Genomic DNA, 288358 nt, shown 5'->3' with positions numbered 1-288358 from the left:
GAATTTCACTTCATGTCAAGAGGGGCTTTGCCCATGTGATTAAGTGAAGGAAAGAATGGAAGATTATTATGGATTGTCAGGTGGCCCTTAAATGTAATCAAAGTGTCCTTCTAAGAGGGAGTTGAGGGGAAATTTCACCATAGAAGAAGAAAAGGCAATGTAGTGATTAAAGTAGAAACTGGAGCGATGCCTTGGGGAAACAGAAGGCTGGGTGTAGCAGGAAAATGGAGGTCAAGGGCGTGGCTAGTCAACAAATAGAGTGGAGAGGTAGGCAAGGATCTTCCCTTGAACAGCCTTATAGGTCATGTGGATCATTTTGCCTTTTATCTAAAAGGGTTTTCAGCAAGGATGGTGGGTGACATAATGTTATTTATGTTTGCGAAAAGACAAAAAGACACTCTGGCTTGCTGGACCAATAATGCATGGGAAGAGAAGGGAGGAAATAAGGGATGGCCAGTTAGGAGGCCATTGAAGTCTGCATCTTTAAAGTTTGACTTGTAGTTGCTGAGCCAAGTCACTGCATTAGTAGCATTAAGGCATTGAGAGTGCTAGGGAGGGGCCGTTAGGCAAAAAGCCAGGACAGAACTAATTGTTTCAAATGATGGGACACGAAAACGAGGCTGCCCCTTGTGGCCTGAATGAGGGAAATGATCTTCTCCAGGGAGAGAGACCTGTGCCAGGAAGTAGCCTCACAGACAATCACCACGTGCCTAAGGAGGAATGCTTTGCTTCAGAGGAAGACAGCTGCCTGCGGTAGCCTGGAAATGGTGACTCGGGGTCTTTGAACTCCTGCCACTAGGCTTCCTTCCTGGGCTTGTTTGAAGGACGCTTTTCATTTGCTGTTTGTGTGTGGCTCCCCAGGAATAACCAGAGCAATGGGAAATTTCTGGGAGCCTCAAGTTAAAAAAATTCAGGACACACTCCATCTCACCTCCGTCTCCAGGGGCTGCGGCCCCTTACTCGTTTTTCCTTGATGGGACCGTCATGGGGAAATGCTGCAGTTCCACGTGGGACCTCCATTACTGTCAGCAATCACTCCCGGAGCCTCTGGTCATTGGCTGATGACAGCAGGGAGGGCAAGAACTGAGAAAGGTGCGTGCGGGGCTCTTCAATTCCCCATTTCCCTCTCCCACCTCCTTTTGCATTTATCTCTCTCTGCCTTTCCTGTTTTTCCCCTCCTACTCTGTTTGACTCTGTAGTTATAAGCTATTTCTCTTCAATTTCCTGAGTACAATAATCATTTCTCTCAGGCCCAAGAGATACTCAAATTAATGAAATTTCTATACCAAAGAGAGGACATTTACTAAATGGAAATTATGCTTAAATACAACAGAGAGCACCACTCAAGGTTAAGGATTCAGAAGAATAAAGCAATTATGATATTTTGAGGAATGTTTAGTTTGGGGGGATTTGTATGAAGCATTAATATGTTCTATATACATGGTCTCCTTGCTTCATAGAGCAGATGAAAGGGTTGGTAGAGTTTGGGGGTGAAGAGCCTGGAATCTGGGGTCAGATTAGATCCTGCCTGTGCTGTGGACTGTGTGACCTTGGGAAGGTTACTTAATCTCCTTGCCTCCATTTCCTCATCCACAAAATGGCAGTATTTTAAAAATCCTGCTTAGGTAGTTGTTGTCATAATAAGTGAGTGAATTTATGTCATCTGCTAGTAAGCATGTTATAAATGTTGCAGTTATTATTTTAAAATGAGTTCAGTAACTTAACTTTATACACATCAAAGAGTTAATCTCATTTTATAAAGTATAAGACTAATCAGATTCCTTTCAGAAAAAAATATGTCCAAATATGTATATATAAAAATATAACTTGAGAATGCAGGGTTTTTTTTTGTTGTTGTTTGTTTTAAGATCATACACTCACAAAGAAAAATGTAGAGTTTTGGTAAAATATAAGCCACAAATGTGAATGTGAATGGAAATAGCATAATTATTCTACATAGTAGTTGAGAGGCTTAAAATAAAATAAAGATGATAGTGATGATAATGGTAATTTCGCTGAACAGAACATACAGTTCCCGAAAATTACTAAACATTTTATCTTTCTGGTCTCCTCCTTAAATGGTTTATAGATTCATAAAATGTATTCCTTGTTGACTACTATAGCCTCAGTTGCCATCACAGGGTAGAAATAGTGTCTTTCCGATGTGATTTACTTATTTGGGGAGTAGCTGACATGCAGCAAATGCGATAGGAATCTTTAAGGGCACAGTCTGGGTCTTTTTCATCTATGTATTTCCTGAGCCCATTGTAGATGCTGGTTACACAGTATCGTTATATGGATATTCATAACTTGGCAGATGGTGAATGAATGACAATATTAAGTAAACAAAAAATACTTGGGGACAGTAACTTAGGGAACATACACACTGGTAGCTAATGATTATTGAACACACACTATGTAGTTGCTCTGTTAAGAACTTTGCCTCATTTTATCCTTCCTACAACCAATTAGGTGATATCACTATTGCATAGATGAGGAAACAGAGGTTTATACAGGTTAAATAAGTTAAGTTCTCATACAAACAGTAAGTATTTGAGCCAAAATTTAAACCCAATCTGTCTCTAATGTTTGTGTGCTTCACAACTACATTATAAAACGAAATGGAAGGGAAGTGATTTTTTTTTAATGTGCTATTGCTGAAAACAATAAAAGCATGCTTGGGCAAAAGTCAGATGTCTAGAACCTGTTTCCTGAGATAAAAGTTTTGTAACAGCATGTTGGTTAGTTATTGCCACGTAACAAAGCACCTCCAAGCTCAGTGGCATTAATAACACATGTGTTTATTATTATTCATGCATTTGAGGGTCAGAGAGTGTTTGGCTGATCTAGGCTGGCTGAGATTGACAGTTCGGCTTTGCGCCGAGGGCCTGGTATTGTCCGGGCTGTCTTGCTTCAGACTACAGCGGCTAGAGCAGCTGTGCTCCAATAAGTCTAATTTTCCCCCTAGGATCAGGAGCTAGCCAGGGCCCTTCTCATGGTGATAGCAGCGCTGCAAGAGGGTAAGCACCACTGGGCAAGCCCTTACTTGCGTCACACCAAGGCAAGCCACCCAGCTAGATACAAAGTCAAGAGATGAAGACATTTATTCGATCAGTCATCGGCAGCTGTCCATCTCGAGAGACGATGGTGTAGCTTCTTAAGAGTCCATCTGCACCACCGAGAATGGTTGTGCAGTCCGACTCGGGAGTGACACGGTATCTGTCTCCTCCCGTGTTGAATCGACATCTTGCGATGACGCTGGAGTGTCCTCTCCAGTGAAGCTGAAGCTACAGAGCCTGGGCAGGGTGATATGGAGGGTCTGCTGTTGCCCATGCAGCAGACCCCCCCTCTCTTCGCAGCTGAAGGGTCCAAGGGAAAGACGGAGTCAATACAGCTTGGCTTCAGGTGCGCCGCAGGAGTTGCCGGTGTTGACTACAATGTCAAACCGCCTTAGGGACTCCGGCTCCGGATTTTCTGTCGGGGTTTACTCCCTTAGCCTTTCCCCTGAAGAGGTATGCCGCAAGGCAGCGGAGGTTTTTTGGAGTCAGAGTTTTCCTTCTCTGATGTACCCTGACTGGAAGATCGAACCAGCGACACTTAGCTCGCAGGCCGACGCTCAATCCACTGAGCCAAACCAGCCAGATCAGTAGAGGTAGGGTAACTGCAACGTTAATGCTGTATCATTTAGAATTTGCTTAGAGAAGCAGAACTACTATGATGGTATAAAACAAGGGCTTTATTGTAGGGACTAAGCCTTATGCAATTGTGGGAGCTGGTTAAAAAGTCATTGTGAGGCTGTTGTCTTTTATCTGATATTGGGCCTGAGGTTATCAGGGCCAGCAGTTGGGAAAGAAAGTTAGATATAACGCAAATGAGAGCAGAGACCAACTGGAACCACGGTAGTCTCTAGTCGCTGCCTGTCTTCAGATAGGAGGGCACGGGGAAGGTGCAGGAGCAGCTGGTGCACTCTGGTGTGCGAGGGAAGCTACTCACACACCTGGCTGTGAAGCTGGCTTCATGCCAACCAGGGGCACCAGCAGGTCAAGGAGAATTGTAGGAGGTGTAACAGTGCCAGGCCCTACATCCACCTTCATAACATAAAAAAGAACTGCTGCTCTACTTCTTTTTCCTGAAATTTGCATGAATTTTTTTTTTGTGGCAAACTTAACCTGGGAGCAGTCAGAGGAGAGCATTCTGGGAAATGTGGTTTCAGCTTAGCTAAAATCACAAAACAAAGCTTCCACACACAGAAAAGGGTGAGGGGTCAGGAAGAGATAATATAAATGGGGCAATAATTCAAATAACCACATATAATAACTATAGAGGAACTGATTTAATGAGAGGAGTAGTTGTATGCCACTACTAATTCTTGCTTATTGAAACTTAAGATTTCAAAGCCCCTCATCAACTTTATAAATCATTCTTATTCCCTTTCTGGAGAACATGGATTATATGGTCAAAATATAAGAAATAGACACAGGTAGAAGACTATCATGCCATTGATAATTCATATGATGTCTTCTGACTCTGTCACATCCTTTCCATGAATAAAAAGGAAAGAAAGGCCACCTTGTTTATGTTTGTCCCTGGTGGGAACAAGACAGAAGCATTTGGAGAAAGTGAGGCAGAAAACCATTAAATGTTCAAACAGCGCTGAGACATGGAGAAGAGAGCCCTGGATCAGGGGTCTGGAGAGCTGGGTTCTATTTCTGATAAACCACAACTAGTCGTACATCTCTGAGTAAGTAAGTTCCAGCTCTCCAGTGTCCTCTGTAAGTGGGAGTGTTGGGTCAAACAGATCTCTGGCTGTCTTTTGTGTATTATGAGCCAAATAGGACTTCAGACTATCCCTGTGACTTGCACTGTCCCACACACCATCCGCGTTTCTCTGTCTCATAATTGCAGCTGCATGCTGAGACGTTGGGGGAGGGGCAGAGGTACCCAAATTAGAAACACAAGTACTGGATTCTCTTGCTAGAAAAGATGCTGTAACTTTGGTCAGCACTGTTTAACTTGAGCCTCAGTTTTTCCCACCCTCTTTTCCTAACTAAAAGAGGTTTGCATATGAGGATATGTGAACTTCACTCTGCTCCTGGAACTAGATCAACTGCTCAAAACAAGGAATTGTGCTAATTCTTTCATCTTGGTATTAAGAGGTACAAATAGAGTGAGAGAGAGGAAAGGAGGAGGGTTATATAGTGTGGGGGTGGAAGGAAGTTGAGGTACATGTTGGGGGGGAAATGTGGAAAAATAAATCCTTCCAAAACTTTACAATTCTGTTGTGATTCACAGGCAAACCTTGTTTACTGAACTGGAGCACAGAGAGAGGTGGGATGTGGCAGTGTGTCTGTCTCTAGCTGGGACTATTTTTTTAATTGGAAGTTTTTAAGGGCAGGAAAGGCATGTATAATTCCACTCCAAATTAGGAATTGAAAGCTATAGAATCCAGGATTGTCTAATTAACTTTTGTTCCAAAGGACCACCAGGATGTATGAAGAAAATGAGCAATGTTATCTGTGCACTGTAAAGTGAGTCAAACTATCTCCAAATCATCCTGGGAGTTACTCTTGGTTACCTGGGCAACAGGCCGCCTGGTACCTGAACTCCTCTCACTTAGTGGAAGAAGCTACATCCAAGATTGGCTTCCTATAGGATGAAAGCCTTCCATCATCTCTAGAGACAAATTTCCCTCAGAATCAGAGCAGCCGGCTTTGTCAGATGACTTGTACATTTCACACCCCAAATCCAGACTGCTTGGCAATAGGCACGTTTTATCTTCTGATCCTGAATTCTAGCAATGTGAAAGTGGACAGCCAAAAAGAGGGAAGGGCTACTTCCTCTGGAACAGAGCACATGTTGTGTTTAGTAGATGACATGGCTGTATTCATTTGTGTCGTTTAGAAAGCCCACATGAAGACACAGTTACAACTGTAAGAAATTTATTGGGGATAATGTCTGTGAAAGATAAGGGAACAGGAATCAGGAGGGAAAGACTTCAGACCACAATGTGGATCTGACACCTCTGTCAAGACAGGAGGAAGAAGCTCAGGCAGGTGCATTGTACTCACGGGTGGAATAAAGAGCCTAATATACATAGACAAAGAGGAAAAACCCCATGAGGTTTACATCAGGACGAAATGGAATTAGCTTTGTAGTTCTTACAATCTTCTTCCCAAAAGAATGCAATTTCATTATTATTGGCATTTCCAGCTGCTCTTTAGAATGCTATCTTCTTTTAACAGGAGTCTGTTGACATCTTCCAAACTCAACACAAGTTCAATTGTCTTTGCTTTATGTGCTTGATGAATAAATAATATTTAAAGAGTTTGTCATATTTATAATTTCTGAATGGTGGTGGCAGACTGGTTTTTAAAGGGACAGCTTCCTTTAAACACTATACATTCCTTTATAATTTCGGTCCCAATTAACTTCGTGATATACTACAGGTTTGAAATTGCAATGCTTGAATTAATAGGGCAGCTTGTAATGTCACTTCTTCGGAAGTCATGTGAAGAGACCCCTTTCAATCCAGCAATTTCATTCATAGGTGGGAACCCCAGGGAATCTTTCACATTTATGGACAAAGAGAACTGCTCCCATGTCCCCAGGGCAGCTCTGAGATGGTTTGACCAGCCCAAGGCAGAGGGCCAGCACGAAGTTTGCCCCTAGAGGAGTCCCACACTGGGAAAAATGGCCAGGCCCTGGTAACTGTAGGATGCTCAGTCAGTGGCTGAGAGCTGCTCTAGGAGAGTGGGGCCTTCCTGTGGATCCCAGAGGTTCTAAGAGAGGAGGATGTCAGTGAACTGTACTCTGAGGGGCAGATCTCTTGAGATGAGGTCTGAAAGGTGCCCCTTCTGACTGTCTCACTGGCCTTGACATGCCTTTCAATGGGGGTAATAAGAGATGAGTACAGTATGAATTTCTGAATTGCTGACTTGCCCTTGTGAGTTTTCCTTTTCTTCAATCAAATCTATTTCTTGATCTTTATTATGTGACCTTGTAGAATTGGTTCTGAAATTAGTTATAGAAATGCGAGACATATCCACTTACCATGATGTAGTTGTTGCAGGGAGTAAGGCCACTTTTTCTCATTTTTCTGCTATCCAAAGGCTACTGTGGTGATTCTGTGGCGGTAGGAGAAGCATTTCAGTGGATGGTTGTGCCTACATCATCAGTGGTCATCTGGTTCTCTTTTTAAAACACTCTTAACAGCTCACAGAAGGTGCTCCTAATATATGTTAATTGAAGAATAAGCTTGTGTTTTTATTAGCTGTCACACAGATGGTCACCTTCAGTGAAATGACATCTACCTGGGTATAATTTGCACAGGGTGTATAAGAGCAATGGAGTAGAGTGTTGCTCATATTCTGCAAAGACAGAGTAGAGAAGACTCAAGAGTGCCATGATGGTTGTGTTTACAAAACAGTTCTTTAAAAACAATTTCAGAAGGAAAGCATGAGCAGAGTGTTGGGGAATCCCACGTCTTTAAATCGTAAGTACGTCCTGTAGCGTAAGTACATCCCTCTGTCTTTTCCCAAAACTGATGTATGAACCCCTGCACTAGATGTTGTTTGTCCTTCTAACTCTCTTCTCTTCTTCAAGGGCTAGAAGTCTGTGAACTGTACAAGTGACTATTGGACAACGTGGGTTTGAACTATGTGGATATTTTTCCTGTAAGTATTGTTAATGTATTTTCTCTTCCATATGATTTTCTTAATAACATTTTATTTTCTCTAGCTTACTTTGTTATAGCTGTGAAGCTGAATGCTAATACCTTCTTCCTGCCTTAAACTTCTCCCATCCTTCCAATAGTTTGTGATCACCAAATTATCTGTATAAAACCTATTTTCTCTGAAATATCTCAACTGGTTTCATTTTTTCTGAATGATAGAAATTTGTACATATCTTCTCCTAGGAGTTCTCTTTCTGTTGACCATCTCTAGAAATTCCATGGAACACTCTAAATTATAAGCAGCCATTTAATTCTGGAGCCGCTATGACCATTAGGACATTTTTTCCTTATATTAGGCCAATTCTGCAAAGAAGAATTGTAATTCTTCTTTGATGTAGTTCTATCACTTATGACAATTCAAAATTAATGTGATCCTTCTTCCACATGACAGTTATTCAGATATTTGAGAGAGGTTTTTATTTCTCTCTACCTGCTAACCACCTGCCCAATAGTATTATCTCCAGGCAGAATAGCCTTAGTTTCTCTGTAATTTCCTTACCCATAATATCTACAAGCTGCTAAGAGTGAGTTGTTTAGTCATTCATTTGACTGATTTATTTAGTTACAATTCTCTGCACATCCTGACCAATATTTGAAGCTTTGGGGTAGAAATCAAGTCAAGAATGAAGGGTCCATAAACAAACTCAATTAAAAAGATAGATCTGGGGAAAACAAACCCAACTGTAATGAAGATGGCAGTCAAAGGGTAATGTCTATGGTATGCAAAGAGTTCTTATAAATTAACAGTAAAAAAATCATCAGAGTAAATTCCCAAATATATGCATAAATGATTAATAAAATATATAACCCAAATGGCTGACAAATATGAAACAACATTCTCAAATTTAACTAGTAGTGAGGGAAATAAAAGTAACAGAGATATTCTTTCACATCCATCAGACTGAGAAAATGACTAAAAGGGTGATAACAGCAATTAATAAGAAGAATGTGGGTAAACTTTTCCACCTATATTATCATGATGCAAATGCATTCTGGCAATACCTAGTAAAATAAAAGTCATATAATCCTCTTATTCTAAAATTTCATTTCTGGTAATCTACCCCTAGAAATACAATACATATTTTGGGAGCCTTTTTTGAGAGACTCTGAATGTTCTAAAGGAGGAGAAATAGGCAATAAAGAAAAAAACAAAGGTGAGGAGAATTGTAGCTGTGCCATCAGCCCCAAAAGCAGTAATCTAAGAGGACAGAAATTGGATTTACAGAAATTAGTGGAACTTGGCATTTGATTTTGGGCGTCCATTAAATCTTCCCCATGGCTGAATGGAATGATCCTGGTAATGAGGCTACTTAATTAAGCAAAGGAGGTAACACTAATGCTGAAGACAAAGGATTTAGGCTCTGGGAAGCACCTTCCTGCCAAACCATGAGACTATTTGGGAGGCAGACAGCCCAGCTCAGCAATCAGGTGCCAGTTTTTCCTGTAGCAGTGACAGTTGCTGAGTATTCTGACAGCCTTGCAGCCATGCTCAGGATTCCATGCTCCCCATGGGCCCACACCAGTGGTTGCCAATACCCCCAGACAGCACAGCCATTTGTTTTCTGACAGCTCCTTCAACTTTGATGTAATGAAGTTTCCATTTTGTGGCTGGACGTTAGAGAGCAGGGGAATGCATGGGAGGTCTCTGTAAAGAGCAGCTCTTGGCAGTGAGCAGGTAGCCAGCTGGACATGGGTATGCAGTGCACCAGAGGGTGCTCAGGGATGCTCTTTCAAGAAAAGAAAGTGGTAGCTGAGCAAATACAGGGGCAACATCCGCAGGCCAGAGAAGCCTGCGGTTCATCTAGTTTCATCTGTTCCTGTTGGCTTTCTATGACAAACTCTGGTTGGCCAGAATTTCTCAGTCTCTTACTAGGAGCTTAGAGCGTCAAAAAATCTCAAGAGCAGTAGAGCTTATAAAAACCAGATGTCCAGGCTGTCACCTGTTCCAAGTAAATCAGAGTCTCTAGGGATTCAGGCATCAGAATATTTTAAAACTCTCCAGGTGATACCAAGGTGCATCTGACTGTGACAGCAAGTCTTGCCAAAGGCAGTTCTGGCTACCACTTTTAAAAACAATTCAGAAACTCTTACATAATGTTTAACATTAAACGTAATGTTGGTACTTAAAATTATGTCGGTCATAAAAGGAAAAAGAATCCTACTTAAACAATAGGTTGCATACCACCTAGCTTTTCACTATAATTTTCTTGCTGAATTAAAAAAAAAGAAAAAATGCCAAGGGCACAGCCCAGAACAATTAAATCAGAATCTCAAGATGTAGGGCCTGGGTGTGCATAATTTTTTAAAGCTCTGCAGGTGATTCCTAGGTGAATATCAAGGCTGAGAACTACTCTGTTGATCAGAAGATGCTCCTCTTTATGGAGCTTGGTGCTGCTGAAGAAGTGGGTAGTCCTGTGAGTCAGTTAACCATCTTAGTGGGCTTTGCATCTGTAAAGCAAAAGCTTAGCTAGGGCCTTAAGACCTGGGCTTGAATACAGCAGTCCCTCTCTATATCATGGTTCACTTATCACGGCATCATTGTATCATGGGATTTTAAAAAATATTATATTTAATTATTTATTGCGGATTTTTTGCTATATCGCGGGATTTTGTGGTATTGTATATGTAGGTTTAAGAGTGTAGAATATATTTAAGAACATAAGTAGTGTTTATAAAAGTGTGGAAAAGGTTAATAAGGGAGTGGGAAAGGCTAATAAGGGAGTGGGAATGGTTTATAAGTGTGTGGGAAGAGTTTATAAAGCCTTAAAATATATATAAATACTGAAATAAATGTAAGGTTCCTACTTCGTGGATTTTCACCTATTGCAGGGGGCATCTAGAATGTGATATTTGTGATAAGTGAGGGAATACTGTACACAATAAAGTTACCACTCCCTATTGGCTAAAGGTGTGAGTGAGAGCAAAATGGATACAGAATTCTAACAGTTTCTTTTACCTTTTGCCACTTTAAAGTTGCCAGTCCATTACCCTCTTGGCTTCACTTTTCCTGATTGAGTCTACAATAAGTATTCCTTTTCCTCCGTTATGTAATTTGTCTTTTGTTCCTGGTGGCTTGCAGAATTTTCTGTATCTCTGGTTTCCAGTAGTGTGACTGTGAAGTTCTTAGGTGGTTTTGTCTTTACCTTCTGAGGGTCCTCTGAGCTTTCTGTGTATAGTTTGAGATCTTCCATCAGATTTGGAAAATCTGAGCCTTTATCTCTTCAAATATTTCTTTGGCTTCATTTGATCTCCTCACCTCCTGAGACTCCACTTACTTGCATGTTAGATCATTGATATTATTTTATATAGCTTAGATACTCTTTCCAATTTTTAGTATGTCTTTCTCTATGCATTTCAGTCTGATAATTTCTCTTGACCCATTAGAGTGGTAGCAATGGTCTCTTTTGACTTTCCACATTCTATCTAAGGTTAAGAAATGTTTCTCCAGAGTGATATTGCTAGCCCCACTTTATAAGCAAAAAAAAACAAACAAAAAACGACCAACCAAACAAACAAAAAACTGAGTCACAGGAAGTTTGAGTAACTTATCTAAGTCCCTAATTAGTATGTGGCATTCAAGGCATGTAGAATACCATGGATATAGACTGTTTTAAAAACCTCTTATAAGTAATAACAATACTGTTCTTAGGAATCTCATCATCTTTCATATACTTGTGTTCCATAAGTAGTTGTTATTTAAGGAGGGTTATGAGATATTCTGCCTTCAAACCAGAACTGAATCTCCTATTCCACCCATGATCTGGTCCTGAATTTCCCCTATCAAAGAGATCTTCCTTTTCTCCCCACCCCTTTGATTCAAGCACCAAAGTCTGTAAACCATTTGCCACACCACCAAGGCTAGAACCAAGGCCAGTGTTCTCTTTTAAATCATACCCTGTGTCCACATCTTAACATTTTTAAAAGATGTTTTTAAGTTATATTTATATTTTGTTTGGTGACACTGAAAACTTCACACAAACGGAAAGTGTCACTGAAGCATGTTAATGAGAAACAAGTAGGGCATCACTTCCGTGTCTCAGACCCTGCCCACGTCCTCCAGGTACCTGCAGAGGAGCTCATTGCTGCAGGCCCTGCAGGGCAGCTTCTGGAACCGGAGATTGGGAAGTGGACATGGAGAGAGCAACAAAGAGTATTTGACTCTTTGTATTCCCCCATTTTATAGAGCACCCAGGCATTGTGATTTATTTTGAGGGTGACATCCTCAAGAGGCTCATGTTTTGGGGGTTTTGACCCACTGAGAAGAGTAGGCTACATGTCTCGGAGGAGAAAGGAAAAGGGAGAGGTCCTTGGAGAAATAGCAATACCAGAACCAAGGGCTGTCCAGCTCCTGGAAGTTCTCAAGGAGGTGGCAGGACCATCACAGGGAAGGTTGGCAGTGTCTTCAAGGGGACTGGACCTCAGGCACAGAAGCACCCTGCTTCTCTAAGTATTCTAAAACCCCAGCCATATCAGGGGAGTGATGTAACATTTCGATTTCAAGGGGTATGTGCCCCAGGACAATAGCCATAATGAATACAGAGCCATGAATAGTCATAGAAACTCTTAGATAGCACTTGTCATATGCCAACCACTGTTCTTTGCATTTTAGACATTTTAAGTCATTCAATCCTCTTGGTAACCACATGAGGTAGATACTATGTATTCCATCACTGTACAAATAAAAAAAACTGAGACACAGGGAAGGTAAGTAATAGCTTACATAACGTCTCAAAGCTGGTAAGTGGCAGAGGCAGGATTTGATCTCAGCTGTTCTTACTCCAGGCTTTTAACGCAGTGTCTTGGTATCATGTAGGAGCCCAGTACCTTTGCATAACCCTGGGGAGTGGGGAACCTTTAGGATGACTGAAGTTTATATTCCTGCCCAGCCAGCAGGATGAGGGCTTAAAGGCAGTGTCAAGAGGGTCTACTTGTCAGAGGATTGCTAAGAATCATTGAAGTCACCATTAGAGTTCCACAAATAGGATATGTGAAGGGCCCTGGTCTTCTGGAGGGAACTTGGTGATGTTGACAGCTATTTTTCTGGTATAGACAAACTGGAAACTAGGCCTTGCCAAGACAGAGGTCTTAAGGTTTGAATGGAAGCTCTTGCTTCCAGCCAGAGCTACCTTGAGGATGGTCAGAAATGTCAGCCTCTGTTGGTGGGAGGAGCTGGGCTGGGATTCCAGTGACAGATGTGGTTCCAGCAATGCAGAGTAGTGGATGTGTGTGAGAGGCAAGGGTGGGTGGAGAGAGCTCCCAGAGCCTGTGGAATGAAGGGAAGTCTGTTACTGGAGGCCTTCTATCAAGGCCAGAGGAGGGAAGAGGGCTGATAAAGGTGTGGAGTTGTTTCAGATGGACAAGAGTGAGGTGGCCTCTTGTTCTAGGAGAGGTAAGGGGGAGGACACGAGTTTTGAGAACAGGAGCCAGAGAATAGAGACTGAACAGTGAGCTGAGTTAGAAGAAGCTGAAAGGAGGTAGGGAAGAGTGGCCGGGGTGTCTTAGACCAGGATCTCTCCTGGGAACTGAGAAAACACTGACCTCACCTTTGATGAAAGAGGCTTGCATCCATTAGGCCTGACCCATTTGGCCTGGGATCTGAAGCTGAGTTTAGCTATTTTGTAGCAATGTGAACCTGAAGTCCAAGTTCATGAAGAATCAGCCAAACTCAGAAATACTCCTCAGCTTGGTCATAAATCTTAAATCTGGGGATATACCCAGAGGCCCCACTGTGATACTAGACTTAAATTATACATTAAATCCTTAGCCTAGACTACTATGATTTTTCTGTCTTAGACAGGTGTTCATTAAAGGTCACTTGGCAGCCCCTGAAACACAGTCTTTCACACCTTAATAGCTGAGAGCATGAACCCATTCCTCCGTCACTGCTCTGGATTTTGGCTTTAGGCTCAAAGTTGGGAGGTGGAATTAAATGACTTTGTTTTTTCCTATGGTGCTTGGTAGTTCTTTTTTTAGGTTTTTTTTTTTATTATTATTATAAAAGTGATAGATGGTTGTTAAATATGTGAAGGAAATATAGAGTAAAATGGAAGTATAAAAGCATTCTCAGTCCCGTCCACCCACCAAATTTCAGTATTGTTAATGTTTCAGTACTTCCTTTCCAGTCTTATTTTCTATATTGGAGAGAGTTTTCTAAATTAGTTCAGATCGCATTGGATACATGATTATATAGCTTAAATTTTTATTTAACACTGTGTCATAAGCATTTTCTAGATAAGCATCTTTTCCTTAACTTCTAATTTACAAACTTTAAGCCACAAGAATAGTAAAATACTCATTTATCCTTCATCCAAATCCACAAATTTTTAATATTTTCCCATGCTTGTATTATCTCTATTTCTATTGCATATACAATGTTATTAGTGTTGGGGTTTTTTGTAATCATTTGAGATTGAGTCAAAGACTTTATGATTTTTTATTCCTAACTATTTCAGGAGTACCTCCTGAACACATGCTCTTATATTGTGACAACACAATGATCAAATTTATGGTATTTAGTATTGATCCAATAGAATTGTCTAGGATTTCCAACCAAGAGAGAGGCATAGGTAGACACACTTCACCTCCTTGCACAACCATAAGAAGGGTCACAACTACAAAACAAACACAACCAGACTGCCAGAAAATTGAACTGTATGGCAGCCCAACAACCAAGGATTTAAAGAGGTCATGTTCATCCAGATGGGTAGGAGGGGCGGAGACAGAGGGCTGGGGCCAGGAGGATGCAGTGTGGCAGAGGTGTGGCGGCGGTGGTGGCAGAGCAGCCGGGGAAGTGAGAGGTCACACAGTCACATGTGGTGGATAAAAGCTGGGAGGGACACCTGGGGAGCAAGTTGCATATGTGAAGTGGGTGAAGTGACTGGAAAAGGGGCAAGTGCCAAGCAAACAGCATTGTTCCCTCTCTTACCCCTTCCCCACATACAGTGCCACAAGGCAGTGAAACAGGTTGCCTCACACGGATGAATACCTAAAACTCTGCCCCTTACAATGTAACAGGCATGGCAGCTCTACCTAATACACAGAAACAAACACAGAGAGGCTGTCAAGTTAGGAGACAAAGAAGTATGGCCCAAAATGAAAGAACAGATCAAAACTCCAGAAAAAGAACTAAGTGAAAAGGAGATAGCCAGTGTGTCAAATGCGGAGTTCAAAACACTGCTGATAAGGATGCTCAGAGAACTCTGAGTACAGCAAATGCATAAGAAATAAAGGTTACACTAAATGAAATAAAGAAAAATCCACAGAAAACCAATAATGAAAGGAAGGAAGTTGGGATTCAAATCAATGATTTGGAACATAAGGAAGAAATAAACATTCAACTAGAACAAAATAAAGAAACAAGAATTCAGAAAAAGAAACAAAAACAAAAACAAACAAATAAAATGAGGAAAGTTTAAGAAGACTCTGGGACATCTCCAGAAGTGCCAGCATCTGACTCATAAGGATGACAGAAGGAGAAGAGGAAGAGCAAGAAATTGAAAACTTATTACAAAAACAAAAAATGAAAGAAAACTTCCCTAACTTGGTGAGGGAAATAGACATAAAAGTCCAGGAAGCACAGAGAGTCCCAAACAAGTTGGATCTAAAGAGGACCACACCTAGACCCATAATAATTAAAATGTCAAAGGGTAAAGATAAAGAGAGAATCGTAAAAGCAAGAAAAGAAAAGAAGAGTTACCTACAAAGGAGTTCCTGTAAGACTGTCAGCTCATTTCTCAAAAGAAACTTTGCAGGCAAGAAGGAACAGGCAAGTATTGGAAGTGATGAAAAGGAAAGACCTACAACCAAGATTACTCTATCCAGCAAAGCTATCATTCAGAATGGAAGTACTTCCCAGTCAAGATAAAGCTAAAGAAGTTCTTCATCACCAAGCCATTATTATATGCAATGTTAAAGGGACTTATATAAGAAAAAGAAGATCAAAACTATCAACATTAAAATGACAACAAACTCATAGCTATCAACAACTGAATCTAAAAAAGCAAAAACAAACTAAGCAAACAACTATAACAGGAATAAAATTGTAGATATGGAGATCATATGGAGGGTTATCAGCTGGGAAGGGGAAGGGAAGGAATGGGGGAAATGGTGCAGGGATTGAGAAACATAATAGGTAGGAACAAAACAGACAAGGGGAAGTTAAGAATAGTATAGAAAAGGGAGAAGCCAAAGAACTTATATGCACAACCCATGGACATGAACTAAGGATGGGGGTTACTGGAGGGAAGAGGGGTACCAGGCAGAAGGGAGTGAAAGGGGAAAAATTAGGACAACTGTAACAGCATAATCAATAAAATTACTTCAAAAAGAATTATCTAAAAAAATTCTTATTCATATTTTGTCAGTTTCTTCAACTAATTTCTTATAGAGCAATATTTTTCCAAACTGGGTTCTATCAAGGATAATCGTCGGCAGCCGTCCGTCTCGAGAGACGATGGTGTAGCTTCTTAAGAGTCTATCTGTACCGCCGAGAATGGCTGTGCAGTCCGACTCGGGAGTGACACGGTATCTGTCTCCTCCCGTGTTGAATCGACATCTTGCGATGACGCTGGAGTGTCCTCTCCAGTGAAGCTGAAGCTACAGAGCCTGGGCAGGGTGATATGGAGGGTCTGCTGTTGCCCATGCAGCAGACCCCCCCTCTCTTCGCAGCTGAAGGGTCCAAGGGAAAGACGGAGTCAATACAGCTTGGCTTCAGGTGCGCCGCAGGAGTTGCCGGTGTTGACTACAACATCAAACCGCCTTAGGGACTCCGGCTCCGGATTTTCTGTCGGGGTTTACTCCCTTAGCCTTTCCCCTGAAGAGGTATGCCGCAAGGCAGCGGAGGTTTTTTGGAGTCAGAGTTTTCCTTCTCTGATGTGCCCTGACTGGAAGATCGAACCAGCGACACTTAGCTCGCAGGCCGACGCTCAATCCACTGAGCCACACCAGCCTGATTTGTGAATATGCTAATGTTATCCACTCCCTTCTCAGAGATCCTTTAATTACATTTGCCCTTAAGACCCTTTAATTACATTTGCCTTTTGTTACCAATGACTTTGCTGCTGGTTTGGGAGTCACTATGACCTTGTTTCTAACAATTTCCCCCTGTCTCTTTTGGAAAATTGACTACTCAAACCATTCTATTTATTCCTCCAAATTTAAGGAGGATTTCTTGACTTTCTTCCTCATGGTTAGGATTCCCTTTGGTCTCTCGGAGGAGGAGATTATGAAAAGTTGCTGCATCTGTTTAGTTAGTGCAGTCTCAATTAGTCTTTGAACTAAACCTCTGATGGATGGAATACAGCAGCCTAAAGCTGTGAGGATGCCTGTTACCACTATGAGGGATACCAGAGCTGATAAGATTATTCCTTTTCAGTTGCCAAACCAATTTTCTAACCATTCTGTTATGGGATTGTCAATACCTGAGTTTTCTGCTAGCTTATTTGCTAAGGTAGTTAGTCCCTGCAGAGCCTTAGTGATAGATTCATCAGGGGCTGTATTATTAGGGATAAAGGTGCAACACTGCCCCCCAAGCATGACACATACACCTCCCTTTTCTGCCAGCATCATATCCAGTGCCATCCTGTTCTCCCAAGCCACTCAACTGGTGGCATTTAATAAATAAATCAACAGAAGAGCACTGACTCAAACCCTGCTGCTATTTGATTTCTAGCTTTAAACTCATTTGGAACTCCTCTGGGGACCCCAATTGCGTCAATATAGATATGAGGATCAAAGGATCCACCAGACACCACTGACCTCTTTTCCCTAACAGGGGCAGTCTAGTCTGGACCAGTTTTGGAAATGCTAGGGTAAATGGGATAGCCAATTGAACCAGGGCACAGGTTCCACTCCACCTGTCAGGTAGATTTTCCAGAGACTTCTTTGCCCACAATACCACCAGACATCTGCTCTGGGGACTTGGAGGGGAATATAGTCGCCGGCCCCACTGTGAAGGTGGCTCGCATTTCTGGTATGAGTGCATGTTCGGAGTTCTTCTGCAGGGGTACCTGAATTCGCTTCCCACCTAGAGAGGCAAGAAGAGTAATTCATGGGCCCCACTGAGTATGAAGGGAGGGATTGAGTCCCATTATTCCTTATAGAGGGAAGAGGAGAGACAAGCTTCTGCAAGTCCCATTTCCCCATGCATTCTCATCCTGGTAGAGAGCGAGCATACAGGCCATTCCCGAGGGGTCAGAGTCCCAGCCTAGTGGAAATGGTACGACCTGTGCCTGGGGTCTCCCTGTGGTACAAGCATAACAGTTGCTTTTATTCAGGGAATTAACAGCAAATTTGACCCATTCTACCCAAGCATTTGCGTCCCCGTACCCAGTCTCTATCTCTAAGGTTTGTCTGAGATCTAATACCTTAAAAACTTTTACCTTGGCTGGATTATTCTGGAGTCTTTTCTGAGGTGTAGCTGAGAGAAGTTAGATTTTCTAGGGAAGGAGTAGTTGTCACTAAGTGAAGACCTAGCCACCCTACTGGATTTATGTCAGATACATTAGCTTTTAGGCCATAAACTCTGGCAGCCACATGGGGTTCCTGACTTAAGGTCTGTGGCTGGTTCAGTGTCAGAAGAAGAGGGTTGCACTGGAGAGGCTGGCAGTTTGGGGAAGGAGCTCCTTGGTGAAAGTTATTTTAAGCAAAAGAGAGACCAGTTTAAAGTGAAGCCCACTGACCAACCCATACTTCGCCAACCCAACCACTTAGTTCAGCCAAACTGTTGAGTCTCAGGGGGCGGCAGTGCAGATGGGCTTCTTAAGTGCAGCTTCTATGTACAGACAATCACTCAGGTAATGAGATTATAGGCTTATACCCTTGGCCCGTGCACGAGGTTGCCTGGTTGCCGCGGTGTTTGCTTTTGTTTCCCCCTGCGTCGATCCACTGCTGTCCCAACAAGAAGTCTCAGGTCGTTTCCGGACACTGAGGTGGGTGGGCCCTGGGTCAAGCGGGCCACCCAAAAGCGGGTAGGACGCGTCTCCCCGCCTTGGCTCAGAGCCCTTCCCGCACACAGGCGGAGGATACATTGAATTTAATAGGCATGTCTCCTTAGTCTCTCCTTGGTCTCCTGTAATCTTAATGGGCTCCTCAGTTGTCTTTTGATTTGTATGAATTAACATTTTTGCAGAGTATAGTCCTGTAGTTTAGTAGAATGATTCTCAATTAATATCTGTCTGATGTATCCATTAGAACCCATAGTATACATAGTATAGTTACTTAAAGATTTTAGAATTAACTTTCTAGCAGCTTCCAACCGTTTTTCATTATAAATAGAGTCATGATGAACTTTTACTTAAAGCACTGCAGAGAATGTTTCTTTTTTTTTTTCAGATTTAATGTGTTTTATTGATTAAAATATTACATTTGTGCCAATTTCCCTTCCCTCTGCTCCCCTCCACCCGGTGGCCCCCCTCCCTCCAGTTGTCCCCCCCTTTTAGATTATGTCCATTAGTTGTGCATACAGTTCCTCCCAACCTCTCTCCGTCTATTCCATTCCCTCCTACCTTGATCCCCAATTCCTATATCATCTCCCTCCCTTTCCCCATTCCCCCTCCCTGTTGACCTCCCCCCAATATGCTTCCCGTACCCACAGTTCCTTTTCCACTCTCGTTGCCTATTTAGTTTGCCTTTGTTTCATCTCCCTAGCTTCTGTTTTTTTAAACCAGTCCCTTTAACATCTCATATAACAGTGGTTTGGATCTAATGAACTCTTTCAGTTTTATTTTGTCCTGGAAACACTTTCTCTGTCCTTCTATTCTGAATGACAATTTCGCTGGATAGAGTATTCGTGGTTGTAGGTTTTGGATTTTCATTACTTTGAATATTTCTCGCCAGTCTCTTCTTGCCTGTAGGGTTTCCCTTGAGAAGTCAGCTTATAGTCTAATTGGAACGCCTTTGTACATAATTCTTTTCTTCTCTCTTGCTGCTTTTAAGATTCTCTCTTTATCTTTAATTTTTGACATTTTGATTATAATGTGTCTTGGGGTGGTTCTCCCTGGGTCCAGTCTCTTGGGAACTCTCCTTGCTTCCTGGACCTGCAAGTCTATTCCCTTCCCCAAGTCTGGGAAGTTCTCCTTTATTATATTTTCACTCAATTTTTCAAGTTCTAGTTCATCTTCCTCATTCTCTGGCAAACCAATGATTCTTATGTTGGGCCTTTTATAGCTGTCCCAGAGGTTTCTGATCCTCTCATTGTTGCTTCCCATTTCCTCTCGCTGCATTGGTTGACTGCTTGTTCCTTCTCCATATTCCAGTTTGTTGAAATGAACTCTGGATTTTTTTTTCTCACCATCTATTTCGTATGCGGTTTTGTTCCTTTCGTTATGAAAGTTTTTCGCTTCTTTCTTATCTTTTTCCTGCTCTTTTGTGAATTCTGTAAGCCACCTGATAACAATGGCCCAGAACTGAGCCTCTGACAGGTTTCTTATCTGTTCATCTGTCAGGTTCTCTATCTGCTGTCTGGTGAGTTGTGTTACCGGGATCTCTATAGTTGTCTGCCTCATTTTGACAGATGCGTTTTGTTTTCTTGGGCCGGCTGTCGGGGGCAGTGCCTGTGTACTCGTAATGACCCAGCGACTGGCGCCTTTTGGCGTCACAAGTCAGCGACCGGCGCCTGCCTGTCCACGACCTATTTCGCAGCCCTGTGGTGCTTTCTTTGCGGGCGGGGGTCCAAGATGGATTCACACAGTTATTTAGCTAGGAGACCGGGATCCGTCCTCCCGCCCCCCTGGGCCTCACTGTTCAAGGCGATGCGGCGGCCGCTCTCCCCAGCGCCGGGGTCGCGCACTGCCTGGGGCTTGACTGCAGGCGGGATTCCTCGCCGCCCCGCCGCTGTCCAGGTGCGACCGCAAACAGCACTGCCCTCTTTAACTCTTACCTGCCCAAATGGCACCGCTGGTTTATAACTTCATATGTTGGACTTCCGTGTAGTTTTATTTTCTGGAATTTCTAGTTATCCTTTGTTTTGAAGTAGTTATATTCCTCTCTAGTTGTAGAGGGAGACCTAGCGTGTCCGTCTAAGCCTCCATCTTGGCCGGAAGTCGAGAATGTTTCTTTAAGATAGAGTTTCCAGGGTGAAATTATAGGATCAAAGAGTGTGGACATTTGAAAAGCCCATGACACCTTGCTAAATTGCTTTGTAAGAGGGCTGTGCTGGCCTGTAATGGTGCTTGGAGATGCTTGCTTGAGATTCTTATTTGAAATAAGCTCTGTGTATTTTATAGTATTATTGCTCACAGAGCTGGGAAGAACTTGGACAAACACACGTCTAGACGAGAAGTTGAAAATCCAAACACTAACTGGGGGTCATCAGGTACTGCAGGTCAGTGAAGAGGGCTGGGTAGAGATTGGGGTGAATGGGAGCAATGGCCCCTCACCTCCAGCTAATTGTTGCCAGGCATAGCAGAAAAACTGTTGCTAATTCAGTGTTGCCCAATCTTCCAATTTTCAACAGAAGTGGGAAATCTAATTTTTTATGTACGAGTCCCACTTTAAAATGTTTGCAATTAATTAAAACATTAAAAAAAAAAACCTTTTGTAACTGGAACAAAACTCATCTGTGGTATGGACATGTCTTGGAAACTACCAGTTCATACGTGTGCTCTAGATTTTTCTTAAAACTTGACAGCATTTAATATTTCTTTTCTTCTTTGCATCCTATTGACTTGTTTTCCAGGCTCTAGATTTCCAGGATTCCTCCCTTAATCTCCACCCAGTGCAGTATACTTTATCTTTTGTGTGTTCTTAATAATCAAAAATTTCCCCTCGTTGTTGAGCTCAGGAAAGGATGATCACATTAGAGAGATGGGAGGGGATTAGAATGTGTCTGTTTAACCTACCGAGAGACATGAATGCCCTACATAAAGTCGCATGTGGTCAGAGTGATCAGAAATTAGATTTGATGTGCTTTAAACCCTGTGTGGCAGAGATATGTACTGGGAGGTGAATATCTGTTTGCTCCTTCGTATTTCCTAGTCCCATTGCCAGGGAATCTGGCTCATCTGACTAGTTCTGACCAATGTGCTATGAGTATAAGTGGGGTGTGTTATCTTTGCAACGAAGCCTTTAAGAGCCAGGGTGTGGTTCCCTCCTTGTCCCCACCTCAGCTCTTTTCCCTTTTGTCTGTGACTGTGGACAGCATTGTTGAGTCCCTACACAAAGAATAGCTGCCTGGGGGTTGCCTAAGAATTATAACACAGAGGATTTGCAGATTTGCCTCAATCTGGTGATTAACACGGGAAGCAAAAGATTGAGGTATGGGTTCTCACTCAGGGTCTGCCTTGCAGAACAGGCATGAGGAAGAGAGCAAAATTTCATGATACCTCAAGACTAAAATTTTCTCAATGTGATATTGCGTTTTTTAAATTTAATTGTCGATATTCAAAATAATCTCTTGAATTGAACCAGGCATCAATATCTCAGTTCTCAGAAAAGAAAACTGAAGCTAAAGACTTGTTGAAGGGTTTGCCTGACCCCAAAGCATGTTCTTTTCCACTATATTCTCCTGAGCAGAAATTCAATGGAGGCAGAGCACAATCAGTAACAGAACTAATTAGTAGAGAATTAGAGCCATCCTTCATACTAATACAATTTCAGGACAATGCCTACTGTTATTTTTATTTGTTTTTAATTTTGAAGGTAAAAGTAAGTACACAAATAGAAAAAAATGAGAGCAATGTAAAACTGCAAGAGTCATGTTTTTGACTTCCTTGAGGAATTTCACTTCTTTCCTTGGATGATGTTCCTGGGAGTTATGAAAGGGAAGCCCAGATTCCTTTAATATAACAAACTAGAAAATACATCATTTAAATTTTTAATAACATATTTTCTAACTAAAGGCAATTAATATATTAACAACTTGCAAAGGTGTCATCTCCTTTTTATCTTTTCTCAAAGAAAAAATGAAGATATCTCCTTTTCTGGCCTTTGTAAATATTTGTATGTCACATTCTTAACTTACTACGAGAACTACACAGTTTAAGTGTTCACCTTTTCTCTGCTATTTTGTCCAGCCTTCAGTTAAGAGAAAAGGTAATTAAAAACCTATTTCCCTTCTTTTCCTTCGAGCTCAGCCCACCTCAGAAGTTCTTCCCCAAGTTTGCAATGAGCCAGCCATCGTGCAGGTAGGAGGACAGTCAGACAGGCTGTCCCTGAGAGCAGTGTAGCCAGAGGATGCTCAGCACAGCAAGTTCACAGACCGTATTATAAAAGCACCATTTCAATATGAGTTTTCTATCACTGTCAGTTGTGAACTCAGGGACATTATGTCATCAGAGTACAGATGTCCAAGGGGTTCAGCAGACATCCACACGTGTTGGAAGTTCTGGGCGAAAAATACCATATTGCATCTTCTCTGACAGTACAGATCATTGGTTTGTATAGAACAGAAGCAAGAGTCTCTGTGTTTGTAATGCCAGAATGTTGGCAGACTCCATTTTAAGGGTATCCATTTCTGCTTGTGGGTTTTTATTTGCAATGATCGTGACAGACTCTCTATGGTCAGCAGCTGTACCTTACCTCTCCTGCTACCTCCATGCAAAGAATACACTTTCCTTTCTCAGGGGTGTTGGGCTTGGCCATGTCACCCGATAAGACCAAAGAAAGTGAAAGTTGAAACATACAAGTTCCAAGCCTGGTCCTTAAGAGACATATTCTCCTTGTCCTTGTTGCATGTCTATTATTACCACAAAAAAGACATGTCTTGGGTAGCCTGCTGGTCCCAGAATGAGAAATCCCTGAGGCAGACTTGGATCTGACCCATGGTCTGAGGCGAAGCCGGGTCTAGCCAGCCTGGTTGAGCCCAACTCCAGGCATGTGAGTGAAAGATCAAGTGCTTATTGTATGTTGCTGAGATTCTATGGTTGTAAGCAGCAGTGACAGCTCACTGATGAAGATGTGTCTGTCTTTTCGTGAACTTACCAGCTATGGATAGAGTCACAGTACAGATGCCATTGTTACAGAACCCCTGGGCTGCTCCAATTGAAAACAAACCCACAGGCTCTTTAGTTAGGGGTCTGATTGCCCGCCGCCAGAATTATAACTCTCAATACCAGAGTTTAGTGAAAAGAAAAATAATTGTTTATTTAACAGTTATATAGATTTAGTTATTTGCGGATTTTTGTTGTTAAGTCTTATGTTCTTTAAAACACCCATAAACACATATCCTTGCCTCCCCCCTACCAAACCAGGCTAGTTTTAGAACAGTCAGAGAAACCCTTTCTTTACTTTCCAAACACAGTTCAGCTTTACCAGTAGCTGCCAATCATTCAGTTCTGATTGGGGAGACCTCGTCTGTGTTATGGGGTCAACCAGCTTTTAATCCAGAACCTCGTGGATTCTCAGCCTCCTTGGAAACTGCATAGTTAGTCCTTTTGTAATCCGCATGGTCAGTCTGTTCCTTTTCAAAGCAGCAAGGTATGTCCCTTCCTTAAAACTGCATCGTCAGTCCCAGTTAAATTCACATAGTCAGTCTCAGCCTCAGTCAAATCCACACAGTCAGCCTGGCTAAAATGTCTGCCGCTTATTTTTAAATCCCTGACTACGTCCTCTGATGCAGTGGGTGCGGTAACCAGTTCTGACCATTCACAGAACCTCACGCAGGATCTGTGTGCTTTCTCCATACCATCCCCTGGTCCAAGTCCCCTCCCCTCTACCTGAGGCTTTGGATGCATTAAAGCCATTTTGCATAAAAAAGACACTAGCCACCAGCCTCAGGCATGTGGAGGCATCCTAAAAGCTGCTTCCTTTTCCCCATCCCCCAGCCGCAAACTCTGGGGTTTTTAGGACTCCCCTGTTTCTGTAACACCATCTCATATTTTGTTGATTCTGCACCCACTTGTTCCCAAAGGCTTAGCTCCCTGCCCTAGATATTCCTGAAAACCTCTGGGGATGTCTTGCGTATAATCACAAACCAGGTCAGAGTGAAAGCACTGTTATGTGTTCCAGATGCCCACAGCCTCCTGGCCACATCACCATGAGTACATGAGCTGTAGGGAGGGCTGTGTCCATGTAGAGGAGCTGAACATATCCCTCCCCCAATCCACGTGACATTTTGTCTTCAGGGCCCTGAAGCAGTATATAGCATGTGTCTGTGTGTCTTGGAATTCTTGTGAAAGTAGATTCTTTAAGTTTACCAGTATAAGTATAGGTACAGTTGGCCCGTTAGTCTGCAGCATACAATTCCTACTGTCATCACTTACTAATTCCATAACATTGGGCACATTGCTTCATCTGTAGAACTCAACTTTCTCATCTGCTAAATGGAAATAAAAGCTGTGTCCACTCCATGAGGTTGTTGTTAGAATCAAATGAGAGAACACATACCACATGCCCAGAGTTGTTAACATTTATGTGGGGTTCATTATTATCTTCTCTCCCCTGTCGAGATTTATAAAGGTAATAATTAATTGCATCCTTCTTCCTACCCATTTCTAAACCAATTGGAGAAAGCAATGGAGAGGGATCAGGAAGCTAGACTCTGGAAGCAGTAGGGCTGGGCGCGGTGACCCTGGGTGGGTTACATTAACATTTCCTTGTCTCGGTTTCATCAAGTTAGCGGGGATAATAATGGTACCCACCTTGTATTGGTTTCCTACTGCTGTAACAAATTGCAACACATTTAGTGGCTAAAACAACACACATTGGATTATCCTGTAGTTTTGGAAGTCAGAAGTCTGAAATTGGCCTCCCTGAGCAAAACTCAAGGGGAAGCCTTCTGGAGGCTCTACAGAATTTATTTTCTTTTCTTGCTTTTCCAGCTTCTAGCAGCCACCTGTATTCCTTGGCTCATGGGTCCCTTCCTCCATTTTCAAAGCCAGCAACTGTTGGTCAAGGCTTTCTCATGTTGCTTCACTCTGCAATACTCTTCTGCCTCCCTGTTCCTTTTGTAAGGACCTTTGTGAATATACTGGGTCTACCTGGACAATCTTAGATAATCTTATTTTAAGGTCAGTTGATTCACAATCTTTATTTCTTAATTCCCTTTTTGTCATATAATCAAACACATCCATAGGTTTCAGAGATTAGCATGTGAACATCATTGTGTGGCCTGCTGTGTACCTCGTAGGGTTTTATAAAAATTAAATGTATCAATACATGTAACCATTCAGAATCAAGTCTGATAGATTTTAAGCATTACATAAAGACTGGCTATTAATATTTTCAAACAGTGGTCAAGAATATCAGTGTTACTGCTTTAGAGTTAGATTTCAGTGTGTGAGATAAAGACAAGAGGCCGTATGTGGTTTTTGTTTTTTCTCTCTAAATTGAACTTATACATCCAGTCATCAGCAGAACCCCTGGATGCCTGCAGACCTTTGCCTGCAGGCAGGGTCCTCGCTACAGGGCTTACTGCATGGAGAGAAGGGTGGGTCAGGAAGCAGCGGGAGACCCAAGAAAGCTCACATGGGTGCAGTGATATATTTCTTGTCTCACAACCCCGATATGAAACTTCTCCCCTTGTGAGGAGGAGCCAAAAGAAAATTACTTCAGGGAGAGTAGATCTTAAATGTTGGGTCAACAATAATTCAGGGATAGTATGAAAATTCTTTTCCTAGTGACTGCATGGTCCATGAGGCCAGGTTCGGAAGGAACTACCTTCTGTCTCTCTCCCCCATCTCTTCAGCCAGTTGCTCTGGATTGAACCTACTCTTGCTCCCTTCAGATGAGATAAAAGCTTCCATGCAAATTGTTTCACATACATTGGCTCCTCTTAGGTAGACTGGCTAGTTTTCAAAGTGCCCAGACACTGTTGTTACTGACACCAGCTGTGACGTAACCTGTGTTCAAACTGAGATGCTTGATAGAAGGAAATATCAAAGCTTGTGTTGCCATAGACATGGCGTCTGTCTGTCTGTCTGTCTGTCTCTCTCCCCCTTTCCTGTTACTGCTTCCTCTTTATTAGTTGGATATAGTGACCAGGATTTGTTGAAATACAAACTATATCCTGCATCATGTTTAGAAATAGAAGCACTTTGACTTGATTTTTGTTTGTTGTAAACTTTTGCAAAAACAGAGCTAGCAAATCATAATAGCCATCTCAAAACCATTGTTTGAGACAACAGTGACCTAAGACAAGAATAACATCCCTGCAGGAAATTTATTTTCAGTTCTATTATATCCGTTTACAAACTATTAGAATCTCCTATCTGACATTTTAAAATCATTTTATGCAGTAAGCTGAGTGACGATTATTCAAAAGTAGTGGTTTACATTTCAGATAAGAAAACATAAATTCTTATAATAAAGCAATGTGATCCTTATACCTCTATATCGAAAGAAAACTATAACTTATGTAGAGGAAAGAGGGGAAATAAATTGTTTTTTTTTTGTTAGTTTAGACTTTGTTGATTAATCAGCTAGATGAAAACTTTTAAAAAACAATTCACTAGATGGTAAATTCTATTTTAAAAGTCACATAAAGAATTTACTACGCATTATCTGAAAAACAGTTTTTACAGTCAAGGTTATTCTTTTATGGTTCCCTTTTAATCACAGCTGAATCCTTTCTTAGTGGGAGAGTTATTTCTCAGGCTTCATATTCACCCTGCTCAAAGATAGTAGCTGTGGTAGAGTGAAAATGTGCCCCCTGCCTTGGCCCCCAATTCATACGTTGAAGCCCTAACCTCAAAGGTGGCTGTGTGTGGAGTAAGAGAGTAATTAAGGTTACATGAGATGGTTAGGGTAGGGTCCTGATCTGATAGGAGTAGTATCCTTGTAAGAAGAGATACAAGAGTGCGTGTGCTCCCCTCACCTGAAGGCACAAATGAGGGGTCATGTTAGAACACAGTGAGAAGCTGGCCATCTACAAGCCAGAAGAGAATCCATTCTGGCACCTTGATCTTGGGCTTCTAGCCTCCAGACCATGAGAAAATAAGTTTTTGTTGTTGAAGCCCCCACGTCTATAGCAGTTTGTCATGGCAGCCAGAGCAGACTGAGAAAATTGACTAAGGTTTTTTTTCCCCTCTATATTTTCTTGTCACCTCCGTAGCAGGCCTCTATGGTGACATGTGTCTTTTTTAAAGCAGGAACTTTAAAAACCAGTGCCCAGCTTAACCTCTTCTACACACCCTGAGAGAACAAATTTGGAAGCACACGTTGGGATGGAACTGATGTCTGCCTTGGGCATTTAGTGACCAGATGAGCAGAGCACCGTCCATGTTGGATGTGCAGCATGAGAGTCAGAAATATTAATAGATGTTTGCTGTGTAGAGCTGCCAAGTATTGGGATACTTGTTCCTGTAGAATTATGTCATCTGTTCTGACCCATACTCTATCTCAGTGATGTCACTGCAGAACACAGCTAGCAGAGGAGTTCATTTGTGGCCTTTAATTTCTAAAAGCTAAGGCCCAGAGATACAAACAACACATTTGAAAGACCAGCTAGAGATTCAAGCTATCCTTTGCCAGACTAAGTAAGGATTCTATGGACTTAGAGGAAAATAAATATGGGAGACTGGGGGAAGCAAAGAGCTTGGACACCAATGTGTCCCTGAGTCCTCTTCCCTGTCTGTGTCTCTGAGAGGTGGGGAGCTTCTCCAGAACCACAGAAAGGCTGGAGACTCAAGGGGTGAAGGGTTTTGTTTCTGTTTCTGGAAATGCCTTGTATGCAGATGCTTGAGGAGTAGATAAGGTCCTCAGCTGTGTGTAGAGCTGAGTCACTTCACAGAGTTCCCACCCACTCAGGGTGACACATGGCCAGGAGAGGAGACCTGCGTCCCAGTACAGGCATGGAAGCAGCAGAAGCCGTGCATGAGGGGCCTGACTGGTCCGAGAAGGCCTTCTGTTTGGGAATGGGGAAGAATGTAACGTCCCTCCTTCATGGCTCTGAGACCTGTTGAATATTCAGGGCCTCTCCTGGTCTGACCCCACCTATCTCTCCAGCCACATTCTCCATCATTTATCTTTATGTGCCCTATTTCAGATCGATTCAATTATTCATTCTTCCCGAAATCCGCCCAGCTATTCTGTGACATTGTGTCTTTGAATTTGCTCTTCATCTCCTCTGGGAAACATCCTATTTCATCGATGTCATTAATTATTCTTTCTTCATGTAACCAAAATACCTAACAGTTACCTCTCCTCAACAGAGTTCAACAGGTACTTCTGGAATGCTAGGTACTGGGCACCATGATCACCACAGAGTAAAGACTGGTGAACAAAGCCAACAGGGTCCTGCTTCAAGGGTCCCCATTCTAGTGATGACTGCAACATGACAAATCACCACAAACCTTAGCTCTGTAGAGAAGTCATCTTATTTCTTCTTGTGGCTTCTGTGGCTCAGGAATTCCAGAAGGCTCCAGCTGGGTGCTTTTAGTTAGGGTCCTTGTGGAGTTGCTGTTACATGGTGGCTGCCTCTCGAACAGCAGGGGAGGAGGAGAGTTGGGGCATCTGTCAGCTGGCCAGGCAGCTCTCTCTTTTCATGTGGCCTCGGAGGCTCTCCATGCAGTCTCTCTGTATGGTCTGGCTTGGCTTCCTCACAGTATAATGTCCTCAATGCAGTCAGAAGGCTTATATAAGACAGCTGACGGCTTCAAGAGTGAGTATTCCAGAGGACGAGGCAGCAGTTGCATTGCCGTTTAGGACTTAGCTTGGGAAGTCACACAGTGTCCCTTTTGCTGCATTGTCTTGGCTAGCAGTCAGTCACCAGTCTGCCCAGATTTAAGTGCATGGGAATTAGGCTCCACTGCTTGATGGGGGAGGGCGAGGCTTTAGGGCAGCATGTGGGATGAGAGATGTTGTTTTGACCATCTTTGGAAAATAAGAGCTACCATAGTTTTATCTAACAATCACCACACCGTAATACACATCCATTTCCCTCACTAGCCTGTAAGGTTGTTGAGGATATGAATTTGATCTTATTCTTTATCCTCAAAACTAGCACGGCATCTGGAAGAGAGAGGGCAGCCAATATATAGAGAGTGAATAAATGAAGTCTCTGTTTTTCCTCCAAGTCCATTGACTTCTTAATTAGAAAAATAAGAAATTGATAAGAAATTATGTCTATTATTTTAATTAATTATGAACACTTCTGCAAGGGTCATTTAATTTCTGAAAGTAACAATTTTTCTCATTTTCCAGTAGGACCTTTTCCTTAGCTATCAAAATTAAGCCTCTGCACTTTGCATAGCAAACTTGATGTGGACACAAAATTTATTTTTCCCACCTAATCTGTCTAAGTATTGTGGCTTTTTTTATGCTGAAACATCTCCACTTTGAGAACGCTGGCTGCTGGATGAAAACTGTCAGCGCCCTTTGTAGGGTTAAGATTTTAATACAATCTAGGCTTCCTGGAGTGATGCAGGTCTAGTTGCTCCCAGGCTTTGGATCCTCTGACTTGTCTCTCCCTAGAATCACTCATTGTGTTCTTTACCCTGGGAGGCCACCTTAGCAGGACCCTCATCTCTGACGGGTGCCTGAGTGATCAGCATATCCCAAGGACTTGCTGGAGCCGCTTCATTAGAGAACAAATCCAGGATTTCCCTAAGCACAGTTTTGCTGCCACAGTTAGAGGGAAGGACATTAACCAGTGTGTTGTGGAACATGTGCATGTCCCTCAGCTCCTTGCACACGTGAAGAATGATGCTGGGTTCCATCTCATTACTTATGAAAAGTTGCAGGCAGGATGAAATAGGACCAGTGCTCGATACTTGTGTGATGATACAGAACGTAGTAGCTATCTGTAAAGTTTCCTAGGTAGAGCTTTTTTGTTTCCTTGTCCTGCCACATCTTGTGTGTAGGACACAATAGTCTTATCTTTTTATTGTATGTTAGAGATGATATGTTTATATCTATAAACCATATATAGTTATATAAATTATAAATAGAGTATTGATGATAGCTTTCATTATTGATGTCTTGGCCTAAGCCCTTCCTTAGTCCATTTTGGCTGATGCTCAAAATACCCTATAATGTTAATATTCTTGTCCCTATTTTGGAGATTCGGAGAGGTTAAAATTTACTCAAGGTGATAGAAGTGGCTGAGCTGGGATCAAATGCTTATGTGCCTGACCCCAAAGACTTTCAGGACCCAGAAATTTTTCTCTGAACTCTGTAGGGAATTGTGAGTAGCTAGAGAAGGTCCTGCAGTGCTTGTCTGAGCAGTCCGTCCCCACAGGCCCTTCTCTGTCCATTGGCTCCACTCATTTCTGCCCCTGTCTCTGCCAGTCTTGTTGCCTAGAAGTGGGACGTTGAGGTGGGTCCCCATTGTGAGCCTGAACTCACTGCTATGGCTATTGAAGGTGGCAGAGCTGGTGCCTGGGGGGTAGGTGGACAGTGGTCACCTGGCAGGCTGTCTCAGTAGGAGATGTCGCATCATCTGGCATAAGGAGCATGGAGCTTGGTGAGAAAAAATATGGTGGGCACACAATGCAACGTACAGATCATGTATCATAGAAATGGACACTTGCAACCTATATAATCTCATTAACCAATGTCACCCCAGCAAATTTAATAAAAATATAAAACAAAAGTCAGCCAAACAAAATGTGGGTTGTATATTTTCCCTGTTGTGTGTTAGTTGCAGGATCCTGAACAAATCACTTAGCTCCTCTGAACCTTCGTCTTCTCATTTGAAATGGGAGCGAGTGATGTCTGCGTTGCTTGCCTCTCTGGATTACTATGAAAATTGAATGACAACCTTGGGGAGACTGCTTTGCGAACTGTAGTTTTACATGACATTGGTCATTTTTATCACGGATGATCAGCAGGGCGGTGTCCCTCAAGGAGGCGGCTGCCATGGAAGAAGGGGATAATGCGAGATGAAGGAGGGGGTGGGGGGTTTCTGAGGATTGCAGCTGCTGGGGAAACTTTTTGCGACGCAGTGTTTTGTTGCTGACATTATTGTTAGGGAGGAGGAAGGCATAGCATGGTGGGATGATAGACCAGAGATGAAAAAGTGAACAGATCAAAAAGGAGAAATCTTAACCAATTGTATATGAGAATGGCAAGAAACACTTTGTCAGAACATGAAAAGGATATCAAAGCACCTGCAGTGCATTCATGTATTCCTTCAGCAGAATGTTAGACAACTCTTTATACCACACAGTTATTGGAAGAAAATATTTAGGTAACTGTTTACCTACATTAAGTTAGTTAACTATTTAGATAAAGTGTTTAGATAAGTACTTAGGAAATGAAAATAAATAGGTGATTTTATCTGAAGTGTGCCCACCCCACAAGTTCCCAATACTTGCAGCCTTATATTTGTGCCGCATGCAGAGGTGAGCTCGGAGACAGAGCAAGCATGAGGTGATGGACTATGCATTGTTTCCAGTGTCTGGTGGCTCAGTCACTCCCTGGATCTTGACCTTGTACAGAGGACTGCTCCTCCCCAACCCTCAATTTTCTCATCTGCAAAATGTTGGTGATGATTCCCCTTGGGGCTAAAATGGAGACAAAATGGGCTTGCAGTACTGGGTTATGTTTGGCAGGTGTTTTACAGGTAACAAATGTTAATGGCATCTGTGGTGAAGGCTGGCAGCTGGTCTCAGCATGAGATAAATCCTTACCTACAGTCGGCCCCATGTGATTCTTCCTCTTTGGAGTTCCTGACACCCTTGTCACATCTGGCCCCGCTGGGGCAGAACCACGAAGCTGACTTCCCTTCTGAGCAGGAGCCATAGATGAGAGTGTGTCCCTTCCTTGTCACCATGCTTAAAGCTCAGGTGCAAATCCAGTGTGGTCTCTGCCACCTGGGGTGTTTTGGGTCTGTTGCACCTTAAGAGCAGCACCTAAGAGAATTAATCAGGTCTGTTCCCCTCTTGGAGAGAAAGCTGTCACAATACAGCCAAAGGATAAAACTCGAGAACCCTTTGCATTTCTGAGCCAGGGATTTTTATTTTTTTCTTCATGCATATAAACCAGACACTTTTTCTTAGGTCTGCCTGCCTGTCATGCCTCTGTAGCCTCAAGGGTTTTTCACCTGGCATCTTATCAATTTTTATGGACAAGAAAGTGATCCTGCTGACTCATCTGTCACCCACTGATCCCAGGATTTAAGCCATAAAGATAGTTTGCTGTACTAACATCTGCTTTCTCCCTGTATTAGTCAGGGTAGGCTGACTGCTGTAACAAACCTTCAAATTTCAGTGGCTTAGTACAATTGTTTATTTCTTGCTAATGTAAAGTCCAATTGAGTGTTCCCGGCTTGTCTGCAGCCTTCCAAATGATTATATCAGGAATCAGGCTCCTTAAGTCCTGTGGCCCTCTTCTAAGGCCTTAAATCCCCTTCCTTCAGCTGTGGGGCAAGGAGGAGAATGGAGTGTTGCACATGGCAGCACAGGAAGCATCCTCAGGGGCCCACCTGTGTGGCTCTTGCCTCTTCCATTTCAGTATATGCCAGTCCAACTTCCAACTTCCCAGGATCACCATCCAAATCTGTTTCCTGGGGGTTTCTCTGGCCACCTAAACCTGCTCTGCCCATATACAGAGCAGGCCAGATGTGCCCAGAAACTAATTCATATCCTTGAAACAATGACCTGTGAGCTTTGGTATAGAAACACCCGGGTACTTTAATCCTTAGGTGAGTTAGCTCTTGGGGGGAGTGGGGCAGGGTGCTATGTTGTTTACCAGAGTTTCCCCTAGGACTAAGCTGCAGTGGCCCACAGTGGTTACTGGCTTGAGAGCACACTCTTAATCTTGATTGGTTTTCTTCCTTCCCCGCCTCCTCTTCCCACCCCTCTACTGGTGTTTCCTGAGACTGCCTTCTTGAGTGACTCAGGGGACTTAACTGGCTCATGTCTCTAAAATGTACATGGTTACTGCTGGTCTCAAACACTGGCTCTTGTCTATGATTTCTCTCATCTCTTGGCTCTGCTTCTGGATATACTAGCTTTATTCTCAGTATCCAGGTTTTAGTAGGATGGCAGCAGTGGCATCCAGCCTAATATTTTCTCCCCCTCAGGTTGAAAGAGGAAACGGAGGAAGAAAATAAAAGACTTTCTCAAGTTAAAGAAAAAGAGGAATCTGATTGTTTTCCATTGGTTCAGAGTGGGTGATGTGCCATCCCTGAACCAATTATAGCAGAATTGGTTGCCTTGTGGTGATTGGCTTTGCCTGGGTCCCATGCCTCATGCCCTAGACTAGTAGCATAACACTATGTAACCTTGTGGATGAACATGGGGGAGCCAGAGATCTTCTAACAAAAATGGAGACTGTTGCCAGAAGAGGGGGATGGATGTAGGAGAGGCAAAGAACAGATGTGTGTGAAAACTCCTTCTACCTCTGGGAGTCTTTGGTTTCTTACTATGGTTCATGATTTTGCTAAAATGTTTCTAAGAGGTTCTAGTGAATGGACAATACACCATTGGAATCAGGGATCCCATGTTCTAGTCCTCACTCCACCAGCTGTGGCTGAAAAAGTTACTGCTTCTCCCAGAGCCTCAGCATCATCATGTATAAAATGAAGCATTTGGACACAATCTTCTCTACGACTCTTCCCAGCTCTGATATGTTTGGCTTCTCTGAAGTCTGTATTGTTCAATTAAATCCTCATCCAGAAAGGAGAGCCAGTCAAATGGAATTTCCCCTTTGGAACCAAAGCTTTAGAAATGTAAGTCATCAATGTAAATTCCTTCCTGTTCTTTTTCTTAATAAAATACCAAGTGCTATATTTTAAATAGAGTTTTTACTGCCCTCTTGGTTAATCTTGCAGTGAAATTATATTGTTGCACTTGGGACCATATCTGGTATTTCCATAACAACGGGCTAGATGAGCCTTAAGTACAGAAGAGTGGTGATTGTTAATATAAATTTACTGGAAACCTATTCTAAACACTTTGCTCTTCCTTAAAAACTGTTTTATTGAGAAAAACTTAATCCATCTGATCATGATTTAGCTTCTATTGACTCATCATTTTTCCTCAGCAGAAGTGATTTAACTTCCAAAAAGTATTTAAGAAGTAACATCAACTTTTTTTTTCTGCTAGCAAATAGAAAATTGCACTTCATTTTCCTCGGGAACAAATGGATATTAAGCTAGACGTTTCTTAGACTGAAGATAGAATGCTTGGACTGTGATACTGAGTTTGAACTGAGGAAAATGCCTTCTTAACTTGGTTCAGAGAGGAGGCAAAGGTAATATCCAGTCAGAGCCCACTGGTACCATTGTAGCAGTTGTTTATGGTGGTGTCTGTTCTGGTGGTTGGGTTCCTGTCGTGTTTAGAGCATCATTCCTGGGGGAAGTCCTTGCCCTCTTGCATTGTGGTGTTTCCTTCCATTCCACGTCTGGGTGCCGTGTGGCTTTTGTAAGAGCAAGGACTCCGCATGTCCTTACCCACTCAGCTCTGCTCCAGAAAAGAGCATGTGAAGGTCAGTGGGAAAACTACTGAGGAAGAGTCTAGAAAGAGAATTAAGTTGGGGCTCAGAGACCTAGGATCTGCCTTGCTCTGACATCATCTGGCCGTGGAATCCTATACAAGTCACTGACCCCATTTGTGCCTTAGTTTCTTCAGCTATCAGATGAGTACAATGGGCTATGTTCATGGTTCTCAGTCCTTGTGTGAAGACTGAGCCACACTCAAATGATTACTACTATGAAGGTATAAATCTCAGTGCATAAAATTGGATTTGAAAGAAACTTATTTTTCTTGTAAGTGAATTTGGACAGAATTCATGTGCTAAAAATGGCTGCAAAAATGTTTCTGGTTCCGCATGCAATATCAGGACTTGCTCTTCCTTCACCAAGAGGTGGAGTTTTTGTCTCCTCCCTGTGGCACTGGGAAGGCTTTTGTAACTGCTTTAACTATTAGAGTTTGGCAGAAGTAATACTTGGTGACTTCTGAGCGCAAGTTCTAGAAGCAGAACAGCTTCTGCCCAGCTCTCTCACTGCAGCATCCATGAAGCTTCTGTGCTGGAGTGACCATATGGAGATGGAAATGCTGCAGGAGCCCCAGCTGTTCCAATCCCAGATGTTAGAGTCATTCAGTCCAGGCACCAGTCATGTGAGTGAGCCAGTCTCCAGTGACTCTTGCCCTAGCCACTGTCTGCCTACAATTACCGAAGAGACCCTAATGAAAACCGCCTGGCTGCGCCCAGCCAACTCCCAGGAGTGTGGGGGTAAAGATGACATAATTGGTGTTACTTTTGGTCACTAGTTGGGGATGGCTTTTTATGCAACAACACATAACAGAACAACTTCTATATCAAGTTTTCGTTCCACTGGGTGATAGGAACAAGGCTCAGCCATAGCAGCATACTATTTTTCTTTCTATAGAATTGTCTGAGTTGGGAGCTGTTACAGTGTGTTCTGACATCAGGGGGGATATCTTGTCATACTGTCCTTGATGTCATCATTTTTTCCATTGCACAGACACTGAGGTTCCTTGTTCCTATCTAATCTTCAGTTATCAGTGCATGGTGGCCATTTTTCTCTCCTTCTTCCTAAACATAAGACCTTTTCAAGTCTACTAACTTTTGAAGCTATATTTGTGCCACTCTCAGGCTCAGGGGACACATTTTACCTCTCTACTTTAGGCTGCTGGAAACCATTCCCCTGTGCCGCTTAGGTGGAAAAGACATTTTTGCTGCTCCTGCTGCCCCATAATGTCACACAGGAAAGTCAGTGAGGCTCTTGCAGACAGGTTCCCATGCCAGTATTTTCCAGATATTCAGGTTGCATTCCCTGAAGAAATCACTAAATCAACCTAGTAGTTTACAACCAGCATTAAAAATAATTTTCAAAGGTAGAATGGAATTGAAAGGATAATATCAGAGCATATCACATATAGTTAAGGGAACTGTGATGATTGATTTTATGTGTCAACTTGGTGAGACCAAAGTACCCAGATATCTGGTCAAGAATGTCTGGATGTTGCTGTGAAGGTACTTCTTAGATCAGATTACGGCTTAAATTAGTAGACTTTGAGTAAAGCATATTACCCCCATAATATTACCCCCATACCTCATCCAAGCAGTTGAAGGCCTGAAGAAAAAGACTAACCTCATCTGAAGGAGGAATTCTCCCAGAAGACAGTTTTTAGATTCTAATTACAACATCAGCTCTTCCCTGTGTCTCCAATCTCCCAGCCTACTCTGCAAATTTTACACACACACACACACACACACACACACACACACACACATTCTATTAGTTCTGCTTCTCTGGAGAACCCTGACTAATAGCTCTATGAATCTTTGGTTTCATTTATATATGCATACGCATGTAATGAGTTGTTATATAATAAATGTTACTTATGTTGCTTACTGCGAATCGATCAAAATGTTTGGAAGTACCATCTCACCTTGACATACCCTCAGACATTTCTGTTGCTTCTTTTCATGCTGGGATATTGTCATCTCATTAGAGTCCTCTCAGCATTGTTGGCTCTCCAAATATCCCCAGGGTTTTAAAAAAATCATCCCCTCCATTCTTTCCCAGGATTCAGTGGGGCAGGGGAACAGTAGGGGGATAGACAGAGGTGGTGAAAGAGGGATTAAGACACAGGATTCCTTGTCTGGCTCTTCTCTTCTTCTGACATTATCCCTGCTTCCACCCCTTCCCCACTCCTCAAGTCTTAAGAAATCTTTTCAAAATGAGTGCGTATGATTGCGTCCCACTAGTTACCAGCAGGGTAGACTTGGATATGGGACTTCTCCCCTTGAGCTTCAGGTTTTATCATCTGTATCATGGGAAATTAGTGTACGCCTCATACTACTGTTGTGCAACTGAACTTAAACGAACAGTGTCTGATACAACTTTAATATTCACTATATCTTAGTTACCTTTTCTTTCTCAGCCACAACATAGGTTGATGTGCTGGTTTCCTCTCAAGACTAAGATTCTTCTGGGGAGGAACCACATTTGATTCTTTTACTATGATAGCACAAAGTAGGCACTCAGAATTTTATGAACTAAAAATTTCAGCCCAGATCTCCATTTGTTACTTGGCCTTTAGACCTTTACTTGTTGATTTAGGAACTCTGAGCCAGCCATATCAGGAATTGTGCCTAACCTCCTATGAGTAAAATATGCAGAGACCAACTGATATTAGATACATACATCACGCACAGATACTACCAATGAAAACCCTATCCAATTAGAAGTGACTCTGATCTCAGCAGGAACTACAGCCACTGTGGTAGAGTCTTCTTCTCTAAGAGTGCTAGAAACAGGAAGGAGAATCACGCAAGAAGCAAATCTTACAGGAATTCCTTTGACATCGAGCAGGGAGCCTTGATTATGTTCAGCTAATACTTGCACAACACTGAGCCGACATTTCTAGTGACTGACTGCAAATTTACCAAAGGTTCTCTCTAGTTATTAAAATAAAAAAGTTTAATCTTTTCCAGTTTTGTTGGGAGGCACAAAATGACAGATGAGTACTGGTTGTCTGAAGACAGCTGATTTCACGAGTGTTCGTAGTGGATATACACCAACGTGGGCTTTGTGTAAATAACAACCATGGGAAGAAAAGTATACCTTCTGATATGTTGCTGGTATATGATATGACACCCGCTCTTCTCTCCTGGGAAGGGTTGTTTCTGCCTATTTAGATTACAAGGCAGTTAGTCATGAATGATATGTAAATTTGTGTCCAGTACTGACCCCACTGTTGTTCAATAAATGAAAAATATCGTTTCATTATTCTGGATCATTGGTCTGTGCCCTATAATTCAAGTAGTTACTTTCTTTCCTGCATTCACCATCCTACTTCCACGCATAACAAATGTGAAATAATTAACATAATAATCCCACAAAAATTATATCCACCAGTTTAAACAGCTTTGCCATATATACAAATGCTTTGGGCAAATGGAGTTATTTAATAGTTTAAATCTAGTTTCATTTTGATAATAGAGCATTGTTCAGCTGTAGAATGACTAAGTACCCTTTTCATAGGCACTGGGAGAAGCACAATAAATAGAATGTTATGTTTACATGGTGTCTGATTTCCCGAGCAGGGCGCTCAAAGCAGGTCATGTAAATTTCATTTATCTTCTCAGCATCCTGGGGTTAATATAAAAAATCCTCCTACTTTCAGGGGTAGTTCCCTCGTCTTTCCTCCATCGACCTTTTTCTTCCCATTATTAACTCTCTTCCAGCCCCCATGTTCTACCGCTAACTTTCATAGTTTCCTCTCCTTCCTTCCTCCCTTCCTCCCTTCCTTCCTTCCTTCCTTCCTTCCTTCCTTCCTTCCTTCCTTCCTTCCTTTCTTCCTCCATTTCTTTTGAGAATGCCTGTGTCTTTTGATAGGGTTTGATTTACTTGGCAGGTTCCATACCAACTTGTCAGCTGAGGATCACCAGGGAAATAAACATTGGTTTATGGTTGTCATATAGCTTTCATAGCTAAGCTACCCATTGCAATATATAAATGACATACAGGTCACATAAGGAAGAAGGTTCCATCAGTGTTGCTTATTTAATCCTCTCAAAAAATAAATACAAAGAAAAGTTTAGCATAGAGATCTAAACATATTTTACTCCATTTGTTTTTAGCATGAAAGATCAGTACAATAGAGAACAAGATTTAAAGAAACACAGTACCAGATGCATATTTATATGGTCCTTGCAAAAAACTCACTGTGATTTATTCCTTCCTGACCTGTCTTTGGTTGTATTTCCTAAGTTTGATTGTATTTCCCTGGTGCATTTTGCAAAGCTGACCCTCTGTCTCTGTGCCATCATGGCTTTTGAAGGACTGCCCATGGTAAAAAGGTCTGTTTGTCATGAGGGTTTGCCATTCAGGCCTATCCCTCATGTTTCTGTTAGGGTACTAAATCTGCTTCCTTCCATTATTTTGCTTTCTCAGAGGGATGGCCATCAATCTCTCTGAGGACTGTAGCTACTATCCAGTGCCCACAAGGGTGTTTGACCTTCAAAGGAGCCTCTCACTGAAGCTTCTTTTTTTTCTGAAGCCAAAATAACACCTGAGCCATTCTGTTCTGCTTGCTTTTCTCTTTCCCATGGGTCCATGTGTTCCCACGATACCTTTTCATCATGTAAACACACAACTTGGTATTTTTCCTGTTAGAAAACTATTCTCCCTCATAAGCACCAGCTTCATGAGGCACTATCTTTGATTTTAAAATGATATAGCACAGAATCACTGATGTCTATCCAATTTAAAGGACATCAAACACATTTACTTCCTTTTTGAAATTTCTTGAATGGACCCTGTTCCCAAAATGTTAAAACCAAACAAAACCCAGTTAAAATTGTGGTTTCCTATTATACACCTTTTAAAAGAACAAAAAGAAAATATATTACATTGTAGGTAACAAAAATAAAAATACTAACCTACAAATTTGAGAGTCCTTCTTCTCCCTTCTACTACCAGCAATGGATAGAAGATTCTATCCCGGGACTCCGTTGTCAGTTGTACAGAAACCAGTGTACAATATTGGTCAGGTATCTTTGCTTGCAAGTAAGGGAAACTTGATTCAAATGGGCTAGAACAGGATGTGTGATCTCCATGCGAAGGACGGGCTCCAGGGCAGGCCAATCAGGGCTCCAGCACCATTCCTCTGGGCTCCCTTTCCTGCCCTTTCAGACTCTTACCCTGTTCCAAGGTGTTTGTCAATAGCAGCTGTGACAGCTGCTTTTTCCTTGGGGGAAGAAGTGGAAGATGCAACAGATTCTACATCCTCTACCTTGGAGGGGAGGCCTGAAGAAAAGTGAAACAAATGGTGGGGATGCTAAGTGCACTGACATCGTCAAGACCTGGGCCAGAGAGGGGACAGCAGAGGAGAGAAAGGGGGCTGCACAGACTGGGTTAGAAAGAGAGTTTTCTGGACTGAGAATGAAGGAGAAGAGGGAGTTTAGGGCATCAGCCATGCATGTCAAAGATATTGACAGCCAGAGAAATGGAAAAGAAAAGCTGAAACAGTTCAGCTCTGTGTTAGAAATATACACTCCTTTGGTGTTTTCATGAAAGACTGTAAATTAAGATTTGCATGGATTTTCAATTATTTTGGTTACTGAAGTACAACAGAGACTAAAGTTTGGTTTGCTCAGCACTTTTTTTTTGTTGTTGTTGTTGCCATTCTCCATTATAGAAAAGCTAACAATATAATTTGTCACCCAAACAGAGACACTTGAGACTGAAAGGGGACCCTATTAATGATTATGAGCTTGTATTACTAAGTACAAACCAGGTCTGTCCCAAGCAAACTAAGACATAATTTATTCCAATAGTTGATAAAACGTTTTAGTTAGAGATGCTGCTATAATGCTGGAAAGTGAGATACTCAAACTTCTAGCCTCCCTTGTATCTGGGATAAGATTTTACAGTCCTGGTGCATGAGATAGAAACTGGAATCCCTGAAGAGGGCTCGCCGCTCTAAGTCAGTCAATAAACAGTATGGAACAGCTCTGGCTTCTGTCCCTTCCTCCTGCCTGCACTAGGCACGTGCAGCCTGGAGATGTAACTAGCCATTGCGTGAGCATTAAACTGAAAGCCAAATGCCCAGGACAGTAAAGAGAAAGATGGAAGGACATGGGGATGTTGATGATTTCAGGGACCTGCTGCACAGGCCTGGCCTGCTTACTCCCAGACTTCTTATAACAGGAAAATAACTTTAACTTGTTTAAGCTGATCTAATAGGATTTCTGTATCTCATACCCAAATGCAATTTTGCTGATACATGGACTGGTGTTTTTTTGTTTTTTGTTTTTAATATCAGGTTGTATTAAGATAAATAGGTTTATATGGCAAGCACATCAATACTTTTCTATTGTAAAGGAACTGTACATTGGCTGAGAAGATAATCTAAATCTTTGTGGTTGTTTTATTAAATTATGGACTTTTCCAAACACACACAAAACTAGAGAACAGTAGAATGAATCGTAATGTACCCATAACTAAACTTCAATAGCTATTGTTCTATTATTATTATAGGTGTGTTTTTGTTTGAAACACATTAACATTCTATTGAAGGATATACATTATAAAGGTAGTAATCCCCTCTTATCTGCAACTGGAGAAACAGGAGGGAAAATTTTAAATAATTTGCCAAGGTAACAAGGAAGGATTATCAGAAGCGAGAATTTGATTCATAGACTCTTGACTCTAAGTAATGCCAGGCCCCGTGAAATCTCTGCTAAAAACAACAAACACTTCCATTGTGATCTTCCCTATGAAGGACAAAGTAAGGCATAGTGCTAAAAAGCCCTGAGGTCATTACCAGTCCTGTTTTAGACCCCTTGCTTAACCCCTGTAGGTCTCAGTGTACTCATTTGTGGGATAGAAGTAATGCTCACCTCACAGGGAGGTTGTGGCAGTTCAGTAACATGATAATTATGCAGTTCTTTGTGTGGTCATTGACATAGAAGACGTTCTAATAACTGGTCACTGTTGCTATTATTGTTAACTCAGTTTCAACTTGCATGAGTTTCTTCTTTTTTCTTTAGGCCAAGGGTAAATGGGGAAGACTATAGAATGATAAGAAACAGAAAAGTATCTAATCCGATGAGCTTCATGAAATGATACATTATATAAAGGGGTTGACAATCTGAACTCCATTTCCCATACTTGAAGACCAAATTGCTTCTACCAAATAGAGAGAAGTGGCCACTGTGCATCCAGATGGGCAGCTGGTTGCCTGTATATTTGTTCTAGGTGCAGAGGTTGTCTAGCTGGCTGTAGGAATGAGTGCCTGGGGAGATATTGCCTTCCAGCAGCAGAAGAAAGTTTCTTACCATTGGATCCTGAAAGGGAATAGTTTGGTTTTGTAGATTTAGAAATATAAAAAAGGAATCATTTTGGTTTTGAGATGTTCACACAAATCACAAGTTGGAAATCCTCAAACTTAATCCGTTAGAGTTCTTTGGTTATCAAATCTCAACTGGCAGTATTTTCCAACGTGTTCTGGAAAAGGAGTTAAGTGTCTTCTCTTTGTGGTAACGGGGAGAAAAGAAAAGACCATTTTCATAGCGACTTCGTGTGTACCGTAACAGCGCACTGTATCTTAGTGCCAAGTAGGTGTTTATGGATGAGAAGGTGTGGCTCCCTAGAAACAGTGCTATCAGGAATTTAGCTGCATGTTAGGGGTATTCTCTCAGGAGAGAAAGAGTGAGGGAAGAAGAATAAAGAATGAAAAGATGCTGGGCAAGGATGTGGTCTCGTCTGGAGCCTAGCTTTGCCGGATTCCATAGGGAGCTCTGAAGCATGATGGTTCTTAAAGAATTGAGTGCATCTTAAGGCAAGGAGGACTGGCCTTTTGTACCCCCAAGTCAGCTTAGTCAGTGGCTGTGGAGTGTCCCCAGTAGGGAGGGAAAGGTACAATTTCTCATGTGTACTCTCTTTTGTCAGCCCCTGGCTGGTTTGGCTCAGTGGATTGAGCGTCGGCCTGCGAGCTAAGTGTCGCTGGTTCGATCTTCCAGTCAGGGCACATCAGAGAAGGAAAACTCTGACTCCAAAAAACCCCCGCTGCCTTGCGGCATACCTCTTCAGGGGAAAGGCTAAGGGAGTAAACCCCGACAGAAAATCCGGAGCCGGAGTCCCTAAGGCGGTTTGACGTTGTAGTCAACACCGGCAACTCCTGCGGCGCACCTGAAGCCAAGCTGTATTGACTCCGTCTTTCCCTTGGACCCTTCAGCTGCGAAGAGAGGGGGGGTCTGCTGCATGGGCAACAGCAGACCCTCCATATCACCCTGCCCAGGCTCTGTAGCTTCAGCGTCATCGCAAGATGTCGATTCAACACGGGAGGAGACAGATACGATGTCACTCCCGAGTCGGACTGCACAGCCATTCTCGGCAGTGCAGATAGACTCTTAAGAAGCTACACCATCGTCTCTCGAGACGGACGGCTGCCAACGACGACTCTCTTTTGTCACAGGGCAGTTTCTCCAGAGAAGGAGGCAGCTATGAGACATTAGCAGCCATGATTCACAGCAGCTGGGGGGCAGGTGTGCTGGCTGACTAAGAGGGATTGGGGAGAGGATCCAGCATAGTCCCCTATGGATAATGCCTTCAGCTGAAATCAGCTGTTGTGTGCCTCTTCCTGTTGCTTTGACTGAGAATTTACTTGGAACAGAGGGGTTAACATCTCTAAAGAGGATGCTCATTGTTTCTCAGCCTTGACTAATATATGGATTCTCTGTTAAGAGGGAAAAGTTTTCTTAGTTTCCAACATTGGCTTCAGTTGTTTTCATTATAACTCTACTGAAATAGATTTAAACCAAGAAGTTTCATTAAACTTCCTATGCTTACATTTCTTAAAAAGGCATGAAATCAAGACAAATTACGAATTAAAGTTTTAAAGTATATGGCCATTAGAATCAAATTGACAACATAAATTCAATGTGATGGATGATGCTGTTTTGCTGAAGCTAAATTGCTATTTCAAAATAAATTATGTGACTGTGCAAATGCACAGACGGTTTCATGTTTCACGCAGCCTATGTTATAGGATGCCTCTTGAAAGGCCAGCTTTCCACCCCTCTTTTGTAAGAGAACCTCTGCAAAAACTTGGTAAGGAGGAATTATTTGGCATTTACTTAAAGTTAGTCTCTACTCTCATGATTAACCCACAATAATCAAAGACGTACATGGTGGCACAGTTGTGATGATGAACCAAAATGCACACACAGGCACTGAAATGCCGTGGCCATCCTTAGTAAGTAAATAATCCATAATGTGCCTACACAATTTTATCAAAATGAAACTATAATATTTTACACTCCATTTAAAAAGCATTTTGGAGCACTTTAGGGACCCCAGAGAGTATGTTTGCACATCCTTTGATATGACGCAGTAGCTCTTTCCCATGAAACAGGAGTATGTATAGGATGAGTTCACCCATGTGATGACACTTGGGATACCCAAGAAAGCAGCATTCTGACTTCTGCTGGTTGGGACAAGATGGACACGAGGGGAAGGTCAGTAAATGGGAGAGTGAACCAGTGACCATCTGAAAGGCCGCCATACCCCATGTCTAATGACAACATTTTTGATTTAACTTAATGATAGTGTCCCTGACTACCTGGTGGTTCTGCATATAGAGGCTGCCCCTTGTGCTACGTAGTCTCTTGCTCTTGCCACTGATTGGACACAGTGAAAACTGCAGGCAGCCGTGAGTTTCTGCTGAGGAAAATATAGCGGGGGAGTGGGGACACTGGAGTTACTGGTGAATCCTGGGTGATGACGAGCATTGCCGTGTTGCCTGCGTGTTATTCCAACCAAGGAAGCTCAGAGACCAGAGTAGTTGTGCCATTGCCAAGGAAGGTTCCCGACTTCCTCCCCTCCCCCTGCTTCCTTAGGACAGGCTGCATTCCCTGAGGCAATCTAAGCACCAGCTGAGCAAAGAGCTTAAGGAAGACAGATAGAAAGGGAGAAGATTTTGTGTTCTCATTGCCTGCCTGTGGTCTAGCTTCTGTTTCAGGAATAAGACCTTCATTGAATCGAGAGCCCAGTGTGAGCCACAACAGGTTAAGTAGAGACTTGGGGATAAAGAGCAGGCCTTAAAACGCACTGTTTGAACACAGAAGTCAAAGGTAAAAGGAGGCCAGGTGGGTAGTTAAGAGAAACACAGCTGCAGGTTTACATTGCTCCAGATCATCTCCTAATTTATCACTGGGGAAAAACAAAGAATTCAGAGAAGTGACTTGCTCAAAGTCTCATTCATTACTGAACAAATACTCAGTGATCAGTGCCCACTAAAGGCTAGACATTCTGCTATGTACCAGATGTGCAGCAGGCAGTCGGGAGCAGCCTGTGCCCCCAGGGAGTTCAGGGTTTAAGAGGGAGAGAGAGAGAGGTGAGAAGACAGCTGGTTAGAATGCAGTGGGATCCGTGCTGCGACAGGAGAGGCATGGAGGCCGTGTGAGCATGCAGGAGGCTCACCTTGTCTAGCCGGGCACAGTGGGAAGGAGCTTCCTACTGGATGAGATAGCAAAGGAGGCAGTGAGTGCTGATACCCTGTTCTGTTTCTGTGCTGGTGACCCTGCCCCAAGCTCGGGAGGGGTTTTTGGCCTGGGGCTCACTGCTTCTCAGGTGTGAATGAGCAGCAAGAGATCCCAGGGTGGGGGTGGGGGACCTGGCTCAACCTCCCCATTCTTTTAATATCATTGAGTGGAAGAAGGAAGCTGCTGGAAACATTCTCAGCCAGTTTCTTCTATTTTAATTCATTGTGCACTCCATGACCAGAAGGCTTCCTAGATCTCCCTTCCCGAGACTCTAACTCAGTTTTCTTCCGTACAAACCCAACCCTCTGCTGATTTTTAAGGGCAGGATCAGCCAACTCTCACCTCACAGCTCCTACCAACACCTTCTGTTCATTCACATCATAGGCATTAAAACCACCCTCCCTGATAGTGATCTCTAGCATTCATTCAAGAACCATGGGCTCCCCGTGGTGGGATGTGAAGCACACTGGAAAAGCCTTGCTATTCAAAGTGTGGTCCCTGGGCCAGTAGCATCCACACTGTCTGTTAAAAACTGCAAAATTTTAGGCCCCAACCAGATCTATTAAATCAAAATTTGCAGTTCAAAAAGACCCTCAGCTGATTCTTGTGCATATAAATTTGAGAAATTGTTCTAAAGAAATAGTGTAAATAGAATTTAATTCTAAATGACATACAGGTGGTCAGTAGGAGGGGCAAATAGGGAAAAACGGGGTGAGAAAGAGAGAGTGGTGTATTTTTTTGTTTCAAAGAAAGCGTTTCTGGTTTATCTGTGTCTTCTTTGGTCTTGTCTTGTACTGCTGACACTCCAAGCAGAATTACCTGTTTCAATTTCCAAGCTGTCAGATTTCTATACCACTTGTCGGGAAAAGCCTTTGAAACTAGATAAGAATTACTCCTGTCAATGAAGCTTTGCTGTATCAATGGTCATTTCCTTCTTCCTGAGGACTCTGGAGCTATAGAAAAATGTTTTCTAAACAACAACAACAAAAGGCTTTGCTCAATTAAATATTTTAATGCAGCAGAGAACTCTTTGAGTATGTAATCAATATGCAGGTAATTTTTAGATTTATTTAAATTCTAGAACAGTGATGTGACATCAATAGAAACGCTGGATTTTTAGTGGCATAGAACAGAACACCGAACCATTGAAACCAAGTGAGCAGTCAAGAATGATTAGAAGGACTAGCAGGACTGACAGGTCAGGCAGAAGCCATTGTCCACAGGCTGACTGAAATAGAAGAGCAGGAGATCAGTTAAAAAATGACATCATGGAAACTGCCTTTCTCCCAGCTTTTACTATGCAAAATTCTTCCATTTATTCACACTGAATTACAATACAATTTTTGAGACAGATTAGTCTAATTGTGAATTCAAGTCTAAGATGCCTAAAGCAGTGACAGATGTCTGTGCATGCCACAGGGAAATCTGCTAGGAAAAATAATTTATCTTCAATTCAGATTCCATTGATTCATATTTTAACAAACTTCAACAAGACCAGAACATGCAGAAACCAAACTTATTTTAAGTGTTTTTTGACATCAGTAATGTTTACAAAAGATTACATTTGTGTTTTTTTCGTGCATTCTTGTGATTATTACAGCATTTTAATGGAATTAATGGTTTTATAGAAATAAAATCTTATCCCATTTACCTGTAGGAAATTGGAGCTTACATTATAATGATGTGACTTGTAGTCTTCCAGGATCAAATTTAGCCACAAGCTGAAGGTCTTGTGACTGTTACCTCTGTAGTGGAGTAGTCACATAAACCTCTGCTTTTCTCTTCCTAAAGTTATAGGGAAAACTTTTGTAGTGATTAGGAAAAATATACATATTCTGGAAGTTTTTTATTCCAGACTCTGCTGGTCTTTCTATGTTCCACATGGGGATGACTGGAAGCAGAATAGCCAAAGGCATTATCAATTCTTGGCCACGTTACCTGCTTTTTCATTTATTTTTAAAATTAAATTTATTTTTATTAAAGTTATTGAGGTGAAATTGGTTCACAAAACCATACAGATTTCGTGTAAAAACTTAATAAAACATCACCTGCACGCTGCATCATGTGCCCATTGCCCACCCAAAAGTCTCTTTCTATCCCCATCTTTCTCCCTTTGCCCACCTTCATCTACTCCCCATCCATCCCCCCTTTCCCTCTCCTTCTGGATATCACCACACTGTTGCCTCTGTGTGTGTCTGTGTGTGTGTATGTGTGTGTATGTAGTTCTTTTTGCTTAACCCCTTCACTTCCTTTCATCCAGCTTCCCAATCCCTCTCCCCTCTGACAGCTGGCAGTCCGTTCCACGTACCAATGTCTCTGTTTCTATTTTGTTCATCAGGTTATTTTGTTCACTCGATTTCACACATAATGAGATCATACAGTATTTGCCTGGTTTTGAATCCCATATCTGCCACTTCCTAGATGCCTGGCTTTGGGCAAGTTTGTGAAGCCTGTGTGCCTCTGTTTGCTCATCTGTAAAATGAGGAGAATCACAATAGAATCTCCCTCCCAGGACTGTGACATGGTTTAAATGACTGTCAACAGAACACTTAAAGCAGCGCAAACTACATTTTAAGTGTTTGATATATTATCATTACTATAATAGCCAGGAGATGGTGACTATGCCTTTCTATTCTCTTCCCTCTGTCCCTGGAAGAACTGAGGACAAAAGCAAATTTTTTCATTTATGTCTTTAGGAGCAACATGGTGTGACAGAAAGGACAGCAGTGTTGGAATCACACAGGCCTAGGTTCAGATTCCCTCTCTTACTAGCTGTTTAAATTAGGGTATGTCATATGCTCTCTCAGCTTCAGTTTCCTCATTTGAACTCTGGGGATAGTAAATTAATTAAAATGCTTAAAGCATGTTGCACTTACCTGGCTAGTTGATCAAAATCGTCACTAAATGTTAATGTTTTTCCTTTCTGTCATCGCTCACACATTGCATAACTCTGGTTTGGATTTTTGCTTCTGCAGATAACCTTGTCGCTCTCTGATTTCCTTTGCTCTTCAAACTTATCCTTTATGCAGCTCTTTAAATTCCCTCTTTTTCTGGGCAGGCTTGTGTACCAATTCAGCTGGGAATTAGATAGAATATAAGTTAGGTCTTCCAGGAGCAATCCCTTAATCCGAGAGAGAGAGAGAGAGAGAGAGAGAGAGAGAGAGAGAGAGAGAGAGAGAGAAAGAGAGACTGACTCTGAGTGTGTGGTATGTAAGCATATATTTCAACTGTCCATGCATTCAACCAAAATCATTGAAGTTTCACTATTACATTGTAACTGCTAGTTTCTAGGAATAAACACATAAATTAGGCCTGTCCCTGCCCTGGCAGAATTTATATATCCTAGTGGGGGAGACAGACACATAAATAGGCAGTTAGAAAGCAATGCAGAGAGTATGAAGGGTGTGAAGGAAGCATTAGAGAGGGAGGGTTAATCCATTTGTCAGTGGAACTGGTCGAATCTTTAGAGAAACTTGGGCTTCCTGAGACTTGCAGGATGAGCAAGAGCGAGCACAGTGGGAAGGGGGAGAAAGTACAGGGAGGTGGGTATTTTGGGCAGAGGGGTCAGCATGAGCAAAGCCCTGTGGAGAAAACAGCTAAGTGGCAGCCTGGTAACCACAGGCTACAGAGGAGAGAAGAAACACCGGAGCTTGTAGGCACATCAGGGAGAGCTTAGAGGGATAGGAGCTAAAAATTCTCCTGGGAAACCAGAACATAGGATTTTAGTCGGAATGATATGGCGGATTGAAATTTTAGAATTCTCTGAAAGCCCAGAGGTACATCAGAGGGCTCAGAGAATGGAGTCAAGAGATGATGAGGGCCTTGATTAGAGCAGTGGTGGTAGGAAGGATAGAGAAGAGGTGATTGTTAGTGGGGGCTCTCCAGGGAAACAAGCAATAGGATATATGTGTATGTTATACAGTCATGTGCCAGGTAACAATGGGATACTTTCTGGGAAAAATGCCCGTGTTTCAGTGATTTCATCCTTGTGGGAACATCACAGAGCGCACCCACACAGCCTAGAGGGTGGAGCCTACTACACACCTAGGCTGAATGGCAGTCTGTTGCACCTAGGTTACAAACCTGTGTAGCATGCTACTGTACTGAACACTGTGGGCCATTGTAACACAATGATGAGCACCTGTGTCCCTAAACCTAGAGCATAGAACAGGTACAGTAAAAATACAGTATAAAAGGTAAAAAATGATGCACCTCTACAGGGCACTTACCATGAATGGAGCTTGCAGGACTGGAAGTTGCTCTGGGTGAGTCAGTGGTTGAAGGTGAGTGACTGTGAAGTCTTAGGACGTTACTGTATGCTGCTCTACCGTTGATAAACACTGTACACTCTGGCTCCATAAATCTATAAAACGACATGAGAGTGAATCGAACACGTGAGGAAATGATGCAATCAGGAGACATAGCAGATACGAGATGTATGAAGCATACGGGAAACATTTTTTATGCACACACTCTAAAATAATGAAAGAAGTATAGTATAGTAAACACATAAGCCAATGACACAGTCATTTATTATGATCAAGTATTATGTCCTGCATATAATTGTGTTTGCTCTACTTTTATTTAACCGGAAGTGCAGTAGGTTTGTTTACACCAGCAACACAATGAACATGTGAGTAATGCTTTGTGCTATGACTTTACATTAGCTACAGTCTTAAGATGGTGAAGACGGCTGTGATGTTAGGATGGCTAGGATGTCACGAGGCATTAGGAAATTTTCAGCTCTGTTACAATCTTATGAGACCACCATGATATGAGGGGGGACCCCCCAAAACCCCAGAATTATCCTCTGGAGGGTGGGCCCCTTGTAGTACAGGCTTCCCCCACTAGGTGAATGTCCTAGGAGCCCATCTGTATCATTGTACCAGCTGGCATTGTTGTGAGAAGCTGCATTTGGCTTCAGTGAATTTTTTTGAAGACTCTTTCAATGCGTTTGTCCATTGCATGATAACCGATTTATAAATGCACCTGCCCACACTGCGCTGGGCGTTCAGCAGTTTTTGACCAAAACTAGCATGACTCCCCGGCCCCACCCACCCTATTCACCCAATCTTGCCCCAAGCAACTTTTGTTTTGTTTGTTTGTTTGTTTCCCTGGATGAAAAATACTCCTCTAAGGGAAACGTTTTGCCACTGTTGAAGAGATGAAACAAAAAACACTAGAAGCACTAAAAGACATCAAAATCGATGAGTTCAAATACTGTTTTGAGGACGGCAAAACCATCTCAATAGGTGTATTGCATCAAAAGGAGAATACTTTGAAGGTGACTGAAGTTTAAACATGTAAGAATAAATACACAATTTTTCATAAATCCGTGTTTTTTAGGTCCCCCCTCGTACATGTCCATCATTGACCGAAACATTGTTATGTGGCACGTGACTGTGTGTATGAGGAGATTCGTTACAGCAATTGGCCCAAGCAGTTACCAAGGCCGAGAAGTCCTTCAATCTGCCCTCTGGAAACTGGGGAACCAGAAGAGCTGGTCTGATGGTCTGAGAACCAGGAACCCTGCTGGGGGAGAGGGCACAGCTGGGGGAATCCTGAGTCCTAAAGCCTGAGACCCTGGATCTCTGATGCCTGATGTCTCAGGGCAGGTAAAGATTGATGCTCAAGCATAAGAAGAAAGGGAATTTGCCCTTCCTCTGTCTCTTTTTGTTCTGTTTGAGTCCTCACTGGGTCGTGTGCTGTCTGCCCACATTAGTGAGGGAGGATTTCTTTACTCAGTCTACTGCTTCAAAAGCTAATCTCTTCTGGAAACATCCTCACAGGCACATCCAGGTATGTTTTAGTAGCTATCTGGGTACCTTTTAGCTCATTCAAGCTGACACATAAAATTAACCATCACAAAGGGAGAGGACAGAGCAATAATATGTGGTAAAATGTGAAGGACTTTGCAACCGTAGAGATGAGGAAAGAGGAGAATATGTTGGCCCAAGTGATGCTGCATTTTCTTCACAAGAAATAAAGACTGTTTGTATGTATTGAGATAAGAAAATAGAGGCCTTTCTGTCAACTGCTGAGATGCCATATCACCCAATGTATATTTACAGTTTAATGTTTGTTTTGTATTTTCACTCTTAACATTTACATTTTGGCAATTAAGGCCTTGGGTGAGTGTTAACTTCATTGATATAGTCTGTTGACCCAAGATCCAGTAGAACAAACGTTTTATTCTATCTCATAAAACACTTTGAACAATTATAGTGCCAAGACTGAGACTGGTGTTTTCTAGGTGCAGAACTAACATGAGAAAATTTAGATACCTCTCTCTAACGTCTCATGAAATGATAAGGTTGGGATCCAATTCCCATGAGGGTTTATAACTCACTTTGAGTATCTTTATGAAGTCACACTGGAAGTCCTTTGTATTTGGAACTTGGATGGCAGAAAGGATGTGGGGTGGAGCCCAGAGGCCCAGGTTGTAGTTGCCTACCCTCCTCGCTCAGTGTGCTAAACTATGTCAGATCCCTTAATTTCTCTGGCTTTGGTTCCTTTGTTTATACAATGACAACATTGGTTTAGGTCAGGGGGTCAGAAATACAGATGCCTACCTGGGCAGGACAGGTGACATCATTGTTAAAGCATATGTCACCTATTATTTTCCTCAGTCTCACAAGAACAATGTGTTGAGATTTCAGCCTCTTTACAGATCATTAGGCTTTTCCTCAGCATCCTTTCCACATGCCAGTCTTGGTTTTTCTCACAGTTTGTTTTCCTAATGGCAGCTTAAGTTGTATTCTTTTGTTACAGACACACTGTATTGGCTTATTAAACCCAGAAATCTTTTTTATGTTCTAGAAAAGTACATCTTGTTCATAATTTTTCTTGGAACATGTGGCTCTTTTGTTTTTTTTTTTCCCCATTTTTGAAAAAGACATGGGTGTGAGGATAAATCTTTCTTTTATATTCTACTAAAAGCAACAGTGTTAATAGGATAGTACTTGTCAGTTGACACCCAGTCTCAGGATGGGGAGTAATAGGGAGTGGTGGGGGCTATGGCAAATGGAGAGTAGGTAGTTTCTGCTGCAGGCAGCTGCCCCTGAGCACCGCTTGATGGTTGGCCTCTGAAACTATGAGTTTAGTATACATGTGTCTTCCAAAGTTTTTTTTCTTTGAAATGATTTTCTCATGAGCATCTGATTATTTTACATGGAATTCTCCTGAACTTTAGATGCTGGCAACTGATTTTAAATTCAAATAAATCAATAGTAGCAACACTTAATAGTTAATGGTTCAGGCCAAGCAAGATTAGATGCCCACAAAGGTTTGAGACTTCTGGGCCGAATGGTCTTAAAGTTCCCTTCCCTTTTATGCTCTGGACACACTTTAAAGAACCCTGCATATACTAACTCATTTAACCTTTACAACAATATTTGAAGTAGGCACTGTTGTTTTCTTCATTTTACAGGTGAGAAGCTGAGGCACAGAGTAGTTGAGTGACTTGCCTAATGTCACAGAGCACATAAGTGGGCGAGCCAGAATTCCAACATTGGGCATCATAGCACAGAACTCGCCTGCTTTACTCGTGTGAACTTATACTTCCTGTATTTAAAATAGGTCTTACGAACCAACATTATTTTATGAAATGTATTGTTGACAATGAGCATATTTATTTGGATTTGTTGGAAGTTAAGAATTCAGAATATTTTTATTTTGCGTGTGGGGAAAGGATGGTTTTATTAGGAAGTGGAATATTTGCATGGGTCAGAACGACACTACCTACTTCAGCGAGATTAAAGAAAATGAGATGCTGGTTAAACTCTTCCAATTAGATCTCATAGGTAAGTAAGTGGTTGCCCTTTGATTGGCTCCTGATGATCCTCAGAGGAAGTTTTGCTTTTCTGGCTGCTTCGGTGCCCAGAGAATGTTAATACAAATGGAAATTTGGCAACATATTTAAGCAATCTGTCACAGCAGAGAGATTTCCAGAGCTTTCTGGTTAAGGAGGTTTTTGAATGTATGTATGAGCAATATAAGGGTTGACTTTTTATTTCAGCAAATATAAAGATGTATTATCCCTTGAGGTTTGTTATTAACCTCAGTTTCACCTCCGTTAATATTTACTCTGTGGGTCAATAAATCTTGATATTCACTTCAACAGAAGCCAATATCTTCAGATTATGAGTTATTAATCTCAGCCAAACTGAAAAATTGTGTGAATATCTTTTTTTTTTACTAGAGAAAATGAGGACTTTTTGGTCTCCATTTCCTTCAGGCTGTTTTTAAAGGGAAAGTTAATTTTTATGTGAATCTTCAAATAGCCTTTTTAGATTTAGTGTTTGGAGTTGAGGGTATGAGTCTTTCATACGGATTTTGGAAAGCTCTCTGTCCCATTAAAAGCACTGCAGGAAGACAGGGGTTAAACAAATCTTATTTTAACCCCTCCTGTGAAATACAGTCCTGCCTCAGCATCTGGAGTGGTACATGCAGGACCCTCTTGGGTACCAAAGTCTGCAAGGCTCAAGTTTCTCATATAAAATTGCATAGTATTTTCATATAAAACCATGCACATCCCTCCCTTCTACTTTAAGTCACCTCCAGATTACTTATATACCTAATACAACGTAAATGCTCTGTAAATAGTTGTTATGCTGCATTGTTTAGGAAATAATGACAAGAAAAAAAATCTGTACACATTCAGTACAGATGAGGCCATCCTAAGCCTAACTATTTGGTACACATCAACAAAACATAACAGTTAAATAAATATGTTTGATCCGCAGTTGGTTGAATTTGAATTCACAGACATAGAAACTGGATGTGGAGGGCTGACTGTACCCTGACTTCATGGGAAACCAAGAAAGGACTGTAACCAAGGCATTCTGCCCATCTTTGTGTTATTTTCTGATGTTGCTTGAGTTGAGTCATAACAAATACAATGCATTTCTAGATCCTGGCTGCAAATGCTGTATAGAGGAGAACAGCTGCACCTGGCCCATGTCAGGATGAAAAACAGCGAGTGGGAAAAGACCTAGGTGAGTGCATTCGCTTTCCGATAGCATTTTAGAGAAGTGCAATAGAAACAATTGGTTTTTCTGTTTCTAGTCCAGTAATCTGTAGAACCATGCTTATAATGACAAAAAATTTCAAGACAAAAGGAGATGAACCAATCATGGAAGAAGTTAGAGTCATCTTACCTAATGGTTGCTGGTTGCTGCTCAGGGGCATGGAACAAAGTAGTATTTGGAGATAGCTGTGTGAGAAGAGATGGGAAAGGGTCTTTCCAAAGGGTGATAAGGGAAAAAATTTCCATGATTTTTAGAGGTGTTTGAAGAGATAGGGGGGCCAGGGATAAAGGTGGCAGTTGCTAAATGTGGTGGGGGACTCTGATCAGGCAGACAGATCCTGCAGAACCCTGTTTCTCAAGGTGTAGTCCCAGGACCTGAAGAGAATGCAAATTATCAGCATCTCGAATCAGAAAGTCTGGGACTGGGGCCCAGCAACCTGGTTGAACCAGCTCTCCAGGCGATCGTGAAACATTCAAGTTTGAGAACTACAGTAATCCCTCTCTATATCGTGGTTCACTTTTCGTGGCCTCACTGTATCGCGGGATTTTTAAAAATACTATATTTATCGCAGATTTTTCACTATATCGCGGGATTTTGTGGTACTGTATACATATATTGTTAAAGTTTCGTAGATTTAAGAGTGTAGAATATGTTTAAGAACATAAGTAGTGTTTATAAAAGTGTGGAAAAGGTTAATAAGGGAGTGGGAAAGGTTAATAAGGGACTGGGAATGGTTTATAAGTGTGTGGAAGGGCTTATAAAGCCTTAAAATATATATAAATACTAAAATAAATGTAAGGTTCCTACTTCGCGGATTTTCACCTACCACAGGGGGGTCTAGAATGTAATACCCGTGATAAGTGAGGGAATACTGTACTGCCCTAGGGTACAGATTTTTCAACCTTGTCTATACATTGCACTTCCCTGGTGAGTTTGAAAAACAATGCTCTCTGGGGTCTGGGTTTTAACTCCAGAGGTTCTGACTTAGTTGGCCTGGGGTATGGCCTGGACATCAGGATGCTTTACAGCTTCCTCGATGATTTTAAAGGATGGCCAGGGTTGAGAATTACTTTAGGACAAGTTCCAATCCTAAATTACTTTTCCAGATCTAATTCTCTCTTTTTCATATAAAATATTTTATAATGCATCCTTTACTAATTTGAAATGAAATTTACATGAATATTATTACTTATGCACATAATTTTAACTGAAATATGAAGGAGAAATAATAGAGAAGTAATTTATGATAATATGCATTTCAAACTTTTTAAATTGTGTGTCTGCCTGCACTGACAGTGAAGCAGGCAGATGCTTGAGTTATTATCAATGTGACAGTTGCGAATGCAGATTGATCCAGGTGTGTTGAATTGGCAACTCAAAAACTGTTGAGGGCATTACTGTGGGTGACATAATTTTATGGAAATAATAGATCCTGGTAAAGATTTTAACAAAATAATGAACAATTTTTTATTTCTCTGAGCCGTGGTTCAAAGCATGTACTTAAAGGGGCAGTGACTTATTATAGTGGGTGCCATAGTACCTCACTGAGATCTCCCTCCTGGACAGAAGCAGTTATTTCTTCAGCTGCTGGGAGTGCTAACGGCTGATGACTCTCAGCTGATAGGTCTCTTTGGGACTTGTTCTCAGCTGCAGAGAACTTCCTTGGCCAAGATCTCTCCAAGATCATGCCACCTTTTCAGACACAGACCTCATTCAATGGCTGGTCAATGCTGGGTTATATCCAAGTCAGTTCTCATGCCTTAATTCAAGATGACTCTGAAGGGCCATCTTGGCTCTGGAGCTCCCTGTTGGATTGGCTGAGACCTTTGCTGCAACTGCATCACAGTTCAACTTCTCTCCCTGTCCCACTGCTCCCCTCAGTCCCTCAGGGGTGTTGATTCTGAGAACACTCTCCAATGGACCTCTTGCTGCAACACCATCTCAGAGTCTGCTTACTACCAGTGAACCAACCAGTGACACTGTTTTTGGAGAAAACTTGAGTCCTTTACTAGTCGCTTGGATTAAAGTTACCTAAAAATATTCTTGTTTAGTGTTTTATCCCATCCAGACAGTGGCTTCACTGAGATAGACAGGGACAAAACCAATGATGCATTTGCTGGAGTGACTTCTAGGAGCGCAAACAGGCTGGTAGAGCAGAAGGTAAGGTTCAGGTCATGGAGGAATGAATGGGACTGGTGCTGGAGTTCTAGTGCTCAGAACCGGTCCCTGGGAACTGATCTGGTAGAGACAGCACTAAATTCAGAGGCAAGGCAGCCTCAAGCAAAAATGTAAACTAGGCAACATTTGTTTTACTTTTCCACAGTACCTTTTTCTCTCCGTGGAGTCTGTAGCTATTAGAATTATGCTTAGCAAAATAAGCCAGGCAAAAAAAGAAAAATACCATATGATATCACCTGACACAGGAGACTAATGAACAACACAGACAAATGAACAAAATTGAACCAGAGGCATGTAACCAGGGAACAGAGTAACAGTTACCCGGGGGTGGGGGTGGGGGGGGGGAGAAGGGGGTAAGTAGGGGAAGGGTTTAGTAAAGGAACTAGTATAAATGACCCATGGACATAGACAACAGGGTGGGGATTGACTGTGGGGGAGACGGAAGGTGGGCTGGGTGGGGTGGGAGAGCAATGGGGGAAAAAACGGGACAACTGCAATAGAAAAACAATTAAAAAAACAAACAAAAAACCCTACTCTCTGAAAAAGATCTGATAAGCGGTTTACCCCTTAGTGTGAAAATAAGTCAACAATTTTGTTGTTTCTCTTCCAGAGATATTTTTGCATTTTGAATATTTGTATGGAATAAAAATGGTGTTGCTTTGAGGTAGGAAAGAGGGAGTCTTTGTTCTTCCCAACCACTTAAAGTCAGTTCTCACTGGGGAGTTTTTTAGGGTCACAAAAAGATAAGAATAGGGTAACCTAGCAGGAATGTCTAATGAATACTTTGAGGATGGGTCACCTACGAATTTTATCGAGTTGGCTAAAGAAAGTCCATTTAGCTTTTTCCAGAAAATAAAAAACATGTTTTTCATTTTCACCAACAACTTCATTGATTTGGATATTTTGAGCATGTCAGCTATCTCCTGCATGGTCTAATATTGATTGTTCTCAATTCATGTCTTGATTTGATCACTATAAACTTCAGCTGGTCTACCCAACCATGGAGCATCGTCCAGTGAGAAATCTTCAGAACAAAACTTTGCAAACCACTTTGACACATTTGAATAGTCATAGCACCTTCTCCATACACTGCACAAATCTTTTTGTGTTTCCATTGAGTTTTTACCCTTCTTGAAATAATAAAGCATAATATGCCAAAAATGTTGCTTATTTTCTTCTATCTTCAATATTAAGATGGCTGCACAAAAATTCACCAATTTTGATAAGTATGTTTAAGTGCATGCTGACAAGACAGTTGTCACATTACAATCTAACACAATTGTTTAGAATGAAGTTAAAGACAACTGAGCACTACTACAGCCATTATACAAAAAACAAAACAAAAACATTTTTTTGGCCAACCCAGTATTTTCCCATCCTCTGGGAACTTGATGTATTGAGTTATAAAGCAAAGCCTTATAGTTTTAGTTTAAAGTGAATAAATTTGGAAGTCTTCTGGAAATCTGAACACACTCTTAGAATGCATGTGTTTTTTGAGAAGATACTATACAAGTATGAGAAAACATCTGTAAGTTTTATTTATTTATGAAGTCTTTACCTTAAAATATGTAGCTTGGGTCCAGTAATTTTGTATCTGTGGTCTTCAATTTTTTTTTCATGGAAGAGATCATTATTCAAATTCCTCTCATGAGATTCTTTCTTACCCTCATCTTTAATTATCTTAATGACATAGGAGAAATAGAAGAATGAAAGCAATGAGAACAACTTTAAGAAACCTCTGTAAATGTTTCTGTCCTTTGTGGAATCCTGTAATTCATTCATTCATTCATTCATTCATTCCACAAACACCGATCATCCACCTATGCTAGGTCCCAGGCTAGGTTCAGAAGCAAAATTAAGAAGACTAGCTTATGCCCTTGAGGACTTCCAGCGTAGCAACATTCTTCTTCAAACGCTGACCCTCAGGGCAAGACTTTATTTACTGCTCATATTAGTTATGTCCTTGGCCATCAATTAACCATGACTTTTTGTCTTAAGTGCAGTGTGTGTGAAAGCCCTCTGCATGCTGTTGGCCGGGGTGGTGTTTGTATAACATATTGACCATGCATGTTCAAACAACACCTAGGCAGATCATTAATACCAGATACAGTTACTGAAATGAAGCCCCTGAGAATTTCTTCCCTTGTAACCTGAATTACCATTTTTTTGAGGTTTTCCTGAAAGCAAATGGCTGGTTTTCTTTTTACCTCTTTTTGAAAGTGTTTCAACCATTCAAATATTTAGAAGTGATTTGGCTAAGCTTTCTGAACCATGAATGCAGTATTTTCTAATGAAACAATGCAAAATCTAAGGAAAAAAATCCCAGTGGGAAACCATGATTTGCTGACACAATGTTCTTTATCAATAAAACAATTTAATAGGGTTGTTATTAAATGTAATAGTTCTATGGCAAGTGCAAGGTAGATAGATGGTTAGTGCAGTTACACACAGCAAACTTTTCCTGCTGGGTTCATAGGGAATGTCATATCTCTGGGCCTTAGTTTCCTCATCTATAAAATGAGTTTGGTTGCAATTTTAAAAAAAGGAAAGGGAATTGGTACTCTGTTTCAGGACAGGGCCTTTGAGGATGCCAACAAATTTTTTTTCTTCATCTGCATGCTGATTTTACAGGTCTGGTCAGTCTATAAATGTTTTTTGAGCTATACTTTCATCATATTTTTTAAAGTATATTTTATTGAATATATTGTTACAATAGTTCCAATTTTTTCCCCTTTGCTCCTCTCTGCCCAGCACCACCCCTTTCCCAGGAATCCCCCCCCACCCCTCGTCCATGTCCATGTGTTGTGCATACAAGTTCTCTGGCTTCACCCTTTCCTATATAGTTCTTTAAAAAAAAAATTAATTAATTTTTTTAACAAAAAATAACAACCCCCCCCCCAGACTAAGACCCTTTATAATCTTATAAAGGACAGTGGGCGAAGGTCTCATGTTCCTCTAGCTGCTTCAAGCTGGACATGGTCATCGTTCTACCTACCCTTGGGTCCAGAAATCCCTACTAAGAGTGGGGGTGTGAATGGGAGGGTGGCTTTCCTACTTGGTGAAGGATCGTGCAGACTCCAGGTCAGTTGACTGTCCCCGGATAATGGCGTGCTTGGTTTAACAGGCTGGCATCCTTGTTGTATTCTGGGGGCAACAGATTTGGCAACAGGGTTAGAAGGCATCATTCAATTCATAACCACTGGATGACAAAAGGCAGGCTTTTATCGTATTTATGTGAACTTATCTGTTTGTACATATAGTTAACAAAAGAGCTAAGAAGTGAACACCTAAAATAATTAAGACAATTTTGAAAAAGAACAAGGTACCCTATCAGATAACAAGATTTATAAAGTTATAGTAAATAAAACACTGTGATGATGATGTGCAGAGGGATAATAAACCAAAGTAGAATCTGCAGACACACTCCAAGACACACATATGTATGTATAAATTTGGTAAGTGATAAAGAAAACATTTCAAATGAATGCAGAAATCATGGGCTTGTTCAGTAAATGGTTTTGAGAGAACTGGTTTCCATTAAAAAATATATAAAATTAGTTCCTGACTTCACATCATTCACAAAAACCAATTCAAGACAAATTAAAAGCTCTATGTAGAAACATGTTTGCAGAATATCTTTATGGCTTTGGAACTTAGGAAGAAATTCTCAAACAAAATTCTAAAACACACAAAAAGAAACAGTTTAATTATAGCATGTTAAAAATTAAGATACCCTGTATACTAAATGAAATACTGAATGAGAAACACAGACTGGGAGAAAATGTGTGCAAAAGATCTGTAAATTTTAAAAGTATTCACATGAATCAATTAGAAAAACCCCAAATGAGTGAAAAAGATATATACAGAGGAGCAATACCAGATATAAAAAGATGTTCAACCCACAGTTATTGGAAAAAAGCCAATTTAAACAATTTCATAATCTTCGAATTGCTGATGCATAAAAAGTCTGAAAATTTAAACTTGTTGGGAAGGATATGTAGATATAAAATGTGGGTTGTGCCGCTGCAGGGAGTGTAAACAGTTCCAACCATGTTAAGAGCAATTTGATAACGTCTAATAATTTTGAGCGATTTTACTTCTGTAGTCTTCCCATGCTTTAAAAAATGTGGTTTATGGACCAGAGCATCGGTATCACCTGAGAGCTTGTTAGACCAGTAGAATCTCAGATCTCCCCGGAGTCCTGATTGTAAATTTTAACAAGAGCCTCAGGTACATCCGAGGCACATGAAAGGCTATAGAAGAGCTGATCTGGAGGATTTATCACACAAGTACACAGGGAACACTTAGGAGAGTCTTCACTGAAGCAATGCCAGGTTGAGAGAAAAATGGGTAATAACAAATTTATGATATTTCAGGAGATACCAAAGTGGAAAAAATTGATTGATTCGTGTTCCTTTAATGAAATACTATAGAGCAGGGATTGATCACTGTGACCTGTGGGCCATATCTGGCCCACCATCTGTTTTTGCAAATAAAGTTTTATTGGAGCATAACCACATCCACTCATTTCCATAAAATCCATGGCTGCTTCCACGCTACAACAGCTGAGGTTAGTAGTTGTGACAGGCACCGTATGAACTGAAAAGTCTAGAATATTTTGCCTGTTGCTATCTAGTCCTTTCCAGAAAAGGTATACTGACTCTGTTTTATATGCATCCGGGTGACTATATCACAAAAACTTAATGTCGCAAGAAATTATTAATATACACATTGTATTTTTCCTAGGGCACTTGAGAGCAAAAATATACAAACATAACAACAAAGCAGCATGATCTTGTTTATAAATAAGTGTATGTGTACTAAAAGAATAATGCATGGATATAGTAAAATTATAAAACCATGTTTAACCACCTCGAAAGCTCTCCAAGCCTCATACTTTTGGAATTTTTGTGGCATGATCAATCATTGATTCAATCTCTAGGCTCTTTCCCTTTCTGGGAGGATGAGGGTCAGAGATGAAAGTTCCAAGCTTCTAATCATCGCTTTTCTGGTTACCAGTCCTCATCCTGTAGTTTTATTTAGGAGCCACCAAGGTTTGCCTCAGAACAAAAGACTCTCTAATCACCCAGGAAATTCCAAAGTATTTAGGATGCCTGTGTCAGGAACCTGAATCAAAGACCAAATATTAGGACAATAGATGTCATAAGGCTCTTATTACTTAGGGAATTACAAGGGCTTTAGGAGATCTCTGCTAGGAACCAGAACAGAGACCTGTACATACATATATATATTATATATATGTATATGTATGTATATTTAAAGTATATTTTATTGATTATTCTATTACAGTTGTCCCAAATTCTTTTCCTCTTTGCCCCCTCTGCCCGGTACCCCCTTTCCCTCCAGCAATCCCCCCACTTAGTTCACGTCTATGGATCATGCATGTAGGTTCTTTGGTTTCTCCATTTCCTTTATTATTCTTAACATCCCCCTGCCTATTTTGTACCAACCTATTATGCTTCCTAAACCCTGTACCTTTTCCCTTATTCTCCCCCTTCCCTCTCTCCAATGATAGCCACCCATACGGTCTCCATATCTATGGATCTGTTCCTATTCTAGTTGATTGCTTAGTTTATTTTTGTTTTTTTAGATTCAGTTATTCATAGCTGTGAGTTTGTTATCTTTTACTGTTCATAGTTTTGATCTTCTTTTTCTAATATTTCAGATAATTTTTAAAAATATCATGCTTTTTTGCATTTTATATGAAGGGATTAGTATTTTAAAAATACATATGTACATTAAGATTTTAGTATTTTAAAATTCAAATGTACATACAATGAACTGGTTTATAAACATGCACTTAAAGACATTAAGAAGAGATTTAGCCCAGCTTGTAGAGCAGATAATGCTTGCTATCCTCTGATCCCTATTCTCCCTTTTTTTCTCAAAGCGTCAGAAGTTCTGATTTTTTAGCTTGGCATTTGATTGGTTATTCAAAATAAAGATATTATTTCCCAGCCTCTGTTGCAACTAGAAGTTGCTAGATGACTAAGTTTGGACCAATAGTATATGAATAGCACTGGTGTGTTCAATTTTCAGATTAGGTCTGTCTTTCTCCCTTCTTCTGTCCTGCTTTTTGGATCACGGCCATGACAGTCAGCTATTTCAATCCATTTAGACAAGGAAATGTCATGGGGATGGTGGAGCAAGACGCCAGAAGGAACCTTGGTTCCCCATCACATCCTGTTGCTGAGCGGCCGGCCACACAGCCCTGCACTGCCCTCTTCCAATGTTACATAAAAAGAGGAATAGCATCAATGGTTATGTTTAACCACTGTCGTTTGGGGACTCTAGCAATGCAGCCTATATTTTAATGAATGAGAGTAGCTGAAGCATTCATTTCTAAAAGGTGTAAAAAGCTACAAAGGGCATTTATTTGGGAAAGCATGGCTTAGCAAAAAAAAAAGGTATGGACTTTGGTTTGGCATCAGACAACCTGGTTTTGAATTCCACCTTCTCTATCTACCAGCTGCCTGACCTTGACATAGCTATTCAAAGTCTCTGATATTCAGTATTTATCTATTAAACCACCTCCAACAAGAGACAGGTAAAATAACTAACCATAGACTCCTATGGAGGTAATGAATATTAAGTCCTACAACCAAGTAGGTACACAATAAATATTAGGCCTTTCTCCTACCACTTCCTCCATATATCTATAACTGCCAACTATAGTATAATATTATACTTTACTTACAAGTCTAGTGGGTATTTCAGACTTGGCATTTTCAAACTGAACTTGCCTATCCTCACACATTTGCTCCTCACACATTTATTTCACTTTATAGTGATTCCATCCTCCATTTGATCGAAGTCAAAACTTCTGAGAGTCATCCTAGATGCCTCTCTCCTTTTCATAATTTACATTATTTTGTCAGAAAATCCCATTGTTTCTGACTTCGAAGTGAAGTGTTTCTGACTTCAAAGTGAAGCCAAAGTCTAACCTCCACTGACACTACCCTGGTCTCAGCCACCCAGACGACCCAAGTTAAGGATTTCAAAGGTATAATCCCAGGAACATGGGCTATATAGATGTTTACCAACTAGAATGTAAAGAATTTGTTACAGTAAGAATGGTTTTAGTTAAATTGTTTCTCTCTATTTGAATATCTGAGAATTGTGCAGCATAGTTTTGCCTTAGAATTTAATTTACAGCACTTTGCAAATGCTCTGTTTTGCTGAAACGTGAGTGGACACTAAGTGGGATAGATTTTTATTGCACTCTTGGCATACCCCGAACTTAGTAAATTAATTAGTCTGCTTTTCAGTTCTGTTTTTAAGAAGTAATTGCTTGCAGCTGTCTGCTACCGCCCTTACCTCCCTTCTGGAGGCTTCATTTTGATGCTTTTAAAAATGAAACTGGCTGGGAAGAGGGCGGGTTCTGTGTTCTGCCATTTATCCATCCTAAAGAGACTTCTACAGGAATCAGAATGAGGCACTCTTTTATGATAAGAATGAAATGCTAGTTCTCTCTCCTTTTACTTCCTGATGCTCCAGGAAGAGAAGCAATTCTGGGCAGGTCACATTACATCACCTCTGGAGTTTCAACCATTGATCTAGTAAATTTAAACAGTCTCTTAAATAAATCACCAAGGTTCTACTTACTTTCTTTGGCAAGAGTCAAATCCTAGTGCAACTCATTAGAAATAGCTTGCATAATTCATCTAATGCAGCCAGCAGTTTGAGCTGTTGCTTTCAAGTGTTGTTAATTTTTGGCTTCTCCTCATCATTGATCAGTTAGTTTCTGTTTTCTCATTTAGTTTCCCTCCAGGAAAGACAAATGTTTCTGTATTGTTGATGAAGTTAATTTCTAGGATGGAAGTTCTCAAAACATCAGGGCACATAATGATGCAGAAGAGTGAAAGACCCCGGAAGCAAAAGCAATGCTAAAGCAGATTCTGAGTTGCCCTGTAGGGGGGCTGCTGCAGTTTGGTAGCAAAAAGGCACCACCACCATCTCCTCCAGACTTCTGAGGGATAAGAGCTTCAACTGCCTTTCCTGAAAATGTTCTGCACCCAACTCCAAGTAATCTTTTGTTTCCTCTTAGAAATACCTCTTAAAATAAAAGAACAGAATTATCCACAATGATTGTATTAAAAGAGCAAGGACCCTACAGCCAAGAGCAAGAACCTTGAGTCTTGGACAAGGTTATTTTCCTCTCTAAGCCTCAATTTTCTAATCTTCAATTTAGAACAATGCTAACCAATTCAATGTTACTCTCAGTATTAAGATGTTGATATATAAAGAAAGTAACTATGGCATAATATGTTTTCAACAAACATTAATGACCTCCATAGGTATGAGTATTTTAAAGGTAGAAGTATTATATTCCACAGATAATGTAAGAATGACCCTCCAGAATTGTTCAAATTGGAAAATATGCTATAAGTGTATGAATCACATATGTACAATTTTAAGAACAAAAGCAAAATGAATAAATACAATGTGTACTCTTGTGTCGAGCTTCTTTCACTCAATATAATGTTTTGTGTTTTTTTTCTTAATTCTCACCCAAGGACATTTTTTCCCCATTGTTTTTAAAGATAGAGAGAGGAAGACAGAGAGAAACATCAGTGAGAGAGAGAAGCATCAATTGGTTACCTCCTGCACACATCTTGACTGGGGGTGGCACATACCCACATCTGGACTGGGTATCAAACCGACAACCTAGGTATGTGCCCTGACTGGGAATTGAACCCGCAACCTTTCAGATACAGGAGGAGGCTCCAACCTATTGAGCCATGCCAGCTAAAGCAAGATAGTACTTTTTGAGATTGATTCATATTGTTGCATGTATTTAGTATATCACTCAATTCGTCTTTTCCTTTCTCTACTCCTTCAACACTATTCATTTTGGCAAGACTTTCACGACATTAAACGTTAATGTCTTCCCTAGTCTTCATCTTCCAAGACAGAAGATCTTGCTCTATTACCATCCTTGCTTTAGGATAACGAGAGGGGTAGCTTCTTGACAGATCACCTTATAATGAAGCAGCTTTACTCCTGGATTAATACAAATCTTTTCTTGGGTATTTTCCTGCTTTGGCAAAGCTTTTCTGAGTTGGATGAATAGAAATGCATGTGGGGACTGAGTGTAAGAATGCAGAAACTGTGCTTTTTCCCCAGTCTTTTGAAGTGCTGGCCAGAAGTTGTAATTATATTCAATAGAATCAGTTTGTTTTGTTTGCTTTTGCATATGTGACTAGTTTTTAATCATCATAATAGATGTCATAGTTCTGAAAGTCAAGTAGTGCCACCACAATGTTCATTATGAAAAAGAGTAGTAATCTACTTTACTGTCTGTCTACCCAGGAGTCCCATTCTCCAGAGGCAACTGATCCTAGTTATTTTTAGCTCTTTCTTCTCATATTTACTTCTCTTTTCGTTGATTTTATATTTCCCTTTTGTTTTCTAAACTTCTGTTACCCATCTTTACAATTTCTGGTTAAATCAACATTTTACATTATTATAGGACAAGTGTTATTAATAAACTATGATTTATTTTTAATTACATATCTTTTTTATACAAATGTTCAGGTTTTTCTTTAAAAGCGATCATAGTTGTTCTAATTTTGTTGCTTGCAAACTATCCTGTAATGTGAACTAATTTTTTCTGAGAATGACTTAAAGGCTCTCTCAGGAGGCTTATGTTCATCAGTTCTACTGTCTTTGCTAATTTCATTTATCCTGGAACACTCTATTATCCTCTTACAATCTTGACTGATTGCTTTCTAGGTCTATTGCAAAGCTGGTGTACAGAAACCTCCCTCTGTTATTATTCTGAGAAAGGCCTTTAATTACTCTCTGTGTTGGATATTGTTTTTCTCCAGTCTCATATTTTTCCCTTTCTTGGATTACTCCCTCATTTCAGTAGAGAACATCTAATGTTTTCCTGGGAAAGGGTTCATGGGAGTAAATATTTTTTCACTTCATGTCTGAAAATAAATATTCTATCCTCCTATTTGATTGATAGTTTGGCTAGGTATAAAATTCCAGGTTGAGTATAATTTTTCCTCAGTTTGTATAAGACATTTTCCTTTGAATTATATGTTCCATCTTCTAGTGTTCCTTTGGGAATCTTTTTTTTTTCTTTCCTGGAAATTTTAGCTTGCCTTTCTGGTGTTCTGATATTTCATGATAATGTAATTTGTATAAACTTTCCTAGTTTATTTTATTGGACATTCAATTAGCACTTTCAAATGGAAAAACATATTTGTCAGAAGAGAGAACACTTCTAATTATTTTTTTAACCTCAATTTTCTCGGATAGCTCTTTCTTAAACAATTATTACTGGGATATTAAGCTCTCTGGACTGATTTTCTAGTTTCCTAACCTTTTCTACTGTTCTATTGCTATTATATTTTTGTGAGATCTTCTCAACTGCTTACTTTCAGACTTCTTTTATATAAAAATGATATTAATACCTCTTATAGTTAAGACATTATTCTTTTCGGCTAATTGTTACATGTGCTATCCCAGTCTCAGTCTTTGATGTTGACAGCTTGACTGATGTCATCACACATATTAGGTGATCCTTGGAGATCTAATCATATTTTATATGAAGTACTAAAAAGCTGAATGGAAGCTCTGCATATATGAGTAAGTCTCGTCAAAACTTTGTGCTTCCCTGAAGCCAAATCAGGGTGTAAGCCGGTCTTTTCACAGGGGAATCTATGGATCTTTCTCTTACACTAGTCTATACTTACAGGAAATATTTCCAGTTACCTGCCTAATGTTTATGACTCTGTATGCTACCATGCAGTGAGAAAGTAGGAAAAGAAAGATGGGAGTCTGCCTTTTCTTATGTAGCTCTTCCCTTAATTCTCTGTTTTCAATATAATCCTCACCGTACAGGAACTAGAGCTACCCTTGTTCAATTTCTTCAGAAAAAAAACACAACAACTTCCATTTCTTTCCTAGGTAGGAAAATGATTGTCATTTAGTGGTTAAGGGTGTAGAGAAGGAATCTGGATGTTTAACTATTCCTTATATAAATTTTATAACAATCCTTCTACTTTTTTCCCTGTCTTTCCCCTGATAGCTCCAATTTCTGAGTGTTTCTGGGTTCCACAATCTGAATCCACGTACATATTACTAGCACCCTTCTCTATAGATCTTTAGCATTCACGTGTCTCTTTTCTGCCTAGTTACTTTTCACTTGTCTCATTTCCCATCTTTTTCTAACATTGTCTTTCCCGTTTTCTTTATTTTCATGGTGATGCCCCTCTTTTTAATTATTATAGTTAACTAGCTATAGAGATACTGTTGATGTTGTTTCATGGAAGAACACCATTTTTTTTAAACATCTTATCAGACATTTGTCAACACTGAATTTCACCTGACACGTTTCTGCCTGCAGTCTTGTAGAATCTATTTCCAGCTCCCTTATATTTGTTATTTATTACCCAGAAGACCTTAGTGTCATCCTTAGATGCAAAGATTTCCTGTGAAATGCTTCTGCCTTGGGCAATATCAAATATGACAGGGCCTTGGAGACTTAATGGCTAACACTCTTCAATTCAGAAAAGATCTCATTTTCTTTGGTTGAGTCATATTCTCATTGCTGAGCTTTAGGACCTAATCCTGAGGTCCATATCTTGTTGCACTTCTTTTCCAGTTCCCCAGTCTCTTCTCTTTTAGCTCTCTCAGTACATACCTCCTTGTGCTGAAGTATAAGGACTCTCTGGGATGGAGTACAGACTTATTACCTCTTTTTACCACCCATCACTGAAGCAGGTTGGTTTTATGAGGCTGCCCTAAGCCCATCTCTCTTGATAACTCCCTCAGCCACTGTGAATCTACCATTAAGGGATAGATTCTTGGATTTCCTATAAGAGTTGTAGACACTGTGGTTTAAATAAAGGAAAAGAAATTATAAACCTAATTTAGCCTCCCTCTTCATCTTCTTTTTTGGATTCAGCTGGGCCCTTAAAGATCTCTTGCATCTAAGTTCTAGTCACCTCCCCTCATATCCTTCCTATCTATCATTATTATCTTATTTTCTAATGGGCTATGCTATTATAGAAACATCATTCCCTAGTTCATGTTTCACAGTATATAAGCTATGTTCTTAGTCTTCCAGGCAGTTACTCCTTAGAAAGCACAAATTTGTTCCTGTCTTAACACACTTGACTCTTGCAGATAGAATAGTTTTTCCATTGGATATATACATATCCACTTAGCATATTAATAGGTCTCTTTACTCTTGTCTGTGTCTTCATGTCTAAGGGAAGTTGCTGATAGAGAGCCATTCCCCTTGATGATGGAAGAAAGTAATGTGTAAAGGAAGTTTGACAGGCTATACCAGTTAACTGATACAAATCCCGGCATGATACAGAAATAATCACTTATATAGTTCACAGATAAGCGTCTGTGTTGGCTTAGAGTCAACTATCTAGGTTGATCTTGGCTTGTGGTGGCCTTGCTCTGGGTATTGCTCCTCCTTGAAGCAGGTCACTAATTAATATAAACATATTCTATTCATGGCTATTGCAGAAGAACAAGACAGCAAGCCCAATAATGCATGTATTTTTCAAGCTGTTACTTGCATCATATCTGCTAATTTCTCATTGACCAAGGCACATTAGGTGGTCAAGTACAGAATCAAGGTGCATGGAAGGATGCTCTACCTACTAAAGTGAGGAGGTAGAGGCAGAGTTTAAATTTAAGTCTAAATATTTCCAGAACCTGTGTGCTTTTGCCACTCTGCCACTAAAAGCAACTCATTTTGAGATTTTAGAAGCAAAATAATTTGAAAGAAAAGACAGCTTAATAGACCTCAGCAAAAAATTGAACGGCCTTGTCTGAAATCCCTAAATTCATTACTAGTGGCTTAACTGCTAAGAAAGTTAAAAAGTGACAGGAGGAAAAAATAAAGTTTCTTTCCCACTCTTTTATCCCCCTTCCAATACACAACAATCTACAGAGACAGAATTCGCTAAATTTTTGTTTAATGATCCAGGAGTTTGATGTGAGAGAATGTTTCATAATTTATAAGCCAATTCTTGTTTAGCCAAATTAGGTCTTTAATTCTTGCATATTATAGCAAGTATAAAATACAATTACATGTTACATAGGAAACAAACCCATAAAACAAAATGAAGCAATCAATATAGCTCATTCCCCATAGAATTCTGTTTGGTATTTTAATGAGCCAAACTCCAAAACTAAGAATCAATATCCATTATGATCCTTTTAGGGAGGAATGATGGTCACATCTTATTACAATGAATATTATCAATAGAAAGTTCCTCCAGCTGTTTCTCTAAGGCCTGGGTTGCAGCCTATGGCAATAGTGTTTGGTTGCTCTCATTACAGTGACATTTGCTACTAGAAATAATTTAGTAGGTGCACATTTATATATGTCAAGATCATTTTTTTTGAGAAGGAGAAAGGATGAAGTTGGTGTAAAGACAGGCTTAGCTCTGTGACTCACAAAATCAGTGCTTCCCCGGAGGGTAGTATGAGAATAATATGAGCCTGAGTGCTCAAAGGCAACAATGACTGGAATAGTAGACTTGTAAAGGGTTGGTATTTTACTGGGGGGAAAAACCCAGCAAATGTGCAGGTATCAAATTATTATTATAAGAAATCAGGGAAGTCTCTGGTGATCCTGTTTGGGAGAAAGAGGCAGAGAGAAAGGGAAAGAAGGAAGGAAAATAAAGCAAAGGGAGAAAGAAAAGAAAGGGGAAGACGGAGGGAGGAAGGGAGGGAGGAAGGAAGGAAGGAAGGAAGGAAGGAAGGAAGGAAGGAAGGAAGGAAGGGAAGAAGAATAAAGAGAAGAGAGGACAAAGAATGACTGGAAACCTACAATTTGTATTTATTTTCTAGAGGGAGATTTGACTGAAGAGTTAAGGATCAGGCCAATGATCCTGAACTTATTTGTGCCTTGGAAAAGAAAAACTAGCCTTTTTTCAGCACTTGCTAAGTACTCAGGTTCTACAACTTTCTGTGGTCATGGAAATGTCTCTTCTCTACTGTCCAATATGGTAGCCACCAGTCACACATGGCTATCGAACACTTGAAATGTAATTCGTGCAACCAAAGAACTGAATTTTAATTTTATTGAATTTTAATGGAAATAGCCACATGTCACTAGTGGCTGCCCTATTGAGACACACGACTTTACGACATGATATGCATTAGTTCCCTCAATCCTCATGATAACTATTAACATCTCCATTTGCAGATAGAGAAGCGAGGCACAGGAAAATAAGCATTTGCCTGAAGACACACAACTAGTAAGTATCAGAGGCAGGAATCTTAGTCATTTTGCTTTCTATTGATCTTCAGTTCTAAATGAAGCAGATATGTAAGAGACTACATCTGTCATGTAGTAAGAGACAAAATCTTGTTTTATGATGACAAAAGTAGAACCAACAGATGTGTGCGTGATCTTCGGAATTTGAACGGATAAAGCCGTGGAGGGCCTAGGGTACGTCCATGGAGAGCGCCTCAGAAGCTTCACCTACCACCGGCTTCGTTCTGATCAGAACTGGCCACTTGGAATGGACTGGGTACAGCTTGTTCCCAGTGTGTTTCTTATAATATTAGTCTTGCAAGAATGAGAAGAGGGTGGTGGAAGAATGAGGCATAAGTGGTCAAAATCATTCAAGCAAAACAATGTTATATTGCTCTCTTTGGGGCACATTATGCGTGCAATCATCTTAAAGATTCTGATTCAAAACTTCTTTGGGCCCTTATCTAATGTTTTCTTTATTTATTTGACCCCTAAAATATTTTATGGGTGAGTAGATAATAGAGTGATTGGTTGAACATACATAAGGAAAGGCTGAATTGTAGTAACTGAATTCTTCCCTGGATCTGAGGGGAAGCTGATGTTCAAGATATGTAAGAATGCTCGTATATATATTCTCAGGCCTTTATACTCGGACTGGAACCACTTCTGTACCACTGGCTTTCCTGTTCTCCACATTGCTTGACAACGACTGTAACCACATAAGTCAATTTCTTATAATAAAGCCCTTGGCTCAGATGAATATGGAAGCTGAGAAACCCCAAGACTGGCTTGCAGACCCAAAACAGCCAGTCATGTAATTCCAGACCATGTGCAAAGGCCTGAGAACCATAGTGCATGTTCCAGCCTGAGGGCAGGAGATTGACATCACAACTGAGTCAGGCAGGAGGAGTTCCCTCTTGCTCAGCCTTTTGGTGCTAGTCAGGCCTTCAGCTGATTGGATGGGGCCCACCCACGCTGGGGAGAGCAAGCTGCTTTACTCCGTCTCCTGATTCAGGTGTTAAACTTATCCAGGAACGCCCTCCCAGATACATCCAGAATAATGTTTGACAAAATATCTGTGCACCACATGGCCCAGTCAAGTTAAGATATAAAATCAACCACCACACACAAGATAAATTCATTTTAAAGCAGTATAGAAGTTACATTTTCTCCAACCTCCAGCCATATTTGCAGAAAAAAAATCCCTGTGAATTTAAAGCAATGACTAAAATGTCCATTTGAAAAAGGTATAATAAACACTGTTTCTTTGTGTTTGCAGACTTTTTGGGTGTTTTGTAGTACATTTTTAATTAGACCCATGGTTTTAAATTTAGGGAAACTTTACCAAAAAAGATGTCTAGAGGTTCAAGGAGAATATATTAAGCATGTTATTTGAAGATGAAGCTAACAAATTCTTTAAAGACAAGTTTATTTTACTGTATCCTGACTTTGCAGACATCGTGTAGGCTTCTTTCTTTTCTGAGCTCCCTCAAGGCCTTAATGTAATTACGTTGTCTACCCGCTAGCTTTCTTGTTCTCCTTTCTCCCTAATTTGTCAAAATCTGCTCCTGGGGCAATAATCTGTAACTGCATTAATTTGTTCATTTAGACTGTCAGCATGCATATGTCAGGATTTCACTCAGTGCCTTGTTCTGTGTCACACACTGGGAACCAAAGAAGAACTAGCCCTAGCAACCTAGTGGGGACACAGAAGATTGAGTCATGGAGAAGGAGTCTCGGGCAAGGCTACCCCAATGGCATGGAGGATGAAAAATGGAAGAAGGATGGTTCCCTCAGTAGAGAATAGATCAAAACGTCCCTGAGGTTTCTAATAGGGGTTTTCAGGGAATGCCAGCGAGTGCATCTGTGTGTGAAGGCCTTTGGTACAACTGGAATCTTGCTGCAGGATGAGGCCAGGGCAGGAGGAGGGAGAGAGTACAGCCCAAGACAGACCAGGGGTAGATCCAGACTTGCTCAGCTCACTAAGAAACTCAAGGGAGCTGCCCAATGGTCATAGAACCTCTGATGCTTTCTTGGAGAAACCCAGCTTAGTTTCCTCCCTAACAGAGGGTGGCCATATAATTTATCATCCTAACCAGAACATTTTTGAGAATCAAAGGAGAAGCTCTTAGTACTATGATAATGTTCATGAACCAGGATTGTCCTGGCCTGAGGTGAGTTAGATGTTTATGCCAATGATCTTCCATCACCTCATTGGAAAGGAGGCAGCATATGAAGGCAGCAAGAATCATTTTCTTTTCATGGTTAAAAAGTGCCTAATTCCCAGGAAAACTACTAAAATGCAGGTTCTTAGATTCCAACACAAGAGTTTCTGAGATTCAGTATGTCTAGGTATTGAGATTCAATATCTCTAGGCCGGCACTTAGAAATATGCATTTTAGCAAACTTTTCATGGGATGGTCTGAGGGTCACATCTTGAGAAATGCTGGGCCGCAGGGTTAGTGCTGGGCATGGACCTGACCTCTTCCATTTCTGGCTGTGTAACCTTGGAATCATAACCTTTCTAGATTTTAACTTTCTCAGGTATACAATGGACTTCATATTATATCTTATAGAGGATTTTGCAGATTAGAATAAACCTTGCCAAAGTACTAACACAAAGCACTCATTAAGTGGTAAATATGATATTGTAATATAGAAAATGGCCATTGCTTTGTTGTTTGAAAATATGGAGCAGCAGAGATTTCAAATGATTTAAGAATTGAGGAAATATTCTGACAGATTCTTGAAGTGTGTTTTACCGAGTGTTTATCCTTGAGTGTTTAAGTAGGTACACATGGCATGTTCTTTGATAGGGGAATACAAGCTATAAACTACAAAGCGGGGTGGTGCCTCTCACTAACAGTCTCAGCCTGCTGGAGTGACCTATGACAGCATTTCTCAAACTTGACATTGCACACAAATCCCTCGGAGCTCTTGTTAAAATTCAGGTTTATACCCTGGAGTTGGGCCTCAACTTTGTAATTTCAACCAGCTCCCAGGTAATATTGACACTGATGCTACTGGTCCAGGGACCTTAAGAGGCAAGGATCTAAGAAGCTTAAAGAGAGATCAATTTTTAAAGCTGTCCCTAGGAGTTCTGACTCTCCAGGGAATAAAAATGGAGTGCCATCTTCTTAAATTGAACGATATGAATGGACATCTCTGGGGTGTCAGGGTGCCCTTAAATTAATTGCCTTTTTGAAAGTATTTCTAGCAAAATTACTGTGCCTTTATCATACAGAAATCCAGGAATTTGACTATATTCATATTCTTATATGAATATAGAAAGAGCAACTTCCCTTTTCAAGAGGGCTTATCTTATTTTTTTACTGCTCTGCAGAATTTTTAAGTGCATTTATTCATTCATCAAACATGTCTTTAACATCAACCACGTGCTCTAAACTCTGATAGGTTCAGAAAAATCAGAAAGGGACCTGGGATAAGGTTCCAGACCTAGTGATGATGTTGCTGGGATAAGAGCACAGAATTCCTGACCCACAGCGCTTCATCCTTTCCACCAAGTCATGCAGCAAGGGTGGCAAGTGATACAGCAATTATTTTATGGCCAGGATTGGAAAATAATATTCTTCAAGCCTACAATCTATTTTTCCCATTTTTTTTCACTGTGTACATTGGGGAAATATTCTATTGTAGAAAGAAATGACCAGGAGATACGTAAATATTCCTCCATGACTTCAGTTTTCTCAACTAATAGAGGAGAAATTGGTTTCGATAAATTCTAAGGCCACGTTCAACTACAAAATTCTGTTATGCAAAACAGGGATGGGAGTCTGGGTTTCGATCTACATTTCTTCTTTGAAATTTTCAGTCATTGTGTCAGTGTGGGACTTCTTGAATTCGTTTCCCACCTACTCCCATAACAGCATCATCTGTTCAGGGAAGTGCACATGAAGGAGTAAAGGATAACAGATTTCATAGTCTAACCACTATGTTGCTCCAGAGAGGTTTTAAGCTGTAATGATGAATCAAATTGCCCATCTACCGAGAGAGAGGGAGAGGCCTGAGGAGGCCCAGCTCCCGAGCCTTCCCATCTCAGACACCAGACAAGCGAGGTAAGCTTTGAGATGATTCCAGCATCTCTACCCATCTGCCTGCAACCAACTGAGAGACCCAGAGTGAGAGTCACTTAGCAATGCCCCGTCAAGTCCCAGAACCAGGCGAGAGACGGAAATAAATGACTGTTGTTTCAAGCCAGAGTTTGGGGGGTGGTTTCTGATGTAGCAACCGATAAGCAAAACAGATGACATCATGACACTTTTTTTTTTTTTTAAAGCTGCTGTCTTTTAGGAGACATTTACTGAGCATCTACTGTGACAGGCTAAATTGCCTGTTCCTCTCCTCATATCACGTGCTTGTCCTCTTACTGGCCTGACCGATGACACTGTGTTTTGAACACAGACTAAAATGTGCTAATCTCTCCTATAGCATAGCAACCAGAACTAACCCGGACAGTCTGCGAACACGTGTTTGCACTACTAAGCACTGTTGGGGTTCTGTTTGCACCCCAGCGGTGATGCTCACCAACTGTGTGATTCCAGCCAGCTCATCGAACCTGTCTGGACTCCAGTTTCCTTCCATCTAGGAGCCAAGGTTATTAGCACTCACCTAGAGAGGACTATGTGGCTATTAAATGAAATAATGTGTGTAAAATGCCTGGCACACCGCCTCACTTTAGTAAATGCTTACTAAATGGTAAATGCAGTTATTGTTTTCCCTCCCTCTTCTTTTCTGGAGAAGTAATTGTTTTAATGTGCCCTAAAATCAAATTTGCAGATCTAATTAGCTTTGGCAGCTACTTCCGTTATTGATCATATGAAATTTACAGTAAGAGAAAATCTTTAAGCCAATGCTTCTCAGACCAGGAGAGGATGATGACAGAATTCGGGGAAGGGTCCCTTCTATCTGTGCCTTACAAGTGCCCTTGTAAGTGCAATTGGACACTTTTCATCACATACTTTTGTGTTAGCCATATGTGTTTGCCTTTCCCTCCTTTTGATTTTCTTGGTTGACTCTAAAAATTAACACTATTAAATTTCAGCCATTTAACACTGGCTTCTGTTATAGAATGCTGAGGTATCTTTAGATAATAATTCTGTCATCAAAGGCATTCGAAGATAGTCCTTTGCACCTTGTGTCCCTGTCAATTTGACCAACACATCTTGCATGTCTTCATCTGTCATTGATAAAAAAACAACATGTTGAACCGCAGTTCTTCAGCCTTCCACTAAAGAGCTACCCTCCGCTTGATGTGGGCTCCCGAGCCATCCCTCTTGGGGATGGATGTTTAATCAGCCATAATTCTACCTTGCCATGCTATAATCTGAGCCACACTTTCTACCTTTTCTTAAAAAATCAGGGGAGATTTTGGCAAATGCTATGCTGAATACAGAGGTCTTGTATCTGTAGGGTCTCTGGCAGGCCTGTCAAGAAGCCGTAGCAAAAAGGGAGGAGTCTGAACCAACTGCCCTTAGCAGGGCCTGGTGACAGCTTTCTTTCCTTTTTTCTTTTCTTTTCTTTTCTTTCCCCTTTCTTCCTCTCTTCCTCCTCCACCTCTCCCGCCTCCCCCCCCTTCTTCTTCTCCTTCTTCTCCTCCTTCCTCTTCTTCTGCTCTTCCTCTTCCTCCTCCTTCTTCATTTAACTTTTACCATTTCAATAAAGTGTCCTAGAATCTAACCTGGTATTGGAATTGAAACCACGACTTTGCTGAATCTACTTTTAAGAGTAATTGGATGAGAGACTGTGCTTTCTGACCATTTATCCCCTTCCCTCTCTTTCTCCCTCTCTTCTTTTCTTCCTTCCGTCCTTCTTCTCTCTCCCTCTCCCCTGCCATCTCTCCTTCACTTCTCCTCTCTTTCTTCCTTCCTTCTTCTCTCATCCCTTTTTCCTTCTCTTCCTCACTTCTTTTCTCTCTCTTTCTTTGCTTATATATTTACTTACATCCTTGAATTGGAAAATTTAATCATATAGAAAAAAGAGAAACTATTCTAATACCCACCCCCCTTCACATAATTAGTTTCAAGGCTTATTTCTCTGGCCAATATGTTTTCTCAGTGTCCCCATACAAACCTCCACCAGCCGCCACTGGATTCCTTTGAATGATATTATACCACTGTTGTATACATAGTATGTATGTCCCCAAACAGGTTTGTTTGTCCTCTAAAACTAACTACAATACCATTTTATAGTTAAAACATGATAAGCGTTTAGTATCATCAAGTGTCCAGCTAGTAATAAAATTTTCTATATAGTTTCATAAACTTTTTTCTTTTAAGGTTTATTTGAATGAGAATTCTAACAACATTCTTAAATTACATTTGGCCAATGTGTTTCCCTTGTTTTTCCTTTGCATAAATTTTGTTAAAGAAATCAAGTCATTTTTCCTGTAGAATTTCTCATCTGTTGGCTTTTTTTGGTCCTCATGGGTGTGTAACATGTTCCTCTGTTTCTCTATATTTCCTCTAAACTGATAGTTAGATTTAGAGGTTTGCTCTGATTCAAGTATGATTTTTGTCAAGAATATTTCATAGATGGTGTTGGGTCCTTCCTACTCCATCACATCCCAAGGCACATAATGCCTAGTTGTTTTGTTTTTCTTTATGTGACATTAGCAGTCCTTAAGGGTATTTTTTCCTTTTTGAAAACCTGAACTATATTTATATGTGTGCATATTAATATTAATATTTATGTATCTCATGCACTTAGATCTCTGAATGACCTCTGACCACAATATAGGGTTTTCCTTTCAGGTTGTCTCATGTCCTTGAGTGGAATTGGTATCATGACCTTAGCTCTGATTTGAGGAACTCAGCTAAGGGCTCTAGATCACTGCTACTCAAAGTGTGGCCCACAGACAGGCAGCTCTGGCAACACCTAAGAGTTTGTGAGAAGTGCAAAATCTCCAGCCCCACCTAGAGCTTCTTAATTTTTAAGAAGAACCCCCCCAGGTGATTCATAGACATACCAACATTTGAGAAGCTCTGTACAAGTACACCAAACTCCTCCACACATGTACTGAACAAAAACTTTAGTCCTTGAGGCTTCAGGAATCCCTGACAGTCTGTGAGTGGGACCTGTGTTCTATTATGACGTAACCTCAGTATCTACGGACTGCAAAATCTATCACTCATTTCATTTATTTTTTCCTTTCTCCTCCCTACCATTCTTCATATTAGTTGCCACTCCTTCTTGGGTTGAAAATTCAGAGTTCAAGATGTCTTAAAATTCTGAACTCCTTTGGAAATCAAGATGTCCATGAAATAGCTTTTCACTTTATCAGTGTGGTAGAGAGGGAAACAGTGCCAATCTGTCTGTCAGGAGGTGTGTGTTCTGGTCCCAACTCTGCCATTAAGTGTGTGATTTTGAGAAAGTCATATGAGTTTCTTGGGCCAAAATATGCTCATTTATAGAAACAGGGGTTGACCTAAGCACTCTGTAAGTCCACCACATTAGCTGTGATGATCTTAAAACAGGCAACATACGGAGATGTCAGCATACAGACTTGAAAGCTAGAGTGCTGGTTCGGCTCCTTACCAGCTGCATGTCCTTGGGCAAACTACATAATGTTCTACGCTTCCGCTCGTCACGGGGAAAATATGTATAAAGGTCATGCCTGCCTCATATGGTTGTCAAGAGAGAATTAAATGAATTATTATTTAAGTGATTAGAACAGTACTAACACACAGAAAGTGCTATATAAATATTTATTTTTCCGAAGAAGTGGATTCTATGATCACGTGGGCATAGTCCCTCTAGGAAGGAAGCCCATTACTTGTTGTCTACTCAGCAGCAGATGCATAAAGGCAGGTCACATGTGTGGGTTGTCAGGCTACATATTCACTCTGAAAATCCGCTACAGCTCTTCCTGTGTGCCAGATGCTGGTGAACAAGCCAAGCAGTGTCTGTGCTCGTGGAGCAAACAACCAACACAGGAGGCAGCTACTGGAGAGCCCGCCTTTCCTTGTCTTTCACTTTTGCCTGTTTCCCACTCATGAGGCCCATATGCCCTCTGGCAACAGCCACTGGTACCTGGCATTTATTAGATACCATGCTTATGACTTATGTTTTGCATCTGGACATGATCTGGTTAATGCAGCATTCTGAGCTCTGTTCTGTCGAAGCTCCAATTTTAGCTCCAGAGCCAGAGAATTTGAGCCCATCATTGTTTAGCTGGCCCATAGCCTGGATGCTCCCACCTCTTAGTGTTGGGAAGGGACAGTTATCAGGCTCCCTACCAATAACAGAATTAATTCTGAGAAGGTATGTCAGTTACCTATTGTGCATTTTAAAAGTCACCAATCTTACAGGCTTAAAAAAGAAATCATTCATTTAATTCATGATTCTGTGGGTCAACAATTCAGTTGAGGCTTAGCTGATAGTTCTGGTCTTGTCAGAGCTCCTTCATGCCCTTGTCATTAGCTGCAGGCCAGGTGGGCAGGTTTACTGATGTTGGCTGGGCATTCTCATATCTCTGAGGTTTTCACTAGGACAATGGGGCTCAGCTGGCTTGAGTCTACATGGTCCTCTGTCCTCCATCAGGTCAGCTTGAGCTTATTTACATGGTGTTGTCAGGGGCCCAGGAAGTGAGTGAAAAAGTTCAATGTGTTTCCGGCCCGGGCTCAGCACCAGCACAGCGTCACTTCTACCATATTTTATCCGTAAAGCCAGACACAAAAGTCAACAGGAGGTAAACTTCACCTCTTGATGGGAGGAGCTGCAAGACTGTAGCAAAGGGAAGGGTAAGGGATTGTGGCCATATCGGTAAACAATACGCCATGAAGGTGTCTGTCCTGTCAACAAGGGGCTGGGAGTAAGTATCCCTTGTGCTGTCCTACTTCCTGCAGCCAACAAATGACCAGCCGCTCTGAGAATGAATCACTTAGGGGAGTGATATGTGCAGAACCAAGGTGGAGAGTTTCTGAAGCTATGGACTCAAAGCTGAAAATTTGCATCCTTGCCTCTCCAGAAGATTCCAAATAAAGCTTAGGGGAGAGCTAGAAGACACGTCTCTTTGCATTGATCTTTGAATAATCTTAAGCAAGTCACAGAGACTCCCATATGATAGGTCCCTGGGCAGCCCACCTCCCTTTGTGTGTTATTTCCTTGAAACATAACATGCTTGTCAAAGTGGTGCGGTATTACAGAGAAATGAGCTGTGGAAATGCATGAAGAATAGCATTTTGTATTTTGACGCACCAGGAGTCAAAGTGAACATCATACCAGCCATTTAATTTTGAAACCAACTCTTGTGAAGCTAGTTTCATTGCTGTTCAAAATTCATTTGTTCTCTTTTTGAAAGTGCCTTCTCCATTTTATGTTTTTCACCACTTAGTGTGTGGGGGACTTGTTTAGTGGAGGACATGCATCATGACCTGAGACAAAAATCTCTCCAGGTTGTTGGGGAATTGATTCTGCCCCAAAGTCTCACTATTACAATATTTTCTTTATGATAGTCTATTTGATGCCTCCTGATTGAATGCCAAGGTCATTTTATTATTTTTCATTTCAAGGTGCTAGGAAATTGTGCAAAATTATGCCATTTACTTCTTCCTCCTTTTTTGTCCCCTCTCCCACTCCAATCCAAATCAGCAGGCAGATTTCATCCTAGGGATGACTTTTACTTTGATTCCATGAGGAAATGTTATCTCATGTTGACTCATTTTGGTTCTGTGTATTTTAAAAATACTTCTTAATGATCTAAGTTGATAGGTTTCCCTCCTTAGGAGCTATGCTGCTATCTTATGTTTCTCTGGGCTTGAAAAGGTGCAGAACTTCCTTAGAGATGCTGCGGAGAGTGATGGTTAGAAGTTTGGCTTGGGGTCTAATGGCCTGAGTTAGCATCTTAGCACTGCTATTTACAAGCAGAGCAACACGACCTTGGCAAGTCCCTTCACCTCTCTAAGCTTCAGTTTCCTTATATGGAGAGAAATAATATCGACTCATTAGGTAATTGTGGTGATTGATGAGATAATGCACAAAGGATGCTTAGCATGGGGCCTGGTACATAACAGAAACTCCCTAAATGTTAAGTATTGTTGGATGTAATTTCTACTGTGGTGGTGACCATGGTGGTGGACTTATTCCTTTCCCTTTTTGAGTGAGGTCATTGAACCATGGCTCAGCCAGGAGCCCCCTAAAACAGTGTTTTTGGAGATATTCTAAATGCCAAATAAGAAACTGAACTCAGATGATATAATGCCATATCAAGGGCAGAAGAGAGACAGAGAATACACTTCCTTCCTTTCTTCTCCCTCCTCCCTTCATTCCTCCATTCCTGCCTTGTTTTCTTGTCTTTTTCCCTCCCTTTCTCCCATCCTCCTCTCCTGGATATTTATTAGTGCTTACCATGCAGTGCGACACTGGGCCCTGGGGCACACACTGATGTAACACAGTCCCTGCACTCCAGATGTTACTGGTTCCTGTGGGGAGATGCAAGGAGTTGGCGACTCAAGCCCGGCGCTGCAGGGGAGCACACTGGGCGTGCATTTCTTTGAGCCTGACAGGCAGAGTTTTGGGAAGAGTTAATGCTTAAGGCGAAGATGGAAGGTGAGTACATCGATCCAGGTAACTGGAGTGAGGGGCATTATGGGGAAGAAGAGAAGACACATTTAAAAAAAGAAGGACATTTGAAAAGAGCTGCCTCTGTAAAGGTGTCGCCCTGCTTATACTCCCCGGTAGAAGGGGACCACTCCCAAATCTACTGAAATAGACATTCCCCATTTAGAGAACACTCATGCTGCTGTTTGACTAGGAAGGCAGGCTCAGGACTGCAGGTGATGGATCCTGGAACACGGGATACTGAAAGCCCATCTAGAGATTGGTCTTAGAAGCTAAGATGGGGAAGTGCCGAAGTTTGGGGCATAAGCAACCCCAATGGACCAGCATTTAAAGGGATAGACTGAGTTCTGAGGCACAGGGAGCAGGAAAACGAGGCAAATCAAACAGAGAGTGTTGCAAAGTATGTGAGCAGGATGTGGCCCATAACACCTTTGGGGAAGTGCCCCTCCGCACACAGGTTTGTTGGTAATTTTAGACTCTTTAAAGGGGCAAAGTCATGCAGTTGAGAAAAGTGCTTTTAAAATGAAAACTCGAGGGCAAGAGCTTTGTTTCTTTGTTTGTTTGTTTTGTAACCTCGCATGAGGGATAGTTCCTGAAACATAGCAGGCCCCCAACGAATGCTGGGAAAAGAGTGAAGTCGCTAATTAGTAAAGATCTGAAAAGTTTTATTTTGTGTCTACATGCAATGTCATGGGAAACAGGAAGAGGGCTTTGGATCCACACATGTGGGTTTAGGTCTCGGCTGGGACACACACAGCAGCCGTGTGACAGGAGACAGGTTATTTCACAGCTATCTGTCTCAGTTTCCTTATCTCTGAGGCAGGAATGATATGCTGACCTCGCAGTGCTCTGCTGAGAGTTCAACGTGATGCTTGTTGGTGAAGTGCTGAGCACAGGTAGAGACTCCAGGAGTGATGGCTCAGGGTTTTTTATTTCAACCATATGTAGCCATATGGCCATACAGCTATATGGTTAATATCAAAAATAATCTGACCTGTCACTCTTGAGGCTGGCAGCTGTTTTTTGTTTTTTTTCAAACCATTGAAAGAGTGCAAGAGTACCTTTAGAAAAAGAGATTTAAAGGGCTCAACCTATTTAAATACATTAAAAAAATTTTTTTTAAACCTTCAAAAAATTCACACATTTAGAGAACTTTCAAGTTTTAAGATTTAGGTATTTTTGCATTCCTTTGTGACTCTATTAGTTAGGGTTCTATCAGAAGACAGAACTATGAAAATTTAATATAGAAAATATTAACAGGGGAATGGAGTCATAGGGAATTAGCTAAGAGAAGGGGGAAGAAACCCCTCTTAAGGTACCCTAGGGCTGAGGAAGGGTACCCAAGCAAGGAAAAAAAAACATGGGAGGGGGTGTATTCTTTCCAAGGCTGGATTCAGACTCTGTTGGCAAGGGTGTGGTTGAAGCCCACTGGTTAGTGGAAAAATTGGCTGTATTGTGGTTGGTGTCCACCACCAGCAGCGTGAGGCTGAGGCTAAGGCTGACAGGCAGAAAACTACCTTCTGATTGGCAAGGAAACTCACGAGAACGCTTCCAAGGAGGGTGAGGAGTAGGTGCCATTGACTTTCTGGAAAGCCAGCTGGGACTACTTATGAACTCGCTGGAAAGGTTCCAGTGTGCTCCCTAAAATTGTCATGGGATGCTGTCTACTCATTGGGAAGAAACCATCATCATGGAATTGCCAGAAATGAGCCGGTGCCTGGAGAACTCATTCGCTGCCCTTAGGAATGATGCTCAACTCCAGAGCGATCGGGTGACTCCTGCGCAATATGGGGGACACTGTCACTCAAAGCCACACACGTTGCAAGAACATAATTAGGACAAGGGAGGGGCCCACCAAAACCAGGACGAGGAGACCCTTCCTTCTCCAGTGTTCTCTCAGCGCCCCCTACTGACGAGGCTTAACATCAGCCTGGCCGTCATAGGACTATTAGAGATGTCCATCTCCCTTATCATGGAAGCAGGCAAAAAGGGTGACATTGGAGCTGAGTGGTGATATATTGACAACTGGCACAGTCACATGGGAGAGAGAATAGATTTTGTAGAAGTCAGCATCATTTGTTTTTTCTTCTCCAGAAAAGAAATGATGGGTTTAAAAAGTACAAAGCTAGTTTGTCTATATTGCCCTCCATTCCCAAAGAGATTTCTCAGAAAATGCTTATAAAACTTCTGTAACTTTAATGATAATTCTTGTAAATAAGAAAATTAAGAATGCTAGTACAGAGCATGGTTTTTGTGTTAGAATTATTTCCCGGATTTTGTCTATGGTTTATGGGTAAGTGTTAGAAAAACTATGCATTTGAGCAAATACTGCAATTAGATTTCTTAGACTTTATGAACTGTAGCAAAATATTACTTTCCAGAAATGACATTCTAATTTTTAGAAAGGTAATACAGAAACCCCAAAGGCTTCTTAATGTAGCAATACATTCTGAAAGACTTGTTTGGTTTCACCTAGTTTCTTCTGTCCAACAAATATTTATTACCCAATTGTCTTAACATTGATTTCCGCAGAAGTGTGCGAGTGATTTATTAGGGAAGTGCTCTCAGAGAAGGAAGGGGGTGAGGAAGCAGGACAGCAGGACAGGGAAGGGGAGGAAGCCAAGCAGAGCTGTGATCTCCCCAGAAGCCTTTCCCTGCACAGAGCTTTTCTGCTCCCGCACCCAGAGACACGTTTTCCGGCACGGCCAGCTCTGTTCATGCAGGCAGAGTGGGCTCCAGCAGATGGAGAGGAGTCCTCAGCAATAAGACTCCTGGAGGTTACGGCAGATCCATGTCACAGGGTGGGGGTGGGCATTTGCACACTTGTTAAATAAATACATGTAGAGAGAGATTGGGGAGGAGTGTGACGTTATCCTCCTCACCATTTGACCTCTGTTCTCCATTCCTTTCTAACCAGCATTAGCATAAAACTGTTGACCTTGGAAAGCTGAGAGGTTTGATAAGGACCTTTATATTCAATTCAGTACAAGGAAATGTGTACGGATGTGGTATATCGGATAGGGGGAGTCAATGAAAAATCAAGGAAGTCAATAAGATGTAAACTGAGAATTGTCTATTGTTTATAAGAGGCATACAGTAATTGCTCAGGGAGATTTTTATAGCGTGGTGGAAGTGAGATGATAGTAGCTAAGAAACTACAAGCGATCCCTCACTTATCGCGGGTATTACATTCTATACCCCCCCACCCCCCCGCGATAGGTGAAAATCCGCAAAGTAGGAACCTTATATTTATTTTAGTATTTACTGTACAGTACCACAAAATCCTACGATATAGCCAAAAATCTGCGATAAATAATTAAATATAATATTTTTAAAAATGCCGTGAGAAGTGAACCGTGATATCGAAAGGGACTACTGTATAACTGGTTATCTAGTCTCCTACAGTAAAGATGGCTGTTTTTCTACCCAATATCCATTTTTTATTTTTTTATAAAAGAGCTCCATTATTGTTAGGGAAAAAAAAAAAGTCCGGATTGAAAAAAAAAAAAAAAAGCCTTTACAGTTTCCTTTGAAGAAATATGGTCAAATTCTGGCCCAATAAAATGTAGCAAGGAGCGGTTTGATGGTGTTTGGGGAAGATTTGGACCGTTTATCTCCTGCCTATCCATCTCTATTTTATCTTCCCCAGATTTAGAGGCGATGCTGGAGGGGATTCAGCCATTCGGGAACATGGGATGGATGACTGAGCAGAAAGGCAGAAGGACCTTGGGTCCCTGGTGACACTGTGGAGCTGCCATAGTAGTAGTCCAGGAATCCATACCTCCAAATTTATCATTTCATTAGAAAAAGAAAACCCTCCTTTAAAAAAAATTTTTGTGTGTGTGTGTGTGTGTGTGTGTGTGCAACTGGTACTGGACAGGGGGCCCAGCCCTGAGTGAGTCTGTCAAGTAGTATGTGGGTTCTTGACTTCGTGGAGGAAGGATTTCACAACATCAGTCCAGGTGACCATGAGGATACATGTATTAAAGTTGGGGACAGTGAAACAAGGAAAGGCTTAGCATAGAAGAGGCAACAGGAGAGCCTAGGCCCACTGGGAAGTCAGTGAAAAGGGGGCCTTGGGGACAAGGGTTTAGCTTGGGACAAGTTGCCATCTGCCTTAGAGTTTAGGAGGCGTGTGCCTGCTGGGGAAGACGAAGGGGAAGGTAATAGCTCAGGCTGCTGCCCAGAGGGAGAGCAGGCATGCTGGGTCCTTCGTCTTGAGGCCTTTTTCTCTCTCTTGCAGGCAGGAATCTTATGGGAGGTCTCAGGGGGAGGGTTTATGTTGTACATTCATCGGTTTTCCAGGTGTGCTCCTATAGGGGCGTTGTCTCTACTGATTGGTCAGTGACAGGGCAGGGGGTCTTTAGTCACTGCAGTTGGTTCTGGCACCGCCCACCTGGTGTTGCTGCTTTTCTGGGCCTGGAGCAGACACACAACTGAGGCCTAGATGTTCTCTCTATGGAGGTGAATTCTGTATCTGCCTATAAATTGCTCAGCCATTTGTTCAGCCATCTGTCTCAGTTTCCCTATTCTACTTGCCAAGAGATTTTCCTAGCTTCCTACTGTCCTCTCTCACTACTCATAACATGCAAATTTTTCATGATATGATTATTTTTCAGAAACATTAGCAGTGAAGGAGTGAAATAGTGTGTGGTGACTACATGTAGACAGAGAGACAAGGGATGGTGTCTTGATTTGGGTTTTCCCAGAAGCTGACTTTGAAATATGGATTCGAGTACAAGCAGCTTATTTGGGAAGGAATGCCAGGACATACTTCTAGAGAAGTACTAAAGTGAGACAGGGAAAGAGGGAAGCATTTAAAAAGACTGTATTTCTATGCAAGTTACAACTGGAGTTTAATCCTATTGGAGAACACTTGGTTAAAAAATATCACACAAATGCTTTAAAGCTTATGCCACCTGATTGGCTAGGGAGCTGGGCTATTCATATACCAATTACCATTAATCACCAGTGGAAGGCTGCTCCAGAGATTGGGGGCAGTTCATTCATTCCCTGGAAAGTTTCAGCTTGCTGAATAAAATGACATGGACTCTGGTGGCCAAAGCAGCCCTCAGACAGGAAATGCAGATTTCAGCAGTTTGAAGTCATACGGGTGCACCCTGGCATGGGAGAAGTTAAGGATATATGGGTGGAATGCTCACAGTACCTGCTACACAAGGGTTCTGTTCTGTTTTGTTTTTGAGCATGAGACACTTGAACATGTTTATCAGTCAAGGGAAGAGGCCAATAGAGAGGGAGATGTGCAAGAGTTAAGAAAGAATGGAATTTATTAGTGTAGCAGGTTGTGCAGAGTTGGGCGGGGGGGATAGAACAACTGTCATATAGATGGCCCCTGCCCCTGACCGGAGGGGAGAAGGAAGGAGAGGAGGGGAGGTAGATGATTCTTTAGGGTGAGGGTTGAGAGATTGAGGTCTACCTTATGTCATGATTTCAAGTTACAAATGAACTCTGAAGCCATCTTTTTTCACGGGCGTGGGACTCCGGTCATTGTTATGTAACCCGAGGTTGGTTCTGAAGTAACCTGTGATGGGAATGAGGCGGGCTGCTGACCAGCAGGACCGCCACATTGCACAGTCCCCAGAGCACCATTCGCCCAACGATGGGAAGCATGACAGCCTGCTCATCAATGAGGAGGAAATGGCTTCAGAATCAACACAGATGGACTAATTGAAAGTGAGCATCAAATATTTTTAGTGACACTTAGATTTATATGTGGAGCTGTTTACTTCAGCCGGGCTCAGGCTTAAAAAAGGGCTGGTTGCATTGATTCACAGGAGGGAGTTTTCAAATAGAGTTGCTGAAGTGAGAGAAGCGAAAGAGTTTAGTATCTCAGAAGACTAATTCAGTTAAGGATTCGTGGACCCCCTGCCCTCCCTCCTACCTTAGGGTGTAGAGGGATGGAGCAAAAAGGAAATAGGACTCATGGAGATGGACAGCATTGTGGTGATTGCGGGGTGGGGGCGGTAGAGGGCATAAGGGGGATTAAATGGTAATGCAAAAAATATAATGCAATTTACAAAAAATAAAAAAGAAATAAATGCAATAAAATCTTCATAGGTTGATATGAATTTGCAAAAAAAAAAAGGAATTATGGAGTCAGGCAGACTGGTAACAAAGTGGAGTGGTCAGGGAGTGGGGGTTGTTTTTGGAGTGAAACAACAAGGAGGCAGGAGCAAACAAGGAGGAAGATAGAAGACAAGGGGATTGTAGACGGATACTAAAAACAAAACAAAACAGGAGATGGTCCAGGAAGCGACCGTGAGGTCGGGTTGATGAAACTGAGTGCAAGTAAAGGTTATGGTCAGAGGGAGAATCAGGACCCTGGGGCTTATAGAATTGGGAAGCACATAGCACATATGTTAACATGCCCCTCTCCTCGCCCATGACAGATCTTACCAACCTGTCCGGGTACCTGATGGCTTCATGATGCTTTGTGTGGTCATCCCAAGAACTTGGGTATTTCCTACAGAAGGTGATACACAGTGATTTTGGTTCTAAGTTGTTGTTTGTACAAAGTGTGCCTGGACTAAGCATCTGGAGGCTTACGTCCTTCTTGAGGCTCTTCCTGGCTAAGTGGGTCCATTTAGATGACTTACTGGATCTGTATGCTTGCACATTGAGGGGAATTACACCTACGTTGTCTGCCCCTTTTGGAAGTTGTAAAAAGACTGCTCTTAGAAGAAGTCGAAGATGCTATACAAATATTTGTTACTGATATCGTTACTGTAAAAAGCTATACAGGTAGTGGCATCGAAGGATACAGATATGGAACTAATAGAGAAAAGACTACCCACAGACTCAAAATGCAAGGATAGGTTCTGTCTTTTGTCTTTCTTAATCTCCATTTCCTGGGTATTTTTAAATTCAAATGAAAGCATTCATTCCAATGACTTTAACAGTTATTAAATGAAAAACAAAAGCTCAGTTATTTAGAAAAACTGTTTACAACAAAGTGGAAGGTTAGAAGGATTACAGAATATTGCCCCATCATGCAGAACTGGATCACTCTAATATTTTCTGCTGTTAGTGTTTTCTACAAGTTTCCTGTCTGCCACAGACCCAGAAATTCCTGTCCCGTTGCTCATATGCTCATGGTCAAGTGTAAATAAGACCTGTTGAGTTATATGGTTTGGCCTTCGTTGACCATTCCCATGTCATCCTGACCACTCTCCGTTATATTTCTGTGAGGGGTGAAATGTTACTGTTTGTGTCTCTCCTGCCCAAACTCACAAATAGGCGGACCTTCTTTCCTGGACACCGGGAAAGGATTCAAACTTCATGCTGATTTTTTTCCCCTTGTGGTCAAACAGAAATTTGTTTCTTTTCTCTCAAATTTATTTGGAAAGGATGTTGTTACACTGATGCCGTTTGAATTATTATAGCTAACCCTTTTTGGTACACATGTCCAGAGGCTTAATTGGATTTCCAAGATGAACTCCACTGACAACAGCTCCTCTAGAAAGATGCTTCTGCTTGTTTGTTCTTAAAATTAATGCTGTTTTCATTCTCTCTCTCTCTCTCTCTCTCCCCACCTCTCTTAAACACACACACACACACACACACACACACACACACACACACCCATGCACAGAAATCTAGTAAGCAGGACTAAGGGTATGGCACATATACTTAGTTATTTACAAAAAAGAGTAACTAAAAGAGTAAAGATATGCTAACAAAACTGACCCCAGTACCTGACTTTCTTTCTCCCCTCTACCTTCATAGAGCATTTACTTGGATAACGTGTCTCATTAGTTAGAAGAGTCCTTGTATTTCTCATTGTACATTGTACTAGTAGTCCCCTGTTACTTCTCAGACAAAGTTTAGTGACATCAGGCTATAGTAGCTATTTCTGCCACTGGAGTATCATTACTCTTACAAATTGTCCATCATTATGCTTTTATGTGAGGGCTGTTATATGTTGTAAGTAGTGAAAGTCCAGCAGCTGTGGCCCAGTTGGCCGTGGTGAGAGCACTGCTGAGTGTACGAGAAGATCGAGAAAAAACCAGCTTTTCACCCAGAGATGCACATACTTGGTTGCTGAAGGACAGGCGCTGGTCACTTTGGGAGGCTGAGCATTGAGATGGGAAAAGCGCTGCTTTGGAAGCCTGGCAGGTGTCCTTTGGTTCTCAGCTCTGCCGCTGATGAGCTTGAGCACATTCCTGATTCTTCTCTGTACTTTAGCTTCTTGAACTTTAAAAGGGAGATCATATTCCTGCCTCACAGGGATAGGAAGTGTTATGGCCATTTTGGAAACCAATGTGCACACCAATTGAAATTAAAAATCTGTGCAGTCTTCAAACCAGAAACCCCACTTCTGGAATCTATCTCAGAGAAATAAAAGCATCAATGCACAAGAACATGTGTGCTCAGGTGATCATACAGCATTATTTCTAGTGTCCACTTAACTATCAGGGGAACATATGAGCAATTTGGAACAATTACACCCTGGAATATTGTGCAGCCTTCAGAAAGAATGAGAGTTTTTCATGGAGATATTTTCATGAGTTATGGTTGAAGAAGAAAAACAAAATGCAGAAAGGGGTGAATAACAGATGTCATCTTGGTACATTTTAAAAGCCATTTTATATGTATGCATGCATGTGTATAAATGTGTATGTGTGTTTATAATCAATAAGAATTGGAAAAATACCATAGAAATGGGGATATGCATTGCATAGCTCACCTCAGGGGAGGAGACAGCTATTCGAGGATGTGCTAATGAAAAGCAGAATAAGGACTAGCCCGAGCTAGGACCAATGTCTCTTCTGCTGTAACAGGAGTGAGGGAAGAAAGGCTGGGAAAAGTTTCAGGCAAATTTGGAGGCCGATAAGGAAAGTGAGGGAGCTGTGTCTGGTGACTTATTTTCCTCTGCGAAGGTGAGGTTACCCATTCTCTCAGTAAGTGCTTAGAGAAAGCTCATACCTATGTGCAAATCCTTCTGGGTCCTGTGCACAGTGGTGAGTGGAAACCTCCATGAGCCTGGCCCATGAGGAGCTTAGTGGCTAGTGGAGAGATGGTCCTTAATCAAATGATTACATCCCAACAGCTCTGTGATTGGCAGGAGATGCATTGATCTGCATACTTTTTAATTTTGTGTGATCGTAGACTCAGCAATCATGAGGAAGCACAGAGAAAAGCCAAGGTTAAAGTGCAAAAGGAAGACTCCGGGTGCCTGGTGACAGGGAAAAAAAAAGGGAGTTCCTCATGGTACATGAGTCTGCCCAGTTGGAGCTGAGCGGGTGAGACTGTCACTGCTCTGATAATAGGCTTTTGGGCATGTCTGACCTACCAGGTGAGAGTTCAGCTCACTACCTTTTCCATATTCCTCCATTGCCAGCAGAATCTTTCCCACAGGGAACTGGCTCTGGTTGCTAATTACTCTGGGGACAAACTCTAATCAGATGACTAACATCTGATTCTAGTAATCTGGTTTGTATGTTTAAGGTATTAATGATAACAGCAATAATTAAAATGGAACTCAAAACTCTTAAAGGAAGAACCTTACTGGTTTTCTAGCACTTTGAGTTCTGTAGGTGTATGCTAGTTCCTGGCTCTTTGTTTGTCTTAATCTATTTGAGAAAAAAGGAAATGATCAAGAGTTCAAAGATCTAGATCATAATTTGTGTCCTGACTCTAATTAACTGTGTAATTTTGTCACTTTACCTCCCTAATCCTCAGGTTCACTTTCGTTGAATTATATGAGCTTTCAGTTGTGTGATATGACCTAATTAGAGGAATTTACAACATGTACAACATGATTTTTAAAAAAAATCTGAGTATTAGGCACCTTCTATATGTCACAATAATGAGGTAGTTTGACTAACTTTGATTTAATTACTAAGCTGTGTCTCAGCCATAATTTTCAGAATTCTCCACCCTCCCAATAGGTTTCTTCACCCTTGGAATATTTACTTTCTTACCTTAGCACATTATTTGCTCTTGCCTCCCATGCATTTCTGTCTCTTCATTAAATGCTGTGACTGTTCTCATCCTTCTTCGATTAACAATTTTGTAGAGTACAAGCTGCAGCTGACTTCTCTGAAGCAGAGAATTAGGTAGATACAGGCATACCTTCATGATATATCTCAATTCTGAATCTGCCACATTTCAACTGCTCATTCATTAGCCACATGTGGCCTGTGGCCACTGTCGTGGACAATGCAACTCTACTCCTTTACTAGCAAGTTTATTCTCTTCTTCTATATAGACTTTCCTTCACTTTCAATTATGTAGAAACTCCCTTTTACACTTGAAAACCCAAACATGGGAGCTCCATGATTGGGAGAGGGGTAGGCTGTCAGGGAGGGCAGGGAGAGTCCCTTGTGGCCCAAGGCAGTAAGGGAAGCACATTCACTGAAGCATTGTTTTCTGTTTCTTTCTTTTATTTTTTTTCTGAGGTATAATTGACTTAATATTACACAGTTTCAGGTATGCAACATAATAATTAACTGTTCGTATATATTGCAGAGTGTTCGCCACAATAGTCCACCTGGCATCTGGTACCATACATAGGTACAGAAAAAAATTTTTTTCTTGTGTTGAGAAACTTCAAGATCTATTCTCCTAGCCACCCTCAAATATGCAATACAATATTATTAACTATAGTCAGCATGCTGTATATTACATCCTGGTGACATTCATTTTATAACTAGAAATCTGCTCCTCCTGACCCCCTCTCCCATTTCACCCACCCCCGACCTGCTGCCTCAGACAACCACCAGCCTGTTCTCTGTATCCATGAACTTGGGTTATTTTAGTTTGTTGTTTTATTTCTGTATTGTTTCAGAGTCCACATGTAAATGAGATGACTTGGTATTTATAATTTTTGGACTTATTTCACTTGGCATAATGCCCTCAAGTTTCATCCACATTGTTGCAAATGGCAAGATTTCATTCTTTTTTATGGCTGAATAATATTCTGTTATATATATATCAATCACATATTCTTATCAATTTATCCCTTATTGGAACTTTTTCTCCCTTACTGCTTCAAGGTAATGGTAGACAAAAGTTCATATACAGTAATATCATTACTTTTTAAAATTCTACCACTCACATTAAATATTTTGATTAACACATTACTTAATTTACCCCTTATGAATGACTGAGCATTGCTTATCAGATAGTGATAGAATCAAATCCCATAACTTACCTAAAAGACCATGGTTCTGAAAAATTAGAAAGGCCTTCTCTTAAACAAAAGCAAGATACAGGGATCCCTGACTTATCGTGGGTATTATGTTCTAGACCCCCCTGCGATAGGTGAAAATCTGCGAAGTAGGAACCTTACGTTTATTTTAGTATTTACTGCCCAGGCTCTGTAGCTTCAGCTTCACTGGAGAGGACACTCCAGCGTCATCACAAGATGTCGATTCAACACGGGAGGAGACAGATACCGTGTCACTCCTGAGTCGGACTGCACAGCCATTCTCGGTGGTGCAGATAGACTCTTAAGAAGCTACACCATCGTCTCTCGAGACGGACGGCTGCCGACGACGACTGTACAGTACTGCAAAATCCCACGATATAGCGAAAATTCCTCGATAAGTAATTAAATATAATATTATTAAAAATCCCACGATACAGTGAGGCCGTGATCAGTGAACTGCGATATAGAGAGGGACTACTGTATAAGTGATAATGGGGATTATGAAGTAGACAAACTTACCAGCCAGGATTCTGACAAGAAGCCAATGCCACATTCACACAGGGACTACTGAGAGTTTAATAGAGAGATTGTTCTCCATGGTGCCAGGGTTAGGGGAGCTACTGAGGGCTGGTATAGTATCCTTGGGCGGGCAGCAGAGGGGATCCTTCATCATCCTTGACCTGACTGGAGAGGCAAAACAGGGGGCAGTTACTGGAACTCAGAAAGAATAGCTGCCGGGAGACGGCCATGTGGCAGGAGTCACATGGGTCATCAGGGGGGCGACACAACCAACCTGCAGTAAAACAACAGGGAGGGAGCACAGGAAACTCACTCTGCCCTCTCTGATTTCTCACCAAAGCCCCTCACTGGTGGAATCCAGCCACACCAGCTGGGGGGACACGGGTGAGACTGTCCTTACAGATCAGCCTGCCCCAGGCACAGAGCAGGGTGGAGAGGGGAAGATAGATGGAAAATCCCCAGCACAGGCAGATAGGCCAGTCCTCGGTGAGAATTCAGTGTCGCATCTGCTGGAGCACGTGCCTTCTACCAGGCCTTTCTCCCCAGGGTGGGTGGCTCCGGCCCTAGCTCCTTTCCCACGATCCATGCCACGCAACTGTTCTTACTAGGAGTTTGCTCTTCGGGGGCACGCTATTGTCTTGAACCTTTTATTTATTTCCTCTTAAACACATTCAAAAACTGTTTGAGGTTTTCTAAGGATTTTTGACTACTCACAACCAAAGAAGAAGAGAGAGAGAATAAACAGAAGGAAAAATCCCAAAGCTTCAAACTTACTCTATGAAGTTTAACAAGGAAAATGTTCTGAGGTCTGTAATGCATTAGAGATCTGGCCTCTTTATTTTTTCTCACCAGAGGAGTCTCACTGCTCCTTAGGTCTGAAGTTCCCCGGGGCCAGAAATTTTTGGCAGGAAGGTACTAGCTCCCTTCAGTTTCCTTTGCTTTCCAGAAATTTCTGTATCTACCATCTTTTGCATGGCTTATATATAGCAAGGGTCACCAATGCAAATGCATGTGAGGGCCTGATAGGAATTTTACTAAACCGTGCTGGCTGGACACGGTGACACTTATGTGTTGGGCACTAGTGCTTTACATATATCACCTCCTTTGCTCATCACAATTATATAAGTCAGGCATGATTATTATTCCTATTTTTCAGAGGAGCAAACTGAGACAAAGAGAAGTTCATTCAGAGACTGCACTTCCTACATGAAGGGAGCCCTAGGTACTTGGTTACTCATTGTCATCATGCAGGAATATGGGTCATGACTGCATATATTTTTAAGACTTGAAATGTCAAATTAATGTGAACTCTCTCAATTAAGAAAAAAAACTGGCAGCTATTTAGAAATTTTAAAACCACTAATGAAGGCCAAAGAAAATACCTCTGTGGGCCAGCTACGCCTTCAGACAGCCCATTTGCAATCTCAGGTCAATGATTGTGGAAGCCTTTTAAGCAGCAAAGCAAAAATGTTGATAATTAAAAGTACAGAGAACTCTGATAAATAATTATGAATCTTGGGTCTTCTCTGGGTTGAGTTAACCCTCTAGGCCACTGCTTTTCCTCAGCAAGAGACCCCAGGGGCCTCTCCATGCCCCCCAGAAACAATTTGAAAGCCAGCTCTCATAGTAAGTTAACTAAAAGTTGCCCAGAAAAAAAAAAAAAAAACACTGAGCAAATAAACTTCATTTGCATTGCACACAGGAGGCCTGACATCTTGCTTCTCCTTTTCAATTATCCTTCTTCACATGGAGTTGCCAGGAGGAATTTAATTTTACCTCCAATCATTTTTCTATTACTTTTATTTAGGAAAATAAATAACCATCCCTTGTGCTGAGGATTCAAGTTGAAATTGTAGATCCACCACCCAACTGGAAGAAAATGTTTGCTTTGCTGAGCCCGTTCTCATTTCTTCCAGTTCTTGTGTTTTATAATGTCAGGTGCGAAGGCAGCATACACAGTAGTGGCTGTGATATAAATACACCCCCAAATTGCTTCATGTCTCTGAAAGTTCCTACATGCACACATGTATCTGTTTTCAAAGTGCTCCCCCACCTCCAAGAAAACACCAGTAGCCACTGAGGCAGTGAGCTCTGATTGGTAGCCCTTTTCTCCTCATTGCACAAGCCTGTGAGAACCCCAGGCCTCTTGTCCATCCTGACACTCCCGTGTGTGGGCAGGGCTGGGGCTGAGAGGAAGACCGCAGCCGCGTTTGGAGCAATGATGGCAGGGAATGTCACTTGAGGGAATGTCCCATGAAAAACCTAGTGTTTGAAGATGTGGCCATGGGGAGCAGGGAAGAGAGCTACTCGGGATGCTTATTAAGCCCCAGCTGGCTTCCCTAGGACCCACCTAATCAGAATCTCTGGGATTAAGCCCACCAAGCCACCGCCAGCCTGGTGGGCTTAATCGTACAGAACGGTGACTCTGGAAGTGTTGTCCTTGTGCCCATTTGCACCAGGATTTCCTGGGAAGAGGAGGTAGTTGTTTAAAATGTAGACTTTTGGGCCTCACCTCACACCAACTTCATCAGAACCTCTGGAGTTTCGGCAGTGGAATTTGGTGTTTTAAGAAGTTACCGAAGGTGACTCGTGAGCAAACTATAAACTGAACTGCTATGACAAAAGGTGTGGAATAAAAACAATAAATATTCATGTTTCTTGTGCACTGCCTATGTGCTAGCTTCTTGTGCTTTCCACGTGCCACCTCACTGACTCTTCACCATACGCCTCTGAAATAGAAGCTATCATTCACATTTTTCAGGGGAGGAAATGAGAGTTAATACATTTCCCAAGATCACATACCTGGTTGGTGGCAGAGGTGACAGCTGATCTCAGGCAACTTGGCTTCTGACACTTCAGAGCCTTTCCCACATGGTGGTTGCCTGGGGTGCTGGTGTACAATCCAGGTTCTGGGGTCCATTTCCCAGAGACTCTGATGTGGTGAGTCCTTGGGAAGGCCCAGTCAGCCTGCTAGGGCATAACAAGCATCCTGGGGGAGCTCTCCCCTGCTCCCCGTACCATGCCTTCAAACACTAGGGTTGTCATGAGACATCCCCTCAAGTCAACAACCCTCCCATCACTGCTCCAAACATGCGTGGGGTCATTCCCTCACTCCCAGACAACAGCCTCATTTGGAGCATGACCCAGAATCCCCTCTCCCATATTGTCAGCCTGTCTCTTTTTGCTAAGTCCTTCCCCATACCTGCAAATATGTTCAAGACATCCCCTGCCAAAAAAATAAAATAAAATAAAAATAAAATAAAAAGACCAAGCTGAAACAACACAGCCAACCTTAGGTGACCTCATACCTCTAGCTCAACTCTCTTCTTAGCTTTCACATCCAACTTCTAAAATTAATTGCCATTTTTACTTCCACAGACCCTCAGGTCACTCGACAGCCCACACAATCTGGCTCTAGTCACCACCACCTCCTTGATGTGGCTCTAACTAAATCAGCTGGCCTCCTAAAGGCACGGTCCTGTATGGCTGTTTTCTGTCGTGTCCTCTGCAGAGCACGGCAGGGCTGACCACTTCCCGATGCTCCCCCCTTTCTCAGCCTCTGTTGCTCCAGTCTTTACCTCTCCACTTCTCTAATTGTCTTTTCTTTCTCCTATCGCTCTGTTCTCTCTTCTGTTTGCTCCTTAAATTCAGGGGCTCCCTGAGGTTCTGTCCTGGGTTTTCTTTTCTCCACTTCAGGTGATGTCAGCCTTTCACGTGGCTTTAGCAATCATTTATGAAATCTCTGGCCTAAAATCTCATTCTCATTCATTTTGAAACCCCAGCACCTTATTTTTAGGCATCTTTGGACACACTTGAAGGACCCACAGTTATTTCAACCTTATCCCAAAGAGCTCCTTATTTTTTTTCTCCCCAAACACACTTTCAGGTCTTTATTTTTGTTATTTCTGTTGATAACTTTATTATCTACTCAAACTCTCAAGTCAGAAAGAGTCACGTCCTCTACTCCTTCTATTTCACCTTCACATTAAAAGCAAGTCTTGACTTTCTAGAAAGTGCCTCCCTACTGCCTGACTTAGTTCAGGTTTACAAATGGCCTCAGAACTCGACTGTCTCCAGTTCCCCTTGCCAGTTCTAACTTAAATGTGTCACCAGATCCGACTTCCAAAGAAACAAAGTTGATGATCTCATACCTCAGTTGAGTTGCTATTCAACCTACAAGCTCAAGTCTGAACACCTTGACGTGAAGACATTGCTTCACCCCATCTTCTTCTTGGATCCCCACCACTCTATTCACTTCTCCTCTGTTCTTGTCCCCTGAAACTGCTAATGACTTTTTTCTTTTATTCATTTGATAAATGCTGCCTCATTTTCTAAGCCATCTCCTCTGGGAAGCCCCAGGTTCTCCAAGCAGAGACGAAGTCACTTATGCTTTGACTGCTTCAGGATTTGACACGCTGCTCTGCAATAGCACTCATGCAATGTGTCCTAATTATCTTTGTACACATCTGTCTCCATGCCTCAGCTGGAAGCATCGTAGAGCAAAGACCACTGATTTGCCTTATCCGTCTTCATAGCCTCAGAGCCTGCACATGGTAGACACTGAGTGTTTCTCTAACAGATGGCAATTGCTCCCTGGCACTCAGAGTGCAATCAATGTCACAGTTACTTATTTTCCTAAGGTCTATTAAATTTGACCCGAGCACTCACTTGCCAGGTTTTTAAGGCATTTTCTAGCAGGGGGTTCTTAAGTCTTACAAAACCACGGAATTGGTGAAGGGAGAGGGACCTGCATACAGCTTGTGGGGATTGTCACTGCTGTGGCAGACTAGAATCATTGGAAGTCAGCTTCCAGTGGAACAGGCAGGAAGATCCAGTATAGGCCATCTGCACCCATCTCTAGGGGTGCCAACCCCTTCCGAAGCCTGTCTGTCTCCATGACCCAAGACCCAGGCCAGGACCTGGTTTCTACAAGCATTTGAAACTCTGACCTGCCCTCCCTCAGGCTTGGGGAGTCCCTGGCCCCATTTGCTTCCACCCTCAGAGGTCAAATTCTCTGTCCTCTTTGTTTCTCCAAATATGTAGGTTAGTTGCTTGCAGGCCTAGATCAGGGGCTGCCAGCCACACGCCCCCAGCAAATTCTCATCTGTCCTGGAAAACACAGGAGAACAGGTTACTCTCACTGGAGGATGGGGGGCCTAGTTCTGGCTGCCTTTCTGTTGTTGTTGTAATGGTGGGAGTGCTCTCAACTTTTCCATGGTGGGCTACAGAAGCAAAGACAAAAACGTAAAAAAAAAAAGACTAGTCAATTTATTAACAAGTCACCTTATAATGTATGGTTATTATGGCAGGGAGATTTAGGATAGCACAAAGTTGTACCCTTTCTTCTAAGGACCACTCTATATTAACAGTGACCTTCTATATCAGTGTGTTTTAAGCTATCTGGGGAAGGACCATTAAAAAAACTGTCATAAATTAATGATAAAATATGATAATAAATTACTAGAAAAATGAAATAAAAATACATGCACAATGCAAGTCCAATTATATTTTTTATATTATTAGATACAACAGACATAAAATTGCTAAAAAGCAGTGGTTCTCAACCTGAAACATTTTGTCTCATGGGGACATTGGTCAATGTCTGGAGACATTTTTGGTTGTCAAAACTGGAAGGAGGATGCTGCTGGCATCTAGTAGGTAGATGCCAGGGATGCTGCTCAACATCCTACAATGCACAGAACAGCTCACCACAGTCATCACCTGGTCCATGATGTCAGTGTGTTTTGAGTATAGTTTCTACATGACTCCCTCATTTTCTGTCTTTAATTTTTGTTGACTACTTCTGAGCACTTCCCAGACCAGCCATGGTCTACAGATCACATTCCAAGAAATAACATTCCAGAAGTACTGCCACCTCCTTTCCGATCAAACCCAAAACACGAGCCAATGGTGGGATTTCCAGCCAACTTAGTATATATTTATGCAGAGGTCCTAATAGTGGGTGGAAATCACACTGCTGACAATGTAGACATCTGTTTCTTGAAATGATATAATTAATCGTAGTGTAAGTCCTCTAATATACAATTATGAGTGCCTAGGTGTAACTCTAGACAGCACAGAAGAAGGAATCCAGAAACCCAGGTCACATCTTGGTACCTCACTGACACAACACCCCTTGTTCCTCTTGGCTGATAGTTTTTAATCAATTTAGCAGGATTTCCCAAATTGATCACTACTGTCTCACCACTAATCATTAGTGCTTGTTAAAAATATAGACTTCAGGTTCCCACCTAAGACCTAGGAATTGGAGAGAAGGTGCTAGGAGTCTATATTTTTAGTAAGTGCTCCAGATGAGTCTAATGATTAGCAAAACCTGGAAAACACTAAGAAAGGGATACGTCGTTAGGCACTCGCCTGCCATTTCTGGATCTAGTCACAACATGAGTCCTGTTGATGTGTGCATTTAACAACTCCTTATTCAGTGTCTGGTCCATGCCTAATGTTGTTCTGGGTTGTAGCCACAGCAATGGAAAAGGCAGACAGGGGACCCTGCCCTCACTTAGCTTTTACATGTAATTCCCCATTCGTATCGCCTACCTGTCCCTCCTCCCAGTCCTTACCGTCCCTGCCCTGGTGGCAGCACTTGCCATCTCTTACCTTCATTATTGGGACCGGTCTCCTCAGCTCTGGTTTCACCCTATGGCCACCCCTGCCTCTGGCTGTCTTCCAAACGCTACTTCCTCTCTCCATCTGTCCTCAGATTAAAACACTTCACTGTTTCTTCATTGCCTATGGGGAAAGTCTGTGCTTCTAGACATGGTCTATATATAGGTCTTTCATGACCGGGGCCTGCTCTCTTCTCTACTATTACCTCTGGACACCCCCAGACCCCACTCTACCCCTTCCGAGAAACACTGGCCCGCTTGTTGGTCTGGACCAGGTGCCAACTCTTTGCCCATGTTGGCCCTTCTGTTTGGAGCACTGGTATTCTACCTCATTTCCTCAACCCCATCAATGTGATAAACTTGAATTCACTTCCCAAATATTTGTACTCTCTAAGGACCCCTTTTTCTGGAAGGTTTTGGTGCAAAGTTCTTACTACGGATTGTGGAAAGTATCTTTGCTAGCCTGTGCAATCCAGTGTAGAAATTGGGTGCCAGCTTTGTGCTTACAGACAGGTACATTCCAATTATGTGTCTAAAATGCCTTACCTCCATGTTTGTAAGCAGGTTGCTTAAGCTGAGACTCTGTTTGTCCATATATAAAAAGGGGACAATAATAATTCTCATTCTTAGAAAGACTATAGGAGGTAATGCATGAAAAGCAATTGGCTGAGGGCCCAGTTGACAATACATGGTTAAAAATGATAGCAACTATCATTAGTGCAAATTGTCACTTTTGGTTGCAATTAATAAGAAAGAATTAGCTATCCCCTCAACTGTGGTTCCTCAATGCCCCATATATTTCATGGAACATAAAATATCTAAGAAAGGTTAGCTGGCTCTCAGCCTGTCTCTCTCAACTACACTAAAGTATTTGGAGGGAAAAGTTTTAATTTACATTCTTAATAACTACACAGGAGAAATGCCCAGTAATTGAAGAATAAAAGCAAGAAGAAATATAACACAATTCCTTTGTTTAGGAGTAAATATGGAGGTTGAGATAAGCCAGTACGAATTGAGCTCATAGAACAGTTTCTGGTTTTCAGTCAAAGAATGACATATCTCCTGGTTGGGGGAGGGAGGGCAGGGAGCAGGAGTGTCATTCCTTGTTAATTCTGTATGGCACTGTGGTCCCAGCTGGCCCTGGTTAGTCTCACACAGGGAGATATATAATTTCCTGGAGCTGACACTAATCACTGTTCTGATCTGGAGTAGAAAGGATTCACTTGGTATAATGCTAAAAAATAAAATAAAATAATAATTCAGTATTTTAAAAGAGAGTTACCAAAGACAAACTCCTGACATTCTTATTTATGCTTTTATCACTGGATGAAACTGGGGAAACTGGATACAAAAGAGTAGATGGGGAAGGGGCTCAGAAACATCATAAAACTTGCCTGTGGGGTCTTAATGTTAATATTTTTAATAGCTCTAGTTGAAGGCATATTAAGAATAATCAGTTCTAATTTGGGAGAAAAGGTCCGCACTATCGTCACTGAGAGGGGCTTTCATTATGCTAGCCAGAGGAAATAATTTACCTGCTAAGGGAAGATACTAGGCTCTGTGTGAAAGTAAACCAGGATTTTTTTTTTTTTTTCAGCTGGTTGAAAGATCTGGATTATACATGCAGTTCCCTAATGTAGTTGTCATAAATGTCCTTCGAAGTGGCATTAACTGATTGCTCCCACAGTATCAACAGCTGAGTTAAAAGCCCCTAAGGGAATTTAACTTTAAACATAAAGCTTGTTGGAGGAATGACAAAAAAGCAGCATTCACTAATTACATTTAAATTTACAATAGGAACATGGCTGACACCCAACTTCCCCTGGCTTTCTGGGAAAAACACAGTGTTGAGAAAATTTTAGTCTAAATTCCAAGCAAATATTTCACCTTTCTTATTCAGTGCCTCTTTTTGCAACAAGGTACCCACCCCTTTCCCTTCTCCAAACTTGGAATTCTGCAGAGGCAAAAGCCTGAAATAGGATCAGGAAAAAGAATTCGCTTGTAGAACTCTTAAATGTCAAAGGCAGGACTCAATGAATGGGTAGTGGATCCTGTTCACCTCAGATGCCCTAACATAGATTCCCTGAGCAGGCATCATATTTAGCTGAGGGCTTCTCAGGCCAGATCAGACCCTGCGAGGTGATTACTCCCAAAAGTTGGAGGCTGGAAGGATCACAGGCCAAGGCTCCGTCGCCTGCCTCACCCAGCCCCCACGCTTGGAGGGCTACTGGGGGTACTTCCTATTCCTACCCAGGCAAATTACCTGAGCTCCTACACACAGTCCTCATCCCTCCGCGGAGAGGGCACAGGGATCCTGGCCCTGGGTCAAGTCAGTGGCCTGCAGCCAGTCCCATGCCAAGTATTAATAGAGAGCCGCGGTCCTCAGGCAGCGGGCACTGGAGCCTCACTTGGCAAGGTGAAAGAAGCACCCGGCGCGCGTGTGGTCCCTCCCCTTGCGGTGCTGCGCCCAGAGGCTGCCGTGTGCACCTGCGGGTCCCCTAAGGCGGGGGGGGGGGCGCTGCCTCAGCAACCTCAGCCGCTGCCTAGGTTGCAGGATCCGCGCCCAGGGGGCAGCCCGGAGTTGGGGAACGGCGATGAGCTGCGACTCGGACCCTGAGTGCCCAGTTGACGGTAACGACTCTCCTGGGGAGGTCGCGTTTTAAATCTTGAGCCTCCCCCAAAGCGGGTTTAATCCCCCGGGGGGCCGGCTGACCTGGGGACAAGGAAGAGGGTTATCTCCCTGCAAGGCGGCTGGGATGGGTAGGAAGTCCCTTTCATGGATTTTGGCACCCCTTTCTGCATCTTTAAGGTTATTTTTAGAATTAAACCAGTTGACTTCTATGAAGAACAGAAAAACGCTCTTGAAACAAACAATGCGCTCTATGCTTTTGATAAAACGCATATTAGGGTTTCACTGATTGGTGCGCCGCTGCGGGTATCAGACACAGTGGAAGTAACTTCCCTAAATTTGCTTCTACTTTGGGACATGCCCTGCATCACCTCGGCCCTCCCACCTCCATCCATTATTTTACAATCAGGAGTTTAAAGAGGCTACCTTGATCTTACAGAGTGAGTGATGCCTTAATGTACTTCGGATTGAAGCTGGGAGGTGGAGAAGTGGTTCGTCAGTTGTTTAAAAAAGGAATGGTGGAAGCAAAATTCCCCAATCGGACTTTATAACTCAGATGTCCTTAGACCTACTGTAAAATAATGGTCACCGGCTTTTGGGAGGGAAGGATCTGAGATTGCTTTGAATGTGTGATGAAATACTCTGAAGCCCTTTCCCATGCAAATTCACCTATAATACACGTTTGGATGTTTGCTGAAGATTTCAAGCTAGACTCCCCAACTGCCTCCTTGTACTTCCTGGTTAAGAACCCTTGCTTTGAAAAGTTATTATTGTTATCCAGCATTTTTACCAGCTAGTTCGCTATTGACCTTTTAGGAGGAGCACTCCTCTAGGGATAACTCCTCTTCGGTTTTTGCATCCATAGCCTTCTTGGGTTGCACTGAACACAGCTCGAGGAAGCTGCGTTAAGCTGAAACTCTGGGGGCTTGAGTTCAGCAGGTGCGTCAGGTGTCAGGTGCGCTGGCTTGGCTTCCCTTCGGATCAGTCCCTTTCAGGGCAAGGAATCTGCACAGGAGTTGGCAAGGCAAGACCCATTGTACTGCAAAAAAACATTGCATTCCTTCCTTTTATCGTCCCAAGGAATGTTCCCCCCATAATTTCCCTGGATTCTCTTCAAAACGATTCTTTTGCAAGTTGCGTTGTGATTGTTTTCATTATATGACATAAAGAACCAGCACTTTAAACTACTGGAGTTAATTGTAAAACTGATTACTTATGTGTTCTTAGAGTCCGCACACACTGTAATTTAAGACATCTGACTATTTGAGAACTGGCGGAGGAACATGAATTAGATTGTTGATTTAAAAAGTTCCTAATAACATGTCAGGCTTCTTTATTTGAGGCAAGGATGGGCAGGATAATTGTATCTAACTGCCTTAGCCCTGCACTGTTTTGTTTTGTTTGCTTTTTTTTCCCCCCATCTTAATTTCTGTTTTAAAGCCACACACCCATTAGAACTGTGGTACAAATTAAAAAAAAAAAAAAAAAGAAGAAAAAGGATCTAGTCTTCCTAAAGCAAGTATGTGTCTTTGTTACCAGGCATGTCAGTAGTTTGTGAGGACTTCAGCAGTTGTCTTATGTAAATAGTAAAGTGACAAATGTAACCTCAAATCTGAATTCCAGGAAATACTGGAAGGCTTAGGCTGCTGTTATTTTTGAGCAGGTGGTAAGTCAATAACATGTCTAATAACCCCTAAATGTGCCAAATGTTTGCTATGACATCTTAAAAGAGCACGATAGATATGTGTGTGTGTGTGTGTGTGTGTGTGTGTGTGTGAGCTTAGTAAATTTCTAAGTATAGATGACAAGATCATGCAAGGTAACATTTGATGAGTATGTTAGATGACATGCTTGTGTTGAACTCTTAGAATATCTGTGCAGACTATACATTATGGCAGAATGTCACAGGGAGTTCTGTCGCAGATAATGAATGCTTCTTCTACGCCTCATGCTTTGATACAGTTTATGATCTTGCGGCAGTACATCCAAGAAAAGTTTAGGCAGTTAATTACACAAGATTTAAATATTTGATTCCACTAAAATAAATAATTCTTTGGACTCTTATAATATTTTCCTTTGTGGTTTGAAATAATAACCTAAACCTTCCACATAATTTGGTGGGCAAAGTCATTGTTTTAATTTTATTCAGCTGTCATTCTTGTTGAAATTACTAAAATGGAAGAAAATTTCAAGTTTTAGTGGGGGGAGTAGATTTTTTTTTCCAGTCGAAAAGCTGACTTTCATATACTGTTTTATAAGTCTGGTATATTATAGTAATATTAAAACCATGGCATTCAGGAACAAAATGTGTAATATTTTTGCCCCCTTTTTATATTTCAGTTTTCTTTCTCTCTATACCCTTTTTACTTTTCACTTACTCTTTTTTTATTATCATTTAAATGAAACCCACTGCAGGCGAAGTTCATTGCCCACGGGTCATCCCTCACTTAGGATAGAAGCGGTAGCATCTGTCCACACTGCTATTTGCTCTCTTATCTGCCTCTCCCTAATCACCAATCATTAACAAGTCAGTGGGAGGGGAACTATTTATTTTATTTTATTTTAAAATTTTATTGTTGTTCTGTTACAGTTGTCCCTATTTTCCTAGTTGCTCTCCACCGCCCTGCCAACCCCCCAACCTCCCACAGTCAACCCCTCACCCTTTTGTCCATGTCCATGGGTCATTTATACTAGTTCCTTGACTAGACCCTTCCCCTCCCCCCCTTCCGCCCTTTTCCCAGGATGGGTACTATTATTGTCTGCTTTTTTTTTTTTTTTTTAAACTGAGTCTCAGAGAAAGTCACTGTTGGCTCTGAACATATGACCCAGGTGCTCTACCTCCAGAGCCCGCCCATGCCTAACACCTAACTCCTGCTGGGCTATAATGCTGAATGGCCACAGGTGACCTCCCAACCATCCTTTGCCTGCCTGTGCTGGGACCATAGGAAGAACACTGGAAGGCACCCTGGAATGTGGCTCTAAGCTCTTGAAGTGACAGCAGCAGTCTTTTCCTTTGGGTGGGAAAAGTGAGAGGAAAGACTGTCAGTATTTCAAGGTTCCTACTAATGGCAGGCCTGGGTAGTGTCAGGACTGGAACCTGTGCTGCATCCCTGGTTGCTAGGAATACAAGACAGCTTGGCCTTGCTGAGGGGAAAGGGCAGCATGTTCCATGACACACACTCTCTGACAGCCCTTCTTCCAGAGCACGATTACCAGTGGTCACATTTTTCTTAGGTCACTGTGGATGAGCCCATTTTGGGAGCAGGCAGGCTTACAGTGGACCATAATTCTTCTTGTTGGGAAGCCGTGGGGTCAGAGGAAGGAGAAGAATGCACAGCACTCTGCCTGCAGCCTGCTCCCGCTGTGTGCCTCTGGATACATAACTTGTCCTCTGCCAGTCCCCGTCTCATCACCTGCAAAGTAGGGATAGCAACCTCCACTGTTTAAAACTATTGTGAGGATAAGGAATAACATACAGCATAAAAATATACTGTCTGGCAGGTAGTAGGCTCCCATAAATAAACTATACTCTGAAAACTGGATGCAGAGGTTAGTAAGGTAATTAGAATATCTCATTTGTAAGTGTCTCCTAATTGTTTTGTGTTTGCACATGAGCTGCTTTCAAGGTGGCTACTGTTGAGTATCCTTAGTTTGCAGAAGCAGCTCCAGGAGCAAAGCAGGGTGGTTTCTGCCCTTTTTTTTTTAAATTACCATTCTTTGGGAATTGATATGTGAATGAGTAACTGTTAACCTTATATATTTATATACTTGGCAGAAATTTTAATGTTTCTTTTACACCATCTCTGGGAACACCATGATCATGTTTTCTTTTTAATTTTTCATTGCTTCTTCAACTTTCTGTCTGAGAAGAGAGATCCTGGGGTTCTTTTTCCAGGATCTGCCATTTTCTTCCATGTGGGAAACTCCTTTCAATCTTTTTTTTTTTTTTTTTACCCCCTTTTCTCCCTCCCACCTTGTTACTGTTAGTCTACTCCTTGTTTACATACCTCTGGTTCAATTTTGCTCATTTGTTTGTGTTGTTCATTAGTTTCCTGTAATAGGTGACAGCATAACGTATTTTTCTTTCGTTGCCTGGCTTATTTCGCTAAGCATAATTCTCTCTAGTTCCATCCATGTTGTTGCAAATGGTAGAAGTTCCTTCTTTCTTTCTGCTACATAGAACTCCATTGTGTAAATGTACCACAGTTTTTTGATCCACTCATCTACAGATGGGCATTTAGGTTGTTTCCAGCACTTGGCTATTGTAAATAGTGCTGCTATGAACCTTGGAGTGCATAGGTTCTTTTGAATTGGTGTTTCAGGATTTTTCGGATATAATCCCAGTAATGGAATTGCTGGTTCAAAAGGCAGTTCCATTTTTAGTTTTTTGAGGAAATTCCAAACTGTTTTCCATAGTGGCTGCACCAGTCTGCATTCCCACCAGCAATGCACCAGGGTTCCCGTTTCTCCGCATCCTCTCCAGCACAAGTTGTTTGTTGATTTGTTGATTATGGCCATTCTGACTGGTGTGAGGTGGTATCTCATTGTGGTTTTTATTTGCATCTCTCTGATGGCTAGTGATGTTGAGCATACTTTCATATGTCTATGGGCCCTCTGTATGTCTTCTTTGGAGAAGTGTTTGTTCAGGTCCTTTGCCCATTTTTTAATTGGGTTGTCTGTCTTCTTGGTGTTGAGTCGTATGAGTTCTTTATATATTTTGGAGATCAATCCCTTGTCTGAGATGTCATTGGCGAATATATTTTCCCATATGGTTGGTTTCCTTTTCATCTTGCTGATGTTTTCTTTAGCTGAGCAGAAACTTTTTAGTTTGATGTAGTCCCATTTGTTTATTCTTTCCTTTATTTCCCTTGCCTTAGGAGATATATCAGTGAAAATGTTGCTATGTGGGATATCTGAAATTTTCCTGCCTATTTTTTCCTCTAGGACTTTTATGGTATCACGGCTTACATTTAAGTCTTTGATCCATTTTGAGTTTATTCTGGTGTATGGTGTATGTTGGTGGTCTAGTTTCATTTTTTTGCATGTCCCTGTCCAGTTCTCCCAACACCATTTGTTAAAGAGGCTCTTTTCACTCCATTTGATGTTCTTTCCCCCTTTGTCAAATATTAGTTGACCATATGAACCTGGGTTTATTTCTGGGCTCTCTATTCTGTTCCATTGATCTATATGTCTGTTTTTATGCCAGTACCAGACTGTTTTGATTACCGTGGCCTTGTAGTATAGTTTGATATCAGGTATTGTGATTCCTCCTACTGTGTTCTTCCTCAAAATTGCTGTGGCTATTCGGGCTCTTTTTTGGTTCCATATAAATTTTTGAAGTATTTGTTCTAGGTCTGTGAAATATGTTGCTGGTATTTTAATAGGGATTGCATTGAATCTATAAATTGCTTTGGGTAGTATGGACATTTTAATGATGTTGATTCTTCCCATCCATGAGCATGGTATATGCTTCCATTTATTTGTATCTTCTTTAATTTCTTTCTTCAGTGTTATGTAGTTTTCTGAGTACAGGTCTTTTACCTCCTTGGTTAAGTTTATTCCTAGGTATTTTATTTTTCTTGTTGCTATGGTAAATTGAATTTTTCTTTCAGTTTCTATCTCTGAGTTTTTATTGTTGGTGTATAAACATGCCTTTGATTTCTTAATATTGACTTTGTATCCTGCTATTTTGCCGAATTCACTTATTAGGTCAAGTAGTTTTTTTGTGGAGTCTATAGGGTTTTCTATGTACACTATCATGTCATCTGCAAATAATGACAGTTTTACTTCCTCTTTTCCAATTTGGATGCCTTTTATTTCTCTTTCTTGTCTGATTGCGGTGGCTAGAACTTCCAAGACTATGTTGAATAGGAGTGGGGAGAGCGGACATCCTTTTCTTGTTCCTGATATCAGGGGGAATGCTCTCAGTTTTTGCCCATTGAGTATGATGTTGGCTTCAGGTTTCTCATATATGGCCTTTATTATGTTGAGGTATGCTCCCTCTATTCCCATTTTGCTGAGAGTTTTTATCATAAATGGGTGTTGTACTTTATCAAATGCTTTTTCTGCATCTATTGATATTATCATGTGGTTTTTGTCTTTCATTTTGTTTATGTGGTGTATTACGTTTATTGATTTGCGAATGTTAAACCATCCTTGCATCCCTGGGATGAATCCTACTTGATCGTGGTGTATGATCTTTCTAATGTGTTGCTGGATCCGGTTTGCCAATATTTTGTTGAGGATTTTAGCATCTATGTTCATCAGCGATATTGGCCTGTAGTTTTCTTTCTTTGTTGTGTCTTGACCTGGTTTTGGAATTAGGGTTATACTGGCTTCATAGAATGAGTTTGGCAGTCTTCCCTCTTCTTGTATCTTTTGGAATAGTCTGAGAAGGATAGGAGTTAGTTCTTTCCTAAATGTTTTGTAGAATTCACTTGTGAAGCCATCTGGTCCAGGGCTTTTGTGTGCTGGGAGTTTTTTGATTACTGCCTCAATTTCACCAGATGTTATTGGTCTATTCGGACTTTCTGCTTCTTCTTGATTCAGTTTGGGAAGACTATAGGTTTCCAGGAATTTGTCCATTTCCTCTAGGTTGTCAAATTTCTTGCCATACAGTTGTTCGTAATAATTTCTTATAATCCTTTGTATTTCTGTGATATCAGTTGTGATTTCTCCTCTTTCGTTTCTGATTTTATTTATTTGGGTCCTCTCTCTTTTTTTCTTGATGAGCCTGGTTAAAGGCTTGTCAATTTTGTTTATTTTTTCAAAGAACCAGCTCCTACTTTTGTTGATCTTTTGAATTGTTAGTTTAGACTCTATGTCATTTAATTCTGCTCTGATCTTGATGATTTCCTTCCTTCTACTTGATCTGGGCTTTGCTTGTTGTTCTTCCTCTAGATCTTGTAGCTGTAGGGTTAAATTTTTTATTAGATATTCCTCTAGCTTTTTTAGGTAGGCCTGTATTGCTATGAACTTTCCTCTTAGGACTGCTTTCGCTGTATCCCATAGGTTTTGGGTTGTTGTGTGTTCATTATCATTAGTTTCCAGAAACTTTTTGATTTCTTCCTTGATGTCATTGTTAACCCATTCATTATTTAATAGCATGTTATTCATTCTCCATGAGTTTGAATGTTTTTGAGTTTTTTCCTTGAGGTTGATTTCCAATTTTAAGCCATTGTGATCTGAGAAGATGCTTGATATAATTTCAATTTTCTTGAATTTGTTAAGGCTTGTTTTGTGTCCTACCATGTGGTCTATCTTTGAAAATGTTCCATGTGCACTTGAGAAGTATGTATATTTTGCTTCTTTGGGGTGAAAACTTCTATATATATCGACTAAGTCCATTTGATCTAGAGTGTTGTTCAGTGCCTCAATATCTTTGGTGTTTCTTTGCTTCGAAGATCTGTCCATTGTTGACAATGGGGTGTTAAAGTCCCCTACTATGAGTGTGTTGTTGTCTATATCTTTCTTGGAGTCTTTCAAAATTTTCCTTATATATTTGGGTGCTCCTAAGTTGGGTGCATATATATTTATAAGGGTTATATCTTCTTGATGGATTTTTCCCTTAAGTATTATGAAATGCCCTTCTTTGTCTCTTTTTATGGACTTTGCTGTGAAATCTGTTTTGTCTGATATAAGTATTGCTACCCCGACTTTTTTTTCATGCCCATTTGCTTGAAATACTTTTTTCCATCCCTTTACTTTCAGTCTGTGTAGATCTTTTGTTCTAAGGTGGGTCTCTTGTAGACAGCATATATGTGGGTCATTCTTTCTAATCCATTCGGCTACCCTATGTCTTTTAATTGGAGCGTTTAATCCATTTACATTTAAGGTTATTACCGTTAAGTACTTATTCATTGTCATTTTTCCCCTTTGTACTCGTGTTCTTCTCTGTCTCTCTCTGTTTCTTTATCTTCTTAGAGCAGACCCTTTAGCATCTCTTGCATTGCTGGTTTGATGGAGATGTATTCTTTTAGCCTTCTTTTGTCTTGGAAGCTCCTTATTTCACCCTCCATTTTGAATGAGAGCTTTGCTGGGTATAGTATTCTAGGTTGTAGGCCTTTGTTTTTCATTGCTTGGAATATTTTTTGCCATCCCCTTCTGGTTTGTAGTGTTTCTGCTGAGAAATCTGATGATAGCCTTATTGGAGCTCCCTTGTATGTTATTAGTTGTTTTTCTCTTGCTGCTTTTAGGATCCTCTCTTTGTCTTTGAATGTTGCCATTTTAATTATGATGTGTCTTGAGGTGGGCCTGTTGGGGTTCATCTTCATTGGGACCCTCTGTGCTTCCTGGACTTGCGTGACTCTTTCTCTCGTCATGTTAGGGAAGTTTTCTGTCATTAGTTTTTCAAAGAGGTTTTCTATCCCTTGCTCTTCTTCTTCTCCTTCTGGAATTCCTATGATATGGATATTATTATGTTTCATGTTGTCCTGCAGCTGTCTTAGAACCTCTTCAGTCTTGTTCAGTCTTTTTTCATTTTGTTGCATTGTCTGGGAGTTTTTGTGTAGGTTGTCCTCCAGCTCGCTGATCCGATCTTCTGCTTCCTCTAGCCTGCTTTTAATTCTTTCTACTGTGTTCTTCAATTCAGAGATCGTATTCTTCATTTCCTCCTGGCTCTTATTGATAGCTTCTATGTCCTTTTTCATGCTCACATAATTTTCTGTGAGTTCCTTGTAGTTTTTCTGGAGTTCTTTGTAGTTTCCGCTGAGCTCATTCAGCTTCTCCATAATCCATGTTTTGAATTCCATATCTGATAGTTCGCTCCCCTCTATTTCATTTAGCACTCTTTTCTGGGGATTCTACCTTTCCTTTTGATGGGAGGTTGTTTCTCTGTCTCCCCATTTTTTTGACTCCTATTGTTTGTTGGTGCTTCTTAGAATGATCTGCACTTCCTGGATCTGCCTCTGGTGGCGTCAGATCCTGTACCAGTCTGGCCCTAGGCAGCCTGTTGGAGACTTACACTCCTTTCAATCTTGAAGGTAATCCCTGCCCCGTGTTTGAGACTTCCCCCCCGCCTCACAGACACTCTTGTCCCTTCTCCGTTATCCAGCCCTGCTATACTTCTAGAAGTCCCAGTCTCTTCATTGAAAGCTGGCACCCCATTCCATCCCACTGTGGCAGAATGGCAATAAAAAAGGAAAAAACGCTGGAAAGAAAATTGTATCTCAGAAATAGAATTCCTCCCCATGAACTTTGCTCCTGACACTCCTGGGTTCTGACACAGCTCCTTTCTCTCCCTTCACTTGGAGCCTCTAATGATTCCTGAGATGGAAACTCCAAGATGGTTGGTTCTGTTTTGCATTTATTACACTTCTGTTTGGAGGGACTGATTATATAGAACATCACCCAGATGAAGAAACATAATTTTGCCATCATCATCCTGAGAGCACACGTCCTATGTGCCCCATTCCAATTATAGCCTTATTTTGGTAGTACTTATTTATTTCCTTTTTTTTTTTTATAGTTTAACCATCTAAATATACATTTCTAGACATAATAATTATGGGTTACCCATTTTAAAAATTGTGATTTTTAACAAATATATAGATTTACCCTCTTGTCTTTTTGTTATTCTTGTAATTTATCTGTTGAAGAATCTGTGCCATGTGACCTGTAGAATCCTCCATAGACTGAATTTTGCTGCTTTTGTGCTCATGGTTCAACATTTTTCTTGAGGATTCCTTCTTTTGAACTCCAGCTTATAGCATCCAGCCCTTCCACTAGTCTAAGCTACATTTCTTAGACTAATCTTTAAATCCTAGAAACAACCATGAAACCATTTTAGCTATTAGGCTTTTTATTATTAGACAGTAAATCACTTTCCTGAGCTTCTTATACTCATCTCATTTCCTGCAGTAACTTCATTAAGCATTGTAATGAGTTGGTTGAAAATCAATATTCTCATTTACTGATTAGTTTGAATATTAGTAATTTGGGAGTGCTCTGGGGCAGTTTTGGAAACTTTCTTTTTAATTTCTTTTTTATTGTTCTATTACAGTTGTCCCATTTTACTTCCTTTGCTCTCCTCTGCTCTGCCCACCTCTGCCCTAGTTTTAGAAACTTTTAATATTTTGAGCCCTTTTTAAAATCTGTTTTCAGAATTTTAAATATTTTGTTCTATTTTACTTTTGATCTCATTATTACTTTTAAGGTAATTATTTCTTCTCTACTGCTACTAGTTGGAGTGCAGTAATGTTTAGAAACATGGTTTAATTTGAAAAATGTGAATGCTGAGTCACTTAAATTACAATAGGTTGCAGAATAGTTTGTACAGTAAGACTCCATTTTGTTGAAAATAGTAATTCATTTATATTTACAGAACTGGAGCTGGAAGAATTTACATTTAGGGGTTAAAGGTAATTTTACATGATTGGGTACATAAAGAATTTTTTTCTTAGGCTCTTCTTGTCTATATTTTCTTTAGTGAGTCTGCATTGCTCTGACAGAGAAAAAGAAATTAAGTTGGTGGGGGAGAGGGTTGGGATGGTGTTTTATTTGGTTTAAATGTTTTTCTCATCCAATTTAGGCCAAGCTTTTTAGCTGTATTCATCTGGCTTGGTTTTTGTTACCTTACATGGGCATGAATGTCATTTCTATTTTTGAAACGAATCCTTACATCGGAATCTAAATGTGTTCTTATTAACCCTCTATTATGAATACTCAAGTTATTTCAACATTTAAAAAATCACAAACAAGACAGAGGAAAAAAATGATTGGCTAAAATCAATTAAAAATACAGAAACAGAAAAAATGGGAGAACTCTATAATTCTAGAAAAGTATTAACTGTGTTTTAAGGCAAATATGGAGTTAAAGTTTTCTCACATGTGCCTAAAGATTACTCATCCTTGGAGATTCAATGATAAGAAATGTTTGTTTGTTTTTGACAAATGGTGATCTTGACCTAATTGCACTTGGTCAGATTGCTGTTGGACAGAGATTAGGCTGCTCTCAGGGCAATGAGAAGAAAGGAAGATGCTTGGGCTTTGTTCCTTATAGAGCAAGACTCAGTTTCTGGCCCTAAAACAGACAAGACTCCTTTTTGAGCAACAGCTTATTGCCCAGTACAATGGAGGTGATAAGATGCAACACTCCTTACCTCATGGGCTTTTATGAGAACATATGTAAAGTACCTGACCCATTGAAGGTAAGTATTTCCTACCTTTCTCCCTCAATAATTTTATCACATTGGATTACATGGAGAAATATGCATGCAACTCTAGGGGGAGTATGTTTTAAAATAAGATTTGTTTTAAATAAATCCTTCAAACCAAATACATTATACTATGAGGAAAGGAGACCTTGGATTTCTATGTCTTGATAGAGTAATTGAAAAAGGGAGAGTGGTTTTTAAGATTCTCTCTGCTTGCAACTGAAACAGCACAAATAGAGAATACACTAGGATACGGTAGCATGGGAGACAGCTTTTTTTGCTGCTACTCTTAAATTATGATGACTGAACTCAACACCTCCCTGAGTCTGTTCAAGAACAGAGCCTCTCTATGGAAGATCTAGGGAACTAAAACTGGTCCTACTTCTGTTGCCATCACTGATTTAAAGACTGTCCCTTCAACAGACACTGAAGACTTGCACATGAAACGAATCACAGAGACCCCCAATTGGGTTTTCACCTGGTATTTATTTTATCATCACAAAATTCTCATGCGATGGAATTATCACAAAGCAGCCATTCCTGTGCCCTGGCTGAGCTTTGTCCCAAGTCCCTAGATGTGGTTTCAATACTTTACTTGAAGTTGTCTTGTCTGTGGTTTTTGTGGGCTGGGGCTGTTCAAGCTAGGGATGGATCCCAAAAAGTGTCGTCCTCAGACTCAAAACAATACCATGGAATGCATCTTTGTTCTTCCCTTTCTTTTCCTTATTGGTGTTAGAATAGCAAAATTTTGTAGACTGAGACATGGAAGCATTCAAAATTCAGTTAGCAAGTAAGACATTTAAAGTTAAAGGATTTAGACCAATAGGATACCACCTGTGTATTCCATAGATGACTATCACACTGCTAATCACTTTAAAAGCCAAACACTTAAAATTTGTATTAAGAAACTTTTAAGATTTACAATAGCATCAAAAGGAATACTTGCACATGAACTTAAGCAAGGAGATGAAAAATTTGTACACTGAAAACTACAAACATTGCTGAGAAAAGTTTAAAAAGATACAAATAAGCAGAAAAACAGCCCATGTTCATGGATTGAAATACTTAATATTGTTAAGACAACTATACTATCCAAGTGAGCTACAGATTCAACACAATCTGTATTAAAGTTACAAGATCGTTTTCTTCAGAAATAGAAAATTTTATCCTAAAATTCATCCAGAATCTCAAGGGGTCCCATACTGCCAAAACAATTTTGAAAAAAAAACAGAGTTGGAGAACTCATACATTCTGATTTTCAAACATATTATAAAGCTGCAATAATCAAAACAGTGTGGTACTGACATAAAGCTAGACCAATGCAATAGAATAGAGTGACAGCAGATACACCCCCATGTATATGGTCAGATGATCTTCACCAAGTGTGTCAAGGTCACTCAAAAGGGAAAGGATAGTCTTTAACAAATGGTGTTGAGAAAACTGGGTATTCGTATGTAAAAGGATGAATTTGGATCCGTATTTTATACAATACACAAATAATAACATATATATATTAAAGACCTAAATTTAAAACCCCAAACTATAAAATTCCTAGAAGAACACAGGAGACATCTTCATGACATTTGATTTGACAGTGGTTTCTTGGATGTGACACAAAGAACATTAGGCAACAAAAGCAAAAATAGACCAATGAGAATGCATCAGACTTAAAAACTGTTGTGTATCAAAGGACACAACCAACAAAGTAAAAAGACAACCTATGAAATGGGAGAAAATATTTGCATATCTTATATCTGATAAGAAGTTAATATTCAGAATATATAAAGAACTCCTACAACTCAACTATGAAAGTCAAATAACCCAATTAAAAAATGGGCAAAAGACTTGAACAGACATTTCTTCAAATATGATATACAGATGACTGACAAATATATGAAAAAATGTTCAATACCACTAACCATCAGAGAAATACAAATCAGAACCACAATGAGATACCACCTCATGTCCATTAGGATGGCTACTCTTTAAAAATAAAGGAAAAACCCTCCAAGGACAGAAAATTTAAAAAAAATTGGAACTCTTATACACTGTTGGGATTTTAAAATGATACAACTGCTATGAAAGACAGTATAGAGATTCCCGAAAAAGACTAAAAAAAAAAAAGCAAACTGTTATATAATTCAATAATCCCACCTTTGAATAAACATCCAAAAGAATTGAAAAACAGGGTCTCAAAGAGATATTTGCACATCCAAGTTCATAGCAGCACTATTTATGATAGATAAGAGGTGGAAGCAACCCAAATGTTCATTAGTGGATGTAAGGAGAAACAAAAGGTGGTATACAAACATAATGGCACATTATTTAGCCTTTAAAAAGATAGAAATACCATAATATGCTTCAACATGTATGGACCTTGAGGACATTATGCTAAATGAAATAAGCCAATCACAAAATGACAAATATTTTATGATTCCACTTATATGAGTTACCTAGAGTAGTCAAATTTCTAGAAACAGACGGCAGAATGGTGGTTATCAGTGGCTGGGAGAAGAGGAAGAAAAGGATAAGTATTTAAGGGATATTGAGTTTCAGTTCTGCAAGATAAGTAAGTTCCAGAGATCTGTTATTTAACAATGTGAATACACTTAACATAGTGAACAATAAACTTAAAAATGATTGCTATGGTAAATTATATGTTAAATGTCTTTTTTTTATACAATAAAAAGAACACCCAGTTTAAAAACTAACAAACAAATAATGAAACAAAAAAGACTTTTAGGGATAGAAATATTTATAAAATAATTAAAAAATGCACTTGCCTTCCTGAAAAAGTTTAATCATCTTTTGAATATGTTGATATGGCCATTGTGAGCACTGAATAAATAATGTTATAACATTTTTCAAGAGATGAGATGTGCCCAGCTGTTTATTTGTCCCTTCATTGAATGATGTCAGATTGCTGTTCTTGAATTCTTACATCTTCTTTTATTCTGTTGCTGTTACCCTTATCACAGTCTCCTGTGTTAACTATTTTTTCTTTTCTCTTATAAATCCTGGTAGCATCTTTAATCATCACTTGCCACACTTCCTACAATTTATTGCTTGTAACAAACTTGGTTATTGCCTCATCTTCTTGTTTTTTTTTTTTTTGTTGTTGTTTTTTTTCTTAAATCCCACAAGATGTTGGAACTGTACATGAAGTAAGGCAGATTGCCTCTGAATGAGGCATGAAAAGGTCTATATGAAAAGAGTTTATAAGTATCTGTTATATTGACAATTTTCTATTTATTTATTTTGCATTCTTCTGTATTCTTGTATATGTTCTAGCTTTTTGCAATGGCCAGATAAAAAGCTTTCATATAGAGTGTGTGTAAATGAAAAATATTTTTGTGTGAACATATAAATGATGCATTACAGTTCATGCTCATGATTTGAACACATTGATAACATTTTATTGCTCAAGAGATACTCATGTCAACAAAGTTCCAGTTTAAAGGAAAATTATGGCTTTCTTCTTACTGGAAGTATGATTGACCTCTAACTCTTATAGAGAGGACAATGGCTGTATCTTCCTTCTTACATATTCTATCTCCACTTCTCCCATCAGCAGCATTACTAAGAGGTCCATAGTACAGCTTACAGGGCACTGAGCAACTGTGTCTTACTCTTTTTCACATCTTTAAGAGTTTTATTGAGGTATGATTTACATATCATAAAATTCACCTGTTTAAGTGTGTGATTCAATTTTTAGTCAATTTACAGATTTGTACATCCCTCACCACAATCCAATTTTAGAGCAGTTCCATGCATGTTGTATTTAAAAAATAAATATTACTGTGCTTTTCCACTATTTTGAGTACCTTGATAAATATTACTGTGCTTTTCCACTATTTTGAGTACCTTGCTCTTCTTTGCCAGAGCTGTATGCCTGAGAGAGAATATTATCTTCACTAGTAGAATGCAAAGGGAAAGACAATTACTGTTTAGATACGAGTGACCAGAATTAGAGTTTCAAAACAAAACAATTTTTTATAAGTCAGGCTATTGCCTTGAGATAGGACTTCCTAAATTCTATTATATTCTCTTCAACACTATCTAAACCTAGAAGACAAAAATCATGGAGTTTTGGCTCACTGAAGTTGGATGGAGAGAGAGAGGCTGGATTTAACTCCTTAAGAGGTGGAGGTGACTCAGAAAGTCCCTCTTGTCCTTAGAGGAAGGTGGCAGGATCGAGTACCCGTGATCCTCCCAGGATGCCTCTCTGATGAGGATGAAGGCAGAAACCAGGGGATGGACGTGCTCTATTTTCTATTGAGAAGCTGATTAAGGATGTGGCATAAGCCCAGAGAATACCATCACCAACAGCCAAGGTGAGGCCACCTCAGCCAGCGAGCACACCGAGTATCTGACCAAGATGAGAAGGAAGAGTCCAGGAATATGCCTCAGCCATGTCTGCCTGGTAGCAGAGGAGTAAAGATGTAGGCACGTGAGATTGCCTGGAAACAAAGGTGCCGGTAGGCACCGCACTGATACAAAGACCCTACCAGTGTAATTTCCAAAGGTAAATATGCACAAAGCTGGGCCTTAGATCTGCTGATGACCTGCCCCGCACTAAGTGAGGCTTCGTAGATCTCTGTTTTTTAAAGAGGGAAAAGCAATGGGTGTTGACTGTCTATCAGTCCTATTGTAATTGGAAGCTGAAGTGTTCCTTCATTAACTCATGCCTACAAACCCTTTGTTTAAGCAAAATAGTACAGACATGCTTTTGGGATAGCATAGCTTTACTCTGCCTGAAGCAGACTCTGTGAGTCTACAGACCACCTGCTCATCTCCATCATTTCCTCTCCTGAGCAACCACCACGGAGGTCCTGAAACACAGGAATTCACAGTTCTGCAGAGCATTGATGAGAACCATGTTCAGAAATGCTGGAAGGTGGCTTATGTTAATTTCATAAGCAGAAATTTAAAGTCCAGAGCATTCTTTCTCTGTGTATTGTCAGAGCAGATAATTAAAAGTAAAAAGCCAACCCTGCAAAATACTGGTTAAATCAGTATTGAAGTTTTTGTTTGTTTCTTTCCACCAGCATCTGAGATGTCTTGGTACAGTGTTTAAAAATTTCAGAATTCTTAATGGGAAAGAGTGCAGAGCAACTATCTAAATTATTTGATATCAGCAAGCCATCATTAAATATTAAAATCTGTTTTGGTGATTTAGCTGCAGCCTTGATGCATTTTAAATTTCCATGCTCTAATTTTTGCCTGTTAAGTATATTGAGTTCTCCCTTTGTTTGAGTTTCTTAGCTTACTTAATTCAGCACTCTGTATGTTGTACTGTTTGATCGCCTAATGCTTTGTGCAGACTTTCAAAATCAACAGAGACTTAGTTGTTACTTTATGACATATCAGTTGTTTCAGGTGCTACGTGAGCCGAAAAATACATTCCAGGAACATATTTCCTTCATATATATTTTCATCACAGAGTGTCTGTTATGCCATCAGCTCAATTTTATTTCAGTATCTAATTTGTATGAAGCAGTGATAGAGGAGAAGGAAAACCTATGAAAAATTCAATTGCCTAATATTTGTCAGTGGCTTTCTTTCCCAAGCTATTTGAATATCAGTTTTGCTATTTACTATGCCAGCTTTGTGACCTTTATCAAGTTAGTTAACGTCTCTGATTCTCATTTCCGTATTTGTAGAATTGGGTTTGATTCTTGTCTCACAAGGTGTTATGAAGGTTTGTGCAAAAGCATGTAATTTAAGTGCCTAGTATAGTGTCAGTCTGGTCCACACACATTCAAAAAATGGTAGTTATTTGTTTCCATTTGGGTTTTCTAGAAGCAGACCCTGGGTCAAGGATTCGAGTATAAGTAGTAACTTTGGATGGTGGTCCCAGGGAGATGAATAGAGAATACATTGTAAAGCAAGGAATCACTGTGTGTAACTACAGCTTAAGTCTGCTGGGGAACTCGGGGTGTTAGTGAAGAATACACATCTCAAGGTATCTCCAAAAAGGACAAGGGTACGGGAGGTTTTGTACATTAATTCCTATCAGCCATTGGTCGAGGGATGCTAAGGTACAGGTATTAATTTTTCAGAGCTTCGGGCTTGCCATATAAGTGGGCAGAGCAAGTTTGGCCAAAATAGAAAGGCCATAGGCAAAGAAGTGAAGGTTCTAACACGTAGAAATCAGATGTCTTGCATGGGAATGAGATACCTGAAGAATCACCCTTCCACATTTTCATTAACTTTTAGTACATTTACTTATTGAAGAACTTTTGTTTTCCCAGCTGTCTATCTTGTGAGATGCTAAAGCTACCTCATACCAGCTCATTAGCCTGATGGGAGTCTTTGTAACATAGAAATAGACAAATGATATCAATCTGGGTATTTTGAAATATTTTTTCAGAGATCAGTTTGCTAACACATGAACTTACCCTGTCCTCATAGAAGGTGGTGCATGGGAATTACATGTATAAGACCAGCAACCAGACAGACCTGAGTTCAAATATGAGCTCTTACATTTTTAGCTGTGTAGCCATGAAAAAGTTACCTAACTTCACTGAGCTTCAGTATCCTCATCTGTAAAATGGGGATGTGTATAACTAGTATAACTAGTGGTGAAGATTTAACACAATAACATATTCGACATAAGGAACACTATGGGGTAAGGAATTTATTTCAGGAATTAAACCTATTACACAACTGTGAGAGGGTCTGAGGAAGAAAAATTCCATAAGGAAGAATTGGAAATCAGACGAAAGTCTCTAACCAACTCTTCTGAAGCACCGGCAATAATGGACAAGTTGGAGCTTGCAGGGGCATCTGGGAATGCAGGTACATACAGTTGTCAGTGTGTGACTGTGAAAGGAGCTGGAGAAAAAAAGCTGTTTCTCTGTGTAAGTGCCATCTCTGGGGATCCAGAGCCAGGCATCCAGATGAGAGGCAAAGGGAGTGAAGACAAGCTGGAATGCTCTGGCATGTCTACTAATATCCATCACTCTAGTTGACTTCAAAGACTGTCAGAGAGACGGAACTACTGCTTTACTTCTGCCAGAGTGAAGAACCAAGAACCACAGAGAATAATAAATTAGAAAACCACCCCAGAGGGCAGACTCAGACTTCATTCATTATGTGCTGTATGTGCCCGGCTAGATTTCAGAACTGCTATGGAGCAGTGACTGCCCTGTACCTCCTGTTTTGTTTTTTTCCTACGCGTGTATATAGAAATTATCCTTTCTTACTATTGTATGTTTTGCATATTGTGGATGGTGTCTAATAACTTGTGTTTCGATCTGTGGGTCCCGAGACCAAGAACAAGTGCAACTGCATAGTTTTATCTGTCTGTAGACCTGATACAGATCATGATTTCCTGGACTTCAAGTCTGTTTCTATAATGGGATAAGATTTTAGAAGGTCATAGGATGGGACTGAGCATATTTTGTGTATGGGAGGAATATGAATAATTTGTGGTCATAGGGTAGACTTTTATAGATAGAAAATGTGGCTTCAAATTCCTTCCACTTAGTAGTCATAGCACTTTCCAGTGTGATATTGCTTCCTGTAATCAAGATGTGAGTTTTTTTTTTCCTTTCAATCCAATCGTTTTTGTCACTTGCTTTGATCAACAGAGTATGGCAGAAGTGATGTGTGACATCCAATTCTAGGACTCAAGAGACTTTGTGGCTTTGGCCTTCACTGTTTTTGAATCTGCTGTCACCTTGTATGAAAGACCATCTAAGCTTTTCGATAATAAAAAACCGATATGGAGAGGGAGGTTCAGCCATTTTATTCTTCCCAGCTCAGCTCAGCTCTCAGCAACACACAAGTTGATGAAACTGTGTGAGTGAACCTAGACAAGACCAACAGAATTACCTGGCCAAGCCACAGCATTATGAGAAATAATACATCATTGTTGTTTTAAGCTATTAAGTTTTGTGATTATTTGTTACACAACTCTAGATAACTGATGCATCGTCCCATACTCAACCAGAGTATGTCTTAGTTGTTTGTGTCTTTCCAGTGTTAAGTGGAATAAGTGTGCTATTATTTATGAAGGACTTACTAAACACCTGGCACATAGTAAATGCTAAGTAAACGCTAGCTACTGTTATGTAGGTGATGTGTGGACAGCCTGGAGAGGATCTAACAGACATGTATAATGATCTGTCAAACAATGGGTGTGCCTTTAAGTCTCATTTCCCTCAAATTAAAGATAAGGACATTTGCTAAATTATCTATAAATGCTTGACAAGCTCTAAGATCCCATAATCCTATACAGAATTGGCAAAAGCAACCTTGGCACATATTCTAGATGGATGGATGCAAACCCATGCCTCAGCCAGTCTCAGCTGTGGTACAACCTATGCCAATGTCTTTGTGATCTGTTTATGTGGTGTTCTGTGACTACTTCATTGATCAATATCTGAGTAGCAATGAGATGTGTGGGCATCTTCCAGAGTTCCTGCATTTGTTGCACCTGGACACAACATATAATGTAGATCCTGTGACTGTGTTGGCTCTCAGGTAAAAGTTTTTAGAATATTTGGTCTGATTTTATATGGAGGTAAGGATAAGTCTGTGTAGCATGAAGGATGAAAAGGAAAATCTACATCACTGAGCAATTCACTTCTGACCCAAATTTGTATACTCCATTCAGCAATGCAGTTGACCTGCAAGTAACACAGTCCTCCCTCCTTAGAAGGAAATTTAGACTGTCTATTTTTTTCTTAGAGATGTATCTTACTGCCATTCCATGCAGCTTCTTCATATATTTTTTTTTCCAATTACATTTAATAAACTTCACAAAACAGTTCTGATAAAGGCAGTTTTCTGCACTTGGAGTTGGCTGGATGTGAATGTCACAGCACGCGTGTTGAAGTACTAAGGAGCTGAGAGTTAATTGTCATCAGTCACCTAGAAGATGATCTTCCCAAGGCCAAGGCTAGGAAGCAGAACGTTGGGCACAGATGAAGCTCATACCAGAGTTAATCAACAGATCATGCAAATGAGGCAACCATTTATAGCATTTATTTAAATTTTCATTTAAATTGCTGGTTAAGTGGAATACATTTAAAACCCTGAAATCAACACTTGAGCAAATTGGTTTTAAGACTATGTATTAAATTGCAGCACATTGCAATTTAATACATAGTTCCAAAATAATCGCTTATTGCTTTGAGAGTACAAAATATGTGTTCAAATAGTTCAGTGTGGTGATGAGGCACAAGAAGCAACATCTTCTTGTTTGCTTTTTTTGCGAAAAAGGTAAAATGTATTAATAACCAACATAGTATCTGGACTTAGGCTGTTGGGCTTTGACGTCTGCCTCTACCACTTACTAACTGTGTGACTTAGGCAATTCCCTTCATCTCTCTGGCCTCAGAGATATCTGCACGATGGAGTTAATAAAGATGTCTTCATCCTAGGATTATTATGAGGAATAAATAAGGTAATTCATATAAGATGTCTAGCTCAGTATCAGTCAGATCCATGCTGAATATCTAATAAGTGTTAACTGTAGTTCTTGTTTTGTACATGCAGTTGTATTTTTGTTTAAGTCAGACTATTTCTAGAAAAAATAAAGTCATAGAAATGGCTTGGTTTATATTTCTTTTTGGCAGTATTGTTCTAGACCTCTTTCCCCCCCCCCCCCAATACAGTACTCTACCCATGAACCTCAAGCATACAGACTTGTACTTAAGTGGAAGGTTTATTTAAAAAGAGAAAGAAGAAAACAGTGTAATTATTTTCTGACAGTAACTGGAGCTTTGGAGAACAGTATAAATACATGGGAAACTCTGAGGATCCAGGGAATATACTTATTAATTGTGTCTAGTTGATTTTAACTTTCCTTAATTCAAATGGCTAAAGAAGCCAAGTTATTCAGAGTATTAGTTATAGTTCTCCAGTTTCACAGAATGCAGAATGACTCTCTCTCACTGACAGAGGGAGTTTGTTGAAAGAATCTTGGAGAACTCATAGAACTGGAGAAAGAACAAAATAATTAGGCCTTGGAAAAGACAAGAGCCAAGGCAACTCTGGAGATCTGGAATAGTTGAAACTTGGAGATAACCCCCAAAGAGAATAACCTGAACTGACAGTGCTGCCCAAGACAGTGTCCTGGGGGAAGGGTGTGGTTCAAGTTCAATGCTGGTTAAGCCAAAAATGCCCCAAGGAAACAAGCAAACTAAAAACACACATTGTACCTACTCAGTATTAAATCTCAGGAAGCACAGGAGTCACTGATAAAGCAACAAGTAAAATCTGATGTTTTACAAATATATATAGACAAGAAGCAAGGTGAAGAATCAGAGATGACAAGGAGCCGAGATGGCAGAGCATGAAAATTCCAACAGGACCTGGCAGTGTCTAATGAAGGAGAAGACACAGTGCGTACAGCTCCTGGAGTACACATTGCGCCTTGGAGTGGTAGCTCCCTCTGAATCAAAGGAGACACATCAAGTTCTCCAGCCTGAGCTGAAATTTACTGTCCAGGTATGCCAGATTCAGCTTCCTCCTGGAGCCTGGTTGCATTCAAACCTTTGCAGACTGAAGCTGTAGCCATCAGAAAAGTTCATAAGGTTGAAAGGTAGGGTGGGTGGCTGGGGGTGGTTTCAAGAGCTGCCTGATAATATGAAAAGCTAATACATACAACAGCGCACACAACGCTTCTCAAGTCATGTTTACTCAAGCAACAGGAGTGGATGTCTCTGGAGAACCGACTCCTGTGAAAAGTTCAGGTCACCCAGTTCCTGGCCTTGTACCCAGTGAAAGGAAAATATTTTTGAAATTAAAAAATAAATAACTAGGATTTATGGTACATCATGCATTTATCGGCCATTGACAGGGCATTGATAGCTGCTCTTTTTTTTTAAGTTGATTCAGAAACTCCCCTCTGAGGAGCTTGTCCTCTTAGATAATAGATGATGTTTATGGACCCAGCTCTTTTGTTGAAGGGGATGCCTTGGCGTTTCAGCAGAACCTGAATGGTCTGACTGGCATCACAGATGCTAACACAATAGGACCTCATAAAATGAAGCCCTGGGTGATGGGAACATGTCACTTCCCATAGATGTTATATTTTCATCCATGCTTTGCAAGGGAGGAACCAATGCATGGATGCACAAAATAATTTTTTCCTATCTTATTCTGTCACCTTTTCATTTAAAGATCATTTTGGAAGACAGGGTTACTGGAGGATAGAGAAGCTATCCTACTGATGGACAGGGCTCGTTAGAAAGACACAGGGTTCCTGGCTTCAAGTTTGCAATAACACTATTATAGGAGAGAGATTAAAATAAATAGAAACCTACTATCTTATATTTTACCTGGATCATGTCTTCCCTCTCCCTGGCCTGGATTATTGCCATCAAATGCCCCCAGCTCTGGTTCTTGATTTCCCATTTCAACTCTACAACTACCTACTGCAACTTTCTGAAGCACTCTTCTGTCCCATCAGAAATTCTCCATGGCTTCCTGTTGTCTACCAACTAATATCTAAATGCCTCGGTCTCTCTCAAGTTCCTACAAGATGAGTCACCATTACGCCTTCTCAGCAGTCATGGTTCACATTTACAGACTCTGCCCTTCGGACAAAGAGCAGTTCTTGACCATTTCCTGGACACAGGTACACATATACATTTATCTACCCAGTTCATGTTGCTTACCTTTCTGTTACGAATGTCCTTGCCATGACCTTTGTTTCTATTTCATCATAACTATTTTCTATGATTAGTGAAAATCTTGATTCTCTACTCCCTCTCACCATCCACTTACCCAACATGCCCTTTTCTAGTGGCCCCCATATTATGATAGGCTCCCCAGTTTCCCTGGTGTCTTAAACCCCAAACCCAAGAGTCACCTTGCTTCCTTGACCCCCTACTCCTACATCCACTTCATCAGCAAGTCCTCATGGCTTTACCACCAGAATGTCTCCCACTTTGGTACATGTCCACTGCTACCTTCCTGTTCAAAGCTGCCATCATCTGTTGCCTGGACCTCTACAGCAGCCTCCTTAGCAATCTCTCTATTTCCACATCTGCTCTCTGACAGTCCATCACCCACATGGTATCAGAGTGGTCTTTTATATTATAAATGTAAACCAGATCATGTTATTCCTCTGTTAAAAACCCTTAAGTGGCTTCCTGTTACTTTTAGAATAAAATACCCTACTTGACCCGCTCCCTGTCTGTCTTTTCCAATCTCACATTATTCTTTCCTTCTCCTTCTTCTCACATTTGACCCATATTGATCCCTATATTTTGAAGAGGCCAATTTATTGATTATTTGCATTTTCTGTTTCTTCTGCCAGGGCTATTCTCTTTTCATGTCTTTTTCCATTGCTGGCTCCTCTTTCACATCTCAGTTCAAATTTCTCTTCTTCAGGAAAGCTTTCCCCTGACAAGATTCTAAAATAATTTATTGTCCTTATTCTAGCAAGTCATTCAGGTTATTTTCTTTGGAGTATTTATTAGAGTCTGCAATTATTGTCTGTTTGCCTTTTTATTAACTATATTACCCAACCAACCCAAATAAATATAAATTCATGTCTTTTTTGTTCATTGCCTAACCTCCAATGCTTCACACAGTGTTTGGAAATTAGTAGATACTAAATAAATACCTGCTGAGTGGCTGAATAAAGGGCTGTCCTAAATATTCTCTAATCCAAGAGGACTTTCTGCTTTTCACATTCAGAAGCCCTTCTCAGGAATTTCAGTGTATTTTGTCTGATCTCAAGTATCATACCTTATACATTCTGGGTGGGATTCTAGACATTCATTTTTCTTTTTGGATTTTGAAGTCATCATCCATGTATCTGATTCATCTTTGAACCTTGATAGTGCCTATTCCATTGTGTTGCACATAGTAAGTATTTGATAATTACTACAGAAAATATCAATAAAAGACATACCAACACTGGATTTCAACTTAGGAGAGACTTTGACCCCCAAATGACACTAAAGTTTTTAAAATTTTCTTTTTTTTTTAAAATTTTTATCTTGGCCTTTGGGTACCCATCTCTAAGAGCTGACTAAAGCTGTGAGTAAAGTTTTGCCCTTTACTCACAACCCTTTGATTATGGGGCTACACTCCAACAAACTGAGCCACACCAGCTAGAACCTTACTAACTTATTAACTCTTTCCTAGGCTCTGCTTCTCATATCTATCTTCAATGGTCCTATTGGGCTCTCTAGATCCTGACCCATAAAACTCCCTGGGTCCCCAGTGACTTTGGCACAAGTTTTCTAAAGAGTGCCTTTTCCCAACCAGATGCCTGGATTCATTTTTTATCCATTGTTCCTCATTTCTGTCCTTTGAAATCAAGAAATTTTGTTCTTATTGTTAATTTACCCTTAACAATAAGAGTCTTGGATGGGAAACTTGGCTCTTACTGGCAAACTTTCTCACAAAGACCTAAGGCTATTAATTCTAACCTTTACCTGAGCCAACAGTGTAATTCAGGTGCCAAAAGAGAGTTCATACAGACTGAGTCACATTAATAGTTGCCGCTTACCGTGTTCCTTACTGTGTTCCTGGCACTTTGCTCAGCAGCTTGCATGCATTGCTGCATGACTCGAGGCCAAAGACATAGCTATATTTCTCATTTGCCAGATAAGGAATCTGGATCCCATAGAAGTTAAGTAACATGGGTAAGGTCACAACAGTAGTTAGAATTTGGGCCAAGATCCGTCTCATTTCAGAGCTTAAGCTTTGGAGTCAACCAGGGCACTAATGGAAGCCTTACTAATGTAATATGGTGACCAGAGCATGAGAAATACAGATTTAGAGCTGGTGAGACCACATCTGGAATTTTGTGCAATGCCTCATTTTTTAAGATAGAAATAAACTGACCCAGACTAATGATCGTGGGCATCAGCAACCTTGGAAGAAATTAGGGCAGTTTTAGCTGGCAGAATAAGAAATTTAGATTAGAGTTGGTAGAAGTCTTTGCATCTTTGGATTAGAGTCCTATGGAAGAGAAATGAGACTTGCTTTTTCCACTCATTTATAAGCCTGTAGAAATGACACAAAATGAAGTCAATGTAAGAAGCTTTGTGACCATTGCAACTGTCAGTGGAGTTGCTACTTTAAGCTATGATAAGTTTTAAAGTTATTATTATTATTACTTATTCCTGCATATAATCAAAGAGAAGACATGTCTTCTACCTCAACAGTCTTCCCTGATACCTCGAGTTCTTCAATAACTCTAAGCCTTAACCTCAAATATCTTTACTGTTTATTTATTAAACATGTTATATGACCTTAGAGTCACCCAGAACAGAGATTCCTAAAACAACGTGCATGTTGGTATGCAGAGTGGGGCCAAACTAGGTTTATAGTTGTTAGTATAGAAAATAATACAATAATTAATAAATAATAATACAAGAATAAATTCTGTTTCACATCGTCGTCGGCAGCCGTCCGTCTCGAGAGACGATGGTGTAGCTTCTTAAGAGTCTATCTGCACCGCCGAGAATGGCTGTGCAGTCCGACTCGGGAGTGACATGGTATCTGTCTCCTCCCGTGTTGAATCGACATCTTGTGATGACGCTGAAGCTACAGAGCCTGGGCAGGGTAATATGGAGGGTCTGCTGTTGCCCATGCAGCAGACCCCCCCTCTCTTCGCAGCTGAAGGGTCCAAGGGAAAGACGGAGTCGATACAGCTTGGGTTCAGGTGCGCCGCAGGAGTTGCCGGTGTTGACTACAACGTCAAACCGCCTTAGGGACTCCGGCTCCGGATTTTCTGTCGGGGTTTACTCCCTTAGCCTTTCCCCTGAAGAGGTATGCCGCAAGGCAGCGGAGGTTTTTTGGAGTCAGAGTTTTCCTTCTCTGATGTACCCTGACTGGAAGATCGAACCAGCGACACTTAGCTCGCAGGCCGACGCTCAATCCACTGAGCTAAACCAGCCAGGGCTGTCACATACTGACAACTAAAAACCTACTTTTGTCCCATCCTGTATTTCCATACTGTTAGTATAAGTTAGAGAGCTTGTTAAAATTTGAGATTTGTACCCTGGCTGGTGTGGCTCAGCGGATTGAATGCCAGCCTGCGAACCAAAAGATAGCTGGTTTGATTCCCAGCCAGGGCACATGCCTGGGTTGCAGGCCAGGTCCCCAGTTGGGAGCATGTGATAGGCAGCCACACATTGATGTTTCTCTCTCTCTCTTTCTCTCTCCTTTCCCCTATCTCTAAAAATATATAAATAAAATATTAAAATAAAATAAAATAAAATAAAATTTGAGATTCTGGGCCCAGCCTGGAACAAAAGCTTTTGGGTAGCAACTTAGGAATCTGAATCTTAGTCAGTTTTTCCCGGAGTTTTCTGGCAGTCAGCCAAGCACTTTCCTTGTTTAATAGATGAGGAAACTGAGGCACAGAAAGGTTGTATTATACCAGGATCAGAGAGCTTGGATTGTATGGAAGGGTTATAACATGACTTTAAATAGAACTATATACCCAGCCAGTCAGCCTTCAGAGAGGTGTTGAGTGCCTACTAATGCCAACTGCTGAACTGTGTTCTCCCAGTGTGGCATGAACTGCTGGACTGTCATCTTGTGTCCCAAACACTGTGGCAGGAAGGTTACTCTCTTCACATGGACAGTCCCTACCATTTGGCCCCCTCTTCCCACTCTTCCACAGCGAATAACTCACCACCCACTTGGTCCAGAGTTCATTATGCTGGTCATTTGACACCTCTGAGGAGATCTCCCTTTCCACCCTTGTAGCTTACTATCACATGTAAATGTCATTTTGCTCTTTTAAATTTATGTATATAGTAAGTATTATTTATTGTCTACTAGTATTAGCTAACTTTTATTTAGTTAATATTAATAACATTTATTGGGTGCAAACTATGTACCAGGCACTATTTTAAGTCTTTACCTGTATTAATTCATTTGATCATATGTCAAAGGAAGAAGCTGCTTCTCAATATCTGAAACAATAATAGTTGAAGCTGAACTTACTGCTTTTTAAACAAGAGACAGCTGTACATCTCTTTGAACAAAACAAAAGTTGTAGTTATGTAGAGTTTTGGTTGATATGGAGGGTGGAGGAACTGATGGAAATTCAGAAGTTGAAGTGTTTAGGGGTTGACTGATCTTCACATCTGGAATTGTGGTTCATGGAGTGAGACTTGGTGATGGACTCACTTTTAGAAGTCAATTAGCTACAAAATAAGAAAAGAGAGTACAGTAGTCCCTCTCTATATCGTGGTTCACTTATCGCGGCCTCACTGTATCACAGGATTTAAAAAAATATATTGTATTTAATTATTTATCATGGATTTTTCACTATATTGCGGGATTTTGTGGTACTGTATATGTATGTTGTTAGAGCTACATAAGTTTAAGAGTGTAGAATATGTTTAAGAACATAAGTAGTGTTTATAAAAGTGTGGTAAAGGTTAACAAGGAGTGGGAAAGGTTCATAAGGGACTGGGAACAGTTTATAAGTGTATGGGAAGGGATTATAAAGCCTTAACATATATATAAATACTAAAATAAATGTAAGGTTCCTACTTGCGGATTTTCACCTATTGCAGGGGTGTCTAGAACGTAATACCCGCAGTAAGTGAGGGGATACTGTAGCAGCAGTAAAATGAATGGGGAAGAAAGGAAAGTGAGATAATCTCCTCTATGTGTCCTTTGATAATCCAGCGACCATAAATTCTGTTTTGACTAGTGGACCCTATCCCCTAGATTCTTCTTTCAGTTCCTACTGTCTCTTCTCTAGCCCATGAATTGTGTTCTATATCTGCCCCATCCCTAGCAAAGGTGTGTCCTGCTCGGTTAGGTCGAGTAACTTGGAATGACATCTCAGAAGAGGGGTGCATTATCACTGTCTGGTAGGCTTCTTTAATTTAATATAGGGAAAAGGAGGGAGAAAGAGAAGCATTGCTTCATGTGTGCTTTGATTGGGATTTGAACCAGTGACCTTTAGGTTCGCAGGCCAGCACTCAATCCACTGAGCCACACCAGCCGTGGTAGTGGTTGCAGTTTTACGTATGTTTATCAAGTTAGGGCTTGGTCAGAAGCTGATGTTTAAGGAAAGAGTCACAGAAGTTCAAAGAAGCCAAAGTGCTGAGCTTAGAGCAGGAGTTCTCAACCTGTGGGTCACGACCCCTTTGGGGGTTGAACGACCCTTTCACAGGGGTTGCTTAAGACCATCGAAAAACACATGTATAATTACATATTGTTTTTGTGATTAATCACTATGCTTTAGTTATGGCTGGGGGTCACCACTACATGAGAAACTGTATTGAAGGGTCGTGGCATTAGGAAGGTTGAGAACCACTGGCTTAGAGGATAGTAGTAAGAGATAAGGTTTGAGGTCCAAGAGATAATGGGGAAAGGAACTCATGAAGGGCCATTAAGGTCATTGTAAGCACTTGGACTTTTGGTTTAGTTAGATAAGTAGTCATTTGATGGTTTAAGTAGAATGGTCGCCATGTGATCTGAATTAATTTTTCAAAGACTGACTCTCTTGAGAGTAGTCTACATGGCATGCAGGGTATGGGTGGAGACTGGGAAGTTAAATTGGGAGGCTGCTGCACTAATCTTAATCATTTGGTGGTTGTTTGGACTAAGCATCTGATGGTTTCAGGGAAGAGTGTAATGAAAAGCAGTCATATTCTGGCAACATGGATGATTCCTTTAACTGAAAGGCTTTATTATTAATCACTGTAACTCTGACAGTTCGATTGGAAGTCCTGGGAATGCATCCCCAAAGATCACAACCTGATCTACTGTACAATCTCCAGAGGGCCTTTTCTAATCTGTGAAATACAGGGGGAGAAGAGTCATGTGATCATATCTGGCAGTAGAAATAAAACATATCTATCAAGAAAAGAGGAATAATCTATACTCAATTATTATAGTATTTTCTTCTAGGTAATTATATGATTTATGGGCATTTCATTTTGCTGTGGGCACAGAGATGATGTTAAATCCAATTTCACCATTATTCTGGTTGCAAGTGAGCGTTTGACATTTTTGTCTCTGTGAGAGAGAGACTCTGATCTGAGAGGGCTACAGAGTAGCTGCCATTCCCTGGGCAATAAAACCCTGAAATCCTACTAATGAGGTTAAAAAAAAAAGCCTTAACTTTTTCTATGTGCTTAGTAATAGCACTGCCTACTGACATAACCAGCGTTCCCTGAATAATTGTCCTCTTTTCTAGTTTATTTTTAAGACTAAAAATTGGGGGAAGAAAGTGCCTTTAGGTGTACGGCGTTTCCGTCTAAAAGTGCAATTCCATTGCTTTGACATTTCATCCTAAACCGTGTTAAATACATCCTTTCAGGTGAAAAATAAGTGAAAGTGAAGGCTGGGACTAGAATTCAACATTGGAGATATGGATGGGTCACCCTTCAGTGTGAGGATAAAAGGTTGATCGCTTGCTACAGATTCCATCTTTCCCAAATTGGGAAATGTTCCTGAGGCATTTTCATCTGCCTCCATGGACACTAGTTGAATTTGCCAGCAATTGAGTGAAAGGGTTTATAAACCACAGAATTCTGTCAAAACATTTAATGTTGAGGAGAATACAGGCTCAACAACATAATAAATAGTAATACTGTTAGAGCCCTCAGTAAGTATAAAAATATTTGAAATATAGTTAGAGCACCAGCATATTTAAGGTAGTTTTACGAAGTATAAGTAAGGCGCTGTGCTGGGTGCACTGCTGAAAAATACTTTAAAAATTGTTCCTGTCAATTTCCACAGCTAGATGAACATGAACATTATAAGGAGGAGAAAGATACATGAGTCCCTCTCTATATTGCGGTTCACTTATCGTGGCCTCACTGTATCATGGGATTTTAAAAAGTATTATATTTAATTATTTATCACAGATTTTTCACTATATCATGGGATTTTGTGGTACTCTACACGTATGTTGCTAAAGTTACATAGCTTTAAGAGTGTAGAATAAATGTAAGGTTCCTACTCTGTGCAGGGGTCTAGAAGTGAGGGAATACTGTACTAATCAGAAAAAGAAAAATATCAATCAAACCAAAGCTTGTACCAGATGTTGGTTGAATATCAGGATTAAGTTATCAAAATTGTTTTGTTCTCAGATATAAATTTACACGTTGACTTTTTTTAACCTTTCGTCATTGACTGGCAGTTGTGCCATTCTAAAAATCTTCTGCTCCATCCTTCTGTCTGTGACTAAACTGCAAGTTTGAAAAGTTTAAAGGCATTGAATGCAGGTTTACACAATCATGCCACACATTTTCTTTTATCCCCTTTCAGTAGGAAATGGCCGAGGAGATTTAAGGAGGGGTTCTCAGGGACAAAGCACTGTCTGTAATAGAGAGGGCCATTTAAACATGAGCTTAAAATCTAAAGTGGAGAACACTGACATTTCAATATTGGTTTTTCTTCTTTAGGGATAACTTGTTAAAAGAAAATATATGGCAACCCTTTAAAAATTACAAGAGAGGGTGTGTTCATGAAATAAAGATCTTTTGTACATATGATTGGAAAGTGTTTGCAAGAGTCAGTAAAATAGGTGGAATTTAAACTTTTTGAGCTCCCGCAACATTCCCTGATGCTAAACAAGGTGTTTCAGGAATGGAACTTAGAAGTTTCTTTTCCTAATTTTAATATTAGGAACTATATAAGAAACTGTCACCTTCAATGCTGCAAATGTATTGGGTTGTCCAAAAAGTTTGTAAGGGTTTTCTTTTAAGTAGAAGACACATTTATCATTTACACTGATAACTTTATTAATTTGGATATTTTGAGTACATCATCTGTCTCCTGCATGGTATAACATTGGTTATTCTCAATTAATGTCTCAATTTGATTGCTATCAACTTCAACTGGTCTACTCGACCAGACCATGGAGCTTCATCCAGCTAGAAATCTGCAGCATGAAACTTTGCAAACCACCTTTGACTCATTTGATCAGTCACAGCACCTTCTCTATACACTGCACAAATTATTTTTTGGTTTCAGTTGCATTTTTACATTTCTTGAAATAATAAAGCATAATATGCCAAAATGTGTATTTTCTTCTATCTTCAATATTAAAACGGCTACACAAAAATTCACCAATTTTGATGTCTTTTTAAAGAAATGCATGCTGATACGACAGCTATCACAATACAGTCTTAACAAAATTATTTCGAGTGAAGTTAAAGTCAACTAAGCACTACTAGAGCCATCCTATGGAAAAAACCAAACAGACTTTTTGGACACCCCAATATTAAAATAAAGCCTGCCATTTGAAGCATTGATTTGTGGTTGCTTTTTTATCCTGTGTTTCGTTGTGGTCTAATTAGATTACCTCTCAAACACAATTTGTTTGTGTGCTTCCAGGAGATATTGCTCAACAAGCGATGGTTCCAACTATGAAGAGCACTGTTCTCATGGATCGGGTCATACTGAATGGTCCCACAACTGATACAAAAGCAAAAGAAAAATTTGTTGAAGAGGCCTGGAAGCTAATAATGGAAGAGGTGGTTTTGAAGGCTACAGATGTCAATGAGAAGGTAAAAGAGAAAAGCCTGTAAGAGACCCCAGGAATGGGAAAGACAGTTTTGTTTTTTGTCTCCCCCCTCCCCAAATCTGGATGGGTAGATGTAAGGGAAATGGGAAGCACACACTTTAATTTCCTCTGTACCTTTGTTTCAAGGGGCTGCCCAGATACTAATGTTTGCACTTGAGCCCCCGCCCCCCGCTCTAAGTCCCCTATCTGCTTTCCTGAAAGAGTTAACTGTTAACTCTTAACAGCCATTATCTGGCAGGAGAGTGGCCAAGACTCCAGAGCTTATGCATATAAGCCATGAAGCACAGAGATGAAGCTTTCTGCCTCAGATAATAATATAGACTATAAATAACCTGATGGTCTGATTTATACACTCTCTAAAACACATTTTGCTCTCCATTTTCTTGGTGTACATTCTTTATGTAGCTAATAAAAACCAAGTAGAAGTTAGAAAAGTTGTGAAAAAATTTTAAATCCTTTGAGAGTCTCTATCAGGAGCTTGTCTGAGCTTAGGTTAGAGATCTTGGGCTGTTAAGTCTGACTTTTGACTGGTAGCAACGGTTGGTTTTAGCTTCAAATTCAGGCTCAAAGTCAGATTCAAAATGATATGGGAGCTACTACTAATAACATCTACTCTGAAAAGTACTTACAATGCACCAGATGCTGTTCTAAGGACTACGCCATATGCATTTGTGTATTTAATCCTTCAACACCCCTAGGTACCTTGTTGGTACTTGTCATTAACTCACTCCAGAACTCATGACGAGTGCCCAAACTGACAAGTACCGAACAATGAAGCATTTTCTCTTGCAGGATGACATTGTGACTCATACAAGTTCTAGCAAGTGCCAAAGAAATATATTTTTCTTGTCAAAATGTGATGAGTACAGGTTTTGATGAGTTCTGAACCTGATGAGTACTGAGGTTATGACTCTACTATTCTATTAACTCCAGTTTAGAGATTAGGAAAAAAGTGAGACACACAGTATGTTGCCCAAGATCACAGCTAGTAAGCATAGAGCAGGCCTTAAAATCCAGGGAGCCTGACCTCAGAGTCTGTGCCTTTAACTACTCTCTGTCTCTTAAAACCCCTAACTTACCCTTTCTCACATGGATCACCTTTTATATTGGAATTGGATTGCCAACAAATGGATCAACAAATAGGAGAGGATTTTTATTTCAATTCTGAGTCAGAAATAAATGTCATTAAAAAAAAAAAAACATTTTAAATGTGAAGTGGAATTTATTCTGAATTTTTGATCCCATGTATTTGGGAAAACTAATACAAAAACAGATGGAAATGACCAGTGAACTTTGAATAGTTATGCTCAAGGCAAAGTCACAGATATTTTCTGATTATATATTTATAATTGCCTATTTTCTGGTCTTATCTGTATTTGTGAAATATTTTGCATCTGCTTTACTTTGGAGCACACTGCTCGTCTGGTAAGATTTTTTAAAATTGGCCTTTATTCAGTCATTAAATATTAACTGAGTGTTAGCTATGGCATTATATTTGGTCCTGGAGAATAGATATATATAAAAGCTTTGAAGTGAACTTATAATCTAATTGAAAGAATAAGTTTTCATTTGAAAAGAGAACAGGGGTCCCAGTAAGAGTGTGATAAACGTTCTGTGTCTGGGGCTGACTTTGGGGATTTCATAGAGGAGTGGGCAGTTTGAACTTTGATGTAGAATGCCAAGGTTAAATGAGATTTTGATGGGCAGAGAGAAGTCAGCCTCTGTGTCGAAGAAAGCAGGGAGGTAACTATGGAAAGAGGGCTGCAAAAGAACAAGATGCATTTAACATGGTAAGGGGACCTTTTTGCCTAGAAAGAAGTGTTTATATAAAGAACCAATGGGAGATAAAATAAGAAGGAGAGACTTATGATCCTAAGTTATTAATTAAGGAACCACAGGTCAATCACAACATAGTAGCTGTGTAGACTATCCATGTGAATGTGGATGGGAATTTGTGTTGGGGTTGAGGAAGGGGGAAAGGAAAGGGGGTGAAGTTTTTATGCCACAACTTAGGTTACTTTGTCAGACATCCAACAAGGTGCCATTAAAACATGACAGGGGCAGGCATTAGTAAAGGGTAAAGGGTCAAATACATGGTGACGAAAGATTTGACTTTGGGTGCTACGCACAGTGCAGTGTATCATAGACTTGTACACTTGAAATCTATATAATTTTATTAACCAGTGTCACCCTTATAAATTTAACTTAAAAATAAAAAAATACGGTGACCTATTTATACATCACCACACTTTATGAGATGATTACGTCTAGTATCCTCTGTGGTAGAAAAGCTTTCTCAGCTGCCTTAAAAAAAAAAAAAAAGAACTATAATTTACATTCAGTAAAATTGACTCTTTTTGGTGTACTGCTTATGAGTTTTGGGATGTCCTGTAACCATCACCACAATCCCGATATACAATAGAACAGTTCTATTACCATCCCCCAAATTCTCCTGTGCCCCTCTGCAGTCAAACCCTCCCCTCCACTCTAGACCTTGGCAGCCATTGATCTGTTTTCTGTCCCTGTAGTTTTTGTCTTTTTCAGAAGGTCAGACAGATGGAATCATATCACAAGTAGCCCTCTGATTTTTGCTAGTTTCCCTCAGCAAAATGTATCTGAGATTCACTTACGTTGTTATGTGTATCAGTAGGGATTCCTTTCCATTGTTTCAGTTACTTTTGATTTGCCTCTGCCTCTTGCAGTCCTAACATCAGAGTTTAATTCCATACCTCTTGGACAACTTGGTATATCCTCCTATTTCCCCAACCTCGCGCTGCTTCCTTTTCTCACTTCCCGACTACTCCCCTGTCTCTCTCCTGCCTCCCACAGCCAAACTTTGTAAGAATTGTCTCCCTCCATCCCTCTCTGCCTCCCCCCATTTCCTCACCTCCTACACCCTCACTTCACAGCAATCTGGCCTCCACTCCTACCTCTGAGTCAAACTGCTCTTGCCAAGAACACCTCCTTGTTGATAACTCAGTGCTTCTCAGTCTTTATCTAGTTTGGCTTCTCACTAGGATTTGACTGTGATGACCATCTTCTCCTTCGAACGTTTTTTCTTCTTCTTTGTTTTAATAGCATGAACCTCTTCTGGGATTCTCCCTCCCTCTTCAGTGTGCCCTCCACCTCACACGTGAGCTCCCCTCCCTTTGCCCATTTCTTAGGTGTTGGTATGGCTCAGGTGAAATCCTGCACCTTTTCCTCTTTGCTGTAGGTTCTCCCTGAGCTGTGCCAATCATGTTAAATTATCACAGTGTATGTCTGAGCCTCTCTTCCTCATCATTCACAGGAGCATCAGTCCAACCACTTTTGGAGGTCCTGAGAATCCTTAGACTAAATGTCCTCAAAACTCATCATCTCCGAGTCATTCAGAGCCAGATGCTTTCCCCTGTCAGCATCATCAACCCATGCATGCAAGCAGACACCTCAGGATTATCCTTGGTCATTTCTTTCCCTCACCTTAATTTTTAAGATTGACTTCTAAATTCTGTTGATTCTGCATTTTAAATATCTCTAGAAATACTTCATTCTTATTGTATCTACTCTCATCCAGCCCATCACCATCTATTGCCTGATTTATTACGATAACCTTTATTTCTAATTTTACATGGAATCTCCAGATAGCAATGAAAGCTATTGTCCAAAACACAAATATGATCACATCATTTCCCTGTTCAAAACATCCCAATGGCTTCCCTAGTGCCAAGTTCAAACTCTGTAACATGCCACATAAAGCCTGTCATGATAGGAATTTTATTTAGTTCTTTATGTGTTTATTTATTCACTTGTTTATTCATTCATCACAGCTTTACTAAACACCCCCTTATGTGGCAGCCTCGGTGTTATTTATTCAGGATCAGTGAACAGACCAATGCCTCTGCTCTCATGGAGATTATATAGGACATAATAACTATGAGAAGGTGGTAAGTGCTCATGGAGAATGAAGAGTAGAAAAGTTAGGGGAGATTAGAGATGGGGTAATGTGCAGCTTGTGGTTTTTAACAAGGGAATCAGGATTGCTGTCACAGAGGAGACATTTGAACAGAGCTGTGAAAGCGGTGAGGAAGTCAGCTGTAAGGAGGAGCATTCCAGGCAGAGGGCACTGCCGGTGCAAAGACCCTAAGGTGGGAGCGTGCCTGGTGCATTTAAGAACAGCAGGGAGGCCAGGGTGGCAGGGCAGAGTCAGCCAGGAGGAAAGTAGTGCTAGATGAGAATAGAAAGGAAACACTGCCAGAGAAGCAGATTGTACAGGAGCCTTTTAGGTCATTGTACAGACGTTGGCTTTATTTTGAAGAATAAGGGGTCCATTGGAAATATTTGGGCAGAGGAATGAGCATCCTAGGTTGGTAGTAGACTATTGGGCAAGGATGCTATTCCAGCCTTAATTCTTGCCTCTTTCTTCCTCATACTGCATCTTCTAGCCACATCAGACTTCCTTCCTTCTTCCCTTGTGTCACGAGCTCCTCTATAGTATTTCAGCCTTCGTTATTTCTGCTCCTTCCACCTTGAATGTCCCTTGCATTACGCCGTCCCCTAATCTTTGCTTGGTTCATCTACTCTTATTTTATGTAACAAACTAGATTTCAATACCTCCAGCCAATCTTTGGCCTTCCAGATCTCAGATGGGGCCCCTCATTTGTTTCAATGGCGTCTGCATTACTGTTATAGCTCTTTTCATGCTCAACTGTGGTTGCACACTTGAATCTGTCTCTCTCTCACTTGTCTGGAAACTTCTAGCATTTGTTCAATACTTGGCTCTCATGGGTGCTCAAGTAATTGTTCCGTTGCTAACCCTCCAGGTTTGTGAATGGCACCCTCCTGAAAAACTGAGACAACTTCTTGATTTGGAGATGAGAGACACGGGCGAGCCACACCACAGGCTGTTGGAACTCTGCCGGGATGTCATACACTACAGTGTCAAAACCAGTAAGAATTTATTATGTCCTTGATCTACACCTCTAAGATGTTCTTACATGTCTGTATCTACCTTGTGGTAAAGCTGAGTTAGGATAGTGTTTAGGGGATGAGAAACCTGGATCAGAACATAGTGGTTCTGATATTTTTTAAATGGTTCCTTTAATCCTATTACAGATTTGTTGTAGAAGCCAAAGCTAAAATGATAGAAAAACTGTTGGTGTTAGCGGTTATATATGAATATTATTTGCTCCTTGGAAATCCTGGTCCTCCATTTATAACCAAGGCTGTACATTATTACTACTACTTATTGTTTCTTATGTTGGTCCAAACTGGCAAATGATATTTTGGTTATCTAATTTTTAAGGGATTTTAAATCTTGATGGCCCAGAATTTGCAAAAAATATTTAAGAGTCTGACTTTAATATAAATAGTAATCGATTTTATTTGGAAGACACTTGTTAACTTTGGGCAGTTGGTAATTAACAAATTACTTTATCAACTCTAGTAGGACCAAAAGATAAAAACCTTCACAAAAGTATAAAATGAATACTGAACATAGTAAGTTTATGTCATGATAGTGTCACAATAATGCTTAACAACCGTGATCCTTGTCAAAGCAGTAATGTGATATCAGTTTTGTGATGAATACTATTACAACTAACTGTTAATATATACCCAGGGAATAGGTTCTAAAAGGAGGAGAATAACTTTCCAAAATACGTATTTCTCACTGTGATGTAAAGGTAATCTAGTGCTTAATACCATACAGGCATTATGCTGTGTGAATTCTGACACTGAACTAAATTTAGTGGAAGGAACATAATAAAATCCTGGCTAAAAATAATTGGTTTATATCCCTTTGGGAAAGTCTGGTGTATGTATCAAAAATCCACTTAGCATTTCAAAAGCAGAGATACATATCTTATTATTATAGTGCATGTCAGAAGTATAGAATGACATTTATGCAGTAGATTTTTCAGTTTATTGGATATTTTCCACAACGTTACCATGGAAATCAATCATAAATTAACACAGAACTAAGAAAAAAAAATCTTATTAAAATTACTCGTAGCGATGTCTGGTTTCCTTTGGCAGATTAGGAGAAGTCTTCCATGTTTTATTTAAAAAAAAAGACATTTTCTTTTGATGTTTTGTTTTTCATGAACCCCTAGTTGAAAGAGGAAAATAAGCTAAAACCCAAAACTGGAAGTTGTCATGAGGGGTCACTAACTGAAATGGTTCCCAAATACTCAAAGTTGGAAACCGACATCCTGCATCTTTGTTCTTGGTCATGTTGGGCTTCCTGTGATTGAGAATGTCAAGCCAGTTAGCCTGGTGTTTGGTGTGAATATTCACACTGCGTAAAACCAGAAACCTTTATGAAACCTTTTATAGGAGGGGAAAAAAATAGAAAGTTGGAACTGAAGTTATTTGAGTCTTAAAGGCAACTTGGCTTTGAAAAAAGTTGAATTAGAAAGTTTATGTAAGCTGCATAATGAGTCACGTCTTACTCCATCTACACATTGCCAGTTGCAGTAGGAAAATGGTCCAATCTGAAAAATAAAAAAGGCCACTTACTGCCAGTAGCCTGAAGTACTGTAAACCTTGTTGTTGAGTGAAATGCATGCAAATTTAGAGACATTAATATCAACATCTTCAGTGTGTTAAGGTAGCAGGCTTTGATATTTGGTACGTGTACAGGCAGTGTTCAAATAATCCACCTCTTGAGAGTTTTGGTGAGGGTCAGGGTTATAGAAAGAAAGGAGCAGGCAAACCAATGCTTATAAGATTGCTCAGGTTTTTCTCAGAAACATATTATTGTTCAGTAGAAAGGGCTAGGAGCTAGGTCTATAACACTTAATTGCTTTGTACCTGATTAGGTTTTGAATTTTTTTTTAAATTGAGGTTTAATTTGCATTCAGTACAATGGACAAGTCATAAATTCTCAGACTGATGAATTTGTATACATGTGCATATAAGTCACTACCACCCAGATAGAGATAAAGACCATTCTCAACATTCGAGGGGCTCCTCAAGACCCTTACTAATCAGTAACTGCTTCCCAAAAGTACCCAGAATTCTATGTTCTACCTCCACAGATCAGCTCTGCCTGATACTGAATGTCATATCAGTGAAATTATGCATTATGTACTCTTATGTGTCCAGCTGCTTTTATTATCTAAAAGATTTATTTATGTTATTGCTATACAGTATTGATAGTTTTTCCTTGTCATTGCTGTGAAGATGAATACTCTGTTTACATTTACAGACCACCCAAGATTTTTCAACCAGTTGTATGCTGGACTTGATTATTACTCCTTGGTGGCCCGATTTATGACAGAAGCATTAAATCCAAGTGTGTAAGTATTGTTATACCAAAACTTTACGCCAAACATGGATTAGAGAATTTTTTAAGTAGATGAAATTTTATTTCATGAATTTCTACTTAATGGGTTCTTTTGTACAGTGTCATCATAAATAGTGAAATAGTCTTATGATAGTAATAGTCAAAGAACTGCTTGATTTGATAGTGGTACAATGAGAGGATAAGTCAGGCATTATCTCCACTTAACAGGTGAGAAATTGAATAAGCAACATTTAATTTATTCTTGCATAGAAAGCCATGTCTGTGCTAAGTACTAGAATTATAGATACTTTGAGTAAAAACAAACCTTGACTTTGTCTTCATGAAGCAAAATGTCTAGGGAAATAGAAATTCTCTATGCAAATTAATCAAAATGTGAACACAAGTTAATATAAAATTGCAATTCTCATGTGAAGGAGAGGTACATGATGCTACAGATATAAGTAGGACAGTTTTTCCTGGTAGGGAGCTCTAGGAAGTTTTCTCAGAGAAAATTATAACTAAGAGCTGAAGGGTGAGTAAAAGGTAACAAGGTGGAAATAGGAAAGATTAGTTCTAAACAGAAGGAACAGCATATGCAAAGGCCCTGGGGCAGGAGACAGCATAACACATGCTATGAACTAAAAGGTCAGTATGGGTATAGCTCAGAGAACTGCAGAGTGTGTAATGAAAGATAAGATTGGAGAGATAGATAGGAGCTGGACCTGTAAGACCCAGGGGGCCATGTTTGTGAGTTATTCTAAGTACCATGGAAAGCCATTGAAGGTTTCTAAATTATTAGGTGCAGTTTGCTCATGGAAAATATCACTGGAAATATAGAGAGAGGATTCAAGGGGACCAAATGGAGGGCATTACCTTAGTCAGATGAGAGATGATAGTAGCTTAAAATTAGATAAATAGTGGTAGGAACAGAGAAAAAAAAAACACATTGTGTTTAGAAGATAAAACAGAAAGGACTGAATAATATATTGTTTTTTGGAAATGAGAAAATGAGGGGGTTAATGAGCTGATGCCTGACTTTCTGGCTTTCATAGCTTGGTTGATGGTCATGTCTTTCACTAAGATAAGAAGCACTGGAAGAAGGGACCAGTTTTCAAGTATGTGGTGAAAAATGCAAGAGCAATAAATCAATTTTCAATTGTGAACATTAGAGTTTGCAATGATTTTGAGATACCTAAGAGTATATACCACCAAGATGAGAGCTATATGGGACTGAAGTTATGATATCTATATGGAAAGTATAAATTTAGGAGTTATTGGTGAACGGTGGTAATTGAAACAGCAGGTAAAGATGAGGTTCCTTAAGTCAGTGATTCTCAACCCACGCTGCTCATTAGATTCAACCTGGGAACTTAAAAAAAAAAAATGAAGCCTGGGTCCCAAACCAGATCCATTAAATCTGATTTTCTGTGGGTGTGTTTAACAAGTAATTTTAATGACAAGGATGGAGACACTTTAAAAATAAACACTAAGCAGGAGGTGGAGAAGTAAAGCCTGCGGGACAGAGTATATAATGAGGAGAGAAGAGGACTTAGGACTGGGCCTTGAGGATATCTGCTGTTCAGTTGTAAGGAGGAAGGAGGAAGATCAGCCCGCAATTGGGAGAAAAGGAGAAGGTCAAGCGGGAAAGCTTGGAAGCCCTGGAAGAGAGCGTATCTACAGTCACATGTTGCTGAGTATTTAACTAAGACAAAGACTAAGACTGTCGGAGTGGGGGGAGGTGGGGCGGTGGAGAGCAATGGGGGTAAAATTGGAACAACTGTCATAGAAGAACAAGAACAATAAAATATGAGGGGAAAATAAAAGTGGTGTCCCCTGGGTTAACAATGTGGATGCCACCGGTGAATTTCTTTTGTTGGTGGAGTAATGAGAGACAATAGTTTACAATGGCTAGAAGTTCAGGTGCTAGTTAAGTCAGAAGAGACAGTAAAATTATACAATCCTGTGAGCCTTTCCTTGTACATCCTGGGTTTTCTAATGTCTCCTCCAAGTTCTTTTAAATGAAATCTTCAGAGGTTTTGGAAGTACTGGTTGCTGTTTAGCTGAATAATCCACTCAAAATGGGACCAAGCCATATCATTCTGTGTTGACCTCTCCTCCACCGCCAGGCTTAGTCCCAGGTTTACAGCGGAGCTCATTTTCAAAGATAGGTTTAATATTGATTTCTTTTTCTTACAAAAAAGTGAATGATTATTTCACTTACATGTGTAGGTACACATAAAAATATATACTTAAAAAAATTTTTTTTTTGATACGTATAGACTGGTTTCCTAGCATGGTTGAAAAATAGAATCTAGATTGCTTGTAAAATGGCATATAGGGAGGTAATACACAGTGGTTCTTTTGTTATTTTCCTTCCCTAAGTTTCTCTTTCCAGATGTTAAGATACATATACAATTTAATGCCATCACTTAATAGTTAGAGAAGGAGGTTCTAGATACTTAGTCACCCTTGAGTTATTTGGAGAAAAAAGACACTCAGACATTACAAAACTGGGCATAGTCAGGGTCCCTGGGCAGCTCTTGATGGAATTTAGTGAGCAAGATGTTGGTTAAGAAATATCCTTGGGATCAATGTGGGCGACAGAAAGGGGAGGAAACAGAAGTGGCCGGGATAGGAGTCAAGGTGTCGTGCAGGCTCAATGACAATTGAGGCGGGACCCATAGAGCTTCAATGGCCAATATATATAGAGTTGGTCCCAGATGGCCAAGCCTTTATACCTCCAGCTGGATGAGTCATTAGCTGTAGACCATCACAGGAAAGGGTTTGACCTTAGGGAAGGAGGCTCCCTATAGCTGAGGAAGTTCCTACAGAGGTTAAGTTAGCAGTGTTGTCTGACTACAACCTTCTAGCCTGACGCAACAAATCTTTCATTGACAGGGGATCTAGGTAGTGCTTTGCAGTGATATCATCTCATAATAAGAAATGTCCCACAGAGTACTTCCCATTTGTACAGACACAGGAGTGTGGAAGAGGAAGCTCTAATCCAGGATGGGTCATTTCCAAGTAGAATATCTAGAGCTGATTGTTAGGGTATTCACAGAAGTAACCTAATAAGATCTAGTTACCATGGCAATGGCTTTTTTGTTAGCCAGCATCCAAAGCATGATCCAAAGAGTAAAACAGTTGCTGCTCATGACTAATGCAAAGAATCCAGATGCCCTGCCTTCATCTCTCCCAATGGAACTGAAGCTTTTCTGTAAATTAAGACTGCTGCATTAGCTTGCAGTGTCCCTAAGGACACTGATATTTAAATAGCCACAACTAACACTAGCCCTGATTGTTTATTTCTCTATTTCCAATGGGTAAATTTCCAAAGACTACCTACACTTCAGCAGCCACTTGGTTTAATAAAACTCTGTGCATTTCTTGGGACACCAAAGGGATGGTTTGACTCTAGTCATAGAAGTGAAGTATTTTTTATATCTATCCAGTTATACATATGAGGTGTCCCCAGTGTTTCTGTTAGTGGAAGAAGCGGTTCTGAAGAAAATGATTGAATTTATTGGCTGGAAAGAAGGGGATGGAATATTTAACCCAGGTAAGTACAATTAGTTATCACCATCTCCCTTCCATTACAAGCATCTAAAAATGTATTAATGTGTTATATGAAGAGCAACTCCTTGCAGATTTACATATTATAAAAATATGGAATTTAATAGTGCTACTTTGGAAGAATTTAGCTTGTGCCTTTCTCCATAGTGATAATACTTTGCACGAAGGCTAAATAAATGACGTAAATGCTAAACAAATTGTTACAGAACCCCTGGGCTGCTCCAATTGAAAACAAACCCACGAACTCTTTAGTTAGGGGCCCGATTGCCCGCCGCCAAAATTATAACTCTCAGTACCAGAGTTTAGTGAAAAGAAAAAGAATTGTTTATTTAACAGTTATATAGATTTAGTTATTTGCGGATTTCTGTTGTTAAGTCTTATATTCTTTAAAACACCCATAAACACATATCCTTGCCTCCCCCCTACCAAACCTGGCCAGTCTTAGGAAGGTCAGAAACACCGTTTCCCTACTTTCCAAACACAGTTCAGCTTTACCAGTAGCAGCCAATCATTCAGTTCTGATTGGGGAGACCTCGTCTGTGTTATCGGGTCCACCAGCTTTTAATCCAGAACCTCGTAAATTCTCAGCCTCCTTGTAAACTGTATAGTTAGTCCTTTTGTAATCCACATGGTCAGTCTATTCCTTTTCAAAGCAGCAAGGTATGTCCCTTCTTTAAAACTGCATCGTCAGTCCCAGTTAAATTCACATAGTCAGCCTCAGCCTTAGTCAAATCTGCATGGTCAGCCTGGCTAAAATGTCTGCCGCTTATTTTTAAACCCCTGACTACGTCCTCTGATGCAGTGGGTGCGGTAACCAGTTCCGACCACTCACAGAACCTCACGCAGGCTCTGTGTGCTCTCTCCATATCATCCCCTGGTCCAAGTCCCCTCCCCTCTACCTGAGGCTTTGGATGCATTAAAGCCATTTTGCATAAAAAAGACACCAGCTACCAGCCTCAGGCATGTGGAGGCATTCTAAAAGCTGCTTCCTTCTCCCCATCCCCCAGCCCCAAATCTGGGTTTTTTTGGAACACCCCTGTTTCTGTAACAAAAGGAGTTATCTACAATTTAGGATTTATACCCAGTGCAAACGAATTTACCTGCTGTTGGAAATTTGGAAGAGCTATAATAAGGATTTTAGAATTTTAAATCAATTTCGCCTGTGAATGTTCTTAAATCACATTTTATTTATCCTACAATCATTTTTTTCTTTTGAATCAGAGATGAGCATGGGCTGTCATTTTATTGATCAAATGACAGATGAAAAGAATACTATTAACTATGGAGACTTTGGTACAGAGCCCATACATAGATCGAAACTTATAGTTAGGAAAAATTCTGGAGTAAAAGAACAGACCAAAACTTCTTGCTTTGCTGCGGTTGGAAACTGCAGGAATTAAAAACTAGGAAGTGTGTAAGAGTAATGGGGTAGGTGCTGTGGTGTTTGGATGACTTTCCCAGTGATTTGTCATTAGAACAGAGTTCCTACAGCTCCTCTGTAGTCAGCACTTGGAGAGCAATAGCTTTGTGCCATAAATATGCCATTTCAATTTTGTCTTCACAGGTGGCTCAGTGTCCAATATGTATGCCATGAATTTAGCTCGATACAAATATTGTCCAGATATTAAGGAAAAGGGGCTGTCTGGCTTGCCAAGATTAATCCTTTTCACATCTGCCGAGGTAAAAAATTATTTTTGATATCAGATATAAGTTTTCTGAGCATGCATTATGGAAGAGGGCTTGTTTGTCTGTGGATTCCTGATGTGCTTTTCTCCTCTCTGTGCATGACTAATATGCCTAAGTATAACATCGTTTGTCATTCCAAAAGAAAGTCTGATGGGTTTGATATTAGCCACCCAATTTTGTATATCACCTTTATTTAAGATTTATAGTCTATAATATTTTCTTTAGGAAAAGAGAACATGTCATTTGAAAGTACTATCTCTTTTGGTGAACCTCTTCTTTGAATATCTCATTTATTAGAACTTAGATGATCGATACTGATCTCAGCTCTGTCATCTACTCACGTTTCCTTATAAAATTGATTGCTTTGAATGACTAACACAAGGACTCTTCAAGAAGAAAGGGATTTATTTAGTAATAATAAACCTCTCTCTTTCCCCCTCTCTTCCTCTCTTTCTCTCTCTCTCTCTCTCTCTCTCTCTCTCTCTCTCTCTCTCTCTCTCTCTCTCTCTCTCTCACACACACACACACACACACACACACACAACTGGATGTTGCCACAGTCCCCTATCTAATTTTACTCTCCACTTAAGTAGGGAGGGTCTGGCAGGTGCATTGGCTTTGAACTAAGCTGCCTGGATTTATTTCCTGTCTTTACTACTTACTATCTGAATGACCTTAGGTAAGTTGATTAACTCCTCTGTGCCTTAGTTTCCTAATTTGCAACAATAAGCATAGCAGTTAACTCTTATGTGCAACAAATTATCCCAAAACCCAGTGGCAGAGGACCATATATATCATTGCTTATAAATTTGGGGATAACTGGGCAGTACAGCTACTCTTGCTGGGCTTCCTTACCTGTCTGGGGGTTGCCTGGCCAATAGCTGATCTAGTAGTGCCTTGGCTGGGATGACCCCAGTGAGTCCTTTTTGCTCCAGTATCTCTCACGCTCCAGCAGATTAGTTCAGGTACATTCTCATGGCAATGGTACTGGGAAAAAAACAGCGTGGAAGCGTATGGGGACTCTTGAGTTCTGGGCTCAGAACTGGCACCTTGTCATTTCTCTCTCATTTTCTTAGCAAACTGAGTCACGTTTAGGAACCCAAATCCAAGAAGTGACAAAATGCTCTATCTCTTAAGGAGATTTGCTGCAAAGCCATCTGGCAAAAGGTATGGACACAGGGAGCAGTGAAAAATTCAGGCCATTAAAGCAACCCAGCAACCACATGAGCTTAGTGGTGACCGACTGGTAGCTTGTTGCAAACATTGAATGAGTTAATGCATGTAAAGTAGCATCTAGCACATACAAGACAACAAAGATATTAGCTATTATTATTAGCAGGAGAAGAATGATCCAGCTATAATGATGTGGGCAGGATAGATGGCCCAATTTACGTTCCATCTTATGTGGAAGCACACCTGGCCACTCCCACACCGTCCTCCTTTCCTATTCAACCTTTGCTCTGGTTAGTTTGGCACTAAGTGCAATATGGTCACTGAGTGTTGGGAGGCACCTGGGAGGATCACCTAGACTGAGGTTCTTTTTTTTTTTTTTTTAATAATTTATTTATTTGTTTGTTGATTTTTTTGTTTATTTATTTTTTAGAGAGAGGGGAAAGGAGAAAGAGAGGGAGAGAAACATCACTGTGTGGTTGCCTCTCACTCGCACCCCCAACTGGGGATCTGACGTGCAACCTAATCATGTGCCCTGACTGGGAATCAAACCAGCGACACTTGGCTCACAGGCCGACGCTCTATCCACTGAGCCACAGCAGCCAGGGCTAGACTGAGGTTCTTTACTCAACCATCCCAAGGCCCTTCTTCATGAGACATCATTTCTAAAGGAAGGGAAGAATATCTGGGAATATGGACATCTGGGAAAAAAATACTTGGTTATTTGGCATTATTTGGAGTACAGTTTTCCTTTCTTGGAGTCCCACCTTTGGTATTTCAGTTTGAGAAACCCTAGCAAATTAGAAATGCACAGTCCTCCTTGCGCTTGAATTCCTATTTCCATATGCCTAGGAAAGCTGGTTAAATAGGGTCCCTGCTGTCAGCTCAGTGCTTCACCTTTGCCTTTTTTGTTCTTCGTTTGATTTAAAACTTGCTAAAGTAATTGCCCTGGAAAGGGGGAAGAAATTCCACGAAGGCCTGGAAATTGGGAGTGAAAAGAAATTGAAACCTCATGCAGTGGTGAAACCAGAACTAAGTATTTTGTTTGTTTGTTTAGTCTCTGGTGGAGATATAGATGCAAAAAGAGGTAAAAATGTGTGCAATGGCTAACATGCCAGCAGAAGGTGAAGCCATAAATCCAAGAACTAGATATGTGTTTTAGTCTGCTTGGGCTGGTATAACAAAATATTGTGGACGAAGTGGCTTAAACAACAGACATTTATTTCTCACAGTTTTTGAGGCTGGGAAGTCCAAGAACAGGTTGCTGATCCAATTTCTGGTGAGAGCCTGCTCCCCGGCTTGCAGACCACTGTGTGCTCGCTTGGTCTTTCCTCTGTTCATGTTTGTGGACAAAGTAAGACCTCTCTATTTTTCTCTTCTTATAAGGACTCTAATTTTATGAGAGTCTCTGCATCAGGACCTAATCTAAACCAATACCACCACAGTGGGGGCCAGGGATATCACACATACATTTTGACATAATAACATGAATTCTGCAGGAAAATGCCATAACTTCAAACACACAAAATACATAGTCTTGACTATATATTTTCACCTCATCCACCCAGGTTCCACGTTGTAGCTCATTCCTTCCCCTGTTCTGCAAAGAGACTCAGGTCATACTATTTGCTTTATTTTAATTCGTATTTTATGACCACCTTCCTTATTTATTACAACAGATCAATTCATTACTTAATTAAAAATAAAGAATTAAAGAAGGCCGTGTTTCCTAAATGGTCTTAAACCCTGATGTTAATCTTTTTGCTGTACCTCCCTTGTTTTCTTTCTGGTGTTGGCACATGACCATATGGTTATTTTCCTGTATTGCTTGTTAGATGGTCTTGCTTTTTCAGTTTTTATTCTGCCCCAGATTAACCAAGGTAATTAGTCCATCTCTGCCTTGGACTATCAAATACAAAATATATGTACCCCCTCACCACTTAAGGTGTTTTTGCATACTTCATGTTCTGACTATAATTCATGGCAGAGACCCCTATACCATCAACATACCTAAAGTAGCCTCTCTAGGCTAAATAGGAACCAAAGAGAAGGGTGTTTAAGAGGAAAAGTAATAAAAATAATAAATGCGTGGCTTGATTAGCAGTTACATGTGAATTCCTTGAATTTACAGAAATCCTAGGTTTGTAATTCAAATCATTTGGAGAATCAACATAAAGTAGTATTCATTTGCCACTAAATAGCAAGGGGGGAAAAGAAACTCTTCTTGCTCCCAGTCCAGCGATCAACTGTGCTAGCTTCGCTGTGGCAGGCTAGAGGCTGGGGCGAGGGAAGTGAGACGCTAGGGTACCTGTGTCAGGGTTGTGCCACCTTAGATCTTGCACCCAAGATGCCTCATTCAATCACCCTATTCCTGATCCTGCTCTCTAGGCAAGACTGGCTTGGGTTTGGCAGTTATTGCAGGTGCTCTTCTCAGGCAAGCAGGTGCTTTTAGCGTGTCATGCCAAGCACCGAGCAATCCACCTGGCCTCTGGTTCTGCTGCTTTAGGAATTGGACCAGCTGTGTGCTCTTGGAGAAATATGCTTTTTTTCATTCCCTAACATATAACATTCACATACCTTGCTCTCCCCACCACCCAGAGCCAATTTGGGCATCAAACTAGGCAGCACTAGAAGGAGCCTAAGCATCCAGAACACCATCCATGGGAGGGAGAAGCAATGCTTCATTGAGAAATCCAAGATCACAGAAAAATAAAAAAAATCCTTGCTGGAACCAGAAAGGAAAACTTCAGTGCAATCTGTCTTTCATGTAGGCACTCGCTGTTTTAACTTAAGAGTACCTGCTGAGATTTTTACGTCCTCTGTAGATGAATGGACCTAGGGGGAGATCGGGTCTTCGAATGGCTGACTTATCTTCTGCCAGCGATGGGAGCCGCCGCTGCTTGTTTCTAAATGCATCTGTTACTTCTGAACGCCAGCCTTCTAGGTTTTCCTTTCCCCAAAACGACTCAGCATGTCTGCAGCATTGCCCTTTTTTCTTTTATTTTTTTCCCCTTCTGGGGCTCTTTTCTCCCTCTGATGCTTTCAGATGTTCAGACTTCCGTTTCGCAGACCGTTTTGAATCTGTTCCTATGCATTGGAGATTGACATTAGGCTATACTTTTGCCCTGAGGTCCCCAAAGATAGCTCCGCTGATGCTATTCTTATTCTGATTACCAGTGTTCTATTTATCAGATCTCTCTGTTGGGGATATTTTGCTATTTCTAAGGGCAAAGCACCATGATTTTTCTTATTGGCAGTAGTCAGTGAGGGTAGGCTACTATTTATTATTATGAAATCAATAGCTGTTTGGTTGCCTGAGCCTGGGTTGCTGGTGAGAAATAATTAGCCTTAGCTTTGTCACCTTAGCTATGGTGGGCTGACACGGCAAGGAGAGAATTAATTACATTTTCCTGTACATTATTAGTCTTCCATATGCATCTGTCCTTGCAACAACCTGAAAGGAATGCATCCTCCAGGCATTCTGGGTGGGTTCTATTTGATATTTGGAAATTAATTATTTGGGATGGTTTCATTTTTCCTGATGGTGTTATGTCTGCATTTATTTTTACAGAGTTAAAAAAACAAAAAAGAGCTTCCAATAAATCTCTCTTGACAAAAGAAGAAAAATAATTACCACACTTGAGGGAATATGTCAACTTAAGTGTGAAGGCATGACTACTCTTTTAATGTATTCATACCTATGAATTAAATTTCTAAGGCTTTTTTTGGGTAAAATAGTGTCCTTTAGCACCTTCATTTTCTGGCATGAAAAGGAATTATTTGACCACCTGTCCACACTAATGTGTAAAGACTGACATCTCCAATGTTTGAATGCCAATTATTTTATAGTAGGGGAAAAAGGCCCAACAATCTAAAGCATATGCTATATTTTCCAATAAGAAATAGATGACCCCTAATTCCACAGCCATTAGCCTCATTCATACCAGAGCTGCATAATGTAACATGTCTATAAATTATTAGTATTTCTGTTATTATGATTTTAAACCACATCCCTGTATGTTTAACTTCAGTCTTACATTCAGTATTAAACAAGATTGGTCAAGTGTCAAATCAGCATTTATAACCCATTGTTTGCTTTTGAAAATAATGAAATTCTTCTGTGATCTGTAATTATAACTTTTGAGAGAGAGTCTCATTCACTCCTTAGAGGGTTTCACTGAGTCTTATTAGTAGCATCAAGAGAAACTTTTCTCAATGTAATGGAAAACAATAGCCTCAACCACCAAGTTTGTTCCATATGTCAGGCTCTGTGCTAAACCCTTTCCATACATTAACCCATTTTTTTAATCATCACTCGAGGACATGCTCATTGATTTTAGAGAGAGGGGAAGTGAGGAGAGAGGGAGAGAGAGAGAGAGAGAGAGAGAGAGAGAGAGAAAGAGAGAGGAGAGAGAGAGAGAGAGAGAGAGAGAGAGAGAGAGAAGAGAGAGAGAGAGAGAGAGAGAGAGAGAGAGAGAGAGAGAGAGAGAGAGACCAATGCGAGAGGGAAATATTGATTACTACCTCTTGCACACACCCGGACTGGTGGCCAAACCTGCAACCCAGTCATGTGCTCTGACCAGGAATCAAACGTGTGACCTTTAGGTCTATAGAATGATACTCCAACCAACTAAGCCACATCAGCCAGGGCCATATATTAACACATTTCATTTGGTGACAAAGATGGCATAGGCATCAACATGCCCACTTTGTAGATTAACAAATTGAGGATTAGAGAGGGTACATTATTTGCTCAAGTTTCCATAGCTGTAACAGGGAAAACTTGTTATTAAATCCTGGTTTTTCTGACTCCACCCCAAATCAGTATTCTCAACCACTATACTAAGGCGCTTGGTTAAATTACTACTTTCTTTTTCTTTTATGCAATAATGTTTTAAAGATTGTGCTCAGCCAGATAACTTTCACCCATTGAGATAATAAGCAATAGTTTTCCATGCTGCGTATTCATGTCTCTTTCTTCCCCCTTATGCCTTTCAATTTAGTGTCATTACTCCATGAAGAAGGCAGCCTCCTTTCTTGGGATTGGTACTGAGAATATTTGCTTTGTGGAAACAGATGGAAGGTAATGGGGACAGGATCCGGAAGCCTGGTGGGTGGAGGTGGGAAATTCATACTTTAAAAAAAGCAGCACCAAAGTGTGTGTTCAGTGCTAAACATAATCAGACATCTCAAATCTATGTCTCTTAGAGGTAAAATGATACCTGAGGAACTGGAGAAGCAAATCCGGCAAGCCAGAGAAAAGGTGAGAGGGGAGGAAAAAAAAGTAAAAGAGGGAAAGAGAAGTATGCATTTCTCTGAGTGGGAGGGAGAGATTGCCAGGGAGGGAATGCAAGCAGTCAGACCCATTTCTATGTGTGGGACAGACAAGAGAGCATGCTGGACTTAAAGCAGGCTAACTTCTCTGTGGTGCTGTATTTCCAGGGGTTTGGTTCTTCATGGTCTGTGGAGTTTCTTGGATGTTCTCATCTTAGGTGGCCAGAGCCTATAAAAACACTCACATCACTATATTCAGGATTCTTGCCTAGAATCATCCTTTGAAAGGTGAACCCAGCCTCCCCAACAGGATTCCTGACACCACTCTCTTACAAAACTCCTGACTCTGAGAATTCTGCAGGTCAAACCAGTTGTCTCTGGTCACATTCAGAATGATTCCTGATTTCTAGATCAACCTACCCTCCCCGGTTGCTTCCACCCAAAGCCCATTCATAACCATCATCCTATATTGGCTCTGGGTCTAGTATTTCAGGTCTGGCAGAATGTTCTGTCTTTCTCAACTGCCTGGATGAATTTAAGCTGACATGCCTTTTGCAGGGGAAAGCAAGGCATGACCATGGTCACCTGCTATACTCTAGCTAGGGCTGGCCCTGACACCTGCTTTTTAGGTGTGTTGCTGCCTTTGTGCCAACCATTTTGCTTCTCGGACCAAAAACCTGCTGGCTTATGCACACCTGCTTCATTCCCGGCCACGGCAGTCCTCATTGCTAAAGGAGCTTCAGACTATTTTCCCATAACTTTCCAATAGGTAGCAACAAAGTCAGATGTGACTGCTGAAAAATGAAAAGCCCGGCCTCTGAGCTGTGATTAAGTACCTCTCCCTTTGTAGGATTTCACACTCTAAGAAAAGATGGGTTCTTCTATTTTTTTTTTTAAGTTTTGATATTATATTTCTCTTATTTGACTCTTCTATATTTTAATTTTTAAATAAAAGAGCATCCTAGATTATTGTATTCAGTTTAAAATTCTGTACTTAGAATTTTCACCTTTGTCGAGGATGTATTGGCTCCAGGTGTGTCCTTAGATCTACATTTGTCTTTTTTTTTTTTTTCTTGTTTTTTTTTTTCTTTTACATTCCAATGACAAGTGGATTTGACATTGTCTGGTGGTAGAAATTATTAGATTTCTTTGACTTGGGTAAAATTCTAGATTACAACCTGTTTGTTGTGCTGTGAACTACAGATATCAAATTATAGTTTTCTTTTTTAAAAAATCTATGTTTACCCTTTTCTACAGAAGTTGCTATCAAAAAGAACTTTCTTAATGTCACTGAAGCTTGTTGGTGGGGAACATTGATTGTGCTTTTAGTTTGGTTCATATGATTGATTCATTTATTTCTCCCTTCCTCTCCCTCTCTCCTTTTTCCTTGTTTCCTTCCTTCTTTCCTCCCTCCTTCCTTCCCTCCCTTCCTTCCTTCCTTCTTTCAGTTTTGAACTTTCTATTATGAAAATGTCAAATATATGTAAAACTAATATAATGAGCATCCATATACCCCTTATTCAGTTTCAACAGCCATCAGCTCATGCTCCGTTCTTTTTCATCTGCATCCTCTCCTCTCCCACAACCCCCTGATTGATTTGAAGCAAATCCCACACACACCATTTGATATATAAACATTTCAATATATCTACAAAAGATGTGTACTCTCTCTTTTTAAAAACGTAATATCCTTTTAAGAAATGGTTTATTAATATCATCAAATATCCACTCTGTATTAGAGTTTCTCCAATTTCCTTTTTAAAAGTTATTTGAATTAGGATTCCTAAAATGTCTATGTGTTGCATTGGTTGATTCATCATATAAATCTTGTCTAATCTAGCTTCCCTTAACTCTTTGTTTAAAACTCCTGCAGTTGATCTATTGAAGAAACCAAACCCTTTATCCTGGTAGTTTTCCACATTATGAGTTTTGTAGATGACATCACGAATTTGAGATGCCAAGTGCTCCCCTCCTCTCACAACCCATCTGTTCTCTATATTTCTTGCAATTTGGCAGTTAGATCTTGGGGCTGGGTGAAATTCAGAATGGAATTTTTGCCAGGAATTATTCCTGGACAAATTTTGCCCTTCCGCCAACAGACATCTGTGCCTCTTTCTGTGGCAACATGGATCGGTGGACTCTGGTATTGCCAGCCCACCTGTGACAGAGGTCGGCACCAGCCTCTCACCTCATCGGTTTTCCTACCATGGATCATCATTGTCTAGACCCATTGTTTCATTAGGTGATGTTCTAACCTATTCTCCCATTCCTCATTTATTTATTGGCAGGCATACTACTGTAAAGAAAGATGTTTCTTCATCCCTTTTTGGTTTCCCTAAGGAAACAGTTTTCAGAGGCAAGGCAGGATAGATGTTCCCCCCCCCCCCCCCTTATTTACTAGTTTTCTTCCGAAAACTACTGAGTTGTTTGCCTAGCATGCCCTAAAGATAGCCAAATCTTTTTTTTTTTTTTCTTTTTTCAGTATCATTAAGAGCTCATGATGGGTTTTATTTCATCCCACTGCAATTGTTACTATTTTCATTATGTAATGTTGGTTTGTTTTAACAATTAAAGCACATTAAACTGACATATTCTAAAGTTGAGAACCTGGAAAGGGAAGTTCTTAGAAAGCGAAGTTGCTTTAGGCACATTTAAAAGTAGGGCAATGGGGTGAGAGTCTCCCCACCAAGGACAATCCTCGCATCCATTCTGAAATAATACCTGATGAACTAGTTTATTTTTCCCAGTAGCCCCAGACCTGGTTGCTCTGTTTCAAGCTTTGAACTTGGATTCTTTCAGATGTAGGAAATGGTACATCCCCTTTTTTCCGCTGGGATTCAATTCCCTGGTCAGCCACAATCCATTAAAAATCTGTTGAGCAGCAATCTTTACTTTATGGTGAAAACCAGAGGCACCAGAGACTCTGAAGTACGTATAAAGAGATAAAACTAGCATAACCACTGAATACTTGGGAGTATTTTTGTGTGTGACTTTTGAAATGACAGACTTCCTTAGGTGATGCTGCTTATGGTCAGCACACCATCAACCCTGTGTCCACTGAGTTTTCTTTTTAATCGCATGAGATATGCAAAAGGAAACATCTGGAAGGTTTAATCCAGACTAAATTTAATTTCCGGGAGTGATGTTTATAGCTAGATTGTTTTTTAAAAAAGATGACGAAAAGTCATTAATAAGTAATAATAGCTTGCAAAGGTGTTTTCTCGCTGCCATCAGGGTGTCATGTAGTTTACGAGGAAAGACACAACCGTTAAAGACACCTTAAATGGTTTTAGTAAATTACTTCTTCTATTGCTTTTAATGATTGATATAAATCTGGTCCCATTTCCTGTAGGTCACTGACATGATAAAGATATGATCTATTGGGAATTGAGTGCAGGAAATAATTCTCAAAGCCCCTGACTCCCCAGGGACTCCGTCACCTACTGGCCCCACTCTGTAATATTTGTGAGGACTAGATTCCACATGTCACAACCCTCTGCCTAAATGGCAGATGGATTCATTTGTGTACCATCAGTCTGATTCTTATTACGCATCTCCGTTTTGAGATGTGGACCAAGCGTCCTAGCTCTGCCCTTCTTTCCACTGAGAAATGATATTTCCATCAATGGTCAGGTAAATCGGAGTCAGTCTGGTATAAATGATATAACCACTTACAGTAAAATGGGACGTAGACATATTTTGTAAGAACAACTGCACTTCAAGATAAAACTGAGGAAAAAAAATGACTCCATCCTAAATGGAGGTAAAAATGAATTTAATGGGCAGTAAACATTCTTGTCACTTATTCTCCAGGTGCGATAGAATCTCTGGCTTCTTGTTGTACCCCCTCCCCCCGCCCTGCTCCACTACCATTGACTTTGTCTGAAAATTTTTCTTCCGAGGCACTTCCACAGCCAGAAACACATCTCTGCTGACAAGGTGGGATGGATTTCTCTGAAACAGCCGAATTCCCTTATGAGGCCAAGGTGCTGGCTAGCTTGGCTGGAGTCACCATTCATGTCTTCATGTGCCCCCCATTTCCCCTTTCTCTCCATTTCCCTCCAGCACCTGTTCACTCTACAAGATGCAGCCATCAGCTAGATGAGGAATAACACTGGTAGGAGTTGTGCAGGTTCCCTCTCCTAGCACATTTTAATAGATTTCTCTGTTGAGCACCTGGTTTGGAGAGTGTATCCCAGTGAGGTTACCTTATCCCCTCTGATGCTTAATTTGTCCCTGAGCACATTTTTTTTTTTTTTTTTGTAACTGCACTTACTTCACAAGGAGACAAGCACACAGGCCTGCATGGTTTGTACCTGGAGCTGTTTGTCTTCCAAACGTTCCTTTTTATTTTGGAGAAAGGTAACGGTGTTGGCCCACTGGAGGCCCAATGAATCTCCCCAAGAAGAAGTTAAGATCATACAGAATGCCAGGTCACCAATGCAGATGAGGTTATTTACTTTCTATCTGGGAAAGCCAAGAACAGAATACACTACAGAAAGAAAACGAGACTAACAATCTTGAGTTGGGACAAAGGACTAGTGTTGTCATAATGTTTTCTCAGTTCCCCTAACCCGTTTATAATACGAGGCTATATAGTAGAAAGGTTTAGAAACATTCACTGAATTCATGATTATCTCCAAAGGAATCAAATAAATTTTCTGGATATAGTATAACCTTTATCATGTACCAACCTATTCCAGCACAAATGTAGAGGTAATGGTGACCATTTTTATATGTGGGTCCTTCTCGCAGGGAGCGGCACCCTTTCTTGTCTGCGCCACCTCCGGTACAACTGTGTTGGGCGCGTTCGACCCTCTGGATGAAATAGCCGATGTCTGCGAGAGGCATGGCCTCTGGCTTCATGTGGATGTAAGTTCTCATATCTGTCTGTACACGTCTGCGTAACTTTCTGGTCCTTTTATACTCAGACACTAGATGTGATGTCCCCAACTACTTTTATCTAAATTTCTAATTAGGAGAAATAAAAATGTCTTTTTGGGTAAGGTATAAAGAAGAATATTCTAAGACGATGTAACTTTTCAGTTTTCTGGATTCTATTTTATTTCCACTTCTCCCATGAACCATTTTCTTTGGTCCCTTGAATCTACTCTCATTGAGGTAGCACGGTGTAAAAGACACATTTTGGACTATGGAGTCAAGGGACTTTGATTTTTGGACTCAAGTTGGCCTTTTTTTCACTGGGCTATGGTTTCTTTATTTGTAAAGAGAGAAATCACTGATGTGGTCTGTAAAGTATTTTCTAGCTTAAAAATTATATGACACCAACCAGCCAGAAAATGCAAAAAGCTTCACCACATAATTTCATGCTCTAACTAAAGCAGGTTTTATATAGATCTATTATAGATAATTACTTGAGAGGGACGGGGATAACTTATATTTTTTCATAATTGTTTAACTTAAAGGATTCACTTTTTTTCTAATTAACTGTGTAAGTCCTGGCGTTGTTTATAATATTATTTTCTCCTTAATCAAAGGTAACTCTTAAAATTCTATTTATCTAACATTAAAATGTTGAGCACAGCCAGTTCTAAAAGCTTGTTGAGCAGTTTTTCTGTTTTGTTTTTTCTTTTTGTGTGTGTGAAATCAGGAGTTAATTAGTTTGATTCAACTCAATAGAAGGGACTGTTGTATATGCTAATGAAACTTGAGGGGGACCTTCCTCTGGTGAGTGGTTCATAGCCTCCTTGTAAAAAAAAAAGAAAAAAAAATACCCAGAAAGGACTATTTTTGACTTGCTGAATGGAAGGTACCTGAGCATTTGGAGAATATACATGCACATAATTTTATAATTTGGATGATTTTATGGTTTTAAAGATAAGCATCTAGATATGATATGGAGAGATTTTTTTAGCAACTCAAGGCTTTCATTAAAAGTATGCTAATGTATGGTAAAAGCATCAGTAATACTCACTAGAGTTATAAACTCTAGCGTGCCAATGGCAATATTTCAGGTAGGTTACTTGTGACTTCTTTAAATGAAATTGTAATACTTATATCTGTTTATATTTCAGCTTATACCTTATTGATTTTTATAGACTTTGAAACATAGTAATACATTATGTCCTAAAAGATAATACAAAGTGAGTACTTCTGTAACTGTGGAAATAAAGGGAAAAAAATACATCAGCATTTATAGTTGAAAATTCTACTCTCATTAAAAGCATCAAATATGGATTATATAGCTTATATAAAATAGTAGCTACAGAGGTTTCTAAATTGGAAATTATATTAAGAGATTTATGGGGCTTAGAGAGAATCATGATTTATAAGTATAAATAAAAGCCTCTAGGTTTTCTAAAAATTAATAGTTGAATTTTGGAAGGAGACATTTCTATAAGGAAATATGTAAGCTCTACAAATTATTCCATTTACACATAATGAATTCCTGTCATATTAGATTAAACTGGACAACATTTTATCTGACTTATTAAAGAAATTAGCTCTAACATGGAGACAGTGCTTACACATTCTTTAATATTGCAGGCTTCAGATCTGTTGATAAAATTGCATACAAAAGCATATAGCTATTCTCTCTTTTTATACTGTGCACAGTTTATTAGTTTTAAAGATTAAAAATTAACAAAATTCTCACAACTACTTTGACCTATTGGAAATATTCTAAACAATATTTTAAAGATACTTTACATTATTAAAAACTGGTATTTACTTTCATTTATTAATTCTAAGACATGCTTTTAAAAAACCTCTTTAGGATGTCTGAAATTGGTATGTTGATATCATTTTTTTCTTTATTAGTGGTAACCAAAAATGGTGACTCTTACATTTGATAGTGTCTTAAATTTGGTTAATTACAATGCATTTTTAAGGAAAACTCTAGTGTTGTTAAAATTTTTTGCCTCCAGTTCTCTTTTTCTTCCGTGAGAGTGCATTATTCCCGCAGCCTCTGCCTCCGACCAGGACGTCGGGGCCGGTCTGGCAGTTTTCTGAAGCAGAGGCTGTGGCCACTGCAAAGCCTCCCACTCCCAGCAGAGCTCGTGAAACCTCTCACCTACTCTTCATTCCAAGTGCCAGAGCGGGGGTAAACATTGTATTTAAATTCATGGGCTTTACATGCTGCTGGATCTGAGTTCTACCCCTGCCTCCACCCTCCCTTCAGGATTGGTCCTACTGTTCCTTTATTGCCTAAGTAATTAAAGAGAAAAAAAAAAATAAGTAAGTAAAATGGTAACTGCGGTGCCTAACACAGTAATAGCTCAATAAATGATGACCTTTATTGAGATGGAAAACCAAGCTCCTTCATCATTGAGGTGATTTGTTTGATATTTTTGCAAGTTTTGGAATCAGAATTTAGATAGTTAAGCAAATAGAGGTAGGGCATGACATTGTTTTCCTCCTCTCAGCTTTTGGAGAAGTTCGTGGATCAGCTCTTCCTAACCTTGCCCAGTCCCTCTGTAAACCAGTGAACTTGAAAGAACTTGAAGCTTTGAAAGAATGCATGTAATTTGAAAACTTCAACTCAGCTCACTAGGATTGGGAGAATATTGTTTACTTTTAGGGGAAGAGGAGGATGGAGAGGGTAGTGCAGGAGATACGAAGGAGTGTTGAGTGTGGCGTGGGAGGCAGGTGGAAAGGTTAAGAGAGTAAATGGGCGTGTCTGAGTCTTACTGCTTCACCTTTACCCTAATTGTCATTGGTAGAATCTCAATAAAGTTGGGGGTGAAAGGATTGAGAAAAATAGGGAACTTGGTGTTTAGAGTGGGTAATGGGAGTAAGAGGACATCATATGTAAGTCAACTTAACGTCTGTGAAGGTCAGTATCTCAAAGCCCAGCACTGGGGATCCTCAGTTAGGGGGCCAGGGTAAAGCTTTCCTAGATGCTGAAGGCACTTCACTCTGTATCTCAGCCTTAATCAGACATGAGCCATCGGGAATGCTGGCGGGGGTGGGGTGGGGGGGGTGGGGGGGTGACTGCAGCAGGAAGGGGACTTGGCCTACGGCCCAAGCCTTCAAGACTGTAATTGCGAATCTTTGGGATTTGCATGCATATCATCACCAGTACACAAAACTTTGGGAACCCCATGGGGTTATTGGAGACTCTAGTCCACGGAAGCAAGGCTGGAACTGATTGTCACAAGTGAGGGTCCTAGCACTCAAATTAAGGAGAGATTCACTCTTAGGGCCATGCTAGAGCCCAGCTCTGAGAGTGTGTACCTTCTTAAATTGTGCACCTTACGTGACACACTCACTCAGAGCTATTTGTAAGTGGGATTTAAGGCCGTGCCTTAGTGTTCGGTGATGGGCTCGGCTTTTGTGACACTCTGAGGATCATGGCAACGTCCCATTTCTTTCACCTTCTGTATCAATGGTGCACACAGTTTTACCACTTCTTTCCATGCAGTAGTGGGTGTTCCATATCTTTTTAAATTCTATATCCAAAAATAGGATAACCTATTCGCTAGGCAGTTCCTAAGCTCACCTACTGCCCATAGTACTTTCTACACCCTCAATTACCCATGCTGCACTCTGCCATTTGGTCAGCTGGTTACCTTCCTTAAGTTATGATGCTATTGACAAAAAGATCTGGTTTTTATTGCCTCTGAGACCTTGAACGGTTTGCCTACAACTTCTGAACCTTAGTTTTTCCTATTAAAAAATCTAAGTGACTGTGGGAGCAAGGGGTGGGATGGGTGGAGGAGGGCAAAGGGGGAAAATTGAAATAACTGTAATAGAATAACAATTTTAAAATGAAGTGACAATAATTCCATTCTCAATGCAATGTTGTGCGGTGTAGCCTTGGAGAGCATTCAACACAGCCCAGAACAGTCACCTCGTGTTACCTCACTGCACTTGCCTGTCACTGTCCTACAAATTACACTTAGAAGATTGCTCAATTTCAAGAACCAAACTGACTTTTTTATTCCTCACATTGATTCTTCCTTCCTCCTTTCTAGACTTATTGACTGTGGGATTTCCTTTCATATCCTTATTCTCAGTTCCCCTCTCCTTTGCTCATATTTACCTTTCCAATAAGAAACTTTGTTAAGTCCCTGGTTTCCTTTCTCCCACTCTCACATTTTTTTTTTCTGGCAAATATATTTGAAAATTATTTGGCCAAAAAGATATAATTTTTCAATAGAAGGATCTATTTCTACCTCGCTAAAGTTAGTTGGCTACAAATTCCTTTATTTCCTTCCAGCCACCTTGTCAAATACATGCCACATTTATTAGACAGAATGCCAGCCCTTAGACCCCGACTCATGATCAGCATCAGCACCTTGTGGATGGTAGAATCTTGGCATTGTAAAGAATTGTCTTTTTTTTAGATTCTGAGATTTGAGGTGGTACAGAATCCCATGCAACTCAATAGGTTAATACAACAATTTCTTTATGATGTGTGAATTTAAATCCTAAGCGTTAATGGGAGCCATCTGTTGTGATGAGAGACTCTGAGGGGCTGAGTAGAGTCAGTGATCAAAGTTTTCTGGAATACAAATTGGTTAACATTTACTTCAAACAAAGTAACAAGGCAGATTGAGGTTGTCACTCAGGCTTTTCTAGGACAGCTGGCTGGTAAACAAATCACATTGAAATAACATTGTTTTGGTTATATAAATTTCTCAACAGGCTTCTTGGGGTGGCTCAGCTTTGATGTCAAGGAAGCACCGCAGGCTTCTGCATGGCATCCACAGGTAAATGTAGTTCCCTAGGTGCAGCATCTCTCATTTAGGCATGGAAACCTCTTTAGACTTTTCCCACTTAAGTAACATTCTGCAAATGGACCAAAAAAAAAAAAAAAAAAAAAAAAAAAAGAAAGAAAAACATAATTGCTTTACTTGAAGGAAAAAACAAAACAAAACTCCAAACTCCCTAGACTACTCAACCAAAGAATCCTGTTGAGCACGGTCTTGGGTATGAGTACCGAACGTGTGTGCTGCTGATGGTAGAATTCTTTTCTCCAGTAGAAACTAATGGGTCCCCTTGCTACCCTGTCCTTTTCTTTGTTCTCCATAACAGAGCTGATTCTGTGGCCTGGAACCCGCACAAGATGCTGATGGCAGGAATTCAGTGCTGCGCTCTCCTTGTCAAAGACAAATCTGTGAGTTTTTTTTCTTACGGCCTTTAGGCATGGAGAGGGGTTAAATACAGAGCTTGCAGATAATTTACTTTTGCTTATATTTTGTTGTTTGGGCCAGATATAGGTAAAGGTCTTTGGTAAATGTTGATGACATCAAAAGGAAAGATAAATAAGCTCAGATGAAAAAGCTAGTGTTTCTGCTCAGGTGATTTTGTAGATTTGATTTAGGCATTAGGTAATCTCATTAGTTATAGCAACATGGCTTCTTTCGCTCTCATTTGGATTTATTGTAAAAATCAGTTTTAAACACTGCCAAGATTTTTTTTCTCCTTGATTAAGTCTGGGATTTAAGTTATCTTGAAATTTCTGCCTGCTAAGAAAGTGGAACAGATGTACGTCATACATTAAATTGAATGCTTAATATGCGTAGCTGGGGCTTAACGGCCCGATATATGGGAAGATGTTAGTTCAGGGCTCATCATCAAACACTGATTTATTAGAGGATCCTCTGTCTCAAGAGGTTGGTAATTAGCTTCTTTTGGAATATTGGGGAGTGTTGAAAACTTGTATGGATTACTGTGAGGCAGGTGGGAAAAGAGTTGCTGAGCTTCTTGGCTAGAGGTATAAACTCTGTTTCTGTGGGTGAAATAAGGATCCTTGTGGGAAGTGGCCCAGGCTGGGAAGTGCCACTTCATTCTTAGAAATGCCTTCTCAAGATCTGTGTGCAGCATGTGGGTGATCTTTCTCAGCCATCTGTTTACAATTTTTTTTCTTTGGGGACTCCCTTTGCCAATGCCAGAGTCATTTTCTCTTTTTAAGGAATTTTTATTTCAAATGAAAACCATATTTGAAATTTGAAACCTAGTCTTGCATATGTGGATAGTTATACCTCTCTTTAAAGAAAAAAAGTATGGTACCGTATTTGTATGTTGGTGTCCTTTGTGTTTAAAAAAAAGAGAATGTTCAACAAAAACCAAGAACAGATTCTGCATCTGTAGGTAGAGACACTCTTGGGAACATGAATCTGTTCCTTAATGCTTTATTAGGCTGGCTAATATCAACTGTATTCCATTTCATTGAATTATATTTAATTTAAGTTCTTAAGTTGTAGAGTGATGATGTCATATTATCACTAAAAGGTAGTTTAAGATTATTATATTATTTGTGAACAAAAGAACGTACTCAACTTGCACATAGTTAAATATTTAAGACATGACAGAGTTTGGGAGTAAACCCAGGTTTTCCTTTGATCTAGATCTGAAAACAAAAATATCTCCTCATATCCTTTTACGTGCCAGGCATTTCCTATCAGCTTTCTTCTTAATGAGTCAATCTGACTGACGGTCTTGTCTGTTGGTGTGCAGCCCTCAGGAGTGGAAAATTTAGACCAAAATTTTTATGAATACTCTTTTAGATAATTTTCAGGCTCTTATACAGTTTTCTTTTTGAGTGATATTTGAGTGATTTAGCCAAGAATTGATTTACCTTTATGTGTTTGAAGCAATTTAACATTTTCTGGATCACCTAACTCTATCACAGGGGTCAAGATTGTATTATTTTAAAAAAGAACTTATGCTTGGATATCAATAAAAACAATAATACCCATGTCTACTCACTTGGAAAGAATTAAGAGGTTAGAAACATTACATTATTGTACAAAGAATTCAGCACTTTCAAAAGTTGCATTTTTTAAATGAAAAACTATTTTCAAATGAACTGGAATGGAGGGTTGAAACATGAGATATGAAATATGGCATTTGGCTAAAGAAGCTTTGTGTTGTTAGTTTTATCTCTCTTTTGTACCTATTTTCTGCCTCTTGTTTTTTAAAATATTTATTTATTAATTTATTCTACCGACAATAACTGATTTCCTATGTAGGCCAGGCACTGTGCTGATTCTGAGCTTATAAAACAGACACCTCCCCCATAGTCAAAGAGTGTAATCTCACAGAGGAAATGGTGAGCAAAATTTACCTATTTCATTCTTTAATTCTATTTTGATAAGTACTCCAAGGAAGGTTTCCGACACTGTTGATTGTATATTATGTAGCCATTCCAATCTCCTTCCCTTCTGTCTCCCAGAACTCACCTAACCAGTCTCCCTCGCCGCTAAGAGTCACCAGATGACACTGAAATGGCAAATATGATGTAGGGGCAATGTGATGGTGGCTTTTGAGAAAAGTTTTACTTTTTGCTGGAGGTGATACGCACAAGAGGAGAGCACTCTCTCCTTTCCTACCTTGAGTGCGGTTGTGTCACGGCATGATGCATGAAGCTCTCTGACCTTGCAACCATAGACAATGACCCTACATTGAAGACTGAACATGCACAGAATGGCAGAACAGAAAGAGGAATAGTCTTGGTCTTGGATGATGATTCTGCAATGTTGCGTTAACCCTGGAAGTGCCCACTTCCAGACTGTTTGTGATATGAGTAATTAAATGTCTTTATTGCTGAAACTACTTCCATTGGGTAATGGGTTACTTGCATCCAAATGCACATCTAGCTGATACAAAGAATAGTATGCTATTCTGAGAATACAGAGTAAGAAGATCTGAAATGTCCCAGATGGAAAAAATAGCATGCTCAGTGCTCAAAGTCTTTAAGAGAGAAAGGTCCTTTTAAATTTTAGATACAAAAGAAGTCCATTGTTGCTGAAGCACAGGGAGTAATGCTAAAACTGGCATGGGCTAGGACTAAAAGATCAGGCAGCGGATAAAACATGCAGGATTGTAGAAAACATTTGAATGATTTTAGACTTAACCTTCAAAACAATGGAAGAATTTTAAAGCCAGGGAGTAATCTGAAAAGACTGTTATTGAAAACAATGAATTGGAAGGGGGCAAAAATGAATACAAAAGTAAGTAAAGGCCTGCAGGATCCAAGCAAGAGTTGATGGTGGAAGAGATGGGATAATGTGATGAAATTTCAGCTACATTTTGGCTATCAATAAGACAGGGCTGAGTTACCAGTTGCGCATGGGAGATGAGGAAGAAGCAGGTGTCATGGTTGACCTTCTGATTAATGATACAGCAACTGAGTCCTATTTAGCGATATGGAGATTGCTAAGGATAAGAAGATCTGAGAGTCAAATATCTTGATTTTCGAATTGGCTCTGTTAAATTTGAGATTCCTATGACATATTCAAATGAAAATGTCATATAAGCATTTGACATATGGATTCAAAGTTAGAAAAAGAGTTGTAGTCTGGAGAGGTATATTAGGGAATTATTGACATGTAGATGATTTTTGAGGTATATGAGTGAGATAGAATGCCTTAGGAGGAATTTTGGAGTCAGAAAAGAAGAGATCATAGAACTTAGCCCTGAAGAATATCAGAGGTTAAAGACTGGACAGAAGAGGAACTTACAGTGAAGCCTGAGTTGGAATGGCTAAGGAGATAGTAGGAAGATCAGGAAGATCAATTGAGAGAAGAGTATTATGAGTGGGAATGACTGTCATCCTTTGTGTCAAAGCTGAAATGTTCCTTCTGAAAGGTTCACAGGCTCCACAAGGTAAACTGGCCTCTCCCCGTTATTCCTCCTCTGACCCTGTTCCCTCCTTCTAAAGTACTCACCATGATTTGTAATTATGACTTTCCTGTACCAACTTTCCCTCCCCCTAGAATATAAACTGTATGAGGATAGGAACTATGACATATAGTCACCACTGAATTTACAGTGCCTAGCAAATTTTATTGAATGAAGGGAAAAAATAAAAATTTGTTGAAAAGTTTAATGAGTAAATAAATCAAAATATCTGCCTTCTTGCCAACAATAACTAAGAGTTTCTCATTTCTGTCCTATTCTAAATAATTCATTTGAGAGCTCTGATTAAATAATGATTAAAATTATAGTTGAGGAGCTTTACTGCCTAGGCCCTTAGACAGGCTTGAGCATGCCACCAACAGTAATTGATGAATAGTGATTTTTATTAAGACTTACTTCTCCAGTTAATGGAAGGGGGCAACTCCAGTGAAAGAAAGCTAATTACTAAGTGAATATACTACTGTTAAGGGAAAAACAAATTCCCTGATTTGTATACTCAAAGTCCTAACATTCACAGTGCGGCTGACTGACTAGCTTGTGGTATTTGCATTTTTCATTTCCTGTATTAGTAAAAAAGACTGCTTTAGAAACAAAGCAGAGCCATTGCTCTTGAAGTGCACTATCACTAACCCTCTTTGCATCATAGAGATAAAAAGAAAATCGGGGATTAAAAAAAAAATCTGCGATTGTAAATAGGTTAATTTCAGGTGTAGATGTTGGATTGGCATGGCTGTTTTGGATCCATGACAATTTTGATGCTTTGATCTAAAATAAAAAGCAATATATTCTTAGAATCACTCGTATCGATGCAGAAAAATCTCAATATTGGCATTTTGATTTTCAGTGTATGATAGAAGGACTTTTAGTTTTACAAAACCTAGCAGAAATATGAGAACATGAAACACGTTAATCAGATGACTTTTTGAGTATACTGTAGATTATTCTTCTCTATTTTGTACCCATCATTATCATCCTATATTAACTCACAAAGATGTCTTGTTTAACCTATCAGCTACAAACAATTTTAGAGACTTTTTTAAAGAAAGACTGTTGATACTATGAATTTTTTAAATTATTTTCATTTTATAGGTTTATTTCAGAAGTAATGAGTGTTTATGATAGACAAATAAAAAATTTACATATGGAGAAAGAGAAGGAAAAGAGATATAGAATACATAACTGAAGATAGCCTTAATATATTTTCTTATGCATATATACATATGTACACATATCTACTCTAAAAGAACTTGTAACATATTTTGCTTTTAACATGTTTTTCCATTGATCAAAACTAAATATTGTTCCATATCAGTGTTCATTGTATACATTTTTAATAGCTGCATATAGTTTTGATGTATTATAATTAACTTGACCACCCCAATTCGATTGTTTTAATTTTGGGCTATTATGGATTTAACTACTATTTTTTAGGCTGAGTATTTGTACACATCCTTTATTCTTTCCTAGGAATAAATTCCTGGAAGTAGGAGAGCTCTGATTATCATTCATGGTTTGTTTTTTTTTCTCTTGTTTCCTAATTTTCCTTCTAGAAATTGCTTAATTTTTTACTAACAGAGTATGAATGTGTGTGTGTGTGTGTGTGTGTGTGTGTGTGTGTGTGTGTGTGTGTGTGAGTGTGTTACAGGGTTCCCTTTGACATCAAGGGAGTATTTAGCTTTGTCAATTTAACAGGCAAGTCATTTGTACACCCACACTTACAGATACACAAGTAAATATTTCTCTTCTACTTTTATCTATTGATGTATTATATATCTCTTTCTGAGGGATCTTCTTTGGACAGAGGCATTGACATGCAATTCTGGGCTACTTAGGTTTCAAATAATAAGGTGGGAAAAGAGTTCAGTTGCCATTCTTTTCTTCTCATCTTCGTTCTAGAGAAGGCTCAGAATGTAGTCCCCGGTTTTTTTTTTTCAGGAGGAGCTGCAGGAAGTAGAAGAGTAGGAAATTTATTCAATACTATGAGTCTGTCACTGCAATGCAAAGAGAAAAAAAGAAGGAGACTAATGCCATTTCCCAGTGTGGTCCCCCAGCAGAAGGCAGAGAGATTTCACTGGAATACCACGTGCTATCATCTCTCAACCCATTTAAAATTCTATTCAGAATGATAATTGATATTGCACATGACAGCTATTACATGCCATTTAAAAATGTGCAAGAAAAGATTTATCAGAGAAACTGTGACAAACTATATCTGCTTTTGTGAGGATTTCTTTTTATAGCTCTTGTTTTTCCTCATGGAGTTCCTATAGAAATACCATTATATGGTTTGAAAATACTGAACTATCTGATCATCACAAAATGTTTTTCTTTCATGCCAGACAACACTCATGCTCTCTCTATACACACATTATAAATGTCTTTGAATGACAGCTTCCTAACTAATGTAGTTAAAAAAGGCATGGGGGAGATACAGATTTAAAGCTGATTAGAAAAAAGAAGCATTTGACTTGTAGAAGGGACATCAGTCTCTTGTGCTTGATACTGCCAAAATTTTTGTCCATATTTTGGATGCTCTTGCTTCAGCTGAGATATTTTTTTTAGACTTTTCAACAAGGTTGAGAATTGCAGAAGGCTGGCAGAACTGATCAAGTTCATGGTTAGCAAATAGCACTCTTCTTTTTTAATTCCTGTTTTTTTTTAATTGTAATAAACAAAAGTTAATTTTATTTTCATTGAGGCTTTTGGAAATTTGTGCGTATGCATGTTTATATTATGCATCACATTAAATTAAACCTCACATGGTATTATAGGTAATAACAAATATTCCTATTTTGTCTGCTTTCCTTTTGCATGAGGTAAAGAAACACAATAATTAGTGTTTGAGTTACACATGTTTAAAATCCGTGTTGTCTTTTTCCACTAAACAAAATAATAAAATTGTGGTTTAGAGTTTATTTGTTGTTATTGAAATTGCCATTAATTTTAACAAGGGGATTTGTACTTTGTTTTAGATCCATGCCCATATAACCAAGTATATTAAATTCTTTGCGAATTGTGGTTCCAAGGGGTACATACTTATTATTATACTATTTGATTTCAATTAATAGTTATCATCTTGTCGTAAATGGGCACAAGTCCCAACTCAGGACCTATTCCATGACTCTTGTAATCATCTACATATTAGATTGTGTGCTACCGGAGGGCAGAAGCGGATCTTATTCATTGCTGTAAAACCATTACTAAGTATAAAGCCTGACACTCAACTGATACTCAATAAAAATGTGTCCTGAAATGACTTTTGTGTCTTTTTCCAATACTATCCAATGATAATGTATTTTAAATCTGTTACCTGCAGTATGAAGTAGTGGTTTCATTATAATTGCAGCCTGATCACTTTCAAGTCTCAAAGAGTATCCCTTCTTGCTAGTCGGTAAGAATTTTTTTGACAGGCGTAGAAATTATTTGTCTTAATCCATATGGCCTCCTCACATCTCCCATTTCACTTGGCACGGAAGAAAAAAACCTTTACTCAACACTGCTAACATTTGGCCTTTTATCTACATGCCTCGGAGACCAATAATAAATCAGTGACTCATGCTTTCCTTTTTCAGGGACCATATTGTCTTTCCCCTAGGGAGTTATTTTTGTTTTAGTGTCTAATGATGCTGGTCTTTATTGGAGATTGGACAAGAGGAAGAGATACTTGCTTTTCTAAGGTTCCCTGAGTCCTCTCTTGACCCCTTCTAATAAACAGAACGACATAAACGATCTGCCAGGTTGCTGGCTGTGGTGGCTTGTAATGTAACATGCAGCATCTTGGCCAACCGTTTCCCAGGTTCATCCTTGAGTTCCTTCGGACCTCTGCGTGGCTGCTACCTGGTCCTACTGATGAAGGTACATTTATGTAATCAGTTTGACTTAGATGAGTTGAGGTGTTGCCCAGTAGTACAGTTAATATCTTCCTTCTTCCTTTCTATTAATGGAAAACCCTAAGAGAGTGTGAATCTCTCTGATAATCTTTTGTTTTTCTCAGTTTTTTATTTATTTTTTATTGTTTATACTATTATAGTTGTTCCCAATTTTTCTCCCTTTCCCCATCTCCACCCAGTCTCACCCTCCCCACTCCGTAAGTCAATCCCCATATTATTGTCTATATCTGCGGGTTGTGCACAAATGTTCCTTGGTTAATCCCTTCATCATCTTTCATCCTGTCTCCCCCCGCCCCCCTGCCCCCTACACACCTTTCTGGTTGCTGTCAGTCTGTTTCATGTATCTAAGCTTCTGTTACTATTTTGTTCACTAGTTTATTCTTCCAGGTAAAGAATTCATTCATCATAGCAGTGATCCCATTTCACTCTGGGGCCCCAATCTTTGCTTTTCTGCCAATCATCACAGAACACTTCAGATTTTCTAAGAAATGACCAAAAAGGAAAAAGGAAACTACTTTTGTGTCCTCTTGTCATTTCCAATTTGATAAAAACTAGCAGTTGAAAAATATCCCTGAAAGAGGATTCTGTGTACGATTGAATATTTTCTGATTAGAGACTCAAAATAATAGGAAAATTATATAAGTTAAAACCTAAAACACACACACACACACACACACACACACACACAAACATAAGGATAAGGGCATAAAAGGAAATCTGGAAAAAATTCATGCCATAATTAGCATGCTCCACCTGCCACAGTGGGTAGGCCAAAATTTGGTTTTAGCATTTTTAAAGGATTCCAAGCATCTGCCTTTTTGTTTCTTTTGCCTTTTATTTTACTAAAATTGACTTACTGCAACTAGGCTTTCCCTTCCATTTCTACTTTCTATTATGATGCTTGGGACCTTTCTGACTTCTTGGAATAAATGTCGCATTTGTTTTACTTTGCACAATTCTGGTTGTCATATTTGTTGTTTTCCAAGAAAGATATCTGGAAACATACCTGACACTCTAATTACACTTTCCAGCTTTGTTGTTTCGAGGCTAAAATGTTTCAGGGAGTCAGTTTTTTCTGGGTTTTTCTTCCACGGCAATTCGAAGTATCAATATATGTCTATGTGAATAAGAGAAATATACTAATTTTGTAGATAACACAGAGGTGGTAAATATGCATTTATTTTATAATACATAGACTTTTAATAATTATACTTAAACCCTAATTTGTACAGAAATTGTCACTGGCATATAATAAAGAAATTAATTGTGGACTGAGTGACAGAAAGAAAACCGTAAAATTGTCACCATCTTTTATATTGAGGGGGCATATATCTCATTCAGCAAGCACATGTGCATTTACATTCATACCTGCCTTAGGCTCTTATAATGTTAATGGTAAAGCCTTATATATTTTTTATCCCTCACTGAATATTTAATTTCTATTTCTTCATAGAGGATTTTATATCCGTTCTTCCAGACATCTGGGGGAATTAGAAGTCTAGGAGCAATGTTTGAAGTTTTTCTGGATCTCTAGAATATTATCTTTACATCTATATTAGGGTGGGCACCTCTGGGTCCTAAATGAGAGAAAGCATTACTGTACTGCCCTTGTTAACAATGAACACCTTTGAACCCTGTTTCCTGAAGCGTTTGGAATGCCTGCTGGTGAGGAGAGGTAATGGTGATATACTAGGTCTCCACACATGGTGGGTACCATCTCAGCTCCCTCACCTCTCACCATATGGCTCATTTCCCATCCTCCCTCAGTCTGACAATTTCCCTGGAACAGAAACACCTCCGGTTTGCCTTCTCCAGCTCCATTCCTCTTCTGTACCTCCCAGCGGTTTATTTCTCTTTTGTGTAGGTCTACTGTGCTTTTCATTACATGCATTTTTATGTGTTGTTACAATACTTTTTGTTGTCTTCAGCAGGAACACTCCCAATTCACCTAGTGCTGTATTACTATAATTGATACGTGTGCAGTTTTGACTTTTTAATCATCAACTGTGTTCGGTGCTGCCAGTGGCGGTAAGCATTTGTTACTTAATCATCTTTCATTAATCCTGCAAATATGTTCAACTTCCTCTATGACAGATGAGTAAGACAAGACCCCTACCCTAAGTGAACTCAAAGGTTAGCAGGAGAAATAGAGTTCCAGCAAATAATTCAATATAGTTTTAATGTAATTATGAAAGGAAGTAAAAAACAGGTGTTCGGGGAATGTAGATCAGGTGAGAAAATAGCCATGCTGAAGAAAACTTAGTTATAGAAGAGCTGATTATTAAAATATAAGTTAATGCTACTTTTTTAAAGCAATATATTACCACAGTAGCATAGTCAAGCATAATAAAGAACATAAAAGTTACTTATAATCTACCAGCCAAAGTTAAAGTATTTAAAATTTCTTGATAGATGCATGTTAATACAATACTATATATATGCTTAAAACCTGGCTGGTTTGGCTCAGTGGATTGAGCGTCGGCCTGCGAGTTAAGTGTCGCTGGTTCGATCTTCCAGTCAGGGCACATCAGAGAAGGAAAACTCTTGACTCCAAAAAACCTCCGCTGCCTTGCGACATACCTCTTCAGGGGAAAGGCTAAGGGAGTAAACCCCGACAGAAAATCCGGAGCTGGAGTCCCTAAGGCGGTTTGACGTTGTAGTCAACACCGGCAACTCCTGCGGCGCACCTGAAGCCAAGCTGTATTGACTCCGTCTTTCCCTTGGATCCTTCAGCTGCGAAGAGAGGGGGGGTCTGCTGCATGGGCAACAGCAGACCCTCCATATCACCCTGCCGAGGCTCTGTAGCTTCAGCTTCACTGGAGAGGACACTCCAGCGTCATCGCAAGATGTCGATTCAACACGGAAGGAGACAGATACCGTGTCACTCCCGAGTCGGACTGCACAGCCATTCTCGGCGGTGCAGATAGACTCTTAAGAAGCTACACCATCGTCTCTCGAGACGGACGGCTGCTGCCGCCGCCGACGATATATATGCTTATACATATAGATTAGTATATATTTTTCTTTTACAACCAGCATTTTCCTTTTTCATCCAGTCCTACCCCCTTCTTACGATTTAAGAAATGGAGGTACTTGGGTTTCTAGAATCTTAAGAATATTCATTTCTTTAATGATGGTCACCATTATTATGGAAGCTGGTAACCTGCACCTTGAGTCCAGCTCAGAAATGTGCATCCATGAAGTTACTTATATATTAAAAATGCACAATACCTCTTCCCCTCCTTCCATCCAGATGCCTCTTATAATCATAACTGTTCAGGTTATCAGTGACTTCATTGGAAAGATGGGAAGCTATACCTGCTAATGTTACTATCTTCATTTGGGAGATAGTGGTATTTGGAAATCTCATTCAGCCATCCACCCTTCTGTAATTCTGTTGACAACTTTTTTGTGACACACGATACCTATTTAACTATAGAAAAAAATATTCAGATAAAGCAATACTTTCATGTTATCCCATTTGATGCACCAGATGAGATAATATATTGCACAAAGCCTACATATGAACTAGGGAAAATGGGGGATTGTCTAAGGTGAAAACAGATTCTTTAAAACATTGAATTATTTGCTAGAACTCTGTTTCTTCTGCTAACCTTTGAGTTCACTTAGGGTAGGGGTCATGTCTTACTCATCTATCATAGAGGAGGTTGAACATATTTGCAGGATGAATGAAAGATGAGTACATTAGCAAATGCTTACCGCCATTGGCAGCACTGCACACAGCTGATTATTAAAAAACCAAAACTGCACACGTATCAGTTCTGGTAATAAACCACTAGGTGAATTGGGAGTGTTCCTGCTGAAGACAACAAAAAGTGTTGTAATAACACATAAAAATGCATATAATGAAAAGCATAGTAGACCTGCACAAGAGAGAAATAAACCACTGGAAGGTACAAAAGAGGAATGGTTACATTGCTGTAATTTTTATAGTTTCAAAATATCAAGTCTTCATTCACTCTTTTTAACAAAATCATTTATTTTCATCTGCATATTCTTCCAAATGCATTATGGAAACTTTTTTTTTAAGACAAAAACATTCTACTGGGCTTTTCTTAGGGTTATATTAAACCTATGAGGTAATTTGAGAAAATTTATCATCTTAGCATTATTTCAGCCTTCCCATCTAGGAACATGGCATACCTCTCTATTTATTCACGTAACTTTTATTTCACATAAATGTTCTTTTGAACTTTTTATTATGAAAAATTTCCAACATATACAAGAGCAGAGATAAATTCCTATGTACCCATCCTACGCCTTCAATAGGGATCAATTCATGGGTAATCTAGTTTCATATCTATCTTTTCCTACTCTTCCTTGTATACTTTTTATGAAAAAAATCACAGACATGATATCATTTTCCTGTAAATATTTTAGCTCCATAGACTTTTGATGTTTTTTTTCTCATAGAGAACCTACTGGTGTTTTGCTGGAATTACTTATAAGTTTTTTATATTATTTAATATCACTATGTATAAAATTTTTACTCTTCTAACTACAAATTCTGGTATAGAGGACAATTGTAAAATATTTATATTCAACTACTTTACTGGATTTGTTATAAATTTTGAGAAATTTAAAGTTATTCTCTTGTATTTTCTAAATATATAATTATATCAGTATAGACCTGTAATTTTGTTTTCTTTCTAATATCTCAGCTTCATATCATTTTCAAATAAAATGTCCTGACAAAATTTCCAAAAATGTGTTCAGTAATAATAGTAAATAGAAGGCATTTCTTTCTTCTTTGTGAGTTTATTAAAGTTGCCTTATGATATACATTCTTTATAAATCCTCTAGAGAAATTATTTAAGAATGAGTATTGAATTTTACCATGTTCCTTTTTATTATCTAATAAGGTAGCTCTATCATTTTCTTGAATGAAGTTAAATGTATTAATAGATTTTCTACATTACTGACTCACCTCATTTTATCACAATAAGTTGCTTTAATGTATTGATGGATTTGTATATTTCAACTTCTGCCTCTATGTACATGTGATTAATCTACTCTGTGTGTGTATGCACATTTGTGTGCATGTGTGTGTGTTTTATTGTGGTTAAGTTGTTATTTTGAGTGCCAGTTTTAAAATGTCATCTTTGCTTTAGAGTAATTGCAATAGCATAGAGATCATCAGCTTTTAGAAATGCCCTGAAAAATTAATCATAAAACTTCTTCTCAGAAATTTTGGAGAAGATAATTCCTTAATCAAATGCTCATTTTTGTATTTTATTAAACTATTAACAATTTCCCTGAGTAAATTTTGATAACTTATAATTTCTCAAATATTTAATATATTTTATTGAGATTTTCAAATATATTATAATATATACCATCTCCTATTTGCTTTTATCTTATTTTTATTTTATATATCTTTACTGAAAATGTAAATTTTAAAAAATATTTTTGATTATGTTTATCTTATCTTCTTAGGAATCATATCTTGCGTTTATTTTTTCAAGTCACATCTCTATCAAACTTTAATTGTTATTCTTTGTCTCCTGCTTTTTAAATATTTTATTCTGTAAGAATGCTATTTTACATTGAGGGCAGTTTTGCCTCAGCTCGGTAAATTTTGTTTTGGAGTGTTCTCATTTAAGTTATTTTCCAATTAATCTATGATAACAGTTTCTTATTTAATCTTTGAGGCAAGAGTGATTTATTGAAGGTATTTTAACCTGCCAAGTGCTTAAGATATGTTATGAAATTCTGGCTTGTTTTGCTATAGTGAGATAATGATCAGAATGAATCCATAGATCAAGAGTGACAATTTTTACCTTTTAAACTCAGCAGTGACTCTTGAAAGGTTATCTTATCATCCATAATCCATTTTTAATTTTAATTTTCTTTTCCAAGCAAACACTCTGTAGAATTGGGGAGGGGAGGAAAGTGTTTGAAGAGGAAGAAAGAGTTACATAGGAATGTGCACCCCCGGAGGGATCAAGAGAGACTAGAACTTCTCTGTAAGTGTAGGACATACAGGTCTTTTTTGTCTCTTGGTTCAAGTTCTAGGTGAGACTCAGAGAGTTGGGAAGCCTCCCCACCTACACCTGCCTCCCCGCCCTGATCTCTCATGTTAACATGGTAAAGGAAAAACAAAATTGCTAGGCCTAAGGGTTCCTGAGATAGTCTCCCATTTTCCTGCAGGCTTCAGAATGGCTGGCAGGGAGATCATCCAGAAGTGACTGAAAAATAACACACAGAGGATCCTGGAAATAGGGGCAACAAGGAGCATGACTCATGCAATGTGACAGCCAGAAGCATGGCAGGTCTTCAGGGGTGAACAGGAAGATGAAACGACCATCTAGAACTGAGCTAGAAATGGAGCAGGTGGTCAGCCCAAGGGCAGCAGTGATATCTCTGGAGAAGCAGATGTTCACTCCCAAACTTCAGCATAGGGTTGGCAGATTTAACAAAGGAAAATAAAGGATGCTCAGTTTAATTTGAATTTCAGATAAACAATGTATAATATTTTAGTATAAGTATACTCCACATATTGTATAGGATATTACTTATACTAAAATGTTTGTTTTACAAATGTTTATGAAATTCTAATTTAACAGGATGTTTTGTATTTTATCTGGTAAATCTCCTCAGTGGCATTTGTAAATGTCCCAATAATGTTAAATAAACATCAAGAGGAGGAAAACTCTCAGAGGAAATGTTTTATGTCTGAATGTTCTAAAAGACCACTCAATTTGATTTTCTTCTAGAAGTGACCATATTAGATATTTTACATTAGACATAAATGTAGTTCCAAATCATAAGTTTTGTTACAGAAAAATGAAACATCATTTTTGTACATCCCAAATAATATAATTTTAAAATTCATTATAATTGTATTTGTTTTTTAAGTGCATGTGTTAAGTAAAATATGGCACTTTGCTGTGTAATGATCACATTGGTGTGAAAGCAGCCAGCACAAACTAAATTAGTATCCTTCAGTGTTAATTCCAAATTTCGAGTCTTCTCCATCTCTGGTCCAATCAGCTGGGACCAGGGGAGTGGGGTCAGAGAGTTGTGTAATGTGATCATCTCTGTGAATGAGAAGAGAAGTAAAGGGTCATTGTGAACTGGGCGAAGCCTAAGTTGTGTCTACAATAAACGTCTTCCATCTCCTGCTGTGACAGCTTCCTAATAGATTGCTGAGTTTTCAACCAGGTCCAGAACCTGAAAAGAACAGGGAACATGGATTCTATCTTTCCCATCTCTAGCTCCAGCAATTATCAGAAAGCAGTTCATAGCTTCTTTTTTATAAGGCTACTCTCTTTCCAGTACATTTCATTATGCCTTTGTCATGCAGTAGCACATGTCACTATTATATGTCCTTTGGACCTTACCGTGACATATTTTTTCTCTGTTTTGTTACCAGTTTTAGACAGCACCATAGCGCAGATTAAACCCCTGACATCCTGTTACAGAAATACCGATGTGCTCATTTACGGCACTGTCAGAATCGTTGTGCCGTTTCAATAACCAACGTGCCAGAGGTGTAGTGAAATGCAATGAAATCCATAGCATTTCTTAAGAGCTAGTGAGAACCAGGAATTTATGTATAAGGGAAGATTGTTTTGTGATTGTGAGACAGCAACAGCAAGCATTACAGGGTTAATTATTCTAATAGGTTTTTTTTTTTTTTTTTTATCCTGGTTAATAAAATTATAGGGCCCCTTTCACTTAAAGGGTTCAGCTGAGATCCATGAGGAATATCTCCAGGGGAATGGAGTCCTTCAAATGTCTCCTTAATTTAAAAAGGTTGTGGTTGGGGAAATGACTCACCTATTCAGTGGTGGATTCATGGAGCCAGGAGACTTAAATGCATCTTAGAGTCTGATCTTTGCTTTACAATTTAATAACGAATTAATGTGAGCCCATGGAGTTTAACTTTCTTTATATGAGGATGCCCCCCACCCCCTCCCACTCCCACACACCAATGCCTTTATTGCTCTAGGCATTCATGGGACATGTTCTCATTTATGTTCAAAAACTTATCATAATCATTTCGAACCAAAAAAGTTATTCATGGTGCCAGGCTAGATGAGATCATATAGAAAATATATTGTCCCTCATTACTGTACCAATTTCACGGATTTTTCTAAGGCAGGGGAGAAAGAAGATATTTATGGTTCATTTTAGGTTACTGTGACCTGGGACCCTATCTGTCAGTCCACAGTATCTTTTTCTGGAGTGTACACTGAGCAATGTTGTTCTTGAAGACTATATTTGTGATAGGATTTGGAGCAGGAAGAGGGGTGAAGCCTTCACCCCATGACGCATATGCTAAACATTCAGAAATTGGGATGTATGGTCTAGGGGTAGAACAGGGTCATGTCCAGCCATTGATGTGTGCTGGTATCTACAGCTGGGAAGGAATGTGCTAGGTTGCATATGGAGGGCTTTGGACATCTCATTAAGAGTACATTCATTTTCCTATAGACAGTTGTTCCCTCTGTGGAAAACTGGACACTGTCCTCTTTGCCTACCTTAATCCTACTTTTTTTCTCATAAAACTCTGCTTAAGCTTCAACTTTCCAAGGGGGTTTTCTTGCTCTCTTGGCTGTTTTAGAGGTCTTGTTTCTATGCAAGCACTTATTCAGCGTATATCACAAAGTCCTCTGTGGTCACACCATTAGCCTCTCATCTCCACTGAATTAGAGGCTCCATGACTCTTTTCATGTCCAGTACAGGCTTGGCAAGTAAGACGAACAGATAAATGAGTAGATAAATATAGTAACCTATTTAAACCCATATCAATCCCATGAGGTGGGGACTACTACTATGCCCACATAGAGATGAGGAAACTGAGTACAGAAATCATAAATAACATGCCCAAAGCTATAGAGCTAATAAGGGTGGAACTTGGATTCATAACCAATCGGGCTGACTCTGAAGTCCATGCTTTTAATAACACAGCTCCTATGTTCCTAAATCAAGATGACAGGTACTAGAACAACCTCATATCCTAACTAGAACTCTAAATTTTAAAGTCACAATGATGTACAGAAGTAGAAAATGTTGACTTAGAAAGATTAAAATTTGAGCGATTATTCTTCATAGAACTAATACAAAATTAAGTTCTATTGCTAATTATTTTGCTAATTCTAACTTTTCCACAGACCCAGGCAGGCTGGTTAAGGTGATCTGTAAATCTCCTCCTAACTCAGTTCTGTCCCCAGACCTTGCCAGTAGGTTTTTCTCATTGACTTCTCTTCTGGCTCAAGGGTGACCACAAATTCTGTAGAAATAGTCACTTTCTCTCAGTATTTGAATTTAATATACCTGGTCCAATGTCCCCTTCAGGACGTTGAAGTTCATCATAATTCTTATATCTAGAGACTAACTGAGCCAGAGAATCCTGGAAGTCACCTGATCCCTCTGCTTCTAACCTGCCGAGAGCCTTTCTTTCTGCCTTCCTTCCCTCAGTCCTTTCTTGCTCTTTGACCATGAGTAGCTTCTACTTGCTGTTTGCATATAATGAGTTTCCAGTTTGAAATTCAAAGCCCTTCCTGCCACATTATTTCAGCAAAGGTCCATTACAAATGACAAAATACCAACTTAACACAAAACAGAAAATTAACTCAGATTTAACCAGTTTCATCACTGAATAATTTTTTTTTTTTTCCTCCCGGGGTGTTGCGGGAATAAAGGAAATTAGAAATTGTAAACCAGCATGAGTCTGGATCACCAAATGCCATTAAAAGGGAAATAAACCATGGCAAATTTATTTTCTAAATTAAGTGTTCTCTTTTACAAGCTACATATTTACTATCTAAAAGGATTAAAAGCTTGCCTCAATAAAAATGGAAGACAATGGGTGGGACCTTTGGGTAAATGTTTCACTCTTCCTACCCCTACAGACTTGAAAAACTGGTTGTCTTATTGAGTGTGTCTCCTGATACATATGTCTCAGAATAGGAGTCTGCAAAGTATAGCCCTTGGGCTAAATCCAGCATGACACCTGTTTTTGTAAATAAAGTTTTATTGGAACACAGCCATGCCCATTCATTTAAGCATCCTCTATGGCTGTTTCTGTGCTACGGCCGCGGAGTTGAGTAGCTGTGTCACAGATTGAATGGCTTGCTTACAAAGCTGGAAATATTCACTAACTGGCCCTTTACAGAAATTGTTTGCTCATTTGTGTTTTACAGCACCCAGAGGTGAGGGCTTTGCCTTCCTCAGTCACAGGGTCACAGTTTAAACTAGGAAATTCTAGGATTAAACGTGGTTTCTCAGTGGGTAAATACACCGATGGACCGGGAAGCATGACAAGACTCGTGTTCATATTCTGCTTCTGCTTAAGACTGCCCTGTGTGACTTTGACAAGTTGCTTAACTTTTCTGAACTGCAGTTATTTTATTTGCAAAAAGGAGACATTTCCTATTTCAAAGATCTACTATGACATTAAAAGAGATCATAGTCAAAATCGTGTAGTGCAGTGCCAACCATGTAGTTGGCACTTAGTGAATGTAATTTATTTTTTTCCTCTTTATGTCCAGATCGAGGAGTGAGCTGCATGTGGAGGCACGGATTCTTCTGTCTGGACAAATGTCCATTTGTATAGTGGAAAAATTCTTTGTCATTTTAGCATATTTCTATATTTTTATTAGGAGTCTTTGAAAATAACGTTTTTGTCTAGTACCTCTTGTGTCCTCTTCAAGGGTTTTACCAAGTGCTTCCTGATTCATTTTGATCTGTTATTTAAGGCCAGTTTTAAGTAGGATTCCCCATGGTTACGGTAATAGCAACAATTTCCAACAACTCTTTAAAGGAATTTATACAAAGAAAAGCAGGGAACTTGGGCTTCAGAAATTGCCTTCCTGTACAGCATTTTTCCCTGGTATAAAATCCATCTCTTAGCTATACTCTAAGCCTCAGAGGACAGACCTCTGGAGAATGCTCAAACTCCAAGAAATGTAGGCCAGTGGCCTTGCTGCTGAATGTGTAAAATTCCATTTGAAGAGAAACTAGGCTCCTGTTAACTGTACCACAATAAGCTGGAGACATAGATTGATTTTGTTAAATATTGTGCCCCTGGTGTAGAATGGCTCTTCTAGCCTCAGTCCAAGGCAGCACACTTGCTCTGTGCCTGTTTTGTCCAATTGAAAGACACTGTTACCTTATGTCTGCTCATCTATTATGAGAGATGCAAGTAAGCCATCTAGAAGAAGAAGTATGTCCTGTGTTAATGAATATTTTTTTACAAACATTCACTTAAACCTTGTGCCACAAATACTTATCACAGGAGGTGGGCTGCCATGCAGTACGGTTATCTTCAATTTACAGATGAATGAAATAGAGCTATGAGGAGGTGAAATGATATACTTGACAGTTATACAGTAAATGCTCAGAGCTCAGAAGCAGCTCATAACTACTGGGTGTTTTTGCTGTGCACACATTACCAGGCGTACCAAGAAACCGGCAAATAATCTATCCCCTTCCGCCCTCCTTCTAGCATGCCGTCTGGGCATAGAAATCACTCCAGGCTTTGCTGTATTTCCCCATCACATTTTTCTCTTGGCCTTGATTTCATCTTTTCTTCTCCTCTTCCTCTTCCTTTTTCTTTCCCCAACTCCCCCACCTTCCCCATCCCCCTCGTCTCTCCTGCCTACTCCTTCCTTGTTGTCTCCATTTTCTCCTTTTCTATCCTAATCCCACCACATTCTATTTTTATAAGTTGCTTTAAGTCCCTTTGGCACAAAACAGGTTGTAAATTAATGTATGTATGATAGAATCATAGGAACTCAGGTTTGGAAGTAATGCAGGAAGAGCAAAGACTATACAGTTCCTTCCATTAGAGCTGAGTGAGCAAAGTTTACTTATATCTGTATTAAAATGATTAAATATTGAAAATAAAATAATGCTTTGATCTGTATCACAGATACATAGGACATTAAATAGATTTAATAGATTAGGGTTGTGGGGGTCTTTTTGCACATCACATCCATGCCACAATCTTTGGACATGTTTCATAGATGATTAAAACTCTAGCATTATCTGTATCCCACTTATATTTTCTTTATTTAGATGCATAGAAAAAAGTTATTTTTTACTTATATTCACACACAAATAAAAGTTTGATAGAAGTTCACTAGTAACACATACACAGAGTCAGAAAATCACCTTGGTTTATATCCTCTTGTGAAAAACGCACCGCTTCAGAGTTGTTTAATCTCACCATGAATGTGATGCTGACTGAAACTTCTAGACCAGGATTTTTCAGTGTCAGGCTGAAAGCATCAGAGCGGTAGTTTTCAATGCTGGCTGCACATTAGAATCACCTCAGAAGCTTTAAAAGAATTGCCCTTATCCCATACCAGTGGTTCTGATCTTTTGGTCTAGTAAGAGCTCTTCATTGGTATTTTTTTTCTCTAGATTCTTCAGATAATTCTAATATTGGCAAGAGTTAAGAACCAGCATACTAATTGGTCTTGAGTTATATGGTCAATTGTAAGTCAAATAAACTTTTCATTTTCTTTTTTAATGAACAGTCCAAATAGAATGGAAGAGAAAATATCAGTATGCAATTCAAGTACTAATGATGAATACTATTCCATTAAGCTTTTATTTCTGTTTCATGTATATTAGGGTGGATTCTGTTACTATTTAAAAATAACTTTTTACTATGAGTTATAGTCAAAGTTTGAAAAATACTGTTTTAGAATATCTTTAGTGGAGAAAGTATGTTATGTTGGTATTTGTCTAGAGAAAATTGGGAAATCTTCATCTGTTCTAAGACAGAAGCCCAATTGCACTATTTTTAAATGCTTGTAGGACATGAAGTGGTATTGTAGTAATTTCTGCACTATCAAATGTTTCTTATGTATTTATAGAAGCACTTACATATCCTCTCTTCTAAGTACCATCGCTGCTTAAACTTAAGCTGCATTTCTTAAAAATACATTTTACCTCAGTTTTCTTATTTTCAAATCAGCTCATTCTAAGTCTTAATTAGGGGTATTTAAGGAAGATTTACACTTCAGAAGAAAACACAGTATCTAGAGTTGAGCACTACAGTACTCTGTTAGTTCTCTGAACATCCCTACCAGGTCCCTAGGCCTAGAACTCAACAAAATTTTCTGGAATTTTCCTGAAGGCTTTCCAGAGGTAGAAGTGAGGCATTCGTATTAATACCAAGTGCTCAAATATTCCAGGATAGTCAGTGCTTTTCACAGATTATATGAAATCTTCAGACCCTATGATTTCATAGCAGTTCATGTTATGGTAATGTGAAAACTCCCCTACAGAAAGCTAACATGATCCCAGGCTCACTGGCTCTGACCCCAGGGGAACGAGGCCCTCCCCTCCTTCCTCTTCACCTCTACATTAATATCTCTGTTCATGCACATGCGCTGAAGGGCTGCTCTTTCTTCCTGCCTTTTTGGTGTAAATTGGCTATGGAGCAACGAGGCGGAGGAGCACTAGGGAGGCAAATGCAGAAGGGTGGTGAGCCTGAGAGCCTGTGGCCTTGAGAGGCCTAGAGTTTCCTCAGCTATAGACTCACCAGGGATGATGGACCTGAAGAGCTGTGCCCAGGGTTCATGCAGCACCCCTTGGTGCCACTCCTCCCTTGAGCTAGGGCCCAGACTTGTAGGACCTGTTTGCTGACCTAGAAAAATACACGCAGTAGAAGAGTGCTGATATTAAAAATACCTCAAATGCATTAAAGAAAGGAGTGATGGAACTCAGCTATGAAAAGTAACCTAGCAATAAAAAAAAAAAAAAAAAAAAAGCAGCCCAAAGGAGGAAGACAAATACAAGATATATATCATGTAAAACTTCCTTTTCAAAACATCATCAGTAAAACGATGTTTCCTCAAGGAACATGCTTCACAGAGTGCTGTCTATTTAAAAGCATTATGGATAAGAACTGAATGAAGCAGGAGTGGAAATCACAATATTGTTTTCCTGGAACTCTAGTACATAGCACCTGGAAACTTTCTGGAAACAGCTAGAATCAGGCCATCCATTGAGCAAGTGTGCAAAGAGAGCCAACAAGATGGCCATCTTTTGAGACAAGGGAGGCTGACGTGAACTTTTTACAAAGAGAGATGTTGAAATGGCAAGGCAACAAGCTCAGGTACGTCACTGCATGGCAGAAGAGAGCAGGGCAGACTGCTCACCAGTTCTTCAGAGGTTCAAGCACAAGCCCCTGAAGTAGCAGCAAACTTCTATACCTAACGTCTTCCAGAAGATAAGAAGTGAGAGGGAAAGGAGGGCGGTGAGAATTGGAGAATGAATTGGAAGCATAGGCAGAGGTTGATTTCTAGGTGATTACCAATGATGAATAGGAAAGAAAGTCAAATCGGTGGACCAAAAAAAGATCCAGAACTGGTCATGAAAGCCTAAGTGTCAGGATGTGAGCCTCCTGCAGACACAGAAGCACAATGACGCATGAGTGTCTGAAACTAGCCTTTCAGGGGGCAGAGGAGAAGGCATATGCAGCAGGTTTGGTGGAGAGTTCAAAGACAAACTGTGGTCCGTCATCAAAAAATAATCTTTCTCTCAAACTGGATATAACACCAGATGATTTTAACAATTTTCTGCTTCGACAGAGAATGAAAAAAACTAAAACCAGAAGGGAATGAATTAAATCAATAAATACTAAAAAGAGGGGTCAAAACATGCCATCAGAAAAATGAAAGTGGTGTAAAGAATCTGCACATGAAAGGACATGTGCTTTGGATTGCAGATGAACTTCCATAGGATGCAATGCAGAAACACAGCGAGAAGATGTCCAAAAGGTGGAAGCCTGGGTGATAGGGAAAGGGAAAGGGGAGGGTCAACAAAAATCCCCAAGGCAAATCAGCTTTGGACATTTCCTTCCTCCCTCCCTCTCTTCCTTTTCCCTTCTTCCTTTCCTCCCTCCTTTCCTCCCTCTCTCCCTCCTTGCTTCTACCCTCCATTCCCCTCTTCTCTCTCTCTCTCTCTTCCTTTCTTTTCAGAGTATTCATGACTCAGCCTCATATCCTGACCTTTTCCATGGTTCAGTTTGATTTGTGTCCTTTGGGGAAAATAACACTGGCATTATTATCATTTGTTTACTCTATTTCCTTCACCCCCCACTGACTACTCAGAAGTCACTCACCATATCCTTCCCCCCCTGTCTGAATAAGGAAACTGAAGACAACTAGATGAATTACACCTGGTCATTTGATGGCTCACTAGCTCTCAGTCCACCTATGGCTTGCCCTTGGCCACTCTCATTGCATACTCTGCTTTCTGTGTCTTCCATACCAACCGCTGAGACTTAGAAGACCATCAAGTGTGACAGGGTAAACAAGGTCAGGATTAGCTCCACTTGGAGGATAAAGATCATGAATAATTCTTCCTATGCTCTAAGACTTCTTATCATCACTTTAATACATTCTATCAACATGGTGCATTAAAAAAGGGGAGTTTGGTGAGAGATATGATATTCTTATTTCATGAACAGTGATGAAGTCTAGAACGGGCATCCTATTCTACAGTTCGCCCTGGGAGAGATGTAAATCTAAGGAAAAATGGGTGGTGACAGCTGAGAGGGGTCAGGAGTACAGGAATATGCAGGAGAGGAGTGGTAGGAAGGATTTTGGTCAAAGACTTAGCAGTATTCCCAGTTAACATTATTTCACTAAGTTTTCCAAGTAGTTCTGTATGGTAAGTAGAGCAAGTATTAGCTCCATTAGGTCCATTAGAAAAATGAAGCCCAAGCTGTTAAGTGACTTTCTTTGAGCTCTGACACCAAATGGATAAATCAAAAGCAGTATCCACATCTGCCAATTCTCTCTTTATTCTGCCAGAACAATCATGAAGTTTAAGTGGCGATATCTGTGCAAGCCCGTGAAAACTCCATGACCAATCATTCTTGCCATGGCAGTTAAGATCCTCAGTGTCTTGGCTATTTTTTACCTTTACAACCTTCCTAGCTATACTCTACTTCATTTATTAGTCCCAGTGACACTGAATTAATTTTATCTCCTCTTCTCCTATTCAGCTACTCTTTATCTTTCAGCTCTCAGGTGACACATTTCTTCTTCTGAGGAACCCTATCTAACATCTCTAAGTTAGTGAAAGATGACCCTTCTTCATTCTCTTAGATCTTGTTCTTCCCCAGATTCTGGCACTGTACTCTGCCTGTTTTTCTGTTCCTATCTCCATTTTAAACTTCTTAAGGATAATGACACTACAGCACCAGCGCCTAGCTTAGCTCTTGGCATATATTAAGGCTCTCAAAATGTTGGCTCAAGAAATAAATAAAGCTAATGTCAGAAGGTATAATCATTTTAAAAACTTGCTTTTGTAGCCTAGATTACAACCAAGTCTTTCTGCTATTCACAGCCTAAATTTAGTTTTGCACATTCAATCAACAAATGTTAGCCTAAATATTTGGTGCTTCCATTGGAGTTGTATGCTCAAACTCCTGGCATCGTAATGCTTATTATAAAATAGGCCCTCAATACATAATTTTGGAATGAATTAGTTAGTGTAAATGTGACTAATATACCCATTTCCTAGGACATTGACTTTAGACAATGACTTGCATGTAAGCAACAGTGATAAGGGACAGAATATGGGAAGAGTCATATGGGAAGAGTTCTTGGTAGCTTTTGTTTGATAAACTGAAAAATGTGATCACAAGGAGTGAGGAGTTATAGTAGGCCTTTGTAGTCACTGACTCTGCAGAAAGACACCACAGAATCTGATCTGGCCTATAGAAATCAAAGATGACTTGACTAATCTTGACAAGGAAAATACACCACCTACTGATTTATTATGTGTTTTTAGTGATATCCTTAAATATCACCAGAATCACAAGTATTTAGAAAAATCTCAAAATGCTTCATGGACAAGATAGTACCACTAGCAAGAACTGAAGTCATATTCACAGGAGCAAACTTAAGGGCCTGAAATGGAATGTTAGTTGCTTTGACCTTTAGTTTGATGTGTTCTCTGCTGCCATTTTCCATTTTAACAATCTCTTTCTTTAAGAACTCTTAATGAGCATTAATGGGCACTCTCTTCCACACATATTTAAGTGCTTACTACAGAGAGAATAGAATGTAATGTACAAGAGCTTTGGCCTTGGTTTGAAGCCCAGCCCTACAACTTTACTAGCTACATGATCTCAGGTAATTCACCAAACTTTGCTGTGTTGCAGGTTCTTGACGTGTATCTTGACATTGACAAAATTAGTACTACTTGAGATTTAAATGAAACCATACATATATATAATGCCTAACACACAGTAAGGACTTGATAAATGTTGGCTCTGGCTGTTATTATTATGTGCTGGGCTAGGTGTCATGAACACAGCAGTGAAAGTTATGGTTTCCGTACTCATGCAGTTTGCTTGTCATTTGCCTGTTTCTCTTTACTGCATAATTCATTCTTTAGCCTTCCTCTGCTTTGCTGTGAAGGGGGCCTGACTCCTGCCACATTTCCTAGGCTCCCTTACTAATTGGCTTCCTGCTAGGTTTAAGCAGCGGAAGGTTCACACAAGAGATTGAGGTTGGGAGGCCCACGGTGACTTGCAGCTTGGGTAGCAGCATCAACAGCGGAGGCTGTCTGCCTCTTTTTTCTTTCACATCTCTCTCCAGCAGAGCCTCCTTCTGTGCTCACAGGCCCCCACTGGAAGCCCCAGGTCCCAGGCTTCTTACCAGCTTTCTGCTGTAGGAGTGAGGCCAGTACAGAAGTAACCGAAACAAGAGGAAAAAGGCAAATTGCAGATTTAATCCTGGTTCCAAATGTGCCTAGAGATTTTATATGTCTGGATTTAAAAAAAAAATATGAGCCTATAAAAATTTGTCCTTTTTTTTTTTGCTTAAGCTACTTTGATTGCATTTCCTGCCACTGTGAAAATTCTCATGCATTGTCTACTACTCAGGAAAACTATCTGAGATATCACAATATAATGCAATTGGTATTCCCATTGCATATTTGTCTCTGGAATTTACATAACTAGTATTTATTGTCCTGCTAGAATTAAGTGTATAAAGTTGAGCAAGATAAACATGGTTCTTCTCTCAAATAGTACAATAATGACAAATTAAGTGATTTACACTTAAAATGTAAAAATGTTAACTTTTCCTTTACTTATTCCAAAATTGTTTTCTCTAGAGATCTTCCCTGAGTTGATGTGTATCTTAAAACACATCTCATCAATTTTAATATGAGAATATAAACTAAAATGCAAAGCAAAAACTTTGGGGGAAAAGTTTTCATTTATTTTCAATAAAGAAAATCCCAAGCCTCCAGTTGTTCTTTATGGAAAGCTACCCAAGGCAGGAAGAGTTTTCAGTGCAATGAAATTAACAGTGTCAATACTGCAGGACAGTTACTCATTCTGCTATATGTGTTCTCAGCTCTGCTCTTCTCCGTGATGCAATTTGTCTTCTGATAACAAATGACCTTCCTCTCCCTTTCAACCACTAGCATAAGTCACCAAAACTTGCCCAGGACATGTCTAAAGTTCATCTGCTTTGGGAATTTTTTTGAATCTTTCATGGTTGATGAAAGAAAATTTATAATCATGATGCAAGTATAAATGTGTGTGTGTGTGTGTGTGTGTGTGTATGTGTGTGTGTGTGTGTAGGCTTTGTCTGTAAAATATGTGCAGTGGCCTTTTAATGTTAGCATGGTCAGGCTGTAGTTGCTATGGAAACAATAACCAAATTCCCTGACATTTGAGGGTAGGGAGATGCAGTGGTGGCAGCTGTGATTATAGTCGAGAGATTGCTGATAGAATTAAAGTAGCTTAAAGAGTCAGGGGCTTTTTCTACCTTAATATTCAGATCAGAGCAATCAGCTCTTCTGCAGTGTCTACCAATAAGATCCATCAAAGGCTGAAAGCTTACTAATATTCCTTTAATTATTATTTTATATTCAGTTTATTTTGGATAATGGATGAGTGGGATTTTGGGGTTCTTGATTATAGTTGATATATAATTTTTTACATAGTATAAAATTGTGCTTTGTGGTAATGGAACACATGATATCCAAATTAGTGTCCACACAGACAATATTGCTATTAAGGTAGCAAGTGCATGTTTTTGTTTGGGATGTGATGCCTTGAAATTTTATTCTTTAAATACAAGGTGATCAGTAACATGAAAACATCTTATACATCTCTGTTCAGAAGGGATCATTTTCTAGGACTTCTATGACTCCTGGGGAGTTTCTCTATAGCTTCTAGTACAGCAATGATGGCTTTACATTAAGAGTTGGATGATGAAAAAAAAAGAGAAGTTCAGATATCTGTGTTTATTCTGTTCATACTGCCTGTCAGGGGAATGTGAGAGAAGTATGGAATATGGGAGTGGCATAATCACCCTAATTGCTTAGTGAGGGTCCTCTGTGCCCAACACAGTGTTAAGCTTTATGGATGTGGACAAGGATAGGAAACAATTCCTGCTTTCAAGAATGGGCGTGGCCACACAAGGAGAGAATACATGCAGACTGCTCATTGAGTCGGGGCAGTGCGGGAGCAAAGCCAACAAATGCAGCCAAGTATAAAAAGAGGAAGTGAGTCCAATGGGATGAGCAGATAAAGAAGTGGGAGGAGAAGCAGAACTTGAGATGGGACCCAAAGGAAGGGCAGGCCTTGTTAAAAGAGAGAAGACTATGCTTGGTGTTAGTAAACTTCAGAATATATAAATATACTACACATATTCTTTTGAATGTATCATGTTTATTTAAAATAGAGACAAGGTCAAGCAAATGGCATGAGCGAAGATACAGATGGGGCATGAGCTAGTGGTAAGGGACATTGAGTAGTTTGGTTATGCTGGGGCTGGGGGGTAGACAGATGGTTCTAATAGGAATGAAGATGCTTAGGGAATTATGGGGGCTGTGGAGCACAGGTTAGAAAATTGAAGATTTTGTAAATAGCAAATGACATTGAGGGCAACAGGGCTTAAACTCTAACAATTTGAGGTCAAAGTTAAGACTCTAGAATGGTAATACACATGGTGAATTGCCATCCACTGCTTCACAAGAACTAACGAGTCATAAATGCAAATTAAATTTTGTTGCAAATAAAACCAATGTGAGACCAACCTCAAAAAACTCTTAGGAACTGTAGTTGATATTTTGTTGTCATTAAAACTTGTTGACACTTGCTTAGCTCTTCCATAGCTCTTTCCTCAGGGTTTTTTTTTTGTTGTTGTTGTTCAATCTCTGGGTTATTGTTACTTCTGGCCTTTTCAAAATGGATATGAGTTGAAAAGAAGAGGTTTTAAAAGCCTAGCCTCTTGCCTTTGAAATTGTATAAAGCACGTACAATATGTTAGGGATATTTTTCATTGTGGAGCCTTGAGTGAGTAATAAACAGATTTTATTTTTCATCTTGAGAAATTGGCCCACGTTGATATCATACAGGTAATGACATGGTTGTTTCAAAGCTTCTGAGTACTCATCAGTAAAATTGTTGAGGATAGATTTAGCATTTTCAACTCTGAGTTTCTTTAGAAACACAATGGGTAATCTGTGTCTTCAAGTTAATACACACCTATTGCTTCTGATGTAGGGCAGTCATAGAATGAGACCAAACACATTTGGCACAAAGTAGTAGAATATCATACAGGTTATGTCTGTGGCTGTTTGTTTGCAAAATCAAGTGTATTTTAAAAATGGACAATCATTCAATCTTTCTTCTTCATCTTCCCTCAACAGGATCTCCTTAAGAAATGCTACTCTGCCAAGGCATCTTACCTCTTCCAGCAGGATAAATTCTATGATATCAGCTATGACACAGGAGACAAGTCCATCCAATGTAGCAGAAGACCAGATGCATTCAAGTTCTGGATGACTTGGAAGGCCCTGGGCACATTAGGCCTTGAAGAAAGAGTGAATCATGCTCTTACTTTATCTAGGTACGTGCGTGTGTGTGTCCATGTATGTCTGTAATAGGCTAAATGACAGTAATATTTGCAAGGTCTGTATATGTTATTTCATTTATGCATTCATTCTTTGATCTGATAGCCATTTTTCCAGTATCTACTATGTGTTAGGAATTATGAACAAAGCAATCCTACCTCCTGCCCTTCAGGATCCTGCACTAGTAAGAAATACATTTAGGTGCTAAAATAGACAAAATACAAGTGAACTTACTTTTTGATGAGGAAGGTACATGGCACTCCAGACCACTCAGGAGGGTACCCTGGTATGTTCAGAAGGGTCATGGGCAGAGACTTCCTGTGGGAAATAACATTCAACTAAGACACAAGAATGATCTAGGCAAAGAGAACACCAGGCCCAGATTTCCATATGTGAGAGAGGTCATAAGATGGTGACTTCAAGGACCCAAACAACAGGTCTTCAGTCTGTGGGACCAGTGGAAAGGCACAAAGGTAAAGGTGATGTGTAAGCCCCATGATTGTTTTCCTTTGTGTAGCATTGGAGTCAAGGCATTTGAAACCACTTTTAAAGACATTAAAAAAGCTCCTGATATATAAGTGCTGGGCATTTGCCACCTGAACTGGATTTTGCTACTAAGCTTGAATCAGTGGGCGCCACTAGCCCGGTCACAGCCAAATTAGTTTTAAATGCGATTTATTAGACCTGAATGGCATAGGGTTAACTTTCATGGTGTTAAAAAAAATCAAACATTAGAACATTTAAAATATTTAAAAATGGGGAGGTTTGTTAAAAATCTAGATTTTTGGCTTCTATTGAAAGATCAGAACGCTCTCTATCCCACATGGTGACAAGCTGCTGAACATGGTGCCTGACTGTCTGGAGAACACTAACCCCTCTACTTCCTCCTGTTTTGTTTTTTTTTAATTAAACGAATACCCTATTTTACTATAGTATAGAGGTGCTAGCTCTTTCATTTATAATCTATGTGACTTGGGAAAATTCCTTAACCTTTCAGTACTTTAGCTTCATCCCAGTAACATGGAGAAAAAAACAGCCTCTCACTCAACTAACTGTTATGAGAATTAAATGATTTGCTATTTGTAAACAGTCAGAACAGTACCTGGCATATACTACATGCTTTATGAGTTTTAGTTATTTTTTACTTACTTGGCTACTACAGGCATCAGTGTTTGCCATCTCTGGTTTGGATAATCTCTCCTTCTTCACTCCCTGTTCACATTTCACTTGCAAAACCTTAAGTGTTTCCTTAGAGACTTAAAACCATTTTTCTCTTTTCTATATGGGGAATGGTCTGGGTGCTCTGTGCAACACTGTGCAATAGTGATGCTTTGAACATCACTGCAGATTGTCAGAAAACCCAGTACTTTATAAAAACAATTGTTTATTCTCAGAGGTCTTCAAGTTGGCTGGAGTGGCTTTATCTCAGTTAGTGGTTATGGAATGGAAGGTGAGGGGCTGGGTCTACTCTCCACATTTCTTTCATTTTCTTTGGATCAGTAGGCTAGCCAGAGCATGTTCTTATAAAGTGGCTGGCAGAAGCCTAATAAGGCAAGTCCACTTTAACCTCCTGATTGTATCATATCTACTAGCTTTCCAGTGGCCAAAGCAAATCACATGGCCAGGTTCAATGTCAAAAGGCAGAAAGTACATGCTGCCATTTTGCAGGAAGAACTGCAAAGTTCCATGGCAAATGGCTTGGATATAAGGAAAGGTAAAGAGATGGCTTTGGCATTTTTAGAAAACTGTTAGAAGTCAATGATTCTGGTGATTATGGTTTAAGAAGTAGTTAAGAAAACCTGTAAATATTGTATCAGTTGAAACTCCTTTTTTAGTGACAGAAACCTTCACTCAAGGAATTATAAACAAATAAACATAATTTATTATCTCGTGTTACTTATAAGCTAGTGTAGTGATGACTTCTGGAATGGCTTATTCTAGGGATTTATACTGTACTACCAGGCCTCAATTTCTCTCCATCTAACAGGTCTGCTTTCCTTCCTGTTGGGTTTATTCCTATGTGGGAAGGTAGCTTCCAGGAGTATCAGATCTATCTCCGCCCAAGCTCAAGTTCAAGGTCAAAAGAAGAGAGTTCTCCTCTCTCAACAACCCTGAAGAAATTTTAAATTATTTCTGTGTGAAGCAAGCCTCCATCTCTGAATCAGTCACTGTTGCCAGGGAAAGGTGATACTCTCATTGGTCATGCTGAACCACACTCCTTCCCCTGGCACTAGGGAGACCGTCAATTCCTCCTATAGAATATATACTGAGCAGTGTGCCTTCATTACAAGTAGGGCTAAAGTGCCCCGGTGAGAAATAGAGAGATAACTATGCAGTGGTGAAAAAAATGGATCTCTCTACCATAAATATTGATAGTTGCTCATTAAATTAAAATAAAAGTTCAGAAATCTCTGTTCTCTTTTTTATGTTTTCTTTTCCTATTTAAGTGTGGTAGAATCTCTGCATTATTTTATCCAAGCTGCTAAGTAATTCAATAACAGGTGTCTTAGAACAGGCTAGATATAAATATTTGATGAATGTATTTATTATAAAGTTAACATTCATCTCAGGGTGGAATTTAATTTATAGTCAAAGGAGACCTTCTAAATTTTGCAGATAAATTATCAGGAGAATAAATGTTAACATTTCAATTCAATTCAACAACACTTTGTTTGTAAATGTTGGTCAAGTTGAATTGAATAGAATTAACATTTCAGTGAGCATAGCTGCAGACTCTGTGACCTATATATAATTATTTGAAAAATAATCCCTCCTTTTTCATGTTGTTACTCATAATAGTTTTTTTCCCTTAACTTTCCACATCCTTGATCTCCAACATTCTATTCCTGGAATGAGCAAAAGTCGTCCTGTTTTCCCACCCGCAATACCAAGCTAAAGCTGAGTCCTTTTACACATGTCACTTGTCATGAATATAAAATTATAAACTGAGAGAAAGCTTCTCTAGGATTAAGAATTATATTAACATAGTAACATAAGAACTTTATTTCCATGGTTTTATGTCCTTTTAAATCGGTTGATTGGTTTGTGGTTTTACTCTCTAGGAAAAGTGGAACATTTTCTCAATTCTGGGAGCTATTCTATTCGCTTGAGCCCATGGGTAGTGCTCTTCAGGTAAACTGGCTCTCGGGAGGAAAAAGGCCCAGTCTGTAATATCTGCCAATTTCCATGGAGTAAATTTCTATCATGGAAAATTGCAAGCTATCAACAGTTGTGGTTTACAAAATTCAGGAATATTGAATAATTAGCTCTCACTAGCCAGTACAATCTAGCTCTAGCACACCATTGATTATGAGAGCCATCATAACCAGTTCAAACCACTGACTGGTGAGAGTTAAAATACCATTTTCCACCAAACCCACTGACCCTACACCACTTGCTTGAGATATTACATAATAAAAGTGATTCTCATTTGTGGTTATGAGGCTCTACCTGGCATAAATTTTATAATTTCTGACTAACACTTTTGTTTCCAAGAAGTACAATATCCTTCAGTAGATAAGAACTCTAGCTAAGTAAAGATGCGAATGAGGGTCGTGTTTCTATTTGGGGTGCACCTCTAGTATCAGTAGCCTAATGTAGCTAAGATATCCATTCCCCTAGGCCCTAGGTCAGGTCTCTTAAATACTGGAAAAGCTGTGCAACTCTATTGCAATGAGGATTGCACTGATCTCATACAACCAATGTTAGTTTTCATGTTCATGAATCAGAATGAAGTTTAGTTTTGATATTTTTATATTGACTCTAAGATTTAAGGACCAGATTTTGGTGTACCAATTGACTGCCATCACCCCGATCAGATAGCTTGTTCTGGGAAAGCAAGAACAGACATTTTTCAAGAGGACAATGACTCCTATTTTACCAATTGTCAGAAATCCAGCAAAAAAGAAACGTGTTGCCTGGAAGATTTTGAAAGCTTTCCTAATTTCCATTTGACTCTTGTTATTCTAGTTGATGACAGCCCATTTCTCAGAAGAAACATGAATGACTAAAAACTTACTTTCTCTTTGGGTTGTTTGAGAATCAGTGGCATTGGGAACCAAAAGCACCATTTGATTGAAACCCAGAGGGCTGAGGTTTAAAATCACCATCTCCAGCACAGGGCAGGGGATTATGCATCTCTGATTTTGGACTAAGTAAGGCAGAAATGTTTTACAAGGGCAATCGTTGCTGAGGGCACCTTGTAGGCCTTTGCTATGGCACTTGGGTTAAATGGGTATTCACTGAGGGGTAAGAAAAGTCCTGTGCATAAATCTTAGCAACAACAAACAGCTCGGGAACGCCCATTCTGCTCTTTGTTAGGTCTCCAATGTATCATTTATTTATCCCCCTGACACACAACCTCTGTAATTTCTCCAATGACATTTATTTCACCAACTTGCATGAATACTGAGGGATTTATTGTCGTCAGTATGGAAAAGGTGAGCAGTTTACACAATGGCATTTTGGTGCTAGTGCATTTCTCTAGGCGGTAAGAGGAAGAGAGCCTAGAAGACTACAAAGGGCCAACATTTTAATTTTTTTTATGTTGGCAAATTTTTTAACATTAACAATTGCAGTAGAAAGTAGTATGCAGGTGTTTGTGATGAATCACAAGCCATATGATATGTCTTAATAAAGGCAGAGCATACAGAAAGCAGATGGAAAAAACTCCCAGGAGTTCTATGAGACTCCATGCATCAGAAACATTTCAAATGAGGAGATGAGCCTGGGAGAGAAACTTGGTCCAGAGTTCCCCAGGAAGACTAAGTGTCTGGTGAATTCAGAAAGGGCCTTGAAGGGCTGTTTCCAGAAAGGACAAGTGAAATGCAATAATAGGAAACCCATTTAATGAATCAGAGAAACTGAGGGTATCTCATGTCAGAAGCACATTTGTATGCAAAGGAAGAGGAAGTGTTTTAGAGCAAGATTGTCATAAATGTATGCTTCACAATCAAGCCAGAACCTTAATACAATGTTTTTCGCCCAGTAGGTTTGGTGAAAACTCTTGCTGATGTATTTTTTTTTACCTCTTTTTTTCTTTTTGCTAGGCTTAGTGGGAAGGATGGTGATTAATTTTATGAAACTACTGTTGTTTTTTGAACCTAGTTACCTGGATGCTTTTTGGTAGCAGTGGCTTATGATTCCTGCATTATGTCCCAAAACTCAATGTACATCTTTTCTTTGGGTTGGCATTAGGTAAGAATAGTTTTAAAAAATGTATTCCATCTCTAGACTATTTCCATATATTAAAAAGAAAGTGAGGAATGGATCATTCCTGTGAATGTAGGCAGAAGTGACTCAAACATTATTTTGATTCCGTCCCAAAACTCATTTTATTTAAAGATTTATTTTTTTTAAAAGAGGTAGAGTACCCTATAGATGAGGCACTTCTAAACTAGCATTTCTGAAACTATGCTCTGTGGGATAATAGACTGCCAGAGCATCATAATAAACGTTCTTCCCCACAAAATGTTTTAATGATCAAATATGCTTGGGAAATGCTAACTACTGTATTATTCTTCTCTTGGAGATTCACTGTTCATTAGCACATTAAAAGCTCTGAGGGGGCTTGTAATATAGAAATATTTTTAACTTTGCTTTAACAAGTATGCAGACACCATTAATTGTTCACCCACCAACCATATTCCCCTTTTCCTTGCCAACAGAACCTTGATCTTGTTTAGGTAGCAATATCCCAGCTGGGAACATTGGTCCAAGCCAATCCCCATTGCCAGCAATTAGCTTAGGGTTGGATATATGGCTCTGCTTCAGTCAGTAAGATATAGAAAGAATCCAGTGAAGGCATCTGAGGAAAGTATTCTTATGTAAATAGAGAGAAATGAAGAGAAAATACTCTTGCTCCAGCCCCTTCTTCTTGGGACACTGTGGTGCAAGGAGGTGATGTATGGAGCTGTGGCAGACATCTTGTTGAACATGAGAGAATTCACTGAACACTGAGCGTTTGGCAGGCTGAAATGACAGAAAATGCCTAGTTCTTGATGACAGCATTGAATCGTCTAACCAGTTCAATGAGTGTCCTTATAAATTAAGCCAAGTATATTTCTAATTGTGGACAACAGCAACGTAACTGGTATACCCAGTGTTGCTCAAATGTATTTGGCAATGAAACCCTTTTATGTGTGAAAGCTATTGACCTGGTATGTCATGGAGCATGGTTCGGGAACTTTGGGGTAAACTTTTTGTTATTGTTATAATAGCAACTCTTCACCCAGATCACCTCTACCTGCAATGCAGTTGGAGTGTTACGCTGGGCTTTGTAGACGCTGAGAGTGACTAAAGTAAGGACATTGACCCTGACACCAAGTCCAGGTCCCCGTGGTTAGGAAAAGCAGAGTTTTAATGGAAATGGTTCAGCTCTGTTTTAGGATGCCTTTCTCCCAGGAGCAGCTTTAGCCAGTTTGACAGAAATACTTAAAGTGAGACTCCAGGTGGTGTTTGTAAGTTTCATGCAGTCATATTCTGTTAGGAAGGATTTTACCAATCTAGTTTCACATTTCCATTACATGCATGAGGAAGCTGAGGCAGGTTCAAGGAGCCTAGGAAGCTTGCTGGATCGCAAAGTCAATGAGCCACACAACTCGAATCTTCTGTGATCATTCTGAGCATTTCTGGAGATACGAAGCTCTTCTGTAACCTCAGGGTGTCCATGATTAGCGCAGGCCTCCCCAGGATGAAGTCATGATGGCATTGGTTTTTGAGTTAATGGATTGGCTATACATTTCTGTCTGAGAAGGTGAGAAAAATATGGTTCACAAGCTATCCTTGTATAGGGATTGTATATGTCTGTTTTGTTTAGTGCTTTACATTTTACCTTTTATTAAATACCTTCTCAAAATCACACAAGTAACCACATCTATGACACTTTGCAAAGAAATATAAAAAGAGAGTTAATAATTTCTACCTCCCTCGTTGCATCCTTTTCCCCCTTTCTTAGGTAAACATTCACAAGTTAGTTGTACCTTTCTGTACTTTACTCCGTGATCATATATAATTGTGGGCAGGGATTACTTTTGCTTTTCTTTCTTACAATTTCTTAAAAAGTAGAATCCTATTATCCACATTTCTTAGTACTTTGCTTTTACTTCTTACCAATACATCATAAAAATCCCTGTGGTGTAATTGAAGTAGACATAATCCATTTTTTAAATAGCTCCATCATATTACATTGCGTTGCCATAATGTATTGTATTTTACAGTTTGCCAATTTCGGGACATTAATCTTGTTTCTAGTTATTTTGATGGAACACACACACAATAATGTGTGTATACATGTATGTATGTGCTTATGTATGTATGTGTATATGTATATCATATACATACATCATCTTTAGGAGTGATGTTTTTTTCCTGGTAGATCAGCATCTCAAATGTGGCTTGCTACACCAGAAGGTAGGACTATTATTAATTTTAAAAGGTTTATAGCTGCTTTCTGTAACATTTTCACTAGCATTAAGTATTGTCTCTCTTAAAATTTATTTTTACTATCACATAGGCAACATGGTTCAGTATTGTTTTAATTTACACTTCTTTGATTTCTAGTGATCTTGAGCATCTTCTCTGATATTTATGAGCCACTGGAGTTATTTTGTGTGAAAGTTAGGCAGTGTGCTAAAGGTTCCTAAGTTTACAGCTACATTAACACCTCCTGAAAAAATATTTAGGGAAAGGAGTATGTAAAATCTCAAATACTTGGCGAGAGAGAGAGAGAGAGAGAGAGAGAGAGAGAGAGAGAGAGAGAGAAAGAGAGAGAGAGAGAGAGAGTGTGTGTGTGTGTGTGTGTGTGTGTGTGTGGCAGGGGGGTCTTGTCACAACGTTATTGCTCAAAATGAAGGGTCTATATTATTTAGTTAGTAATGATAGAATTTTATAAGATTTTGTGTAATTCAAAGATGATATAACCTATATGCTTAAATGGCAATATTTAGCCTTATGTGAAAACTATGAAACAAGTTTGGGGGAAAAAGAACTGAGTCCCAGGGGTGCAAAGGGAAAAGAAATTGGGACAACTGTAACAACATAATCAATAAAATATACTTTAAATAAAAGAACCGAGTCCCGTTAACTGGTGTATTCCATATTTTCATTCTAGAATAGCTTTTAGCAAATGAAAATAATGATAATAACCAACCCCACTTACAACAACCTTTTTTTACAACAACTTCTAGAGACTGGAAAGTAGATTGTATTATTTCAGCTCTATAGGTAAGGGAATTGACGCCCAAGAAATGCATTTTTTATTGTCCTTAAATGTTAATTGACTGAATGTAATTTAGTGACCGATAGTATTTCATATGGTTGTACCTCAATTCCATATGACTGGACTGTAGTTTTCAAAGCCAGTCCTCATTTCTGGGTGTGGTGCTCTTTCCTCCCTCCCTCTCTCCCTCCCTCCCTTTCTTCCTTCCTTCTTGCTTTCCTTTCCCTTTTTTGTTATTACATATAAAATCACAATAAATATGCTAGCAAGTACATTTTTTCAGCACCCTGATCATTTTCTTATATTTGATCCCCAAATTTGAAATGAATCAAGTTTACAATGTTTTCAAGGTTCATGATCAAATTGCTAGTTTTCAAGGCCAACCATTTCACTAGGCTTCTCTTTTTATATAAATAGTAATCAGTCCCAGGGGGAGGGTCTCAGTGTTAACTTACTTTATATTTTCAATGTTATTTTAGTCTTTTTTCTATCATATTCTATATCTCATGTATCTTTACCCTTTGCTTATGGCATGATAATTCTCTTTTTCCTGATATTCAAAATGACTTTGTAGACATTTTACCAATGGCTACAACTAACTTACTTGAACATGATAGCAGTAATCAGTTCTTCATTCCTCTGTCCTTGACTTGGAAAAGATGATGCTGAACTTTGTTTTATCTTGAATGAAATTATAAGCAGGACTACACACCAAAAACTTTCTCCACAAGCCAGCTAGGTAACTTAAGTAACTATGCTAAATACCCATCTAGAATGTGAATGTGAAGCCCACATGTTCATAGATATGCATCCAATCTACTTTGTCTGGATTTCACAATGGGGTTAAAGTCTGATGCTAACATATGAGACAGACATCATATCATCAAAAAATGTATCTTTTTACTCAGACCCCAGGAGATTGTAGCAAGTCCAGGAATATCTGTCAAAATCTGCATGTATGCACACACCTGAACCCTTACTTATATCTAAGCCTCATATTTCTAGGCCTTGTCCTTGCCTTAGAAATAACAGTCTTATCATTTGCTAGTCATCGTCATGGAATTTTTAGACTTCAGATTATAAAAATGATTGTGTGACTTTTTTTTTTTTTAGGTACCTAGTAGAAGAAATCAAGAAAAGAGAAGGATTCAAGTTACTGATGGAAGTATGTAAGCAATTGTGCTTGTGATTTTCAGTCAACAGTGATGAAAGTGGTAATTTTCTAATCTGTTATATGTCATTAGTTTTTGTGTTGCAGACTTAGAAACAAGTAATTAGCTTAATTCATAGAGTCCATTATGTTAATTTACTCTATTAGTGTGTATTTTTCTTTTGTTGGATTCAGCGAACACACTTGCCTTTACATATTGAAAATTAAAATGCTCTATAATAATTACCAAGGATAATACTGAATAAATTATGTCCTTTATCTTGATATATAAATTGCATAATGACTGTACTGTAAATGTTCAACTGTGCTATAGTAGTGCCTGCACGTGAAAAATCAATTAAGTGAATCTACAATAATGCATATAGAGTTCTTTTTTTATAAAGTAATAAGAGCATATTAGCTTTGGAGCAAGGGGAAAATGAGTCATTTTGTTGTTAGAGTTTGCTAGACATAAGAAATAGGTGGTTACAAAGATAAAGAATATTGGTTTTCCCTCAAATATATGGTTAGAAAATATGAGAAATATTATTTAATCCTGATTTTTAAGAAATATAGAGTGTGAGGTTCTCTTAGATCTTCTTATACATATACTCAATAGTAATTTTTAACTTAATGTAAAAATCATCTAAATATTGCAGTCTAGGAACCTATCTTGTATATATTAGCAATCTGGCTATTTTAGGTATTTATTTCTGTAGCAAGATTCACTGAACAACTGCTGTGTGCCAGGCGCAGTCCTAGGCACTGGAGATACAAGACAGGGAAGTTTCCTGCTCTCACGGTGCTTACACTCAAATGAAGAGGGACAGGCAATAAATAAGCAAATTAATACATAGGAAATATCAGGTAGTGAGAAGTCTTAGGAAAACAAATGAATTCATGAGAGAAAATCTAGCATGCAAATAAGTAATTAGACAGTTACAGATGTGATGAGGACTGTAATGGAAATGAGTAAGGTGAAATGCTAAAACAAGGCGTGAATAGGGGATAGTTGCTTGCTTTGGGTCGTCCAGGTATGGCCTTCTGAGATTATTTTTGAGGTGAGACCTGAGTGAAGGTACACAGCACGCCATGCAGTTGTAGAAGGAAAGGCATTCCAGGTAGAATCAATAAGCAATGCGAAGGCTTGAAGCTGAAAAGAGTTCTGTGTGTTTGAGGAGCCAAAAGGGAGTTGCAGTGAAGTTGGAGAGGTGGACAGAGACCAGGTTAGTTGGAGTCAGGTCGATCACTCTAGGATCTTCGGCTTTTATTCCAATGTGATCATTGGAGAAGTTTTTTTTTTTTTCATTGGAGAAGTTTTTAGGAGACAGGAGTCGACTGCCATTTGAAAAGGCCATGCTGGATGTCATGGGTTGAGAGGAATAAGGGATGGGGTGGAGTGAAGGGAGGACAAGAAAAGAATATATGAGACAAATTGGGAGACGGTTGGAGGAGAGTCCAGGTCTTTGGATAAGTTTTGGAAACCCTGCTCCAGAGAATTCTGACCGTGGCTTTCACCAGTAACCACAGAGGTGTTCAAAGTTCCTGAGAAATAGGGATATAAAGAAACTTGTGAAGAGGGCAAAAGAATTCACATTTAAATGGCTTTCTAATAACACTTCAAAGAAGCAAGAGGATAAATTTCAAACGTGGAACATTCTACGGGATAAGTGACCTGGTTTCATCACAATGGGTCAGTGGCCTGAATAAAAATAAAGGAACAAGTGGTGATAGTCCCTTTAGGTTCAAAGAGACAGAAGAGGCATAAGAACTAAGGGCAGCATATGATGCTGTTAGATTCCTATTTTTAACATGCCAGTTGTAAAAATTACCTTTGAAACGGTTGGAGGAATTTCTAATATGAACTGATTATTGGCTAATAGCAGGGCATTATCAATAATTTTTCAGCATGATAATGGTTTTCTGATGCTGTAAGAAAATGTCTGTACTTTTAAAGATGCATACTTAAGCATGTACAGGCAAAAAAACTGTATGCTTGGCTTGACTTGGAGTTTGAATCACCTTTCTTATATTCTTGAGTTTTAGGTGCCATTTTTATGTTCTTGAGGTTGAGTTACCTCTTTGTTTTCTTAACTCTAAATTGCTGTCTTCATTTACCTGGCTACGGAAGCTACGGTGTTTATGGAAAGTGCTGTGTCCCTCAGAACTGCACAGTGTTTTGAGAGAGTAATAAAAAAAAAGTGGTGAGAAAAAAGGATGAACTGATTTAAAAGTTATTTAAATATTCTTTCTAAAGGCTTAAAAATTGAGGGAGGAACCTCTTACCATCATCTGTAGGGAACTGCAAATATTCACATCCTTGTAATGAAAATTGAAGTGGGTTTTAATTATTAGGCAGCCTTCTGCCCTGGGTATATGATGTATGGGAGCCAGAAGGCCTGAGAGCAGTGAAGGTGGCCTCAATGGTTCTCCAGAATTTCTGCTTATAAGGATTTTTGTATGTCATCTACATGTGCTTCCTTTCTCTGTATTCCCTTTGGAGAAATAAAGTAAGTTTAGACCTTGAATTTTACGTATAAGTGTCAAGTTAATTAGCTTCTTTTTGTTAACAAATACTTTCAGTGTATTGATTAAATATAACCCTAGTGCATACTTAAGAGAAGGGATACAAATATCCAGTTGGAGCTCAGGTCTGTGAAACTACAATTCTTTCCTCTTAGGAAAAATCAAAGTCTATAATTATATATACACTAGTCCCTGCTTATCCTTGCAGCATACGTTCCAAACCCCCCCATGGGTGCCTGAAACCGTAGATAACACCGAAGCCTATTTATACTATACATTTTCTTATACATACATACCTATAACGAAGTTTAATTTATATGTAGAAACAGTAAGATATTAACAGCACTAACTAATAATAAAATAGAATAATTATAATAATAACTAATAAAGGTTATGTGAATGTGGTCTCTCTCAACGAACGAGCACAATTTTTCTTTCGCAATTTCGTGGAGAGATGCCGAGTTCTTAGCACAGACCTGAGCAACTTCAGCATACGATGTTTTTTCTTCCCGTATTAAGGGGAGAACTTTCACATTTTCACTTAACGGGAGCACTTTCTGGCTTTTCTTTGGAATATCTGAATTGCCAGCCTCACTACTTTTTGCATTTAGGGGCCATTGTTAAGTAAAATCAGGGTTGTGTGAACACAAGCCCTGTGATACAGGGACAGTGGATCTGGTAACTCAGACGGCTACTAGGTGACTAATAGGCTGATGGTGTGTACAGCAGGGAGACACTGGACAGAGGAATGATTCACGTCCCGGGCAGTACTGAGCTGGATGGCGTGAGATTACACCATGCGACGCAGAATAGCTTGCGATTTAAAACTTATGAATTGTTTATGTCTGGAATTTTCCATTTAATATTTTCAGACTGCAGTTGATCCCAGGTATGTGAAACCATGGAAAAGTGTATATATGTTCACTGTTTAGCAGACAGCAGTGAGAGTGTTAAGCAGAGCACTGAAAACAGTAAATGAACACAACGAAACAGTATCCAGTACTTGAATATCTTGTACAGAAGGGAGCAAAAATAACACATATCTTCTTAAAGATGATTGAAAGTTTTCCTTTCAAATGAATTCTGCATTATTCATAGGAACCTGAAAATCCTATCTCTATTTTCCTGTGTTGAATCTAAGATCTAAACATAGATGCTTTCCTAGAGGTATATTTATTCTTATACTATCATTCATATATTTTATTTTGATCTCTTGGGAGAGTCCTAATTATTCAATTTTTTTTCCCTTTTCATTTCCTGAGTTCCATGTTAAGCAGAGTTATTTGGGTTTCACAGACTTTCTGAGTTACGATGGCTCTTTTCTGAGTTACAAGGACATCTAGTTAACTTTTTGCTTAATGCAGGGAGCCTCTGTTGGCAGCTCCTGTAACAGGTCAATCTTTGCCTGAAGACTTCCTGTGTCAGACAACTCACAGTTTATTCCTTTTCTAAGAAGCTTTATTTATTCATATTCTAATACTTATTGAATCCTACTATTAAGATGTATCAAGCACATTGCAATATAGTTATCTTTTTATATAGTTTTATTCTCTCACAACAACCTTCTAATTGCTAAATCCAATGCATTATGTTTAATCTTTGTCTCGGACTTCTGCACCCTTTTGCACTTTTATCCACTCCATCCCACTTGAAGTTCTAACCTGTCTTGGTTTCTTTGACTTTCTCTCTCTGTTTTTCTCCTTTTCACGTGACTTTTCCTTCTCAGTCTCTGTGTGAAGGTCTCTTCTTCATTCCCTTGTCTTTAGCCCTTCGTTGTGTTTATATACTCTTTCTAAGACATTTTATCCATATCTGGAGCGTTGTTAAACTAGCCTCAAGAATGTTGCCATTCTTGACTTGTTTCTAAAACTCTGGTCCTTTGTGTGTAGATGTGTCCTGGAATTTTCAATTAGCCTCCCATAGGCACCTCAAATTCAGCATTTCCAAATCTGAGCGTGCAGCCATTTTTCTTACCAAAATTCTATGTCCTTTATTTGGTTGTTAGAAATATGATCCATCAGCCCTGGCTGGTGTGGCTCAGTTGTTCAGAGGACTGTCCTGTAACTGAAATGTTGTAGGTTCAATTCCTAGTCAGGGCACATACCCAGGTTGCAAGTTTGATGTCTGGTCCAGGCATGTATGGGAGACAACCAATCTCTCTCATGTTGATGTTTCTCTTCCTTCCTCTCTAAAAGCAATGAAAAAAATGTCATCAAATGAAGATTAAAAAAAAGAAAAGAAGAAAGAAATATAATCCATCCACACAAAAATCTTGATGCTGCCTTCACCATCTCCCTTCCCTCTCACCTAAATGTATCTTGAGTACCTTCTTCATTCCTGAAGCCATTGCCTCCTATTACTCCTCAAGTAGGTACTATCTCCTATTCACCCTCCACTTGCAGTCTTAGACCTTGTCAGCTCATCTCCACGCTGCGTCCACACTGTGGCCTTTCTAAAGTGATCTCTGATCCCTAGATTGAAACTCTCCAATGACCACACTGCCTCTAGGATCAAACCCAAACTCCCAAGCTGTGCATATGAGGAAGTCCTTAATGAAGTAACTCCCATCTTTAACTCAAATTTCAATTCCTTCTGTACACCTGCCCTCTATTCATCCCAAGTATTTGTTATGCTCCTAAATACACTGACTTCTTCATGTTCCCTGTTCCTTTTGCTAGGAGTGTTTCTTTGATGATCTGATATTTCTTCTTGTGTAATGCTCATTCCATTCCATTTTAACCACCTGTGCCTAGTGCCACCTAGTCTCCGAGTTCCTGGAGATATGCACATGTAAGTGTAAGTCATGTTTCTCATCCCAGTGCCTATGCCAATATCTAGAACGTAAAAAATTTTGCTTATGAAGGTCAACATTTTGGTTTCCCTTCTTTGAACATGCTCTAATTTTTAAATATTTCTCTTCAAATATGGTATATAGAAATTAACATAGTGATGTGTTTCACAGATTTTAGTGAGGTTATTCACTTGAAAAGGATATCTCTTTCTACCAATATAGCCCCAAATAATAGTCACTACACTAATAGAGTTTCTGCCAGATAGTATACTTACTGCATATTGGTAATAAGTGATCAAAACAACTCTGTGGGGCGACCAATATCATTTCCATTTTATAGGTTAGAAAGCTGAAGCATAGAGAGTTTGACACTTACCAAGTAAAGACCAAGTGAAATTGGAATTCAAACCCACATCCACGTGACTCCAAAACACAGGCTTTTTATGCTGCTCAGTGCTGCATTTGACATTTTTCAGTATTCTAAACAGATATTTAAATTTTGTGAGCTTGAATCAATTAGAATCCACTTTTCCCCCTTTCTCCATTCTCCATTTGCGTGATTGTTTCCATCTACATGCTAGACTCTGCATTTATACATATCAAAATGCATACTTCTAGTTTTCTTATTACTATTATTGTGACCTAATGCCATTGTAAACAAAGGAAATGAATTTATTTAAAAATGACTTTGTTTTAGAGAATGCAAGCTACTACATGTTAGTGACCACTGGCTTTTTCCCCAAAGCATCTCAAATCATTTACTCATAGATCCTTGCTGGAATTGGCATGAAAATACTTGCTTTATTTCTTGAAATATATCTATTTTTTTCTCTTTGAAAATCAGGGTAAAATTTTTCCATCTTTTCTTTAGTGACACTACTTCTCTATGAATTTTTAAAGATTTTGACAATGCTTTTACTACTACATATTTTTTTGTGTCCTTCACTATCATCTGTTTGATCTATACATTTGGGTTCCTTTTTATGCCTTCTCAATTTGATGGTGTGAAAGAACATAGACTAAGTGTGTTTCTAAGACACTAAGATGTCAGGCATTCGTATATGTAGGGAAGTAAGTGGCATGTGAATGATTCTATTCTGAAAATACTCCTTAGTGCCTTAAATCCTCTTGAAGAAAATCACTATGTATAATATAAACTACAGAGGTAAAGAGACAAGAAAACCGAAATATGCTTTTTGTAAATGTTCAAAGGAATGTTTTTCTCAACTCAATAATTAGAGAAGTGACCACAGTAAAGACATGTCATCAAACGGGGATTCAAACTTCCTCCAATAAAATGATGTGTCGAAAGGGCTTCACAAGGATTCGAAAGTCATAGTACTGAAGCCCTACCATTCTCAAAGATTGTCTGGGGTTGTTTGGGCAAAAGGAATCACAGGTATGGCACTTCTAAAAGTGGTGTTGGGGAAACTGTCAGGGTCAACTTGCTGCTGGTCACCAATGCTGCTGAAAAGTCACAAATTCTGTGGGAGACCATAAGGTGAGCATACCAGAACCAGAAGAGGTGCCTCCTCCTTTTCAGTGTCCCTCCAGCACCCTCTACTGATGAATCTAAGACTGGAGCAGATGGCAAGAAGAAATATTTAAAGAGTCCACCTCCATTATTTCAGGACATGAAGAAAGGGTGCATTTGGACCTGAGAGACGTTAAATTGATCATTGAAATAGATGTTATCTGGGAAAAAAATCTTTGTTGATATAAAAACATGAATTCCTAGAATCTAGGGACAGACAATAACTAAACTATTTTTCTTCTACTTTATAATGAACTACAGTTACTTTATTTAAAACTATTTATTCACATCAAATGACTAAAGAATTGTGAAGGCCAGTCCCTTCTATCCCAGAGAAACCAAATCAATTATAAGTCAGAAATCCAAGTATAAATTGTGTAGATGTATATAGACTATTCAAGACATCTGTGGGAGGGTGGCAAGTTAGGCGGTGGAGAGATTCAGCAAAAAAGGAAAAAGGATTCATGGGCATAGACAATAGTGTGGTGATTGCTATGGGGCGGAGATATACAGAGACCAAATAGTAATGGAAAAAATACAATAAAGATGAAAAACAAGACTTGTAGTCTCATGATCAATATTTGTAGAAACTGAGTTGAATTACATAGTACTCCATATTACCTGGTACTCCATTTTTAACTACTCCGTGTTATGAAGATTTGTAGCTTTTTGGTCAAATCCAATAAGCCCGTTATAAATTTCAAAGGTGAAAGGATAAACAGATCAAGAACTTATCTTCTTGAGCTAGAAATGTTCCTGGGCATTCACATGAAATTTAAAATGAGAACTCCATTTAGTACCAGTCTTGATTTTAAGATAGGAGACAATAACTGTTTCCTCCTTCTGAAATACTATGAAATTATACCAAAACTGGAGCATAACTCTCCGACGGTTACTGATAACTATTAGACCATTGGTTATTACCTACACACTGTGTTTGCAGTGGAGAAATGAAAGTCATTTCCAATACTGCCAGTGCTAAGAATCAAATGAGGAAGGTGCTGAGTTGGCGGGTATGACTTATAATCTTTTATTTTTGAGTTTTTAAATATATTTTTATTTTACAAATAGTCATAGTCTGCTTAAAATTCCAAGAGGTATTTTTCCAAGATACAGACAAAAGGAAGTAAAGAGACACAGATGAATAATACCACCAGGGAGCTCAAAGATAACTTATAATTTATTCTAAAAACAGTATTTGAAATTATGGGTGATATGCATGTCCATACATACAAAAATCCTAGAATGATGGAAAGAGCAAAATTCAGGCAATTTCTTGACTGTTTTCTCAGATTTCCTGTTGTACCTTTATTCTCCATATTCTTTATATTTTAAATGTTCCAAGGAAAAATCTGATGCAAAAATTTCAAGGAATTACAGACTTCACCTTTAAATTAATTATTCACAGCCAGAGTTTAAAGTTACATTTGATTGTCTGTTCCAGCACTGAGAGCTAAAATAACAACAACTCATGTTCCTGGACTCAGATGTTTAAGACCTATAGTATCTGCTCCTGTTATGCATACCTACCTAACCTCGGTTTCGCTCCTGACCTCCAGAACAGCAACCAGGGAAATATGTGCAAGAGTTCTTCTTAAGCTTTTCTCCTTGCCTTGTTTTGTTTACAGTTCTGGGGTTGCCCAGACAACACACTTGATAGTAATAGTAGTGAAGAAGTCATGTTTGTCATGACAATTCTTTTTGTTGTCATTCAGACTTTGGGGACGGCGTTTACTGTGTGGTGCCTATAGTGCTTCCAGAGGTCCTATGGGGCTTGGTGACAATCAATGAGGCAATAAAATGACACACACAGAACATGGATGAAAAACCCTTTTTGGGTTTCTTAGGATGGTTCTTTCTTTCTCCTTTGGCCTTGCTCCAACACCTGATGAGTATTCCAGGATCCTAATCCTTTTCTGTCACTATGGATCAGCACCCCAAGCAAAAAGGCCTGTATTGGGATGGAAAGAATGATGCCTTTCTCCTCCTAAAGCTCTGGTCCTGACAACTTTACAGCATGTCCAGGAAAGCTTAAATTCTTTCTAAGTGTAGCGGGTGATTTTTGTAGTCCTGCAGGCTCATCTTGCTGAGGTTCCCCATTTAGAAATGTTTGTGCCTGGTTCTGTAGAACAGGAGCTGAGAGGATCTCTTCTAGCAGCCTCACAGTTTCTGCAGAATGTCCCAGTGCGGGCAGGCTGCAGAATCGTCCCTTGTCCTGTCTTCACATCAATAGCTTGTAGGCCCTCATAGCACCACGGCATGGAGAGTCTTGCAAAGGTAGTGCTGTGTGCCGGGTGCTGGTTGTGTGTTGGCCTTTTTTTTTCCCTTTGCTCTGGCTGCCAAAGGGAACTGTAAGTAGGTTAGAAACCGCTTCCTAAAGTTGGTCCCATTAACGAGTGATTCAAGAGTTTCCAAAAATTGTAAGGTTTACCTTCTCCCTGCACAGCCTGTGCGTCCTGGACACCGTGATTGGCCCAGTCAGTCCCTAGAGAAAAACCAAACAACAAGAAACGTAGAGGAGGGAGGAGCAGCTCTTGCTGCTACAAATGATTGTATGCCATGAGAAAGCGAGAGGAATGAGAGTGATGAGCGCTACTGAGAAGTCAACAGCTTGTTTGGGTCCAGCCAAGGCGATAAGTGAGGCTTCGGATCAGGGCCTTCTGGCAAGGCATTCAAGCGTCTGCTTCTGCTCTGCTCTGAGTGCAGAGCTGTTCACTTCTAAAATCAGTTCTGGTTTTTTCCCACTGGGACCGTCTTAAGGCAAGTGTAAGTGCTTGGTTAGAAGTGGGTTCAATTTTGATTCATTAAAATGACAGACAGAACACATTACTCCTCTTGCCCAGTTCTTTCCTTATAATTGATGTCTTAAAAAATTTTTTTTAAATTGCATCTTTAAAATTCATTTGATTTTAAATAATTTTTTATTTTTCAATCACAGTTAAAATATAATATTATATTAGTTTCAGGTGTATGACCCCATAATTAGACATTTATGTAACTTACAAAGTGATCACACTGATAAATCTAGTACCCACCTGACACCATTCATAGCTATTACACTATTATTTACTGTCTTCCCTCTGCTGTACTTTACATCCCTGTGGCTGTTATGTAGCTACCAATTTATACTTAATCCCTTAACCCTTTTCACCCATTCCTCTAATCCCTCTCCCATTTTAAAGAAAGCCCTTTAACATTTCTGGTAATACTGGTTTGGTGGTGATGAACTCCTTTAGCTTTTTCTTGTCTGGGAAGCTCTTTATCTGAACTTCAATTCTAAATGATAGCCTTGCTGGGTAGAGTGATCTTGGTTATAAGTTCTTGCTTATCATCACTTTGAATACTTGTTCCAGATTTCTTCTGGCCTTTAAATGTTCTGTTAAGAAACAGCTGGAGTTTTATGGGATCTCCCTTGGAGATAACTATCTGCTTTTCTCTTGCTGCTTTTAAAAGTTTTTCTTTGTCTTTAACCTTTTGTATTTTAATTATTAGGTGTCTTATCGTGGGCCTCTTTGGGTTTATCTTGTGTGGGACTCCCTGCACTTCCTGGACTTGTATGTTTCCTTGCTTCACCAGGTTAGAAAGGTTTCTGTCATTATTTTTTCATATAGGTTTTCAATTTCTTGATCTCTCTCTTCTTTTCTGGCACCCCCATGATGTGAATGTTGGTATGCTTGAAGTTGTCCCAGAATACCTTATACTATCCTTATTTTTTGGATTATTTTTCTTTTTACTTTTATGATTGGGTGGTTTCTGCTTCCTTTTCTTCCAAATCTCTGATTTTATCCTCTCCTTCATCTGCATCACTATTGCTGACCTGTAATGCAGTCTGCCTTTCAGTTATATGTTCTTCATTTCTGACTGGTTCTTTTTTTAAAATGTATTTTAGTTCCATTTTTATGCTTCCCCTCTCTTTGTTGATGTTCTCACTAAGTTCAGCTATTCTTCCCCTAAGTCCTTTGAGCATCCTTATAACCACCGTTTTAAACTCTGCATTTGGTAGATTATCTGCATTTTGTCTGATCTTTTTCTGGAGTTTTATTCTGTTCTTTCATTTGAGACATGTTTCTATGTCTCCTCATTTTGGCAGCCTTCCTGTGTTGGTTTCTATGCATTAGATAAGTTGTTATGTCTTTACCTAAGTAGAGTGGCCTTATATAGTAGGTGTCCTGTAGTGTCCAGTGGCACAGCCTACCCGTTCACGTGAGCTGAGCACTTCAGGTGCACCTCCCATGTGGTCTGTGTACACCAGCCTGTTGTAGTTGATCCTTGATTACTGTTGGCAATCAAGGATTTACCCCCAGGCCAATTGGCTCTAAGGACTACCTGCAGCCACCATGGAGGATCAGCTGTCCAGGGCCCACCTCACAGAGCAAGACTTACTTCACTGGGGCTCTGGAGCTCACTGAATCTGTCTCTTGAGTGTGTTGCTTGTGGAGGTGGTTCTGGGGCCTCTTGGGAGATGAAGACCAAGCTCATCCATGACCTGTGTTCTTCTTGGGGTCACCCAGTATGTGGTGTAAAGCTAGCTGCAGATGGCTGGTACTTGTACTAGGCTTGAAGGTACCCAGGAAAGGCCAAGTTGTGAACCAAGGCCAGTTGCCACTAGTGCTAAGACTGGGACCTCTCTGCAAGAGGTACAGGGCACATTGAGGCCAGATGCTGCTTGTCTGAAAGATTTTAGGAAAGTCTGAAGCATGAGCCAAGACAGTCCTACATATGAAAAAGTCACTGAAGGCAGCTTGTGTGGGGCCATAAATTGGGTGGGGTGGGATCTCAGAGAATCACCAGGGTGGGGTAACAGTGTTAGCTAGGTTGATGGAGACTCAGATGGGGCACCTGTCTACCAGGTATGTGAGGAGAGGACTCAGAAAAGGAACAATGGCCCTCTGACAGCATTCCTGTCTTAGTTAAAGTTGCCCCCCAACTCTCATCTGATGACAAATGATTCAGTTTCTCCTCCTGTGTCCCTGGTGCCTTTCTAGCTGCTGCCCCAGTGCCAAGTTCAGAGCATATGAATCCAAGTAAGTCAGTGTATGGGCTCTTTAAGAGGGATGCCTGGGACTCCAGAAGCCCTCAATCTCACTCAGACACAAAACCTACTGGTTTTTACAGCCAGAAGTTACAGCATTAAAACTGTGGGCTGAGGGGCCTGGTGTGGAGCTTGGACCCCTTGGCCCTCACAGAGGACCTCCATAGCCAAGATATCCTTCTTGATTTTTATTTGTCACACATGGGTGTGAAACCAGCCAGTTTCACCTCTGCACCCCTCCTACTAGTCTCTAGACACTAGAAGACTAGTGTCTTCTTCTTTATATCCTTTTTTTTGTAGGACTTCTGTTCAGCTGGGTTTTAGGTGGTTCTCAATAATGGTTGTTCTATAGTTCATAGAGGTAATTTTAATGTGGTTTTGGGAGGATCTGAGTACTGCATTTACTTATGCCGCCATCTTGAACAGAACCTAGTAATCTTTACGGATACAGTTCTGTGTATATAATTTGTAACCTCCAACGTAATGTCCCAGAACACCTAATCATTGAGTACAAGTCTTCTAATTACATTTGGTATGGCCTAGGTTTTTGTCCAGTGAGGATGAAGGCTGTGGTGGAAGAGATCTCCTTGTCTATATATGTACACGACAGTGGCTGGACTGAAGCCTGCTCTGGAAGGCTATCCCATGTTTAACCAAATTGTGTCTGTCTGAAAGAAAAACAGGTTACTGTAGAAGAGGACTAGGCTATGACCACTTTAGATCAAAGTTTCACAAACATAGACCACTTGAGACTCACCTGAGCTTTTTCTGTGATGGTCTAAATCAGACTCTGGGCCTCCTAGGGACTGAGAATCTACATCTTGAGCAAGCCCCCTAGCTGATTCATGTCCTTACTGAGGTTGAGATCAACTGTGATACTTGAGAGTTGGCAGTTGAGGTGTTGCTAGGGTCCCAGTAGACTAGTGAAGTGCAATTCAAGTATGCCATATGTTATCACTTACAGGTAATCAGGGATTTTGCATTTTTCAGGGATGGCAGGTAACAGAGGACAACCTTGGCTACCTTAAGTAGGGAGGGAATTATTGGAAGGATATGGTTGTATGAGAAATAACCTCGGGATCAGAGTTGAAGAGGGAGGAACCAGGGCATCTCTGGGCATATGTTTATCAGGTGCTGATGGTAAGAACTGGATTGAGTTAGCTTCAAGCTTTATGTTTATTCTTTATTTTTGTGTGCATCCTTCTAGGTGCACCCGTCTGAGAAAAAAAATATCCCAATAGGCCATTATCAGAAATAAGGCAGAATGGATGTCTATTCTATCAGATTCTGATTTGTTATCAACATAGTACACACATGATAACTCTTAAAGAAACTAGCTAAGACTTTAATTGCATTCTAAGATTAATCTTAGGTTAACAAAACAACTTTCAAATTTTTTTAATCCTCAGCCTGAGTATGCCAATATTTGCTTTTGGTACATTCCCCCGAGCCTCAGAGAGATGAAAGAAGGGCCTGAGTTCTGGGAAAAACTTAATTTGGTAAGTAATAAGTAAACTGTACTTTTTCTTTTTGCTCCTATAAATGATTCTGTTCTTGCAAAAACTTCTTGAAGAGCTGGAGAGGTAGCTCCTCGTATATTAAAAATTGATGACATGCTAAACAATTGTAAACACTATTGACATTTAACAAATTAACATATTTGACAAACAAATTCAAAACTATTGTGCCGTGTGCAGGACAGTTATAGAATTTAGTCAGAGTTCTAGTTTACAGTATACTTCAAAATGTGCGATCTGGTAATAGGATTAAGGTTATATGATGAACTGTTTCGTCTTTCGTTTTTGCTAGTATGTGACTATTTGCATCTTTGCACTTGGTGATAATGTTAAAAGTCTAAATCTGGTACCTTTTGTGAATTTGACACTTTCTATTCTTTCTACCAACAAAGGCCCTGCATCTTATGCCTGTGGGGCTTATGGGATAAAAAAGAAAAGAAATGCCAGCAATGGGTTTCAGCTGATTATTGAACAAAATGTGCTTGAAAGTGTCTACATACAGCTGGTTAGGGCTGACAATCCAGAATGACAAGAAGCTCCCGTCTCAAGGGACTTCTTGTGTCTCATTTGCACTGGCCCCCAGCATGGCCCTGCCAATGAAATGCTGTCCCTAACCCCCATTTCTAGGAATACGTTTTCTGAGCCAACACTACTTGACTTTACTCCCCTGCTGTGAGGACACAGCGTATATTGAAGTGACCCACTGGGAGTTCCCCTGAGGATTCTGTGGCCATGACATGTAGAGTGAGAGTCCATGACAGGGAGTACCATGGAGTTAGGTGATCCTCTACCCCTTTGTCCTGCTTCTGAAGCACAGCCAGCTCCATGACCCTGGTTCGTACAATATCTGACTGGCAAACTCCTTCCTACCCTCAATGGTTTGTAGGCAGTGGTTGTCTACTTGCCCTTGAGAAGAAAAGGAAGAACTTCCCCAATCAGGCAAGCATCAAACATTTACTGAGTGTTCACTATGCTGTGTATTAGAGTTATAAACATCAAAAAGACTCGGTCCTTGCCCGTAGGAAGCTCGTATTTGGAAAGAAAAATGAGTAGAGATAATCACGAGTTAACTAGTAGGAGCCTAGATGGATAGAAACCCTATTTTCAGTGAAAAGCAGAGAGAAAGGGTATCTACCCTCATGCCTGACACCAGAGCTGAGTCTTGAACAATCAGTAGATGCCACTCAGGGGACAATTGTAAAGAAGTGGATTCCAGGAAGACTGACAGCATGATGACCTAGAGTCTTAAGAGAGGATGGGGTCATTTGAAGACCAGAGAGGTGAAAAGGGTCAGTGGTGGGAGGTGAGATGAGAACAGCAGGTAGAGAGTAGGTCATGGGGTCCTGGTCTTCCATGACAAAGAGCTTGGAATTTGTGCCTCATTAGAAGGAAGAGGGAAGACCATGGCCTTTAAGCTGCAGCCACCTCTAACCTCACTTGCAGCCTCTCCTTTTAGCCTCAGGTCATTTTCTCTTTATTTATGTCTCATTAAACCTCCTGCACTGTAGTGTAATACACACCCAATGTATAAATATTTTACCTCTGGTCAAACCTGAGATCAGGCAGCAGTGCTGGGGAGAGAGATGGATGGTGTTATCTGTGCCTCAGTCCAAACAAGCCCTTTGTGACCCATTTTAGGCAGTTAACATAGTCTCTGGGATTTGTCTTGCAATGTCTTGTCACATATTGCAAATAAGAAAGTGCTAAAGAATACATTTCAGATAGTAAGCAACCCATTAAAAGAAACAAGAACTGCACAGTGTGAGAATGTAATGGTGAGGCTTCTAGAGACATTGCCCACTTTGATGGAATGCAACTGACATTTTTTGGTCGAGTGAGGGAATGATTGCTCAGAGTTGAGAAGGAAACGGTTGCCATTTTTCTCACATTTAAATCGTTAAGGAAAGTAACCAAGAATGTGAAACTTGTATTTTATTGACAGTACTGTTGCACACACATGGATCATGATAACTAAAGAGTGTCATCATATTTGGAGATATTTTTGACTCACTCATTATTTAAAGAAATATTTGCATTATCTATTATCAGAAAATTAAAAATTGAGGATGGATATAGAAGCTAAAATAAGATAATTCAGCATATGATACACTGTTATTCTTCTCTGAAAATTGACTGTAAATCGGGACATTCTCTTCTATTCCCCAATATTTTCCAGTGTTGATTCACTTATGGTTAATATGTATGACTTTCTTCCCTTTAATTTCAAAATGTTTATTCTGCCATTTAGGACCATGGTTTTCTTGTCCAGTCTAATGTCATACTATTTTAATTTTAATGATTGCTTCTGGTTAGTTAAACATGTACACTGCAGACAAATGACCGCTGGTTCTCAGATTCTTGGTTTCCTTTTATTCTTTCTCTTTGTGTGAATGTGTGTGAACGAATTTGGCAAGAAAGGGAGGTGTATATATTTGTTGTTGATCTATGTGGTTTTATGCTTACTATAGTATGAGAATGCAGTATATGATTTATAACCCGGAGTGCACTTAAAGCACACTTGAAATTTATTTTGAAGTTTATCTTGGATGGAGAATCACAAACAAATAAATAAACTGAATAAGGCATTGCTCCTTCGATTCAGCCTAGTGTCAGGTTGAGCTGTCAGATTTTAGAATCAATGGTGTGATAAGTCTTCCCTTTGACAGCAAGAAAGGAGGGGGATTATTTAGTAATGAATCTGGCATTTCAGAGTGTGTATATGTATTATGTATATGTGCTTGTGAATGTACTCACATTGTATATTCACATGTGTAAGACTATTTTTGAGAGCATAATCATTCTGTAATTGAATAACACTATGACAGTCCTTCTGTGACACTATGTTCAATCACTAGGTCCCAACGACTCCTCTTTTTAAGATGATTCCATAAAATGCTCTTCTTTCTGATTCATTCAGGCATTGCAGTATTCTAGGTCTTCATTAGTTTCCCGCCCAGGTAGTATTTGCCTTCTTTCTGGTCTCTGCCTCCTGCCATCTCCTCTTCCCATTTATTATCCTCCTCTCCGGACATTCACACCTCCAGCTCTGCTTCATCATGTCACTCTCCTGCTGGAAGCCACTGAGTAGCTTCCTATTCTCCACAGAAGCAGTTTCCTGCCCTGGATACCCAATGGCAACTGTTGAGAATAATAAATACAGCTCATATTTCCTTTACTCTCCTAATATGAAACTGATAGAAACTATGACCTCCCTACATGTAATTTTGTAAAAGGCAATAGAAGGTCTTACATGTAATAGGAAGGAGAAATAAGTTAGTTGATGATAAATAGATATATTTCATTACATAAATGACACAAGAAAGTGATAAGATTCTCACGCGTACTCTTAGAATCACCGTATATCTAAATAACAGAAAGGATGTGATATTAGTGATATAGTATTTTTTAATGGTGCACAACCCTTGGTAAAGCTCTGTAGAAAATGTTTTCACCTTGGTTTACATGGTGGCAGAAAACTCAGTATTTATTAAAAATGGGCACAGACTATTTTGCATTAGTATGTACAATAGAGTTAGGTTCCAGGCTTGGACAATTGTAATCAGGCTTCTCTCCTCAGGCATTTCCAGTAGAATACTTGAAAGTTGTGCAAGGCACGGGACAGTTCTTCATTGCTCAGGACTGTTCTGCACATTTCAGGGCAGCTGGCATCTCTGAATCCCACCCACTAAACACAAGTAGACATCCCTAAACTCTGTGAAAACAGACCTCGGCTCAAATTTCCAAAATCCTCCCTAGGGGTATAGTACCATTCTCATGTGAACAACTGGTCCATAGGATAAAATCTGGTCTCATTTGCCTGGCATCCAAAGGCCTCCATGTATTTTCAACTCAGGTGTCTTCAGCTCAATCTACTGTGCCATCCATGATTGAAACCCCTGAACCAATAAATTGAGTCAGAGGAATTTCACCAGGTTTCCTTGCTAGTTAGGAAACTGGTTAGGAACTAGGTGATGGATAGCTTTTGCTCATCAAATTGGCAAATTACTGTGGTTTTAATGTTAATGACTAGTGTTGGCAAGAATGCCATAGGACTCATTATAACTGTTAATGGGCACATAAATTGGTACAAATTTTTGAAATACTAACTTAATAAAACATATCAAATATCTTAATTTGACATATATTTTCTTTTGTCAATTCCACTTATAGAAACATACCTTTGAAATAGTCACAGAATTGTGGAGGCAGAAGAGATACTCAGAAATTTCTAAACATTATTTAAAATAACAAAACACTTAAAATAGTCTAAAAATTCAATCATGGGAAAAAGTTAAATTTTAGTACATAACTTTATTCAAATTTCAAGTATATAAACAATTAAAATTCTGTTCCAATATAACATTCATAATTTATTATTAATTTAAAAAATGAACTATAAAACTCATTTCTAGTGAACTATAAAACTCACTAGTTTGCTAATAATTTTGAAAAATAATGTTTACATATAAATAATTATATACAAGAGAGAATCCCCCCAAAATGGAATTTACTTATTAAAAATCTGTATTCATACATGTTTAAACTTCAATCACCTTCAAAGTGCTCTCCATTTGATGCAATGCACCTATTGAGGCTTTTTTATTCCACTGCCCAAAACAGTTTTTGAACTCGTTGATTCAGATACCCTTTTAGTGTCTCTGCTGTTTTTGTTTCACCTTTTCCACATGGGCAAAACATTTTCTTTTGAGGACTTTTTTCATCTGGGGAAACAAAATAAAAGTCGTTCAGGGAAAAATCAGGTGAATAGGGAGAATAGGGCATGGGAGTCATGCCCTGTTTTAGTAAAAAACTGCTGAACACTCAGCATAGTGTAGGCAGATGTTCTTGTAAATCATCCATCATAAAATGGACAAATGCAGTGAAAGAGCCTTAAAAAACAAATTCCCTGAAGCCAAACGCAGCCTCTCACAACAACACCAGCTGGTACACTGATAAAGATGTGTTCCTAAAACATTCACCCAGTGGGGTAGGCTTGTGCTATAAGGGGCCAGCCTCCAGAAGATAATTCCATTTTTTTGTCCCTCCATGTACATATAAAATATTGTATATATTTTTAGATAAGAGATAGTCAATAGGCATCAAAATATATTAGAGATAGAGTTATAGGTGATTTTTTATTTCTTTATGTAGTTCTCTCTAATTTCTTTACTTTCCACAATTAATGTATATTGCTTTTGTAAAAACAACAATAATAATAAACCAAAGTATAAAGTAACTGACCTAGAGAAGCCATAAGTTTCCTTTTTCTTCTTTTTTTAAATTTGTCGTCGGCAGCCGTCCGTCTCGAGAGACGATGGTGTAGCTTCTTAAGAGTCTATCTGCACCGCCGAGAATGGTTGTGCAGTCCGACTCGGGAGTGACACGGTATCTGTCTCCTCCCGTGTTGAATCGACATCTTGCGATGACACTGGAGTGTCCTCTCCAGTGGAGCTGAAGCTACAGAGCCTGGGCAGGGTGATATGGAGGGTCTGCTGTTGCCCATGCAGCAGACCCCCCCTCTCTTCGCAGCTGAAGGATCCAAGGGAAAGACGGAGTCAATACAGCTTGGCTTCAGGTGCGCCGCAGGAGTTGCCGGTGTTGACTACAACGTCGAACCGCCTTAGGGACTCCGGCTCCGGATTTTCTGTGGGGGTTTACTCCCTTAGCCTTTCCCCTGAAGAGGTATGCCGCAAGGCAGCGGAGGTTTTTTGGAGTCAGAGTTTTCCTTCTCTGATGTGCCCTGACTGGAAGATCGAACCAGCGACACTTAGCTCGCAGGCCGACGCTCAATCCACTGAGCCAAACCAGCCAGGGTTTTTTAAAATTAATCTTGCTTATTCTATTACAGTTGTCCCAATTTCCCCCCCTTTTTCCTACTCCATCCAGCCCATGCCCCGCTCCCACAGTCCATCCCCACCCCATTGTCCATGTCCATGGGTCCTTCATACCTGTTCTTTGATTAATTCCTTCCCCTTCTTTCCAGTGCTTATCTAGACAAAGGCTATTCAGGTTTTGACCACATATTCCTAACAGTTAAAAAGTTTTGAAAAAAAATTGAGCAGTCACACCAATATGTGTTTGTTTTTTTCAAATTATCTACATGCATTATTTTATAAATATATATCATACATTTTTTTAAAAATACACAAATTAAGTTTTTACAAAGATGAATTAAAAAATTTTAAACAACAATTAAAAGATGTTTTAGCCTTCTCTTCTTATACCACAGGGGATGGTTTCGTTTGAAGATAACAATTGTATAATGTTCCATCAATTAGTTTGCAAACTATTTTTTCTCATGATTTTTTCCCAGACACAGTGTATAATTTGTCTTTTCTTTCATATTTCTCTTTCTCTCTCCTTACTAAAATTCCCAATGTATTTGCACTGATTTGAATTTCAGAGACATTCCCCCTGATGGTCCATGGTGAGACCTTTAATACACTTCCCAGGGCTCCCTGAAAGCTTCCAGCATTGTGATAGAGTCTTATTGTGCTCTCTAAAGTGACTTCCTAAACTAAGTTCATGTGTTTGTGTCTTCTGAAACCTCACCCCAGTGACTAGACAGGCATAGAGGATTAGGAAGTTGGGGATAGATTGCAAAGATGAACTGGAAAGCATTAAGACCCAGAGAATATAATTGAAAATTCCATCAGTCTGCTTCATTTCATCATTACTCAATGTTATGAAGCAGAAGATTTCCTCTTTTGTTGACATTTCATAAATAATTCTACATTATGCCAACAAATTTCCATTTTTAAAAGTAATTAACGAGTTTTCTTTTTGTCCTCATGCATGGGCATTTCAACTTTATGTTTTATTTGCTGACCTGCAGATTTGTGAATAATGGTAGTCATTTATAACAGGCTCCTTCCTCCTCAGCGGTAGAAGACGAATAAATCTTTTAGAACCTACTTGATGGGCTTGTTTTACTGCTTATTTGGCATAGAACTTGATATGGTATTCCAGATATCTTTAGGGAGAATGTAGTATTCTCCTTGGCAGGTTTCTGATTAACAGCACTTGAAGTCGACACTGCATAAACTGGGGAGGGTGATGTGCCTTGTGGGAGTCTCTCAGGGAGGCCATCCAGACAGGCCACTTCCTGGGATTGTAGGTGGGGCCTCAGTGCCTCTTGCTGTGCTCCATCTACTTCTGCTGTACGTGTGCATGTGTGTGTTTGTGTGTGTACTCACAAATGTGCATAAGAACTTATACATATTTTGAGAGCCCCTGTATGTTTTTGAGGATTCTGAGCCTGATTTCTTTTCTATCACCATCTGTGCCATTGGCATATCCAACCCCTCATTTTTGGATTGCAAATGAAAAACACCCATTTCTTTAAAGGTGCAACAGTGTTTCTTTTAAAATTTTTAAAGATGAGTTTCTTTTTTTTAACTCTGTGGTACAGATTTTATAATCTATTCTTCACAAAGCCTATTTCCTAGTGGATATCCCTCATTTTCTATAACGGCACTTTCTTTAAAATTTGTATTTAAAGGAAATCTAATATAGAAGTGCTTTTCAAATAAAATATTTCTAAATGTGACTTGAGAGGCTCTCATTTTGATAGTTGCTGGGATGTAGATATTTTTTGCTTTTTTTTGAAGTCTTTTTTTTTTCACTTATTTTATTTTGTTTTATTGTTGAGTTATAGTTGTCCCAATTTTTTCCCTGTTGCTCTTCCCTTCCCCACTCCCACAGTCAATCCCCACCCTGTTGTCCATGTCCGTGGGTCCTTTATACTTCCGTCTTTCCCCTCTTGTAGATTTTGAAAATGCTTAACAAGTGAATTTCCTGTGTCTTGCACACACTGTATTATTCTCTTTCCTCAAACTACTAAGACCTGAGATAAAATGGTATTAATATTGTCTTAGGAAGAGGTGTTATTATCTACAGTTCGCCAACTAAAATAGTTGTAATCAGTTTCTTTGTGTTTCCTGCATTTAAGGGTCAAGGAACCACTTAGGCATGACATGGCCTTCTTCAGATATTATCAGGGGAAACTGGGGTGGCCCTTCTGCTCAAGGACAGGGGATACTCTGAATGCTTTATGGCTTTCCTGCTCATTTCTCCTCCCTAGTTGTAAAATCATAGTCTCTCTAAAGAGCTGTCCTTCATTGGATTTATAAATTTTCAAGCAGCAAAAGATTTCAGCAACATTCTTGTCGGACATTCATGCACAGTGGTGAAGTTCATGTGTTCTCCTTTGTAGTATACAATACCTTTCAACATGTAGAATACAAATTTTAACTTGTTGTTATTAATTTATTTATATTGCTTTTTGGTGTTTAAACATTTTCAGGGTCCTAAATAAGAATTTTCATGGGTAATAACTTAAACTTCCCAGGGAAGCCAGACAAGTACAGATGTCCTTATTAAAAAATTATTTTATTCTTTCCTTCAATTTTCTCTCCCAAGTTTAACATACTTCTGTTTTTTCTTTCATACCCCCCCCCCCTTTTTCTTAAACGATGGAAGAAGTTCTGAGCTTGGCCTGTCTGCCTATCTGTTGAAAATTAAAATTGAGCAGAATGAAACTGGGTGTCTCTCCAGGCTGAGGCTGGACTCGTGGGCCTGAGGTCAGGACAAGACTGGTTCTGAAAGAGGGGTGTCACGTGCATGGCTTTCCGCGACTCACACTGTGGGAACCCTTGTTCTGCCCTTGTTCACTGGTGACTGGGTGATCCAGTGGGAACTCTGGAGGGAGTGATGGAAATTGAGGCCACAGAACATACCTATGTTACACAGTATCTGTATTTCACAAATATCATTTTGTTCCTTGGGTTTACTGTTCAGCACACAAACACTCGTATACCCTGTTCTATGCTGGGACTGCAGCTGGCCTTGTCTATAACATCTGCATATGAACTGAGTCAATCACACTTAAATATACCAGTTTCTTCAGTCTCTGTTCAAATCTTAAGGCTGTTCTAAAATAATTCCTAATTTCCAATATGTCAGGGTAATAAGCATTGAGGAAAAGCAGAAGTTTAATTAGTCTTTATGGAAAATGTACCATTGTGTCCCAAATATAATTTTCTTTAGTTTTCTCAGACAGGGGTTGCAAACCCAAATACCTATAGAAGTAGAGAAGTAGCATAAGGAGGGAAGTAGCTTGGGCATGATACAGTAGGAAGCGATGGGAACTGTGTGGTACACTGGAGAGCAGTGGCCTCAGTGAGAGGCAGCAGCCTCTATTCTGCTCCTAACGAGGATGGGCATGTGGGAATGCAGGCCCAGGTTGTCAAGTCTTCTGATTTCCTAAGAGATGCTAGATGTTCTGATTTGAGCCTACATTTGTCAGTGGGATCTGGCCTTTTGGGTTTTAGTTGCAAGACTTACCCTAAATTCATCAGCCCCCGATTACCTGTTTCTGTTCAGGTGTCACTGGAAATTCCTAGGAATGAGAGTGTGTCCCTTTTTTTGTCTTTATTCCTCCAAGGCAACTAATCTGATGGTCATTCCCTGGCCCATCATCAGCTTCAAGGGATGCCCCAGTTCTTTGCTATCTAGACCCCCCCCCAAAAAACTCATTGTCACATTGTCATTTGTCAATGGGAGATTTTAAGAACTGGAATATTGGAGCCAATGTGGGCACACAATTAGGACTTGTGGGTGTATCCTCTTCTTGTGTTTTATTTTTTTCTCATGTCTGGGTCCTGTGCCTCCCTTGAGCATGACTCCTGAAGACATCAGTCTCCCTAGTTTTTCTAACAGCCTCAGCTGGCCAAAGACGAGAGGAAGGCAAGGAGTTTGAGGGCAGGGGAGAGAGGAGCTGAGGGAGGGGTGCAGGAGGCAAGAGTTCCACAGCTAAGAATGACCCCCCAGTTTCCCTTCTTTGAGTGCCCTAAGGAGGTGTGTGTGTATGCATATGTGTGTGCATGCATTGGGCATGCGCATGTGTGCATATTTCAGATATTAGACCCTGCCCATTCTTAACAGGAAAGGACATGGCACAGTCAAAGCATATCAAGGGATCAGGTTGGTTCAGATCATAAGCATTTTATATATTGGGCCTAAATGTTAGCACTGGCTAAGACTTCCAGAACCCCTGTAGGACCCTTTGGGGCTATGGGAGCCAGAACATTGACTGAGGTTGGCTTTTAACCTGGCCTAGTAGGAACAGTGGCTTGAGATTAGATTTAATTTTATTTAAAGGATACAAGGTTCTTATATGTTCTTGCACACCTTAGTTCATGGAGCAAAATTTATACCCATAACACAGCTATTAAGGAAATTGCTCTGGACTAGATGCAGTATTTATTGTTGCAGAACAAAGAGCGAACCCTGTGCTGAAGGAAAAGACTTGTGGTTTTTATAGATCAAGAAAGTCCTTTTCCCAGTACCAAATCTGCCCCCTGGTGGCACTTCTGCTCATTTGTCCTTTCCTAGCTGGGAAGTGACTCACGAAATGCTGACTGCATACAAGCTGTTCTAGAACTTTACGGAATTACAGCATCGCTGGCGTGGGGACCGCTGGATTCTATGTCAAACCCGGAAACACTTGCCCGGGTCAGAAATTCTCAGGGATCAAATTGATCTTTGTCTTCACTTCAAATGTGTTTCTGTCTCGTTCTTCATCTTTACCCCAGAGGGAGGCATGCTCCTCATGTCCACAGCGGTCTCGTCTGTGTTTACCTTTGAGTGTCCTGCCTGGGACTTCACCGGACCTCCAGTCTCACCCCTGTCTGCTCTCACCTTCCCGCCTCTCCTCCCTCCTCTTTTCTCCTTCCTTTTCTCTCGCTCCCCTTCTCACGGTTCCATTTTTCGCCTCTGACCTATTGCTCCCCTCAATTGTTATATACACCGAGGCCCTGATAATCTTAAAAGGAACTATTTCATGATTTTTCTCTTAATATTGCTTCACCTCAAGCTACCTCTGTTTCTCTCTTCATCCCCTTGGAGTAAACTTCTGGAAAAGAAAATCTTAAATATCTTACCCTGTTTAAATAGTCTATGTCATTGGTTAAAAAGTCCTTCCCTTAATTTTAGATGTGCCTGTTGTTTCCAACATTTTGCCTCTGTAAACTGTAATGGATGAACATCTTCATGCTCACGTCCGTTTTTGCGTTTATTCCTTCCAGAGGCTAAAGTGCTCAGGGTGTCATTACTGATTATGAGCATCAATGTAGTTTGAGCCTGACTCCAGCTAAGTATGTGGCTAAGTATGTGATATCGCTGATTTAAAGGAGGTTGTACCCATTCACAGTGCCACCAGTGAGGAATGAGTATTCAGGTTTCAGCCCAACTGTGGCAACATCGGGTGTTGCCAGTTTGGGGGGAAATGTTATTTAGAAAGGTGAAGAATCTTAAGGTGCTTTACTTTTATTGTATTAATTGGTGGTGAGCTGAACATCTTTTTTTTTTACTGGTTGTGTTCCTCTGTTTATTATTTTTTCCATATCTTACATATTTATATTTTGAGGTCTGATGTTTTCCTTATAAATTTGAATGAGGATTATATACAGTTTGAATTTTAAAACCCTCTTTGTCAGATGGAATGCAAATATTGCCCTAAGTATAACATCCTTTTTATTTCAGTCTTGCCTTTTTTTTTTTATTGTACAAAAGTTTAAAATTCTTTATGTATTCAAATCTGTCAGTCTTTTCCTTCATTATTTATTCCACTGCTTCAAAGCTGAAGTTATTGTTCTTTCACAAATCTGATAAACATTCTAGTCCACCCCTGCTAGTTTTCTGTATTTCAATGTTTTTGTATTTAACGCTTTAATCCATGTGGGGGTTACTTCTGGGTACAATATAAAAATATAGATCTAACCTGATTGGGCCCCCAAATTATTATCCAGTTATTGTAATTTGACTTATTAAATAATTCCTCCTAACATTTTTTATTATGGGAAGCTTGTGTTATTATGTTACAATCTTTAGAAACTATTTATTCTATTTCTGGATTTTTCAATCTGTCCTATTGATCTGTGCTTCTGTTTTTGTGCCAGGAACAAACGGTTTCAAATGAAATTGCTTTATAATTGATTCTCAAAGCTGCTAAAATTCTACTTTTCTGAGTTTTTTTTTAACAACATTGTTTAATGTTATATTTTAAATTCTTTCATATATATTTCAGAAGAACTTTTTTAGTTACAAAAGACATCTTGTTAAGATATTGGAGTTTATTTGAATCCCTGGATCTGGAGTTAACTAACTGACACCTTTGCTCTTCACTGGCTGTGTAACCATGAACAAGTGATTTAAACTCCACTTGCCTTCTCTTTTTATCAATAATATGGAGATAATAACAAGTACCCACTTTAAAGGTTTTTGATAGGGACTGAATAGCATAATCCAGATAGAGGACCAGACACAGAGTAAGTGCTCATTAAATACAAGCTTTCATTATTTTTAATCGTGTGACCTCTTTGAAGGACTATGTGAGCATTGAACATCTTTTTCACGTCTTTTTGTCTGGCCTCCTCCACATTACCTCAACACTATTACAAGAATAAACTTCCTAAAATACAGCCCTCATCATGCCACTCCACGTTTTCCTCTGTCCTAAGGGAAAAGGTACATCACGATTCAGGGACTGCAGTGATCCAGTTTCACTCGACTTTCTTGCTCTATCTCCAGCTAATCCTCGCCATGTCCCCTTGCACTCAGGCCAACTGAGCCACCTGCTCCTGTCTATACTTGGAAAGCCAGCCTGCCACCATCTTCAAATACATCCCCTTGACAATAAGAAAAACTCAGGTTCAGATCCTGGCTTCATCACTTCTTTGGAGTGTATCACTTTGGCAAAGTATAATACTTTACCACCCCATGTCTCAGTTTTCTCACCCATGAAACCCCTGTCGTAGGTGATAGATTTACATAGATTAGATAAGATAGTGCATGCCAGCCATTTTGCACAGTGCTGATGTGGGGCCCTTTCTCAAAAATTATCAAGAATTTCAAGATGGTGACAGCAGAGCTTTAAATCAAGCAGGTTGCACATCCTGGAAGCCAGGCATGGTGCTCAGTGTTCAGTTAATGGAAAAGAATATACTTTTGCCTCCTTGCATTTTTTCCCATTGCTCCCTCTGTCTCTGGCGTCTTGCTCCTCTGTCCTTGCATTTCTGCCTTCTTTGTGGCTTGCCTCACATGCACTCTCCTCCTGGAGGCCCCAAAGATATATATTTGTTTCCTCCTGTGAAGGAATATGGCTATGACCTAGTTTTTTTCTAAGCCACTTATAGCTTTCAACCTAGTATATAGGAAATTCTTGTGTACAACTCCACCTTAAAATTAGGCTGTCAACCTCTCAGCTTGCCCAGGAAGCATTTCCAGACACTTGAGTGTGAGTACCCTTTCCATGTGCTCTTATGACAGCTCTGCTACTCTGTCTTGCCAGTTACCATAAGATAAGTGACATTTGGGGGGTGGGGTGGACATAAATGGCAGCAAGCATGGAAGAGAAGGTCAGTCAACAGGAGGAAAGAGCTGATGAATTTTAGCACAGGGATGATACATCCAAATCCCCCTGTTATCCGTAAAGATTCACTCATTTGTATTAATGATACTGTTGATGGAGGGAGAAATGAAGAAAGTGGGGCAATGAGTCCCACTGGGGTATTTCAAGCCTGGCTAGTGCAGAGCCCAGTGCAAAATAAAAATGCAGAGCCCCTTGTTCCAAAATTATCAAGAATTTCAATAGTGACAGCAGAGCATGAAACTAAACATGGGACGCTTCTAAGCCCAGGGCCCCGTGGACATGCACAGGTTGCACACCCATGAAGGCAGTCCTAGCACTGTACTGAGTGTTTCACGATGAGGGTGATAGTTAATATTCTTACCATTTTGCATGTTCTCACATCGCTGCTGTCACACAGTAGATGCATAATTAATGGTTCCTGAATGAATGAATCGATTAATAAAGGAATGAATTAATGTGTTAACCTTTTGAGTAACTTACATGCATATAAAGATTTCCTGGAGACATAGTTACTCCTTCCTTCTTTGCTCGTTAACTGACCCAAAGAAGTTTTAAATGACTGCTTATCCTGGGAGTGTGATTGGGTTGGTCGGAAGTGAAGCCCTGCGATTATGATGTGCAGCCTGTTTTGATGTGCAAGGACGACTGAGAGCCATCACATCTTATGAATGGTGATCTGTGTTGGGAGTTTCCAGGATAAAAGCAGCTAGTTAAGGAAGATATTTAAGGGGAGATGGACATTTTAATTGCTCTTCTAATTCTGTTGCGGAGGAGACCACCACCTCTGTCTTTGTGTAAACTTAGCAGAGTTAGTCTTGCAAATTGCTGTCTAGTGTGTTCTGTTGGCTAATCAGCATCAATTCAGAATGCAGGAAAAAAATTGAAATGTCAAAATGTGTAAGTCTGACTTCAGATAGCTAAACCTCACTTGGTTTTCGTTCAGACTTTTTCTCTACCTATCTGTGATCATACTTCACTTCTTATGAAAGTGTCCCCTATCTAGGATGTCCTAGAGATGATAGCACCCCACTGTTTTAGGGGGTAGGGGTAATTCAAATTCTGCAATACAGCAGCAGAGCTTGCTTTTAGTTAATTGCAGTATCACCTGCCTAATTCAGAATGGAGACTGTCTTTCAGCCTACAACCTGGGTGGAGCCACTGGTCCAGGTGGTACTAAGGTGCACCAGATGATTGTAGCTCGTGAGTTGGGACCTAATCATATCTACCATATTAATCAACAATGCTTAAGTACACAAAGACCATCATGGAGTCATAATTCTCATTTGAATCTGCCCATTTATTCAAAAAATATATATTGAGCATCTATTATGTGCCAAACCCTCTTCTAGGTACTTGAGGTGCATCCCTTTTGTAGTCATTTCTCTAATAAAATGTTGACCCAAAAGGTTTAGAAAAATTATAATTGGAGACTGGGATTTTATGAAAGATAACAGGAAAGATAAAATACATAATTAAAACTGAATTGCTCATCAGTTTTTGTAAAAGAAAGCTCAGCTTGGTTTTTAGTTTATTACGTAGTAGTTCTGCAGTTTTATTTTTCTTACACTCATACATTGCAAGTGTAATCTAAACAAAATATTGCAGAACTGAGTTACGATTTCTGTTATACTTTAAACACCAGAATACATCAGGTCACATTTTTGAAATGGGTTTCTACTGTGTATCTTCTTACAGTTATAACAAGAAAATGCTTTGTGTGTAAAATCTCATACTATAACTCAGTAAGAGACATTTTTCCCCTTCATATCTTCAGTTATTATTAAGAGACCTAAATTTTGAAAAGTTCTTAAAGTAGCTTATTTTTTATTTATGTTTTGGTATAAAGTTTAAATAATAAATGACTTTACTACTTTCTTTATTAAAGATAAGTATTACTATCTTAAACTTACATATAATATATATACTTATGTATTTAAAATAAACTTACATTTTTATAAAATACTTCTTAGATTAAAATTTTCTGTTCTATATTACAAAATTAATATCGAGTAAAACATTTTATTGTCTGGTATTCTCATTCAGAAATTTAAAGTTAAATAAAAATACCTTATGAAATTTTGGCTCTTTATTACAAAGAAAAAAAAATCAATGCATTTTGTGTTATTAGACTTATTTATAAAGCCATATTTTCCAAATATAGATAACCACATTTAACATCATTTCAGAAAAGATACTTTCTGATACCTACACATATCTTCATTTTATAGGTATATTAATATTGTTAGGTAATTTTTAAATTTTGGGTCAAAAGCTGACTAAATATTTTATATGTGTACATATATATAAACACACATATACATTCACACACATGTAATTGAATACATTATTTGAATTTGTGTATATACATATATTTAAACATACATATTTTTAATGGATGTCAGAGGCTAGAAAGTATGTTGAATAAAAAGTTTATAAGATTATAAAATATTGTTAAATCTCTGATTCCAGAGGCCAGTTTGTTGATTCCTAGAACTCAGATTTGCTTTGTGTATTTTTTTCTGTAATGACAATTCAGAAAAATCACATGAACACTTTGAATATAGCCTTTCGAAGGAACCTTGTAATGAAGTGCTTGATAGGAAAGGAAGCTGTTTTAAGTGTATGTACACACTTGTGTTTTCTTACCTTGAGTACCACCGTGAACTGTCTCAAACTAACCCACTTGCTTCTAGCACTGCCTCTTCTTCGAGCCCCTCTTTGCAACCTGTTACAGGGCCATGTATAAACAGTCATTAAATTGCTTTGTTCCACTGTTTCAGCACCTCCCGGCTGCTCCTCTATAAGATGTAAGTTCTTAAGCAGGGCAGTCAAGGCATGGGCTCTGTCTCCTACTGTAGCTGCACCTCTCACCTGTCCGGGTCACCCGAGCTTTCAGATCCCTGAGAGCTCTGAGCTCAAGGTCTCAACTCTCTCTTTGTACCTTAGTTCCAGATGCTTCCTATACTTCTCATCCCTTCCATGGCTCCATCTTCCCAAAATATTACATACATATATGAGGCCTGTCCAGAAAAGGTCCAGTCATTGTTTATATAATGAGAATGGTTTCTGTGTCATCCACGTAACCTGGCAGCCAAGGAGAGTGGACTGGCATGTGCAGGTGTGAACCGTGACAACTTCAGCATTGAGTGAACATCTGTACTGAGTGTCTGTCACAGTCAAAATGACTGAGTGAGTAGAGCAATGAATCAGCATCAAATTTTGCATTAAGCTTGAACATTCCTCCACAGAAACTATTTGGATGGTTCAGAAGGCTTTTGGGGATGATGCAATGAGTGTAGCACAGATAAAAGTATGGCACAAATGCTTCAAAGATGTTTGAGAAATATGAAAGTGACCCACGTTCCGGAAGGCCTGCAACAAGCAGAGCACCTGAAAATGTTGATTGTGCATGGGCTGCAATCAACAAAGATCAGCAACTGACAGCGTGAGAACTAGAAACTGACCTGGGGATTCCAAAAACTACTGTGTCTGAGATTTTGACACAAGACCTTGACATGAAACAAGTCATGGCTAAATTTGTTTCGCGGCTTCTACTACCAGAGCAGAAGAACCATCGACCTGCATTTGCTAATGACTTGATTCAAACCCCTACCAATGAACCAGATTTCCTCAAGAAGGTCATAACCGAAAATGAATCGTGGGTCTGTAGCTATAATCTGGAAATGAAGGCCCAGTCATTCCAATGGAAGTCACCCGGGTCTCCACCTCTGAAGAAAGAATGACAAAGTCACAGCAAGATCAAGATCATGTAACTACATTTTTTGATTGGGAAGGTGTTGTCCATCATGAGTATGCCCTTCCAGGCAAAACAATTAATGAGGAGTACTACCTCAATGTTCTTTATCAGTTGAGAGGCGCAATACAACTAAAACAGCTGAAGCTCTGGGCAACTGGTGATCAGCAGCTTCATCACTGACAACATGCCCATGCATGCATCACATCTCATGCAGTTATTTTTGTGAAACATGAAATAACCCAGGCGACTCTGCCCCTCTACAGCTCAGATTTGGCCCTGTGATTTCTGGCTTTTCCCAAAACTAAAATCACCTTTGAAAGGGAAGAGATTTCAGACCGTTGATGAGATTAAGGAAAATACAATGGGGCAGCTAATGGCAATACCAACACAAATTTTGCAGAGTGTTTTGAATAGTGAAAGAGACACTGGGAAAACTGTGTGAGTTCCCAAGGTGCCTACTTGAAGGGGACTGAGGCATCATTGTCCCATGTACAGTGTTTCTTGTATCTTGTATCTTCTTCAATAAATGTCTCTATTTTTCATTTTATATGGTTGGATAATTTCTGGACAGACCTAATACATATATATGCATGTATATGTATACATATATAAATTACATGATATATATATATATAATGGTGAGATACAGCATATTGATGTGTTGTACCATTTGAAAACTGTCTTAAAAATATTAATCTTAGACTTCACCCCAATTGGTGTGTGGGTAGGTACTGTATTGTGGGTATAGTATTAGAATAAGTGTTTTAATTTTTTTTTTTTTTTTACTTAATTCTGGTCTAGAAAAGTAATTTTTCCTCTTCCCATCCTTACCATACCATACACACCTCTGCAAATTTCATTCTAGTTCCCATTTATATTACACTGTCTGCTAAGCACTGATATTTTCAAATGGATAAAGTTTGGTCTAGACTCAAATACTTATTTGAGTAAAGAAGAAGGGTCAACTACAGAATCAGTAAGGAAGCTACCCAATTTCCATTTGCACAGAAAACATTGCTAGAGCAAGAGCTAAGACATATCATGCAGTAAAAGCAAACATATAAAACCCTAGACTTTTCAGCTAATAGAATGTGAAAATGTGTGTGCTCCTAATACTGGATGCTTGGATGAAGCCTTAGCCACTTGTTTTTTCAGTAAACTCCACATATACTTGGTAAACACAGCCGTTATTCCTTCCTAGAATTCATCAAATAAATATTCTCTGAGTCAATTTTAACTCAGCAACTTGGTAAGGTGCCCTGATAGTCTCTAGCTGCCTTCTCACTGGAGGCTTTGCCCAGAATTCTCATTGCTATTTATTATAAACATCTGTTAATAATATACAATGGGAGAAAAATTCAGCCAGATTTGAAAGAAAGATGGAATTTAATGGAACAATTAATAAGACATATAATATGGAATTTACACCCAGCGTCTCTTCAGAGGTCTTTAATTAAATGTCTGTATAAAAACTGATAGCGCATTATCCTTTTAGAATGGAAAAAAAAAAATCAAGTTGCTAAATTTTTATGGTCTTTTGTTCTACATGATAAATTTTAATCCCTGTTTTGTCAGGCTGAGTTAATATTGCTTACATTGTTATTAGTGATTGACTTTTGAATAGAACAACACAAAATATCAGCCTTTAATCTTGATAGTGGGAATGACTTCTATGTTCCTGTGTCCTATTTCTGTCACCAAAATCCTGATTCCCACAACTTTTTTTATTAGTATAGGTTAGGATCTACCTTCTTTTAATCACTGCCCTGAGCCTAATTTGAGAAAAGTGTGTATAGTAAAAATCCTGAAAATAAAGAACACATCAGGGCAAAGTCACATAACCAAAGTCAGTCTTTCATTTACAAAAGTATTTCAAATAGTAGCTCTTTACTTAACAAACTCCATGAACCTAAAAACTCCCTTTGAGTGCTTACCAAAGCCATGTCTAATTCATCTGCAGTGTATTTGGCAGTTATTAAATTTATAGTTTGGTGAGAGGAAGATAAATATTAATGCTAATATTTTTGTGCATGGATGACCTGAGAGATGGTCAATAAAAGAAAGAGGAAAGAAAAGACTAAGTCTGAAGGAGCTGGTGACCGTGGTTTGGGGAGTACTGTGTGAGAGATGCCACCTGGAAGAATGCCAACTGAAGTCAGTCTGTTGGCAGCTAGAACTGAATGCCTGTGACTTAAGAGAAACCTTGGGGCTGGGGTTAGTTTAGGAGTTTTCCACAGAGATTGACACAAGTCCCTGAAAATGATACTTAAAGGAGGGAAGAGGACTTAACGAAGAGAAGCCAAATTCTTGAGTAACATCAATTCATAAAGCACAAGGAGAGTGGGGGTAAAGTCAGAAAGGAGCTATAGCCCTAGCAATGTATGTTGTTATGGAAATGAAGGAGATGAATCTGTAGGTGGGAGATGGGTCTGAAGGGAAAGGGAGGCGCTAGAGGAAAGTATTAAATGTTAAGATGAGGCACACTTTCTCTTTCTAATGCACCCAACCTTCTTCGGAAGAGAGAATGTCCTTTTTTGCCTTTTCAGGAACATGAATTATTGCAATAATACCATGTAACAAACAACCATAAAATATCAGTGACATGAAACAGGGAGCATTGCCCATGCCATGCATCTGCAGATAAGATGGGGGAGAGGGAAATGGGTGGCTAATTTAGGCTGGACTCAGTTCTAGGTGGCTCTGATCCATGAGTCTCTTATCCTTTCCCTCGAAGTAGTGAACTATTCATGGCATGTTTGTATGGCAATGACAGAGACCCAAGAGCACAAGCCCAGTTGCACAAGAACGTTTCAAGAGTCTCTGTCATATCACGTCTGCCAACATACGATTGGCCAAAGCAAATTACATAACTAAACACAACATTGAAAGATGGTGGAGACTATAGTCTACCTCAACTCAAGCCATACAGCCAAAATCAATATCAATGGAACAGGAAAGTATATTAATCCCATAGAAGTAAGAAAGTGAGAATAATTTTTTCTGAAGAGTTACCTAACTTACCACGAACAAAGATGGTTACTTTTTAAACTAGCAATTTAAGCATACTTTAACATAAGATAGAATATGGAATAATAAACCTAGTGATAATTCAAAATCAGTCTTTGGCCTGAGAATGGGTCTTGCTTTAATTTAGCACATGCTTTGTGCCAAGCACTGTGAGAAGTACTACAGGGAAAATCAAAGATGGAAATTATTTCATAACAACTTCTATCAAGTATCTGTCTATGCGAGGAAGAGACAGACATATCAAAAAGTTACCGTAATGAAAAGTCAAGTGTAACAAGAATTATGTGCAGGAATAAAGTAGTATGACCACAGAATGGAGGCCAAGAAGAATTCCTCTTCTAAGTGATTGCTTGGGGATCAAGTACAGCAAGTAAAATATACTGATTAATTTAAGAAGAAAGGAATTTCAGTAAAGACTTATGTAATCATTGAAGGACTAAAATGACAGATGTTTCAAAGCACTGCCCCAGAATTGGACTACCTAGGGAGCTGCGGCTCATGTCCTAGTCTGATGTGGCCTGTTGAATTGTGAATCTGCCACAAGAGATGCCAGGACTAGAACCAGCTACCTCCACTGATATCTGCCTGGCAAAAGTGGATTCCTATCATTACGACTCTTCTCCCACTGAAGTCAATTCTGAAACATATGGCTTATGCAAATGCACCTAAGTGGCTAACTGTCAATTACACCAAACACCTTAGCTGCAAGGGAGTCTTGGAAATGTATAGGAAGGGTATTTATTTAGAGGGAGGTTGGGTTGATGCTGAATTAATTCTTAATGTCTTATACAGGAATCTTAAGGTAGACTTTATAAACAGGGTGACATTTGGGCCAGGTCTTAAAAAGTACTGCCTTATGGCAAGAATGGCATAGGATTCTGTTTATTTAAAAAGTACATTATGAACTGTAAAGCAGCAAAGATAAAGAAGACTTGCTTTATGGACATACAATGGAGTTCTCCTGAATGGGGTCACTATGGAGACCTTTTCCTCAGTAATGAGAATCTAGGTCTAGCTTTAACTTTCTCCTTCCACCAAATCTGTATGTTCATGGAAGGCCTGTACATATTTTCCCATAACACTTTTTAAGCCTTTGTTATGTTATCTTATACTGTACTAAGCTCACTATATATAATCTCCTTTAGTCTTCTCAATGAAGTATATTCTATTATTACCCAACATCTCATGTTAGTTAGTTAGCCAGTTAGTGGCAGAGCTATCTGATCCAGAAGTTCTTAAGTCTAGGCACTGTGATTCTTGGAAAGGGAAAGGAGAAAGGAGGATGAAAAGTAAAGTGTAGGTAATGGTGATCTGACAAAAGGTGGCGCTGGGAGAGGCTGCAAAGGATGGCCTGGAGAAAAATCTTTAGCCTAGGAGAGGCTCTGCTGGGAGCTGGAGCAAGCCCTACCAGGGGAAGATGAGAGACAATTGGTTGATGCAATTGACAATACTTGATAGATTATAACATGTTGTGTAAGCATTACTTTCACAAGCAAAGATTGTTGAGGGGAGCCAAAGCTTGAGGTTCAAGTGCTTGTGAAGAGAGTTTGTTGGTATCATACAGACTTGGTTCTGCTCTTGGCTCTGCCAATAACTACCAATGAGACAGTGGGGACAAGTTATTGCATCCTGCTAGACCTCATCTACAAAATGGGTTTAGTCATACTTGACTCACGGAATTATGAGAAGACAAATTTGAGAGAATCAATGAACACCAGGTGCTCAGTACACAGTAAAGTACTCAATATATATTATCTATAATCATTGTTTATGGGCACCTGGCCTACTCGTCTTAAGCTCAGATGTTTTTCTAAGTTTTTGCTGGTCTGCTGGTAGTTTGAGTATCTTTGTTGCTGGTGTAATCAGATAATAAAGAAGAAAGAAAGAAGGCTGGGTATCCAGAAGGTGGGGACACATTGTATTTGTAGGACTTGTGGAATTCATTTGAGTTCTCATAACTTTCTGAATCTGATCTATTAATTAGGAGAAATATTTGAATGCCTGGAGTTGAAGGCCCCCATCCCGTGCTTATGCATGATCTGTAGGAAAGGTTAAGTGTGAGGAAATAAACAAAATGTAAACAAAACAGAAACAAAGGGAAACAGTTACACATGGGCCAGGAATTATCCTCACAATAATCACTGAGGGCATTGCATTAGCTTTGGCTTGATGTGGCCAGAGCTCTGTGAGCAAGGACATCCTTGATCATAAAGAAGAATTTGATGGGTTACCCTTTTGTTTCTTTTTAAATTACCTTCCCACTTCCCATGAAGATTTTCCTGAACATTTATGGTGTTTATAGGCTTCTCATGCTCCAGCCTCTGATCTGCGCACTTTTCCGTTTTTGCTAACGAATCCATTTTGGATTTCCTGTGTCAGCTGATTTTTAAATGTCAGGCTGGGTAGGTTGATTTCAGAAGCTATATTTAAAAAGAGACCTGCCTGCATGTTTGGCTCTTTATTGAGGAAGCATACTTAATGAGCCGAAGTGTAGGTAATGGCGATCTGACACATGATGTTCTGTGAATGAAAGGCGGTCTTTCTGCTGAGGTCAGAAGCTCTCAGCCTTAGTCTTGAGGTCAGCCAGGAACTGTGGTTAAAAACACCCTGGAAATGCTGAAGGAAGCTGATAGGAAAACCTGAAACATATGGTTGTCATTGATTTGTGAGAGCCACACATTTTCTGACCATGTTAATGCTCTTTTCTGGACATGTTCCCAAGGACTCTGGTAGGAGGCTGCAGGCATACCTCATTTTAGTGTGCCTCACTTGGTTATGCGTTAGTGATATTGTGTTTTTTACAAATTGAAGGTTTGTGGCAACCCTGAATCAAGCCAATCTATCACAAGTTATTGGCATGGTTTTTTTCCAACAGGCTCAGATGATGGTTAGCAATTTTTAGCAATAAAGTATTTTTTAATTAAGGTATTTACATTGTTGGGTTTTCTTTAAGACTTAATGCTATCGCACACTTAATAGAATATAGTATACTTTAAACATAACTTTTATATGCACTGGAAACCAAAAAATTCATGTGACTTGCTTTATTGCAATACCGAGGTGGTCTGCAACCAAACCCGTGGTATCTCTGAGGCACGCCTATGCAATGTTATGTCAGTTAGCTATTACCCCATAAAAAACCACCCCTAGATCCAGTGGTTTAAAACAATAAACTTTTATCACTCTTCATGAATGTACAGGTTCTCCCTTACACCTACAATCAGGCAGGTGTGGTTTCACGAGGCAGCTCTGCTGATGGTGGCTGTGTTTGCTGCTGGACTCTGGACTAGGAGCATCTCAGCTCGGTTAACTGGGCTTTCCTTGAAATGATCTCTAATCCTCCACCACACTATTCTGGACTCTTCCTCCTGGGAGGCTCACACAAAGGAACCAACTAGTTAGGCTGACTCGGGCCTGTCTACATGAGTGCTGGGTATGCAGATGACTACCTCGCACTCTTCTCTTTGTAGGAAAAGAGAGAGTACTGTGATACATGTTTAAATCACTTCCTATCACAATATATGCTCCTGGACATTCAGCTTCTATTTCGTTCACTCATTCATTTAACAAATATTTATTGAGCATTTTTAATATGTCAGGCAGTGTTCGAGGAGGACTCTCTTTTCTCAATGAGCTTATAATCTAAATGGGGGATACAAGAAACAGAAGTATACTATATACATATATGTGAATATGAGCCAAGACCAAAGTCAAAGAGGTGCTCATCCGTGAGATGCTCTTCGCCGACGACGCAGCCTTGACATCACACTCCGAAGAGGGACTCCAGCAGCTAGTCACTTGCCTTTCCCACGCATGCAAGGAGTTCGGTCTAGCCATCAGCCTGATGAAGACGAACGTTATGGCTCAAGGCACGGGGACTCCCCCATGCATCACCATCGACGGATACACCCTGGAGGTTGTCAACGACTTCACTTACCTCGGGTCCACCATCTCGAGCTCTCTGTCAGTCGACTTGGAGGTCAACCGGAGAATCGCCAGGGCAGCCACAGTTATGGCCAGACTGAACCGGCGAGCGTGGAACAATTCCAGCCTCACTGAGAAAACCAGACTGCGCATCTACCAAGCCTGCGTACTCAGCACTCTCCTCTATGGCAGCGAGACGTGGACCACCTACGCAAGGCACGAAAGGAAACTCAACAGCTTCCACATGAGGTGCCTGCGACGCGTCCTGCATGTCGCCTGGCAGGATAAGGTTCCCAACACCGAGGTGCTGAAGCGAGCCAATATGAGCAGTTTGCATGCAGTTCTTAGCGAGAGACACCTCAGGTGGCTCGGCCATGTCAAAAGAATGGATGCAGGCCGTATTCCCAAAGACCTCCTCTACGGCGAGCTAGCAGAAGGCCAGAGGATGACAGGGCGCCCAAAACTGCGGTTCAAAGACATCTGCAAAAAGGACATGACACAATGCTCCATCAATCTCAACACATGGGAAGTTCAAGCAGACGACCGCCTAGCCTGGAGGCTCGCGGTCAGGCAAGGTACGTCACGCGCGGAGGCTGCGCGCAACGAGGAGGCGGTCCAGAAAAGATCGAGGCGGAAGCAGCGTCAACAGCAGCAACAACAGCCATCTGCCTTCACCTGTAACAAGTGCGGCAGGGATTGTCACTCCCGAGTCGGACTGCACAGCCATTCTCGGCGGTGCAGATAGACTCTCAAGAAGCTACGCCATCGTCTCTCAAGACGGACGGCTGCCGATGATGATATATGAATATATACATGTAAATATAGAGATAAACATATAAATAATTATAGCATTACATCATTTAGCAACTATACATTGCCTACAACTGTCACACCCGAATGAAAACACCTGGCAATTTCCTGTCTGGACAGTAATGCAAAGGAGACAGCCCTTCTAAGACAGGCCTAAGATTGACGCAAGGAGGGGAGTAATCTTCATGTAAACTTTAGCTTAATGTATTTTTTAATCTGTGACTAATCATCTCTGTATTTACTCTTTTGCCAGTTTAAAAGAATTTTTAACTTATTGAAAGCTTTACTATGTAGAAATTTTAAATTATTTATAGTGGTTATCTTCTTCCAAGAGCTAAGTTGATATTTGACCATCTTATTAGTTATTGAAAAAAAATTTTAATTTGTCTCAAGCACATGAGAAACTATTTTTCAGAAAGGAAAAAAAAACAAAAAGGAAAGAAAAACGAACCAGTGCCCTTCAGAGTTGCCTCCTCACAGCACAGAGTTAATATTCATTTTCAGAAAAACATGCAGGGTAATTACATCTTCTCCATTTGCCAGATTTTCTCTGTTAAACATAGTAAACATCTCACTGCTTAATTTGCTCTGTCAACCATGACTTTTAAAATACTGGGGCTCTCAAACAGTTGAGATTTTATGTCTGCAGTATAATTTCACAGGCGGGGGGGGTTTCCTTTTAATTTCATATTCCTGGCTTATTTACAGTCAAATATCTTCCACTCCATGAAGCTTAAATATTTAGCCATTGAGATAACACACTCTTATCATCTGTCAGCTCAGCTGAGACCCTGGGCTCCATGCTCTCGGTGCTCCCAGTCTCCTTCCTGTAGGTTCAGAGTTTCTCAACATTGTTCCCACAGAGCCGTCCTTCTCCGTATCCCTGTCGGTCTGAGGCTTTAAAATGCTCATCATCATGGCTAAAGATACACTACATACTCCATGTCCCTTTCCTGAAGGAATTTGTTAGATGATATTACTGGATAACTTTTATTTTATCAGTTTGGACAAAAGTGTGGCAACTACACTTTCGCATGTCCTGATAAAAATAAATGATGGACTTACTGCCCCTGACATCCACACTGGACTTGTAACCCAGGGAGAAGGAGAAGAAGGATGGAGTCATACTCAAATGCAAACCGGTATATCTCCTTTTCTCTTTGTATTAAAAGGGTCTTTACTCACCTGGAGGCCACATATCAATCAGATGCTTTTTCACTGGAGCCTGTGTGTCACTACTTGAATTTATCTCTTGAAGGTGGAAGACAGAGAATAAAATTGGGGATGCAGGTGGCCCTCAAGCCCCTTGGGGGAGTTCTGTGGGTGGCTGTGACTTTTGGTGTTTTCCTGACCGAAGAGTGATGACATTTTACACAATGGCTTTCTCTTCTCGGACGAGTCAAGGTTCTAGTTACCTTTTGCACAGGGCCCACTAAAATTTAGGTGCCGAGGGAGGAGCCTCAACAGTGGATTAAAATGTACAAGGAAACTTAGCCTAATTGCAGTTTCCAAATTAGCAGAAGCTTGCATAGGAGCACGTGCCCTTACAGGGTTAATAGTGAAGAGGCAAAGGAGGTTTTCGTTGTTTGTGTTTTCTTGTGGTTTATATTTGGGCTAATAATTCATGTTGCTTTCCTGAAATTATTACCCAAACGTCAATTGTGGCCTCCTGGAAGCCTCATCCCTCAGGCAAACATAGGGTTCAGAGGATGAATTTATGAACTGTTCAGGAAAAGGCCTACTCTGTTGTCCTTTATGGTCTGTGGATGAACTCAGCGGTGGTAGGTGGGAAGAGGGTACCCCACTTACCATTCTTCTCTGAGGAACCCTCCTTCCTTAACAGAAGCAATTTGGTTTCCTTTTAGATTGAAAATAACTCCCTGAGAAAGTATGTAGTATACTGCTTTCCCTAAAAAATAAAATTAAGAAAATTTAAAAAATAAACAATAAGCCAAATCCCCCAGTTTACCAAGATAAGTAAGCAAAAGGCATGTTGTATGCAAACTTGTTACTGGCATGTTTAAAGGCATGTTTGGACCTAGGAAAGCTTCCTTTGAAGGAGGACTTCCAGATGAAAGGACCAAATGTCAGAAAAAATGCTGTTATATATAGAGCACGTAACGGAAATTGGAACTGTCTCCACTCACAAAGTCGGAAGGCAATTTCCTTCCACTTGCTTGTGATCATGGGTGAGTCTTTCAAGGGCGGTGGATATTTCCCAAGGCCGCTTAGCAGATTGATATCACGGAGGCAGTAAATCACTGTCTCACCCATAAGAGAAAATGTTGCATTTATCTGTTGTCAGGGACATGATTTTTAAAGAGAAGTTGGTTGGAGAAGAGGCCTATTGTGACTCTTTTTTAGGGATCTGAAAACACTTAAAATGTAACACCGAAGTATGAGCTGCTGGCAGAGTGTTCTAAACCGGGGAGAATGAAGGTTGTCCATTCTCGGTTGGGTTCAGGCTCCTTCCTACCTGGGTCCTGCCATCCACTTACACTAGTTCAATTTCCATCTACATTTTTGGCACTTATGTTTGGAGACTTTAAGAAAATTATTCTATTAACTTAAGTAGAGTAAGTACATGTTTTAACATGTCATTAACATCTCTCAAACGTTGACAAACACATCTTCGGACTCCAACACATTCTAGAAGCCCACAAATGACCTAAGAAATAGGAGAAATTTCTTAGTAGCTTTTATGCTACCATCAACCTTCTGTGGAGTGTGCTCCAACAGTCATTTTCATGCAACCCTCAGATGGTTAAGGGGACGAGGTAAAGAGAGAAAGCGTTGCTTATAATTTTCAAAACTGGGTTTCTGAGTGATTCTGGTGGTTTAAAGAACCAAATAGTGTCCCGTGGCATCCTCATCTCCAGGGCTATCATACATTCACAGTCACTGGAGTAGTTTCAGACACAAGGCCTTCTCTGAAACCTGAGGTTGGCTGGGACACAAAGTTCTACACATCCATGCAAAGTGCCCCACTTCAATGGACTCTGTGCTTAAACTGCACCTTGGATCGGTCAGAGAGGCAGCGGTAGGCCCTGCATGTCTGAAATGAAAGGAAGTTGAGCTTTGCCTCATGCCAGCCTGGGCTGGTACTCGTATGTGAATATGGCCTCTGTTAAAGTTAAACACCCCTTGGTAATAACCCTAAAATTATCTGAGAAAGCCTGATGAGCAGGACAACCTCAGCGCTGCGTCTTTTGCTCAAGTTTCTCAGCGAAGAACTCAGTCAGGTCCCTTTCTGTGTGTGGAGTAAGAAAACGTGACAGTGTTTTTCATGAAGGAGATTTCAGCGGACGGGTCTTGAGAAGCCTTCTGCCTGCTGGGTTGAATTTCAGAATTTCAGTTTATCTTATTCTGACAGCCATCGGCCAGTCTTGTCGTTGCTTTTCACCCTTGGCTTCATTCCCCTTGGCCACCCACTTGTTGGAAAGAGAGGGAAACGGAATTGGTTGGGGGTGAAGAGGAAAGCTAGGTTTCGCCTTGCCATTTTGTCCTACTGCAAACTGTGACAAAAAGCCCGTGAAAAAGTTTCCAAAGGGCTTTCCTCTAAAACTGTGAGCAGTGAAATTGTAAGACCATGGGGGGGCGGTAGTGCAGCAGAAATCTGAGTTTCTGGGTGCAGCTATCAACTGTAGAAAAAAATAGACTGGGGGAGGGGGGAAGATAAGTCCCCCAAATAATTTCTCTTTAACTTTTCATATTGGCCTATTTTTCACAGATATCTCCATTCAAAATCTGGAGGGTTTTTTTTTGTTTTGTTTTGTTTTGTTTTGTTTTTTTCTGTTTTGCTTGGTATATTCAGTTTGCCTAAGAAATAATTCTTTACTTCTTTCTCCACCAAAACAACACGTCCTTTTACATTTGCTACAAAAGATCACCTTGTGGTACAGATGATGTCCTGTGTCTTCCCAAAATATGTAAAATATATAATGTTCTATTTATTATAGGCTGTATCAGGGCCTGATGTTCATTGCAAATAAAAAAAGAAAAAGAAATAACACTCCTTTTGAATCAAGCTGAAAATAAATTTGTTTGAAGAAGATACTCATTTGAATTGGGCAATATGAAACCACAGAAGAATAACATAAACGCATGTGCATGTTGTGTGTGTGGTAAATATTTGCAATCAGTTGTAGCAATTGTGACAAAAGATTGGTATTGGGGGGCCGGGGGGAGGAAGGAATAGATGGAATTTTGACCCAGTAAGCTTTTCTGTCATTTGAAAACAGAAATTGGTACCTTCTCTAATGGCCTTTAGGACAGTCCATACAGATTCACCTTTAGAGTGCTGTGTGGCTTTCTTGGTAGACCAGGCATTTTGAAAACCTAAGCAGAGACCCATAGTGCTAGCGGTGCCCAGGATGCTGATGATGCATGATGCCCACTCATGCAGCTCCAGCCTGTTGTGCCGCTCCAGCCACCTATGCAGCTTTCATTAGATAGATTGTCCGTATGTATCTGGTGGCCAGAGAATGTACTGCTCAATGCAGGACACGTTTGAAAGTGAAATGGATACTAGTAATAATTACACCAGAAAAATGTAACTAAATCAAGACTGTCCTGAGGAAACCAGCATCCCTTGTTATCTGCTCTTCTGACTAATTTTAATTTTTCCTTGTTCATGAAAGCATGTCCGAACAGGGGGATGAGGGGTATTATATGGGGATAAACTGAAACGCTCTTAACTTCCTTTGGAGAAGAAAGAGGAGGAGAAGGAGGGGGAGTTACTTGCAAATTTCTGTATTTTAACTTGATTAATGTAAGTTGCTTACATACCATATAACTAATCGAGTGCCAGTGAATCTCTGGATCCTTGCCTATGGTACAAAATCTCCGGCTCAAAACATTGCTTTCCATCATCCCTGCTTATCGGCTACGCAAGAAAACAATGTCTTAAATCTCCATCACATTTTGTTCTTCAATTATGATATTTAATCCATGTTGTTTCATATGATATCTGTTTCCCTGTTTCCTAACCTTCCCTGAGAGGTGATATGTTTTTCCCAATTATTCCCCACTAGGGTGTCTCAGTGGCTTTTTTGTGTAAGATGCTGAGCTAGAGCAAGTGACAATGAACTGGGGAGTTCTAAAGCTGGAAAGTAGAGGCATCCCACCATCCTGCCTGCCTGCACGGGGTTTTCAGGCATTGTTTAACAGATTGAGAATTCATTGCTGGGTAAAAACCTTCCCTCCCTGTTAAAGAACCACAAATAAATATAAAGAAAGAGTAGTGAAAATGTTTGAATACCCCTCTGTCCTCTAAATTCAAAGTAAGTCCAATTGGTTTAAAATGTTGGCTTCTTGAATAAATGTCCCAGAATCACCTGTTCTTAAAAATAAACATGGATTAGTCAGTGCATGGATGGGTTTAGACAATAATAGCTCATTAGCCATTTGTTTAGTCGTGGAAGAGTTGGGAGGAGAGAGAGCCACACAGCATTCTGTCCAGTCTTCTTTTCTCCTGATCAGAGAGAGAAGACCAAGGTATGACAGAGGGTCACTATCTTTCCAGTGGCCTCTAACTGAGGCTTGGAGACCTGAGGGAGGCTTGCCTTCTTCCCCTATGAAGGAAAACCCAGCCACTTGAGCAATACAAATACAGTACTTGCTTTCACGTAGGGTAGCTACAATCAGTTACTCATAGAAACTGTGATGCCCCAAGTGGCAAACTCACCCTGTCACTTGAGCTCTAGCTAGAAGTGACAAAGCCAGCAAGAATGGTGAAGTGAGGTTTCCTGAAAGTTAAAATAAGATGAATGAAGATTCATTAGGAACTATTGATAGTAAAAGTTCCTCAATGTTGACCTTGAGGGGTTTGTGGTTGGTTTGCTTTCTTTCTTTTCCCCCACAACCATGGGAAGTTCAGACAGTCACATAACATTTATTCAATGCCAAGAGCACAGAAATCAACATACCAAGGGGAGTTGACATTGAAATGTGGAGTTGGGAAGTTCTAAAGGAAAGAAGGAATCAATGGTATAGTTTTATACAGAAGAATTCAAAATTTAATGGTTGAATTGTATTCAACTTTCTTCCCTAGTTAAAAAGTCTAGCTGCTGCCTCTAGTTATTGAATGTCATATTTATTGAGTGCTTTCGTGTGCAGCACACTGTGAAATGGGTACTCTTGGTACTGATTTTTCTGGTGATAAAAGCTATCAAGTTCCAGAGAAATATTTAACTTTTTGATAGCTAAGGCCTCTGACACATATACTGTTTAACTGAAAACACAATGGCTGGTAGATGCATGTCTGAGAATCTGGTGCCCTGGTATGATTCTCCCCACAGACTTTGGTGCCATCCCCAGATGCTGACTTTCTGGCAGAACTAGCTTATTGATTGGGCTGGCTCCATGGGGCCTTTCTTACATTCTTCCTGTACTCAAAGGGAAAGTGCTAAGAGAGGAATTTGGCCAGTCTGTCCCAAGAAGCAGGTGAGGTATCAGCTGAATGTGGGTACACACTGATCATTCTGTTTTTTTTTTTTTTTCTCCCTAACTTAAAAAAAAAAAAAAAGTCACACTGTCATTATTTCAGAACCATTTGAAATAGTCTGAAAGAAAGTGTTTAATCAATTGCATCCGAATTTGACTTGGGGTTTTCCTGTGTTCATGCACTTCCTCAAATCCTTCACTAGATGGTGTTCCGAATCAATCCATAGTCTCTATGCCATTGCTCTGGTCCAGCAAGAAGAGAACACAAAGCTCTGTGACTGGCCTCACTCTCTTTCTCTGGCTTCAAGAATGACGGAAACTTTCACTATGTGATGAGTGATTAGGTCTGCATATTGTTAAACTTTTTTTTGCAGGCCATACTTGTTAATATTTTAGGGGTGGTTTTGACAGGAAGCATTTCTGTGTGATTGACAGGAAGCTTTGCTAGACCCATCATTAGTGGCCCCAGCGAACTAGCTGGTGCTGTGAGTCAGGAACAAATTCATTTTAACTTGCTGGTGAAGACAGTCAATTCAAATCACAGGCCACAATTCTGACAGAAACTGAAGTCCAAGTTCAGTGTGTGGGGTGGACAGATGGGTAATGTATAGAAAGTATTGCAGAATATGATAGACCAGTGGAAATGTATAAACCCTGTGCCCCCAGATGCAAATCTTTGGTCCCTGTTCCCCTAGATATAGCTGCATCTAGAGTCCTCATTTCAAAGGAAATGATAAATTAATGTTGTTTTAAAATATTGAAAAATGCATGTCATTCACAAAAGATATTAGAGACTGTCTTTCAAAAGGAAACTAGATTTGAGGATTCTGTAAAACTGTCCAATGAGATGTATGAATAGATATAAATTTATCCTCTACCCGAATTATTAAATGTGTTTAGTTTCAGACTCTACTTAATTTCACGGTTTTCTCACTCCCTCCTCCCCTTTCTGCTGGATTATTCAGACACCACCATTTTGACAGCTATATATGAAGTTAATATATTATTGTCAGTAGCCAAGTAGACTGAATCTTTTCATAGCATGTTTAAGGTCTGGAGGCAGCTCCAGGGGGAAGGAAAAACTTTTCGAGAACCTAATGAGGTAGGTGCTAAAATCCCTGGGAGGGAACGATGGCCTGGTTCCGCTTGTGATCCTCTGGCTGTCAACATGAACAACACAGAGCCCAATTCAAACTGATGATATGCTTCATGTGTAAGGCTTAGTTCCGGCCCGTGATAATAAAAGTCATCTGAAGGGCAAGAGAAAAATGCGGGAACCTGAAAGGTGCCATGTCCTAGAGACATCCTTATATAGCTGCTGTAATTTTACAAGATACCAAAAAGGGGCCAATGAGGATGAAGAATGGAGAATTCCTGGCCTAAATCACATTCTTTCACTGTGGGGGTTTTAGTACCCTGGGATCCCTTTAATGCTCAAACTCAGACTATTTCATTTTCACTCCCCTGCATTGCTGGCCCTCAGGGACCCCAACATACAACACTGAACTTATAGAAAGTGACTTTTGTACATGTGATAGATCTGATTCAGGTTTTTTTTTTTTTCTTTCAAAGATTTGAATGGCAATTCTATTAGCAATTATTTTAAGGTTTCTTATGCTATAGCAGGGGTCAGCTTGCTGACCAAATCCAGCTCATTGCCTGTTTTTGTAAATAAAGTTTTATGGAACACAGCTATGCCCATGTGCTTTCTATTATCTATGGCTGCTTTTACTTACAACCTAAGTAGTTGCAATAGACATTATATGGCCTTCAAAACCTAAAATATTTACTATCTGGCCCTTTAGAGAAGATGTTGGCTAACTTCTGTGCTGGAAATTGATATTGACTCTCTATATGACTAAACCACTTTTATGATGGCAGATATTCATTGACAAATAGCTTAATACCTTCAAGCTGTTGCCTTGACTTTGCCTCTGGAAATCTAAGTATATGCTATCCTCGGAGTTGAGGGCTTTAGTCTCCCATGGCTCATGCAGAGAAGATTAGTTAAGACCAAACTTGTGAACTAACAGGAGGTACCTAGGTTGATCTAAAGCTGGACTCATCCCAGATCTAACCTAATTCACCTTAGTTTCAGTCGTATTAATTAGGTTTTACTTAGTTATGTTACAGCAACAAATGAGTTCCCTGCTCTCCCCTCACAATCTCAGTGGTTTATAATAACAAAGATTTATTTATTTTTGAGACCATTCTATGTCTACTGCAGGTCAGTAGCAGCTCTGCTCTGCCCCTGGTCTGCATGCCCACATCCCAGCTGAAGGTGGAGCCCCCTCTGGGACATACAAACCTCACAGCAAAGGGAAAGGAGAGGAGGGTTAGGAGAAAAACAGCAGCTCTTAAAGTTGACTCAGATTGGTCACATGACAACGGAATGGTCTTATATACTCACTCCTGCTGCCCCTGGCTGGTTTGGCTCAGTGGATTGAGCATCGGCCTGCGAGCTAAGTGTCGCTGGTTCGATCTTCCAGTCAGGGCACATCAGAGAAGGAAAACTCTGACTCCAAAAAACCTCCGCTGCCTTGCGGCATACCTCTTCAGGGGAAAGGCTAAGGGAGTAAACCCCGACAGAAAATCCGGAGCCGGAGTCCCTAAGGCGGTTTGACGTTGTAGTCAACACCGGCAACTCCTGCGGCGCACCTGAAGCCAAGCTGTATTGACTCCGTCTTTCCCTTGGACCCTTCAGCTGCGAAGAGAGGGGGGGTCTGCTGCATGGGCAACAGCAGACCCTCCATATCACCCTGCCCAGGCTCTGTAGCTTCAGCTTCACTGGAGAAGACACTCCAGCGGCATCACAAGATGTCGATTCAACACGGGAGGAGACAGATACCGTGTCACTCCCGAGTCGGACTGCACAACCATTCTCGGCGGTGCAGATAGACTCTTAAGAAGCTACACCATCGTCTCTCGAGACGGACGGCTGCCGATGACTCACTCCTGCTAGAGGGGGCCTGCCCCTGCTGGTTACCAGGCAAAGGCATGGATTGCATATCTTACAACAAGAAGCACATTGAAATAGTTGAGAACAATAATAAAATCTACCGTAGGCCATAGCAATCCATCCCCACTCTGCCAACTAGAAGGCATCCCAACATTTAACTAGCCTTTAGGTAAGCAGCATGTGTTCCACAATCTTGGAGTTCCTGTTCTGTGAGAGTACTTCCCCACCTCACTCTTCCTCTGGGTGGGTTATTGTTCTGTGTTTGGTTCTGGCGACCCAGCCTTACCTCATCTGCCACACGTGTGCTTCTGCTTTTCTGTCTGGGGCGAGTGCCTATGACGTGACAAATAATCAGCGGTGAGGTAAATGCAGGTCCGGTCGACGGCTTTGATTTACGCACTATTCCAAGGCACTCCATTTATTCCAGATCTCTGCCTTCTATTTGTCGAGGTTCTAAAATGGAAACTAAAAATCATCTAAAAGGCTGTCTCGTGATACAAGTTTCAATTTCCTTTCTAAAGCAAGCGAACCCTTTTGTGAGCCTGAAGATGAAAGTTGTTTTTTAAATGCAGATATTTCTGGCTATTCTGCCCCGAGGTGAGCGAAGCAGAACAAGATATTAAAGATACTTCCCCAAACTGGGTCAGCACTGTAAGAGCTGAGAGGATTATTTCAGGAAGCCACACAATCATCCACTCACGCAGGTTGAAAAACTTAATTTAAGGAGCATTTTTGGACTTCGAAAACCTGTCTGAGGAGACGGATTAGTCGGCCAGCGGAGCGCACAGCATTGTTGCACAGGCTCCGTTTTTAGTGCCCCATTCAGCAGAACTTCATTATTTCAAAAGCTAAGCGAAAGCAAGTTCTAAAAAGCAATTTCATCACTTTCTAACTATCTCTGAACAAGTAAATCAAGAAAGTAATCCAAAATTATAGAGCGAGCAAGAAAAAAGCACTTCGAAATTAAAAAAAAATACACATGTTGTATGACCTTCAAAATTGATGTTAAGGCTCAGAGGTTATCTCATGGTTATATGCTTTTCTTTGTTAATGTGATGTGTAAGATGAATATACATATTAAATATGAAGGGGCTTCTCGTTAAACTCAGTAACAAATTAGGAACCTCTGCCCTTAGTGCTGTGACTTGATGTTGTTCTGGGAGTGCCAGTCAGTGCAAAAACCAAAGACATAAACTTTAAATATTTAAAAGGAGAAGACCCAAATATGTTCATTTTAGATTATGTAACTGTGTGTCTATAAAACCCAAGGTCACCAAGTTAAAAAAAAAAAAAACAACTTTTAGAGGTTTGCTATAGTAGATGTACAAAATTGAATATCTAAAAATTTTTTTTCTTACATAAAAAGTAAGCAATTAGGAGCTAGAAGGTTGAAATGTATATCAGAAGACAGCTTTTTAGTCAGAATAATTTCATCAGCACATTAGCAAAAATATATATATTAAATAAGCAAGAATTAACTTAAATATAGTACCAATAGAAGAAAACTATAAAATTTTAAAACCGTAAAAACCTCTAATGTTCCAGCCACATTTTCTGTTTTGCAAAGTATTCCCAATGTAGCAGCTTTAAACAGTCGTTTTATTATGCTCACGGATTCTGTGGGTTAGGATTCAGAGAGCACGGAGGGAAGAGCCTCATCTGGAGCCTCATCTGGGAAGGACCAGGCCTGAAATCTTCTGGATGCATCTTCACTCACATGTTCGCTGGTTCCTGTTGTGCTTGGCTGTGACCTCATTTGGGAGGGACTACCAGCCAGAGTACCCACAGGAGGCTTCTCCATGTGGCCTGGGATTCATCAGGGCAGGTGGGCTAAGGACGGTTGGACTCAAAAAGCAAGTGTTTCTGAAAACACGCTGGATGCCGCTCCATCTCTCCTCCCCACACCCTGGAAGCCCTGCAGTGTCCACTGCATCCAATTGCTCGCTCACCTGCCACAAAGACTGTCCTACTTAGGAAACCTCTGAGTGGCGTTCCAAAGAAATTGCAGCTGTGTGTTTTAAAAACTACCTCATTTAGAAACTGAAAAGCACTATAATTTGAAACGAGAAGATTAACTTCCCCTAATTAATACAAATTTAATATAATTCTAATCATATTAACAGAAGGCTTTTTTAAAACTCATCAGAGTGTTTCTAGATATCATCTAAGAGAATAAATGGGTGCCAATAGGTAAGAACATTTGAAAAGGATGAATGTTGACAAGGGAATTCCCCTCTCTAGCCCCTTAATATTTTATAGACTACAATAAATAAAACAGCTTGGATTACTCAAAGAATAGACATATTAATCTTACAGAATAGAAAGCCAAGGCCCAAGTAGTCACAGAACTCATACCTGTTTCCCATACATGCTGGGAAAAGACAGGCTTCTTGCATCAAAGGTGTTGAGACTACTGGTTAAGTGTAGGAGTATGGGAACTTGTCTCTTATGCAAGACACAAATGGAATGTTCAAATGCATTAAAAGTTTTGTGTCAAAATCAAATCAGAAATAAGCAAATCTTTATTTAATCTTGGTGTAGATAAGGCTTTCTAAGTACAACACCAATGTTCGAAAAAATACATGTATGTAATCAATAGGTCTGATTATATAAATATTAAAACTGTACATGAAATAACAAGAAATGAAATTAAAAGCAGATAAAGAATTTGTAACATGTAAAACAATCAGATAGTTAATGTTCTTAATAATAAAAGGTTCTTCTAAATCAGTAAAAAAAAAAAAAAAAAAATAGAAAAAGATTATCACCTAAAATGGGCAAAGAACATGAACAAGCAGCTCACAGAAGGAACACATTCAAATGGCCAGTGGATGAGTTGAAACCCTGGGGCCTTCCTGGTGGAAGAACTCAAGAATTGGAATAATGATTACCTACAAGAAGCAAAAGAGATCTTCAATTAGATAGTAATACGGCAGATTTGTGGTTCAATTATGTAAAATGATCATTTATTATTTATTCTTACTCTACTTGAACATAACTTGACAATGAATGGCTTATCCTTAACTCTTGACCAGAAGAAGTTTGAAACCTAGAGAGAAACCTGAGGTTGTCCCATCTTTTTCTCTCATACTTTTTGAATATGTTAAGAATCTTTGATGAATCATTTCACAATATATGCGCCTATTGAAATATCACATTGTACACATTGTTTTGGCAAAACAACATGCTCCTCTGTGACTCTTCTGTTTTCCCAACTTGGACAAGAATGGCAGACTATAAGAGCTCCTTGTTTCCTTTAGACTGGTCATGTAGAAAGTATTTTTCAGATATTCCAAAATGATAGATCTTGAATAATAATAATGAATAATAATAATGAAATACATTGCCAGTCTAATTCGAATGTGGTCTTTTTGAATGGCAGAGCCATTTTTGTCAAACACTCTTACATAGAACTGCAGTATATAAGACAGGTAAAGCAGGGCTTGGTGTAGGACAAGAAGGGCCCTGTCTACTTCACCTCCACCTTGACCCCATGACAGCCGCTCTCCCGCTCTGCCATGCACTGTAGCCTGTAGCCTGTGGAAGAGAATTGGAACTCCATGACTTGGAGGAAAGGGCAGCTTCCAATTTTAGGTAGTATGTAAAAGAGTGTTGAAGGACCCTTTATTATATAAGAAAGAATACACAATTCACTTTTGTTAATTTGCTTGAAATGTACAAACCTAAATGCTGTTGCTTAATATTAACAGTATTCATTGAAAAGAAAACTCTTTACGAGTACTTAGACAGATTTCAGTGAGGAACACGTGATATTTAACATTTTCTCAGTATTTTTATGAGTACTACAGGAATGATAGTTTTAAAATATCCTCATGGTAGCTCTCTTTGATTCTGTAAAAAAAAAAAAAAAAAAAAAAGTAAAGCAAGCTACACGAAACACATGACTTTAAAAGCTCAGGGTTTGCCTCTGAGGTTGAAACACCAGGCATTTTAGGATGCACTGGAGCTGAATAAAAAGTGCAGTGAAATGATATAAAATGATATGAAAACTACTATAAATAGCGATTTAAAGAAAAGCCATAGGGAGAGGTGTGTGTAGGTCCCGTGTATGCAAACTAACTGTTGGATGGGCAATGGGAATCTGTATTCAACCCGAAAAGCTCAAAAAAGACTATTTGAACTTTCGTTTACCCTGAAAGAAAATAATCACTGCAGAAAACTATAGACAAAACAAGAATGAAGGCAGGTGGGAGCCAGCAGGTGGTGGCAGGGTGGTGGGTTTAGGCTGGTGGGCACCTCGCTCAGGCATACTTTTGATCCATTGGCAGGCTGTGCAAAGCAAGCTCTCTCAGGCCAGAGCAGCATAAGCCATGAGACCACTTCATTTTTTACTTCCTGCATCGTTGGGCCCCAGAATCTATTCTAAAAACCATAATTCTGCTACTCAGGAAGTTAAGCCTCCCAAGCCTAATATGCAGATTCGGCACCTTAAAATTATTGCTGTGTCAACACCAGGACCACCTCCCACATCTGTGCCTGAGCCACTATCGGGGTTTTGCATGTGTGCCCCAAAGAGCCCCCTTGGCTGTTAGAGACTTGTTAGCATGGAATGAGTCCAAAGACAGAATTTCAGCTCCCAATTGCCCATTGCAGAAAATTGAAAGGAAATAGGGTTCTCTGGGGAAGTTACCCTGAGAAAACCTGTGGGAAACGGAATCAGGATTTTCATCCTGTTTAGAATACTTGTCTCACAGAGTGTGTGGCTGAGCTGTGAGCGCAGCATCTGTGAGGCTGAAAACTAGGGAATGTGATCCACTTACTACAGTCAGCATAGTGCTGGGACCACCTTGGGGGCCTCCAAGTTGTGTTTCTGCTAAATGGCCAGATGCAGCGTTTGGAAATATTGCCCAGAGGACCTAGAGAGAAACCTGAGATTGTCCTATTTTCTCCTCTCAGACTGAGAGATACTCATTGAATATGTTAAGAATCTTTGAGAAATCATTTCACAACGTAAGTACCTATTGAAACATCACATCATGTGATGTAAATGTACACAATTTCTATTGGTCAATCATACCTCTGTGAAGGTAGAAAAAAAGTAAAAATAAAACAACAAAAAATAATTGAATGGAAACAACAAAACGGTACTTTTTGTCTCTGAGGATCCCATTTACTTTGCTCACCCATTAATTTTGTCACGCCTTCTAGACCAAAGCAAAAGTAATAACTCATGAGAGACACTGAAAGGATCCAAAAGTGTCAAAACAAAGTGTAGGAGGTGTCCCTGAGCACGTGGGGATGCTGATCAGTGTTTTTTAACAGGAGCACGGTGACATTTTGGGGAAATGTAACTCTTCCTTGGGCAGGATTATTGTAAGCATTGTGAAACATTTGGTACCTTTGACCTTTGGACATAAATGCAAATAGCACCCCAACATCATTGCAACAATTCAAAATGCTTAGACTCCTCTCCACATGTCCCTAGAGAGAGGTAGTACTACCGGTGGCTGAAAAGTTCCAAATAACGTGCCATGTTAAGGAACAATATAGGGATTTCCCAACATGGGCTAAAATTTGGGAGTTGGCCCACAACACTTACCGAGGAACTATGAGCTCAGATGGCTGCCGTGACACAGTTGAGCATTAACTTTTTGCTTTATAGAGTGTGTAAAATGTTTATTGGGTCCATTCTTCAACTAAAGCGTTCAGTTCAGTTTGGTTTATTTTCATGACTGTTCATTTCAGCTGCCTTGAATATATGGCAGATGTTAGGTTTATTGGAATGGCTGTCACCGGCATTTCTATGCTGTAAACACCAAATGTGAAGCTGTGTTCTCTAGTCTTGCTGGGATCTTAAACTTTGTTTTTGTGGCTTTGCTCCTCTGCATCAGAAAGGGTAAAACAGGGATGTTCTTTTTAAGTTAAAGCACTTTTCTTTTTGTGCATGTCTGATTTTGAGATATCTTTTGGAGGAAAATAAGGCTAAAAATCTATATTTGAGAAAAAAGATGTCCAGTCAAAGTGTAGCCTATTTCTCTGTGTTTTTCCAAGCTGAAATGATTTTTTTAGTTTCATATGATGCCATGGGGAATAGACCACCAATTTTACATAATTTAAGCTTGGGAAACATATCAGTGCAGCTCACTTCTAAATTGTAAGGGGACAGATGTCAGGGGAAACACATGGAGTACGAGAAGAATTAGATTGGTAAGGAACAGCAGAAAATATACTGAAAGAAGCAAATTGATTCTTTAAGCAATCAAAACAAAGAGTTTTATTGTTTCCTGAGCCATGGTTAAGTGTTTTGAACACTTTATCAGGTTTTTAAGATTAGCAGAAAAGTTGGCTAGCATCTTCTTTGAAGGTCACTGGTTTATTTTATTGTAAAACTGACATAAGCAGTTCAAGAAGGGGAGATTCCCAATCTCTATCCCTCTCCTCCCTTGAAATTGTTTTTTCTGTCTAAAACACCTCTCACCTCCCACCCTACCATAACTTCTTCCAAAGTCCTAGTTAAGAGACTATCATTTTTCCTGTTCCTAAACTTGCATCGTGATAACAAAAACTTGGCCTGCTTGGTAAATACATAGACCATCAAACCTATCTCACTGATCCTCAAATTCATTTGCTCTGGTTTGGGGACTGATCCAGATGATTTATATCTTTAGGCACACATGGGAAGCACCTAATAGTGCTCTTCAATGTTCCTTTAATAAAAATGTAAATGTCAGGACAACACAAGGAGATTGTTCAATTTTGGACACAAGCTCATATATAGGGGGACAAATGACCTCTTCAGTATACTGTATGACCTTTTCACGTGTCCAGATAAGCAGATTTTCACTTATAAAATAGTCCTGCACTCTGCAATGTACTTACACTTACTTACAAAATACTTTACACAGCACATAGAAATTTCATACAATGGAAACATCCCCACACACAATACATTTCAATGGAAAGCTTCTCACCTCGCCCCCAGTCCTCTGCCCTCAGCCAAGCTGCCAAAATCATCAACAACTGTCTTTCTTTTTCAAGGAAAAAAGACGTTTACTTTGTCAGTATTGGAAAAAACTTGGAACTTAAATAGATTAATATAGAAGTGGCATACCTGAAGTGCAAGGTTGGATTTGTAAAGCTGCTCCCAACCTCTCAGAATTATTTCAGTACAGTTAAGATGCTTTGGGGAGAAACAATAAATTACAATTTATGTTTTCACAACGCTTTCAAATGCTCATGTCTCAAGAGATGACATTGAAGTAGTTTAATAAAAGACCAGGTGTGAATGTAAATTGATTAAGAAAAAATTCATTTTAAGAAATTAATAATACTAGTTCATATTATTGAGTGCCTACCAGAGGCCAGATTCTATGCTTGGTGCATCTATATGTATTATTACATTTAATCCATATAACAGTCCTATGAGTGATTATTTGCTCCTTTTTTTCCCTTTTTCTTTCTTTTTTATTTTTTAAATTTTATTTACTCATTTATTTTTTTTCTGGATGATCAGTTCTTAACAGAAGGGGCATCTAAATCCACAGGAGATAAATATTTGCTCAAAGTCACATAGAATTTCAGGAATTTGGTCCTAGGTCTGTTGGTCTATGTACGGCTAGTCTAAATTATATAACAGCATCTAAACTAACTTGAGGAAATTGGATATTTGGTCACTAGTGTGAACCAAGCTAGTCTATTTAGACATCAGCAAAATAAGCATGGGCGGGGGGGGGGTGGGGTTCGGGGGGAGCATAGGAATTAAACAAGGGAATGTAAAAAAGTTTGCTAGTTTTAAAAAATGACTCCAAAATACAAAAGAAATACGGCAAAATCAAACATAATGAAAGATTATGTTAACTTAGCCACCACCGTTCAGCTGAAATCTTCTATAATTATATGTGAATTATATTTAATGAGTATGGTGGGTTCATTTGAATGTTTGATCTGATATACTCTACGGCCCTCCCCAAAGCCTTGAGCCGTACAGTTTCCATTAGTCCACACTGCCCACCAGGAAGAAAAGCTTTCTGTGCTGATATGACCCAAATACCTTTATTTTTTGCACCTAAGAGTGGACAACATACCCTCCTCATTTCAGACCTGCACAGAAATTAAGTGTTTTGCTTAAGGACATGCCATTAGTGGTAGAACCGAGAGGAAAGATCCCAATTGAGCTCCATGTCCTTTCCAGAGTTAGTGCTCTTGACTCTACTTGACTGAGAATATTAATCTTCATCATGTCCTATCTGCTTGTTCAGAGCATTACATGCTGCACCACAGTCCATATTATATCAATCTTATGAAAATGTAATATACTATTATTATCACCTCCTGCTTAGAGTTAAGGAAACTGGAGCACTAAGAGCTTAAGTTATTCATCTGATCTCATGTGGCTACATGTCCATTCAGAACCTCTTTGTTTTTTAAGTCAATTCATTTTAAAATTTATATACAGGTTAAATTCACCTCTTAAGATGTACAACTCTATGGGTTTTGACAAGTGCATTACATTAGCTACCGGCAAAACTTTATATTAGGCTCTAAGGCAGTGGTTCTCAACCTTCCTAATGCTGCCACCCTTTAATACAGTTCCTCATGTTGTGGTGACCCCCAACCATAAAATTATTTTCATTGCTACTTTATAACTGTAATTTTGCTACTGTTATGAATCGTAATGCAAATATCTGATATGTAGGATGTATTTTCATTGTTACAAATTGAACATAATTAAAACATAGTGATTAATCACAAAAACAGTATGTAATTATATATGTGTTTTCCAATGGTCTTAGGTGACCTCTGTGAAAGGGGTCACGACCCACAGGTTGAGAACCGCTGCTCTAACGGATACAAAGAAAAATTAGGCGAAGGCCCAGCTTTAGACAGAATTTGTAGTTCAATGGTCATGAAGCCACCACTACAGTAACACACCACATAATTCCACCATCTCTTAAAATCATCTCAGGCTGCCTCCCCTCAAGCCCCAAACCCTGGCACCCTCTGATCGATTCTCTGATCTACTCACTTGGTTTAGCCCTTTCCAGAATGCCACATAAATGGGATCATATGTTAAGTAGCCTTTTGAGTCAGACTTCTTGCACTTGGCATAATGGAGATTCATCCATGTTGCATCAGTAGTTTATTCATTTTAAGAGGGGGGATCTCAAAAAACCCAGGATTTATTTATTAAAAAGTGCAAATTTATTCTTACCTGTTTAAGCTTTGGTCACCATCAAAGTACTTTCCATTTGATGCAATACATCTATCAAGACACTTTTTTCCACTGCTCAAAACAGTTTGTAAACTTGTCAATGCAGATGCCTTTTAGTGCTTCTGCTGGTTTGTTTGTTTGTTTGTTTGTTTTGCTTAACCTCTTTCACATCAATAAAACATTTCCTTTTGAGGACATTTTTCATCCCGGGGAAACAAGCAAAAAAGTCGCTTGTGGAGAATTCAGGTGAATTGGGAGCATGAGGTACAGGGGTCATGTCATTTCTGGTCAAAAACTGCTGAATACTCAGCATGGTGTGGGCAGATTTGCTCATAAATCACCCATCATGAAATTGGCAAATGTGTTGTCTTCAAAAAAATTCATTGAAGCCAAACATGGCCTCTCACAACAACACCAGCTGGTACTGATATAGATGAGTTTCTAGAATGATCACTTAGTGGGAGAAGCCTGTACTACAAGGGACCTGTCTGCAGAAGATAATTCCATTTTTTGGGAAGGGGTCCCCCCTCATATTGCTGAGTAGTATTCCATGGTAGAGAGAGACCACCATTTATTTATCCATTCAATAGCTGAAGGGCATTTGTGTTGTTTTGAATAAAGTTACTGTGAACTTTTGCATCTCATTTGTTATTAAGACTATACAGTCATAAACTTTAAAAAGTAAGAGAAAGAACATATTCAATAATTTCATTTAACTTGTGATTTTTACAAAAATATTTTAAATTCTTTATCAACAGATAATTATTCTAGAAGGCAACGCATTAAAGTGTATGGTAGGATCCATTTTGCACAGAGCAATGGCAGAATCAGTTTCTACTGCACTTGTCAAGTAATTATCAACAAAACACAGCGTTCTTTAGCTATTTCCTATTCCCAAAGGAAAATGTGTAACTTGACAAAATGACAGAAAAATAGGATCATTTCACCTAAGACTAAATCAGGAAGGGGTGGGGGGGAAGCACACAGAGATTTAAAAGGTACCTGAACACAAGCTAAGAAGGCTACAGTTTCCCGCCTTTGCGTTGCCAAACACTTCAAGAAATGTGCCAGTGCTCTAGCGTTGGTCTGCCAGGTGCTGATTTCTTCCTTGATGGCAGGTGAAAACTGCCTGTATGATCAGGCATAGCCCACATCATTGTTGCTGTGCAGGGCTCTGAACTCAGAAAAATTTTCGACAAAAGCACATTGTGTTGGGAAGGCAAAAGTCTATTCTATATGAAATATCACATTTGGGGCCAGAGACAAATTACTCAAATGTACTTGAAAATACAAAGGAAAGGTTTCTATATTACGAGGTCACAACTCTTTCTTTTGTATCAAGTAAGAGATTCCACTTACTACATAATAAAAAAAATGTAAAGCTAACCATTACCACAAAACCCTTTTCTATATAAGACTAGAAAAATCACTTTCTCTCTTGGATGATAGTATTGTACACCATAAGAAACATTTTCTTCCACCAGCTGTTTGTTTAGTGACAGCCTCTGGGTAGGACAGAGGTTACAGACTGGAGGATATCTATTTAGCTGAATTCAAAACCCATTTCAACTCTACTTCTGAGTTATATGTGTAATGGAAAAGCCAGTTGTTATTTATAGTCTGAGGAAACCCAGAAAACTGTTCAAAGATAAAAATGTTCACTTAGGTTTCAGGAAGTTCCTGTATGTGGCATATTGTTGAGTGCCTTCAGAATCAGATATTGAGGAAATACACCTTTCCACCGGAGAATATACTTTCTTTAAAAATTGATGCTAAAAGGAAAACAGATATAAATCTGTGTTTAGACTTTGTGATCCACTTTGATTGTTCTGTTGACCTCCCATTCACTGGCTCATGAAAGGACCATCATGCTGCTTTATTTATGGAGATAAATATCAGAGAAAGTAATGAACAAATAAAGAAACTGCATCTTTCTCACATGTCTAATTTTCTCTGTCTGCGAAACTGGGCATTCCCTCCAAGGTAGCTTTTCTCAAGTGGCTCAATGACCTTAGTTGGACTGCCTCAGGTGGACTGTCTCCTCAGTTCTCTGAGGCAGGGGTAAAAGAACTGTTTGCTTCCCATACTGCCAGTGCACCCTTCTCAGGAGAAGGAAGGAACATGGAATGCTCATACAAGTCTTCTGAATGGCTTAGGCATGCTAATTGTTCTCTTGGGCTGAAAGTCTTCCATTTAAGTTCTGGCCCTTGATGCTGTTTATGCCTTGAATTTTGGTCCCCACCCTTGATCCACATTACATCTCTATCTGGCCTCATAAAGCCTGAGATGTCTCCCAACTTTACAATAATTAAGGGACTTAATTGAGAAAGAAGTAATGTAGCTTGTTACAAGTCTCAGAAACAGTTTTGTTTGGGTGCCGGGTACAAAGTGTAAATATTTCATGTCAACTCTTTCTGAGCTAGATTTTAATGGTCTACTCAGGAGAACCCTCTCCAAGTTAACATGGAGGATGGGGCTTATGTGGTACCCAGATTATTTGGGAAGAAAGCATAAAGCAAGTAAACATTTTGTGGTTGTTCAAGAATCATGGTGTTGGAAGAAAGCCACGGGATGACCCTGCTCACCCATCTATGGCCCTGGTTTCATGCTCTGCTGGAGGAGAGTCAAGAAGGCTTTGTCATTTCTTGGCTCAATGCAGAATTTCTGAAAGAGACCCAATGAACATAATTTTCTATGAACTTTTTCCTTTGAAAGGGTGCATTTTACATATCATACTGTTTTTTTTTCCATTTTGACCAGGGGGTCGGTAAGTTATGCCTAAAGTCCAATCTATCTTATTACCCATTTATATACAGCCTAGAAGCCATGAATGACCTTAACCTTTAAAGTGGTTTTAAAATAATCAAAAGCAGCATAACATGTTATGACATGAAAATCATATGATATTAAATTTCATTGTCCCTCAATAAAGTTTTATTAGAACACAGTCATGCTCATTTGTTTGTATATTGTCTCAGGCTGCTTTTGTGCTACAATGGCAGAGCTGGATATTTGCAACAAGGATCGTATGACTTACAAAGCCTAGAAAATTTGTTATTTGGTGCTTTGCAGAAATATAAAGTTTGCCACCCCAGATCTAAAACAACTAACATTCAAGTATGGCATATGAATTAGTCCCTGCTATATTGCTTTCTCAGTGTTTACTTTGCCTAACCATCTATTGCAATGAGAAGCTTTGGTATGGCTATAAACACTGTTTGAAGAATACAGAAGAGGAAAAATATGCATGAATTTTTGTGTAGATATAGGGAAATTAATAACTTTTTTGATTGGCTTTTTATATAGAGAAAATATCATAGGTAATTTTCTGTATTTGATACAACGCTCTTTAGGTAAGATGATATTAGGAAAAATATTGATTACAATAAAACTCTCATAACTTACCCTTCAGTTTTTCCTCTGCCTGCCCATCCTATGATCTACACACAAGGTTTGAAAATTATTATTAGTTTAGCCTCCTATTCCTCAAAGAATCATTGGTTCCTTGGAGATAATGGAATTTAGATGAATTAAACTGAACTTGAGTTGATAGCTCTCAAATCTGGATTTTGAGGAACATGGTTCATGGTCTAGGGAAGAATTTAGCAAAAGACAAATCTCTCTGGATTTTTAAAGAAGCTCTGAATGGTATTGCTGTCTAGACTCATAGAAGAAACTTATGTAGTCTCTGTTTCTTGTATTCTCTGCAAAAAGATCACCTCCTTTAAATATGGCTTTGTGTTCTCAGCCCCCCTGGATGCTATGCTACCCTATATTTATAAGTGGTAAATGTGACTATTTCACCCTCACAACAAATGATGGAACAAACTGTACAAAGACCCCAAAGTCTAGGACATTTTGAACCCCTTACTCTCATAATCTCTTGACTAGACTTTGAAGAACTGATGTAGGGGTTTCATGATTAGATCCATGGTTTCACTGAAAGGCCATCATAACTGAATCAGTTCCAAGATTTAACAACTGGAAAATGTTTAGGTAAACAACAGCACAGTGGCATGGTGGGATACAAAACACCACTCAAAATGGAATGAAGACCACGCCAATAAGCAGAAATAAGTATGCAATATGACAAGACAATTCATGACTCAGGTGACATATACCCACAAGGATCCAGGAGAATCCCCAGAGAGCAGCATCCCTCCAAGTGTGGTCTTCAGCCCCATGCATACCCTTGAACTTGGCGATACCAGTGTGCAGTAAGAAAAGCATAGAAATCAAGAGTTATTGTTCAGAAACTTTTATAAAACAACACAGTAATGTTACTGTTGAATTTTAAAATAAAAGGACAAAATTGGCTTTGTATCTTTGTCTTTTTTATTTTATTTTTATTTAGTAATTCCATTTCATTTAGTAGTTTATTTTTACTGTATTTCACAAAAATATGTGTGGAATACATAAGAAAAAATAAACTTCCTCACAGTTTGACTTAATGTTAACAGCAACACATTTTTCAAAAGAAATGTCATTTTATGGACATTGCAATTTTATTTTAATAAAGAGGCAATTATGGTACCTGGTCAGTTACTTGTTACCCTTGGCCAGGATGAGAGAGTTGTTTCATTTATTTTTTTTTCATTGGGTTTACACAACTTTTAAATATCAAATACTATTTTGTGCTATGGGGTGTGACAACAAAATTTTGTTTAAATGACTAAATCATTGCTGGGACATTATTTAAAGGGGGAAAACCAGCGATCCTACAGAACACATGTCAATTAAGTTCCCGTGCCACCAAAAAGAAACGTCAGGATCTTCCTCCACTTAAGATGCAGGGACCAGTGCTCTGAGGCATGAGAAAAGAACTTGATTTATAGTTTGAAGGAAAAGCGGCAGTAAAATAATTGAGGGCCGGAAAGCAATCTCACTCCAGCCAAACTGCTTTTCTCCATGCATGCTCCGTTTAGGGATGCTCTTTGGATACTTCCATTTAGTTTGTGCATATTGCCTTTCCGCTGCGAGTATTCCATCCTGTCAGATTAGGGCTGTTTCTCTGCTGTGATCAGCAAGAGAGAATATCCAAGTTACCCAAAACTGGATTGTGCCTGGAGCTTTATAAATAGGAAATGGTTGATATATATTTAAATGCAAAGGTGATAAACTGGCTGTTAATGAGAGTAGTCTTGGCCCCTAAATTGCAAAAACATGACTTCCGTTCAAATAAGCTTTAATTTGAGTTCACAGGAATCAAATGTGTGAAGGCAGAGTGCAAATTGTAAAGAATTGGTAAAATATTTGTTAACAACAAGCCCAACTACTCCTACAATTATACTTTGTGGCAGGGATTTAATGATTGTCAACCTTGGAATTATAAACAAAGAAGGCCTTCCTCTCTTGCCTAGGACTAATTACCTCTGGGAATTAATCTCATATTCATAAAATACGTGTGGCATCGTCAAACCCTCACTTAATTGGTTCTCTGAGTCACATAGATATTGAATCACTTATTTATAATTTTTGAAAGTCAGTGACAAAATTTGGCTGAGCAGTTTGGTTCTTATGCCACTGTTCTGCCCATGAGAGAGCATTCTTATGCCTTACACAGGAGCAAGAATTTAAAGATCAAAAACGTCTTTATATTGAAATGTTGAGGGGCCATCTTACTTTGACCTTTCTTGCTCACATCAGAATATATTTTTGGTTTGCTTACAAGAAATGCAATTGAACATATTTATTTTGAAGATTGCCTCATGTGAGCCTCTGACACATTCATGAGCTCGAATCAAAATTCTAATACTCTCCAAAGGTAAGGCATGAAAATATCATCTGGGAAAAGAAGAGAGGTATAGAAAAATAAACAGAAATAGACAATGCAAATTAGACATGAGCCAAGAACATGCCTGTTTTAAATTTAAAATTGGCTATAAGCCAGAGCCGGTTATACCCTGAGTATTTAGAGGACGATGGAAGTGACTACGAAGGGAATTTTTATTTCAAAAAAGAAAAAAACAGTGTACAGAAGCAAAATCTGTAGCTCTAAAATTGATAGTCTGGGATTTTCCTGGCTAGACATTTGTCCCCGTTGAACCAGGTCTTCCTAATATTGATCAGCATTGGCACCATTGTATCTCTCTCCTGTATCTTCAGTTTACACCGAGAGGCCTCTTGTTCTTGAAATGCAACAGAAATGTGCTTTCGTTATTAGCCTAAGTCACACCATAGTGCTGCACTGCGCTGTGACCAGAAATGAGGATTTGAAGGGCAGTGAATAACAAATGTTGGGTTAGAAGTTTAAAGTCACATATGGTTGTGAACACACATGCACACACACATACCCGTTCACATCCACACCAGAAATCCTCCTCCCTAAGGTGATAAGGCTGGGTCACTTCAAGCAAATAATCCTAGAAAAACATTTGATGTGTACATCACTTCTATGTGCCTTTATTTCCCTGCCTTCTTTTTTTTTTTTTTTTTTTTTTTTTAAGATTTAATGTGTTTTATTGATTAAAATATTACATTTGTGCCACTTTCCCTTCCCTCTGCTCCCCTCCACCCGGTGGCCCCCTCCCTCCAGTTGTCCCCCCCTTTTAGATTATGTCCATTAGTTGTGCTTACAGTTCCTCCCAACCTCTCTCCGTCTATTCCATTCCCTCCTACCATGATCTCCAATTCCTATATCATCTCCCTCCCTCTCCCCACTCCCCCTCCCTGTTGACCTCCCCCCACTATATTTCCCTTACCCACAGTTCCTTTTCCACTCTCGTTGCCTGTTTCGTTTGCCTTTGTTTCATCTCCCTAGCTTCTGTTTTTTAAACCAGTCCCTTTAACTTCTCATATAACAGTGGTTTGGATCTAATGAACTCTTTCAGTTTTATTTTGTCCTGGAAACACTTTCTCTGTCCTTCTATTCTGAATGACAATTTCGCTGGATAGAGTATTCGTGGTTGTAGGTTTTGGATTTTCATTACTTTGAATATTTCTTGCCAGTTCCTTCTTGTCTGTAGGGTTTCCCTTGAGAAGTCAGCTGATAGTCTAATTGGGACCCCTTTGTACATAATTCTTTTCTTCTCTCTTGCTGCTTTTAAGATTCTCTCTTTATCTTTAATTTTTGACATTTTGATTATAATGTGTCTTGGAGTGGTTCTCCCTGGGTCCAGTCTCTTGGGAACTCTCCTTGCTTCTTGGACCTGCAAGTCTATTCCCTTCCCCAAGTCTGGGAAGTTCTCCTTTATTATATTTTCACTCAATTTTTCAAGTTCTAGTTCATCTTCCTCATTCTCTGGCAAACCAATGATTCTTATGTTGGGCCTTTTATAGCTGTCCCAGAGGTTTCTGATCCTCTCATTGTTGCTTCCCATTTCCTCTCGCTGCATTGGTTGACTGCTAGTTTCTTCTCCATATTCCAGTTTGTTGAAATGGACTCTGGATTCCTCACCATCTGTCTCATATGTGTTTTTGTTCCTTTCGTTATGAAAGTTTTTCGCTTCTTTCATATCTTTTTCCTGCTCTTTTGTGAATTCTGTAAGCCACCTGATAACAATGGCCCAGAACTGAGCCTCTGACAGGTTTCTTATCTGTTCATCTGTCAGGTTCTCTATCTGCTGTCTGGTGAGTTGTGTTACCGGTATTTCTAAAGTTGCCTGCCTCATTTTGACAGATGCGTTTTGTTTTCCTGGGCTGGCTGTCGGGAGCAGGGGGCAGTGCCTGCGTACGCGTCACAAATCAGCGACAGGCAGGCGCGCGACCTATTTCGCAGCCCTGTGGTGCTTTCTGTGGGGGCGGGGGTCCAAGATGGATTCACACAGTTATTCAGCTAGGTGACCGGGATCCGTCCTCCCGCCCCCCTGGGCCTCACTGTTCAAGGCGATGCTGCGGCTGCTCCCCAGAGCCGGAGTCGCGCAGGAGTCGCGCAGGCCAGGGGCTTGATTGGAGTCGCGCACGCCAGAGGCTTGAATGCCTCCAGGATTTTTCGCCGCCCCGCCCCGCCGCTCCGCAAGCAGCTTTGCCTTCTTTAACTCTTACCTGCCCAAATGGCACCGCTGGTTTATAACTTCATATGTTGGGCTTCCGTGTAGCTTTATTTTCTGGAATTTCTAGTTATCCTTTGTTTTGAAGTAGTTGTATTCCACTATAGTTGTGGAGGGAGACCTAGCGTGTCCGTCTAAGCCTCCATCTTGGCCGGAAGTCCTTCCCTGCCTTCTAATGGAAAGTATTTTTTCCCCCCCTGGCCCATTAAGTGAAGATTTCTAAATGCTTTCCAAAAGCAAGTGACGTTTTTCTTGAGTAGAGACAAGTCTGATGATTAGAGAGCCTCCACTGTTCTTGCATAAACTACACTTTTTGGAAATCATGTGTCATATCCAGCTCAGGTTTCTCTCAATGGCGTGAGGGCGCAGACACCTGTGTGTCCATCTGTGTGCAGAATCTGTCTGGACTCTCAAGATTTTGTTTTCCAGCTTTTACAGTTCTCCTGCCATACCTGACTTGCAGCAGTGTTTAGCGGTCCTTCTTTATGTAGCCTTTCCAAAGGATTCAACTTAGTTTTTATGGAAGGCACTCTCTTTTTGCAATAACCCTTCATTTGCTTACATATAATTTCACTAGATTTTATAATCCTAATAACAAATGGTACGTGCATAAAGAGCTTTGGAAAACAATGCAACTGATGCTTGGAGCATTCAAAATCAAGTGTTTCCAACAGATGTGCATAGGCATTGCAGGGAGTTACCTACTAGCTTCCAGCTTTGAGCATCAACTGAACGTGTGTCCATGAATTTTGCCAAGAGACTGAACATGGTGTTTATTTAATTCTGGTTTTCTAATCTCTAAAAAGCTCAGGATAAAATCTGTGATGCATTTCTGGATAGTTATAGAGCATGAACGTTCACGTTTTTCCCCTCACTTGACCGCTGACTTCATCTCCCTCTACAATTTTTTCTTTGACGCTCATATAATATTTTCTCCTCATGTTCTGTTAGACTGCAAGAGCTCCCGTCTTTTGCTAAGATGGCAACGTGGTTGTGCTTAATAGGTGTTTGTTTTTGCTCTTGTAGGCGTAGTGTAGTCCATGTTTTGCAAGATTTATGTTATAAAATTAGCACATGAGGAATGGTGTACTTTGTTAAAATTACCCTTGAACATCCCTTGAGAAGGCTGTATGGCTGAGTCCAACCCGTCATATCTCCAGAGGTCTAAAGCCCTTAGTTTTTCCATCAGCTTTGGAATAGGTTGAGGTTATGTTAAGTGTCAAATAAAATAGTTTGGCATTTCTTCAGGGGGATATCTGACAAAACATAGGTATGTTTAAAACTAGAGAGGTGTGGGATGGTCACACTTGGAGAGAGGCCCGTGGGCATGGGCGTTTATGCCTGTTACTGAAGGAATTTTACAGCACATTGTGCCTGCTATTATTTATGTATGCCTTCCTCCCTTCTGGGTTAGGGAAGCCTCATCTTTCTGAGAAAATGAAGACAGAAATCCATTATGTTTCCATTCCACATATTCAGTAGGACACACTCAGAATATTTTACAGAATTAAAATAAAGTGAAAATGGAAAACTTTTGTTTGCATTTCAAGCCAGTAGGAGTGCACTAGTCATTTTTTTAAGTTGGTGTTTCAAAAATCAACTTCACTATTTTACTTGTTTTTGAGCTCATTTGAGGGTGGTCAGACTGCTGATTTAAAAACGGACTCATTTTTTTCATGTGGTTCTTAAATTGGACTAATTTCTTCAAACATTACACTTTTAGAGAAATTTGTGTGTATGGGTTATCAGGGCCCATTCTTCCCATATCAGGTAGAAGTCTTTAAAATATGGGTTTCCTAATTTTATTAGTAACTTGACACCTCTTAATCACAGACAAGAGTGCTTATATTTCACATATGTCCTATTAATAAACTAATAAACCATCTTCAAAATAGACCTGCACACAATACCTTTATTAGTGTTTTTCTTGGTAGACTATCAATTCAAAGCTTTTATTTGTGATTTTTTCCCTATCTATGACTTTTTTCTTTCTCAAGATGCCTGAACTGGAGGGTTTTTTTTTTCCCCCCTTTTTTTTAGTTCAGATAACATTTGACACTCCTGAGACAATGAGCCCTGAGGGCACCTGATTTGTATTTAATGAGGCAGCATTGCATAATGGTTTGTTTCAGAGTAAGGGCTTGAGTGAGACTGCCTGGTTTTAAATCTTGTCTCTCCCATTTACTGAACACGGGACCTCAGTCTCTTTATGTAATCTGGGCACCTCGACTTCCTCATCTGTAAGTGTGCATAATTAGTAGTGCTATCTCCCTGATGGGGTTATTGTGAAGATTAAATTAATTCATATATTTCAAGCACTTGAATCAGTCCTTCTATGTTGTAAGTTCTCAACTGATTTTTATTAATGTCGACCTCGTGTACATGAAAGTGCAGTCCACACCAGTGGATACCCAGTAAATAGCAAACGACTGGGTAAAAGGAGTTGTAACACCTTGTTGTTCTGGTCTTTCATCTCTGCCCCATTCTCTTTTACCTGTGCAGGTGGCCCCGGCCATCAAGGAGAGGATGATGAAGAAGGGCAGCCTGATGCTGGGCTATCAGCCCCACCGGGGGAAGGTCAACTTCTTCCGCCAGGTTGTGATCAGCCCTCAAGTGAGCCAGGAAGACATGGACTTTCTCCTGGATGAGATAGACCTGCTGGGGAGAGACATGTAGCTCCGGCTTTTGGCGGCCCAGAGGCACAGTCTCTGTCCCAGAGAGGGTCACAGATCCAGTCTGGGGCACGTAGGTGATGACAGCCCTCTGGTGAGAAATAGGAAACACACCCCATCCAGGCCTAGTAGAACTGCAATGCTAAGTGAATGGTGTTAAGGACTAGGGCTGCCTGAGCTACAGTTGCTATAAAAGAGGAAGTGAAAACTGCATTTTCTCAAGGATTGTCCCTGGGACGAAAAACTGACGGGATTAGGAAGTACCATGTGGTGCCTGGAATCTAAGCTTTCGTTGCTCTCTAAAGAACGTATAAATTAATAGTTTAAAGCAGAGGTTCTCCAAGTGAGGTCCCTAGCCTAGCAGCATGAGCATCACCTGAGAATGTGTTAAAAATGCAGGTCCTTAGCCCCGCCTCATACCCACTGAATCATAAACTGACGGTGGGACCCAGTCTTCTTTCTGTATTTTAAGGAACCCTCCAGCTGCTTCTGAGGCAAGGTAAGATCTGAGAACTAGTGGTTTAGTGAAACCTCATAGTGACTGAATAATCACTCTAACGTTTTGCCAGCAAAGGCATACCTAGTATTTCAGTGATCCCTGAGCCGGTCTTTGAATATATAGTTATGGCATCAAGAGCACAAATGTTTAGGTATGTTAGAGGTATATCCGAACTATTTTTCAGAAGAAACTGTACAAGATGCTTACTTTATAAAGATGTATCTTTCATGCAGGCTGAATGTTTATTCTCAAAAGTTGAAATTAACTGTTATCTATTTTAAATTATTTAGAGATAAGAATAAAAGACAAACAATTTGTGGCATGGTTCCTTAAATCAAAGCAATAGTCCTGATTCACTTCTGAAGCTCATTGTGTCATTCGCTTGGGGTAGATGTTAGATATGTACCTCTTTCAGCTTGAGGGGCCCGTTTCTTAGACTGCTCTCTGCTTGTAGGAAATAACCAGAATGAACTCCACAGTTCTACAACATTCCTTTTCTCAAGCTTTGAAATACCAGTGCAGACTATTAAGTGATTCATAGTGAGCAGAGAATCTGGGAATTGGGGGCCTTTCGGTGCAAACACCTCTTCCATTTCCCTTGGGAGTAGGTGACAAGAGTTCTGTTTCTTATCCTGCTCCTAGATTTCTGGGAGAAGCTTATCTGACAACAAGCAAAATTCAGAAGTGTGGCTGCAGAGTTCAATGAGATAAAATTATAACTCTAATTAGAACTCTGATTTGGAAGGCAAATGGTTGATGAGTGTTCCAGTATTAGACTTAGCACATGCAACAGCCTTTCCATAGTCCATCATTGACTTGCGTCATTTAAATTTTGTAAAGTAAAAATCAGATATGTACTCTTTGCTTTTATTCTGTATTTTCATTTTGGGGTATGCGGTTTCGTAATATCTCTACTGATCAAAGAATCACTTCAATTTCTGGTGAGAGGTATTTGTGTATGTGTTTTGCATTTCTCATTGCCTTTTGTTTTAATATCTTTATAAAATGTTCCTGAAATTGATGTCGGCAGTAATTTGGGTTTCATGAAATAAAGAGTGACATTAGCACACACTTAGCATTGTTTTCTTTCCTGTCATTTCCTCTTTACTAAACTGTACCAATACAGTACAAGTGATGTGGGCTCGGTTGACATTTTAGCCATTTAGAGAGTAGTAGATAGAAAGCTGTTTTTTAGTTAACACTTTGGATTAAACGGAAACAGCATTTGTAGCAAAGTGTGGATTTGCCTCTTGTTTAGTCTGTCTTGCTCTACTAGGCAAGCCATGGAAACATAATACTCACAGCTCAGCTTCAGCTGTGCCTTTCTTGAGAGAGAAAATTTCCTTGATCAATTAAAAAAAAAACAGCTGCTACCAGGCAGTTTGAAAATTCCATTTTGTTCTTTAAAGGTCAAGATATGCAACACAATCAGGTATTGACTGGTCAAGAATACATTTTTGATCAAAGGTTAGTGATAATTCATTCCCTCCTTAAACACTTTGCTAGTTGAGCTCCTGTGTTCCAGGCAGTTATCTTGGTGCAGGGAACATGCAGTGAAAGAAAAAGAAAAAGTCCTGGCTCTTCTGCAGCATTCAGTCTAGTTGGGGCAGACGATCAACAAGTAAATATGTAACAAGTCTGGTGGTAATAAGTATTTTAAAGAACAATTAAAGAGAGTAAAGAGATAGAGTCTGGAAGTGAGGGTGGGGGAGCTATTGGAGAAAAGTGGATTAGGCAGGTCTCTCCATAAGGGACCATTTGAATGGAAACTAAGAAAGTGGGGGAGAGGATCATATAAGTGCCTGGGGGAGGGGTGTTCCAGGTGGAGGGTGTGGTAAACTAAAGACCCAAGGAGCTGCATTTATGGTACTTCAAGGACCAACATGAGGTAAGCATGGCTCAAGCAGAGGGGATCATGGGGTGAGTGGGGAGATGAAGTCAAAGAAACATCTGGGAGTTACTACATTGGGCCTGGTAGGTGGGGACTTAGAGACAGGTGGAAACACACTAGAGAATCTGAAGAAGGTACTGATTGGTTCAACTTACACTTTCATTTCATTTTTATTTTTATTGGGTTTATTGGGGGTGACATTGGTTTTAAAGTGTACAGCTCAATAAAACATCATCTGCACGTTGCAACATGTGCCTGATGCCCCAAGCCAAGTCTCTTCCTGTCCCCCACTTCCCCCAGTTCGCCCACCTGCACCTACACTCCAGCCCCCTTTCCCTCTGGCTCTCACTACATTGTTGTCTGTGTTCAAGTGTTATGCATACATGTTTTTTGATTAACCCCTTCACCTTCTTTCATCCAGCCCCCCAACCCCCTTCCCTCTGACAGCTGTCAGTCTGTTTCATATATCCATGCCTCTGTTTCTATTTTGTTTGTCAGTTTACTTTGTTCATTAGATTCCACCTATAAGTAAGATCATATGGTGTTTGTCTTTCTCTGACTGGCTTATTTCACTTAAAAGTAATACTCTCCAGGTCCACCTATGATATTGCAAAAGATTTCCTTTTTTTTTATTTTTAGTGACCAAATAGTATGCTATTGGGTAAATGTACCACAGATTTTCTTATCCACTCATCTAGTTGGGCTGTTTCCAGATCTTGGCTATTGTAAATAACACTGCAATGAACATAAGGGTACATATATTCGTGTTTCAGGGTTCTTTGGCTGTATTCCCAGGAGCGGGAGCGCTGGGTCAAAAGGCAGTTCTACTTTTAATTTTTTCGTGAGGAAATTCCATACTATTTTCCCCAGTGGCTACATCATTCTGCATTCTCAACTTACATGTCAGAAGGATCACCCAGATTATTGTTTGGAGAGTATGGTGTATGTGGGCAAAAGCAAATGCAGGGTAACCAAATAGGAGGCAATTGCAACTGTTTGAACAAGAAACCATGGTCGTTTATACTGGGGTTGTAGTGAAGGAAGTGGTGTTAATAGATCCAGTTTTGGAAGCATTTAAAGGTAGAGTTGATGGGATTGGCTAATGGAGTGGAGTGTTCTAAGACAAACGAGGAACTAAAAATAGTTTCATATACTTTTGACCTAGGCAATGATAAGAAAGGTATTGTTATTTACTGAGGTGAGGACTGCAAAAAGATTAGTTTTACCTGGCATTGGTCATGTAAAATTTGAGGAGTTTAAAAGTCAGCCAACCAAATGTTATGTAAGTGATTACTTATGAGTCTCAATTCTGGGAGGAAGATGTAAATTTCAAAGCCATCATAATAGGGGTTTTTATTTCAAATCATGGGATTGGATATGATCATCTAGAGAGTGTTTGTAGATATAGAAGAGAAACAGGCCAAGAACTGAGCCCTGTGACACCACTTCCAGATGAAGGAGAACCAGCAAAGACTGAAAAGAAGCAGCCAGTGAGACAGAGAAAGAACCAGGAGAGAGTGGTCATCCAGAGGCCAAGTAAAGAAATGCTTTTTAGGGAGGAGGGGGTGATCAGTCATCTCAAATGCTGAGGACGGGTCCCGTAAGAACTGAGCTTTACTTTAGAATTGGCAACGTAGAGGCCATTCATCTGGTGAAATTTTGTTTGCTAAAAATAAGCACTTAGGATATAATTTTCAGTATTTCTTCTCATAGTCATCAGACTTTATTCAATCAAAAAAACTTTTCAGTTCCTCTTCTGGCTTTTGGTTTTTAACAATGGTTCTTTACTGAAAAAGATCCAACATAAAGGGACTTAAGGAAGTATCACATTGCTAATTGGATCACAGAAGATGAGGTTTAACAGCATATAACAGAAGACCCAAATATTTGTGGTTTCATTAGAGTGGTTTATTTTACTTTATTCAAAAGAAATCCCAAGATAGACAATTCAGGTGGTGTTTTACATCTGATTACTCTGTAGGCAGATATGTACTAGGATTTGAAAGCAAGCAGCCTATTCATTTGGTAATCCCAGGAAACACTGTCAGGGAGTAAAGTGAGACAGAGAAGAAAGAGAAGCCAGTATAGTGAACATTCATGAGCAAATTAATGCTGTGGACAACTTGAAGCTTTACCTTGCCTATGACCTTTGGGAAAAGGTGTGGAACATAACTCAGATTTCCTGTCGGAGGGGTGAGGAAGACGTGGCATTCATCCATTGGTGAATTAATTGGTTGAGGACTGATCCAGGGGCCATCGGCTCCCTGATAATCCTGACCATAATTTTAGGGCCTAGAAAGTCTCAGGTAGAGGGTGAAGGCACTTGCAGCTAGAGCCTTCAGCAGGTCTGGTGAGTATTGAGCAGATTTGGGAGAGGCATTGAAAGCTTTTGTGACGAATGAATGATACCTCCACAGTGTTGTAAAGAGCCTGGGATACTTCTATATGTTTGCCCTGCCATCCTTAGAGATGGATTCAGTCATCAAGTTTCACTCCTGGCTGCAATTTGGGCACTCCTCCACATTTCAGAGAGCAAAAAATTGAAAAGAACTTTCCCAGAAGCCCCGTCCATCTCCCCACCCCCTTATTTTGTGCACTTCAGGGGAGACTAACAAATGTAGTTTTTTAATTTTTATTTATTTATTTACAGGGGTGGGTGAAGCAGTGTTTATTCTTATATTATTACTTATCAATTAATGTACTATTTACCTGTATTATGACTGTAAACCTACTTTTGCCCACTGTGTATTTAATTAATTAATTAATTTGTTTATTTATTTATAAAGCTACATATGTTGCTGTCCACAACTGTATTAAGTAGTTCTGTTAATAGTGAAGAATAGTATGGGACTGCCCCTTGGCAGACAACTATAGTCTTTGCCGCTATAACACATGCATCAGGTGGCACCAGTTCTTAAACTTTTTACATTTTCCCCCTGATGGCTCAGAAATTAACCTAGGTTGATAAAGTTTGATTCCATTTTAACTGTTTGGAGCCCACTTTGTCTGGTTCAAGTCTGTCTGGTTCAAGCTCTGCACGGTCAGTTTGGCCCCATTTATATTTATCGGACCCAATGGGAAATGGATTGATGCAACTTTAAATGTCTTAATCCCACTAGCTCAATTAAAGCCAATTTTGAAAGAGAAAAAATTAGATAAAATTTAACCTCTTCAGGACCAGTTTCATTCTTCTTCATTTAAACTGGTCTCAACTCACCTAAATACAATTTGAACTGGCCTGATTACAATTTGAAGCAATTTTATGTCTCTCTGCTTTGCTCACATCCTCTTTGAGCTACCTTGATCTTGTGGAAATTCATTTCAACCATTTAGAACTGGTTTGATTTGTTCTATACAGTTGAATTCAAGGAAAATTGGAAAAGTTAATGCATCCAGTTGCTTAATACAGCTGGGTGCATTAAAAAAAGCCACCTTTTCAGGAAGCTTCTGGCTTTAGGGAATGAAGTCTAGTAGAAGCAATGCAGTAAAGGGAACTCTTGACCAGCTCTTCAAAGAAAACTCATCAAACATCACAAAGGCAACCCTAGATTAAATGAATCACAAGTGAAGAAGAATGAGGTCTGTCGGTCCTGTTTTTCACTCCCTCCTTAACTGCACGAGACTGAGCAGATGAAGCATTGGGTACCTATACCCTTGAAATAAAGAATCATGGGGGAAGGAGGAGTACGTGAATCCAGTGGTCAAAGTAGAAAAATACTATAGGTTTCCTGCTTATGTAACCCATTAATCCTGAGGCTATAACAATTCTCATGGCCACTTTCCACAAGTTCGAAGTTCCTCTAATACAGAAAACCAAGGATGAATGTAACAATAGCTAACATTTACTGAGTCCATACTTCATGCCAAGTCTATGCCAGCTAGTACATTTACATGGTCTTATTCACAGAACCTCATCAAGTGGGGGTTGTTAATTTACTCTTTTTACAACTGAGGAAACTGAGGCTCAGGTAGTTTAATAAGAGAATTCTCCAAGATGGTCAAACTAATGAGTGGTGGATCCAAAAGTCAAATCTAAATCCACCTCACCCTGAAGCCCAAGCTGTAAACATCTTCACTTTTCTGTAACTATATGGAGAAGGAAGAGTCAACTTGGACTAATCCTAGCAATCTGAATATGTCTGGCTTCTCACAGTTACTTAGCAAAGAAAAGCATCAAGAACTAGCTTGGCCACAGAGGACAATAATTATATCATACTGTAATAACCCATTTTTCAAACCAGACTATAGGAATTTTCTTGCTGGCTTTTATGTTATTGAAGTTGGAGGGCAGCAGTGTAAAGAGCCTTTGAGTGAAAATATTCAGTAATTTTAGGACATTTTAACAGGGGCTACAGTGGAGGTAAGAATATTATTTTCTGATTATTTAACCATTGCTTTGTTTCTCAGATCTTTCTGAGTTGCACAACCATATTTGCAACTCCACTTGGGTATCTCAAAGACACCTCAAACACAGCCTGTCCAAAGCAAACTCATGAATTCCTACTTCAAACCCCACATCCCATGTCAAACCTGTTTCTGTATCCATGTTTCCATCTCAGTGACTGATGTCATTTTCCATCTAATTGAACAATTCACAGTTCATAATTTATACTTGACACCTCTATTTCCTTCTCTTCCTCACTGTCCAATCTATTACCAGGCTTCGTTGGATTTACCTCCGAAATGTATCTCCACTTCCTCCATTTATCCCATCTTCATTGTCATGTCCAAATTCCAAGCTTCTATCACCTCTCCTCTGTACTATAGCAATAGCCTCCTCGCTGCATCCATGCAGTGATTCTGGGCTTTGTCCATTCTGCTCACCAAACTGCAACCAGATTAAAACACAAACCTACCCAATCTCTCCCTTCCTTAAACGCTTTCAATGACTTTCTGTTCGCTGTTGGGATTGACAACGGCCAGCTTTGCAAAAGACCATCAGAAAACCTATTGGTCAAGCAATGCTAAGTTAATTAGCCCTACTGGGTATGGAAGCACATTGCCCTGAAAGAATCTTCATGGTGTCTCACAAGGGAGACCTTGGAATAGGATGTTTACAGGCTTCATATCTGTGCTGAAGGGGCTTAAGGTGGGTCTTTCAAGGCGAACTGACTGGGGCAGTTCCACATGTAATAGTTTAGGTTTGGTGGGTGCAGGAAGGTGAGAATCTTGACACAAGCCCTGGCTAATAAGTTGTTGCGTGATAAGCAAGATGTTTCTGCTGGTGAGCACTCTTTTTTCCTGATAGGTGAGATGAGTCAAGTGTCTGGATAAATTGGTTGGCAGGAATTTGCTAAGGCAAACAGTGAAGTTGCTCATTGATTTACAATCTTAACTTTGTGAACAAGAACCTCCTGAAACAAACAGTTAAATCATGTTGACATGAGTGATCTCAGTCCTGATAGGTAAGATATCCAGAGGCAAGTGATTTCAATTGTCAGGATAAAGATCAAATTCTGCAAGTGGCTGCCAAGGCCCAGCCTCCTTACAACTCCCATACAGTGTAGGATTATGTTACACTACTCCCTCCTGCTGAGGGTCAGAAAAATGAGTCTTCTTCTCTAAGATATTACCCCTCCTCTCTGCCTCACATGTCAAAATCCTTGGATGTTATACAGTACTCCCTCTTCCTAGAATGCTGTTTCCCCTTCCACCTAACTAGATACCTGCTTACAGTTCATATTTCAGCTTGATTCTCAGTTCCTTAGAGATGCATCCTCTGTCTGTCCTGGGCCTATTCATAAGGAGCTCTGCACTAATATAAGCTCTCTATAATTTTCTTAAAATGTATGTATTTTTTTACTCTTTGAAATTATGTATCTCTGTGTATTTTTAAAATTAAGATATAATATTCATTGGAGACTTAGCACATAACCACCACTCAATAAATAATTGTGAAAATAAGGAAGGTTGGCAGGGAGGTACATTACTTTGTTCTCGGAGATAACTTCTTTATTTAGGGGAACACTTTTATATATAAAGGTAAAACAACAACCCATATCTTAGAGAGAACTCTAAGTAACCTTTAATTTTGAGACATATGCTAAAAATATGGTATTAAATGTTTGGGTTAGTAAACGTGCTCCTGAAGAAAAAGAAATGTTTCTCCATAAAAATGAATTTAGATTTGACTTGTCACAGAAAAATTTTCTTTTCTGGATAAGTTTGATTTTGATCTGAATATTTGCTCACAAGAATGTAAGACTAAAGCCATAACCACTTTAAGTCATCACAGATCATAGGTTGCTTAACATTTCATTAACATTACCTAGAGTCAAGTCATGTTCAAAATATTCGGCAATTCTGACTGATAGTTGATAACAATGTAGAACACACTTAGTACACAGACTATGACTCATGTGGATGGTGATGGCTAAACTATTTTTATTCTATTATTTAAAGGCTTTGAGGTTTCTTTGTGTCGGTCATGTTCTGCTAGAGACAAAGGGATGAGAAGCCCATTGAGCCATAGTGACAACACAGCTGTTCTATCTGCAGGTGGAGTCCCTCTCTGCACTGGGCTGGGTTGGGGAGGGATGAGAAATAGATGCTTGAGGACACTTCATTAACTCCTTCCCTTGCTGCTCTTGGAATAGGACACGACTGTCATTTTTAAGATCTTGTGCTGAATCTAAAAGGATGTCTTCCAATCATACCTAACTCATCATGTGAACTTGAATTTTTAGTTGAATGATTAGGTCAAGTGTTCAGGGATCCAAACACCATGTTTCTCTAAGGCCTCTGGAACTTACGTTTATAAAGGGGAGTTTTCTCATCCTCGGACCAGTAGCCCCTGCTTAGTCTTTAAACTGTTGTCCTGGAGCGTGTGGATAAGTTTTGGCATTTCTCACATCCTTAGGGTAGAGCTATATAATCCTAACTGCATGACTTTCAGGGAGGTTTTAAATGTGTGTTATAAAGACTTGCTGGTCTGCCGCGTAAGAACACACATGTTCCTCCCAATCTGGTGTGCAAATTGTAAGGCTCTCTTTGGGACTCTCCACTGTCTTCAGGCTGTGATGCCCATTATAGTTGTAGCTACGTAATAAAGTCTAGGTAGGAATTGCTGGGTCACTTCTCCTGATGGGAACAATCAAGAGTGAACAACAGATCCTGGAGATTACACTTGATCAGATCATGCGGCACCTGGGCCTATTCCATTCCTCCTGGGACTAAATCGCTGGAAAAACACTCACGTCCTAAGACTGCATATTTATGCTGTAGCACAGTGTCCTCTCCCTGCTTTGGTCTGTGTTGTAAGGTCTTGGAACTATGGACTCAATAAATGTAGATTTAAGGTAAAGACTCTTCTCCTAGCCTGTGTGTGTGTGTGTGTGTGTGTGTGTGTGTGTGTGTGTGTGTGTGTGTGTGTGGTGATAGATTGAGGCTGATTTATAGATTGAAGGCTAGTGGTTATAGGGCTGGAAATGACTTGATAAGGATGCTGGCCAGGTGTTGGCAGCAGGTCTGGGTTCTCTAAAGCCGGGGAGGGAGTAGGAGATGTTAGCTAAAGTGCAATGGTCCGGCAGCACCACCATGATCTATACCTTAGGAAGAACATGGATTGATTACTTAGAGAGGCCAACCTTAAACAATAAATTCCAGATATCAAAGAGAGAGATTAAGTCAGAATTCAAAGCCTGGCAGTTGGAGCTGCAATTTGACTTCTAAATGAGATCCAATTGCTATGAAGGTAACTGAGCTGAACACTAGCTGATGTTAGTGTTTCACCTTTTCAAGTCAGCCGCATAACATACATGATGTATATGTGGGTCGCACTATTCTAAAGGGCCAAAGTCAGGGTGTACTGTTGTGAATAAAGGTATTTGTGGAAGTCTTTGATTCTGAGTAAATGGAAAAATGGTTGCCATTACCAGGGAAAATTGAAGGGGAGCTAGTTTGGCAGGCAGGTGGGTGAACTGATTTTGGATAAGCAAGTAACTTCCAATAAAAGGAAAGAAATACAATTCAGGAAACTGAAATATGCTAACAGTCATAAATTGCCATTGTGTACAAAAACAAGAAAAACTGGGTTGCCAGCCCCTCTGCCAACTGCTGTCTCCTCAAATGTGCCTGGTAATCAGAAGTGAATGATTGGCAGTCAGGCTGCTGTTGCTGGTCACCAGTTCTGTGCTAGCTCAGTGTTGTGTAATGTACCTGCTGCAATAATAACGGAGTGGCTTCCAGTCTTGGACCTCGTCCTATATACATGGATTGTCTTTGGTTCTTATTTCCAAGTAAGAAAAGATCCAATGACTATTCTTAACAGAGTTTGCTGAATTAAGAACAGGAGCTATATGTTTGGGTGGCTTTGGCCCCGCTGTGAGCTTGATTGAGTGCTGATAGCGTTCCTTAATTTGAAGAGTAATTGCCCCTGAAATTCCTCTCTGTCTTTTGCATCAAAATCACCATTGAATTCTGAAAAAGGAGAAAAAATTACTCAGCAACAGTTACTCTGGATGACAAGAGCCAAGCATATTCTAGATCTAATAGGCAACCAAGGCATTGGAGCCACCTAGTTTAATGGCCTCCTTGTTTGATTACTTTAATGTGCAATTAAACATTACTTAGCAGTTAATATGAATAAATTAGATAGATCTGCATCAATGTAGATGGATCTAAAACATAATCTTCAGTAAAACAAAAAGGGGAAGTAGAGTGGTACATACAGAGTTCCATTTATATAAACTAAAAGGAACATAACGCAGACGATAACACCCTAGATTGCAGCTACATGTATAGATGGGAAAGAGCCACATCTGTGCCATAAAGGAGTGAACTCTGGGAAGGTCACAGAACTAAGAACTAAATATAGTTCCACAGATGGCAATAATCTGTAATGTTTTGTTTCTTTTTAAATAAGCTAATTTCTGAATTAAACATCACAACACACATTTATTAACTTTGAATATATGATACAGACCTAGACATGTGCTGAATTTTTAATCTTTTTCCTCTAATACAGTAATTTAGGATGAGAATAAAAATGTGTGGGAAAAAAAAAAACAGGTTAACAACAGCAGCAAAAAAGCTATACTATTTTAATCTGGAAACATATAAACATTAATTACAGAACTATGGATAATGGAGTGAATAGTCTAGAAGTAGCTTCTATTTTAGGGACAAATCTACTGCATCCTTAAGGCAGTAACACAAGTCAATCATAAAAGAAAATTCCTCACCCTCATGCCCACATTAAATAATAATGGGGCATCTGTTTAGCAAATCTAAAATAGAGGGATGACTTTCCTCAAGCCCACGCCATATACCTGAATACATCTAGAGAGAACATATAATTAATTCTTAAAATATAATGCCACAGAAAAATTTTTAAGAAAACAGGATGGAATATTTATTGGATTTTGAGAAAGGTAGTTATTTTATAAATATGAACACAATAGGAGAATTCGTAAGGAAATTGAGTGATTTAATTCTATTTTTAAAATGTGGATGTATTAAGTACACATTAACAAAATAAAAAGGCAAATAAAAGCTAGGAAAGTATTAGTGACAAATAATATTCATAAAATTATTGAGGTGTAATAGATAAGTACATAAAGAACATGACATAAATCTCAGCAGTAAAACCACTATTTCAAAACAAATATATGAAGAAAACATTTAACCTTTTTATAAATAAAGGAATTACAAGTAATAACGATAATGATGTGTAATTATGGAATATTGAATTAACCAAGAGTGGTAATACACAAAGCTGGTGAATGTGTTGTGAAATACATGTTCTCAGTTATTGTTGGTGGGAATAAATATAGAAACAATCCTTCTGGGAAATAATTTGACCAGTGATTATAAGAACCATAAAGATATTCATAACTTTTTGTCATCTCTCTTAAAAAACATACATATACCAACTTACACAAATATACTCATTGCAGCAATATCCATAACGCTGGACAATGGAAAATGGGAGACAATTTAAGAGATATCAATGGAAGAATGATAAATTCACAAACATAGATACATGTGTAAGGCATAAAATATTTTAAAACAATGAAAGTTTTGTTTCCCATGGTTCTTTTCAACTTAATATTAGTTCGCTCTCAATAGTCTATATAACTTGTCTACATGATTAGCCTCTGCCTATAATTTAATCACTTCTGTATTATTTACTATTAAAATTTTGAATGTTCATTATTTGAGTTTAAATTCAGGATTGGCATTTTAAGAAATCGCATTTACTATCTGTAGTGAAGATTTATACCTTGTAAATGATTTAATTTTTTTACACAATACATGTATGTGAATGATATAATTTGCTAACATAGGATCTGTATTGTCAACATAATACTTGTCTCATAAAACAAAACCACAGGTATTGCCTGCATTCACATCTCTTTCCTGTACCGTCTGTGCCAACAGCAGAGATGAACCTTGTGGGAATAATGATTGCATAGTCCACAGGGAGCTACAGTTCTCTTCCCAAAGCAGGGTTTGTTCCTCTGGCCAGAAGAGCTGGAGAAAATATACTGCTTCCCTGGTTTGGAAGAGATTTTCAGCTGATTCCATTCAGTCTCAAACAAGTTCAAGTGTGGAGTTTGAAAGTTTGAAAGAATTTCAGCTAAATACCACCACCATGATCTTTCTAGGTATCCAGTGCCCCACCCTCTACCTTGAAGGGCTCCCAAGTACCCTGGGAAATTGGAAGGGGCTTACCACACAAGACCTCAGATAGTGAATTGTAGTTCATATGTTACTTTTACATACTTCAGTATGTACACTTAATATGCATGTGTGTATATGATAACTTACACACTTTGCTAGGATGGATGGCTGCTCCAACCTCAGAAAGTATTCGAGGGTTGGTGAGTTCACATACAATCTGAAGTCACACTGTAGAGACTGCTAATTCAAATATTTTGCCTATCTTTATTTATCAGTAGGATAAATCAGAATGGTATCTGAGGTCTGCTTCTCAAACAGTATCTGGGTACTGATTTAAAGGATTCTGGCTGCTGAATTTCAACTGCAAAATTTCTACACCCTCCACCTCTAGAATATTGCTGATTTTTTCTTTAATATGATGTCAGCACTTAAATAGAGATTTGGGATTTTTTTTTTTTTTTTTTTTTGTGGTTATGGAAGAGCTGGTGTGATTTCTTTTGTGCCATCTGAAACTTGTTTTCATTAAAACTTTCTGATGAGGTTGTTGGGGAGAACAGTAGCCTTAACCTGCTTCCAACCATTGGAAACTACTTATTCCCAGAAGAGCCTGATAGTTATGATGGGAAATTTGACTTAGGTTAATTCACAACAGATGAGGCCTGAGAAAAGTTTCCTGGGCTACTGGGGCCACTTGTTGAAATTCAGTGCACAAGAAGCTCCTATGGATTGAGCTTCTCACCAGATGCTTTGTGTGAAAATCTGTTGATGTGATTCTTTGCCACAGAAGACATGTGATGCTCACTTGAGTAGATCCTGGAGGTTCTAGTGTTTCTGACTTAGTATCCACATTGTTCCCATGGACTGACAATTTAAGGCGCCACTCTAGTGAGGGCTGGGTGTTCTTTGGATTATGGCTTACCTTTGGTCTGCATGGTTGCTCCAGGTCTACAGCACACTGGTCCCCAGCCCCAGGGACCTCTTTCCTCTTCAAAGTCTCTTTATCTCCCTTCAACAAGAGAATTTTGACTAGACTTGGTGGTGTGAACCTAAGAAGCCTTGCTCTGATGCTATCTGCCTTCCTCCTTGCCTTGAGTCCACTGCAAGAAGGCCTTTTCTTCTTTTCAGATTTAACAAACCTACCTAGAAATCATCATGCCCCTCTAGATCATTCCCCATGATTTAGCCTGAATGGGCATATGAAGGAATATCATGAATAAGAAACTTACTGGTATATACATCTCCCAAACACTAATCAAAACCTCAAGTCAGATAGACTTAGAAATCTAGATATTTAGGGGACTTTTAGAAAGCTAGTGAGATGGATATTATGTGAGACCCTAAAGTGCAATGTAGGTGGCATCCCCATAATCAAACACATTAATATTTCTGCCAAATGACGTAAATAGGGTGACGTAAATACTCACCCTAAATGGGATAAGTAACAACTATACGTAGTCTCTAGAAAGTAAATGAGTAAGGAAATTTATTTAATTTTTTAGATCTTTTTTTATTTGAAAGAGTGAATAAGGGATTATGGACCTGCATTATCTCATCATAAATTCTGTGTCCACTTTTCTTGTTCTCCTTTTGGTATTTCTTCAGTGTTATCAGCCATGAAAAAAAGCTATCCTCCCATCAGACCTAAGAGATTTAGGAAATGGTTGAACACAGACTTGAGAAACCTATCAGATGGAAGGGTGATTCCCTTTATTATACTTGAGGCTAGGCAATGCATACAAATTAGCCTGATGTGTTCTTTTGTGGCAGGATGTGAATGTTCACTCTTATTACGGGAAAATAATCAATTGGTTCTTCTTCCCTTTCTTTCAAGCATTAGAAAGATGGAATGCAAATAATTCCTTCTCCAGGGAAGGCTTAATGATTAAGTGAACTAGTTGTCTGGTTGCTAATAGTTCGGGCTCCAAGTCGATAAGCTACCAAAACCTGTTGAGAAAAGAGCAGGAGCAGAGCTTGGGCAAAGAAAAAGGTGGGAGGCAGAGAATCCCTAGACCTAAAGGAGTGACAGCTGTGGATGTGTCTGGAGAGGAGGGCCCTTGCCTACTTCTCCAAGGCAGGGGCCTGAGGGTGTGATGGGTAGCTGATGGTGCACTGGGAAACTAAACCTGTGGCCCTCACGTTCTCCCAAGAATAATACCAACTCCCCCGCAAGGCGAGGAAGCAGAGGAGAGGCAGACCTGAACAAACCCAGCAAGCGGGGCAATGGTCCTCTTGGGGGAATCGGGCTTCACTAAGAACTAAGAACTGAGAATCAGAACTCCTCAGCCCCTTTCCCTTCTCACTGCATAAAACCTGGAACAATGATAAAAACCTTAGGAGTTAGTGGGGAGGTGGTTCCCAAAATGAGGGCTGAATTTCTCACCAGCCCAGAAGGTAGAAATTCAGAACAGAAATTAAATAGATTTATAGAAAACTAAGACATGTGACATTTCTTGCACACTTGAGTTTGTAATCTGAGGATAATAACCACTACCACTTAATCAAATATTAAATTTTACTGCTACATAGAGGCAACTGATGTCTCTTTAAAACAAGATTCCAGAATGTCTTTCTGACTTGTTTAGTTCTGAGAAAGATTCCAAAATGGTGAATTGGTGATATCCGCACTCACAAATATAGTACCACTCATACTTACCACACACACACACACACATCACATACAAATACCACACCAAACACACACCACACATAAACACACATGTAAACACCACACATAAACACACACATGCAAGCATCACATACCCACAAACATCACACATAAACACACATATATCACACATGAATATACACACAAACACCACACATAAATATGCACACTCAAACACCACACATAAATACACACCACAAATAAACACACATGCAAACACCACACATAAATACACAATGCAAACATCATAAATACACATGTGCAAACATCATACACATATAAACACCACACATATGAACATCACACATAAACATGCACACACAAACATCACACATAAACATACGCATATAGAACATAACTCTAAAAACATAAAAGAATTGAAAGTATATTGAAATGGAAACTTTTTTCTCTATTTTTTTTCTAATTTTATGTAATACATATCTATAAAAAAGCTAATAAATTATATCCTGCATTAATAATATTTTGTACTTTTCCTGCGTGGTTTACAAATGAGATATCTGCTTTTCCTCCAGCTTTCTAATGTAGGCAGGGAAAGGTGGCATCTCAGATGGGTCAGAAGAGCAAGAGACCAGCATCGCAGAGGAGCAGAGTGGTGGGTGGTAGGACCAGACTCACACCCAGAGTGTCCTGTCTCCCAGGGCCCTGCATTTTCCACACAACCATGCCACCACCACCAGGAGAAGCAGCCCCCAAGGGTGAGGGGTGGTCTGCTCACAGCTGCTGGTGAACATGGCTCTTCTTCCTCAAGTATCCATTTTACCCAAGGTTTTGGGAACAATGTCTGTAAACTATTATAAAACAGCCTCATTTTAGAGTAGAACACAAAAACTTAATAATAGTAACTAACGTTTATGTGTGCCATTCCGTTATAGCCATTTAAAAAATAGTAACTCTATCCCCTTCCTTCCTTTCTTCCTTCCTTCCTTCCTCTCTTTTTCTTTCTTTCTTTCAACTTCCCTCTAATAATGATCAATATTTTGCCATTCTATTCCTTTCCACAGTTTTAGCAATATTTAAAAAAATATTTAGTTACAATCAACACATAGTATTATATTAGCTTCAGGAGTACAACATAGTGATTAGATATCTATATGACTTACAAAATGACCTAGTACCCATCTGACACCATACGTAACTATTAAATATTATTGATTACATTTCCTATGCTGTGTTGTACTCCAAATCCCTGTGACTTTTTTATAACTGGCAATTTGTGCTTCTTAACCCCCTTCACATTTTTGCCCAGATACCCAGACCCCTCCCCTCTAGCAACCATCGGTCTGTTCTCTGTATCTATGAGTCTATTTCTGTTTTGTTCGTTCATTTGTTTTTTAGATTCCACATATAACTGAAATCATATACTATTTGTCTTTCTCTGATAACTCTTTCTTACTAGTGATTCTTACTACTTGCCCAGGTTGGTCCCCCATTTTACACATTGAGAAACCAAAACAAAGTCCTACCACTAGCCAGTGGCAGAATTGGGATTTGAACCAAGGGGTCTGGCTCAGTAGTCAAATATGAATTTCAAAGGCAATTTTTGATGACTCTAGGGCACCAGGGCTGTGCTTATTCTGTTGTCCACCATCTCGGGCGTGGGCAGAGGGAAGACTTTGAGGACAATTTCAGAAGCACTGGGCTGCACCGGCTGCATGCACAAGTGATTTTTGAGGATTAAGTGTGTGTGCACATGTGTGTGTGTGTGTGTGTTTGTGTGCAGAAAGAGAACATTTCACTGTATGAGGCTGATTGGCAGGCCGTGTAATGTGGGAAAGGAAATTCACGATCTTGTCTTTATGGGCACAGTTTGGAAAATAGGTCTGAAAGCCTTGTCCCCAAATGCATAGTCTGTCTGGAGCTGTAATTATTGAAGTAAAAAAAAAAAAAAAAAAAAAAAGAAATGACTAATTGGAAATGTGATAAGCAACAATTAGGCAGCCTGATTCAGAAAGAAAATGAACAAAACGAGCAGATGCCAACTCCAGTGACTTGTGAAAAAGGATGGACACTCTTGTTTAAATGAAAGATTTTCCATCAGTCACCTAGGGAAAGGATTTCCCTCAGGGCACGTCATTTGCATAGAGAACTTAAAACAAAAACCATCACCACAAAGTAGCAACTCCTGGATACAAAGAGCCTGCATTCAAACGTTGCTCACTGGTGCAAGGGACCAGGTCCCTGTAGAGGGCACTTGGAACTCACTGCCAACTGGGAATGCCCCCGATCTTGCAGCAGCGAGAACTGAAATAACCCTGGCAAAATGGAGCCGGCAGGGGGTCAGACGACCTTGGCTCCTGTTTTGGCTGAGGCTCTTGGGCTGGAGCCCAGAGTCTATGTGCCTTTGAGGAATGACTTTCCCTGGGCTCCCTGATGGCCAACCCCTCCCCTTCAGGGCAAGCTGCATCTTCCTCCTGTTTGGTAGGCTAAGGAGTCAGACCCTGGGACCCTCAAACCTCCAGAGGCTTCATCTTGTCCTTGAATGACAGTTTCATCTCCTCTTCAAGCAGGAATGTGGGCTCTGGTGTCTGACTTCTGTAGTTCAAATCCTGGCCCAGAGATTGTTCTCTGTGGGACTGTTAGCAAGACCTCACCTGCTGCCCCAGTTTCCTCATCTTCAATATGGAGGTAAGACCACCTCCTAAGTATGTGAAGATTAAAACAGATAAAGGAAATAAAAAGTTTGACACTCACTGAGTGCTCAATATATGTTAGCAATTAAAAAAATTTTTTTAATTGTTTTTCTATTACAGTTGTCCCATTTCCCCCTCATTAATTAATGTGGATTTCCTTCCTTGTGTGGAGCTTACATCAATCACTGATATTCACATCCCCTGTAGTTGCCAAAAATAAGTACCATTATGTACTGACTGCATTAAAAAAAATTAATTCGCGTTTTCTAACTCGGCTATGTTTCAGGTAATGATATTTGTGAAGGCCCAGGCTTAATGTGTTTATTTTTTCCAATGCATTAAAATAAAAACAGACCCACTGAAATTATGTTTTTAAAGGTTGGCATGCTCTGAAATCATCGGAAATACCAGTGCACATTTCACACATTAGGCGATATTGTCCACACATACTCATTCATCTTCCAGTGGGTCTCTCAGCAAGAATTTACACAACGCTGATCAAGTGGGTGAAGAGCAAGCTGGGCAACAGAAATGAGAAAGCATCTCCCCTGCCTGCCCTGGGCAAACAGACACACCAGGGAGAGATGAGTAGAGCATTGTGCCATGCGGGGGTGGGGGTGTGGGGAGGGGGTTCTCATCCCACTGGGCAGGCCAGTTCCCCAGGAGACAGTGTTAAGTAGAGAGAACCAAGCATTATTCCAAATGATTATCCCAAGTTAGTCCAGAGTCTCGTTTCAAGACCACCTGGCTTTGCACGCAGATTCTACCTCTGTGAGACCACAGGCTTCTTACTTGAGTTCTCTGAGCATGAGTGGTCACCTGTAAAATGGGCCTACTGTCTGGTTCACGGAGCTGGTGGAGGGTTGAACCTGCTGCCTCAGCAGGTACTCGATGAAGGTGAGTCTGCCTCAGGCTATCGATCCTCAGGACAGAAACCTTCCTGTTCTCCAGGCTTGTAGCACGTGCTCAGCTCTCCTGTAGGTGGTTGATGATCTCTAGGATGTACCTCAAAATCTGCCTCTTTGGGAAAGCAGCCCTTGGCATTCTAAACCAACTTAATATCGGCCGATATGTATCCAGGCTTTCCAACTTCAAGAGCCTCACATTTATTTCTTGTCACAACAGTATCTCACAACAGTGGAGGCCTGTAAAAAATCCCATTTGAAACTGAGGCATGGAGAGGTTATGCACTTTGCCCAGGTTATGTAGCAGATAAATGGAGGAGCGGGTAACTAACATCAGGAGCCACTAAAATTGCCAAGCTATTAGTTAAGATCAGTCTATCACTAATGCTCAAGTGGGTTACCGGGCTGTGTAGAGAGGAAGAGGTAGGAAGCATGACACCTGGCAGAAGGCCAAAAGAGAGTCAACAGCCAGCTGCTCATATAAGGAAAGGAGAAAACAGGGGAAAGAGGCATGTGCTTTGAGCAGCACCCTTCGCTGTGTCAAGCCCTGGGAGAGGCAGTCATGTGGAGGGAGGCAGCTCCCTCGACGCAGGGGAGAGGGAACAGGCCGAGATGATGGCTGGGA

The 288358-nt window shown here is 39.8% G+C and overlaps 1 protein-coding gene and 1 pseudogene across 1 annotated transcript; one reads left to right on the top strand and one right to left on the bottom strand.

The window, feature by feature from the left end:
* Positions 1-6127: 6127 nt before the first annotated feature.
* LOC150005213 (UPF0538 protein C2orf76 homolog pseudogene) lies at positions 6128-6578 on the bottom strand (annotated as a pseudogene).
* Positions 6579-124015: 117437 nt separating this feature from the next.
* On the top strand, positions 124016-269935 carry GADL1 (GAD like acidic amino acid decarboxylase 1). The gene is made up of 15 exons (XM_090284950.1): positions 124016-124180; positions 133978-134187; positions 139004-139130; positions 141391-141481; positions 144921-145027; positions 146606-146721; positions 152901-152980; positions 153106-153160; positions 157927-158043; positions 162781-162845; positions 163171-163252; positions 191343-191542; positions 200878-200929; positions 214207-214296; positions 268330-269935. The coding sequence occupies exons 1-15, from the start codon at positions 124016-124018 to the stop codon at positions 268501-268503; spliced, it is 1731 nt and encodes a 576-aa protein (XP_090141076.1). The 3' UTR covers positions 268504-269935.
* The last annotated feature ends 18423 nt before the right edge of the window (positions 269936-288358 follow it).

Source organism: Furipterus horrens, unplaced genomic scaffold (genome assembly GCF_987537825.1).
Source record: "Furipterus horrens unplaced genomic scaffold, mFurHor1.1.pri manual_scaffold_7, whole genome shotgun sequence".
Lineage (NCBI taxonomy): Eukaryota > Metazoa > Chordata > Mammalia > Chiroptera > Furipteridae > Furipterus > Furipterus horrens.
The sequence above is the reverse complement of the archived record's forward strand: the minus strand, read 5'-3'. Positions and strand labels throughout refer to the sequence as shown.

Bases quoted from the DNA above. Each gene is read 5' to 3' on its own strand.
- GADL1 (XM_090284950.1), top strand. From the start codon at position 124,016: ATGGCAGAGCATGAAAATTCCAACAGGACCTGGCAGTGTCTAATGAAG. The intron at 134,188-139,003 runs GTAAAAGAGAAA...CTAACCCTCCAG, and splicing joins CTACAGATGTCAATGAGAAG to GTTTGTGAATGGCACCCTCC. The intron at 162,846-163,170 runs GTAAATGTAGTT...TCTCCATAACAG, and splicing joins CTTCTGCATGGCATCCACAG to AGCTGATTCTGTGGCCTGGA.